Source organism: Apis cerana, linkage group LG13 (assembly GCF_029169275.1).
Source record: "Apis cerana isolate GH-2021 linkage group LG13, AcerK_1.0, whole genome shotgun sequence".
NCBI lineage: Eukaryota > Metazoa > Arthropoda > Insecta > Hymenoptera > Apidae > Apis > Apis cerana.
The window spans coordinates 6,657,204-6,945,561 of NC_083864.1; the positions used below are offsets into that span (position 1 = coordinate 6,657,204).

At 42.5% G+C, this 288,358-nt stretch overlaps 8 protein-coding genes, 4 long non-coding RNA genes and 1 other non-coding gene across 17 annotated transcripts in view; 5 read left to right on the top strand and 8 right to left on the bottom strand.

Moving 5' to 3' along the window:
* Positions 1 to 12,692: 12,692 nt before the first annotated feature.
* LOC107996182 (uncharacterized) lies at positions 12,693 to 30,596 on the bottom strand. The gene is made up of 3 exons (XR_001765742.3): positions 30,032 to 30,596; positions 29,787 to 29,949; positions 12,693 to 17,656 (listed from the first exon to the last, which is right to left on the bottom strand). It is a non-coding gene; the product is annotated as an uncharacterized LOC107996182 (long non-coding RNA).
* Positions 30,597 to 46,432: 15,836 nt separating this feature from the next.
* LOC133667148 (uncharacterized) lies at positions 46,433 to 58,455 on the bottom strand. Its single transcript, XR_009832326.1, has 2 exons — positions 57,221 to 58,455; positions 46,433 to 46,578 (listed from the first exon to the last, which is right to left on the bottom strand). It is a non-coding gene; the product is annotated as an uncharacterized LOC133667148 (long non-coding RNA).
* Positions 58,456 to 62,940: 4,485 nt separating this feature from the next.
* On the top strand, positions 62,941 to 64,805 carry LOC107996231 (cyclin-H). The gene is made up of 6 exons (XM_017054190.3): positions 62,941 to 63,173; positions 63,542 to 63,766; positions 63,838 to 64,011; positions 64,080 to 64,305; positions 64,378 to 64,489; positions 64,581 to 64,805. The coding sequence occupies exons 1-6, from the start codon at positions 63,057 to 63,059 to the stop codon at positions 64,720 to 64,722; spliced, it is 996 nt and encodes a 331-aa protein (XP_016909679.1). The 5' UTR covers positions 62,941 to 63,056; the 3' UTR covers positions 64,723 to 64,805.
* Positions 64,700 to 72,555, bottom strand: LOC107996230 (homeobox protein ceh-19-like). Its single transcript, XM_017054189.3, has 5 exons — positions 71,676 to 72,555; positions 71,477 to 71,599; positions 67,391 to 67,617; positions 65,556 to 65,692; positions 64,700 to 65,499 (listed from the first exon to the last, which is right to left on the bottom strand). The coding sequence occupies exons 1-5, from the start codon at positions 71,842 to 71,844 to the stop codon at positions 65,289 to 65,291; spliced, it is 867 nt and encodes a 288-aa protein (XP_016909678.1). The 5' UTR covers positions 71,845 to 72,555; the 3' UTR covers positions 64,700 to 65,288.
* Trnam-cau (transfer RNA methionine (anticodon CAU)) lies at positions 65,914 to 65,986 on the bottom strand. Its single transcript has one exon. It is a non-coding gene; the product is annotated as a tRNA-Met (tRNA).
* A 726-nt stretch (positions 72,556 to 73,281) lies between the features above and the next one.
* LOC107996201 (large ribosomal subunit protein uL10m) lies at positions 73,282 to 82,066 on the top strand. Of its 3 annotated transcripts, none has more exons than XM_062083950.1 (4): positions 73,295 to 73,418; positions 76,929 to 77,089; positions 81,145 to 81,651; positions 81,712 to 82,066. In XM_062083950.1, the coding sequence occupies exons 2-4, from the start codon at positions 77,068 to 77,070 to the stop codon at positions 81,921 to 81,923; spliced, it is 741 nt and encodes a 246-aa protein (XP_061939934.1). In that variant the 5' UTR covers positions 73,295 to 73,418; positions 76,929 to 77,067; the 3' UTR covers positions 81,924 to 82,066. The 3 variants fall into 3 exon arrangements, with proteins under 3 accessions (XP_061939933.1, XP_061939934.1, XP_061939935.1); XM_062083951.1 differs by lacking the exon at positions 73,295 to 73,418 and adding an exon at positions 76,648 to 76,746 and having other exon boundaries at positions 76,903 to 77,089; XM_062083949.1 differs by having other exon boundaries at positions 73,282 to 73,362; positions 81,145 to 82,066.
* Positions 73,644 to 76,578, bottom strand: LOC107996232 (UBX domain-containing protein 4). The gene is made up of 7 exons (XM_062083946.1): positions 76,440 to 76,578; positions 76,112 to 76,246; positions 75,538 to 75,938; positions 75,174 to 75,449; positions 74,784 to 75,086; positions 74,472 to 74,704; positions 73,644 to 74,394 (listed from the first exon to the last, which is right to left on the bottom strand). The coding sequence occupies exons 1-7, from the start codon at positions 76,519 to 76,521 to the stop codon at positions 74,259 to 74,261; spliced, it is 1,566 nt and encodes a 521-aa protein (XP_061939930.1). The 5' UTR covers positions 76,522 to 76,578; the 3' UTR covers positions 73,644 to 74,258.
* On the top strand, positions 77,178 to 80,892 carry LOC107993948 (partitioning defective 3 homolog). The gene has a single exon (XM_017050636.3). The coding sequence runs from the start codon at positions 77,662 to 77,664 to the stop codon at positions 80,536 to 80,538; it is 2,877 nt and encodes a 958-aa protein (XP_016906125.1). The 5' UTR covers positions 77,178 to 77,661; the 3' UTR covers positions 80,539 to 80,892.
* On the bottom strand, positions 82,053 to 87,672 carry LOC107996200 (uncharacterized). Its single transcript, XM_017054151.3, has 9 exons — positions 84,522 to 87,672; positions 84,146 to 84,387; positions 83,874 to 84,051; positions 83,649 to 83,794; positions 83,373 to 83,551; positions 83,189 to 83,300; positions 82,934 to 83,116; positions 82,578 to 82,820; positions 82,053 to 82,465 (listed from the first exon to the last, which is right to left on the bottom strand). Exons 1-9 carry the CDS (start codon positions 87,670 to 87,672, stop codon positions 82,385 to 82,387), a joined length of 4,515 nt encoding a protein of 1,504 aa, XP_016909640.2. The 3' UTR covers positions 82,053 to 82,384.
* A 128-nt stretch (positions 87,673 to 87,800) lies between these two features.
* LOC107996202 (uncharacterized) lies at positions 87,801 to 151,438 on the top strand. Of its 2 annotated transcripts, XR_009832415.1 has the most exons (7): positions 87,801 to 87,854; positions 88,785 to 88,942; positions 89,194 to 89,330; positions 89,498 to 89,728; positions 150,258 to 150,830; positions 150,908 to 151,095; positions 151,176 to 151,438. It is a non-coding gene; the product is annotated as an uncharacterized LOC107996202 (long non-coding RNA). The 2 variants fall into 2 exon arrangements; XR_009832414.1 differs by having other exon boundaries at positions 150,258 to 151,095.
* Positions 151,439 to 159,044: 7,606 nt separating this feature from the next.
* Positions 159,045 to 180,042, bottom strand: LOC107996162 (uncharacterized). The gene is made up of 2 exons (XM_062083952.1): positions 178,299 to 180,042; positions 159,045 to 159,316 (listed from the first exon to the last, which is right to left on the bottom strand). The coding sequence occupies exons 1-2, from the start codon at positions 178,581 to 178,583 to the stop codon at positions 159,284 to 159,286; spliced, it is 318 nt and encodes a 105-aa protein (XP_061939936.1). The 5' UTR covers positions 178,584 to 180,042; the 3' UTR covers positions 159,045 to 159,283.
* A 19,051-nt stretch (positions 180,043 to 199,093) lies between these two features.
* The window catches only part of LOC107996211 (diacylglycerol O-acyltransferase 1), a 90,599-nt gene continuing 1,334 nt past the window's right edge, over positions 199,094 to 288,358 (bottom strand). The window contains exons 2-12 of the mRNA XM_017054161.3: positions 278,021 to 278,149; positions 270,844 to 270,938; positions 258,267 to 258,319; positions 251,501 to 251,609; positions 229,581 to 229,736; positions 223,311 to 223,491; positions 221,789 to 221,897; positions 212,491 to 212,535; positions 205,116 to 205,294; positions 201,413 to 201,563; positions 199,094 to 201,054 (exon numbers count right to left, since the gene is read on the bottom strand). Coding sequence (XP_016909650.2) covers positions 200,878 to 201,054; positions 201,413 to 201,563; positions 205,116 to 205,294; positions 212,491 to 212,535; positions 221,789 to 221,897; positions 223,311 to 223,491; positions 229,581 to 229,736; positions 251,501 to 251,609; positions 258,267 to 258,319; positions 270,844 to 270,938; positions 278,021 to 278,149 — 1,384 coding nt within the window. The 3' untranslated portion in view covers positions 199,094 to 200,877. The remainder of the gene's footprint in view (positions 201,055 to 201,412; positions 201,564 to 205,115; positions 205,295 to 212,490; positions 212,536 to 221,788; positions 221,898 to 223,310; positions 223,492 to 229,580; positions 229,737 to 251,500; positions 251,610 to 258,266; positions 258,320 to 270,843; positions 270,939 to 278,020; positions 278,150 to 288,358) is intronic.
* Positions 288,318 to 288,358, top strand: part of LOC107996212 (uncharacterized) — a 2,080-nt gene continuing 2,039 nt past the window's right edge. For both annotated transcript variants that reach the window (XR_003697299.2, XR_001765752.3), the window contains exon 1: positions 288,318 to 288,358. This exon is cut by the window's right edge. This is a non-coding gene — a long non-coding RNA (uncharacterized LOC107996212).

Sequence of the window (288,358 nt, forward strand, 5' to 3'; positions counted from 1 at the left end):
AGGTGCGGGACATTCGTGATTGATGGATCCTCTCTCTCCGAGCGGTCTTCGCCGGCGAATCAGACGGCCGCACTCTCTCTCTCTCTCTCTCTCTTCCTCTCTCTCCTCCACTTACGTCCCATCGCCTTTCTCTGTCGCTTCGCGTTTCTTCCTTCCTCCTCCCCTCCCTTCACGATCGTACGCCTTCGCATCCGACCGCTGCCGATCTGGCTTTCTAATCAAGAATTATTGGTCACACTCGCTATTGTGTTACCAAATGAGCACGGTAGCTTCGCCTCACCACCGCGTGTAACGTGAAACGGGGAGACGGTTGTCGACGAAGAGATGAAGAGAGAGAGAGAGGAAGACGACGAGGGGAGCGAGGATGCATATATTCGAGGAATCACAGGCGCACACCGTGTAATACATTGTATGGAAACGTGTAATTTCGTTGGCTTGGACATTGTATCAACCGGCGACCACGGTTTTGACGATGTTTTTTCCACCGATTCGGAATTCCGCCGCCATGAAGATATTAAACACGTTGCCCGCCACGCCTCGATAATTCAATTCCCGGAATCAGGCTCGGTTCTCTTTATCGGCTGCGCTCTCGCGGGATGATCGCCGCCCCTAAAAATCACAGTACTCGAGAGGTCGGTAGAAGGGGGAGGGGGGCCCTCGTAAAACGTTTTTTTAAAAGGAGTACCGTACGATGGACATTGTACGTATACGCCGCGTGATATCTTTTCCTCGGGCGGGTGATCGACTTCTGCTCGTTCGGTTTCACGATCGGTGCTTTTTATTTTTCGTCTGGAAGGAAATCGGGGAGGGGGGAATAACTTTGATCGCGTTGCTTCGACATTTTCCCCGAGACGAGGATCGGGAGACGACGATTTTTCGTTTCTTTTAACGAGGCGCGTTTTATTTTATTTTATTTCTTTTTTTTTTTTTTGTTCGAGAATGGGAGACTTATTGCGCGGATAATCTCAGTGATCTTGGCGCGCATAAAGATCGGTGGAACGGAATTTTAGTAGTAGCCGCTGCCAACTTCTCCGTACGAGATGATCAATGTTATTACGTAAAATTGGTTTTATCTTGTTTGGAAGATCTAAACCGATCGACCACTCGGTTCGCGATTCGTAATACGATAAGAGGAATCTGCACAAGGTTTTCCTTTTTTTTTCTTCTTGAGAATTTTCCGTAGGTACTATTTGCTTCTTATTTAACCAGTCTTAAAGACGAAGCTTCCTCCTTCGTATCGGATTCTTCGAAGCGTGTAACAGTCTAACGATTTGAATGGAGCAGATTTTCACTTTCGTAAAAATCTGCGCATTCGCTTCGACGTGTTGAGAAAATCACGTGTTAAAACTCGCACTTGATACGTCGCGATCGATGGTGAAACATGTCACCGCATGTTTTCCAAGGGATGAGATTGGGGGCTGGTCGGAGATAGAGGGTGGATGGGTTTCGTGTTGAGCCGAGTTGGCGTGGATCCACCGTGTCGTCGATATGGTGTTTCCAGTTCAAGGTCGAGGCGAGAATCTAGGATGGGTCGCATGTCGAAGGAAGCACGATGTATCGGCGTTCGGTGGTCAGCCACATGGCGAATTAAGGGGTCGGCCCATTACCGATTTGACCTCGGATGACCCGGCAGTGTATACAGAGCCGGTTGCGTGCTGCTTGATTCAATTAACCCCACGACACACGAACACGCGCTTAAACACCCGTGTTGCGCTCTATGCATACGCGGACGCGTATTGCACGTGTGGGGCCGTCGTCGGTCGGACGGAGCACGACCGATGGATGCCACGACAAATTGGCGAGCCTCGTTGTCCTCGCGAGGGAGAGACTCTCTCGCGAGGGTGGATCGAATCCCGGATCCCCGACGATTGGATTCGTAGGAACGGGTTCGAGGAAGGGAAGAATTGCTCCAAAGTTATCGAAATTCCAAGTCCAAACTCAACTCAACGCTCGATTGTACGTCGATTTAATTCTGATATCGCGCTATTATCATGGATGTGGTATGAAGTATCCAAAGAAGAAAGAATTAAATTCTCGGTGAAAGGAGAAAAACGTGGAAAAATATCGAGGGTGTTCGGTGTTTGAGCAAGCAATAGCTGTCCAACACCGAATCGCGGTGGCAAATTACAGGCCGGTTTAATTCAAATAGATATAGATATATAAATGTGTACACATAATACAAATTGTTTCAAATTAGCGGGTTAACAGGCGTGTCCAGTATCATTAACCGGAGCGTTAGAGGGCAGGACGTGGGTGTTAAACAGATCAGAAAGTCGTTCGTGGATCGATAAGCTTAAATCGCTCTCTCGTGTTCCGTCTGCAATTTGCGAAAGGACCTCTTAATTCGATGCGGTTTTCTGTGCTACCCCTGGCTTCGACCCCGGCAGGCACGAACAACGTGTAAATATGTAACGAGTTCATTAGACTCGTTGGTCCGGCCAACTTTCGTGGCCCCTTCCATAACGGCGATCGTCCCGCCAATTACGGTTTCACCGAATTTCCGCCATTAACTATCCCCAAAATCCACTTCTTTCCCACGGACGACAACCTGTCTTCAATCGTGCAACCGATCGTCAGTCGTCGCTCTTCTCGCCCCAATCCCGAAATTAAATTCCTCTCGACAATGTCTATCGTCGTAAGTTTATGTTTCGGGAAAGATTCGGGTGTTTAAAATTATCGTGTTCGTAAATGGTGAGTGAAATACAATGCAGCGTCTCGATAGAAGAAAAAAAAATACGAGACAAAGATGGTCATTCGTTTCGATATATATATATACACCGCCATTGTAGACAAATTTAATTCATTCGACCTCACTTTAATCTCTTTCCACCTACGTACGTGGACGCGTGAAGATGCAGCGAGAGAGAGACAGGGAGAGAGAGAGAGAGAATGAAAAGGAACCGCGTCTTTTTTCGGGCCTATAATTGTCTAATTGACAAGTGTGTGTGTATGTGGGTGTGTGGAACGAGGAAAGAAAAAGGAGCCCTTTTCGAACTCGAAGAGACAATCGCGCGGCGCAATCAGTATCGTGTTTCCCCCCTCGGTTGCTTCGGTTCCCTTTTATGCAACGTTAACGCCCAACAAATGGACCTCTCGACTTCTATCGCGTCAACGCATTTGATAAGAGGCGAGGTCACCCGGTTACCAGTCAACAGATGCGGCCAATTGGCCGGGGTCTAATGCCGTTCCAAGCAGTAGCCGGCGGCCCTGTACCGGCACGCAAAAAAAAAAAAAAAAAGTGCACGCGCGTTCGTGCCGAGAAATTCTCGCCCGATTCGGAAAGAATACACAGCCCTCGCGTAAGCGGAGTAAATTGAAGAGCAACGCGGTTATCCAACTCCATCCAGTATTTTCGAGCTAGTTTGAACGGAGGGGCGATTCGTTTAATGGAAAAAGCGGCGGAACGAGAAACGAAGAAACGAGATAATTTCTTATAGAGACTTACTTATTGGCTTTTCTCCATATATTTTCTCGCTCGTCGTTGATTCAAGCCTTCTTTCGACGAATTGGGGAATGGGATCGCAAGTGACAATTAAGAATCAGGAGAAGCGTTATTAATTAATATCATAGGGAATGATTCCAATCACGAGAATAATTAGATTTAAAAATAAAAATTAAATTTGTTAACTCTTTTAGAATTAAGATTAATTATCGATGAAAGAAAAATGAAAATATTACTTAACTTCGCGTTAATGAAAAATTACTCGACACCCCGAATATTAGTATTCGCGAGATAAAACACATTTAATTCCCGTTTCATCGGGACAATACGCACTCGACTGGTGCATTAACGGTGTATGTGTACGTAATCCTGTTCAACGGCGATCCTTAAGTGTAACTTAACTTAGCGCGTAATGCACCCTATGATATTAGGGAGCGTGCAACGACGAGCAACGCTTACGCGTGTGCACGCATCGTCCCGTCCTTTTTCGACGAACGTTGCATCCATCCTACGTGTATTATATACACGTATACTTATATATATATATATATACGTGCGCGCATTTACAGAGCCCTTCGCGTTTGCACTTCAACCGACTGCCTCTCGCGCACCATTCTCCCCATCGATGCTGCGCTCCCTCATCCCCTGAACCCCTCGTGGCCTGATTGAATCTACTCCGCGGCGGCTTTTATTTCGCGCCGTGGAAACCCGAGCCAATCCGTTCTCGTTCCACGAACTCAGCCGCGCCGAAAGTCACGTTTTGTTACTGGAGCGTTCGTCGAGATTTTTTCAATTAGCCTATCCAAGTGCTTTTGTTCTTTTCTTGCGGACGTCGCTGATAGCATCCACACACCGTTCATCGAAATATCGAAATCCTCTCTCTTAAACCGAAAAACGCATCTTTTCGGATGGGAAATTTTCAGAGATTGAATTGGTTTTAAGAACGAGATGAAGGAAGTTTGAAAGGTGAGCTTGTCGTACGTAAGCTAACTAATAAGCTTCGCAACGTTTTGACGTTTTCTTTTTATAAATCTCGCCAATTTTTACAGATAATAATATGCAAAAATGTTTCCACCCCGGCTAAAATATACATATACGCGCAAATAAAATATTCCTGAAAAAATCTGGAGGGAGAATGATTCACCTGTTAAAACCGAAAGAAATCTCGATCGAGGGCATCAAGTTTCTCGGTGGATCCCGGTGCGGAGTCTGCAATCGGCCAACCCAAGTTTTGATGTCACAAGTTTCTCCTGGATGTCGAGAGTGGTTGTTAAAACGGGGTGTCGCAATCGCGGTCGGCGAGCCACCGCGTTGTTGCTGATCCCTCCAACTGCGCAACACGCTCCTCCGTCTTTCCGTAATCTCTCCAATGTCTTACGAACGCGTATTACGCGGCCTATACCTGTGCCGCGCACGCGATGTACGTGTGTGTCCACGCGCGTTTACAACTTGGAACCGGCATTATTACGTTCTTGCCTACGCCGTGTGCAATTATAATTTTCGAGGTTTACTGCTGTCGAGCGCTTACTTTTTTCTTCTTCTTCTTTTTTTCTCCCTTTTTTTTTTTCATTCTTCCTTTTCGCGCTACAACTGCGGATTCCGCGGGCTAAATTCCCTCGGATTTTACGCGCGCAACGCCACGGTTGAAGCGAAATTACGTTCAATTATTTATTCCTGGAACCGGGGAGAGAGAAGGGGAGAGGTCGGGCGCAGATTCGAAACGTTTGCTCTCCCAGTTTCCGTTCGAATTTCCACTCTAATAAGCAATAGAACATGATCGTAAAGAATTGTACTTTTAGAGAGCAGAAGTAATATCTGGCATCTCCGATCGATCTTTGAGTTTTTCGATCGATTCAATGATTTTGTTACGCGAAATGGTAAGGTAAATTCGGCAAAGGACGAACAAGTAACGCTTCTACTACTACTAGTGTATACCACGAATCGAATCGAAATAATTCGTGAATACGTTTAAAAGAGATTCGTCGAAAAATTCATTCGATCAAATTACACAGCTCTTGTGCCTCTTTCCCTTGTGCCGAATCTCTGCTTTTTCTAATTTTTACGAAGCAAGACGTTTAAAAAGGCACGGTAGGGGGGTTGGAAAGTAGTCACAATCCCGAAATGCGTCGCTATAAAAGTCAAATTACAAATTAAGCCCATTTACTCGTCCCTCCAGGGTGGATGCAACGGATGCGTTCATCCGCGACGTGATTACGCAACGACAACCCTCCTTTGACAATTAAACCGACGATCCCATCCTGATGATCCGACGAGTCGATCATCTTCGCGTCCATTCACGCTCGCGGAACTATGCGGAGCTCGTGTTTGCCGCGTGAACGCGTGCACGTGCGCACGAAGCGCTCTCCATTTCCGACCGTTTCTCTCCTTCCTGCTTCTGCTTCTCATCAAAATTCAATTACTCATTCCCAGAAGACGCTTTGCAATAAATTCGAGAGAGCCTCGTACGCACAATAATTAATCGGAGAAATTGATTTCCGAATTATTCTTATCTCCTGCTCGATAATAACAGCATGTCGTTTAATAAATTCTTCGTTCGCGCGGTTATAACCGATATAAATCTTGTTAAGAAAGATTTTTTCCTCCTTTTTAAAACTCGAAGAACTTATTTATTTATCCTCCCTCCAACCTCCCTCTGCTCGATTCGTTATCCAAACGCGAACATGATCTCGAATTGGACGTGGCGTCTGAATCGAAGGACGATCCAAAGACGATCCCAGGATCCGTACGAATCCTCCGCAAAATCCTCCGCGGCCGCATCGTATTAAGCTAATGTACATAAAGGCTCGGATTCAGGGGGAGAGACAGAGAGAAAGAGAGAGAGAGAGAGAGAGGCTTGTAGGGAATCGGGAAGAGAGGCTAGACGAGAGAAGAGAGGGTGAGCTTTGATTGGTCCATTGAGGACACGTGCTGGCAACCCCGACGTGGGCCAGCCCTCTGGCTGTGCATCTCGTTACGAACTCATTCAGGAACTCCAACGTCGCCAATGACGGAATCAAGTGGGATTGTTAACGGGGGCACCGTAGGTGGCTGGGACGGAGAGAAGGCGATAGAGATCGGGACCTAATGACAATCACGATATAATCGGATGGGATAATTCACTTTACATGATCGTCACGAGCCACTGCGGGATTCTCGAGTCTTATCGCGACACCGTACCACTTGCACCGATCCCATGACTCTCCCTCCTCGCCGATCCTCGAATCAAAAGAAACAGGAAAAAAAAAGGAAAAGAAAAAGAAGAAAAAAAGAACTCACGAATCGAAAGCGTTACGACGAGCTATTCGTTACGACGATTCTAGATTCGAGGTCGATAAGATTTCCATCGGTGTTCGAAGGAATAGGTGTTCGTTGGTGAAAAAAGAGAATGGAAGGCCCTCGAAAACCGGTTGTAAACACTGTTACAATTAGATTAGACGTAAGGGAAACGGCGGAGGAAACAAAAGTGGACGAAACGAAGAAGTGAGAAAAATGGAGAAGGAAGAAGGGAGGGGGAGAAAGAGTGGCGGTCGACGTTCCCATGTGTTCCTCGACGAAGTCGATCAACCTGGTTTGTTCGAGCGAGCATGTGGGCCAACAATGCCCACTTCGGGAGCAACCGCGACGCACTTCACTTCGTCCATTATTCCGTCCACGTTTTCATGTGGCCGGGGTGCCGGGGGAAGGAGGGAGAGGGGCTCTACCCTCCCTCCCTCCCTCCTCGAGCGTTGCCAACAACATCGGCGTAGCCAGAAACTACCCATGCCTCGACGGTACACGCCGAAGGGTTCTCCAGCGCACCGGCCACTGTTGAAAGACCGCTCGAGTGCCACTCCTCGAAATTCGCTACGCGGCAAGTAGCGTCGAGTCGCATGGCGCTACCTGCGTCCTCGAGCGGTGATGAAGTCGAGGGAAACCCCTTGAGCCAGACGGGGAGGGGTTTGGGTGACCAAATTTTTGGTTACCCGCCTCGAGACGGAATCCACCTCCCCTCCCAGCATCGCCCATCCTCGTCCACTTTCCTCGTTTTCTCCCTTCCGAGCCTACTTTCACGCGTGATCGAGATCTCGCGGTGTTACCCATTCTCCCTATCTATATATTACATATTCCGTGTTTTCGATGGTTTAACGAGTCGTGGACGAGTGGGGGATATAATCAGGAATATAATCGAATTCTCGTCGTTTCGTCAAATAGTAATTGTTCGATCGAACGGATTCGGTTATCGGGCAGAATTTATTTTATTTTAATTTCGTTTCCGGTGAGAGTGCTCCCTTCGTGAAGAAAGGATGAATATTTTCCGATCCGCAACGATAGTTTCGATTCTTAGAGGCTGGGACTCTCGAGTCTGGCTCTCCTTCAGCCCGGTTTAGAGGTGCGGGTACGGATGTGAAAGAGAAACGTACGTATGTACATTCGTTGGTAGCCGAACGAAGGGTGAAACAATAAGCGACGAACGACAATGAGGATTTAAGTGGCGACCTCAATGATATCAACTGCACGCTGGAATAGAATTCAATTGAATTGAAGGAACAGCAAGGGGAGTCCTCCTCCTCCCCTCTACCTTTCTGTCTCTCTTCTGGACAACGTTTTGTAAGCACTTCATCAACGTGTTTGGTACTTTCCGCGTAACAACTTGACGTCCAACGAAATTCTCAAGCTTTCAATTACTTTGATTCACCACTTCATCTCGCGATAATCGCAATTGAAAATGCGAACCTGCGATCGTCGATTTCCACGCCACGTTCCCCCAATCCGATCTCCTTATCGATTATCGTTCCTGATTAAAAACCAATTATAATGCTATAGCAAATATAACTCTCCTTAAACGTATTAAACGCAAGAGATCCGTAATTCCTCGAAACGAATTTCTAGATTTTATATCGGGCAATTTGTTAAATTGATAGCCACCAATTAACGTATAAAAGTCATCTTCGATTCATGGAAATAAAGCTATTCGTTTCGAACGTCCGGTCAACATTTCCAGTTCCCGACTTGGAGTTTCGTTATACGTACGATTTCGTTTACCGGCCGACCCACCCGGCAACGCTCTTCTCCAGGCTATTTCTTTTCAAGGAATATTAATCGCCGCTCTCTAACCATACATGGTTACATATGTATATACGTATATTTATACACATACGTATATGGGGATCGGTTGAGCGTTTCCATCGTCGATCCGTGACGCAATATCATCTACATAATTAATAGAAGCGGTGATGCGTCTTTATGTAGGTACAAACAGGACTGGCGTGTAGTTAGTGTACATCGTGTCGGCCGATCGCGCGTGATTATGATTTCATTGCTGAAAGTTTATCGGGTAAACGGTTTATCGGGCCGTACAGGAGCATTATCAAGCGTGTATCCATGCTTGATTGTTGAGCGAGCACACGCGAAAACAAATGAACAACGTCGAAACGAGAATTATCAGGCATGATCCTCCTTCGTTCGCGTTCTACGTATACGTAATGTTAATAACGATGCGAGCTCGTAATTTTTGTTTGAAAACTCGATCGAAAGTTGGCAAATTGGTTGCCGATATATCCCACAGGAATATACGGATCGCGATTACCGATTCGAATCGACGTTTATCCAACGTGGAGGCATTTTTCCTCGATGTCTTCATCGCGGGAAGTTCCGTTTCTTCAACCTTGGATACGTACGCGAACGGCTGTGTCGGAAGACGTATCGACCGCTATGGTGGCGCCATCTCTCCAGGAAGTGGGGAACCAAACCACCTTCGTGCACGCAAGAATCGGCGATGATTCGCGGCGGATTCGTCGGCTTTATCCCGTTTTATTTAAGGCGATCCATAAAATATCTAAGCGCCCCCCATGCACTCCTCTCCCCCTCTCTCCCCCTCGTGTACCACTCGTATTTCACGTTCGAGGCTTTGATCGATTTCCCATTAACGAAAATGCAGTTTTAAATACCGTGAAAAGAGGTACCGCTAACGCAACGATTTATGCAGCGAGGTAGTCGCGACTATGTACGGGGGGCCGGATTCATCAGAGATATAATGACATGCACCTCCGTTAATTGGGTCCTTGGTTTTAAACATAATTCCGTGTCTTAATGCGGAGCTACGGATATCGAGTGGCCGATTGCCGGCAATAACCCTCATTAAATCCCTCCTTTTCATAGCAGCGAGCAGTTTACAATTTACCAGAATCGTTTCTGCGCTCACTCGCTCCGAATATAATTAACTCCTACCGAATAAATACCGTATCAAGGGACTGCTTATCCCTCGCTATCAAAGTACCAATCGAAAATTTTAATGTACCTATTACTAAAACATTGCAAATTCGAATTTTTTTTTCCTTCTTTTCCAAGATACACACGACACAGTTCTTTATACGATTACGAGTTATTTTTAAAATCAACGTATTCAACGTTCAACCATTCCGCACGGATAGATCGCCAAAAGCAATTTTTTTAATACACAATTTCGTCTAATCTCGTCAACGAGGAATTATCGTTAAATAATTATAAATTTCCAACTGTCTATCCCTCGATTCATTGTCCCCGATCGAAACAACTTCATCTCCGGAATACACGTGACTCGCACTACCTGAAACTAACACAACGAATGACGAAAAACGGGCCCCATGAAAGTCCGTTGTTGACACGGTCACCGTAGTCGCGAATCACCGGGAATATTGCACAGGGGAGCGTTATAAAGGAATCGTTCCCGCGTAGAACGCTCGTCGTCCCACGGGCACCTACGATCCTGCTGGAAAGGACCAATGACCGTACGGGTGCCGTGGAAGGAGCCAATCGTGCTGTAGGAACGCGCGGTATCCAGGACTCTGGGTAAAAAGCATCAAACGAAGCCGCCGGCATTCACGGAAAGCACCGATCCCGCCGCCGCTGCTGCACCCTCTCTCGACCGTGTCCAAGAGACTGGCGTCCTTCCTGCCGCGTCGACCGCATTTTTTCCGTTTCCCATCGATCGTGCGCGTACGCGAAAAAGGATCGTGGAAAGGAAAGCAATCGTGGTGTTAAAACGTCCAACGTAGCGGTATTCTCGCCGAGAGTCGGCTATTCCGATCATCACCGCTTCTGGTAAAGTCGATTCCCCGGATGATCGAGAGTCAACGCGAGTCCGAGCGCGAATTACATAAATTGTTAGTTTTTTTCTCGTCCCCTCAGGAGGCGGGAACGTGGAATTCCACCGCCTGTCTGTAATAATAAAATTTATAATCGAGATGAATGGATGAAAACGTTTGTTAGTTCTCTCCAAACCGAGGGAGAAATATTTGCGATTAACACGAGGAGGATGTATAATATATATTTGAATTCCCGTGGAGCGAAAAAAAAAAATCGGAGGAAAGGGAACTCCCGTTCTTGGAATTCCACGTTATAAAAATATTTATTCTCAGGCGGATTTAGATGAACGGAATCGAACTCGTCTGAACTCTTTTGTCTACGTGAACGAAAAATTACAAATGGAAAGAAAATCATTATGCTTCGGTTATATGTACATTATTATTTATATCGCTCAATGAATTCAGATTTTATTTTTTCTATTTCCCTATTGGATCCAGGTATCGAATCTCCCTCGTTGTACTTCGTTCGTACGAACCTGTTTGTTCGAAAACGAAAATAAGTAAAGTAAAGTTGCTCCATCCGTAGAGCGAAACTCCTAATATGCCTATATATTTCTTTCGCAATTCGCGGCGGGATTGTTCCTTTCATCCGTCTATGAAAATGCCGCTGGTAAACCGTTTCGCGAATGCACGATTTCCTGAATGCACGATGGAAAGTTGGATTTATTTCGCGAAAGGAAAGTACGAAACTCGAGGGTAGGTATAAAACCGTATTTAAAACCGTTTTTGGCCGAGTTTACCAGGGACGACGATCCGCGGCAACAAATTTCAGAGGCGGCCATCAGCGCGTCGATGAAACCGCTGATTTCACTGGCGTCGAAAGAATTTCAGAAAGTTCCCCCTTTCACTCCGTCATTTCCTCGATATTCGAACGAGGAAACCGCCACTATCCACTTCGTATCCCGCCTCGGCGTACGTTTCCCTTTTTCCCGACGGATAAATCGTTGCCGCGACCCGTCGATCGTCGCCACGATGTTAAAATAACACGAGAGAGTTGCAGCGGTGCTTGTCCCCAATGGGACGTGTCATAATTTATTAAGCTGAATTCGCAATTGTTATGTAAGAATGCGCAGGTTGGCTTCTTGTTGCCGAGTCGGCTGCATTCTTCCCGTCGCATCCATCATGCCGTTTACCGGAAAAAGCACTCGGTGAAATAAAGACAGCCCGACGCGACAACCGCGATCTATGGTTAATGCATTATTCCTCTCGCGGTGTCGAGACCATCTTTTTTCATCGAATTCTCGCGTTATGGCAATCGGATTATCGATAATACGATTGCCGCTAGCCTCGATTCCAATTATAAATAAACGAATAATCGACGTTCCAACAATGTTCTAAATTTTCTCCAATTTTTCTCGATGACGAATGTGAAAATTTTTTAAACTTTGGAAAGCGTCGAACGGTGTGCGTTTCTGATCCCAATCTCGAAATCCTCGAAATTGAAGATGGCTTCCCGAGCTGTCATTACGGCTGAAAATAAGTCGGGCTTTAATGCTAGGGTTGCTCGAACTGGTTCGATTCCAAAATTCTCTCCTGCGCAATGGAACAAAGAGCTGTTGTGAAATCGAGACGTGAATCGCGATCAAATCTGACGAATTGTGGGAAAATTTCAAGGAAAATGCTGGTAAATTGAAATAATAAAATGACAACATAAAGGCAAAAAAAAGGTTGTCGGTGCGAAAAAGTTGCGCAAAAAAGTTTATCGTGCGTATTCGAGTTGCACGTATACTCGATCGAAAAGATTCGTCGAAGTTTTTTTTATTTTTTTTATTCTTTTTTTTATTTTTTTCACCGCTTCAAATTACTGTCCGATAATTTACGAGAAACCAAGGCCTTCACCACGGTATTCACTTAGCGCCACTTACACCATCGGAACGTAATTGCATAGATCAATTAGGCTGTCCTTGCCATTAAGTTCAAACAGAATTAACCGGGGACAAGACTAATACTTTACGCTATCTGGAAGAATGCATTTACTATAATAAACAAATTGTTTCGATTTCCTTGAACCGTTTTAATTCTAGTACAATTTTAGTAGTATTTAATGTAATTCATATATTTATATAATTGATAATTTATATAATTGGTAAAATAAAATAAAAGTTTAATGTACCTAGAAATGGTTCGTTACAAAAATATCTCGTATATTTTAGATAGAATTATATTTTCAGTTTTTCTACACATTATAACACATAATGAATTGAACATTATTTTTTTTTAAAGCTGATGAATGGAATAGTAATCGAACATATTCACGCAACATAATATAAATATATATATATATATATATAACATAACGTAAGTGAAAAATAATTACACAGTTAATTTTTCCAAGATCTAAAATTTCCTCTAAATGAAAACTTCTTTTTATTCTCTAACGCCAGAACTTATTCAGAATTTTCATTTTCTGTTGCACCGATTACTCGAGAAATATCACCCTTTCGGCCAACGAATAGATTGAAAAATGAATCTACTGTTAGTTAGTACGATCATAGTAGTTTTCAACTTTCGTTTCCATCGCTCGGTATTACACGGGCGTAGTTCGTCATTTTCGTTATCTTCCGATCATCACGTCCGCGAGACGTTATATGAATTATTATTAGATTATACGAATAGAGTGACACGATACCCAACGATTCGCGGTAATTCGTGTGCACGGTAAGTTGAACCACGTTAGCGTAATTATGATAAGGATAACGAACTTCTAATGGCCACTCATCGGCGAAACTCATATGCGTAAACCGTCTATGTGTGGTTAGAAGATTAGAAAACTGGAACATTTACGTCGTTTACTTTTTCAGTTAATTATTTCGCGTTGCGCAATGATTCTTGGCTGAATGGACACGTTGGTTGGAAAGTGTTGTATTAACAGCGTGAAACAACGCCGTCAAATATTATCAATCGCCGAGCCGAGAGATCGATGAATTCAGAGCGGAAGCAGGCACATATATGGCAAATTGTTGAGACGCTTCCTGTCTCCTTGATCGTTTATTATGGAACGATATATTACATGGTTACCACACAGCTGACCAATGACCATAACGACGATAAATTGTTCCTTCGCACTCCTTCTTTGAGCAAATTATGACCGATTATATCGGTGCGATGATACAATTTTAGCAAAAAAAAAAAAAAAAAGAAATAGAAAATATAATTGGAAATTCATGAGACGAAATAATTGAGGTATCGTTCTCTTGGCAACATCTTCTTCCGTCAGAATAAATCATTCTTCTTTGCGAAATATAATTGTGAATATATATATATATATGTATTTTGTCTTTATAAATACGTGGCTATAATTTTTCGAAGAGGAAAGACGCGTTTTCGTCTCTCCTCGATCGTTATTCGATCTTCGGTCATTTTTCATCTTTCGAGGCGGCAGATCATTAGGCGGCTTCCGGTTCCGCGGGGAGTAGAACGAAACGCCATAAACCATATTAACCAGGCCCATAAACTGTGCCTTGATACACGCGGACACACGCCGCCTGATTTCAAATCCCAGGAAGCAACTCGATCAAGCTTCTTCTGCCTTCGTACACTCTGTGTCGTATATATTTATTGAGACAATAAACCGCAATTATGGCCATCGTTAACTAACCGCTCCCCTAGTCTCTTTTTCTTTCTTTCCTTTGTCACAGAGACGAAGGAAAATGATTCGTTGGATAGCAGAAACTTCCTTCCTTCGAACAATCTTCCGATCTTCTTTCCTTTTTTTTTTTCTCGAGGAGAATTAAATTGTAATTCCTTTTTTCGACGACAAGGAGCGCTCCTTTTCTTAAACTCGATTGAAAGTCGATGAACGACGTTATCCACAATTTTTCAATTTCGGTAATTTTTTTTTTTTTTTTCCGAAAAAAGATTCTTTTCTTCCCGGAGAAATATATATATATATGCAATTGATTTCAGAATATTCGATCGCGTTAAATATCATCACAGCAACACGCGTGATCGAGATGAACGAATCAATCTGAGACTAACGACGGGCTCGTTCGGCGGGGAGAGGAGAGCCTGAAGCACACAGCTTCGGATTTAATGATTATTACCGTGCCGATGATTGCACCATAAAACAACATATTGCTGTACCTGGAACTCCGTGGCGATGAAACTTCGGCTAGCTCGTATAACCTCCAGGGCGATAATAGACCTGCCCTCGTTTCCGGTTGTTCCATACAACGCCTCGTAGGTGCGTACACACGAAGGTGCAAACGTCACGATTTCACCCGTGTGCTCGAAGAGAATGAGGAAGATGTTTGGAAGACGCGTCGAAGCGGAGAGATCCATCCATTCGAGAAACGAAACTTTGACTTTCCTAATTTCTATTTAGATAGAATAGAGAATCGGAGAAGGAGTCTCGGAAAGGAAGCGAGTTCTCGACGCGTTTATTAAGATGACGTATTCAGATAGGATAAGTTTCCAAGAAATCTTTTTTTTTCTTTTTTCTTTTTCCGTTCCCCCCAATTCGCGGGGGGATTGTGGGTGCCACGAATCGCACGAAACCACAAGGTTTCGCGGGAACAAGGTAGGCCGTCCTACGCGCGATTTCCGATGAATTTTTAATTTTCCCCGGTATACGAACCGAAGCCCGGTATTAGTCAACTCGCAAAAGGCTGGCTCCGTATCGCGTGTAAACGCGAGCCGTATATTCAATTAATTCAGGGCGGATGTTGTAGGCCGGCGATACAGCGCAAGGGTCGCTCCTCATTCTCGAAACAGGAGAGCAACCGCGTACACGGCGTGGTTGGTTAATTAATGGGAGTGAAGACAGAAAGTATGCACGGTGCGCGCAACAAAGAGAAACGACTGCTAGGTGGCCTAGGTAGGACTCTTTTTTTTCTCTCTTTCTCTCTCTTTCTTTCTTCTTTTCAAACTATAACTATATATATATATATATCCGTGCAGTCGAATAGTTAATTGTAAGAGGAACTCGATGCAACTTGATATATATCGATATTAAGAGGGGAGAATTAATTCGTGGGATTGGATTCGCGAATTGTGGATCTCCTATTTAACACTGGATACGTGATACGCGATTTCTTTGATTAAAACATCGCTGGGTAAGAGGATTAATCCTGTTCTTCAAACTGGAGGAAAAAGAATGTAAACGGCGTCGCATCGCGTTTCGTGCAGAGACACGAAAAAGTAGAAGAACAAGCCTGAAAACCGGGACAAAGAGGCACGAAAGAACACGGGACAAAAGCTCGAGACAAGGTGAACCGCGAGGAAAGGAGGCAATCGTAGCGATCGTAGAAACCGGCGCAATGCCACAAGAAACTGACTAACTGGTAATTAGCATATTTCCAGAATATTTCGACGGCACGCGATCTTCCGGTAACTCGTTCCGAAAATGCGAGGTCCTCTTTGTTCGAATTCCCAGTGAAACGGATGAATATACGCTCCATTGTTCGTAAGTAACAGGACATTTGTTGGCCACAAGTGTATACGTAGCCCGTGTATGTACGCTTGTCCACCAAATATTTTCGCTTTAATAATTTTCCAATTAGATTTTAATTTTTCTAACATTTCCGAACGGGGACGATTCTGATCAATCTCCAGCCGAGCCAGTTAATCATCGCGTTCCAATCTCCTACGTCCTTCCTTCCTTTCAATTTTCTTCCTGCACCTTACCATTCTTTTTTCCCTTCCATCGCATTTTTCCATTCCATTCGATAATTCCTTCTATCCTGCGCAAATCGATCTTGCGCAAAATCAGCCAAGGTCGATCATCCTAACCGTTCGCGGAATAATCATTCTTTCACCGATGCTCGCCCATTATCCGTGCCTGTAATTGAGCTTAATTGGGCATCGATGTACGCACCATCTTCTCAGGGTGTATCGTCCATATTTTTCACGCCGCCTCTTCTCTCTCTCTCTCTCTCTCTCCTTGCAACGAGAGGAGATCGTTCGTTCCGTTACACGCGCGATTATTACTAATGACACGATGACTCAATTAGAAGGCGACGTCCAATCGGGAATCGAGCGGGATTGGATTGTCTTCATGTACGCCCATTCACTGAACTCTGACTGAAACTGGCCGCCGCCGGCGCCGCAAGCTTCTGAACCGCGGAGAATTCGTTTCATTTCACCATTGGACGCATCCTGTGCGCGACACGGCCCCTGTGCACGTGGGAGGACAACGATCGTTGGAGGAGCGTGGAATCACGAATCCACCGTGGCCGATCGTATCTCGTACTCGCGCTATTATGCGCGCGCTATTAAGGATGATTAACGGTACCTCGTGTGTAATCGAGTCACGGGGGTACATTGTCACCGTGCTCCATCTCGTCTCGCTCTCTTCGATCGACCCCCACGAGGTGTGACCCCCACGCCGCTTTCTCGCCGATCCTCAACCTCCTCGTCCTCCTCCGCAACGTAACGATTTCTCTCGTGGGCGAGCACTACTACCGTTTTATTTCCCCATTACCGTAATAACCGAATCGAGGAATGCAGAAAGAAAGAGAGGAGCGAGATACGATAACGGTAACCCATTAATCCAGATGGGGGCATTGCAAGAGGGGTTTATCGTTCGTCGAAAATAAATGAGACAGTTTCTTTTTTTTTTTTTTCTTTTTTTTCGTTTTTATTGAAACCGCATCAGAAAGTAGTGCACTCTCTCATCAATCATTCGTACGTAGCGTTGTGCAATAACGTTTCCGATACGGATCTTCGAAAGGGCAGGCCTCCACCAATCATTTTCTGAAATATCTAAACATCGTTAGACGATGCGCAATCCGTCAAATGGATGATGGGAATCAATCGCATCGAGCCTCGTTTCGACGCACGAGGATTGATGCGAGGATAAACGTGCTCCTGGGGATAACGTAACGTAACGTCTGAATTCGCCGATTCGAAGTTGGTACCGTTCTCGATTTTTTTACATTTCGGTGCATTCGGCTTTTTTTTCTTTCTTCCGTAACACATAGAGGTTTATATATATATATATACCCTGAGAGAGTAAGAAACGAGAGATCCTTCGTTCCGATTTACAGGTCGATAATTTCGTGGCTCGCGCTCTTCTGGGAAAACCGCGGAGACCGACCGCTTTCACTCCACGCCATTTACGATTGGTTCAAGGTTCTCGTTCTCTTTTTTCCCCTGTCCCTGTGCGCTGCACCTGCAACAGAAAAGAACACGGAAACGTGATTGCTGTGTCGGCGCCCTGCACATGCAATACCTCTCTCTCTCTCTCGCTCTCTCTCCTTCGTTTCGTTTCTTTTTCTCCTTTAACGAGGAATATATACGAAGTGACGAGGGAAGAGGGGAAATATTCTCGACGTTTTAACGAGATCGAGGAAGGACCAAGGTATCTGAATTTTCCCCCTTCGCTGCCAACGAGTCTTTTTCGTGACGTTTTCGTTACGTTGTTCTCGCCGCGAGAAATTATATTAATCGGTCGTGAACTTACAAACACGGCTGTAATCGCCGTCTTTATGCATCGCGGCGGTGGTAGGGGGACGGTAGGGGCGAGTTGGCCGCGTGAAAAATATGATAAAAAGACACGAGTTTGAGGAGAAAGAGCCGCGTTCCGATAACATTGGTTTGCATTGAAGAGGAAGGTGGCGGCGGCGGCGGCGGCGGCGGCGACTCAGATGCGGCACGCGATCTGAAAATTACGGTCACCATCGATCAATAGCCACAAAAAGGAATCGACCAAGTTCGTATGCGGGCTCCATCAATGGATTCCTTTTTTCTATCTCGATTGTCGATCATCTCGGCGAACGCCTCTCTCGTCTAATAATAAGCAGTATTGCGTTATTAGTTCGTGGAAAGGTTCGTGAATGAGAATCTCGTACGGAGGAAAAAAGAAATATCCCCCGTTCGAATCAATCCTTTTAATGGAATCTCGACTCGTTTTCGATAAAAAAAAAGAGAAAGAAGAGAAAAGGAAAGGAACAAAAAAGAGAGAAAAACGTTGATTAACAAAGTTAATAATGTTGTATCTGATTAATAATTAATCGTGTCGATGCACCCGTACATGTAAAGATCAAGGATTAATCGGACTTGGGATGGGGCACGCGAGAAACGCATTGTCACGTGATTGTTGTACCGAGAGTAAACGAGAGAATCACGCGATCAGAAGCAGGGGAGGAATCTGTCCCTTTCGGGTTTATCGGGCCTCCGTTTTGTTTCCTTTCTTTTTTTTTTTTTATATTTATAGTTGAACAGAGATTCACGAATGTTGATAATTGAACATTGAATTACAAACGAAATTGCGTAAGTGGCATTCTACGCTACTCCTCATTTTTTCTTTTTATCACAAACTCATTCTGGAATCGCAAATCTAGCATTCGAGATTTGGGATCAGCTTCGTATAGAGTCAAATTATTGAAAATTTCGTGTCTTTCGACGAAATGAAAAAGATTATAAAAAAAATCAAAGATGGAAGATAGATCGTGTTAACATTAATATCAATTTCGCGTCTCGCGATCTTTGATAAATCGTTGCGAAATTTTTCATCTCGGACGGAAGGAAATATTTGCACCGAAACTTCGAAACAGTGACTCATTAATTCAACATCGATAAATACGCGCAATCGTCGGATCTATAATATCGACGAACCATAGAGTTTCTTCGTCTTCGAGGAGCTCCTCCACTTCCCACGTGTTCGAACGTAACCTGTAATTTCTCGTACTCGAAAGGAATTGCGAAACGCTTTGTTCGTTATTGACAGAGGAGAAGGGGATTGGCCGCGCAGCACGGTTTAAGCAGTAACACAGAAGAATGTAATTAGAGTTCTCGACATATCGATGGCCGATAACCCGATTATTAGGACAGGAGCAGCAGAGAGGCTGCGAAGTGAAAACCCAATCCGACGATAATGCATCCTCGTACTTGTAACGAGGCATCGATGGAAACGTTTTCTATCCGAAACGTTTCCCTTTAACATCTAAACCAGTTCTAATCGAGCCTCGAAATCGTCGTGGCTACCTTATACCGTGTTTATTCGAGAAAATGTTCCAATTTAAAACGAACTCTCAGAAATTGGATCGTTTTTCCTCCATTCGAATCGGGTAATCGGGTAAACGGATCGAAGAATAATTGACATCATAGTTCAAATCGTAAGAGTTAGATATAGGGGGACAAAGCTGAAATAACAGAGTGAAATGATTGTTTCGAAATATTCGAATGAATACAGTATTACGAAATGGTCTTGAAGATATATAGGCTCGATAACCAGCCACGCCGCCCCCACTTGCATTCACGATAGCGGTTTTATCTCGGCGTCTCACGTGGTCCTAAAACGAAGGCAATGCTAAGTATAGTGAACAGGCCTTCGTCAAGGAGTATTGGAAGGGCAAAGGAGGCGATGACGGAGCGACGAAAGTAGAAGAAGAAGAAGAAGAAGAAGAAGAAGAAATAGAAGGAGGAGAAAAAGTGTAGGTAGGGAAAAAATAGAGGTAGAAGAAGAAGAAGAAGAAGAAATGCCTAACGCCGATCGAAGAGACGGAGCCCCACCTCTTGCGAGAACGATGCCGTGCCGGGACAGGCCCGTCGAATGTTAAGGAGACGCGGGGAGCGAACATAACCTCACCTAACCTAACTTCACCTCCACTCTCGGAGGCCGCCGTGCGGCCGGCGATCCCGCGTATGATTTCCAGTCGGCCTCTCATTGGTCGGCTGGCCTGTGCGCGGTTACCGCCTTCGCCATTAAACAAAACCTTGCGAGAAGAGAGCGAAATTAAAAAAACGAAGGGTCTCAGGCCCTCCTCGATACCTTCTTGACCTTGCCCCGGCACCGTTTCGGTACCTCCGACGACAATTGCGATTCACTTACGCACAGTATCGATCCGGAGTGTCTTCGTTTTCTTTCAACGCCTCGAAAACGAAATTTCTATGGAAATTTTAGATAAATTCGGGGGAAAAAATAAGAGAAAATAACAAAAAATAAATGGAGGATAACGAAAAATGGAAATAGAGTCTGATTCTCTAGAAATTGCAGTGCATACTATTATTTGAAATCCAGTGAACTTAAAACAAGTTAATAGACGAAGAAATAATTATCGGATAATTATGAGATTTCTAAATCTAATCGAGAAATCATCCCTTCGAACGTACACACGATTTTTGTCGATCCCTTCAATTTGATTTAACGAGAGCGTCACGACGCCTTCTTTCTTCATCCCAAGACAGCTGGCTGGCTGGCTGGCTGACCGAAGAGGGTTCGTTGGTCAATTTTCTGGCCGACAGATTCGCGAATCCGCGTCGCCAATGTGCTCTTCCGATCTAAAACCCTCTGCCTTGCCCCCTCCCTCTTCGCGTCTCTCTTTCATCACAGCATACGCTCTCTCTCTCTCTTTCTCCCCACCCTCCCTTTTCTCTCTCTCTCTCTCTCTTTCTGTTACTTTCTCCCGTTGCCCCGTAATTGATATTATTATGGGCCGGTGAGGCCCTCCCATTACGTTATAAATGTTACACGGGTCGATTACCGCTCTTTGTTCCGGACATGCTTACAATGTCCGCGAACAATGCTGGACCCTCTTCCTCCTTCACCTCCGCTTCTTTCTCCTCTTACCGACTCCTTCCTCGGGCCGTATGCGCATCGCAAAAACGTGAACGTAGAGAACGGCGACGTCGACGACGACGACGAGTTAACCCTCGATTTAACCTACGCCGGGATACGAAGATAAGAGGACGAGTTGCACGAATCACGCGGATCCTGTTTTCCCTACCACACCGATACGAAAATCGATCGTTCTTCCATTTGGATCGTATATTTCCGATACGAATCGTATCCAGAATCGTAAGAGACAGAATCTTTTCTCGCGATGAAATTCGAATATCTTATAGGAGGACGGTGGTTGCATCGTGGCTCGATCCATCAGCCGCCATTTTGAGATGGAGCCGAGACAAGACTCGATCCTCTTCTACCTCTTTTTTTTTTTCCCTCCATGGTCCGTTCCTAATCATTGTTATTACGAACGGTCGCCCGTTCGCACACGCGCTTTTTTCTCCTTCGTTCATCCCCCTTCGTGCATCCCTCCCGATGCCCTCTCCCTCTACGTACCCTCCATCCTCTAGCGATAGAATTCGGCCGGGCCAATTACATTTTTTCCCCACTCGTGGAAGGAATAAAACTATGATATCGGTATCGCGCCCGTTCCCCACCTGCCTCGCATCGGCGTAACCTCAAAAGAGCCTCTCTTTTTCTCTCTCTTTCCTCTTCTTCCAAGGAAAAAGAAAAAAAAGAAAACGAACAAATCGTAGGCGCGACAGACACGGTTGATTCTAATAATCATACACGGGCCGGCTTCATTATCTCGTGACCCGGGCCTGCGTAGAAACTTTTAATCTCTCTTTCTCTCTCTTTCCCCTCGACGCATTCGCCTCGATTCAGCCCCACGTTATCGAAACCAATTTATGCTTATAAGGCGAATACGGCGAATCTAATCTCGTGGAAAGGAGCGAGGCGAAAGTGTAACGATCCTTGGGAAGGTTCAAAATTGTTTCGATGAACCGGTGAGCCAGAATAAAGAAAGCCGTGGTTGCTACCAATCTAAGCGTTCGAACCTTACGAAGTGAAGTGTGTGTGTATGTATATATATCCTTTCTTGATTCTAATAATCAAGATAAATTTGGGTAAATTTAAGGTACGAAAGGTGTTCGCGAGCAGAGATTACAATTGGGATGAAATTGGGGAGAAATTGTTACGCGAAAGTGTCGTGAAATAAAATACCGTGTCCCAATGATATTCTCTAAACGCTAATTAAAGTGCACTTCGATTCGAAATTTCGACCATTTCAAATGTTTCTTCAAAATTTCTTATAACTTTCGTTTGTTGCAAAAAGGAATATTTGAAAATAATTTCTTGGAGAGAGAAAATTTCACCTCGATGTAATCTATCCAAGCGACTTGCTTCTCCTTTCCATCATATCCTCCGTCTCTCCCGAAAGACACAGCAAAATTATAATATATATAAATATATATATACGCCTTCGCATCGGCGAAATGTCGCGGTGGATCGGCGAGCTTTCTCTCGGCTGGAAATTGGCCGCGTCGATTCCGCCCGGAATCGTTTCCGTGTAAAACGCAGACAGGAGGGCGTTGCCGACTTTCTTGCAAAACGCGATCCCACAGGCAAGAAAGTGGAGCGCTCTCGTTGTATAATGTATTCACGCGATTTTCCGCTCCTTGTTGTTCCGTTTCTTTCACCCTTCCTAACCGCGGCGGATCGTTAAAAATGCGCGTTTCGGCCAAGTGTGTTCCACCACGATGGTGAAAACGGCGCGCACGACCGGCAACACTCGTCGTCGATGTAAAAACCGCGATGAATCGAGAAAGAGGGGGAGGGAGGGAGGGATGGAAGGGTGGAAAAAGCGCGAACGAGCGGCGCAGTTATGTCACTATTAAAAACGCATTAATCCTGAATTCGCCTTGGATCGGGCCGGTCGCTTCGCTTCGCGGACCCGTTGCGATTTAAACGCTCGGTTTCCCGGCGCGCGATTTCACACGTTGCACGCGCATTATTGCTTCTCTCCCGGTTTTTACCACCCCTCCCATTCCCGCCAATGGATTATCCTCCCGTGAAAACGTCGAGGTGAATTCGACGAATTTTTGAAAACCTTTTTCCTTTTTTTTTTTAAACAACATTTTAAACCTTCCGTGACGAACGCGTTTTCTTCCCACGCTATCGGTTGTGAAAAGATTGGATTTGTATTTTCAAGTAGTATATCTCGTTAATATTCTGATACTTAATTTTATCGTCGACAGATATCGTAATATTCAGATTTCATTCGGGTCCTTCGCGACAATTTTCTTCTTCTAATAAAAATATCTTCGATTTGATCTTCCTTTCAAATTATCGGATTCCGTGGAACGTTGGAGCCAGTGATTTCGAGCTTGTAATCGATATAGAACGAAATAAAGATGGACGAATATTTTTGGAAATTGCTATATATGTATATATACGTATATCAGTAGTAGATGATTTTGATTTGGAAATAGGGGAAAACGAGGAATCGATCCTCCCTTTCCAGAAACTCGTCGAAATGGGTGCAATATTACGAGCGCCCGTTGACGTTAAGAGAACAACGGCCAACGACGACATCCATGTTGCCGTACTCGAAAGCTCGGAGATGCAACGGAGCGGGGAAGCTGGAAGCTTCTAAAGTACTCGCCGCCGCCGCTAATGGCACTTCTCCGGCCGACGAGGGGGAGATTTTAAGCTCGTTTCGCGGAAAAACTGTTGATTTTCCACCAACGAGAAATTACTTTCTCGCGTTCGCTCCCTCTTCCATCCCCGTTCCATATCTTCTAAAGAATCGATATTTAAATTTTAATATTCGAGATATAGGAGAAGGCATATATCGTTCTCTCCTCCCCCTATTCCCTCGAAACGAAAATTTTATAATACACGATAAAGCATCGCGTTACGCGTTCAACGAAGCTCTCTATCTCTTTCTTTCTCCTTCTCTCCCATCCCCCACGCCTATCGATACTTTGAAAAAGCGTATTTGGATCGAGCGATCCGCTTTCTATCCCGCCCTTCTTTTTTTTTCACCAATTAGAAAATCGGTCGAACGTACATAACGACTCGTCTCCTCTAATATCGAAGGGTCCCGAGACGCGTTCCGTGAAACGCCGTTTAATATCCACGTAGCGAGAGGAGAAGCGAGAGGAGAAAAAAAGAACTTGTCCACCATCCCTTGCGTCGCCGTAGATCGCTCCTCCGCCGTGATGATGCAGCCCGTGAAAAGTATATCGGGATTCTTGAAAAAAGAGAGAGAGAGAAAGAGAGGAGGAGGAAGAAAGAAGGAGAAGAAGGAGAAGAAGAAGAAGAAAACGTGAAGACCACGGGAGAGGAGTCACCCGCCGCCTTCCTAATTCGATCGAAGCCTCATTATGATCTTAGAGCTCGTCCCAGGGAACCTAGCATTAGTATAAACACGGATCGAGAGTACCATTATACGGCCCTGGTGGTGGTGGCCCATTTTGAATACGAAAGAAGCAAAGATATTATGTTAATCGTGCCGACGATATTACGATATACATAGTATAAGAGTCGCCACGCTGTTCCCGGGGGCCGTTCCCTACTCCGTCCAGACTTTTCGCCTACATATCCAAGACCACATATATATGTATATGTATATATGTGTGCCCTGTGCTCGCCACGATGCGACGATAAAGCGGGACGTCGAAAAATAATTAACAAACGCGAGGAGGGGTGGAGGAATGGACGAGACACGGTAGCGGGAAGAAATGTTCGATAGAGCACCCAAGGAGCCGCTCATGAATATTTATCTGGGTCAGACTTGACCAAGTTGCCGATTAAAGCGACGTTTTGTCGCTTCGTTAGATCCTTGACAAAGGATTTGAATAACTACCGCCTTAAACCGCATCCTTTTTAACCATCTCCACTAATTAGACGTCGTTAAAGGGCGAGCCGAACTACTTGCCTTTTCTCGCGAGTTTCTTCCGACCGAATCGAAGCAATGAAACAAACGCCTCGATCGATCGGTCCCGGACGCTGGGACGATTCGCGTGATTTTCTAAGCTTTGAATTCTTACGTGGAATTATCTTGCGTGGAAACGTTGGTGAAAAAAGAAGAAGAAAAAGGAGGGAAAAAAGGAGAAGGAGAGATACGATCGGTTTCTTAGCAAATTCTCCATTTTCCTACCGATCCCTGCCGAGGCAAAAGACATCGCGTCGAGAACGCGTATCCTCTCACGAAAATTGCGTAGTGGCTGTCTTGGAGTTGGAGCGGATTACAGGGGTGGCAGAGTTGAATGAAGGGTGTAGGAGGGCTCGGCTACTGAGGGATCGTTGTTGCCATGGCGACACCAACCCCGTCCTCCGGCAGTTCACCATTTCTACCCGTGCGCTACACCGATCCCTCCGACCTCCAGGGAAGGCGCGATCCATATCTGCTAACGCGAAGTCACGTTTCAATGGCCATTTTGTATCGGGACAAGAAAGGATCCTCGCCCCTTCCCCCAACTCCTTTCTCCTTTCAAATTCGTTTTTCTTCCCGGGGAAAAAATCTGCCCAATCTTTGAAATCTCGTTCAAATGGAAACGGAAGATCGGATCCAAAACAGACGCGCGTTTCGATAAAGAACTTCGTCTTAGATAAAGATTTCTATCTATGCCATTGACACGCTTTAATTGAGAGTATTTATTAAGCAAGGCGAAAAGTTGAAGGTAATAACACGCATCAGTTTGTTGTCGCAGAGTTAATTACGGCAAACGCAATGTGAATTGCATCGTTGGAGATGTAAATAGGGAAGCGACGAGGGAAACGCCACGGTGCACGGCAAGTACAGCGAAACGTGTAATGAACGTGTCGAAGAACGAACGATAATGGGACGATAAAGGACGATCGGGAATTTTTCGAAACAAAGAATTTTTCGAACGCGCGATTAGAAGCAATATCGTGCGCAAACGTGTAATTAGTCGCTTTTTACGTAATCTTCACTGAGCCAAGCTCGAGCGACGTATCGAATAAAAACTCGACGAAGAATCGGGTATTCCGAAAGAAAAGAAAAAGAAAAAAAGAAATATATGGAAAATTCGATAAGATAAAAAATGGATACCGATCCTAATTTTTAAATCGATAAGTAAAGCGAGGACGACGATTCGATAACGAACGGTTTTTTCCAAAGCATTAGTCGCAAGGTCTCCGCGAAGTGCTTTCGACACATTCTTCTTACAGCACTCAAACTCACCCTAGCAGCCGCGTAACCCTCTCGACTATACATAGGGGTGTACTGTCGCGCGTTGCGATCGTCGAGGACCGATTTAAGAGTCACGGCTCTCCACTCGATTATAACGTTAAGAGGAAACAATGGTTTGGATCGGTAATTAAATAACGGGAGGGAACGATCGAGGTTCGCCGCGAGACGGTAAGAAAACGTTTCGATCGCGATGGAACGCGTGGGCGTAAAAATAGATCGTCGATACGCGCATATCGACACGATATTATTTTCCCTTCGATATAACGTGCGAGTGAATCGCAACTCGACCGACGGTTAAAGGTTAATCGACTAAAGGAAAAAAGGAAAACAAAAGACGTCCTCGCGTGTATTCGATTTTCGATATGTATCAAAGTCGAACGGGCACATTTATTCGCATTCCAATTTCGACGTTATTGTAATCGTGCTCGGCAACCGAGTAAGAGGCATGGTTTCGCGGCGCGGCGACCATCGCCACCCCTGTTCGCGGTTAACAAGAATTCAAAATGGAGGTGAGCCGCGATCAGCGCGCGCGTGCACATCCCCTGCAATCGAATTTCAACACCGTCGTCGTTCCCGTCGTCGTCTCTGCCTATATACGAATTCGGTAATTATTTTTTCGCGAAATCTGGGGATCTCGATCGAGCGATTTTCGACTTTCCCCTTCGAACGATCGACGACTCGTCGAGGGTGCGATGAGAAACGAACATATATATATATATATATTCTTTCGAGACTCGGGGCTGAGCTGCGTGGCGGAGACCCATTTGCGATGCAGGTAACTCCACACCCCCCCTCGAGGTATCTTCCAGCTTGCTGTACGTGTGAACGTACACCGACGAGCGGGAACGTGGTGTGTGCACGCGCGTGATGGGTGCGCCTGTGGTGGACGATGCACATGCAGACACCGGCAAAACCTATCTGCCATGCACGATCGCTCGGTTGCATATAAGCCGAGACGCGCAGCACGTCATTACGCGGGCAGAAAGCAAAAAGACGATAGCCTCGCGGCCGGCCAATCGCCGTTCGCGTGCTAATGAATCTGAACCGACCCGACCAATGGCGGGACCCCGCTACGCCGTTCGTGAACCCGGTGTAACCCTCGTGGCGATGCCGCGGTACCAGAAACTCGGGGTGTGGTGTACACGCGGCCGTTTTTCGATCAGGAATCCTCCTCTTTTTCTGCGATCGGGGAATTGCGGAACGACCGGCCACGCGGCGGCCACGATTTTTCGAAATTTCCAATGGTTATTACGCAACGCCCTAACCCCCCTCTCTTTCTCTCTATCTCTATCTCTTTACCTCCCCTTTGGGTTAATTTATCGACTCGAACAAATCTCCGAACGAGATACCACGGTAGAGATTAACCCCTGCGAGCTGGGCGATCGTTTGCCCGTGTTTTAACTATCGCGATACCAGTTATTGCAATTTATATACGAAACCGGTATAAAATTCTCGATATAACGTATTCCTTTTGCATAATCATAAAGTAATATTGTTTGACAGTGTTAACGAGAAATCGCGAGGACATCCCCTCCCTCCTCCTCCTCTCCTCTCCGTCCCATATTCCTGACTCGTTCGTCGGGCAAATTCGTTCATAAATAAACAGATATCCTCGCCCCCAGAGACTCGGGAACGCACGAACCGCGTGGGTAGTCAGACGCGAAAGGTGTTCGTACGAAGATAAAGAGAGAGAAGAAAAGAAAAAAGGAGAAGGGCGAGGTTGCTGGAGGAACGACGAGTTGCAACACGGCAAGGAACACGCTCATTGTTTCCCTCCTTCTCGAGCTCTCCTCCGGTGGATGGCCGGCGACACGTAAAGTGCGTGCACGCGTGCATGCGTGCCTGGATGCCGTGCAGAGAGCGGTTCGATGCATGTGCACACGGCGCGATGTACAGCCGCTACAACGATGTATAGCCGATCCAACGTGCGCAGAGCGGCTCGGTGCACCGGTGTACCGGAGTCAGAGAGCCGCTCAGGGCTATCATTATGGCGGCAGTAGACACTCCCTCCTTATCGCCGGTTTCCAACGCGAGTCTCGACCGTACGTACGAACGAACGAACGCTCGCAGCTCCGCTCGCTCGCCATCATTATATTTTCCGCGGCGAGAAAGGACGCGCACACGAGAACCGAACGCGCCCAGAAATACGCATACACACGCGAGCGAAACTCGGCGGATAATACACGCGGCGTATTCCATTTCCAGAACGCGGCGATAGTATGAGTGAATCCGGTCACCGTCCCAGTCGAATTTCTTTCCTCTGCGTCTTTAAATATACCCTCCCGGCGATCGATCCGAATACTTTGTAACCGATACTTTGACGAGAAGTCAAAGTCCTGGAACCGGATTAAATAGGCTGGAAAACTGGATTGGACTGGGGCGGAGGAACGAAGGTCGGTTCAGAAAAATCGATCGCCGCTTTTCTTATTTGTTTATTTACTTTTCCTTTTTTTGCGCGCGCGCACAGGGATGATCAGTATCGAGATAGAATTTACTACGCGTAGTTCGCGGTTCGCGAAAAAAATCCGTCCGTTCGAATCGTTCTCGATTCTTCATGCGAGAGCGAATCCATCGCTCGAAATTGTTATCTCGGGCAACGATGATCATTCTTACGATTAAAAAGTTCGTTGTACGCGTTGCACCTCGTCCTCGCCAACCCTCGCCGTTCATTCGAGCGATAATCTTTATTTACGTCCGAGCGCAATTATACAGAATTCGTCGAAGAAGGGTGAAAACAATCGGGAGAGATGTGTGCCGGCGTTCATTGAGCAGCTCCTCTCAAACGGACGGCAATTTTAACCGTTTTTTTTCTTCTCTCTCTCTCTCTCTCTCTCTCTCCCGCGATCTATCCCTCACTTCGCGAAGCACACAGTCCCGCGTTTTTTATCCCTTCGTTTCCTGCAATCTGTTCTTTCGATACCAGTTAAAGCACTAACCGGTCTCGCGACCACGCTTTTTGCCACCGAAGAAATCAGGGTTTCGCAAGAATGATCCGGATAACTCGCGAACCGATCGATTCCATAATTTCCTAGAAACGCGAGGACTTTTCATTCGATCGATGATTGCGCCCAACGATTATCAATGGTTTATTACGCTATTCGACAGAAAGAGAGCGTGGATACGCCACGATCCTTGTTAACAAGCATTGATGTTTTATCGATTTCGAGATCAATACCCGTCCAATTCCCTTATCTCGGCGAATATTATCTCGACGCATTCGAATCCATCGACGAAACATTATCGGTTTAGAGACTTTTTGCGCCCCATCCGCAGAAAAGAGTTCGCGGAGGGCAGAAAACGATCTGTTTCCGAACGACAATCGGCGCCTAACTCCTAGGCTACGATCGCGAGAAGAAGTTTAAGCAAACTTGGCGGATCTCCAGTGATTGATGGCGTTAAACGGAGATACAATATAATTGGCTCGCCCATCTGTCTCGATTGAATTGCACGGTAATGGAGTAAGTGAATCGGAAAATTGATCGAAGCGAAGATGTCGATCGTTAGACAGACGTCTTATTAATAAACGCGTACGTAGATTATACATATTAGATTTTTCTCTTTTTTTTCAATTACCTTGGAGATATAAAAAAGGGTCACGTGGTCGAACGACCGCCATATTTCTCTGCCATCTCGTACATCACCGTCGTGTCCTCCTATTACATTCGTATATACATATATCTTGTGTATTTTACCATCTTAGATACGAATAAATTCCCCTCCTCTCGTGCACAAACGTCTAAAAAAAGAAAAAAATCTTGCGATAATTACATCATCCTTCAACAGATACGATCCGATAGCAGCTACTTGATAATATTTACACTTCTTTTACACCGATATCTCCATCGCGCGTTGCCCGTCGCTTCGTCGTCCAAACACAAACACTCCTCGTTCCGCTCGTCACTTCCTTCGAATCGATATCACAACAACAAAGTTTACCTCAGTTCCTTCGACACTCTCTTCGAAGCCGCGACCCGAGGCTTTGATCGTTGCGAAATCCATCCTCGTCGTTGCACGAAAAATCCACGCGTGCGCTCCATAAAATATTCGAAATATTCGCGGAGTGGAATAGTTGGAAGCATCGAGCGTGCGACGCGTATCGAGCAACCAACGCCTCGTTCGTTTCGTGAAAGGGACAGGGATTTTTCTTCACCGATTTCGTCACGGCGCAAAGGAAACACTTTGGCACGGCGGGAGCATGTGACAAACCGCTCGCATCGAGGACCGAGGAGAGACTCTATAAGGTGGTTTCCATCCCCCAATAGCGGCTGGCGCGCTGGCGGACCCGACGCTGCAATCATTCCCCGTAATGATTGTCATTACCGGGAACGGGAGGGCGAGCGAGCGGGTGGACGAACGGGGCAGAGGGATTGGCCTGCATTGCGATTGCGTTTCTGTCTGGTCCCATTGGCCGACAAACTGCGACTACGGACGAGTCTCCTCTGTTCCGGTAGACTGCGACCTCAGCCCGCTTCGAGATGTAATTTCGTAGCCTCCTGCTATTCCATCTCGCCGCTAAAAACCGCTTTTTGGAATCGATCCGTTCCGTGTTTTAAAACCCCGATTTTAATCCGTTTTCATCCGTTTCAACGTTGAATCGAGTTTTGGAAATTATCGACTACGATACGAATTTAATTGGAACGAAAATAACGAAAAATTAGATGCGGATATTAATTACGTTGTTGAGCACGTTTTTTCGGTAATTGTAGAAACTTTGCGATCTTGGTGATTCTAGCTAGTTCTCGCGAGCTTGTTTTTTTCTTTTTTTTTAAATTTTGGAGATAATGGAAGTACGTCGCACGTGTAGGAAAGGAAAGAGTAGTAAGACAACGTAGTTACTTAAAAAAGAAGAAAATTGCATCTTGTTTCAGTCGAGTAAATTTCTTCGTTTTCTGCTTCCCTCCTCACCCCTTTTTTTAATCTCCAGTTTGTAACTGTATCATTTAATATTATGATGATCACTCTTATTATGGAATAGCTGTTTAGCAATTGAGATATATGTTACGTTGTACGCAATAAATTACGTGTACGAGGTTGCGTCGGGGGGGAGGGAGGGACTACTTTTATCGAGACGGTTAGGTCGTTTAGGATCGTGATAAAGCAACGATCGACAACGGTGTGTGGGTTCAAGGATTTAAAGTGTTAGTGAAAAGAATGGATTTTGAGGGGGAGGGGGCAGCTTTGGGAGAGGACATCAAAGCAGCAGATATCGTGGTGGGGCCTTTCATGGCTGCCATTATCGCGTTACTTCCGCGTGGCCGAACGTCATTTTCCTCACACCCCCGTGATGATTTGAGGGCAACCGAGCCACCGACCCAACCCCTCACGGCTTGTCGGGGCCATTATGTTACTGCATCGCGGCGGCGCCTCTGCATTCGCGATTCCAATGCACCGATGCACATTTTCCTCCCCGTTGTGACAAACGTTAAAAACAAACTAACAAATATTTATTAAAATTTTAACCACGTTCGTTACCTTCCAACCTACAAATTACCTTATAATACAACTCCTCCAAATAGAATTTGAAATCGCGATTGAATTTTTCACGCGCGTCCCGCGCGACGAAAAAACGGAATATTTCCGTAGCTAAAAAAAGGGGGAAGGGGAAGAAAAAGAAAGTGCGCAATCAAATATAAATCCCCGTATCCTGCATTAACGAATAAAATCCATAAATCACTATATTCGCGCGAAGGGAGAGAGGAGAGGAAAGATTTGAAAACGTCACCGACTTCAAAGAGCGCTCCATCACGAAGCGCATCCCTCGATGACAGCGCTGTGCACCTGCACAACCGCTAACCGGCTCGGAAAATCGTTTCGCGATTCCCGTGGAAATCCACGAGGCGAAGAAAGCCGGCCGAAGATCTCACGCTCGATTATCTTTACGGGCGACATTAGCGGGGGAGGGGGAGGAGAGGGCCATTAGGAATGTCGCGTTAGTCGTCATCCTCCTCGCCCAGATGACGGGTTTCTCTATGCCCGTGACGTCAGCCTCGAATTCCAGCGTGGGCGGGCACGTCGAAATGGCTCGTCTCCCTTCGACTGTAAGAGCGTCTCCTCGCCCCAATCCTCCTGGTCCTCGTCCTCCGCCGCCACCTCGACGGCCACCACCTCTCGCCTCCTGCATTAAGCACTTCGCAACGACAATTTGCGATACATTTGCAAGTGCGCGCCGCGACTTCATATTCCATTCCAACTCCGCGGAAAATTTCTGGGAAGGCAGACAATCTCACGGTGACTGTGTGCGCGCGCGAGATTACGAACGAGAGAGGGGGAGAGAGAGAGAGAGAGAGAGAGGGAACGATTCGTGGTCCACTGTATCTCCGCAGAAAGTGTCTCTGATCGAACGATTCCACGGCTGGCTGAAGCAGTTACGTTTTTGCCCTGGCCGACGTTTTACAGCGTCATGGTTCTTTAATCAACGCCGACCAACCATCGTATCGTTCAACGATGAAAAGTGTGTTTTTAAAGATCGGGAAATGTCGGTGGGAGGGATCGATCTCGGGTTCACGGGTCCCGGACAATGGTCGAAACTATTAATTTATAATAAAGTCATTTTAAGTCGACTCGATTATTAAAGGAACTTTATCAGAAGAGTTTTGAATTACAGAACTCGTTTCCAGTGCACCGAAGCATGAGCCCACGAAAGCGGTAATTTAAGCAGCGAGTGCGTTCGTGGATCGTTAATTAGGATCGTAACTTTCCAAGTAATCTGGAATCGCATTTCACGGTGGTACCGATGTGCCGCGCACCAAGTCGATTTATCAGCGAGGCCGACCGTTGTCATGGGGATGCGACCCGCCCCCTTAAACCAACTCGCAACCCCCATGCAAACCATGCGCATGGAGCCTAGAAAATAATCCCGCTCTCGCCGGCGAAACCAACCAGAAGTCGTGGCCTTTTTTTTTTTTTTTTTTAAAAAAAAGAACGACCCGACCCGAAAAATATATATTTCACGATCGCGGTCGTAGAAATCTTTTTAGAAGAATAGCCGACGTTAAAAGTTCCTTAACCGCGTTTAAGCATCGCCGATAATTTCTCACGAAAGTCGGCCGCTTATCTGCCGGTAGAATCTTCGTTCGCACGAGGATTTCCCAAGATAAGTATCCGAGACAATCCGTGTCTAAAAATGTTGCCTGGATTTAACGTTAAAAAAGGTTCCACGTTCTCGACGTTTTCTCTTTCTCTTCTTTCACCGCTGAAATTTTCCATCGCCATCGGTTCGACGGAGTCTCGCGTATCAATAACATCCGAGTTAATTGATCACGCGAAAGCGCGATTCTCGCGTGGAGTGGATGATGAATCGGCAAACTAATTAGAAGACACCCGACGAGAGCGAATCGTTACGGATTCAATAACTCTTTCGCGAGGTATCTCGCGTTCGAAAACATCTCGTCCCTCGAAAATCGTTCTCTCGCCGATCGAAGGACAATTGCTTCCAACCTAATTACCTTCCCTTCGCGCCCCGTCCAATTTTGGCGCACGAAGCGGCACTTCGCCTACGCGAGGAAGTCGGTCCCTCGGTCCGCGCATCATACATTACTTTCGACTTCTTTTTCCTCCCGTTGTTGTTTCACCAGCTCTCCCACGACTCGCCTCCGTGAAAGGTATCCACGGCACTCCTACTTAATTGTTGTTTATATCAAGCAATTTTTTCAAGCCTCACCGACTAGCGGCGTGTATGCACTCGTAAAGGCTAATGCGTGCACGTGGATCGCGTTTTAAAAGCGAGCCTCTCGTCTCTCTCTCTCTCCTCCGCCGGTGGCTTCCCTTTTGTCGTGTAAGGCCGCATTTTTAACCTCGTGAACCTCGCTGACGGTCGTCGCCTCCTTTGCATCCCGACGTTTGCAAACGCCTCTCTCTCCCTCTATAATCTCGCAGAAGCGAATGAAGTGTTTCCTTTCTCCGCGTCGCGATACTCGCCTTTTGTCCGCTCGCTCTTTGTTCCCCGGGATTCGATATAAAACTCTCCACTCTTCTTCTATCCACTCGGATGTGCGTGTCTCCAATTATCCTCGCGAGATTATTAATACCGATTACCTTCTTTCTCGTGCGTATATTCCTCTTCGTCCCTTTCGTTCGAACGAGTATCGTGCAAAAGGAGTATACGCAAGGAATGATCTTCGTATATTCGTCCAACGACGTAGACAAATTCTATCTTTTCGAAACATAGAGTTCCGTGGAAACGGAAGCGCGTTTCATCTTCGACAAGGAGTGCCACCTTGCACACGGGCGAGAAGAGTATCCCGCTGCGTGTTGTCGGCTACCTACCTACCTATCTACCTACCTACCACTCACCATCGGTGAGATCTGTTCGCCTAAGGCCCCGCATTTATCATCGTGGGACCACCTCCGGTGACACTCGTCGCCATTCGAGATTAACGTTAGATGCCTCTCGTGGAATCGATGGTGCGCACGTACATTCGACGGTGCCATCAATTTTTAAAGATATACACCGGCAAATACCATTATCCCTGCATCGATATAACTCTCGATTATTTTTAACTGTTGTGGTAGAGCGTGCGTACAGCGGACGAGGCCGACGGATATTTCTTTAAACGAGATATTCTAATAGCGTTTAATAACATTGTTGCCTCCGCCTAAAAACCGGTCGCCGAACACGGGGACGGAATCGCGGCAGAGATTGATGCCCGACAACACGTTGTTAATTCTTTCTTCTTTTTTTTTCTTTTTTCTATATATATATATATATATACATATTCCAGATATCGTGTATCGTGTCGTTACATATACGCGTACAATTTCTAATATGCATAAATAAGATTGATGGGCCCCACGTGCACGCCGGAATTTCGATGGGACTTCCGTGAACCTTCAAGCTCTTACCCCTTCAAGGGCGGAACACGGGCGATGCCGCGAGGTTGGAAATTAATTCTCCTCCAAGGATTTTTCATTGTCGACGTGCACACAGTCACGGACGGTTGTTTTCTCGTTCCATGGAATCCAATAATTACGAGACGGTTCGTAATACCTAGTCAGACGTTACGTACCTATTCCTTGGTTTATTTCATTTTTCCTTTTTCTCGCTATTGGGTCGCGGATTCGCGTAAGGATCGGTGCTCGAGGATAGTGGAGAAAACTGCCAATACTCGCGATCGTCCAGTTTTTCCCCAACGGCTCCCTTCCGGTCATCGATGGGAAAAATGTTATTGGCGGTAATTAAACGTCATTAATTTCGCTTTATTGGGAGTTGTTTGACTCGACGATATTTTAATATCCTCTTTAACCGGAATTCTATATCCGTCTTCGATGTAGCCAGACTCGCTTTTATTTTTCCTTTTCCCTAATCGTTATTATTCTCCTCCTATCGGCGCGTATTTCGATTTTTTTGATACCTCTTAACGTTACTTCTCCTTCGCTTATACCATCTTTTATTCGTATATTTACGTAGTTGCAGTGGATCAAGTCTGAACAGGAAATATTCCTTTATCTATTTCGAAATGCATGAACGAAGGAAAGGACCTGAGAGATCCGAGAAATTTTAAAATCCGCGATAATAATGGACGAGTGTAAGAGCCGTCATTACTCGAAAATTTTTCCATTTTTTTCTTTTTTCCCCCCACAACTCGAATGGAACTCGCAGAATCGTTCCTTTCTCCGGGCGATCGAGGCATAGGTTTGCAATCTCGAAAGGTGGCAAGGATCGGATCAAACAGGCGGTAATAAACACAATTACAAATTTAACGCACTGTCTCGACGGGCAATGGAATCGTAACCAAGTTGCATTCTTCCCTTCGATGTAATCGTCCAACGGAGATCTCTATACGCAAATGAACTGCGACGAATCGTGAAAGAATCGAACCCCCTGTCGCGGTATCGTTGAAGAGGAAGAAGAGAGAGAGAGAGAGAGAGAGTCTTTCAGAGGCAGATAAAAAAGAGGGAAAAAGAAGGACGGTCTGGTAGGTGGCTATGCGATGGTCCAGCAACGCGAGAACAAAAGAACGACGACTTAGTTCCGCATGGATCTTTCACTAGCGGTGACGCTCGTTCCTCATCTTGCTCCCTTTCCTGCTCAACCGCCTCGTGTTTCGACTCTTTCCAAGTCTATCATCCCGCGTTTCCGCCGCGAGCCAGACGCGCTGCTGCCCGCAGAGATACGCCGATGATGATGATTAATCGTCCTACCTTTGTCTCGCGATAATGAGATTTTCGTTTGCGCAATGCGTCCACCTGTGAGACCGTCTCTTTTGACCCGCCACTCGATCCGCCACTCCCTCTCTCTCTCTTTCTCTCCGTGAATTTATTCCGCCATCATTTATTTATAGCAACTGGCGCGGATTCTAATGTACAGAGGAGTTGAATTTAAACGAAGGTGTCGCTCGTTTTTTGGCCGATAAAATCGTTTTTGGGGGCGGAAGAGCGACGGCGAAAGGACAATTTGGGGTAAAGTTATAAAAGTCAGGAATATAAGAGTGGAATGTATAGATCTGATGCTACTGTTCGATCGTTTTCACGGATTGAAAGAGGCAACGGATTGAACGGACGATGTTTAAAATCGGATTCATCGTGCGTGAAACGAGTGAAAGGTAGTTTTAACCACCGACACGTACACCAGACGAGACGAAAACGAGAAGTTAGGGAAGCGGGCATGTGCGTATAAAGATATACAATGGAGGAGAGAACGCAAGGGAGCGTGGAACATTTGACTACGGGCTGTCAGAGTGTCAGCCAAGCCCATCCTCTTTCACAACGTAGGAAATATTGTAATTGCCTGCGCCGAGTTTCCTCTGCGACATACACCACCCGAACGTTAGTCGATCCGATTCCCAAGAGGTTCACGAACCTCGTGGCCTTGACCAGTAATAATAATTTCACGGCATGCCATGATCGTGTCGCCCATTATTATTCGACTCGAGATTAAAAAAAGGAGATATATCGGAAGAAAGTAAAAATTCAAAACTGATACAACAATTCCGCGATATACAAAAAAGAGAGAGAGATGATTCGAGCTAATAAAAGAAATTTAAAAATCGGCGCACTAATTTCCCTATTGTGCGCCGTCTTGGAGCAACAAACTGCTCGAGATTTCTTACGAAAGCGTGCGTTTTCTTCGTTCCCATAGACACGGGTGTCTCTGAAGAAATGAGTCGCACAAAAACGGACAGTGAACAAAAGGAGGGGGTGAAAAAAAGGGGGAGAAGAAAGAAGGACGAGAAGAAGACGAGGAAGGAGGAGGAGGAGGAGGAGAGAACAGGGAGGACACGAAGAACACGGAATCCGCTTGTAGAGGCATGTCGCAGGCTCGATTGTTCTCCTTTTCCCGGCCCTTTCCTGAATCGGGGCTCGCGAAGTTAAGAGATTTGCCGGCTTGGCGGGCGCGAGCAAAGCGATTCCTTCAGCCCGGCAATCGATTGTCCGATAATATCGGCCTCATTTGTCAACCGTGGCGAGCCGTTTAAATGCAAATAGAGTAAAGCGACCTCCACCGCATCGCGAACATCCACGAAAATCCGGTGGATGGAAATTCAGAATTTCGGAGCCGTCTGACAACTCGATGCCTTCGTCTACGGTGCTGCAAAACTTGTCGATTATTTGAACGTCCAAGAAATGTATTCTTAACGTTCTTTTTAAAATGATACAAAATATATTTGTATCTGCTTCGTTAATAATATGTAAATATTATATTAAATGTAATTACGTAAATGTTACAGGAACGTATTTCTCAAGAATTTGAAGGATGCTGTGGATAGATCGAGTTGATTTGCCCGTGTGATCTTTCTTCTTAAAAAGAAATTCCTCCCTAAAGTATTACACGATCTATCTTAAAATTTAATTACAACATCCTCTTTTTCTCGTCATTTAATATATATACCATAATGCTTAATGTAATATTTAATGTAAGTACTGTATTAAATATAATTATGTTTGCGAAAATGTTACAGGAACGTACTTCTCAAGAATTTGGAGGATGCTGTGGATAGATCGAGTTGATTTGTCCGAGTGATCTTTCTTCTTAAAAAGAAATTCCTCCCTAAAGTATTACACGATCTATCTTAAAATTTAATTACAACATCCTCTTTTTCTCGTCATTTAATATATATACCATAATGCTTAATGTAATATTTAATGTAAATACTATATTAAATATAATTATGTTTGCGAAAATGTTACAGGAACTTCTCAAGAATTTGGAGGATGCTGTGGATAGATCGAGTTGATTTGTCCGAGTGATCTTTTTCGAAGGAATTTCTCCCTAAAGTGTTACACGATCTATCTTAAAATTTAATTACAACACTTTCTTTTCCTCATCATAAATACCAAAATACCGAGAGATGGTTTTTTTTTTATTTTCCACGGAAGAAAACGATTAAGCTTCTCCTCGTCAAGTTTAGACACCTGTTTCCTTCTCTTTCATCTAGAGCGGGTGACTCGAAGTAATCTGCAGTCATTGATGAATAGCATCCTATAAAAATAATAAATTATCGCCTCAGAGGGGTCTCTATTTCAAAGAGGAGCCGGCAATTGTTGCTCGCCATGTGTACACGGCTACTGTTAATTATATTGTGCCGGTGCCGTGAGCCATAGCGCTGCGTGGAGCCATTATTATTCGGCTCTACGATTCAAACGTTCAGGTTAATTATTCTGCGAACAACATATCGCGTTATCTTCGAGATAGCGAACGATCTTCGTGGCGAGGATCGTTTTTTTCTTTTTTTTTTTTTTTTTTTTTTAGAAGGTTTTTGCCTTAAATGAAGGCAAAAAGGGATTTTTACCTATTTTTCCAAGGTCGAGAAAAAAAAAAAGTCAGATAATCCGATTGCTCGAATAGGAAAAGTGGAAAGCGTGACTCACGATTTTGTCATCCATCGTTTGTCTTCCCCTCGCTGGCTGCCTTCTCGTTCTATTGTTTTCTTATATTCGGAAACTAGGGAGCGGTCGATGGGTATGCAGATTTTGACCTGTCCGAGCGTTACGAATTTCTAGTTCCCCTGCCCAATGTTAAATTTTCCTTCACTTTTATCGTCGCCGCTTCCCTCCCTCGAGGACGCCAAAAAAATAATGCCAATGAACATGTAGCGAGACGATTTCAGCAAATGGAATGGATTTCGAATCTTTGATAACCTTCTCAGATATTACAATTTCCATTATTACGTTGCGGAATCCATCGTTCTTGAGGAGCAAAAAAGAAAAAAAAAATGTGAAGGCAACGAGTATTAAAACCGCGCGACGATCAAAATTCTCCTCCTCCTGGAGTCAAATTACGTTTTCCAAGAGGTTTGAAAGTGAAAGTTATCTACGCTCGACGAATTGGAATCGGAAAAGATGAAGTCGAAGGTAAAAGACGGGGACGAAAAGGAATAGAAACTGGGAACGGCGGCGGCTCGATTGATTGCGTTGCAAGAAGCGAAGCCTTGCCTTCCCACCGATGGGTGGACAGATGGACCCACGGTTACGTGCTACAGGTGCTGGCCAAGAGTCGTCCTCTTCCCTGATCCCGCAGGAACGCAAGCTCCGCGATATCCTCCTATCGGTACCGCCAAAGCGGGGGAAAGGGACATCACCACTTTTTCTACGTCCCACATTCCGGCCACGTCGAGCATTGCCGTGGATTTTGCTTTCCGTCACTCTTTCGTGCTCCTTTGATCGACGTGTCGATACGCGTTTCCTCCAAACTTCCACCTATATCTCCATCCACGAATTATTTAATGGTAAACGTTCGGTGTTATGGAACGAAATTCGGCACGTTTTTTCTCGTCGACTTTTCTTACATCTCTCTCAAGAGCAAGGAAAGAGCTTCGGTCTTTGGATTGATTCGCGCGATATATCTTAAGAAGTGTCTCGCTCAGATTTTCGAAATCGTTCTAAAATTGAATCATCCGTGCGCGATACGTTAGATTATATTTAACGGTGAAGACTTTAAGGCAAAAAACATGAATCGCGATGTTACGACGGATTAGGTGAAAAAAAGATTCAAGAGATCTAAATTTCACTTGGAATCTCACTTCTTCAAAACTTGCGTGTCCATCCATCGAAAAATATAATTCTCGTTTCCCAGGAATCGAGGTTTGTTGGCGAATCGAAAAGCGGGAAAAAGAGGGAATTGATCGTGTGAGAAGGCAGGCCAGGCGTGTCGTCACGCTCAGCTGTCTCGACAGGGGGTGAAGTTCAGTCCGCGAGGACACCGAGATGAATTGCGGAACGAAGTCGAGAGCGTGGTGCAACTACAAAGTAGTCGGAGGAAGCGAGAGGGGGACGTTGGTACGCGATGGAGAAAGCGTGGTAAACGAAGAGGGAGAGCACGAGAGCGAGATATAAAGGTATTCAGGGTGGTGAAGGTAGAGGCGGCGGCGGCCACATCAAAGCGTCCACCGACTGCCGGGCTTTGGCTTCGACTTTCCGCGCGTGTTCCCGCCTGCGTGTGCGTGCGTTGATGCACGCGCTCACGGCCCTCTCGTGAGAGAGAGAGGAGCCGAGCGGAGACTGGCCGGGCTTCGACTGGAGAGCTTCGATTCCGGTCGAACCGGTGCGCTCTGTGGCCGCGTGCGTACGATCCCCGTGTCCCGTGTGTGCGTGCACACGTACGCGCCCCGTCCCACACGCGCGCGTTCTCCTTGCATTCGTCTTCGCTACATGGAAAGGATAATGTCGCAGCATCCTTCCGAACACCGTGGAACGACCGTGTCGCCACCGTCTCCGTGGAACCTTTCCTTCTCCCTTCTTTTTCTCTCTTTTTTCTTCTTTCTTCAATCTTCCTCCTCCCCCTCCCCCTCGCCTCCTCGCTTCCTCTTATATCGAGCCAAGCGACTCACGACTTATGGCCGAGACACATCCAGGAAGGAGCGCGTCCAGTTGAAACACAATGAATCCGGACGAAATATTCTCGGTATTTTTCAGTGACTCGAAACTTTTTAGCGAGTCGAAAATCGTGGACGATTACGACGCAATCCCGGGGCTGTCACGTGGATGAATATTTGAATATTTCGCCGACGGTCCAAGAAGCGCGGTCGAGAAGTCGAGAGCTCGCGTTGGTTAAAAAATATTTTGACAGCGCGATTTCTACGGTTGTCGTCGTCGCTCGTGAGATAATATATATTGAAACACGGCTAATTTGAATTTCAGGCGAATTGAAAGGTGCCGTGTGTGTTTGTCGCGGTACGTGTCAAAAAGATTGCGGTAACGCGCGGCCAGGGAAATCGTAACAATAGTAATTTACCGTAATAACTCATCCGCGTATAGAAACACTTCAAATAATGCGAACCGTGGCCGCACGGTTGTCGAGAAATCCTAGAATTTCCGTTGGTGCGGCCAACAGCCGTACGCCACCGCCGAAGAGTCGTATTTTCTAGACTGGTAACGATTAATGACAGGGTAAACTTACAAAATGACCCTACCTCTCTTATTTATTATTCGCACGCTTGTCATCGAGATGCTTCGAAGATTAAAATATTTATTATACGCCTACGATACATTTTCCACGATAAGTTTCATTATTGCGCGTTAAATTATTACGCGAAAATTATTCGGCTCGCGCTATTACTCGAACAATTAATTTCAATATTAATTACGATTCAATTATAGATTCTACTTGTAGATACCGATACCACAATTTCACCAGAAATTTAATATATACCTATTATATACAAATTAACGTTCTCAGAGAGGTTATCACCGAGATCGGAGGTGAGAAATCAAAAAAATACGATCGTTGATCAATCTCGTAGGAAAGGAAAACGATTTATAATCTTACACGAGTGATACGAGACGCGCGCTTATTGTTAATTCACCGAAACGAGGAGAAAGGAGGATAGGAGTGGAGGAGGGGGGGAAAAAAGAAGAGCGAAAAGACGGGGGAGAGAGATTCGTAGATAGAAATTGACGCGAAGAGGACGCGATCCTGACCACCACGGTGGGTTACTCCTGATCGTAAAGTAACCGAGGCGCAGAAACCCGACGAAACGTGCAATTGAAGCGTCGAGCGAGCGTGATTACCGTCATCAGCGAAGTTCAAATACCGGTGTAAACGCTTCGCACTTTCGACTCCCTTGGATATGCGATTGTGCGAGATCGTGAGCGGCTCTGCACTTTGATCGGGGACCCGTATTACGAGGAATCGTTCGCAGCGCTGTTTCGAACAAGGAGAAAAGAAGAGAAATTGAAATCGCTTCGAAGTGTTAAAATCATTCGAGTCTCGCCGATAAGTTTCTGGGGACGATTCACCGCATAGGCGTAACGATTCATCGTGGAAATCTGGTTTAATGTTTCTCTGATATCTAAAAGGAGAATCGATGGGTTTCAGTCGAGGGAAACAAGTTTTATTGCACGGTGTTATCGAAATTCTAAATTCGAAATTGCATGTTGCTTGTACGCTATGTACGTGTTAGTTTAACAAGGATAACGTAATGGATCCGTTAAGAGCGTGGCGATCAACTTAAACGCCGCTCTGAATTACACGAAGTTAATTTTTCAGTTATTCCTGGCTATAATAACGGCACGATAAGTAATAACGGTAGAAGTGCAAAAGAACCATTCATTTGCTAAATAGAAGACATTATTGTTTCTCATTTTCTTGTTCTTTTTAATATAATCGACATCCAGCAGGTGATAATTTTGTATATGTACATATTTATTTTAATATTATAGTGTTTTTTAACGTATTAGCTATATTATCGAAATAACTGCTTATATTTATTTGTTTGTTTATTTCAGTTAATTAAATTTGATACTTTTTAAAAAATTTGTCATTTTTATCATAATTAGATGGTATTCTTCGCTCAATTAGCGGAAGAGTAGTCGCTAACTATGATACTATCTTCGCCATCTATTAGCACGACGGCGAACTTTGCGCTTCAGACGTGCATCGTGGCGTCCTCTGAAAGCTTTTCTTCGAAACATTTTCTAAGAAATAGTGGGAAAATTATTGACCATGATGAATAAACCCTTCCAGTAATTTCTTTTGGATATTTACGTACGTAAGTAAAAATTTCCCACTTCCATAAAACGTAAAACACGTTTCTTTCATTCTATTCGTGTTTCGGGGAATCTAATTAAAAGTTTTTCAAAAAATTATTAGATTTCCTAACACTATTGGATAATTCATTGAATATATAACCTATTCGAAATTCTTATTATAAAATAATGAATAAATATGTTACAAATTAATGATAAATTTATAACAAGTATTGAATTTAATTGAACAAAACTAAGTTTTATCGTAGCTTGTACGTTTTATTTACTTCGTAATCGACTTATAAACAGAAACTCAATTACTCGTTGTAGTCTATAATTCAAAACTATTTGTTCGAGTGTCCATTACTTAGTTACGATCATCCAATTGCTCTCTTTCAAACGATTCACACGAATCACGCAATTAGCGTTCGTAAACTATTTAATAATATAACGGTTAATATATCGGGAATATTAGCCGCTATAATGATAACCTTCGCGGAAAATTTATTGTTAATTATTCTCTTCGAACGGTTACACGTATATCTATTGTACGTCTATCAGGTGTCGACAAGTAAATTGACAACTAATGGACATATTACACGTGCCATAATCAGTACAAAAATTATCCCAGCGTTGCGATGGTGTTAAAACCTCGGCCATATTTAAATTTCCCCTCCTTTCCTACTGACACATCGTAACAACAACACTACCTGATATTACGTAGTAATTAGGTTATCTCCGCGATCGTCAGTAGCAATTTTCTGCCAGCGTTAATTGTAGTAAAATTTAGTGGCCCTGGGAATGAAAAAATTGTAGTTTTTAATGTATGGCGCTATTACAGATTTCATCTCTTCGTCCACTTCTGTCAATCTTAAAACATACAAAATTAACAACGCTAACGATATATATGTATACAAAAAACACTTGATCGATCTTATCCGATAGCTATTATTGAATAATGTTCTTAATCTTTCGATCAAAGGTTATGCAATTTCATAACTCTCGAACAACTACGATATACAGATCGGATGATTTCACTTTGATATTCATACTAAATTAATTAAAATAATTAACGCGTAATATGATTTTATGTGTAAACATTGTATAAAAATATAATATATATAAGATATATATTACAGGATTTCTATTCATTTTTGTAGATTTATTCCATTACACGATTCTACGTTACGTCTACCTGGCGGAGCGACTCACTCGGCCAGCCATTTCTGCTCACGGATTTTCAACGGCAGTTCACCTTGAAAAGTACCACCCATGCAATTCTTTAAGGCTCGTGCAGCACCGTGGCTCACTATGCCGCCGCGTCATGACGACCGAAAAAAAAATACAGGAACTGGCATTACACGAGGTGCGCATAAAGTTCCATGAATTATCGCGTGGCTCGGCTTGCCCCAAGAGTGCGGGACTTACGTGTTCGGGGAAGCAATGCTCCTGGTATGGCCGCAAGATGGGCTAGAGTTGCCGATCTAACCTATACTTACCGTCACTGAGATAATCTAGCGCTGCTCTAACCCACTGTAATCCGAGCGCCGGCTAAGTCGTGTCGAGGGCTCCTCGATCTCCTCTCTTCCTACTTCATCTCGCTAAATGTGCTTCTAGCACTTGTATCGAGAAAAAATTCAGCAACTAGCATTTTTATATCGGTAACTGGCCGAATACGATCGAATTCAATCGACTACTACTAAAATTACACTAAACTCGTGTTCGTAATGTCGAACTTTAAATTTTGTTCCCCGATAAACGATTTTTTTATTCCATTCTTTTATTCGTTCTAATTCTTGGATAATTTTGATACAGATGATACGTTCCACGATTCATTTAATCCCGTTTATAAGTGGATTTCAAGAACAATTTTGCGATCCATACGTTAGAGACACCGTGTAGAAGACTGGCAGTGACCTGCACGGGGTCTGTAGGCCGTGGGTGGTGTGGTATTCCTATGGGTGAGGACGGCTCGACCAATGGGAGTCAAACGTGGGTGGTTGTGGTGGTCTCGGTTTTCTCAACGGCCTTACCTTTGCGTGGGTGTAGGTTGCACGGCTTGCAAGATGCACCATCTTTCAAAATGGTGGCCGTGCCCCCCGTGTCTCGCGATTCTCTTCGCCCGATATGGCCGTCGTTTCTCAAATTCCCGACACGTACAAAATGCGAAGGTAACCGATAAATTGTTTCCACGTGCGTAATGTAACACGTAACGAAACGTTGGCGCTCGTGGGAGAGAATTGATTTCTAAGAAGCAATACGATATCGAGCCAACATGCGCGGTCTCGGCCGATGATTTACCAATTATTAGACGATGTTTACGATGTGAAAATGAGAAAAAGAATAATTCTTGAACTACGGGACGCAAACCGTGATGAATAATATTTCTTTCCAAGGAAACACGACAGCGTTATTACCGCGCCATCGATTATTGATTTTTCTGGTGTGAAGTGAAAATTACGATCACGATGGCGGCAACAATGGAGCCGATATATGAAGACATCAGTCACGAGCACTCAGCAAGCACTCCCGTTCGATCGTATTGTTCCACGCTACCTGCGCTATATGCACTTTAAAATATGTAGCGTAAAACAAAATTCATGTTTCTAAACACAAATTGACGTTCTGCCGATTGAATCGTAAACATCAACGTGTTAGCGGCCGGCCGGTTGATTGCAAAATTGCACTGTGTGGATAACAATTTACATCCTCGCTTTCATAGACATCAATTTATATCAAGCCAATCTGTTTTCTGCTTCTTTTTTTTTTTTTATCAGCCTGACAATTGTCGTGATTATATTGCTGATCTATATCTATCCATCATTCACACTATTGTACTACTCATCGCGATCGATGAATACTTCGAAAATAAATAAAATGTTAACGTTCGGCGATGAACGAAGAGAGATCCAAGTGAACAATTATAGTCCAATAATTAAATGAGATCATCCTGGATCGACCACCGTTGTGTGGCCCATCCCGTTGCGAAATTTCATGTTTCAATCTTGGGTTTGAGACTGGTTTCCAGGAATTTTTTCGAATTTTAATTGCACCTTACACGCACGGAACACGGAATTCGTTATAAATAAACGATCCATCTATCACGATCGTGACATAATAGGCTCGCGATACAATGTGTGTAACGACCATGCCAAGATTAAACCAGATTGCCATCGTTTTAAGTGTTAGCAGCCTAAATTTTTCACGCGTTACCATCAACATTTTCTATTCCTCTTTCCCTTATATCAATAACGAGCGGAGAGGGCCGGAAGTAACGATATTAGAAAATTCTTGAAATCGATAAATGATCGAATATCGTGTACAAGATATGCTTTTATTGTTGAACAAATCCAAAAAAAAACGTTACTATTACAAAACTAATTCCTTCCACTTCGATTATCTTCGTGAATCTTAACGAATCCCATTAAGATCCTCGCCACAAGGCCGGATGGATGATGAACATCTGAAACAAAAGGATCTATATCAGCGAACTTTGTAACGGTGATCTTACGGAACTGAATGGCCGAAAGCGCGCGTGCACGCGATTTTCACGCGCACACGAAAGAGAAGAGGGGGGGGAAAAAAAAAAGAACTGCATCTAATTTTCAATTCCATATTTTACCGTGGTGGACTATCGAGCCACCAGCGAATTGTAATTTATCTAATCTCGATCTACACCGACGCACGCTTCGCCACGGCACACGTTTCCCGATAGGCCGAGGTTTTTTACTTTTGCAAGCCGACAGAACGCCGCCAGAGATGTGAAACTTTGTGGTTCCTCCCCGGATCGAAAGGAATATTAGAAACGGTTGGTCGTGACTAGCGGCACTATCGATGGAACGTCCTGTAGAAAGCTGCCAACACTTCGACGTTCCCAGGCAAGGTCTTCGCCATGTCGGTTCCTTGGAAACAATTACGCCTCGTGGCTTGTAATAACGAACCGTTCTTCTGGAATCGTAGGTACATTTGTATATGTGTAATGCACACACATACGCATACACACACACACAAAAACGTATTTTCCACGAGAATATGTGGAAGCAAGTGCGTGCTACGATGATGGATAGGATCGTAAATCTATTGGCAGAACGCATTCTCTCATCTTCGACATCCTATCTTTTTTTTCTTTCTTTCTTTCTTTTTTTCTATCTTGTTGCGGCACGTTCGAACCCCAAGGTCCGCTAGTTTTGAGATTTATCGCCTTATAACATCGATACGCCGAAGGAATTCGATCTACGATGATACAGAATGAAATGTGGAAGTATAAAAGTTGCTATGTAATCTTTTTGGAGGTTTTGATATTGTTTCTCGTACCCAACTGTCCTTTTCGAACATAACTAACGTTTTAAACAAAACGATGTATCATATGATGTACTATTACGATAATAGGAATGGAAGGTTTTTTACTTTTTAAGAATAATAAAATTATTGGGATTCTGCCATCCTAATAACACAGCCGGCTGCCACCAAACGCAGCCTGTCACTCAAACACAAAATCGCATGTCGCGAATGTATTACAGAAAATATCGGCTGTCATTTCTCGTCAACAATTCCAAATTACCAACGTTTCAAAACAATCATACGATCGATGATAACCAAAGAACTAACGGTTGAACACAAAAATAAGTCTTCCAAAATCAACATCTGCCGCAAAATTACGTACGTATTCTTTTCTTCCCGAATATATATTTCAAAGATAAAAAAAAGAATAAATAAATAGAAATGTTCCCTAGACGATAGTTGGATAAAATGGTATCTTTTTCCAGACTCGCCATCTTGAAACGCTACAGAGATAGCCAAACGTTGAAAGAAATCCATACACCACGCGGGCCGAACTTTTCTTACGCAGGATCCGTAATAACCCAATAAATCAGAGTAGCCTGCCGGTGCAATTAGGTCCTACGGTTGGAACTCGCAGAACCCAACCCTTCTCGTAAATACTGCCCTCCGCAACGGAGCAGTATCTTTTCTGCTCTCCTTTTTCTTTTCTGCCCGGCCTTTTTTCTCGCTGCTCTCACGACCCCGGCGCAAATCGGAGGAAGTTCGCGTACCCCGTTCACCGGGGTTGTCGATGATGTCTGACTGCCTCGCCTTCCTCCCCCCCGCACTTAAAACCCTCCACGTTTCCTTCATTTCGATTCGCTCTTTTTTTCGCCCGGCCAAGAGGCTGGCCACACTAGTGCAACCATGGGAACCAACGTTAGAGAGTTTAGAGTTTGGGGAGGGGGTTTAATTGCCACCGAGCGATCTGTTAATTCCCAAGTGTCAGGTTGAGAAAGCAGGCTGAGAAAGAAATACGAAGGCACGCAATAAAAGAGCAGATTCAACGGGCCCGTCCCACATGTACGTCACAAGTATACCCGTGCGGAATACGCGTATACACGATTTCGCATGATGGATGGATGAAAATGTCCGACAATGAGTAAGATACATAGGGTAACACCTCGTATCTAAGTGGAAAATGCAATAAATATCTGGCCGCGTTATCTGGTCAACCTGTTACCGCACGAGTTAAATGAAGATCGACAACGCTCGCATGTCTATAACTGAAGGTATAACGTCGGTTAAGTGACCAAAATTACAGAGTCATTACACTGTATTGTGACATTTATTACCCTCGGATAATACCGTGTCATTTAACTGCCAATATTACCGTGCATCTTCTTCACCGTCTTGCTAAATAACGATTTATCCTATACCAATATTGGCTAACGAGAGAAAGATAAGCCAATTAGACACGCGTTATGCATTTTGATCAATTTTTCGCGTTGGATCGTAAGTGTGGACACAAAGGTATTCGTTCATCGTTTCGAAACTGTGTGTAAATTCCTAAATTCAGGGTTTTTTCAGGGATGGTAAATCTAAACTTTGCACTGTTTGGATTTGCAAACGAGATTTTACCGGCAAACGAGATACAATCGAACGGAATCGCTAAAAAGTGAACGCGCAGCATCAATGCCGGTCAACCCTAACCTCAAATCATGCTGCATACGCCTTCGCTTTTGCACGCGGCAAATAAAACGAGCGGCAGTCGACATCGAAATTATACGTATAGATGGCATTGATGTATGGCCGAGCGGGTTTTGATAGACTGGACGGCCCTCACGGCCGAGTATAATCGCGCCGCAGCGCATCGTTTTCTCGCCGTGCTCGGTTAAGTCCTCCATTTTGATTCTGAACTCGGGTAACCTCGACGTCATGGTCATAAAGGTAGCTGATTATCATTGCTGTTATTCCATCAACATTTTACGAATGAATTTCGTCCCTTCGTATATATATATACCCTCATCTTTCTCTATCATCGGTGAAAAATAAGAATAAGACTATAACTGTAACTATAAATATAGGCAGACCTGAACGAAATATCATAAGAAACACGAGATAAAAAGAATCTAAATTTTAATTATACGATGAATAAGAGAATCCTAATATAAGCCTCGTGCTAATTGCGGTAATTTCCTTTTGACTTTTCTAAAATTTGGATTCAATTAGTTAATACTCCTCGGCACTCGAATTATTGATATAAGTAAAAGGGTTGAACGATACTCGCAAAAATATTTTCTGTTGGCGTGCCTAACGCAGGTAAGACCGCAACGAGCAACTCCGTTGGAGGAACTTCGGCCTCGGGATATAAATCTTCCGCCGACAGATGCGCCGCCCTCAACGTTCACCATCGACCAACCAACCGACTAGAATTTCCGAGGGTAACGCCCTGAAAAACCAGACTCGCCTTGGATGCCCATTGCATTTGCATGTCATTTCATAAGCGATTACATCCCATCCCAAATCTATCGTAGCGTATTCAAGGAACGCAGTAACGTTTATCTTGCGCACAGACGTTGCGTCACGCACCTATCCTTCCTGTTTTAGGCATTAAACTCTTTCGTGATTATCAATTTCTACACGCGCAGCACATGGCGTAGATATTAAAACCACGATCTCAACGAGAATCCCAACTTAGTATCGTATTTCTTCTTTGGAATCGCGTGTTGCCTAGGTTTGTCTGCGAATTCGCGGAGAAAGAAAGGAAGGATGCACATGCGTGTACAGTGGCGTATTACGTGATGTTACTTTGACGGCATAACGCGAACGGTATATTCCTCGATAATTTTTCCGTATCGCGAAATACACACGCATCGCAGCAGCTCAGTTGTCACGAATGGGAACGGAACGAAGGCTCAGCCTAGAGCCTAGTAGGGATCACGCGATCTCCAGCTTCGTTCCGGGGTTAATCTCCTCTCGCGTTGGCGATAATTTCATTAGTCTCGTTGGAGGAAAGACACGGAGAAGGAAATGCGAAATATCCCTTCCTTAGTTCGAGAAGAAATCGTGTTTGTTCAAAGGGTGTCAACGTTGATAATCGATATTCTATATAATTATTCCACATAATGGGAATATTTTACTCTTTTTACTCGATCCTGCTTCAACCCTGCCATTGTACTTAAGACCCGAGCCACGATGAATATTCAAGAGGGGAACGAGCTCGATCTCTCTTTCTCGAGCAAACCCTAACTCACGTGTACTCTCCGATTTTTCATTATACCGTCCTGTCCAAGATAAAACGCGGACGTACAGCTTCCTGGCGTCATAATTCTCTCCCTCCTCCTCCTCCCTTCCCTTCCCTTTCCCTTATGCTTTACTGCGTACATTACTTTTTCATCGATCCGTGATTTATACACGCTATTATTTTATTTTCATACACATAACGGCTTTATACTTTTTCCATAACTCTTTCCTCTTCCATCGTCGTATTTCCATTTTTTTTCACCAACCAAAAAAGCTGTTCGAAAATATTTTTTAAGACGAAAGAAGTGAATTTTATTCGGTTCGGACGCCATTTTATTTCTGTCGGTTCGTATGCACTCGCGGAATTTTCGTGTGGCGGGCGATCGTTCAGGTCCAGCGTCGGCTTGGAGGTCGTGCATCACCAGAGTCTGGCAGGATAATAGCTCCCTCCTTCGAGAAGTCTTATTGCCGGACCATGCGCCAAGTGATTGATAGGCACCGAACTATAGAGCAGGGTAACGTGATATTTCGAGACTTACACATACGCTTTGGTAAGCGTAGAAACGCGTACGATCTCGAGATTTCTTCAACATATGGAAATTTCTCCGAGAAATCGATCTTCATGTTCCAATCTTCTCTGAATTTAATCTTCGAAGGAATCAAAGAGTATAAAATTTCTTTTCGAAGCGTAATGGAAAAATGTATAAATCGTGATCTTTTTAAGGTTGATCAAATCGTAGGAAAATTCGTAAGGGAGAGCAGATAAATAATTTCCTGATTGACAACAAATTTTTTATTATAGAGATAACGATAAATGATTGTTTTGTTTTTCGAAAAGAAGAAAGAAGAAGGGGAAAGACACGAAACTTCAAACGTGGTTGACACAAAAGAAATGTGATCCAGAGCTTGGATTATATGAAGGGCGAAGAATATCAGTTCGAAAGTATATAACATTAAGTGGATTGGTCAGCTGGTACCTTATTTCATTCCGTACGCCAGGTGGAGCCACGCAACAGACTGTGAATACCACAGACATTTCGTATACCATTATGAAAATTGCATTCAAAAGGTGTAACTCGTGAATGTAACGAGGAATTATTGTGCATATGGGAGAAACGTGCGAATAGCGTTTGACACGTGATTAAAAAGATAAGAAAAGAAAATTAGAATCAGGATAAATCATAATTGTGAAAAAAGAAAAGTAATTTTTACCCACGATTATTTAGAAAATTTACAAAATATATTTGTTTCAACCAGTTATCATTGCTATTTCAAACTGGCACGCGTATCGACCTGGGTCTAAAGCTAAGTTCTAAAGCTGGAAGCTATCGCCGGAAACCATTCTTCGACCAGCCGCCCTCTCCGTACCCTTTCCGGTGCGGAGACTGTAAATCTTTTCCAGCACGCCAACCGACACGAGTCCGCCCGAGTCCTCGAAACTGCCCTATTTTCATCGTTCTATCGTTCCTCGCCCTTTCCACTACTACACTCCAAGTACTTTAGATCGCAACAACGATCGGTGAAAGGTTAACAGATACCGCGAAGAACTACGCCCTTCGAACGAAAGCAAGGTGTTCTTGTCAGTCCGTGGTAAACTATACCGTGGTTAGACGGTTTCGGCCGGGTAGTTATGAATGTATTATTCGGTTTCGCTTTCGCTTCGATGGATCGGTTAATACCAGGTATCACCAACTTAAAGGTATTTCTAATTACACACAAGACCGATACACAATATTTCTTACGCCTCTAATCTTTAAATGAATTCAACAAGTTACCTTTCCATTCATGAGATCGTACAATTTGACGATCTCAATTACCAAGTACATTTAACAAACTTACTTCGTCAATTTTATTTATAACTTTTAAACGAGAATATCGAAATCGATTCGAAAATAAGACGAACAACATGACCTATTGATCGTGAAAATCCATCTCTAACGGTTCACTCCCGACTCTCATTACCGGCTCGACCTTCTTCCACCGTGATTGCATCGGCGGTATCCGATCTGCGGTCATGGAAATAACCATGCATCAACCCTTCACGGCGAATTGGTCGCATGCCTTGCGGTCGTGCAGCTCGCGAGGAAGCATACAACCCAGAAAACCGAAACGTGCCGGATCGATCTGTGTCTGATGACGCCAGACGCCATATAATAGATCGGCTGATATATACGCACAACCGACTTTCTTCCCTCCCCATCCCTCACTCTCTTTGTCTCCCGTTTCTTCAGGGGGTTTTCGTGGACGTTTGGGTCGCGATGCCTCGCGGTGGCTCTCGCGCGCCTCACTGGCCCGGAGGGGCCCCGAAAAACCTAACCTCAAAACGCACACGGATAATTGGGGATAATGTCGGGGTTGGCAGGGCCCCGTAATTGCACGAGGCCAGGCCCTTTCGAGGCTTCCTTCCCTCTTCCTTCCCCATACCCGTCCGTGTACCCCCCTCAACAGTTCCTCGTTCCTCTGGCCCCTTGCGCTAGCTGTCCGTCCGTCCATCCGTCCGTCCCGCTACGTCCGTCTGTCGACCGCTTTCGCAGAACCCCGATAATACCTAATTCGTCGGTTTGTTTCGTGCTGCCGTGTTATTACGCGGTCCTGGCCCCGGCTTATGCGGGATCCGTCCATGATCCACCGCGAAAAAGACAAAAGCCGCCTCTGACCTCGAAAATGGATCTCCGAGACACTCGCTCACGTTTCGAGGATCGAATTTGACCCAACTTGCCTCGAGCGTGATTATCTCCGCTCTCTAACGCGTTAACTTTTACGCCCTGGTGTGTACTGTGCTACACCTGCTTGGGGAAATGATCTATGGGCCAAGCATCTTCTGCGTCGAACGATTCCATCCAGAAATGGAAGATGACCGAAGAATTGAACTTTGAACTGGTCAGTTGGGATTAATCAGTGATCTCTGTTTCCTTTCACGAGGAGATGGGTATTTACTCGTGAAGAGCGTGAACTCGTGTTTTGATATTTTTCTTAATATCGAATCAGAAGAATGTTTATTGAATAAACATGTGTCGTCAGTGGTAAAAGATTTCCGTGCATGCAATCGTTGAATCGAAGAGATAATTTATGTTGCGAAGTACAAATCTATTGTTTGATTAGTGTATGGTGTCAAGATTGCAACCTCGAATTACGTTGTCCCCATCAGATCAAGTTTGATACAATTATCCAATCCACGAACACGACGAGAGTAAACATTAAACCTCCTCTGTTTTCACGCGCAACTACTACACGCGGCACTATGTTTATAACATGGCCTATTAGCAGAGAAAAACTTTGATCTTGCGTAACTTGCAGATTTGATTACTCGTTTCAACTGCACGGATGCAAGGAGTAGAAAAAGCGTGAAATGTCAGACATTAAATTCAGGGCTGCGAAACCAATTGAACTTTCAGGTTAAAAAGTTCCCAGTTTCCAATATAAGTGTGGAAGCATTGCATTATCGAAGTATAACAAATAAAAAATGATAAAAAGAAGATACGATATCTATGATATGATAATCAATTAGATAAAACATTCATGACAGAAGAATACACCGAGATAATCATAAAATTTTTACAGACTTTAGAAGACGAAGAATGAATCAGATCAAAGTCGAACGAGTCAATTTTCGTTTTAATAAAAGTTGAACAAACATTATGGGATATAAAATTTTATGAAATTATAATTATAATTGAACTAATATCCCTGTACTTTATACGAGATCTCCATGTAGTAAATAAAACGAGTTTATCGAAATTTTATTTTTCGATACGTTCTCTTCACTTTGTCGATTCGACTGTATCGATTATTCCTGATCGAAATCTACGAGGTCAAAATCCTAAAAAAACTGTACGTATCTTCCCTGGAACCTGGACACATATCGGCACATTCAGGCTATCATTATCCACATCTGCCGTGGCTGTCCCAGAACAGAGCCTGTAATTACTACATCGCCTTAAACGATGTATGTTCTTTCATTCTTACATCTCGGCCTTTGTTTCCACAACTTGGGGGTCATCGTATCGTCGTTAGCGTTGGTCTAATTCGAAAGCTGCCCATTTATACACGAATGTTTCCTCAAGAATTGACCGAACGTTCCTTCCGATTTCCTGGAAGTGGAACATCAAGGTATTCCATTGGCTCCGCTTGGATGAACAATTTACCACGATTCTGTTCCTTCCTCTTTCCGAGTTCACGTCACCTCCGACGGATAAATACAGAAAGGCTGATTCTCGATCGCGAATCTTTCACGTCGTGGCTAGGGTCGAAGGTCGTTTCGAAGGATAACCTACGGACGAATATCGCGAAATTTTTAGGAAGAAGCGTCCTTGTTGACGGCGAAGGCCACGTTTCTAAGACATCGATGAAATCAAAAGGTGGAAGGATCGATTCGCCCGCGGGGGATATCAAAACCCGTGGACGGGCTTTGGTACATCGATCGTGAACAGGAGTCCGTTCGATAACTAGGAGGATCTTATCTCGAGGGCTCCCAGTTTCGACGGTCCTCGTACCTCGAACTCTTTAAAAGGTGTATCCTCGAGGGGCGATCGTGCTTTGAGGGCGCCGCATCGCGCCAACCACGCCTTCTCCACCGTTATTTACCTCCGTCCTTTTCGCCCTTGCAGTTTTATTGCCTCTTTCTTCCCGTTTTTCAACGTTGGTCCAGCAAGCCCGGGAGCGATAGATATCCTCGCCATCAATAAAGATCCGACGGATTCACCAATTTCACTGATCCGGGCGAACAACCGCAAAGAATCGAGATTTTTTCGCTTTGCGACGATCGACAGATTTTACATCGTTTCTTGCGGTGTTGGTCACATTATTCGAAATCGCAAGTTGAAGATTCGCAGAGATGGATTCGTGGAGAAAAGATTTCTTACCGATCTTCTTCTATTCGAGAAAATTTTGATAAATTATGTAGTTTCCTTATTTAACTGTAATCACGCGGCAAAATGTATTCGAAGACATCTTCTCTTGGGAGGAATGCAATTAGATAAATAAAGAAATATGTGTTTTATGCACAAGTGAGCAGCATTGTGTGCCCGTGCAAGCATGTAGTTTGCAAGGAGTATAAATCTCCCTTGACAGTGATGCCTGCGCCAGAGGCGAGTTGGAGGAGTAGAAGAATTTATCTGAAGGATAAAGCAAAACGAAGAATATTTTTGTGCGGTAGTTAGCAGTTAGAATATAAATTGGGCATGTTAATTTTTCATCATCCCTCATATACGACATTAATAATTATTTTGGAACATTTGTTAATCATATTTTTTTTATGAATTTTATTTCACAATTCAAAATTTTAAATCGCAACTTCCATTTATAAATCTTCAACACACTCATAATTTAGAATATTATTCTACCGCCATTTCTTAATAATTCAATTATTAAGAAAATCATCTTAATAATTCAATATTTTATGAGATTTTCTTCAACGAATCTTTCAATTTCACACGAGTTTCTTTCACTTGCAACATCACTACTTAGAAGTCATTGGGGAAAAGAATTGCGTGCACCAAAATGGCGGCCATTCACATTCACAGTATATACGATTCAACTAAGTACATCACTTATATAAAGAATAAATACCGGAATGAATAAAAAATGCACCATTTTTTCAAGTAGACACTCGAACCACTTTAACGTACACACCGTACCCTTATCTTTAACTAATCACTTTCATCTATATAAACGAAGAATAAGAAATAAAAGATATTCGCAACGTGGATTTGGTCAAGGACGTCAAAATGGCGGCGATATAAATGAAACTTGATAGAGTCCCAAATGAGGATACGAACGTGTCGTTCCTCGGAAACGAAACAGAATGAATTTACAAGAAAATAAGATGACAAAAGAAACAGGATCATTGATCCACGGTGAAGAGCGGAGCACACAAGACGGGCAGGTGTAACGCGCAGCGGCAGTAGACACCAACTGATCTCACATAACAACGGCCGATAAAATTGTTGCGTTTCCACCAAAAATTATCCTCTTTTTTTCCCTCGCGGTATAAAAAGTACAAAATTGTGGTAATTTAGCCCCCACCGCCGTGACGGCGATGCTCCGCTCGCTGCTCGCAGGGAGGAGAGAGGCAATGAGCGCGCAAGAATGAAAAAGATAGAAGAAGCAACGGAGAAGGAGACGAAGATAGAAAATGTTAGAGACAGAAAGGGAAGAAGAGGGGCGGGAAAAGAGGAAAACAAAACGAGGGCCTTTCGCCCATGAATACGCCGCACTAACAACACGGGACAATTATGGTTCAATATAGCTGACGTTAATAACAATAGCCGAGGCGGCTTCACACGATCAGCGTATCCTTTTCTTCCTTACATCCCGAAAAAAATACATTATGAAATATTTTAAAAACGTGTACCATATTCGTGATGTGCACCAAGCACGCGTTTCACATATTATATGCGAAAAAACGTTACGTGCGAACGTTTAATGTACGGGAATCGCACATCGATGAAGCAATTCACCGTACGTATGTACAACTTATAAAAATAATATATCATAGTTTATGCATCGCGACATCGTTATCGCGTGCACGTTGTTATGTTATTACAATTAAAAAATTATCCATCTATCAGAAAAGATACAATACAATATAAAATACTTACCCGCGTGAAATTTTCTGCGAATCAGTTGTTGATCAGCCGATGTCAATGCACAAAATCACTTTGTCACGCGTCGGAAGAAATCTCACAAATGATGTTCGATTTCTCTAGCACGGGAACTCTTGTCCTGTACTGTTGCTCGTGTGAACTCACCCAATGCTTAAGCCACCGAGAAGGGGCATATACTATGAAATTAGTATAATCACGATCAAAATTACTCGCACCAGCCTGTGCTGGAACCACCAACCGCCGGTCAAATAACCCGCCCCGCCATCGCCAATCAGCGATCGCGAGTTGGCGGCCATCTTGCGCGATACAGCATGCGCATCGGCAGCTACAAATTACTGTAAAAGTGGATAATCTTTGTTCACGAGGTGCGTACTGTACTAGTAAATAGATAGTTACTTAGTCGCTCTTTTCTTCGTTTCGTTTCAAAAAACCACGAATAATCTTTTAGAATTTTCAACAAACTAGTCAAAATTATCCCGTACATGCGTAATATCGGTTGAGCACAACACTGTATTTGCATATGAAATAGAACACAGGCGTGTGCAGATTTAGATAAGATACATAAAGTCTTAATATCGCGTATCATTTCTTTTCATTTAAATGGTAATCCATTCCATTAAATTTCCTTTGAATCTTCGTATTTAGCATTGCACAGAACGGCTGCATTATTCTGTCGCGTATTCAGAGAACTCTTTTCTTTCCGTGTTTTCGACGCACGAAAAAAAGAAATTGCACGCAACCCGAGACCGCGAAACGTAATCGCGCGTTGGACTCTCTCACGCAGGCTGGTACAAGGTTGTCGTCTCCCATTTATATGGTGAAACCGTGCACCATATAATTATAAGAACAAAATATTTAGACTCGTCGTTGTAACTTCTTTGTGGTGGTAAAATAACGGCAGCATTCGCACGAATCTGTTCCAAATTTCTAATTAGAAGAACTTGATTGTTTATCTTCGTTAACACTGGGAGTATTTTTCGCTGAAATTAGTTAATCACTTTAATACTCTAATACGTCTGTAATTAACTATAAGCCGTTAGCCGATACGGTGACTGACACTCGGATAGTTTAAATTATGTAGCACATTTTCCTCATTTAACTTGTCGCAAACTAATTAACGACATCTGATAAGTCATTTTCTCAATGTCGCCCATGTTGATATATTCTACATGTACGCAATATGCGCATGGATGCAATTGGGTAGGTATATATTCATCTTAATGTACACGCCTCACCCGTAGGGAGTTCTCGAAGCGCCGTGTTACGTTTCCTTACGTTGCGTCACGTGGACTGGCCCCCTGATTATAGTCGTTAATTATCGGTGGTTGCGGCTAACCGAAATTAGAGGATTCGAGATCGCTACTCCTCTCATATTAAGAGTAAAAATAAGATTACCACAGATCTCTTACTCTTTGCATAAAAAAAAAGAAAAAAAAGAAAAAAAAAAACAAGCGAATTCAGCTTCGCAGAGAGACGTAAGAGAGGAAGTTATACGTTGTTCATTTTTGATCATAAAATCAGAATTTCTAACGCTACATGATCGAATCGAATAAAGTTTCATATCTTGGATTTCTAATAAATTATTGGGATGATGAACGGCGTTTCCTGACAATTGATCCACGAGGATCATAGAACGTACGGATTACTGTTAACCATCAAAATTTGCATTGCTAAAAGCAGATAAGAAGAAAACCGAAGATAGGAGAAGGAGGGCGTAACATAGGAGATTCCTGCCAGTCCTTCCGCCGTTTTTCGAGACGTATACTATCTGCTACACCCGGGGCACGAATACGAATTAGGACCAAGTCGCAACAGGATCGAGTCCCGCCGATTTCGAATATGCTGGCGCCTTGGGCAACGATAAGTTGCTGCAGTGGGTCTAGCCACTGCTCTGCCCTCTGTAATTATACCGTATACAACCAAGCGTTTTGCCTTGTTCTTTCTTTCTACGTTACTTTCTCCTTCGTTTTCCACCGTTCCTCGTCTCCACTGGATGCTTCTTATTGTTGAACGCGTGTTTCGCCGACCACGGTCCCGCCGGGGGCGAAGGTTGCGTTCGAACAGCCGTCTTCGAGGCTCCATTCTTTCGTTCCACCCTCCCCGTCCGTTTCGTTTGCTTTGTTACACTTATTAAATTGTTCGTTTAATAATAATGATCACTCCGCTCGATTCCTCATTATTTCACACGTGCACTCACAGCGATTCTTAAAAAAAAATTTGTTCGATATCGGAATATATTACGATACTTATTTATATTAATCGATTAATACGCAATTAATAAGGATCGTTAATTAATGATGCGCTCCCTTAAGAATTATCGATCGAATTTTGTCGTTCCATTCGATCTCGAGCAGACGTATTATTTGCATCTTCGATGCCCGGAGCATAAGTTGCTTCTGTGGATATTTGAAAGACGATAATTGGTTAAGGAGCAGCGATCCGTTCGCGCGATCACTTCAATATATACCTAGATACACATCTCGAACAGTGTTTCGCAGAGTAATCGTAATTTCCTATCGCGATTTAATATTCGTGAAAAAATCAGATCGGATGCGATTGGTTGCCGTCGGACGGTCCACGTTCCAGGGACAAGTTTCCTTATCCCTGCTTTCTACAGTATTTATCTTGTAAATTATAATCGTATTTTTCTGCGAGCGGTGCAATTTCTTATATTTTATTTGCCAAAAGAAGCTATAATCGGGCACACTTCAGCAACGTGAAAAAAAAAAAAAAAGAAAAAAAAAAAGGGATGTTGTAAAAGAATACGACATATAGAAGAATACACTAGGTTGATCTGTTTACCGGTTTGCCTTAAAATAAAATTGTCAGCCATTGCGAGACTTTATAATGGTCTAAGGCCCACAGCAGCTTTGATAAATTGTAGTAATCTTAGATAAATACCATGACTCATACTACAGTACATCGCCAATGAACATAACGTTGATGCACAAAGTCGTAGACAGACAGTATTATAATATTTGCGTGTGTGTATGTGAGCTGCATAAATATATTTACAGGCACGTATATCAGAATATACATGTATAGAAATACTTCAGCAATTGCAATGAGTCAGTGTACCACGATTTTCTAACTATGTACGCTCACTGACTGCGAGATTTATGATTTGTTACGTAACATCTTTGGTAAATTTAGTTTCGTATACACGGTACACATTCATAATCATTTCACAGATTAGTGAACGCATATTATCCGAGACATCTGATAGTAGATAATGCACATTGTGTACAAAAGACATATGATATACTGTTTGTTAACACGAATCTGAGGCTCTAGATAATTAAACAAGTCTAAATATATTGATTTTATGTATCTTTAAGTTTATACAAACTATGTGTATACACGTTTTAATCAAAATTCTTGTTGTTTCTTTTAAGAAATATTCTTATAATGAAACATTATTTAATAATGTATTCTTTTTGTATTTATATTTCACGCACGTGTCTCCCTTAATTAATGAAGTAAATCGATTATCTTAACAACACTGCATATTGTACAACAATTTTTGAAATATTGTTAGCCTAATGGTGGCCAGTTTTAAGGGAGAAAAAGAAAGAATTGTGACCATTAACTTCATATAATATGCAAACAGTACGTTCATCATGACGAACAATACACGAGAAGGTTTCGATCGCCGAAGGCTTGCGTGCAAGATACCCAGCCGATCAGACGTGGAGTGTTAGAAGCAGGCGTGATACCGCTTTTTGCGGGTTAACCGACGACGATACCACGGAATGCTAACGGTCATGCGATACACTAGGTCACGCATACAAAAACATGTGCATACATATGCAATATTTTTCATCCATATTTTTTCATCCGTTGTTCAATGTAACAACATCTAAAGTTCGAAGTATCTTCTTCTTTGCACAACTATTTCATTTGCGTCTCACATTTAACGAAAGAGACAACTGCAATTTGATAGAAAGTTCCTTTCGATTGCGGTGAACCATTGGGACGTGATAGAATTGTAATCCACTTTATTCGTCACACCTCATACACCATACCAAATATTGATTTTGCATTATCGTTACTGGTAAACTGAACCGATTGGCTCCCTTTTTCTTCGTATTCACATACATATATCTTGGTGTACATTCTTGTATAGGTGATTGTCCACAATAGTTACGTTTGTATTTGTACGAAGGGAGCAAGCTTCCACGCGGAAGGGTGCAGCACGCAAAGTCGAGGGCGGCGGCAACCGCAATATTAGATTAATGGCGGATGTACTTCACTTTCGATGCCATATCATTTCTTGACATGGATTTCGTCGGAAATTAAACTCCTCGAGTGGCATCGTATCAGTCGGACAAATTGAAAATTGCCCTTAATTATTAACCATTTATAATTTATACGAATAGATATATTACACTGTGGTAAGCTGTGATTTCATATTTCATTATTTATGTAAGAATTAATTTAAATAGATAGAAATTTCAAGAGATTGTTTTATCTTGCATCTGAGATTAACGTGATACGAGATGCAGATGCTTGGCTCAAATTTTAAGAGATCCACACTGTACCACATGACAACGTATCGTCGCATAGTATAAAGAAGCATAAATCAATGTGCAAAAAGTAGAAAGTTATAGCCACTGAGACGTTGAGGCAACGTCTTTGCTTGAACAAGCGGCAGCACCGGGATGGCCTCGAGGGCTGAACGAGGTGGAAGAGCAGAATGGGAGATCCCGAGCCTTGATCGTGATAAGATGCAGCGGCGTCGTCGGTTGACAAAGGGTCGTAGGAACGCCCCCTCAGATCCGACGTGCAACCGCTTGCGGGGGCGTACATATTAAAATTGTGCCCCCCACCTCTGACCTTCTATCAACCATTTCGCCGATCTTGTTTATTACTGGCACGTACAATCACGTTACCAAAAAATATGATCCTTTTTACCGAAAACTCCTCCGTTGTATTCACCAGCTCGTATCTTTAAACCATAACTTTCTTAAACACTGGCATTTCAGAACATCATACTCAAAGCTCATGCAGTTGTTTGTCTGTGTGTATTGTCTGTGCATATTGCATTTTGTTTGTATACTTATATATTTATTTTTTTTCTTTCTTCCTATAACATTTTTTATTGTTTATATTTATTAAATTGAATTTCTACATTCTTTTAATAATAATAAAAATATCAACAAATACGGCACGTTCCACGAATAATTCGTAATATTAAATATATTAAAATATATATGCAATGTTATGCAATGTTTAACCTATGATAATCTATGATTAAATATAAACAACAAATCGAAATAATACCACATTAAAAACAATATATTCTTATTCTTCAATTTCATTTGAAATAAAATGAATAAATAACAATTGTATAAAAAAGATATTTAATTATTACCTGTTATTTTTAATTGCAGTATAAATACTTCACCATTTGTAATGAGTGTCGTATACGGAAACCAACTGTAACAATGTAGCACACTTGTTGATTATTGCATTCTATTGATATTATTACGAAAAAATATTATTTTCACTTTTTTTTCACTTAAAAAAATATAAATACATTTGTTATATTTAAAATAAACCAAATAACTTCCTTTGTGAACAAAACTTTTCCTGCGAGAATGTATATAGCATATTTACTGCATAGTACGTGACCATATCGACATGAAAATGGCGCGAAACATACCTACTGCTGCCCTCTTTAATACATTGGTCAAAACATTAGAGAAGTATGCCATCTTGAATATTTAATATATTGTTTTACCGCGTTTCATTGTGTATACGTCAATTTTGAATTTCATCCTTAAATCATAAACTATCGGTTTTCAAACTTTTTAAAAGCAGAACAAAAATGTTTCCACAAAGTTCACAGAGTAGGTACTGGATATTTAGTGATGAAAATGATTTGACAGCATTGAGAGAGAAAACCAATGCAGAATTTATTCAAAAACATGGTGCAAACATGACGGTAAGTTGTGCTGTTTTTAGCGGTAAGTTGAGAATGCAATTCTATATTTTGTTTTTCAATAAAATATAAATAATTTTAAAATAAAATTTAAAATATTATCTTTGAATTAGTTTCTATAACTTATAGGTTATGTAAATGTTCATTTTGCTCTTAATTATTCGTCTTTATCGATAAGTTATAATTATATGTACGTACTATTTTGTTATTTTTATGTTATTATGTTTTTATTTTTTAATTCGTTTATCACTTATCTTATATCATGTATCTTATAGTATTATAATACTATAAGATACATGAATTTTATATATCTGTTAAATGAGTGAATCATATTTTCTCTAATTGTAATACATAATATATATTTTGAAAAGCCAGGGGAAAGGGAAGAACATTTTCTTTCCCATACGGAAGAACGTATATTACTTCGTTTTTATGAATTACAATTAAGAGATTTCTGTCGTCGTTTTACTCCTTCAATGCCACGTGCTACTATAGCAACTGCATTACATTATTTCAAAAGATTCTATCTCAGAAACAGTGTTATGGATTATCATCCCAAAGAGATTTTAGTCACATGTGTCTACTTGGCCTGTAAAGTAATTATTTTTTTTATTTTTGAATAATTATTTTTTGAATTTCTATAGTTTGCTATAGCAATTCATTTTAGGTAGAAGAATTTAATGTCTCCATATATCAATTTGTTGCAAATATTAAAGGAGATAGAGAAAAAGCATCTGATATTATACTTAATAATGAATTACTTCTTATGCAACAGTTAAACTATAATTTGACAGTACATAATCCATTCAGGCCAGTAGAAGGTTTAATGATAGATATCAAGGTATACTTTAAATACCTTTATATCGATGTAATCTGATATTCAGTCAAACTTAATTAATATTTTTTTAGACAAGATATACCTCTTTGGAAAATCCAGAAAGGTTAAGGCCATATATTGATGAATTTTTAGAAAGAGTATTTTTGACTGATAGCGTTTTACTATATACTCCAAGCCAAGTTGCATTGGCTGCAACATTACATGCTGCATCTAGAGCATCTGCTAATTTAGATAATTATGTGACTGATATTTTGTTCTCTAAAGAACATTTGGGATGTATAATAGAAGCAGTAAGAAGTAAATATATCTTTTATTTTTATTATTTAGTTGGTATTTCAATAATGTATTTTAACTAGAAAGTTATTATAGAAATAAGATCTATGGCTAAATGTGTAGATCCTCCTTCAAGAGAAATGGTAAGAGCTTTAGAAAAAAAATTAGAAAAATGTAGAAATCAGGAAAATAATCCTGATAGTGAAATGTAAGTATATTTTTATTATTATTATTTATAAATCTAATCTATCTGAAGTAAATTTTAATATGATAAAATTCTCTATATTATATTGTTACAGCTATAAACAAAGAATGCAAGAAATGTTGGATGAAGAAGATTTACAGGACAATGAGAAATATGCTAAAATTATACAGGATCAAGCAGCTCACGATGAGAAAATTTTGGGTGTCAGTAAAGTTTTGTCTCCTTCAGCTCTGTAATAAAGTCATTGTTGAAATATTGTATTTATATCATTTTTTATATTTTTATTTATTGTACAGGTAATAAATAATTTAATAACTTACATATTTAATAAGATTCAAGGAATTACACTATTTATTATTATCTTAAGAATATATAATATATCATTTACAGATAAAAATATATTTGTTAGTTTTTTATTAAAAACAAGAGATTGTTATAAAAATTATTTACTATATATATATTATTTATCTATAATATAATAAATATTATAGATAAATAAATATTATATTTATCTATAATAAATGCGAAAAAGTAATATTGATATATTTTGTTCTTTTTTTACATGCACATCATATAAATATTTTTATTTTTTATAATTTAAGATTCCAATAAATTTTTGAAACATTTGGCGTTATTATAACATTTATTTATTAAAGTAATAAAAAAATTAATGAATATCTTAATTGTTTTTTATAATGTTTTAAAATTTTCAAAAATACGTATCACATATCGTAATCTCGAAGGATTCGATAATTAAACATGAAATTCTTTAATACGACTGAATTAGATTTTTTTTTTATACCTAAGAATTTTGATGCCTAAAGTCTAATCTTTGGCTTAAATGATATGTCGGACTACTTGCGGAGATATTTTGAAAAATCGAAGTCTGACCCATCGTTATGTTACTTGGTAATGGTTGTACAATGGGTAAAGCTGATGGCAAAGGAACAGTTGCTAAATGCTGTGGAAAAATCGGTGCTCCTGGTTGTAATTGGGTTGGATAGTTAAAAAACCTGTAGAAAATTGTCATTTTTAAACGAAATTAAATTTTTTGGAAATAAATATTTACCAAAGACGATCCTCGACAAAAATTGGCCGTGGTGCAGGAATTCCTAAACTGGAATAATATTGTTGGGCCAAGAGCTCCACATCATTTGTGTATTTTCTTTTCCATTTTGTACGTCTATTTTGAAACCAAATTTTAATCTACGAACACAAAGATTGGTATATTAACAAATATAAAATGTTTTAGCGAATAATAATCCATTTGTAATGCTAAATTTAATGAGTAAAGTGAAGGAGGTACACGAAAAAATTGTAAATATGATAAGAATGAGAGGATGAAGAGGATAAGATAAGCTACAATATATAATATATCAAGATTATAGCTAAATAATAGTTTCTTCCGATTGAAATCAAAAAATAATTGCCCCGGGTGAGGATCGAACTCACGACCTTAAGATTATGAGACTTACGCGCTGCCTACTGCGCTACCGAGGCGCTTGCAAAGCTCTACTCCAATACATATGAAATTGTAAGCTTTGCAAGCTACTGTTTTTTTTAATGTGTTCATATTTATAAAATACGAAAGTTTTCTGTCAAATAATTGTATGAATCATTCCTCGTAGAATATCACGAGCCAAAAGGAACGGAAGATTAAATTCACACGAAGCCTGAGAAAAAGATAAAACACGTGAAGCAATGCAGGGAAAAAATGATGTCAGCATCTTGGACACAATTTCTACAGAATTTTCTAAAGGGGAACTCCTAAACCGGATTCAGAATGTTCAAAGCAGTAATATATCCTAATTAAAAAATCGACGCCTCTTCGGTCCGTCGCCTCGAAGCATCCGTTGTCCCGAGATGCTTCGTTCTTATGGCATGCTGGAAACGTAAGCACGAATCGGAGGAACAGCAGAGTAAGAAGAAGGGGACTCCCGGAGCTGGCTCGTTAACTACGAGAAATATTGTGACAGTTATGTCTGCACCACGACACGTCTCCTTCTTCTCTGATCCGTCGTCTGATCATCCTTCCCTTTTGCTATGATAATTATCTGCTTCACGAGTATCTCGCGATATTTCTACCACTTTGATGGCAATTATTACAGCTTGCAACATTACTAGTCGGCAACATTACTTGGCCAAACAGAAAATATCTAGAAGCATTATCATAAATTAATTAGTTTAAAGCGATGCAATATCAAGCCCGGTTGCTGTTACTCTAAAGTAAATAGGAGAATTATGTAACTGTCGCTATCCATTCTACAACTTTGTGCAAGAATTATCTAAATCTTCGTTGAGTACTTCAGCTTGCAAGGATAATATTAGAAACTAGAAACCAAAGTACTTGGAAAAGTGATGAAAATGAAATTGAACGTGGCGACAAAGATCTATAAAATCGAATTTCTAAGTAAAATGTAATTTATCCTGTTTAATGATTAATTGAAGATTTCCGCGAAAAGAAGAAACGAACATTTTGCGTTCTCGTCTCCTCCTTGCGAGAAGAAAGGGCGTATAAGTGCTAATTGGTCCTAAAGGGCGATCTTCCCCCATGGCGCCACGATCTGGCGCCTACACATATGGTAACCTTTGAAGCCATAATTCAGCGCTCGGTTGATTTCGAGGGAACACAGGGTACAAGGAACTTAAACTATTTCAGGTGCCCTAACCTACGGAAGTCGCAGACGTTATCGCAATTTATTGTGAGCAGTGCATCTTGTTCGGAACAACTTCCGCGAAATGTGTTTCCATTTAATCACAAGGGAATCTTACTTAGTTCCAGTTCTTCTCATTATTACGAAATATAATGATACAATTTCTCTCATTTACAAAAAAAGATCGTCTACAAACGAATGATTTTTGTTCTCTCATCGTTTCACTACACAATAACGATGTAATACGTACCTGAGTTTCAGTCAGCTTCAAACTTTTACTGAGCTGTAACCTCTTCGTCACGCTCAGGTATTTGTTCCTCTCGAATTCCGCTTCCAATGATTTAATTTGCGCCGCGGTGAACGCAGTGCGAGGCCTCTTCTTTCTTTCGTCATCGCTAATGATGCTGTCACTTTTTTCTTGAATTTCTCTATCCACACTTGTCGTTGAATTGGCACCGCTGCTGCTAGTGCACGCCTCTAGTAACATCATGAAAAAGATTACACACTTTCCATATATATATATATATATATATATATATATATATATCGTGATATACATCGGCGAGAAATGATAATTAAACAACATTTCCTTATCGTGTAATTATCGAATAATTGCGCGACGCTAGTCATGTTACCTCATCATGATTAAGTGGAATGAAAACACGCAGTGATTAAATGAGATCTAATAACATATATCTTGTGAGATTAAACAGTAGAGTGCCGCAAATTATAAACTATAACATTATATTCAATGTTTGATCAGAAATAAATGCAACTAGATTTAAACAACTGAGGATAATGACAATGATCTATCATTAATGATGAAACGGTGTTTTATCATCGGTGTTTGCCACGTAACGTAGTTTGTTCTCATTTTAATTGCTTTTAAATTAAAGAGATCTTTAAAGAGATATATAGTGCAAGAATGCCGGTCTTTTTTTTTTTCAACTTAAGCAGATCCAATTACCCCTTTAAGATTTCTTTCCTCATCAATCTCGTTACTTTTTTTCTCCATCGAAGTTGTTTATATTTATATTTATCCCGAGCTTACAAGCCGCCGGTACAAGACGTCGCGCCTCGCCCATGAGGAATGTCTTTGGGGTCTCTTTTAGTCGACTGGTAACAGGGCCGCGTTCTAACCAGCGGGGATCATCTTCTAATTATCTGCCCATTCGTCATCCGACGAAAAACCATGGCAGCACGACGCTTCATCGTTGAATATATGTACGTCTGCTACTTTGAAGGAAAAAGTATACTACACAGCGATACCATTCGTGTCACCCACAAACTCTCCATCTTATTTTATCATATTTGGAATAATGAAGAGCGCGCAAAGCTATAAACTAAAAGACAGTTTTAATATTAAGATTAATATTAAAACACATTGTGTAATTAAATCAAGTTCTCTGTTGTAATAAGTATCTCGTGTGTTTGAACAAGAATTTCGGATAGATAAGAAAAACTCGTTTATCGTGATGTCAAACCTGAAGAGAATCGGTTATTTTCGCGTCGATAAATCGATGACAAAACCTTCCTCGTTTACGAGAAGAATGGATCGGTTGGGTCGACCCTTGCAGCCCGAGGTGCAATAAATATCTCGAAAAAAGTATTTGCGGCCTGGTTACAGGGGCCGCGGACTGTCGTTTACCGGCTACTAATTGTCAGATGGCGACGTAATTGTCGCGTTTCTCGCGCGTTTTTCGAGACTTCTCCTCAGCCCCGTACTACAGAATCGTCGGCTAAAACTGTACCGCCTCTAATTCACTCGGCGTGGAACCACGTCGTGCGACGTGCACGCTTCTGCACGTGTAAATTCAGGAAGGATTCCAACTTGGATGCTGGGAAACAGTATGCGTAGATAATAATATTAAACTGTACAACTTGCGCGTGTTTACATTTTACGTTTAAACAATTTCATTAGAATAATGTCTGTGAACAATTGTAAACTGGAAAAGGATTAAAAACCTATCTTACTTTTTTTCCTGTAAAAAAAAATCGTAGAGATTTTTTTTCTAGACGATGTTTGTCCAACAAATATTTTTTTAAGATAATATTATTTACAGGAAAAAAAAATCTGAACGTTCGAGCGGAAGAGGAAAATATTTTCGGAGAGTGCCGTTTTCTCACGCGGCTCATTTGTCGTCGACTTTCTGACTCGGTTGCATTGACGAACGAGCTCCACGAAGAGGAGGGAGAAGAAGAAGAAGAAAAGGGAAGAAAGGGTTGGCGTGGAAGGAAACGGTGCAAAAAGGGGTTTAAAACGTGAAGAAGCGTGCGGAGGAAACCGGCGAGGAGCACCGCGAGCATCGCCGAAATAGAACACCACGCCCTCTAGTTTACCTAATTGCCGCGAGCCACGGTGAACTTGTCTCCTAATTATTCGGTGATGAATGGCGAGAGCACGAGTAGAAATGCGCGATAAACCATGGCTAATTTTCATTCGTTCGGCGTTGCACGATTTCACATTTGTGGCCAACCAGCAAGATAATTAATACGTGCGCATAAGTTGTACCGATTGGACTCTTCAGACAATAGACAGATTACTAGATCTTTTGTTATCATCTAGAATAGAGATATTCTGAGAGATTAATTACTAAAATCAGAGATCAAGATGTAGAGATTTCAACAAACGATGTAGCATATTTTATATTACCAATTAGACAATTCTAAGACTGATGATCAATGAAGATAATGTGCTATGCATTAAATAGATGCATCGTATATCGTTACGTTATTATTAAGTCATGAAAATTATATTAATATTAAAATTAAACCGAGAAAATTTATTAAAAATCAGAAAAGACCATCTATGATAAAAGAAGAACATTTTTTTTCAAACGATTTTGTTCGTTCATAAAGCAGTTTTCGTAGAGATTTACGCGTTGCGTTGACGGCTTTGTAGTTGGACGCGACGTCCCACATATCTCGGTCCAAACGCATGGCGCAAACGAGAATTGTCCTTTCCTTAGATCCCGAATTTATCGCGGTGACCATTACGTTGTGTAAATCACGCGAGACAAGGGTCCTTGGTGAAAATTAGTCGTCGAGAATCTAAGACTCCCTTTGTAAAATGGAATTGAGTTGAGCCAACTATCAATAACTCTTTGTACATCATACTTGGCATTATGATGGCAAAATGAACGGTTTTAATAGGAATTTCTATAAGCTATGATTTTATGTCTAATTATAAATACATAATTTATCGCAATAATTTATTTCTTATTAATAAGCAATTGATAATTAAGTTGAGAAGTGAATATAAATCAAGATTTTTTTATAAATAAATAAATTTTCTGAAAATGGAAATCGAATCGTAATTAATTGATTCTAATACTTTTTTTTTTCATTTTATAGGGACACGGAGGCATATTTTGCTGCATTTCCATGGCAGAATTAGCAGGAGACAGATAAATAGTGGACGAGAAGCAGGAACATTGAGTGGGCGTGGACCCTGCAGGAAGTAATGGATCAAACTCACGGGTAACGGTCCTCCGCGCAAACTTACGAATTTGTTACCACGTGAAGGAGGCATGTGGATTCTGTAACAATTACTCCCTTTCAAGCTGGTAACAATATCCGAATTAAGTGGAAACAATTACCCATTATTACACAATGTGTAATAACCGCGAAGTTGAAACATACAAAGTATGCAATCTTGGTCTTTCGTGTTGGCATTGGAATATTTGCGTCGTCGTACGTTGTCACACGATCTTACGACATGTTTTATTGATTATTTACTCGGAATTTAACGAGAAGTTTCTAGATAATGAGAAGCAATTAAATTTAAACGGATAGTTAACAGACTGAATGATTAGGATTTTAAAAAAATGTCAAACGATTTATATTTTAGTGCTGATTTCATATTTATCTATCTGCCGTACAATCGAGATATCTTCATCAAATCGCACAGTTCGAGAAAATATAAACACACGCGATGTCTTAAATAGCAATCTTTCAACTGAAATAACTCGATTGTTTGCGAATTAAAATATTCGTGCATTTGTCTCCGTGTTTTCACTCGATATACCTTTATTAAGTAATTTGACAAAGCAAACACAAGTGTGCGGCACCTGTATAATTTGTTCAGTTACACCGTATAATCTCACAAAACAGAGTCTGTCATTAGATTGAATATCGTAAATGTCATTTTATCTTTAATTTCTCGATGTTTACCGATTCGTTTAGAAATAGATATATTTTACTTAATTATCAATAATAATCGATCTTCCCCTTTTTAATTAGGATCGTCGAATATTTTTCAGTCTTTTCGGAATAATACAATTTCTTTGTAAATTAATTGTAATAAAAAAAATTTTAACAATTCGATTCAACTTACCATAACACATTTCTGGTTCGGGGGATGTGGAGCAAACCATATCGGCATCGTCGAACTCGATTTCCTCTATCATCGACATGGACGAATCTGGCGCTACCAATTTCCGTCCCTCCGAATCATTTGCTGTTTAAACGAATTTTATTTTCGAATTTTCTCGTCTAATTTAGAGCATAATGAGAAAGAAATTGTATACACTTACATTCATGTAAATACGTTTCGGTTTGAATAGACAAGCAAATTTCCTTTTTAACAGGATTCTTGCTAGGTGCTAAAAGACTTTCGATACTGAAGGAGCATACTTTTGGATTTTCGACCAATTTGATCGAATCTTTCCCGATTTCTGTCGTTTTCACGCGTTCCTCCGACATCCTGAATCCTCGCCGTTCTTAAATCTTTAATACTTATTATCTATAGAGTTTTATTTATAGACTTTTAGACCAATCGGATAGAACGATCGATTAGATATCCTCTTCGATACTTTCAAGATATATATCTAATGTTTCTCTAAATCTTTTCAAATTCACTGCACGTATCTCCACTACTTATCACTATCGCATCACAAGCACTACCTGTTTGAACGTTGCCTCTCAAGTTCAATTTACATGTATAATTAATGAAACATTTTTAGTTTTATTGAATGAAAGATGGAACAATATTGATCGATGAAGTTGCAACTATGGAATCGATTTAAACCATTCATAGATACTCTGTGATCCGTTCGCGGGATTAGAGTTGAAACCAGCGACTGATTGTCGGGGTTGCTCGCGATGTCCAACAATATTTTTTTTGGCAACCAAGTCAAATTCTTCGTTCTTCGAGGCGGTGTCGAAAAGCCACGTGCTCATGACGTCATTGTATCTCCAACCAATCTTGAATAAGTTTGGGCGGTTCTTGGCAAGCACGTGCGTTTCTGGAAGGAGCCCCTAATGATCTCGTACAACGAGACGGTAGCAGTCACTAAACGGTGGTAATGAGGTATCCATAAATTTCTGTCACCGCTGTGAAATGCTATTTAATAATTGTCTTGACAGAAGGCGAATGCAATTTGATATGAATTTTCAATCTGTTGCATTTATATCGAATACGCTTGTAAGAATTTCTTATCGGATGAAACTTAAAAAAATCAACACGATTAATTTCTTTTTAATAATTGATCGATATAGCGGTGAAAAAATATCGAAGCATATAAATTCATATATAATAAATAATAAATATACGAAATATTAGGACGATCAGTATATCGCTATAAAATATAGTACATAATGATCGTGATTTCATCAAAGGTCGATGAATTTATATAAAATTCTACGATAAGTTTATCATTTATATGAGAACGATGTAGAGTCATTCACACGTTTAATAAGATTATTAAACGCACAATTGCATGTATTAAAGAGACGATGATAGAGATGATAAAATGATACAAGAATTGTTGACAGATGTGAAACTTGGCTGCGATTATACGAACCAGCAATATACATTGCTGAAATTTGTTTCAAACTTATACCAGCCAACTTGTGATTCTTCTGAATAAATCGGAACAGGAAATATTGCTTTCAGCTAAATTCTGATTCAAATATATCATATTTATAAACCTATCATACTTCTTTTGTATTAATTTTCCTATGGAATCAAAAAGGAAAGAATAAAATAAAATTTTATACTTTTAAAATTAATGAATACGTTATGATCATGAACATGGCAGATAATAAGTTGTTGAAAGAACGAGTAGGTGTGTCTGTAAGATCATGTTACCCGAACGACACTCCTCTCACAGGTTCTGCAATATGTTACGTTGCCAGAAAGCTGACACTTTTAAACGAACGAGTCAGCCAAAATGTTTGTTAATTTTACGCTTAATTGGTGCCACAATCGACAGCGCTGAGGTAGGAAAGATGTAAATTATCGGTTCGTTCGAACGTGTCAACCGCAGAACAAGACGGTAGAGATATTTTTCTGGCATTTATTTTCCCTCGCCTTGAACATATTTTTGGAATCGTGTTTCGCTAGACAAAAAATCACGCGTCACGATTCCATGTTCTCACCGTTGTATTAAACTGTCGTGTATCATCTTACCTAACTATTTAACGCCGTTAACTATACGTTTCGAGGAATCGCGGAATAATAATCTAAAGGTGTTTAGCGGGTTGAGAATAAAAACTCATAATTTGTGTAGATGTTTTTATATATATATATATATATATTTTTTTTTTATTCATATCTTAACAGAATAAAAGCCTTCTAATTGATACATTTTGCATTTTATCATAAAATAAAACGTAACATCGTTGCTATTCTTAGTACAATTCTTGTTACCCAAAAATATATCATAACGTTGATTAATGTGATATGACAAAATAATTTTTATTTCATAAGAAATCTCAAAACATATATACTAACAAAATCTTTGATTCTCTATACGAATATAGGGATGTGTATTCGAGTTTATTTGTTATATTGTAATTTTTGGTCCTTATATTCTTTGCAACTTATTAAAGTTATCGATTTGACATTTAATAAGGTGATGTTAGATTATAAAAAATTAGATATTCAGTGAACATACAACACAAATAAACTTTTTCTTTAAATAAAATGATTCGTTACTCGAGCATATTGTATCATCATAATTATGGTAGTAATAATGACACTCGATTGTAATGCAATAGAGAACAGAAAGGTATAAAAGTTTAACAAAATAATTCGATTTTCAATCGAAGATTTTTGTTGCATATCTAAGATTAGTGAAATAGTAAAGCCTGTTAAAACTTTATTGATTTATAATCTACATTTGTTGCGTTGAATTACCATTCCATGTATTATTTTCATCGTTATCATCCCCACCTGATTGAAGTCTATGTATATTCCCTTCAGTTTTTATGGTTGTACTTCCTTGATTACCCAAATACCTTCTAACTAAACTAAATTTAATAATTATATTAAATGTTTGCAATTCATATTGCATTTATGCAAATATTTTTATAAATGTAAAACCTACCCTGATGTACTGGCAAAATTCTGAATGTTTGGTGAAATTGATCCCCCTGCATTATTACTATCCTTTTTTTCAATAGCATTGCTTGATTGCTTTGATGTATTTTTTCGTATACCTCCGCTAAAATAACCTATTATGTAATAGTACACAGCTGTGAAAATTGCAAAAGTGGACCATACGAGTCGTGGTACAATACCAACATCTTGTGTAGATGTCACAGTAGTTGTCACGTTCGACTGAAATTATAAATCGAGACAATAAGGAGTATTATATATATGATAAAAATTTAAAATTTTTCGTATAAATTGAAATTACGTTTTTCAAAGGCAGAATTAAGATAACCGCTGTAGGAACTAATTCCAATTCTAAAAGGGTTTTATCATCATCCTCAGGCATTAATTCCCGTCTAGGGAAAGAGGTGGACATCGCAAATTGACGGAATGGTAAATTAATATTCTGAACAACGTAAGTACGCAAATCGCGTAAAGTATTTGTTGGTTCAAATTGTGCGATGTAAGGATTGCCTGATGGCAACCGAAATTGTATTCTACTGACAGTTGCCGTTGATATTGATGGCTCAGATGGTTCTGATGACTCAGATTGTTGTTGAACATGTTGCTACGTTTCGTAAAATTATATTTTATCGATATATAAAATGATAAATTTAACGAAAAATTTTTTTTTTCATAAGAAAATTATACACACCTGTTGCATTGCTAGTTCTTTTTGTTTTCTTTCTAATTTATCTTGAGCAATTTGTTGTAAAACTTTTTCTCTAGCTGCTGCATCAGCAGCTTTTTCCCTCATTCTTTCCTCATAAGCTTGTTTCATTTCTAAATCTTGTTGCTTTTGTCGCAATTTTTGTACATCACGGCCAATTTTGCGACGCTCTATTTCCCTTTCTCTTTCTTTTCTTTCTTCCTCTTCCACACGTTGTTTATTTTGCAATATTATTAACTGTTGTGCTCTTGCTCTTTTTTCCTAAGGATATACAATGTTTTAATATTTTTAATTATCAATTAAATGTTTAAATGAAAAATTCCAAAATAATTCTTCTAATAATTCATACTTCTGCTGTTAATTCTTTAGTAGATGTTTCCTTTGTTTCATTAACTGAATTTGATGGCTCTTTTAAACTTGTAGATGGTTCTTCCTTAATATCATCTTTAATTATATTATTACTCTCATTTTCTGGTGTAGATTGAGCTAATGGTACTTCTACATTTGATTCCATTACGTTATCATCTTTTTTATCTTCTTCAATCTTTTCATTAGAATTAATACTGGTTGCAGCAGCTTTTTGTTCTGCATCTATCAAATTGATAGATGCATTTTTATTCTTTCCTACTTTTGTTAAGACTAAATCAATTTTAGTAGCTAAATCACTTGCTGTCGTGCTACCAGCAATAATTTCCAAAGGTGTGCCATTTTCACCAATAAAGAATAAAGATGGCACAGGCACCAATTGATCTAATCAATGATGCTTAGGAAAATATATAATTTTATTAAAATTTATGTATTATGTAAAATTTTAATAACTCATATGCATGTATATATAATATATATATATATATATATATAATATATATATATATATATATATGAATCAAAGTTTTTTATATAACCATTATATCAAAGGATACAAATCTGAGCAAAAAATCTGTAGGTCTCAGATCCACTTTCTAATCGTATTGCTACAAAATGTTCTTGTTCCAAGCGACAAGAAACTTCTGTAGCATTGATTGCTTCGGCAACTTGTGCAGATGTATCATCTTTACCTATAAATATGGATTACAAGGTTATTTATTTTATAATAATAAAGCATGCAAACTGTATTTATCAAGATAGAAAATATAAAAAAAGAAAAGTTTTTAAAATGTATCTAATCATAAATACAAGTTAATATTAATGAAAAGTATATAATAATAGATTGAACAATAACTTAACCTAACATTACAAATATGTATATACCTTCGATAAAAACGACAAAAATTGCTTTCCTGGATTTTGAGGTTGCCACTGCTTCATTGATACTACCTTCAAACCACTTCATTTTTTTTGCAAAATTAACAATATTTGTATTTTATTGTGCTATCAATTAATAATGACGTAATGAAAAAATGGTTTAATCACTAGAAATTTTCTTCAAATCTTGACGTTTCAGAATGTAAGTAAGGTTTGGGTAGGTAACCATTGGATTGTGTTAATGAATTAATCCATTATGTTGGGAATGACTATCAGTTTATTTTCTCTTTAATTTAATACAATATATAGTAAGGTAAATGATATAAATATCTTTAATCAAAATATTGTAGAAATTTGTAAAAATAACCCTTATGAAATATAAGTCAATGTCACATAACAATGTCATATATTAGTTATTCGCCAATTGAAGATAAGACTTTCATTATTAAATCGATGAAATTTTCGTTAGTTGAAAGACAGCCTTTAAATTTGAAGGTTAAATACGAACCAGTGGATTCGAACCATTTCAATGTGTTCAGTGTATAAATGAGGATGTGAGTTAATGAAGTGAGGAACATATAAAATTATTTATAAGCATTTATTGCCTTTGTTTTAAGAAGAATATAATTAAATAATGGCTCATTTTATAAAGAAAGGTAAGTGTTAATATTTTAATCTTTTTTTAATATGATTAAAATACATTCCTTCAATTATTGAAAACGAAGCGGTACAAATAGGTTATTTTGTTGGCCACACTGTTTGTATCGCCATATTTCTTACATTCCATTGAATTGTCAGAAGGAATAGTGGAATAAAATGTGGTAATGGCGAGTGCGTCTGTTCCGCATATTTGATGTTGTGATAAAGTTGGGCGTACGCGTCCGCCTTATCAATCGTGACAAAGTTTTTTTATTTCGAATATGTCTACTTAATTTTGATATATACACTTAGTTTTTAAAGAAATTTAACCGACAATAAAATAAATAAAGTGTCCAGTGTACAATGTCGGTGATTCATTATCGGAATATGGAAGTATACGACAGATAATAGAAGATAATCGTGTTATAGAAAAGAAATTTATAATTTTATATATTTCATAACACGTACAGTTATTTGATTATATTCGTTTTGTAATATACAAGATAGTATTTCAAACGTGCTATTATATTAGAAATAATCAATAAATGCTTGTAAACGTATAACAAGATAATATGAAATCGGAACGAACATGAAGGTAACTGTGTGTTTCGACAACGTCCGGGTGGTGGTTCCTTGTGGGGATGGAACCCTGCTGGTTAAAGATTTAATGCATGAGGCTACTCTAAGGTATAAAAAGGCAACTGGAAAGAATGATAATACATTAACTATAAATAGTTTATCTTCCTTAACTGGAGGTGGACTCTTGGATCCAGATGATAGGTTATGTGATGTAGCTGATGATAGAGAACAGATTGTTGCTCATTTTGTGAGTTCTGATGTTTCGCATGCTGGTGGTGATGGAGCAAGTTCAGTTGGAACAAATAGTCCTGATTTTTTTCATTCGGATAGTAAAGAACCAACTTATACAATTGATACACATTCCTCAATTCCTATCAATGCTATTAAAAGAGAAAGTACCAAAAGATTATCAATGCATGCATTATCAACCAGAGAGCCATGTTTAACTACATATTCTGCTCAGTCCCTTCCCAGAGAGTCTCGGCGTAGAGAACCATTGGGACAAGATGCCAAAGTGTCATTTGAATATATAAATGCCAATATAGAATCAGGAGATCAAGGAGAAATTCGAGAAATTGTGATAAAGAATGAAGCAGGACCACTGGGGCTTCATGTGGTGCCATGTTATGATTTGTTGGGTAATGATCAGGGACTAAGAGTTGAAGGTATTGAACCAAATGGCAGAATTGCTAGAGATGGTCAAATTGATTTGCACGATAAGATTATAAAAATAAATGGTCACAATCTATTGCATATACCATTTTCTAAAGTGCAAGAGATTTTTCGTACCTGTATGACTGAATCATGTTTACAAATTTCTATAGTGAAACATAAAAAGTCACATGAGAAGTCGTTACATAAAAATCATAGTAATACTAGTGGAGGATCAGAAAAGGAAATTGATGATAATGTTAAAAGACTTCAATGTAGCAATTATAATTTGTTGCAGACTGCTAATACCCGTAAGATTGGACGTATGATAGAGATAGAATTAACAAAAGGGAGTAATGGTCTTGGATTTAGTGTCACAACACGCGATAATCCTGCAGGAGGCCATTGTCCAATATATATTAAAAATATATTACCAAAAGGTGCTGCAGTTGAAGATGGTAGATTAAGGCCTGGAGATAGATTATTGGAGGTAAATAATAAAGAAATGACTGGTAAAAGTCAAGCAGAAGTTGTTTCACTTCTGAGAAGTATTCCACCTGGTGGAAAAGTAAGAATGATTGTATCACGCCAGGAAGAAATTTCTTCAAGCATTCCAGATTCTCATTCTCACGTTACTTCCACAACTCAAGCCTCAGAAACTACTGATAATTCAAAATATTGGAATGCATTGAATACATCACCAATAAAAAAGAACACTGAAGTGCAAGATAAAATTAATAGCCATAACTACGATAAATGCACGTTTAAACCAGTGAAATCTTCAGAAGATATTGTTTTATCACCACGTAAAAATCGTATGATATTGACTTTAGATATACCAGTACATGATTCAGAGAAAGCTGGATTAGGTGTTAGTGTTAAAGGAAAGACTACAAATACAGATGAAAACACTAATATGGATTTAGGAATTTTTATTAAAAGTGTCCTTCATGGAGGTGCAGCCTCTAGGGATGGAAGATTAAGGACCAATGATCAATTGCTCAATGTAAATGGGGTATCATTATTAGGATTATCAAACTCGGATGCAATGGAAACACTGAGAAGAGCAATGCTCAATACAAACAGCTCTTTAACTGGAGTGATCACTCTCACGATAGCCAGGAGGATATCTTCCTATGATGGAAATGAAAAAAATTTGTCAGAAAATTTATCTTCTCAGTGTAAATTGGAATCAGCCAACAGTATATACATATCTGATTCCACGAAAGCCAGCGAGGGCAGGGTAAAAGAGAAGAACAATTTGAATTCCCAATCAGATATCTTGGACAATGGTGGACTATTGTCTTGCGTTATGGCATCACCGTGGAATCCAGTTATCGATAGATTAACCGAACAGTATAATAAGAATAGTTTAAGGAATGAAAGTTATTGTATCGCTACCAATAAAACATGGATAGAACCTGCGAGCGTGAAAAAAATTACAATAGGACAGCGTGATGATCGCGCGGAACCAGTATTGCTAGAAGATTCCAATGAACCGCAGTGCAATGAAGCTAAACGAAACACGGACGATAAAGATAGTCAGTATTCCGGGGATCCGACGTACGATAGTCAATTATCTTTGGAGGAATTTAGCTCCTCTTCCAATAAGTTTTCCCGCGATGCTTTAGGTAGACAGAGTATGTCGGAGAAGCGACATGCTGCTTTAGATGCCAAGAATACGGATACTTATAAGAGAAATAAAAAATTACGGGAAGGCCGCGAAAATAAGAATCAGGAACAAGCGAATCAGAAGCATTCGAATCAATCGGCTGATTCGGAAGATCATACCAGGCGGGGGGTTAAATCAGAAAGTTACGATAAGAATAAAAATAAAGCTGCTACCGATGGCAGTACGGCAAGTGAGAGTAATATGAAACGATACGAGAAATCGGTCGATCCTGCTCAGTCAGAATACGTATATACTATACCTGGATGCAATAATAAGTACACTTCTCCAAGGAAACATTGGCTTGTTGATGATGTACATGGCGAGATAACGAGCAATAATTTTAAGGATGATCGCGAGGGTTTTCCAAATAGCCGGGGGGATGTGAAGCAAGCATCTCTCAATTCGGCTTTGGATGATCGATACAAGCGTTCACGAAAGAAAGGGGGGATACGTTCGATGCTTCGATTAGGGAAGAATAGGAAATCGCTCAATTTCGGTGATAGTATAGAAGCCCGTCACGAATCCAGTAATTATTGCAGTGGAACGATCAATTATATCGCATAATATACAAAGGGGGGGGGGGGGATTTATAACGTAGATACGGAATTCAAAGTATACATAAACATACTTGTGCATAACACCTAGAAACACATATTATACACGAAATATATACATTTTAACACCCATCGCACGTATGTACTCCGTTGCATCGTATGTACTTAAATATGTATGATTTGTCCCAAAGTGCCTTATATCATCGCAAATTAAAAAAAAAAAAACAAAAAAAAAACAAAAAAAAAAAAAAAAACAAAAAAAAATTTATTCTGTATATATATATAATTTTTGTATTTGTCTTCAATTCGTACCGATCATATACATGTATCTATTTTTAAAATAAAACTATGCACGTAATATAAACAGTGTGTATAAGTTGAATAACCGATAATTTTAAAACGGGAACTACTATCGATATCTATTAGGCAAATATTTGGTCATGATTTTGATAATGTTAAAAATTCCTCATAAATTCTAATTTACATCCAAATGAAGTAACAATCGATACAAACAGTGTGTTACTAAACTTAGGATAATCACGGTAAATAGATATATTAATTAAATGGATGGCGAAGGAATTTATCTTCATTTACAAATATATTTGTTTTTTTCTAGTATTTCAGTTAACCCCGAATCAATTATTGTACCAACAAAAGCGTTACAGGGGAAAGATAAATCTTAGAAAACCAAAAATATATTTTAAAAAGCGAGTATTAAACGAACTTTTAACACCCTTCTTTATTAATCCTAACAAGGATAAGACTCTGGAACAATTTTGCGAAAACTCAAAAACAGAGGAAATCGAGCAACGTCTTGGAATTTATGATACGATAATAGCGAGAGAAGTTCGTAATTGGTTTGACAATTCAAAAATGACTGTTATATTGCATGTGAATAGTATTATGGAACTGGATGTATTCGATATCAAAGTTGCATTATTCAAGGAAAATATGCACTACAAACGTTACGGGCCTCATATCATACATAATATGATTAAGAATTCGCCTTACGAAAGTCTTGTCCCCTTAATTAGTAATTATACTGCATTTGTATTCAGCTCTGAAATAAAAGTACCCACTGTACACAAAATTATCAAAAAAAGCAAGAAAATGTATATATTAGGTAAGCAGTGGAGAAAGGATGGCAAAATGATTTTATTAACAAATTTGATTTCTTTTTTAGGGGGAGTGTTAGAAGGACAAGTATTCAAGTACGATGATTTCCTGAAGTTTGGAGAAATGAATATCACAATGGCGCAATCAAATTTGGTTCAAATATTACAAAATGCAGGAGGCGTTAATCTGACTCGACAACTTACACACCATCAGTCGACACTGTTGACACGACTGAAACAGATCGGTACAAATGAGACAACATCCGACGATAAAAAATGAATCAGTGCCTGTATAATTGCAAAGATACCTGTATCTATAATTTATTATACGTTTATGATGCACACGAAGCTTTAAGTAAAGTACAATTTATTCTCCTGTGCCCTTTGTGACGATAAAAAATAAGAACGATCGTTGAAAACTGAGGTGTCTGCCTCTTTATTACTTTCAATCATTTTCCAATTCCATGAAGGACGGTTCCGCGATAAGGTTAATCGTTGAGCAAGCAGCGTATGTACGACGTATACGTAATGTAACTTATCAGTATCAACTTTATCGATTATCAAAACTCGTTATTATAATATATCAAGCCATTTGATGCTCGGACTAGTGATTCATCCCGATATACGGGGACACTGATAATGGTATAAAAATATTTTGATCCATGGTGTATTTGCACTTCTTTTCTTCCATTCCATCCATCCGTCGTGCATCGTTGCGGTAATTGTATCTCTTGATAGTTCTCAGTGACAGTAATTGCAACGAGGATGACACTTGACTCCGTTTTCTCCGCATCTACAGCCTCCGGATGTGTCCCCTTTTCCCTATGTGAATCATCCGAAATAGGATCAATATAGAAATAAAACAATCGAGCCATGAAAATGTGTACTAATATTCAATATCGAACGATAACATCGTTACGTATCGATTACTTACTGCAGGTCCCCAACGTGGACCTCTCGTTACCCAGCATATCTCGGTCTTGCACATTGAACAACGCAACCAATCGCAACCCCATTTTTTCATCAAAACAACAGCGCATGTGGGACACGCGAGTGCTTCACCCCTATCTACCATTTCCTCCAACATCTCGGCAGTTCTTCGTGATTCTTGATCCGTTTCCTTCGATAATCTCAATTCTTGTTGGTATTGTTTACAATTTTTCCCAGTATGAATAGCCTGTGAGGTAAATATTTCTGTAAAACTTTTATCAATGTGATATTAATCAATTTTGCTTATTTAAATATTTCAATATTGCAACGATATAAAATAATTAAATTTTCCTTTTCGACCTGGCAAGTGAGACAATTGTTTGCACCACACACGGGGCAAAGAAAGTTGTTCACATCGTCGTCGTAGATGCACCAGCCAGGGCAGTCCGGAGTTTTACAGTGGAACGCGTTGTTTCCAGCATTGTTTTCCGCTTGAGCGATCGATTTGGCTAAATGTTGCTGGTAAACTTCTGGTTCGACGAGCTATGTAATAAAATCGTGTATTAAGTTTCCCTTATTAATATTACTTTAACGAATTCGAACAATTATACTTACAGCTTTAATTTCACGTTCTTGGAGAGTGGACTCACAAGTGTATTCCGAGTCTCTATAAGGACATTTCACTTCGGCTTCTTCGCAGTATCGAATCGTATTAGCAATACATGATCTGGGTAAAATTGTTCATCAAAGAGATTTGTATGAAGCGCTATTTTATATCTAATTATTATAATTATTATACCTGCAGAACATATGTAAGCAATCCCTCAAGATAACTCCTTCACGAGGGCCGTATGTAACAAAGCATACGGGACATTCGATCGGTTCGGAGTTCGGTATAACATCGCAGTTTTCCAAAGAAATTAACTCTTCGTACCTGTCCATTTTCACTTCCACTGGTGTGTTTCTCTCCTCTATCTCCTATATGTATTTATCGAGATGAATTTAAATGAAAAAACAAAAAGAAATCTTTTGCCAAGAAAAATAGAACGCGTCGTGGAAATAAAATATTCAATACCTGAGGTTCTTCTTCGACTTCTTCGTGATCTTGCTCCACAATCTGCAGTACTTCTGTAGATGTGCTCGTGTCATCGTTTGGCACATTTGGTATTTCCTCTGTACCGCTACTTTTTTCAATTTGTACGACACTTTCAGATCTTAATTCTATAACCAAGTATGTTAATCATCAAATATTATTTATTTGTTATTTCATTTCTTTCCTTTTTTCTTTTTTTTTTAGTACCTGGGGCAACGAGATATAAGAATACCGGAGATCCATTAACAGCCTGCAATTCGTTCAGACTCGCTTCATCGCGATCTGCTAAATTTTTACCTATGATCCATCGTTGCACATTGGTCGGTATTTCGAATTCCGTATGTATTTTCGCTTTCAACTCGGCCACCGTCATCCTGCTCGGCAGCTGTTATTTTATTTTGGCTTAGTACGGCATCTAATATCATCACACGGATTGGCAAACTTAAGCTACCTTGATTCGAGTGGGCAACGCTATTTACCTGAAGGGGTATCGGTCCCTGGTGGGCAAGCTTGTCTTCTATGTACATATTGACTTTAATCAACTGATCTTTGAGACGAGCTGATCGTTGTCGAATCACGGAACAATGAATTTTAAGCCGTGCTAGCTCCTTCGCCAAACCTGCCGCTTGTTGATGGTGGCCAGACGCGATTGCCGCTTCCAACTTTCTGAGTAATCGGTTTATGGCCAGCGTGTTCATATTTTTTTCCGCTGAATTGTCATCTGTTGCAAACGGAGAAGACGCGCGTTAACGCGGTAAGAGGGAAAAACACGTGACACGATGCAAATAATCTGTCTAAATTTAGACACGTGATTCATTCGAAAAAGAAATCTAAATCTACTTTAATTAAAATTACCTTCCTCCCCGCTATCCTCCAACGTATCTTCCTGTGTAGAAAATTTTCGTTGAATCGTGGGTGAGGCTTTCGATGCTTGACCGGTGTTATTATCAATTTTCGTAACGTTGGTTGGCTGCGAGGAATTAGAACGTGGTTTAGGAGAGGGAGGGGGGACGTGTGCATTCGCGTAGATGGATTGCTCGATCACATTGGCGTAAGTGTTCTCGTTGAGCGCGGTCCTCGTCGTTTTTGTCGCTTCGATTTCAGCAAAATCTCGGGGTCGTATCAACTGAAATGTATTCTTCAAACCGGAACTAGCCAAGCTTTTCCCGGACGTTTTGTAGAGCACGTTTTCCTGCTTCCAACCCGAGGTGGACGGTTGTTCCACAGACGTAGTCGGTTGATTCAATCTTCGTATATTTCCGCTAGTTTGTACCGAGCACGACACCTTTTGTTTGTCCAGCTCGTAATCGTTTGGCACCGTTATATTCTCGACTTTCGTTACCGCGGAAACGAAATACCTGGTCTTGCCAGGATCCGGAACGTTAACCGTTTCTTTCTCCACGACCGGTTTCTCCGTCACGTCGGCGTTACGTGTCACAATTTTGCCGGGTTTCGAACGCTTCGGTAACGAGTGTTTCATTTCCTTCAACATCTCCTTTAAATCCGTCGTAATTGGATCCTCGATGGTGTTCAATAACGGCGACCTACCGCTATTACCCGATTTCGTTTTCACGTTCGGTTCGATCGGACGAGAGGTGTCCTCGAGGATTATCGATTTTTCCGGCGGCGCGCCGCTCTTTGTCTTAGCGTCTTTCTCCGCCTCGACCAGGATATCGAGCACTTTAGTTACCTTACTTGATATTCCGGCTTCCTCCTCGCCAACTTTATTTCTCTGATTAGTGGGTGTCGCGCTCTCGAGCAACGACCTCCTATCGATAAATTTGAATTCTTTCATGCGTAGCTGTTTGTCGATCTCGTCGAATATATCGGAAAATTCTTTCTGCACACCGTCCAGACGTTGTTGCTTGTTCAACTTTCTTGGCTCGTCAAAGATGCTCGACGCAACGCGTTCCCTCGCCTCCGCGGAATTGCGAGGGAACAAGTATCTTCGTAGATCCTCGTTACTCGTTTTCGTCTCCTTCTCTCTCTTCTCGCCACCTTCATGTTTCGATCTAATTTTTTCCTCCGTCGCACAGCTATCCTTTCGAAGGATGTGATCGCTCGTACGATTCGCGGCCAATTGACTCTGCAGGAACGATATTCTGTTGGAAGTTTCACTGGCCAATTTATCGTTGTGCTCCTTGCTCGGCCCACTCTTTGTCCCCGAAATCTTACCACCCATTTCCCTGTTCTCCACCACCCTGCTGCTTTTGGCCGCCTTCTGCTGCGGTGGAAAATATCTAGAGATGTCTTTCTCGACGTGGCCAGTTTGCCCGCTGGCAGACTGAACGGAAAATCTCGGATGATCCTTCCAATCGTTGCCACGCTCGAAGATCTTGGCGTTCCTCGTCGCGTCCCGCTCGAATTTCCCCGGTTGTTGTTGATCCCTCGCGTTCCTCGCGAAGAAATTGGAATTCACCGTGACCTTGGTGATATTGCTGATGGCGTTGAACTTGGAGATGAGAGCCCTGGTGCCACGCCTGGGCGACGAACTCTCCATCGCCGACGTGACGATGTCTTGAACGAGCTCCTCGTTCGCGTCGCTCCTCTTCTCGAACGCGTCCACGAATCTCGACGAGTTGAACAGCATCGAGGCCCTGGCGCGCGCCTGTTCCTCCTGAACGATCGCGGCCGCTTCTTTGTCCAGCTCGCTGATGTTGGTGAGAATCGAGAGGCCCGATCTTCGCTTCGCCTCCCTTTTTCTGTCCTCGGCTTGGCTTCCACCTCGATGAAAGAAGCTCAACCTGGACAAAGACGCGTCCACGGAATAACCGGTGGAAGTGGTGGTGGTGGTGGTGGTGGTGGTGGTGATGGTCGTGTTCGTGGCACCGCATTCTTCTTTTATTTCGATCGTCGAGCTTGTCGGAGCTCGGAGGACATCGCCCCTCCTCGACGCACCGGAATCCCGAGAATGTTCGAAGACGCTCCGTTTGTACCAAGGTCGTGGCATGGCTGCGCTCAAAGTTCCAACGGTGGCCGCCGCACTCTGGCTCTCGTGGAGAATGGCCGTGTCCGACGAGCCGGCACTCGTGTCCCTCGTGCTCTTCGCCTCCCGTTTTATCTCCCGTTTCGACAATAGAACGCCCCCTTGAAGGACCAACGTGTCGTTGCTCAGAGTCTGCACGTCCTCGGTGTCCGGCCGCGTTTCCCTCGCGTCCATTCCGCCATCGGTAACCCGATCCTCCCACTTCTTCCCACCCGAATCACGCTCGTCCACGATCTTCTCAGGCGGTTTCGGCGCGCGTCGCTTTCGCCTGCTACTGTTCCTCGGTGTTTCCCGTGCATCTACCTCCGTTGCCTTGATCGAGCTCGCGGGAGGATTAGGCGCTCGCCGCTTCCCTTTCACGTGCACCCGTCTACGCGTCGACGAGTTGACGGCGTAACGAGCCCTCCGCTCGTCCAACCTCTCCAGAGATTCCAACAAGGGGATTCGATCGGGATGGGGAGATAGATTGCCGCAGGAGTTGAACGTGGTCGAGGGTTGCAGGGAGTATCTGGCCGTTATGTCTCTTCTGTGAACGTTGGCGGGCAACGTGGACGCCAACTCGTTCTCTTTGTTTCGAACCGCGAGTTTCGAGGCTCCGGCCGCGAACGGGCCGACCTCGGCCGCCTGTTCCAACACGTCTAACGACAATCCATTGCACCCGCCCAGAGTGCCGGTGTGAAACGCGAAACTGCGCACTGTCGTCGTGCTGTAGAACGTGTCCACGCTCTCCACGCTCGACGAGACGCTTCTTTGCCGCCCTTCTTTCTCGCCTCCCTCCGCGTATCTCCCGATCGTTTTCCGCCTCTTCTCCGCGCTCGAGTCCCGATTACCGGACCGTTTAAACCATTTGAACAGGGAGAATCTCGCGTTCCCACGCCCCTCGTTCACTGTACGCGACTCTACGCGGTCCACGGACGCTTCCGTCGCGGCGACGTCCGGCGTTCTTCCTTCCCGGTCGGTGATCCGTACGCCATTGGAGAATGTGCTCGCCTCGATGCTGCATGCGGCTCGCAGTACCATTCTTACTCACCGCATATTCCCTCTCGAAGCCAAACTCCTCCCCACTCCGCTCATCCACTGCTCCGCATAGTTCTTTATTTAGATTCTCACTCACCGACGAGTGCTTTTAACTTCCTTCCAGTTCGTCTCTGGGAACGTTAAAGGGAAACCTGGCCGAGTCTCGGTGTTGGAGGAATCTTGCGGTATTCAACATTCGCGATCGCGATACGTCCCCCCGTTCCCTCCCAGTCGCTCTTGATCCAATCTTGATCTCTCCCCTCCACCCCCTACGCCCCTTCTCTCTCTCTCTCTCTCTCTCGCCGTCCCGTATTTTCTCTCTAACCTCGACTACGGTTTTCGGCCTGCACGACGAAACGGGCGGCGAGAGTGGAAATTCAGCAGGCGGCAAGAACGGTTGCCGGGTACGGACGCAAACTTGCGCGGAGCATGGTGTTCCGATCGAGTTACGCGTTTCCCCGGCGTGTACGTGCGAGGAATGTATCGCGGAACGGTAAATCGACTGACGAATTTCGCCGCGAGACCGTCGCCGACGCCGCCGAACACGTACGACAAAGATACTCTTCTCCCCGTTATTAATAGAACGGGCCTTCTCCCGCCTTCGGTTATTTTCAAGTCCACTCGCTCTCTTGCTGTCTGCGCGCCCGCTGTCCGAGATCAAAACAGAGAAATACGGTCGCGCGGTTACTTTCAACCACCATCCTTCTCCTCCGCTGTCTTCGCGATTATTCTTACCATTCGTGGAAAATATTCTTCTTCTGCTTCTTTTTCTTCTTCTTCTTCTTCTTCGCCTTCGCCTTTAAAGAAGAAGCTACTTTCGAGCGAACTACTCGGTCGGTAAAGTTTGAAGAGGCTGGGATTACGTAGGGGATACTACGTAATGGGTGGAAGGGAGGGGGATATTTTGGAGGGTATCGAGGAGAGGGTGCTAGACGGGACGTTGTTTCGCTATTTGATTCATATTTTCGTTTCGCGTTTCTTTATCCGACGTATAAACGACGGATCCTAGAATAGGGGCGGAATATAAATCACGAATGACGTGAATACTTAATAGACCGTGTTCCGAATTTATATACGCAAACAGCTTAAACCGTCCGATTTACATCGTCGCGTAGATTTGTACCACGGTATATGCAAACTCCGCGCTCCCTCGCCCACGGTATTATTTTGGGATTTGACTAATCCCGTGAGAGGGCATGGACCAGCGCGTGTGATGATCAGCGTCTCGTTTTTCGCCCCGTTCGATTCACCGGCACGGCCAAGTGTCAAGCTCGTAAGTTTTTTGAAAAATATCTCGTGCGCGCGTCATACGATGCCATTTTACGCGCGCGTATGTGTATGTACATATATATATATATAACTTGGGACACTTTATTGTGCATTTAAGGTCTCAAACGTTGGTGCTACCGAGTTCCATTCGGATTCGTCAGTCTCGTGTATTATTTGCGATCTACTGAAAATAACGCCACGTCCGGTTTCCCGCGATATTTTCTCCTATTGTAACAGAAATAAACTATGTTTCAGGTCTTCGCTCGATAAACGATGCCGTCCCAAATAAACTTGTGGGCTTGGCCATTTTCACTTGTGCTGCGATAAGCATCCGATATGGTTGAATGGAAAAAAATGTTGGAAGAATCTTCCTTTCCTTCGATCGGACGCAGGTTGGTAATTAAAATTTAAAATACGATCGGGGATCGATCTGTTACCGATTTGTCGAGATATTTATAAAGATACGAAACCACGTCACGTCACGTTGACGATTGACGCGAAACAAGGATACTTGCACATACTTGTGGGATTCTAACGTGACAGTTATCGAGGCATGTAGGTGTTTCAGGATTGCCAGCTATTATCTTCTCGGTTTGACTCATCGCTACCTGAGATAACGCCGATCATAGGTCACAGATAACATGGATGCTCGCACCATAGAAGCAATTCTAGGAATTAGTGGGGATAACTGGCCGACAGTTAGCGAAATGCTATTGTAACAAGTCACTGCAAGCCGCACATGTGTATCACCGTTTCATTGGACCTTTGATGAAGTCAACTACTAATAGTGGTAATACGTAATCTTAAGGACATTACGTGCCGATACTCCGATATTCCCTTCTTCTTTTACTCTCACTTACTCTCGTGCATTTCCTAAAACCCAAGACGATTAATCACGGATAGATACGATTTCTTTTCCTCCCGTTGAAAGCATCTTTTATTTTTGCTTTTGATTATCGAAAACCACCGCTGTCGAGAAAATTTTTCGGTGATAACGCAGTCCCCGGGTGGAGTCCCCGCGTTTGAAAATTAACCAAGCGAGTATTTTTAATTACATTCACCGGGGAGGAAGAAAGGCATCAACCGCCGACCCCCTCAGCTTCGACCCAAGTACGTTTACTCAAGAGTTTGCACGAAAGCCAAAGCGGTTTCTCTGCAAACGTAACACGCGCCGGTCCCGTGTGCAAACGCACTCGCGTACATTTATTTTCTTGCTTGCACAAATGGCGATGAGGCACAATACCGGGGTGGTAGAGAAACCGGTGGAAAGGATCCATTCGTGATGAAAAAAGAAAAGAGAAAAAGGAAAGAAAAAAAGAGGGAAAGGGAAAGAAAGAAGAAAGGAAGAGGAACTACTTTGGAAAAACACGCAACGTGTTTCCATATTTTATTTAATTACTCGACAACGTTCAAAGTCGCACCCCCAACGGGCCGTGTTGCTGCTTCCCCATTAAGAGGTTTCGTTTAAACGAGCCGCAAGATACGTAACTTTTTTTCGTCGCTCTCTTCTTTGAGAGAAGAGAAAAGTCACACAATCCCGCGTGCATACGAGAAAGATTCGACGTTATCTTTTACGCCGCGCCGCTTAAATCAACCCGTAAAGGGTTTTCCTCTTATCTTCTCCTTTCCCGGGTCGAGCAACCGCATCATTCATCGTAATCGGTACACAGATTGGAACATCATCACGGGGCGTTACAGTTATGCGTTTCTGATACGAGTCCACCCCATGATTCCCATCTCTGCCCCCGAACCTCTGACATTCTCGATGGAAATTATCGTTCGTTCTCGATTTCGTTCGATTATTGCGAGCAATGAGACGGCGAGGAACGAGCGACGTCGCCGAATAAAGTTCTGCACCCGAAACGAGTCACCCCTCGAGTGCTCCTCTAGTGGAACACGCTCACAACCGACCATCGCGCGTACATGTTCACGGGCGAACGACGCCACCGTGTCAACGTGTGCGGGGTCTTAGCTCACTTTTATTGTCGGAAGCCGAACTGGAGCGCAAGAGTCTACTACTACTACCACCCCTCCCTCCCCTTCTAACTCTCCTCTCTCTCTCTCTCTTCCCCTTTCTTCAAGAGTTTATTTCGCGAATCCACTCCGACTTGGCTCGAACCCCGGCTTCCACGCCACGGCAGCAACCCCATATCGCGTCCTGAATACAAATCGCGATGCTTCCTTTTTCGCGAGTTCCCCGAACAAGACTTTCTGAACGCGATCATTACCATTAATGAAGAAGAAGCGAACGGGTGCATCGGGCCTCTTCCCTTCTCGGGCCTGTCCCTCTTATCGTTTCGTTCGAGTGGCGAACCCCTCAAGGAAGCTCGACCTCTCGTGGCCTTTCTTTCCTTTCGCCGCTTTCTCCCCCCTCTCCTCTTCTCCTCCGCATTTTTATTCAAAGTACCGCGGAAGCGCGACGAGAGAGGAGGAGGAGGAAGAAGTTTCGCGGCCGATCGTAATGCACGATTATTCCCTCCGGTATCGAGGTGCGCCGCGAGGTTATATCCGCGATTTACAATTTTTATGCCAGATTCCGGCCAGAGCGAGTTTCAGCCGAGTACGGCGACGTGTCGTTGAACTTTGGGAAGCGGCGGTGGCGGCGGCGGCGCCGTGCCATTGCTTGAAATTTAGTTACCCCGGTTGGATCCGGCCGATGTTTTATTCAGCTGCGCGCACGGACGCCGTGCTTATCCTTCACTTCAGGGAACAGGGATACAAATTAATCGGGACGCGGTTTACAATTTTTTCCCCTTCCTCCCTTTCCTTTCGCTTCAACTCGGCGAAAAGTAGTTTGAAACGGCGTGGATCACGGTCCGATCTTCGCTCGTTCGATGCCGCCGATCTTTCGAGCCGTTGAATTGGAACGGCCGTGCTGTACCGATGACGGAGGTGCGAAGAAAGAAAATGTTTGCGATGGGGACGGTACGTGTCTTTTTTTTACGAGTGTATAACTCGATCTTGCGCATATTTTAAGGAATTTTCACGTTTGGAACACCGGGGCGTTAGTTTAACTGCAAGTTCTTTTCTCCTCTTCTTACGAGATATGCAAACGAGCGCCAGACTTCGATGATTTTGAATTCTGAAACTGTTTGATAAGGGATCGGGAGGCGTTCGATATGGAAATTTGATCGCCTATCGGCGCTTGTTCTCGAGCTTATTGGGAAAAACGCGTACGTCCGAACAATTCGATTCTTTTCCTACTTCTATTTTATCGTATCGCAACGTGTTCTTAACCCATGAATTCGTGTTCAACCAATAGGTAAAGGTTTTCGCTTCTTTTTTCTTTCTTCTTTTCTTCTTTCTCATACGTGACGCCTCGCCGAGATATATTTTTACTCTCTCGTACTTTGAGTTTACTTGCTTCTTTTCCTTTTACAATTCTACAATTCTTTTTCCATTTATTATTCCAGAAATTTTTTCCCATCCCATGATGTAAACATCTTATAATTTGAATCGTACGTATCCGTTATTTTAAACTTGGTTGTTTCGGTTATATACGTTTCTAAAACTCGCAGAACCTTGTCTCAAGTTCGATGGATTTTCCGTAACAACGTTATTACTACGGTTACAACGGTATTTCCCGAAGCTCGAGAGGAACTGAGAAAAGGAGGGGTGGGAGAGTGGTAGTTGGAAAGCCTTGTACTCTGCACGATCTGTTCATCTTAGAAACAGAAGGACCTGCGATACGTGAGGGAAAGTACTTCTTAGACGGACTTGGACTTCGTGTGCCGGGCCCACGAACCCTTTGGCTATCTCCTTAGTTACACCGTTGTTCCGTACGTGAGCAAGATAGTTAGATTGTCTTCTCCAAGTTATCCACTGTTCGCGAAATTAGACCCCCGGCTTCCCTCTTCCCCGGGTCCATACGTACCACCGCAACCTGTGAGCGTGTTTCCGCAATATCCGCAATAGTTGCTCGCCGATGATCACACGCTTGAACGTTAGAGAGGCGAGGATCCGGCGAAATAATCGGCGCCTGCCAAATTACATTCGCTCGTAAATTTGTTTTTCGCGACGCGGCGAAATAAATTATGAATCGCGCGACGGACCCCCTACTCCCCTTTTATCCTCGAAATTCGATTTCTCGTTTGTTCAACGTTCGTCGTCGCACCGGCAACGAATTGAACAGCGACCGATTTCGACAATCGCGCGAAAGAGACGGAGGATCGATCGAGGACGAATTTTTGAAATCGAGATTATCTTTTTTTCTTGGATAATTTTTGGAAATTGGATAAAATTTTCCAATCTCATCGAGCTTTTTAGTTACCACTCCTCCCCTCGTGAGCAACGTCAGCCACTTTAAATCCCTATTCGATATTTCCAGTACTTTTCTCCACTATTTCGCGATCACCTATTGATTCGCGGCAAATCTTGCAATCTCGCGCGTTTCACGCCCCCGCGGCTGCGGATCGAGGACCGAGGGGAGTAAGTCTTTGGAATGTATCAACGCGTGCGCTCGGCAGAAGGTCATTTATCAGAAACGGTAGTGGATCGAGTCGGATAATCGGTTCGAGAAGGGGGAGGTTTGTTATCCCCCTCCACTGCGTGCGGGGGCCGTTTCGGAGAACGTAATCGCGCTTATCTTCGTTCCTCGTTCTATTTACCGATGGAAACAGATCGGATGCCCTATTATCCCCTTGTTTGTTATCGTGTACAACGATTCTCGACACGTCACGGATAATAATCTGGACCGAAAAGCCTCCCGTTACAACCCGTGTCCGCTGTGGAACGGGCGCGTGGTCGATTCGTTCCCGATTCGTCGTCTCTCGTCAAATTAATTGTTATCCGGTGTATTTGTTAAAACGCGGTTCCCTGCCGCTACCCGATCGATAGGGAACACGTCCGACCAATCCTGGACCCATCCCGTTCGTTTCGAATAATAACCATTCTCAGAGAGGTGAACGATTATTAATAACACGCGATTATATTTGCTGTTATATTAATTAGCGTGAAGAGGGCGAGTGACATATTGAATGGGGCGAGATCGCTGGTTCCATCGAAAAGGGTGGAACTTGACAAAAGTTAATAATTGGAAATAATTTCTGTTTACTTGGTCGAGTGGGGACGTTGTGAAATTTAATTGAAGCGGTCGAAAATATTTTTCGATCGTTAAAAAAGGATCGTATTATCTTTTGTCGTGTCGACGAGTATTCGGTCCGTGTCCAGTATATTCAGTAACGGATCGTTTTGCATATGAAATGTCCGGGTTCGCGAATGATTATTAGAATCGAGAGTATATATATATATATAGGATAGAGGCGTTACGTGGCAATGTCCTTTCCACCATTCCGCTATGAAATAATTGTATCCCGTTGCGGTGATCGAACTGAATTAATCAACGTGAATGGACGTGGTAGATTCAATTAAGCTCCTCCGTTTGTCCTTCCCCCCAGAGATCCATCCATCGCCTCTTTTTATCCCACGCAGATACGATCGTTCGTTTTCCAATACCTCATCCCTACCCACGTTTATCTTTTCATCGTTTTTACCACTATTAATTGCAAGACTCGCCTATTTATACGATGATGGGCGTAAATTTTTATCAATCCGTTTCCAACCGGAGGTCTCGATCGTCTCTTCCCTTCTCCACTATAATATATATATATATATTATATATCCCTTGTTTCGACATCGATCTATCATGTATCTATATCTATGTGTATATTTCTAGATTACAGCCAACGACGTAACCGATGTTATTTCGACAACGTGTATCGATAATCATCAAACAATCGAGCGAATCACGGAACACGTGTATCTGCCGAGCGTTCGATTGTCAAAGCTCGATTGCATTAAGCTTCTACCGATGGAGAGGCGGTGGTGCCGGTTTAATCGGTAAATCCTGGCAATTTTGATGTCCGTGAAATAACCGGATACCTACGCTACCCATCCTCGTGGTAATGATACGGACAGGATATCAATACGATAACTGCAACGGACACCGAGTTCGCCTGCCTGCCACCCATCCACCGTAAATTGTAACGCGATTAATAAATCGAGCGTACTTTTAAAATCGCGCGCGAAAGAATAACCTCTGATAATAATTTATCGCTCGTTTCCGGAATTCGCTCGTACATTGATATCGAGCGACGCCACGTATTGTTTACGTTGGCGCGGTTTATATCCGCGGTCGTATCGAGCGCCGGTGCCATTTGCAAACGGGAAATCGGAGAAAGTGCTCGCCCGTATTTCACTAGGGAGACTACTTTAAACGAGAAATCCGTCAAGCCACGCACCACCGTCTCGCCGGTGTCGGCCTGCGCAACAATTCGAATTTTTCACCGGATTATTCCACCGCGACCGATACACCTCTCGCTGGTAAGTGATAGCCCGCCGCCCGGCGTAAGCGGAACGGCGTTATGGCCGCTCGATCCGTCAAGATATACTCCCCCTCGATACTTCTCTTACGATATCTGAGACGATACGGCACTTGAACGGGTGCTCGAACGATTGAGAGGAAGAAATATCGGGACGAAACGGGGTCGTCGGTCGAATTCTTGACCGAGTTTCGGCCGCACGAGCCTCGTTGGATTAAATCATTGGCTGGGGGGAGGGGAGGAGGGTTGCGGCTCGGGTTCGATCTTTGTTGGACTAGGGTTAGGTATCGGTTGGATCCTGGTTAAGTCTTAGATAGCTTTGGGTTAGGCGTTGGTTACATCTGCGCTCTATGGACAGACGTACACAAACAGAGGCCCGAATTGGAGCTTACACGTGTATCAACAGTTGTTCCGATCTGCTATTGGCCGAGCTGGAAATGGATGATACGCTCCGATCTGCTTCTCTCCCTGCCCTCCCCCTCTCGGGAGGATCAAACGCGATCCAAGTATTTGTCTCTTTCCCCTCGATCTGTCGTACTTTGATCGAATCAACGTACGTGCTCGTAAGATGTTAAATAATTCAGGAATGCTACTAGAATCGGAATAATAAAGGAGTCGAGGAGGTTTCTCTTTCTTCGAATCATTTCTTCTCTATATAAAAAAAAAAACTGTTCTTCCGTTTTCATAAAAGAGAATAAAAATATTTTTTTCTTTCTTCATAAAGGAATCTACTTTTGATTCAATTTGATTTATTTACTATTAAACATTCCTTTACAATTTTTATGCCTAATATTACACGGCCACTCTTTCAACTCTATCTCCTCTATCCCGAAAATATCCCCGAAACTGAAATAAACGCTCATCGATTATTCACCACCCCTTTAAAAGAGAAATCATAGATCCATAATTGGTAGAGGATAAAAATACACAATTGCACGATAATGTGGAAGCACGGTAAAAGTCACCAGTGTCAGCTGCATTTGGTGACGACCAACCACGTAATGGGATGTATTCTAAGCGCGTTTCCACGGAAAGAAACGTTGACACTCGCATTAAACATGAACCGGCTTGCTTGCCAACCGGTGTATGAATAATACCACGTATACAGATTTAAACAAGAATAAACGAACGCACGAGCCACCGTTAAATAACACGCGGTAAAAGTAAGGAAAGAGAGGGAGAGAAAAGGGGGGGAAAAAGAAGAGAAAAAGAAAAAGATTCTTGCCGAGAGCGAGAGGTGGAAAACTCGGAATTTTTCCACCCCCGGATTTTATGTCTCGCCTGTGCCCACTTCCAAGGCATTTTATGGTACGCGTGGTCGCGATATTATGCGAGCATGGCGTAGCAAGATCCTGAAACGCATCGCCTCTCGCTTGCTTTTCCTCTATCTCTCGTACAGTTCTTCGAGATACGAGGCAACTCGATGTTCTTTTACAACGAGATACGTATATGTATATATATATATATATATTGTCGGTTCGAACACGAACGCACCTGTTCTTTGCACTTGTTCGTGGGAAATTAATTATTACAAGTGTTCTTCGTTCTTCTTGTAGACGAAGATGAGTTTTTTGCTTTTTATTTCATGCGTGAAGAGGATCTTGTGATATTTATTGAGCTTGGAGAGGAAAATAAAGCATCTTTTATTGGCCATAAATTAAACGGACAATATCGAAATTATTTCGAACTGTGAAATTGTGCGTTGATTATATATGATTGATTTGAATCAAGGATCAAAGAAATTTTAACCTTAATTGTGGCCCATAATTATTCGATACAAATAAATGTGCAATCTGAACGCAAGATTTGCTGAAGTAAAGTCATTGTCGAAATATATATGGAATAAAATATATATCGGATATGGAAGGAATTAAAAAAGTGAAAGACGATAAATAAACGTGGATAACTTTTGGAGAGGATTTTTATGCAAATTCGGGACGTATTTGTGCGGGAAAAGAGAATTGAAAACTATGAAATAAATGGAAAATGGAAGGAATTTTAAATTTTATCATAACAAAGATTCGTCCGCTGTTATACAAAATTATTTCATCATATTGTCAAACATTTTTCTACGGATTCCTCTTCAAAAAAAAAAAAAATATCGCAAACACGTATCGAAAATTTTCGATCAAAAAAAAAAAAAGTTTTATCACTTCTCGGATTCATCATTGGTAATCGTAACGAATAATCGAAAATCGATCAGCAGCCGCGATTCCCGTGGTGTCCCGATTGAATCCTCGTTGCATAATCGGATTTCCAAAGTGTTTCTATTTGTTTATCCGGTTCCTAGGAAAGGAAGATCGTCGCCCGGCCGGCCGATCGAACGAGATATACGGTTTTACGAGTGTTTGGCTTCGAGATTGAGGTTGTTGGAGAAGAAGAAGGCAGCTACGGGAAAAAACAGGAAAACGAGGATACACGAGGGAAAGGGTACAGTAGGATAGAAAACATCTTTCCAGCTTTCCAGCACGGATTCTAGACATTCGTTCCGTGCCACCCGTCCGTTTCCAATAACGCGATCGGGCCGACGGAGGGGGATCGATTTTCAATCCAATCATCAGAGAATGCAATGTGTAAACCGTGGCAGAAAGTGCAATATACTTTCATGAGTGGCCACCTATGATCACCTGGAATGGGCGGGAAAGAGGGGGAGCAACGTGGATGATGGGTTGGTTATGCGGCGAATGGAACGCTCGAAAATCGAATATTCGACCAGACCCTTGTATACCAGCCGCCGACCGGTATACCACCCGTGGCATAAACTCATAATCCCACATTTTTTTCTTCTCTTGACCCTTCGTTGCCCCTTCTATCCATCCATCCTCCTCTCATCCCCTTCCCCTCTTCAAGTTTCCCTTTTTATTCCACGAACAAACGTGGTCCACTTGTGCATCGATTCGGATTTCAGTACGGATCCGTCGTTAAGCTCGTACGAAGATCTAAGCGAAGATCGATATCCACGTGTACCGTTTCGAGGGAATCGAACGTAAGAATTTGAAACGTTTCGAAACGTTTCGTCGTTGGGCGAATCGGTGAATGAAAATTCTCTCGTTATGGATATTCGAGTACGTCAAGTATGCGATCTCGAAATGAAGAAAAGGTATCCGTTAAAAGATAGCCTTTGTACGCGAGTACTCATGGCAACTTCCCTTCCATTTTCCTCTCCGAATTCTTCTTTCTTCGAGGATCGGGAATCACTTTCGCGAAATCTGAAAATCTAGAGGATCGCCTCGGGTGACGAGAGAGAGAGTGGAGTCGAGCCAGGGCCAGATTTATTTTCACCGGGGATCCTTTCCTCTCGCCTCAAAGGAGATTTCGTTTCGAGTTCGACCGATAGAAATCGAGATCGACATTCTATTTCTCTCTCTCTCTCTCTCTCTGTCACATGGTTTGATTCGAAATTACGACGAGACGGTTAGCACGTGGCTGAGCGTGTCTGCGTGCCAGGCTGCATTAGGCTGGGTACACACGCCATCCGTCGAAGTTTCCCCGGGATAATGAAAGAGAGAAGGTCGCGGAGACAGCCGGAGCGGGAATAAAGTATGGATTGCTTTTAACGGTCTCGCGAAGAATGGTAGGCGATGGTGGATGGGGTGAGCCGAGATAGCGGGTCGCGAGGTGAAAAAAGAGGGAGCAAAAAGGGTGGTACGGAAGTTCACGTGAAAGAAGAAACGCGTATACACGTAGAGAGAGGGAGAGGAAGAGAGAGAGAGAGAGAGAGAGAGACACGCGAACGTACACAAAGAGAGATAAAGATGGCAAGTGGCACCGTGGGGGTGCACGGTCTCGATAAAACATTCAGTTCGAAAAATGCCGCTCCATAAAAATTCCATTCACCATTATGCCACGCAATCTTCGGCTGGGATATCGGTTATTGCTACCGCCGGCCATATCGTGGCCAGATTTACGTACGGGTGCTTATAATACCCCTCCCCTCCCCTCGTCACCTCGCCCCGCTCTGATTTGCCACTTGCACTTTCCGGGAAACGTTCCACGGTTTAACGCGTATTCGCCGATCGATTGTATATGCAGCTTTGCGTATTTCACTTAACCCGGGCCCGTTCCTTTCTTTTTAATAACCCGATCGTGCATCGGTTCGGATATCGATTTGTTCGACTTTAAAGAGGAGTGAACTAACCCTCCCGTTGAATAGCGAGCGAACTTCTGACGCCGGTTTTAATCCCGCGCGTAAAGAGGAGAGATATAGGATATTTTTTTTTTTTTTTATTTTTTTATCAATTTTTCTCGCCTTACCCGTTCCCTCCCCTCTTATTTTCCATCGAATCATACCGTGAGCGATGCGATTTCTTCTTTTTTTTCTCTCTCTCCCTTCCTTTTACGGGAACGATTAAACATTCGTAACTTTCCACGGTTTTTATAATTGCTCGCCCACTTTTCATCTACCTCTTCTATTTTCCTTCCTATAAAACCTTTATTATAACGAGTTCCATTGTTCCAACTCTTCGTATCCCCTCAGGTATTCCCAACTACTGTTTTCATTAAAAATAATCTTGTTGCGAATTAGAACGTGTTTAGAACTACTTGTAGCGCCGTGCTACCACATACTCGCCCCAATATTATTTCATTTATATATATTTTCTTTTGCCCCTCGAATTAATCGCTCGTTCGAAATTCTCTCTCTCTCTCTCAAAACTCTCGATTCAAAATTAATACGGAATCGCGGCAGCAGAAGAAAGCAATAATTCTCGGGCGGGGACGGGAAGGGATGGGTCGAAGTTGCAGCACCGCCGAAAGCCACGGCACAATGAATCTCTTCCAACGGGGTGGCCCGATTCCCCCAGATTATACACCGGGGCATGCAAGTTTTTTACGATGTGTACGGAAGAGGCTAGAGGGCAGACATTTAACCGAGCAGGGGATGGCCATCGTCCGTAATATACGAGAAGAAACGACGCAGTACGTCGACCGTACATTTTTTCGCGTCGCGACGCTCCCAGACAACCCCGCCGTGTGTTTCCTCTCCTCTCTTTGCCCCGTCGATTGTGGCGGCGGGTTATGATCTTCCGCGAGGTCGACCGGAAAAATGAAAATTCCACTATGTGCAGGCCTCCATTATGCTCGACCCACTCCCTCCACAGCGTGTTCCGCGAAACCACCGACCCCGAATGTCGGGAAACGCGTTAAGATGACCTCTACCCCTCGTCTCCGCCATTTTATGCGTTTTCTTTTTTTTCTTTTATGACGTTCCTCCACTCGCGACTCGATCTTCCTTCGATGTCTGTATATCTAGAGCATGCATGTGTGTGCGTGTGTGTGCGAGAGGACCAATGTGTACTCAGGGAAACACCGAAAAGGGGGTTGGTTTCGTTGAAAGAGGTATAATAAGGAGTATCGACGAACAAAATATTTTTCCTTCTTCTTTCGACCGCTATTACGTGTTGGAATTCTTCGATATTTTGAAGTATTGAAATAGGGATGCATGGAGGTATGGGAGGTATTACGTTGCTGACGTTGGAACGAGATTATTTTGCATGCATGGTGTGGTTTTATCGGACATTTGCATGTAAATTCATAATTTCTAATAGCAAAGTTATATAATATTTGTGACGTATTGGATTTAGAACGTAATATAGTTATAGTTATGGGTATAATATATATATAATTGATATAGTATAATTGAGAAAGTTGAATAATACAATGTGGAATAGCAGAAGGGGAGAGGGAAGGGGGGGTAAGTAAATCGCCTCGAAAGTTTTTATTTCTAGTGTAAAAACATTGAATTAATCGAGGCGAAGTGTTTCGATAATGATCATCATATAAATACGTTTCAATTATTCGTATAAATTATCTTCTCAATTATGAAGTGGAATTATGTAATATTTACAATAATAATAGACCGAGAAATAACTAAAGAAATGAAAATGGAAACAAGGACAATTCGTCTTAATGAATATTATAACGAGTCGTCCATTTTCAATAAATGTTTCAAATTTGTTTCGTCTATTCGGGATATTTTTACAATTTTAAGTCTCTACAAATATCCATAAATTCGTTGATATTCGTTTAACGAATTAATCATTTTTCGATTCCCATAGATTTTAACGAGATATTAGTTATTATACAATTTCTAATGACCCTAATTTATCGACGCATATTAGAGGGGATGTAATCATTGTGAAGAACCATTAATTCATCTATGCATATATATCGTTTAATATGATTATCTATTACACCATTACCTCGAGGGATTTCTGCCATGGACCAAAAACACGAATTCCGGTCGAATCATAATTAATAAGCAGCGATTGAGCGTATCACTTGATCGAGATCAGTTGAAACGCGTTTAAACAATTCATCGTCGCGGTCAGTCAAACCGATTGACAGTTCGTTAAATCTTTCCATTAGCTGTCGATGGTTGATCAATTGTGGTTGTTTATCGCATAATTTCGAGCATTATGGACGCAACAGCCGATCGTGGAAACGATCGAAAGGATTCCGTTTTCTTTTCGCCATCGTCAACTATCCGTTGATTAATAACCCTGAAAATTTGACGCGTCTATGGTACAGTTTGTCGTCACAGGCATCGTTCGATCGACGTCTCCATGTCTCGAGTATAATCAATTTCCCGTTACAGGCCTGTGGAAGACGTTGCATTATTTTTTATCACCCGGACGACGTGCATTACTCTTAAGATTGCGCATCCTTTTTACCCCTGTCATCCATCTGTATCGCCCAGATCTATACATCTACGAAAAATAATTATTCTTATGGAAATATTTGCACCGATCGAAAAATCTCTCGATGGAATTCATTTTTTCCAAGAAAATTTTTCCAAGGGTTTGTGTACAGAGCGTACCGAGCAATAAAGTACTTCTTCCTGTTTTTTTGATTTCTGTTTTCATCGTTGGAATTTCTTCGATTTCAAAATATCGAAAAAAAAAAAAAAGGAAAAAGGATCGAAAAAGAAGAAAGCTTCAACCGCTTCAAAAATCACCGAAATTTTCATATTTTCAATCGCGTTTCCCGACAAACGTGTTTTTCCTCAAAGCAGCGCTTTCATAAACTGAACAATTAATCGAAAGCATGCCGACGTATTGCCAACAACCAACCAGCAAACTAGAATCAATAATCGAGAAGTTAAATCGGAACGAAATACCATTCGGTTCCACTTCAAACTTTATTTTTCAAGGGAATAGAGGTTCGTGGGATACCGTTATCCGCGCCACTTCCAACGAAACTTTGAGGAACGCGTCTGTTTTATCGCGAAAAGAGCGGCCTCTCACCTCGTTAGAACAACGAGGGGAATAATGCTTTTCATCCAGTGTGCTGGCATATGGCAGACATACTCGATCGTTTGCTCGTTCGCGCGTGGAAATCTGGTATGGAGCTGGCGGGAATGAAATTAAAGACGAGGAGGAGCCGCGAATCGAAACGTTTCGCTACCCGAATGAATTTACGTCTATCGTTCGTTTCTCTATAGTGGAATTTCTGTTTGCACTTACAAATGCGCTGTTCTGTGTAAACATTAATAGCTTCGAACGGGAAAATATTTGCTCGGCGTCGTTAATTGCAATGCGGCGTGACCGCATGAACGCGTATTAAATTTCAGTGGAGTAGGTCGACGCTTTGGCAGTCAAGACGTTGAGCGCCATGTCAGATCCTCTTAAAAATTGATTACGGTCAATGTTCCGTGATAAGTTGGAAACATAGGATTTTAAGTTTTATTTTATTTTAAAATATCTTTTTTTCTTTTTTTTTTTCTCACTCTGTTCTCTCTAATTTCAGAAAAATAGCTTTGGATTGAGAGAAATATAAGTTAAGATTACGCGGAGGAAAAGTCTGAATTTGGGATCAAGTCGATTAGAAACAAATAATTCTGTACAAGATTTGACAGACTTTATCCTTCGCATTGAATATTAATCATTTCATTACATGGATGTAACGTGCGATGTATGTTTTAAAAATGTATTATTTTATAAATAGCATGAATTAAAATTCACGCGAGGATGATTTCTGCGATTTAACACGTACAAGTTTAAAAAATTTTTTAAATTATAAACTTGAAATAAAATAATACATATATTTATAATTTGTACATTTTTCAGAAAAATCACGATTTTAGATCCATGGTGAGTGAGATTGTTAATTTATTCAAAGATCGCGACTTTGAGAGTTCACCCTTCACCCTATCCCTGTCGTCACTCCAGCCCGTAATGCGATCCCGACTTTGAAATATGATCGACGTTATTTTCGCTGCGAGAATTCGTCTTTATAACTGTCCACATCCGGGATTAAGCGGCCTTTGCATTTTTCTCGGCCGGTTTAAGTGCCTTCCTCCGGCAAATACGTATTAATGGGAGAATTATACGAGATTAACCCCGTCGCCTGATCCGCGAGTTTTGACTTTGCAGGCCCGGAAAGAAAGGTCGACGTGTAAAACGTGAAAAGCGTGGCCGATGCAAGCGGTCGCTCGCGTAAACCGAGAAAAGTCCATGGTGGTTGAATTGGACGAAAAGTGCATTAGATATTCCGAGGAGCACGGTATAGTTTTTCCCTCTCAGCCAATTTCTACGTGCGACGAAAGTCGGTCGGGTAGTAAATCACAAAGATATGATTTTTTCGGGCGCAGCCCGGAAGACGAGTATCCGACCGGAAGAGGCGGAAAGGTCCCTGCTTACTCAGCGACGCTAACGCGAATCTTTCCTCGAAAACAGCGTTTTCTGGAAAAACCAAGACAAAGGATTTGTTTAACAAAAAACAAAAAAAATATAAAAAAGAAAGGAAAAGAATCTTTTCTGCCGCTTCGTGAATTATTTATGAATCGGCCCGGAATTATTCTTGGATTATATTTGAAAATTCGAAGAAACAAATATTTCGCAGCCGAAATATAGCGTAACCCGGATTTTCGTCCCATTTAGAAGATTCAGAATCATTCTCATTTTCCAAATTTCTTCCACGGCACGTACTTGAATCTTGAAAAAGTGTTTCTTTCGAAACGAGAGGGAGCGAGTTTCAATTCTATTTTTCAATTTGCCAATCTAAACGTCCATCAAAAACGAGCGATATCGTTGAATAGAGCATAATCGGGGCGCATAATTTGTCTATCCCCGCGGAACAAAGACGCGGATAGATTGATCAACGGCATTGGTCACGTGTTAACCGTGACTATATACGATGGCCGCGACACGTAGGCCGGATATGGTTTCGCGCACGTGTAAAACATTTCACGGGAGGCGGTGGGTATGGGCGGTGGATCGCAGGTTCGATGAAATGAATGACGTTAAATTTAACGCTGCCAATTTGTCGAGGTGCACGCACCGGCGAATCCTGAACGCACACGTGGCGCTCAACGGGGGTTTCCGGCATGCATCGGCGAGCGAGTTACCCCTCTTCCCCCTTCTCCACAACGAGGAAGGGGGTTACCCCGTCACACAGCGAAACCTCAGAGACGCGGACGGACGACGGCATAAAGCACGGGCGTGCAAACACGTAGGTATCATTTGAGGGGGCATTCGATGCGCTGCATAATATATGGACTGCGGCATGACGCCATCGTAATTGATTGTAACGCCCTGCGGTTTGGCACCCGCTGGTCGGAAGTGTTCGCAATTACTACAATGGAATCGAGCAAAGTTAATGGTAAAATATTCATTTCCGCCTACGTAGCGATTCGTTCGTGCAACCTGCTCCACCGATCCCTCTTCATCCCCTCCCCTCCCGATCACTCTGTTTCCCCGCGTTTTCGTGACTCGTTCCCCGCGAACCCTTCTTATTCGAAGGGAAGGTTGGAAATTCTGTCGGAAGCGTGCCTCGTTCCCTTCCGATTTTGACGAGTCTATCATCCTCTCGTGCGTCTAGTCTCACGTTATAATACGTAAACGAATGGAAAAATTGGACGAGAACAGGCTCGTTTGGAATAAATGAGGGAGGAGAAAAGCGCGTTCGTTCGGAAGACGAGGAGGGAGGAGAGGAGAGAGGATTCGACGTTTGGTCGGGTGATTAAGATTTAATGGCGTCGTCGATTTTGCACAGGTACACAGGAACGGGAACACGGACGTAGCGTGCTAACCGGGGAGGGGGAGGAAATTAGAACGGGCGTAAATAACGAAATATTTGACGTCGCCTCGGTAATAAATAAAAGAGTGGACCCAGACTAGCTCGACGTTGGCAAATAAAAAGAAATATTTTATACGCGTACCGTGGCACATCCACCCCCGTAGGGGGTGGATGTAATCCTCGGCAATCGTGTTTGTGAACGCGAGAGGCGCGCACGTTGGGGCGATGTTTCGTGGCATCATCATACGGTGCGGCCGTTTAAAATTTAAGCCGCGCCCAAATTTAGTGTCAACCAATTACCACGCTTGGAATCGGCATTAATCCCGAGTTTAATGCGTGGATCAATTTTCAAGCGGCAGCTGCTAACTGCGAATTCTTTCCCGCGGATGAATGCGTCCGCGAATCGTGGTACATTTCGCTCGTCCATTCACCGGCCCCCCTCCTCTCCATTGATTATCCGTGATAGGTAAATAAACGTTCTTTGATGTCAATAGACCCCGTCCCCAACTCCCGTCTGAAACTTGCGCAACGAAAAAGAGTAAAAGAGGGGAATGCTCTTTCCCCCGATTTACGCGGATCTGCGTAATGCGATACACAGCGAAGCGAGAAGTATTTGAAAACGCGTGTTATTGTAAGTGAAACGCGCGTTTCAGAATGTTTGTGCAAACATACAGGTTGTGTAAGTTGCGAATGAGAGGAGTGACTCGAAAGAGGGAAAGTTTAGAGAGACCAATATACAATCGGTTGAATACCGAACTTACATTTCCACGCGCCCATTCAAAGTTGGAAGTGAGATGTCGGAAAAATGGGATTCGTGAGTGAAAGAGTCGTCGTTTTTTAAAAAAGAAAATGCTGTAATATGATGTGAGAATTCTATTTATCGAGGAAAGGTTGATTGTTATTACTCGTGGAAACTTTTAATATTTTTTTTTTTCTTAGTCCACGAATTATTCTCAATCGATATTTCATATTAAATATTATTTCCATCGATTTTTCAAAATCGTGATAAATCCTACTGGGTAATTTTACCCAGAAACGTTTCACCGTTTACAATATAAGAATCAAGCTTTCATAAAATATTAGCATTGCAGAAAAGCATCTAGCAATCGTAACGGAGTCTAATTTTCCAAATGAATTTCATACGATACAAATAAGTAATTTTCAAAATTAAACTTTACGGATCCCCGGATACGTTGAATATTAATAGAATTCTGTCAATGAAAAAAATAAAAGAACTCGTCGTTTCAACTTAATCACGCGAGAGATCGATACGAATTTTCAAGAAGATACTCGGACGAGTTAATGAAATCTTTTCTTCCTTTTTCTCGCTAACAATTTCCACGATTCCTGTTCCCCCACGATTCGTCTTTTTTCCCCCACCCATGTTGATACGCGCGAAGAGAAATGCGGGGCGTGCAATCGTCCTCGATTATTCAACGACAGATCCCATCGCAGATCCCCGATATTCCGGGGCGAAACCGTCCAAAAATCCCGACTATAAAGTTACGAATACGATTTTTCTGCCAACGGGCCGATCCGGCCTGGAAACGCTCAGATTTCTCACCGCCGCATTAATCAAGATTCGAAATCCCCGCTTTCACGGTTCCAGGTGCACACGCGAACCAGTACAACACACGCCTCGAAACTTCACCGCCAACTATTCGTTCAACTCGAAGAGGGGAGAGAGAGAGCCCCTGCGACAGAAGCGTTTAAACTTACGTCGGAATCCTTCGTGTTGCCTCCTCGTGGGCCAACTCAGTTGCGCATAAATCAACCAACTTTACATAACGTTCAACCATCGACGATAACCGTCGTCGTCTCGCAACGATATACCCAGTCGCGCCTACCGTCGCCACCAACTTTGCGATTTTCAAGTTTCGTCTAATAAGTCCAAGTTCAACTTTCGCTCGGGTGTTTGCGATTTCGCCACGGGCCGATCCGATCGAGGGCTCGTCGAGAGGATCGTGCATCGATCGGGAACTTTTTAGAGAACGCGTTAGCATTTTTTTTTTTCATCTCGATGAATTTGTCATCGGGGAAAAGTTTGGTTATTCGAAAACGAGAGTGAGGTTATCGCGATAACCAAAAATCAATGAGAGGTAGATATGGATTTTTGATTTTTTTCAATCGAAATTATATACCGATATATCGATGAATGGAAAAATTAGATAGAGCTTCGGAAGAAAGTTTTGCGGAAGAATTTTAATTCTCTTTTTTCTTTTTCTTTTCGCGAGCAAAATGTACCTTCTTTATCGTTTCAAGAAAGGATTCCGCGCATCGATCAACCGGAACAAAATTGATTCGAGAATCTATCCTATCAATCGTCGCGAGGAAATGATATCGTTAGACACGAGATAGACCAGCGGATAAACTTCTGATAATATTAGTTCGTGCTGGCTAATACCGCGCTTCTTTTCTTCCGCGCGGGCACAAAGAAGCTTGGTCGAAGCTTGTTTGCTTCCAGGATGATCCATCCTTCGGTTTCCAGAGCCTGACCATCTCTCTCTCTCTCGCCAATTCTCTCTCGAAACTCTCTCGACCAGTAACCGTATCGTTGAATTACCTGGATCACCAGCAGCGTATGCGCTTCCTGTCTGCTCCTGTCAAGCCAATCTGCTACCCGGTCTCGTTCCTCGCTTTTTCCCCGTTTCTTCTTCTCCATCGTCCGGGGAATACCGGGTTCATCGTACACCGTCCACCCTTCTCCACCACGTCCTCGATGCTCGCGGCTGGTAATTGGATCTCTCGATCGACCGAACATTTCGGCTAATGAACTGTAATCGCATTTCAATTTGATCATACGCCCGTTCCTGTCGTGGACCACGGGCGCGGTATTCGGCGCGGATCGACCAGACCATTTCGATTATTTCGATCGAATGCGTCGATTATTTTCCATTTCGATCTGCACCTTGTTGAAAAAGGAAACGAAGAAAAGGGAATAATATATTTTTTCCCCCGAGCCTGAACGATCGTTATTATTAACGAGAATATTTTACGTTATTTCGTTTCGAAAAAAAAAAAGGAAGAAAAAGATGCGAAGAGAGAAATTTGTAATACGTTCCGTTCTTCAAATACCGGGAAGAGTAAATGAAGATTGGATAATTATATTTGAAACGGATCCCGCGGAAATAGTTTCATTCACGACACTCCAATTACCCGCCTAAACCTGTTACGCGTAATCGAATAGCGTCCGTGAAATGAAACGCGATCGACATATGATTAAGGATTCAAACTCGGCAAACTCGGTGTTCATTCAATCAACGTTCCTCGTCGTGATCCCCGCGTTCCACTCGGCGGCCATCGAGGCCATCGGCATTCTCGCGAATTTACGGCACGCGAGAGCCGTACACGGCGGCCAGCCGTTCGATCCTTAGCCGTGAAACCCCCTCTTTCGAGCGCGAAAACCGTTTCGTTGAACGACTCGTCCCGGTAACGATTCGACCATTCCACTCCTCCCGAAAAAATCGACCCGTCCTGCAATATCGGTCGTCGAAATTCCACCGCCAATTTTTCCCGCCGGCGCAAACACACTATAACGAATAAATAAATAAGTAAACAGAGAGAGACAGAGAAAGAAAGAGAAGCGTGGGCGCGAGATATTGGCGGGGATGGGCAGAGGCGCGCACGGGATGATGACGCGACGATACGAAAAACAACTCGGTCAATATATCGTTCCCAGCCGCAGAATTTTTAACGCACCGCGAGACCCTCGTTACCGTTGACAGGATTTCGTCGCTGGTTGCGCTCTTTTGTAAGCGCGATGTAACGGAGAACCTCTCCGTCCACCCTGTTCGCGCGTCAACCGCGAGGGATGAGGGAGCCATCTCTCTCTCTGCACCCTCCGGCCCGACACGCTCCCCCGTGAAAACCCTTTCGACCGGTGAAAACCGCCTCGCCCAAAACCGCCTACCTACTCGCTGCTCCCTCCCTCTTTGTGCCCGGCCGTTCAACGATGCGCGCCAGCCGCACAACACCTCCTCCCCCGCTCGCACATCTTTCCACCCTTCGAGCACTCTGTCTCGCGCAGCTCGACCTCGCAATTCCCTCTCCCCGCGCGAGAGATTCTGTTTGGGGCCCTGTTTTCGACGCGACGTTCACGATTTTCGTTGCTTCGTTGGTTAACCGGCTTGGCCCGGATTAATTGACATCGAGCTATAAGCGATATACGTCGATAGTCGAGGATGGTGGAAGGATATTTTTGAGATTAATTATTGGATTATCTTTCGCGGTAGTCGATAAGGGATTATTTCGATGGAATTTTTTCGAATTCTAGCGAGAGTAAGTTTTTATCTTGTGAAATTATCGAGGTATGATCGATAATGTAAGTGGTTTTTTTTTCTGGTGTTACGGTTTAAAAATAGGGTGGATTGAATTTCGTAAAGAAGACAGCGGTTTTCTTTAACTAACTCTGTTCGATCGATATGTACGAGGGAATCGTGCTAGTTCCGGTTAGATGAACGTTTCTTATTTCGGCACGCGAAGAGGACACGCAATTCTGATATTTTTCCATTTTACGCGAGATCCTCCGGAGCGTGAGAACGGCTTGATCTCTTAAATTATTTACAATTGTAATTTCTCGCGTGACCGAGTTTAAGCCCGACTAGAAAAGTCGTTCTTAACGTTATTATTGCGCTTGGTATTATTCCGTTGGATCGTTTCTGTTGCACAGTATTCTTTCAAGAGTAGCGCTTAATTTACCAACGTTACGTTTTAAGAACGATCTCTGTAATCTTATTACCGCGAGAGAGGTGCAAGGGACCGAAAAAGAATTTCCATTTTTTTTCAGCTTAGCAACGTTGGATGGAATAAAAACAGGAATGATGGGGATAAATCCCGCGTGGAATGAGACTTAGCCCATTGTCTTTTTTGCAGATTTGTCTTCCTATATTTTTCGCAATAACAGTTGAATTCGGCATCAAGTGGAAACAACCTCTGTTAGGTCAGACGCGGTTCCCATTACTATTCCTTATTTACAGAGAAATCGAAAACTTCTTCTTCTTTCGTAATCTTCTTCTGTAATAAAATTTAGGATGTTATTATACGTTTTTATCGCTATCGTTTCAAATCCCAATATTTTCTCGTGCTCGTTTTCTTTTCGTGAATTATTTTCGATAAGTAAAAAGTATTTAATTTATCTCTTCGCGTGACTCTCTTATTTTCGAAAAAGGACGGGAAAGAGATCGTCCGCGAAAGATATCACGATTATTAATTTCGATTTATAAGATAAAGAGAAAATGTATCTCGTAGAGAAATAATTTCCACCAAAATATTTGCATCCGATCACTTCGATAGTTAAGAATTAATATTTTATCATGCGATTAATTATACGTGTAACGCTCCTTCCATAATGCATTGGCCACCAGGGGGATGTACAGTAAATCTAATCTCTCGAAAATCCTCACCAACCTACTCCCTTGCACAACTATATCCTTTGTACTAGCTCGCAGCGTACATATAGACGTTTAAAAGCATCCGCCTGCCAGAATAATAGCCTTACTACGTTCGCAGTTGACAATTCTCTTTCATCTTCTATCATTAAAGCATGATCAGTAGTATCGTCATTCGTTAAATCATCGCGTCTCCTCTCAATCCCATTTCTTCGTTCATCACAGTTCCCTGTAACGTTCTCGAGAAATCGAAGGGAAGTCATCAAACAATCATAAATACTCCCAATCTTTCTCAGATCTTCTCCACAGATTCGAAAGAAATTCCGGAATTCCATTTTTCGTCCTCTCTCTCTTTCTTTCTCCCCATCACTCAGAATCCCACATATGTCCGATATGTAACGATTCCCAGAAAGGAAAATTAGAACATTGAACATTGAATAACCAACATTCCCGATATTCCTCGTTCTCCAAAGGTCGATCAAGGAAGACGTTCGGGGCAGGCGCAGGTATTTCACGGCTTAATCCGAAATTCCAGCAAGTTGGTCGTAATCTTGATGCGGCGAGGTGGAGGCTCGCATCGATCCAACGACGACAAATCGCCGGAACGTTAAATAACCGATAAAGTTGGCGCGCCGTGTGCCGGTCATAACTCACGCGAGTGTATCAGAGGAAGCTCGTCGCGTTACGAGTACCTCCTCCTCCTCCTCCTCGTCGTCTTCGTCCCCGGATTCTCGAGGTTGCATCCGGTTCCTTCGATCTGCCATCCTATATCCATCGACTCTCGCTCACCTGTGCGAACCCACGCAATCTGCACGGCGGTGTTTTCGTGGTCGCCTCGCGTCTACGTGGAAGAGTCGAGAAGGGGTTGGTAGGCGGAATAAAAAAAGGGAATATCACGGGGTGGAATGGAGCCCGCGCCATAAAACCGGCGCTACTCTCGTATAAGCGAAGCTCTCGAGTTCCTGGATCGATGAATAGAAATCACCAAGGTTTCTCGCGCGCACGTACACCATCGAGGGGGCGATGTCACGCGTGCAGAATATGAGAGCCACCGTAAGGCTGCGTCGTCCTATCCCTGGATAAATCCTCCCCACGGCATATGCTTACACGCGTACACGCTCCTTCCTTCGTGAAATCGAATGATTTATCCTGCTGATCCTCCCAGCCCTGCGAGGATCGGATATTTCCCCCCTAAAGGAAAACTAAGAGGTGTTAATGGGGATGTGCGATTATTATTTTTGTAAGGAGCGAGGAGATGAGATATCGCGTATGTAAATAGGGGATAAATAGTCTTTTCTTCCTCGATGATATTTTCTCTCTCTCTCTCTCTCTCTCCATTAAACGGGCAAATCGAAGGGAATTTAAAGGGAACCGATGAGATGATCCTTGTTATTCCAACCTGAATACAAGCTTCTCGTTAACGGCGATAAACAGGAAGTATGATCGGGAAGTGAAAAGAGGAAAGATCTTGTAGTATCTTATCTTTCTTTTCTTTTTTTTTCCTCCCCTCTCCTTACCACTGTCCGTTCCTTGGATCTCGTATCACTGTCTGACCTTTCTTCCAACTTTTTTCTCCTCGTTCCTCCGTTGTTTCCACGGAAACTCGTTAGATATTAAGACACGGTTCCACGGTTCTTCTCTTCTTTATGCTCTGTTAAGGCATAAAAGAACTGTCGTAAAACGGACTATCGTAAATACAATCGAGCAACGAGCATCCTCCCCATCTCTACACCGTATCTCTATTCGCGTTCCCATGCGTTATACCGCTTTTATGTGCACGGACAATCCTGCTCGCGTTATGCCGGATCCGATATACCGTGGGATTTACTCGGATCATCTACGATGGATTATTGTCTTCAATTTAATCGTCATTGCGGCGGATCTTCCACGCGTACATACGATCTAATTTACATTTTTCGCGATCAATCTTTTTGTTGGGAAGAAATTTCTATCGACCATGTCTTTCTGTCGGTTATCTCTTCTTTTTTCTTTTTTTTTTTTTTGCAAGATGGAAAATTCCTATCGTATATCATTGTGATCATAGTGATTCCGTCTCTTTCGACGTTGGCCTCCCTTCCTGTTTAATATGGAGGCCGATTCCTCGCTATTATATATTATGAAAGTGGAAAATGTTGTTCATTGCAAGAAATCGCAATGTCTTACTTCTTCCTCCCGTTGATTATATCTTTCAGAGAGATCGTGTCGAGCATAATGCTCTGGAAAGGGAATACCTTGCTTCCCCGACCTCGCCACTGTCACGCGATGTTATATAATCTTATTCGTAGACGCGAGACTTTCTGCTACTTTTATCATCGTATTCGTCATATTAAAATTTTCACGCTCCCCTGCACGCTCGAGTCATTGTTCTAAATTATACTCGATACTTGTCGCAATTGCGACTCATAAATAATTTTTTAGGTTTAATAATCAAAAAGGTACTTTTGCACTTAATAAAGTAAAGTTTTATTTTAAGTTTATTTTCGAACGAATTTATATCGAACGAATAATTAAAAAAATCAATTGACTCGTTGAACGTAGAATTCAATGCTGTGCTGACAACAGTTAGCGGAATGGCTGGAAATAGTTTATTCCATTTAGGAAACTCGAGGGCCCTGAAACAATCAATTTCAAACATTGATTACAAGATTCGCGGCTTGTTCAGTTATGTTGGTCAATGTTGATCGAATTTGGGACAATAGCTATTCGCCTTCACCGATCAAATTAATATCCCGATTTATAATTTCTTCAATAGGTCCTTCAGAAAGTTCCTTCTATTATTCTACTGCCGTGTATAGATTCGATCAATGCACGCACATTTAAAATTAAAAATTCAATTTATTAATAAGGGTACAACATCCTTAAGAAATTTCTTAAGAAATTTGAATTGAATGCGTCTATGAAAATTTAGGCGATGATTTTATAATTTTTGCCACGAAATGTAAGCGACTTGAAAAAAATATTGATATATTATTGAAGGATTGGAATGAATTCTCGATTGGTTAATTAAAATCACTATCGGATGAGATCTGCTAAACAAAAAAAAAAAATAGATACTAAAAATTTCGGCAGGATATTTAAATTTTGTATTGCCGCGGGAAATGTTCAGATCCGATAGAAAATTCAAAACTAAGCGCAAAGCAGAGATCCAGTCAGAAATCCAATGCGAAAAGAGAATGGTAGAATAGGCAATGAAGCGATAGACGAAAAAAATTCTTGAAAAATAGTTTTTTCTTTGCGAAAGTTAAAATCCGCAAAAATGAAACGTTTCGTAAAAATAATTTTTAATAATTAAAAATAATTCACACCGGTTAAACACCGAGTGACTAATTAATCGATATATATCATCGCTCGGATGTTCACGATGAAAATCAATGTTTCGGATCAATGTACAACACCTTTTGGATCGAGGTCTGGTACTTCGTCCACATTGTGTCGGCTACATCGACGCGTTTTCGCGCGTTCCTTCTTTTTCCACCCCTAGGTCCAATAAAAAGAGGACCGGTGGCGGACGTGGATGGAGTGTAGAAACGTCGAACGACAATACTTTCCTACTGCTGGTAGTAGTCCCTACCTGAACCCCCGTCACTGTCCGATACTCGCGCGAAGTCATACAAAGTTTTTTCATCCCTTCCCCGACGATCGCTCGATCGGACGACAATCGGAGCAACAACGCTCGAAACTTACTTACCTCCTGTTCGCGAGACTTTGGTATAAATAACGCTTTCGATTCTACGAAAAACCAAAAGATCAAACCGAATTCTCGATTCTCTTTTTCGTAACAAGTTTCCACTGTATGTATGGCCGATTTTGATGCCACCGAATTCTCTATAATTCGGGCCAACAAGCGCTCTACCAGGAATAAAAGTAGTAAATCCTTGGTCAGAGGATATCGTGTAAAAAAGGAGGAATTAATGTTATTTACTTTTCGACGGAAGAACGTTCAGAATAATTCGTATCCTGGAAAACGCTTTTTCATCAACCGCGAGGAACAGTCCAGGAGGAAAATGTATTCGCATAAGCAAGTTGCACGGGTCGAGCGATATGCATCGATATACTATTTCCAGCAGGCAGAATTCTGGATGGAATTCGTTTCGAAAGAAAAAAAAAAAGGGAAGAAACAAAGAAAGAAAGAAAGGGAAAAATTAAAATTCAACGGGAAAATATTTATACACGTTCGGAAAAGGGCATAAACGTTCGTCGAGGATCGGTACACTCTGTCACACAGTGATTCCCCTTTGTTCCCTAACCTTTAGAAACGTGACGCGTTCGAAACGGTTTCCGGTTTGTCAAGTCGGGAACAACCGATCCCCATCCGGACAAGAGACAACCGTACAACAATCCTTTCAATATCCATCCTCGATGTTGTTGACAACCGGCGGCCAATCATCCCGTGGAACGGAGGGGTGGGTGAGAGAGGAAGGGGTAAAATGCAAATCTTATCGGGGGTGTTCGAACAGGGGGGGACGAGTGAACGCAGAGGGCGCGCGGCGATGCACACGCGGGCGGAAGTTACGTTTGATATCTGCTTCGGACGAACGGCCGCAACCGTCCAACTCATATCCCCGCTTCGGGGCTTTTATCTTGGCGAGAGAGGATACTGGACGCGCCGCGATAAATACCCTCTCGATATAATGGATGGTGTATGTATCTACCAATAGCGACAAGCGGAATAAATCCTATTTGTTTCGCGAAAGTTGGCGAGGAAGGGAGGGAGGGAGGGGGGAAGCGTAACCGGGCCCGTTATCGATTCTCGGTAAATTCGTATCGTGGAAATTGATATTAGTAATAAATTTATGCGGTCTTTGTAACCCGATACCATCCCTCCCCCCACCGATTTGTCTATGGTATATGTATATACAGTCGATCGCAAAAGTCTTTCCCTTCGAGCGCCCTTCGGTTCAACTCGGATTCAGATTCAGGCGCGGAGATCGATGATGATTCTGTTGTATACGAATGTTTCATCTGCGTGCAGAGTGGATATTATTCGAGGGGATTAATCTTTTTTTAATGGTAATTGTGCGGTATTTATTGTGGAGGAAAATTTTAATCGTGTATAATTTAGCAAAGGAAAGGATGAAAAGATAGATCGGTTGAATTTTTCAAGTCAAAATAAAAATTTCCACGATTAGGTATTGAATTTTCTTTATGTATAAAGAATAAAGGAAACACTTTTGGGATTGACTGTATATTTTAATGCGGACTATGTATTCACATTTTCATCCCCTCGGCTCGTTCCCTCGCGATATATTTCGTTCCCCCTTTTTTTCCCCGTGACCAGGCGATCAAAAATATATATATATATATATATACCGTTGCACGTGCGTCCGCAGGACCGCGTATTTTTCGTTCATAAAATAATAACGGAAGATAAGCGAGCCACGATGAACCTAGAAATACGTTAACGCATATCGAGGCGGGGGTTAATCGCGATTCTGATAGCAGATATACGCCCCCGTTCTTTAATTATTTCCGGCAAATAATCCGGCAACGACACCGGCAGGCGATTGATTTAAAAAAAAAAAAAAGAAAGAAGAAAAAACTAAAACGAGATGAAATATTTCGTTTATGGTAGATTTATTGAATAAACCTCGAATCGAGGACAATTTAGTACAGATATATGATTGAAAAGCGATTTTGAGAATCTTGTTGAATGCATGATGTCATTTGGCATGATTGTTCAATGAGTGCACGAATTATTTTATTTTAGAGTCAGAGTTTTTTTTTTTTGCTCTCGCACATGGTAGATCCCTGTCAAAATAATCCCTGCAATATACGCGATTGAAAACAAAAAACGTGATAAAAGAGAGAGAGAGAAAAAGAAAGTAGTCAGGAATCGATTATACGACGAAATTTTAAAATCAATCTTCAATCGAAATTTATTTGGTGATTCCTCGACGAAGAGGGTTGTTACCCTTGGTTCGAAATCCTTTCGAAATCGTGCGATAAGTGATCCACTCATTGCGCATCAGACTTATAACTTTCCCGCTCCGACTTGGCCGGCTTCCATTTGCCGAAACACCCTTTGTGCTGCTACCATAGAACACCCTATAGAGAAGCTTCGCAAGGGTGGATAACGTTAGAATAGGGTTGGCGTTATATTTTGACTAGGTAGCCGGTTTATGATCCCGATCGGCTATGCCGGGTCGTGTTTCAGATTTTATGATGTAACTGATACGAGGATTGACCAAACAAGTCACATGTCATTTAAAGAGAGTATAATAATAAGATGATATTCTTCTATCATTTTTTATTCGAATTATTCTTGAAATCGATGATCTTCTTTCCTTCTTTCCTATTCAAAAACTCGTAAATTTTATCATTGTTCATTATCGAGGAATTGTCTCTATTTCTCTATTATTTAATTCTAATTTTCTGATGAATCTGTTTGAACAATCTAACAGATATTGGATCTCGCCGAAAATTGTGTTACAATTTGTTTCTTTTACAAAAAAATATCCCTCGTAATATCCGTCACTTCGTCGCCGTTTCGTTTTCGATTATAATCACTTGGATCGTAATAACAAATATTTCAAAATAACGGAAGGATCGGTTGAAAAATGGTCGAAACGGTGGTAAAAATTGGCCGCGTAATTCGCATTGACAAAAAGCATTCGTCGTCTCGGGAACGAAACGGGGAAGATAGATCAGCGAAAAGAACGGTTCCTCTGTGAACCGTGGTTTCGTAATAAATCGTGGCTGCTAATAAATTAACAGGCACGCTGCCGGCCGTATCGTTGATCGTGCATTCAGAGAAACACGTTTCACGCCGTTGCGGCTTGTTTATAATATACGCGGCATCAAGTTCCTACCACCTCGCGCTCCAGATAAATTAACTCTGCTCACGCTATGAAATTAGTGATTTCAACATTAACCGTGCGCCGTTCTAATCCGTCTAGCCAGCGTGAAATCGGATCGTAATTACCGAAACTGAGATTTAATTAAAACGTTCGACCTTTGTTATGACGTACGTCGCGACGCCGTGGTCCTGGTGGTTTCAAATGCTGCCGCTTTTTGTTCCTAACTTTATTAGACGGCGCAACTTAATAGGGGTTGTTTCAGAAAAGGTATATATAACTTTATTATATCATTATCATTCTCGAATTAAATTAAATCAATCACCATAAAATCAAGTTCATCATGTTAATAATATAGAATAGATGAAAAGATTTATCGAATATCGATGATATATTTTTTATTTTTCTTTTTAATGATTTTTTATCTATTCTCCATTTCACTATTACATTTTTTTTGTTGACATTTTAATATTTTTTTTTATTGATATTTGTTATTTTCGGAACGTTTGATATTTTGAGCGCGTACGAGATCGAACTTTTTGTTCCACCTTTGTTAATCGTTTGGTAGGCAAAAAAAAAAAAATCTGTAACTCGCGACTATAGTAGCCATTTATTGCACGTATTTCGAACGCGTCCTGTTCACGCCGAAGACAAAAGCACAAAATGCTCAAAATAGAGGTCGACAACGACGTTCAGCCAGATAGCAATTGTGATGACGGAATTCTGCTATTCGGGAGCTGCGATTGAACGAAACGGGAGATGTCACGCTTTGACGATACGGAAATGATATAACGGACATCATTAACGGGGTGTTTTGTGGATGTGGGAACGATCTCGCGAAAGCACGTTTATTCTAACAAGTTCAATCACTTTCGTGCAACGATATAATCCTATAAAGGTATCGTAATTTAAAGAGCGTTTCGAGGAATATTCGCTGCGCAAGTAGAAAGAAACGACGAGTGATCGTTTGACGAAAAAAAGATGAGAAAGATGATCTCGCGAAGCATATTAATTAAATACGCGAAAATGATCGAGTTAACCGAGAGAAATTAAAATTTTGAAAAGGAAGTAATTTCTGTTGAGAGTGGAGTGTATAAAAATCTGTACACTTTTTATTTTCAACTTATTTTAATTCAACTTCCGAACGCGATAATTCAGATAAATTTGAAGCTATTCCTTCGAAAAGATAAGAATTTAAGTTTGAGTCGACGAGAAGAAAAATGGGAAATATTAATTCTTCGAAATGAACGATATCGGCAGAGCTCTTCGCCCATTTTTTTTCCAAATTTCACGACATTCTGCGTGCCCCGAACCATATTTCGATCAAATATACATCGCCCCCACTACTAATGTGCCTTTACGACTCGTTTCACGATACTTCCCTGTCAACATTTAAGCAGTAAAAGAAATTGATGATAGGCCACCCCTCTATAACTCGAGACTAACGTATGTACGAGATGGCACGTACGCTTTTCTAATTTGAATTGTGATCGAAACGATACACCATGGATTTTTACGAGGTTGGTTGGCCCCGTCCATGTGACGTCTTCGTACTATAATTTATAGGTATCGCCTTTACGAGGTCAGCATCTGGCCTACGTGACACCTAAGATGCTTCCCGAGTATTAAATCGACGGTTCGTAGATACTGCTTGTGCAAAGGGGAAATCAGTCGTCTATCTTTTCGTACCATAGATGCACGATCTCAAACATCCAAAATTTTCTCTCGAATACACGTAGAACGAAGATAAATTCGAATCGAGTCGAATCTATATATACGTGTATGTATTCCTGATTCCGATACGTCCAATGTGGCCAACGATATTTATTACGTAACGTCCTCCAACGATCGAATAAAATAAATAATATTATTCAAACTATCTTTATCTCACTGCTCGTTCAACGAACGAGCTGGCAATAATTTTTTTTTTTCTTTTACTTCTCGTAATCTCGAAATTCAACGTTTTTCGCTATCTTCTATCGGAGAGAAAACTGGTTGTCTTTAAATTCTTGTCTTTCGTTTTATGTTTCTTGTTTCGAGTTACAACGTTTCATGGAGGAAAAATGCGGCGCGTAATAAAACAGGCGAAATTGGACTTTGAAAATTCGAAAATTTAGTAACAAGTATTTTCAAGATTTAGAAGGAAGATTAAAAAGATTTATTTCGTGGGCAGAGAAAATGTGCTCATAGCATTTCTCCATTGAAAAGTTATTAAACGAGTAAATCCTGGAAGCGAGCATCCTCCACTATCCAACTTATTGTTGGCCAACACAACTTATAGATTGCATTCGTTTCGTCAAATCTGCACGATTGACCCCATAATATTTTCACGTATCCATTATTGTTCTGAGTCGTAAAACTAACTCTTGTACGCGCATGAATGCAACGTGGATGAAACGTGTTATAAGAATTTCTTTTCTTCTTTTTTTTTTCTTTTTACACCCGGCAAATAGGACGCCGTTATTTTTCAGACGGAAATGGTCGCAGTAGTAAAAGCGTTCCTCGGTCAGACGTCGATGGTTTATTGGCAAGATGTGTAATTGTGGCCAATGATATATCGCGCTGCGCTTTTAAAAAGAAACTTATTTCTGTATTTCGCGTAACATCGCTCGTTCGTGTTTTTTAAACGTTTTTGTTCAACCGTTTGAATAAATATATCGAGACGAAATTCTTTTCCCGAAAAATACCGAGTTGTCTATTCTCATCTTTGGTTCATTCTACCTCGAATTTGGCCCATTTCAATTGCTATTCTCGACTTCTCCCGTCGACCACGACATTCCTTCGCACATCTTTGGACCGTACAAAGATCATAAAGCCTTATATAAGAAAATACCAACCATTTGTGGATTTCCAAAGGATCCATGCTGAAAAGCATACCTCGAATACAAGATACAATTTATATGCAGATAGTATTCGACCATCTTCTCAGCAGAATGGGAAATCGGTCGAAGAATGCGATTCTACAAACGGAAATAAATACGAATTTTAGAAAACGTGTTATTAAATTCCCAAAATTAGATTCTCATTCATCGCAGAGATACGCTCGAATCGTTCACAATTCGAATATCGAAAAATTAATCCACGCATCCTTTTCCACGCGCTCTTCTCTGATCCAAAAACTCACCCCCTCTTCCCCTATCGATAGAAAGGAACTCGGCGAGAATACATTACGAGCCATTTCCAATCCATTTACAATCACCACCCTTTCACCAACTCCCATCAATGGAACCGTTCGAAAAGATCCACATTCGCGCACATTTACACGGATCGAGGGCCAAGCCAAGCAGGGTTGACCGACCTGTTCAAAGCGGTACCTTTAAACGTCTCGCGAACCGCCTCTTCAATGCAATTCTTTCTCTCGATCTGCGGCCACGAGCAAACCCGTCTTCTAGCTGTCTCCTACGTGTCTCCGTGCAGAGAAAAAGAGAGAGAGAGAACCGCGGTCCTTTCCCAACGAGCGGTAAACGCGTTAAGAGCAGCACAAAGAAACAATACCAGAGCGCGAACGTGGCCCCCAAGTAGTGCGGTTTCAAGTAAATTCCAGACGTGGTCACTTGACTCGAGGCATGCCTTTTATCCTCCACGTGCCACATCCATCGGCGAACATACGTAGAAACACGAACGTTCGAAACGATCGAGCCGATTCCCTCCCTTTACTCGCGAGATGATCGACCGATCGATCGATCGTGGGCAGGAAACGCTTTGCGATTCGACGACAAATTATTCAATAGTCGCCTCGATGCGAACCCATGTATTTTCGATGTGTTGGATATTTCGATAAGACAGGGAAGGGTTGAACTGACGTTTCGAAGAATTATATCCCGCGAACGGGATACGTATCGATCGTCTTCGATCGATCTCACCCCGGCTCCGGTTGGGGAAACGTGATCACCGGAACTGCGGAGAAATCCCATCGTAAGCAATTTCACGCCCGTTGTTTCGAGCGTTAGAGTCAGCCTGCTCCGCGGGGGTATAGATAACCGCGGGCGGGATAGAACACGGGATATCACTTTGGAAATCTGATAGGGGCAATATTCATTTAGTACGGATCGGTTATTAGTATAATTAGAGACGACGCGTCGATAAAGGTGCGGCGTGTATAAATCTAACCGAATTATCGCACGCGTTCGGCGAAACCCGTGCAGCTGTGCCGCTGTGTGCAGCGTGTAACGATGTGGCAATTATATCGATGATGCTTCTTCTAATAAATAATAATCGTACTTTCGTGAATTATTATTATCGGCGAGCGGTATAGATTATATGCATACGTATATATATATATATATATGAACCGCGTATGTATATTATATTATATTTTCGATCCGATTCCATTTCAATAACCAACGAACCAACGAATTCGTTAGAGGACCGTGCGTGGATATATATACGTTTTAATGGAACCGATCGGTTGATATTAATCCCTAATTACGCCACAATTATAGGTACGCGTGACCAACGGCGGTTGGTTAATCGTATCGATCGTACGCGATTCCGCGAAAACGAAATTGTATCCCGGTTGGAAAAGGCAGAAAGCCGATTTCTCGATTCGGGACAGGTCGGGTCGTCGTTCGATTCGTGGAAACACGAATTGATTATCGACCTTTCGTTATTTCCGAATGATTCGTCTTGGCCTTGACTCTCTCTCGTCCGATTTAATTTAGACTTCGATAGACTTCGTGGGTTTCTTTCTTTTTATCGAAAGCGTTTTTCGAAAAAAGCGGAGAAACTCCGGAAAAACGTAGGATTTTTCCACGAACCGTCATCGTTTTGCCTTTTTTTCCCTTTTTTTTCTAAACTGTGCGAATCGAGCCTTCTTTTCCTTTCCCTTTCTCCAAGGGCAGAAGTTCCTCCTTGCGAGAATTGGGGATTAACGGTTTACCAACAGCGTCGCGAGTGACAGACGCAAAAAACAAATGAACGAGGTACGAAAGGTGGAAAGCCCGGATCTAGAAACTCGTTACTCTTTTTTCTTTTTTTCCTCTCTGTCCTCCCTTCTCGCTCTCTTCTCCTCCTCCTCGCTTCCAGCAGTTCGCTTGTTTCGTTTCTTTCTCAGTTCGCGAGCTCACCTCCCAGAACGAAGGTTTCCCAGAAGAAACACCTTTCTTCTATTTCTGTTTCGACTCAAACCTCACACCTTTTCCTTTCCCCTTTTATCGGTCAGCCTTTTGGAACCACTGTTTCCACGGGTTTATCGACGTCGGCCGATAAATTCGAAACGAAAGGAAAGGAAAACAACGGGGGGGAGGGGCTTTGTGGAAATTCACCGCGCTCCATTTAACAATTATTTTAATTTTATTCCGTTGTTTGGCCGACGTTTAAACGGCTCGCCATTGTTGGAATAATCGTAATCGATTCTCAATCCGAAAACAAAAATCGAATTTTGATGAACAAGCGCCATCGTAAATCGCGCTGTTATCGATACACCGCGTGAAACGTTATCCTTTCAACCTTTCAACTCTTTTTTTTTTGCCTGTTGTAAATAAAAATCTTCCGAGAAAATAATTTTGCGGAACAAATAATGCGGAAATAAAACGAATCGTAGAGGAGGATAAGTAGCGTGAGGTTACGTATGATCAGACGCTAAGTAACTGAAACAGAATTTACGAAGATTCGAAATGAATATCTCGATCATCTCTTGTTCAACACTTTTTATTTACACAAATGTAATAATTTCTCTTATATTTTCTTTCTCAGAGATGTAAATACAATTAGCAATATCTTATAAATGTAAACTTCATTTTTATTTAACCAATACAAAACGGAATATAGCGAACGACGTTCATAATCGAACTATATTTATATCTTCCCAATATTATAATTTCAAAAAAGTAATATTCCTCGTCCAATCTTTTTTTTATATTACTTATCCAATAAAATGCGATCCGACTCGCAAGATTTACAATCTTCCTGAACCCGTGCTCGAAATAAACACACGAAACAACGAAATATCCGCTCCACTCTGTTCACCGCCATTCTTATTCTCTATCCCAACCGACAAAGGATCGCATCGTGTACTCGAAGCATCGAGTAAATGGAAAATGATTATCACTCGTTTTATCGCACATGCGAGAGTTCAGATATCGAATGGAATCGTCGTAGTTCATCGCGAGAGCATAATCGTAAAAAACGAAGACGATCGTAAAGTCGAGCGAGTGCAACGGCATTTCGACGAAACGGAATTCCGCGTTTCGTATCCGCGCGCGGCTCGGTTGCTTGCCCCCCTTTTAAACAGACGAGCCGGAAATAAAGATCGATAAATAGAAACGTTCCTTTTCTTTCTCTCGCCCCCTCCTCGTGGCGAGGAAGCTTTATGAAATCGAGGAATCGAGCGGGTACCCTAAGCTTCGCGTGCCAGCTCTCGCCCTGGCATGTCTCAAGATTATCGATTCGACGAGGTTTGTTGGAATACAAACGACAGCCACTTAGTCTTCCACCTCTTACGTAATACGCGGCCGTGCCTTTATTGGGTTATTACTTTGATTTGTCACTTCTTATATGGACCCCGCTTATGTGGAACGTTATGCCCGGATATAGGGCGGATTTTGCCAAGTTTTCTTCGTTCCGCGAAGGACGGAAACTTCTCGCGCATTGGGGACCGGGTAAGGTTACTACAGCGATACGGTGGAAAGCCTGCTCAAAGGCGAACACATCCATCTTTGAGGAATAATTTAAAATCTTCAAGTACACGGGATAAATGAATGAATCCTCGTAAATTCGCGAGGAGCGTATATCGTGGTTCGTTAAGAATTTATCAATGTTCGGTTTCTTCTAATGTACTCATCTCGTATCTTTGATGGAATTTATTCGCCGTATTATATCGTAGATCGTCTTCTATTTGCGGGTTCTATTCGCTTCGATCTTGGGACAAGGGATCTGGCTAAAAAATAATCATCTTCTCTTTTACAAGAATGATATCTTGGAAATCGATATCGAGACGAATAAAGGGACTTTTGAATAGAATGAAAGTTGCGCACGATTCGAAACGAGTATCTCGCTCATCGATCGAAATTATCTTCTTTGGTTACAAGTTTTCCTAATTTCAATTCAGGGTTTGATCGAGTTTTAAAGATAAAAAAGATTCATTCAAGCGGCAAGCATTCGAAAGCGTACACCATTTTCAGAAATTATAATTAATTCTATGCAAAAATCTCGTTCCTAACCCGGAAAGGGTTGACGAACCCTTTCGAAATGGCGCGTTTCCGGGAGCGTTAATTCTACTCGATTGTCGGGCGGCTCTCGATATAAATGGAAGAAGGATTCGTGGAATACGGTCATTAGCGGGCACACATGTATCATTCATAACTCCGCGGAGAGAAGGAGAGTAGCGCGACAATTAGTCTCGCTCCCGATGGTCCCGCCACCGCTGCCTTCTAACCGGTTAACGAATCCCTGCACGTAGGGGAACGTAGCAGATTTTAAGCTCCACGTGAGACGCTAACCACGGCTATCTAATTATGCAATTTAAATTTGAATCAACGCGCGAAGAACGCTCGCACTCTCCCCTCCTCTCCGGTTGTCGGCTTCCTCTTCCTCTCGGCTGCCAGTTTAGTCGAAAAGACTAACCCACGGCTACGCCTAGTTTCAGTTCCTTCTTTTTCTTTTCTCTCTTTTTCTTTTTTCTTCTTCGTTTCTTCTTATGCTGAATCTCGAGCACGGAAATTGGTAAACTTGCGAGGCGGAAGGATACTTGTTGCAAGGAAAATAAGGACTGCATAATTCTATTTGGGATTGGGAACCAAGTTATCCTGCGAGTTGGGAATCGTAATGTTTGAAGAGTAATTTTGCGAATCGAGAATTGTAACGATTATATTACGAGTATCTTTGAGTAAAGAATCGAGCGAAAGAAGAGGGATTTGAATAGAAAGGGATCGTTATTGTTTAGAAAGTAAAACGCGCGTGGCAGAGAAGATCTTTTACAATCGTTAAAGGAATACAGAGAAAAATCATTTGCATTCGTGTTCATCAATACTTACAACAAATTATTATTATTTATCATCTGTGCGATACTTTCACGCTGTTACTGTCAGGACGACGAATAACTTTGATTTCACTCGATCTTAACCAACCAACGTCGTCCAACGATCCCAATCCCATGAACTTAATTCATAAACTTATTTCCCCAAGGATCCAAGATTCGATAAATTACCCCGATTATTATTATATCGAAATAATTCCCGAGGAATAAAGTCTCTTCCTCCTAAAAATCCTTTTTTCGAATGCTTTCAAAAGGGAATGAAAGCCAGAGAGGTGGGAACGGAAACGAAATGGGGGACGAAACGCGTTGGCAACGCTTGTTGTACGCGGATGAAACGTGCAGATCCCCTGGCACAGTTCCGGCTTACACGTTTGACAGCTGAGGAAATTATATTTCTCAACTGCCATTTAAGTTTGCGCGTCGCTTCGTTCATCAGGACGACGAAATAGGCACCGTCCCCTTGGTGGATCTCCCCCTTCCTTCTTCCACTTTCCCACTCGCCCTTTCCATTCGTATCCCCAACGTCTTCTAACATGTTTCCGTTATCGTTCCAGGGATCGACTTCCCGCGGCTGTTAATCCCTTGATGCCAACGCGATCCGGATCTCGACCTCGCCGTGGCAAATTCACGGTGACGATTCGACCATCGCAATAATGTATCGTGATATCGGCTTGGAGGAAAGACGGTTTGGCCGGATTGGTTCGGCTCGCGCAAGGAACAACTTGATTACCACGTTAATGAATCACCTTTTGTCCAACGGGAGGGGAGGATTCTCCCAATAGAGCCGCTCTTCCGAATGTAACGAGTTGACTTTAGGAAAGGGGAGCCAATTCGAAATTTCACTGGATTGGATTTGAACGGGGGACTTATTCGGTGACTTCGTTACGTGGGTTTAAAGTAAAGTTTGGCTCAGTGAAATTTCGAGTCTGTTGCGCGATTGCGTCGATATTGTTGATATTGTGTGTAAAAGATGAGTTATGTATACGTACGTGAAATTGAAATAATAATGAATGTTTCGTATGAAGGAGCTGTATAAATATTCGGAAATTGAAAAATTGTAAAATAGAGGAAAGTTAAATGGAAGTTTTGGATTATTTGAATATTGTAACTTGTACAAAATTGACAATGAGAAAAACTTTAAAGAAAATTTAAATAAAATTCTCAAGATTATTTTTGTATCCTGCGTTATAAGACTCTTAAAAGAGATGTCTTGCTATTATTGAAAGAGGGAGACTGTAGTAAAAGTTTTATAAGAAATTTTTCATCTTTTCATTTCTATCACATTATCACGGGACAGTTTACGACTTCGCAGTAATTTAACTTTTAATTCTCTGAATTCTAAACACGTTTTATATCCTCGGAGTCTTCGTGTGCAAGCTTGCCAACGACTCAATTCGACGTGGCGCCACGACAGGATCAAGAGACAGCGATGTCAGACCCGGTGACACCAGCCTGGCTCAAAGTCAATTCGAAACAGAGGCAACCGGATCGTAACTATGCCTTTTAAGGAGATGAAAGGAATCGAAGGTGTCGTTGAATTTAAACTTGCTCTCAACAGCTTTTTATATCCGCTACAAATCTTACTCTTGTTGTTGTTCCCACGGACCGAAATGAAAGAAAAGAAAATGAAATCGAAAGAAGACAGCAATGATTACGATATATCCGTGAGGACCAAAAGGAGAGAGAAGTAATTTTGGATTCCTATCGATCGAAATCGAAAGAAGAGAGAAACGATCGCGAAGCAACGATCGATCCAACGTGAAATAGAATTGTCTAACGAACTATGAAGTAAACCGTGTCGTAAAAGCTCGCCATTTCCTGATTGTTCTCGTTTTGATAAACCGATGGCCGAATTCAAGATGGCGGAAAATAAAGATTAAAGATTACGACACTGGAATAAGTTATTTTGGGACAACCGTGTTTCTAGCTAGCTTTCGAATCTGGGATATTTTTCGCTTTCTCGAATTCCATCTTCGCGATCGACATTACTCGGATCGTTTCAAGCTATTCTTTTTATTCAATTCGAAAAGCACACGATACTTTTCGAAACTAAGCACGAACGATAATTCTCTGGACAAGAGTAGCTTTCTTGATTATCGCGTCGAGTATTCCCGAGAAAGGAAGCGAATAAAAGGTTAGGTTTTTCTGTTTAAACGTATTTTCTCGAGCCGCGTGTTCGCGTGTCCGTGCTAGACCCTTCATATTTCTTGAATGAACACGACACGCTCGTTGCAGGGCTGACGTAGTAATTCATGTTGGTACACCGCGTTACGAGACAGGTGCACAAGGTTTGAGAACCGAATCGTCCCTGTTTCCAGTTCCATTTTGCTTACGCCCTTTTACGTTGGATTAACGGAGAAGGAAAAATATCAGAAGGTTTGGAGTTTCATCTCTAGAGAGAATACCGCGGCCAATTTAACCTTCCATTCGTATGCAGAACGGGGCCGCGTGTGCACTTGCTTCGCGCATATGTTACATGCTTAGCTTGCTGTCTATCTAGCCTGCTGTTCCGGAATTCTGCGTGGATCTATCGGCCAGCTGGACCTAATGGTCATTTCACGGACGAACACGTATCCGTTTCGCGTACAGTTCCGCTCAAAACTCCCCCGTCTTCTCCTCGCCCACTTCGCTGGCTTTCCTAATCAGCGTGAAATTAACTGTCTCCCAAACTCGAACCCGATGTTACGCGACCGTGAGCCCAGGATTTTGCCACGAATGGCGGCACACGAGCCCGATGACCACCGCTCGTCCAAGCTGTGCACGAAAAGATGGAACGAGAAGAATCAAAGAATCGCGATCACGTTTCTCCCCAAGTGTTTTAGACATAGCCTACTATTTGGCGGGAGAAAAAGAGTGAAATCATCCTTGCCATTGAAAGGTAAAGATTACCCGCGACCAGCTCTAACGATCGTGAAGCTGAAATACGATTCTCTAAGAGTAGGCACAAAGAGTATTTCTCGAATCGTTCAATTCCTTATTAATAATCCCGATAAATCCCGACGCGAGAAATCGCGAAATCGAGAAGGTCTCCCGAAGACTTCCTTTATCCTTCGAAGTTCTATCAACCATAGTCCCCGTAACACCGACCGAAAAAGAGGGAAAAAATTCGTCTCTGGAAGTGTCTGGAAGCTCTCGGTGTGTCTCCTCCCGCGCGTGTCACCCTCTCGCGGGCGCAAGGGTCGAAACTTACGACCATGAACTTGCGAGTTATGCCCGTTGCCCTTGTCGAGAATAAAACACAACGTGGAGGGCCCCCGAGGGGTGCCTCGGGGAGCGATAAAAAGACTGCTGCGTCGTGGCTACGCTTCGAAATTTACGGGTATATACTCTCCACCTATCGTCCCGGACCGGCTACGTTGCGCGCGCGTGTGTGTCTCACGCTTTATGAATCTCACCCCACGATCGCAGAAGGGAGAAGGGAGCGCTCGATCGCTTTCACGAAGGACTATCTGTCCGTAATGGCTGTGCGGTGTTTAATGTGCCCCGTGTGCGGCCGTATTAGGGCCGTATTTTCGTTACCCATTACGTTTTACGGGCACCGTTATGTCGCGGCACGCAGCAGCTCCAAGGAAAAAGGGGTGGGTTCTCTTGCCCGGGCCGGGGATGCACACCGTCACGGTTAATGCGTCCCTTGCGCGAGCTTTCTTGTCCGGGAAATTACCACCGGCTTCTCCTCCTCCTTCTCCTCCTTCGCTTTCCCTCACCGTCTTAGCACCTTGTCTCTTTTCAGCGCCCGCTTGTAATTGTTTTTCCGCCCGGAGGTGAGAAGGTCATCGGTGGGGACAAGCCCGAGGAATTTTTCGCTCTCCCTTCCTTTGCAATTCCTTTTTGCAAAACCTTTTTTTGTAAATCCCGAATGAAACGGGGGATGCAACGGCCATCGAGGCGAACGAAGGTGCGTAGTGGAGGAGGAATCATAATTAATAAGAAGAGGGAGAGGGAGGAGAGAAGGAAGGGTGCGCGACACGAAGAAAGAAAGGAAGGAAGGAAGGAAGGAAGGAAGGAAGAAAGGGTTAGACGATCGGTTCGAATCGATCGATTCGTTCCTCTACGCTCTATCTCCCTCTCACGTTCTCTCCCCCGTTTCGTAATAAAGATCTCTTTTGCCTGGCTCGTTCCCGGCCCTTATTATTATACGATGACGCGCGAATTTGCATTATTGAGTTTCACGAGCGGCAAAATTCTAACGGGTATCGATTATTCTTTAAAACGGGCAGCACAGTTCAGCTGTTTCCTTAGTAACCGGTAATTTCGTAGATCCTCGGTGTGACGCGACCCGTTACATCCCGTTTATCCGGAAATTAGCAATTTCGTTCCGCCCCTCACTCCCCCTCCGCGTCGTAATTAATTTTCGATGCATACGCGCGATTCCGATGTTTTTTAATATCCGATTTTCTTTTCCACTTTTTCGCCGTATCCACGCCACGCCGCTCAAAGTGTCGTATAACGGCCGATATAAATTACTACGGCCGACGGGATTATTCTTTAATATTTATCGGTAAACCAGTTTTTAAGAACGGCCCTCGAATTTCCATGGAAATTGACGAGTTCTGGCAACGATATATGAATGCAAATTTCTCGTCGATTTTAATAGATCGACTTTGACAGTTCTTCCGATCCCGTTTCCCCGAAACGGGATTTTTAAATTTTCCAACGGAACGTATTTCAGAAGATCCATTGTCCGCGAAATCAAACAGCTCCCCCGAAGAGCTAAAGTTTAACGCAAACGAAACTTTTCTTTCTAAGACAAATTAATTCCATATCTCGGATACATCGGATATATAGATTCATCGAATAGCAATTCCGAGCGATCGAGACCAACTGCTTCCCCGTCACCTCCCGTGTCAAACAACCCGATTAAACTTTATAACCCTACGTATACACCTTGCAAACGATCTCTCTTCAACTTCTGCAAATCTCATTCCAGCTTAACAACTTGGAAGCTTAACAAATTTCCACCCTCGCCAATTTTTCCATACAAATCACCAGCCAGCCATCCGCTCATATCTCATATCTCAAAGTGTCTCGAAAGACGAACGACTCGTGGCAGAGCGCGTAGACATACATCGAGCGCATCCTCCCCTCGATCCCAAGAAAAAGCCTTTTTCCTCCGGTTTCGCCACGGTGTATACGCTCCTCGAAAAATTTAAGCAAACCGTGGGACGCGTGGAACGGAACGAAATTGAAGTGGCGCATGGAAGTGGCGGAGACAGGCCGTGACGGAAACGCGTATACACGTACACACACGTAGATACACGCGTGGATGGAAGGATGGAAGAAGGATGGAAGGGTCGCGTGAGCGTGCGTTGGAGCGGGCGCATCGATCGCATAACCGGTCGTACTACTTGGTACTACGAGGATCGATGCATTTTATCAATTTTTGCCATGGGCGCATGAGCGCTCGTCCACGAGTCGCCGCGGCGAATTTGCATGATTAATCATTGGACGTCGCGTGCTGGTACCACCGGCTCGCCTGATCGGTTAAACGAACGGTGACGGGGCAGCGAGGGGGAGGGCGAGCGGGGAGGGAGCACCGTCGTTGGGGAGATGCGTCGACGTGTATAGAGAATTATGAGTTTCCGGCCACGTAACCCGGGGAATTTGCGCGGGATGGAGGCGGACCACCGGCTCGCTCGAGATTAAGTCCCGAAATGGTTGGGATTTGGGTTACGTAAAGGCAACTCTTACGAGAATTCTATTCCTCTGAAATGGTTGTGAAATGTCGGCGCGCGAGCCGAACCAGCTCCGGGCAGCCGTCTCGTTTTCGTACGCGTATATATTAGCGAGTCGTGGGACGGTTAATGTAGGATAGGATTTCGAATCGTTCGTGAAAGGATTCGATTCTTCTCGAAACAACGTTTATGCTACGATATGGAAAATGCGAAATTAACAGTTATTATTCACTGGCGATCAAAATTTTGGTTACGTAAGGGTATTTTTAGATAGATTTCTTTCTCGATTATGAAACCACGTGGATGGGAGAGAAACGGTATTATCATTTTACGAGGCACTTATATCAGAGATAGAGATAATTAAATTCGTGTATTCTTGGAGATTTAAGAAATTTAAGATAGAAATATATAATTTTCTTGATACAGAATGTCGTGTGATCGAGCGGAGATGTAATTTTGAGAGAAGGGAGTTAAAAAAAGAGAATCTATTCATGGTACGGTCTTATGCACTATTATAAAATTGCACCACGTGCAACTGTTAAATTTTCCTTTATCGCGTCTATTTTTGAAGTTATCGGTTGTTTTAATCGTATCTCGTTATGTGGGAGCATAAATGTGGCATAAATTAACTTTTATACCACATATTTTAATTTTTCGACGAAATTTAGTCGGGAATAATTTTTCTCTCGTCAGGAAGAAGAGGTGTGAAAAACACGTTTGTAATCGAGATTCGATCGAGTTAATGGATTCACCATGCATATTCCCAGATTGTTAATCACGATTCTGCCGCATAATCTTTACTAATCGCGTCAGATTTAACAGGTAAGTTGCTCGAAAACGATCATTCGATCGTGTTAGAATCGATGATCGTCCTCGTTTCACTTTTGACGCCTTTCCAACCTTCTCTCTTCGTTTCACAATGCAGCCATTCCGTATTGTTCGAGCAGAACGATAACAATGTCGGTGTTTGACGATAAACAATCTTCCTCTGTTCCTCTCTGGTACTCTGGTTCCTCAGGTACTCGGCTTGTAAAATCGCTTTAGGACCTTGACAGCTCAGAGTAGCAATTACTTGGTGGAGATGTGGGTTGAGCGAGCATTTAACTGCGAATTCACGACTAAAACAATTCTCCTAAAACAATTCTTCCGAGGTACCCTTCCTAAGCCAACCGCATCTCGAATTGCTCTCGAAGAATCGCAGAAGACGAATTTTCTCTTTCACCTTGAATTTATTCAGGAGGGGGGGAAAAAAAGAAAGGAAGAAAGAAAAGAAAATTCAATATTCAATAGTTTCTTTTTTTTTTAAATTTCTTTGATACCACCCTGGAAAAATAAAAATTTCACTCGTGTTCAACGAATCGAATATTACGAGAAGTTAATATCTTTTTCAATAAAGCTGGAATTTTCATAAATTCTCATCCATCTGATCGAGCAAACAAATCAGATTTAATCAAAGGATATAGCGTAAAAAAGAACGGTCCTCTCTTCTTCTAATTTGATCGAATGATAACACGGTTGTATTACACGGATATACACGCGGCGGATAAAAACGCGGAAAATATTCAAATTTACGTGGAGTTCGTGAATATTTCTGTTTATGCGCCGTGACGCGAATATAGAGCGCGGATTTTTAAAATTCAATCCCGCGAGTGTGTCTCCACTGCCTGGAAGGAACGAGCCATCCAACGCAAAGCAAACTCGCAAACACCGGCTATCCTAAATGTTGCCCCGCGTGCACAGTGGCGGTGCTCGTCACTTTTTAAATTATTCCATTTTTCCTCCCGGCCATTTTGTCCGTCTCTTTCTTATTCATCGACGAAATATTCCCCCCCTCCTTCCCTCGACATGGTCCAGGAATCTTTTCGCGAAATTTCACCGTCGCGACTCCCCCAACAACGCTGTACGCCTAACAAACATCCCCGTCTAACGAGCCCGCCCCGAGTATACATACCTCGAATTCCGAGACGAGAAGAGTCGGCTGTGGAAGAAGCCAGCGTCACCAGTTTGCCTCTAACGATCCTAGTTGAAATAAACTCTCTCCCGCCATCCTTCCTCTCCATCGGGAACTTTTGTCCTCGTCTTTTCTTCTTCAATTGCAACGGGAGGCTTGTAGCAAGATTAAAAATTTTGCTCGCCAACTTTGCCACGGAAATAAAGATTCGCGTGGAGAGAAAATCAAAAAAGATTCGTCTCGGTTCGCCAACACATTGCTCGATGCACACCTGGTTCTGGATTTTTACGCTCGTGAGAAATAGATATTTGCGATTGTGTTGGCGATACGAAGAATTCTTGTTTGGATAATAATTGGGATAATGTTAACGTTAAAATGGGTTGATTACTTGGACGAGTTTATTTACGAGGTTGGAATGATACGAAGTTTCCTTTCTTTTTTTTTTCTTTCTTTTTTTTTTTTTTTTCGTAATGAATTATTGGATTATTACGATTGTAGGTTAAAAGCACGTAATTATTTAATGCTTTGTACGTTATCTACAAGTGGGCGGAATAAATGAAGGAGTATTCCCGTGGTTTTGCGGTTTGGTATTAACCGGCAAAAAAAAGAGAGAGAGAAAAAGAGAAGAGGAATAAATTATCGCCATGGCAATTTTCTACCAATTTCTGCGAAACACCGTGTGATACATCGTGGAAACGTTCGCCACGATCGAACGTTATTTCTTTGTAACGATGGGGAAAAAAAGAAGAAAAAGAATGCCAGCGGATTGCAATGATATCCGCGGCGCGTATCGAACGTTTCGAGAGATCGAATAGATATTAAATTATCCGCTCGTTGAAACGTTTCGACAATTTATTTATTCGTTGAACAATCCTTGCCAAAAGTGGAGAAAGTGTATATTTTCGAAAATTTTTAAGTGCTTCGCCAGAATGGGGGAGGGGGAAAAGGGAAAAAGAATTATTCCAAAGTGGGGGAGGATAAAAAAAAGAATTTCGAAAATTTTTAAACGAACGGCGGCGATTGAAAAGAAGAGAAAGAAAAAAAAGGAAAAGAAGAATTTGCCAAATTTGGCAATTATTCCACGATCGATGGAAAATAAGGGTGCAAGAAACGGGGGGCTCGTGCAGTACGCACCTTATCTGCGTTTTATGGTTTATTAGTCGACACGAGTTTGTCATAACCTTTCCCTAGTAATCCGTACGGTTCTTTTTTACGAGCGTTCGTGATATGGAACCGGCGCACTCTCCCCATTTCCCTTCCCACTTTTTTTCCCACTCTCTTTCCTTTCCTTTTGCTGGTCAGGTTATTTCACCAGGGAGGATCTTTCCGCTGCGGGAAACTTACAAACCAGTCCGATAACCGCGTTCTCCTATCGATATCGGCGGTTCGAGTAGCGTTACGGCCAATCAGATATCAAAGGTAAAAGGTGAAATCGTCTTCGTGCTTGTGATCGATGTTCCAGCGTGAAAAATGCATCGGAAATGGTGGAAAAACTTGAACAATTCAACGAATGATATATAGATACATTCGACGTAACTATTCCTTTTTTTCTCACAAATGATAGTGCGATATATTTTTACGGAAGGACGACATTTTTTTCTCATTCTCTCTCTTTCTCTCTCTCTATTATTTGCCTTCAGAGAGGAAATAACGGGAAGGGGATTGAATTTCCCATCTTCTTCTTTTTTTAGAATCGTTCGAAATTATACAGTAATGACAATATATTACAAGATTCGTTCCGTATCTCGATCGATCGTGAACAATTGATACGATTAAACCGTGCGCGCGTGACTTTATTCCATTTTCATTACACAAACAACGATTCGCGACCAAGGAACGTTTCCCCCCTCACAAAGGAAGATTAATTTTCTTTCGTTTCCTTAACGGTGAAATCGATGAGCAAGTTATTTTCAAATAACGTGGCCGCTGTTTCGATTTCAAACAGTTCAATAGGCGTTCACTAAGCGAAAAATATTCCCCGCGACATCAAAAGGATTGCTCCTTTGCCGTTGGTTCGATGGTTGCACGCAACCGGGCTGATGCAACCGGGGCAACGAAGGGGAGGGGGAACCCCTCCGTCAGGAAATATCGAATATCACGACGTTTCCTCGATTCGATGGCGCGTTTCGAGACGCGGCGATAAAGCAACAACTAAATAAGATTTAAATAACGGAGAGAAAGATGAAAGAGATTTCTTATGTTCACTCGAAGGAATCCGTTTATATTCGTCGAGGTATATCGTTTACATTTATTTATAAGAATATTCTTGCCGGCTAGGCGAATTATTTTGCGTATTATGAAATCTGTTCTGAATCCGTTACACGTTTTTCCTTTATTTTTTAATTTTTATCAATCTCGGTGAATATTTTATTCGATGGTTAATATTGCTATAATAAGTTGCGATCGTGAAAAATGGAAAATGTGAGAAATTTTCTCGTGGTAAAAAGTTAGGTTTTTCAGAGACTAGAATTTGTGAAAAAGAAATTCAGGATGCTTAGATGAGTTCGTCTTAGCTTCTGGTGACGATAAAGTGGCCATAGATTTCTCGCCCACTCCCTGCAGATAGATCCACTTGGGCCAGAGATATAAAGAGATCGTAAATTATTGTATTAATCGATGACGCGCTCATTGCTCGTAATATCTTTCGCGTCGTCAATTTTTCTAAGTAAGTAAAATTTTTATTATATTTTTCGTTGATTCGTATTTCACTCATTATATCTTTGGAGAGACTACTTTATTTATTTGCTATAGAACAATTGTTCGAAAAATCTCTCAAGAGATTTCATTACTCTCTTTGTGCCATTCTTTTTTTCATCGAGACAACATTTACAACGTGTACGACTTCAAATACTTCGACGTATTCTGTCGAAGAAAAGACACGCAGACATCGGATATTTCAATTTCAAAAGGATAAAAAAAAATTTAAGGGTAAAAATTCGATAACGATATTCCCAGACGTGTCGTGTAAATTCATCGGTTCGGTATGGCCGAAAATATCGACTCGAAGCCGCGCTAACGTACTTTCCTTCGCTCTGGCCGACATGAAAGCTTGTGTTGTCTATCGGGGAAACGTGGTTTTCGATTATACGGTTATACGGTAACCGGCCTAGCCGAAACTCGTTTCAACGAAGAGAGGAGTGGTCAAATGTCGATCGAGCGTGGAAAACGCATTGGCGCACGATAAAAGCCGCGAAACATTCGAAAGTGCGATCAAGTAAAATCGATAGGCGAGCGTTGATGAGCCCATTGCCACCGGCTTTTATCGGTCGGGAGCGAGCGAGCCGCATCGATCGCGCGTCAACAGCCGATCGAGGGAACGAGGGGATGTTTTTGGAAATTATTGTCCAGCTGCGTGCACGATGTTTCGATGGTGAGACGTGAAAACACTTACCTTCTCTTCTGTCGCTTCGCCGATGCAGTGTTAAGTGTTCCAAGAATCGCGATTTTTTTTCTCTTTTTTCTTAAATTCTTGACGCTTCGATTTTTGAAGGAGAAAATTTGAAAAGAAATTGTTCTTTGGACAAAAGGAATTTTTTGAAATTGGATTGAGATAAAATAAGACAAATGGAAAGAAAGGTTGCACCCTTAAGAATAAAATAATTTAGGAATATATTCTTTTCTAAAATTTATTCAATATCTTAAGGTATTATCTTAAGGGTGCAAAATATGCTTTTTGTAAGCGAATAAATGAATACAATGTGAAGAAAATACTCAAGAATTTCTCAAGGAAAATATTAAACGCATACACTTTTGTTTGAATTTCTTTTTCTTTTCTTTTTTTTTCTTTGTTTCAAAGTGAAACGAAAGCAGATTGAATATAAATGAGCATACACGGTCTTGTATCACGTGACATTTTTATTCGAACGTGTTTTTATCAGGTTAAGTACATAGTTCCAAGCTTATTGTGTTTGACCATCACGCACGGTTTCACGGCACGCCACGCCAGACGATATACGCGTTACGATAAACGATATATCGCTTCCCGATGTTCGGGATAAAAAACTGCAATGCACTTCTGACGGGCGCCATTCTCGACGAGAGACTCTCCACGGTCGCGATATTATATTCAGAGTGTTGAGAAGGCACGGAGCGGGGATCTCTGTCCGTCAGAGGACGATGCGTATTGTTTTTCCGGGACACGAAACGAAGCACGAGCATTAAATCGAATATCTTCCAGCTAGATTTCCCAAAGGGCCTCCCCCTCCCTCCCTCTCTCTCTCTCTATACATATATTTATCTATTTCGAACATGACTCCTCCAATTTGTCCCATCCGTCTCTAAATCGATAACCCATGCATCCCCGATGTTGTCAAATTTTATACAATGCCATCGACTGTGGAAAACGAGAGAAGGAAATAGGGTAGAGGTGGATAGGATATTCTCAAATTAAAATCGGAATCGAGACCCGTTCCAACGGTTTAAACATTAATTGGGAAATTCTTCAGGGGGGAAATTCTGAAAATTTTCCGGCATCCGCCGGACGCGCGCTGAGTCGCTCTCGATCAACCCCCCATCCTCACCCTCTGCCAGGGAGGCCACGAGCGGGCGAAGGAACCCGAACTTTCGACTTTATGCTCGTTCACACCGCCCATTCCGTGGCGCGGGAGGGGGAGTCGGAGCCCGTGTAACAGGTGGCACATTCCCTCTCGCTCTCGCTCCACGCTCGACGACGTGCGATTTCACGCGGCACCGTCATTATTGACGCTCGACGAAGGGAACGACTCCTAGAACGACGCTCCACCAACTCCCTCTCCCCCACTTTCCAACCCCGCCGCTTTTAAAATTCCTCTCCAGAGAAATTCTCCTCCTCCCTTTCTCCTTCTCTTCCTCCCCCTCCTCTCTTTTTCTTTCTCTCTCTCTCTCTATCTTCTCTCTTCTCTCTCTCTCTTTCTCGTTCGCGCGGCTCGGTCGCGATTCCTCCTCAGCAATAAAGCTGCTCTCGTGGCCGCGCTTCACCGACCGGAATAGAAATTGCATTTTCCTCGGTGGCAAGCCTCGAGGAAAATTCACGGGACGAGACGTCGTTAACCGATCGAAAATTCGAGCCTGATGTTCCATTGTAATACGGAATGTAGTCGGCCGGGCTCGATTCTCGAATACGAGAACGGAATTAACCGGGGTACTTTTCTCTCTACCGATTCCTCGATCCTCGAGTTGAAGTTGGTGATTGAAGATATTAAGGGGGCGGATGAACGAGCGTGGCGTGGATCAGGGGGGTGAGTTACGTTCGAAAATTTTCTTTGAATGTTTCGATCGGAACACGATGAATCGCGATGCAATTACGAAGGAAAGTGCACATACTTTTCAGATGGGAAATTTTATTTTATCGGAGTGTCGAGAGCATCTTTCCCTTCTGGCTTCGCGTGAATCATCACGGTGAAAAATGTTGCAAATGTTGCGGAAGCGTAGGATAAACGAGAGACACGCGATTAACTCTCATCGAGGGAAAAAAAAATTCGCGAGTAAAGTAAATTAGAAAGAGGGGAAATTTGCACGGCGCTGTGAAGAATATCATCCGGTTTACACACCTTAATGATAATATACTTTGATAAGAAAGTTTGCAAGGGTATGAATGAGAGATGCGCCTTTTTAAGAGAGAGAAAAAAAGAAAAAAAGGGAACGAGAAGGAGGAGTCAAAGGAGGACGTATGAAACGACGGTATGAAAGCGCGCACACAGGGTGGAAGATGATATGAAAGCGAGGGATGTGGAGATTTCGCTCGGACACCTTCGCCACCCCCTCGTAGTCAATTAGTATTCCGCGGCTTGCTGCGGTCTGCGGAGGACGAGAATCGGCGGTTCTTCTACCCAGGCGACGCCAGTCGTTGAAAACAGCCTGGAAACATAATTCCACGGCGTCCGCTGTTTACCAGGAACGCCAGACGCTGAAATATTCATGAAACAAACGGCCGTCGGATCCCCGCTCCAACCTCTCCTCCCACTCTCTCTCTCTCTCTCTCTTTCTTTCTCTCTCTCTATCTCTCTTTCTCTCGATGGTCCCTATTGTCTACCCTGTGTTACACGCGCTCATTTTCCTCATCTTTCCTCGCTTCGACGGACAACTTGCACGCCACCTCGTCGAGGCGAAACAAACGCGATCGCTCGCTTTAGAAAACGATGTCAGGGGTCAGGACTCGACGAGGATTCTCTTTCGTTCATCGATCACGCAGACTTTATCAATGGACCACGCTATGACGGACACTCGTTTTGATTCTCGTTTCTTTATTTGTTCTGATCGTTTTTCGGGGCTGATTTTTCTTTTTACATTCGCTCGTATTTTTCTTAATCTTGGGAATAAAATTTAATTTTTAGATCGTCGGGAAATAAATTGCTAACGATTTTTAGTCGGTTTTCATAATTGAAACTTTGGCTTTTCGTCTCTTCTCAATGAAAAAGAAATAAATTTGTAAGATATATATATATATAAGAATTATTTAATATCAATATTTGTTTATGTTTTGTTACACAAAATGTAAATACAACTTTTTCGATTAATTTTTCACGAGGGAACATTTTTTTCTCAATAATAAAACATTTTTAAAAATATTCAATGGAAAATTAAATTTTTAAAGCAACGGGATAGAAGAATCTGATCGAAAACTCGCGATGAATAAATTGTACCGGTTTTATTTCGATTAAATAAGTTCATTTCGAATATTTTATCAAACAGCAGTTTTAATTTCGGAAACAGCAATTAATTTCCGCGCAATCTAATTGTCCGAGAAAAAAAGCATTTATACGATTCAATAATTATAAAGAAGAACATGTATTTCATTTTTCAAAATATTTTTTCGCACCAATGCACCTTCGAGACGTCATTCATATCATTCATCGAACATCACGCTCACACATTAATCAATCTTGCGAGAAAACGCTTCACGTGACTAATTCCGTGTTTATTTCCGTTAGAAAAAGTCGATGCTATACTCGCTCGTGGCTCGCTATTCGTTGATCTACCTGACTCTGATTGGAAAGATTTTCGTGTGGGTCGTTTAAGGAAAGTAGTATAGAAAGGAGCATATTCATTCTTTTTCTTTTTTTCTTCTTTTTTTTTTTTTCATACCTCGATTCTCCAATCACAACGCATTTATCTTTTCGGCATTTATACCAGTGTATTTACAAAATTACATGTATAATCGGATATCGCTGCAAATTAACTGTCACTTATTCCGTATATGTATGTTTCTCTCTCTCTCTCTCTCTCTCTCTCTCTCTCTCTCTCTCTCTCTCTCTCTCTCTCTCTGTGTCTATGCGTAGGTAAATATGTTCACGTGTATGTGTGTGACTCGTGTGTATCCTTAAGCAATTAGATTCACGTGGTATTTTCCGCCACGCGATCGTTATGTAGGAAACTTTCTAAACGTTACGATGTAAATGTATCTTATCTTTTTTTTTCTCCACCTTTCCCTTTCCTTTCATTAATAAATCTAAAGCTACGTGGTAGGATCGTGCCCTTCGATCGGGCTATACATGTTCATCCTCTCTCTCTCGATTTCTTTGGCAATATCCTTTCGCATCTCTAGCACCACTTCTAGACGCTATCAGTCTCGACCGAAATCGCGGTGGGATCTTTCGTAATAAAAATTGGCAGGAATTGGTTCTACTCGCCCCCTTCTCTCGAAACACGATTCATCGCGCGTTCCCGCGGTTATATCCGCGGATACATGCATCTGAAAGAAGTGATAAATGGGGGAGCAATCTTTGCGAGAAAAAGTTCTCCATCTTCCCACGATGCACTTTTCATTCGAATCAATCGATTCCGCGAACTTGGCTAATTCTCGTCCACTTTTTCAATCGAAAAGTTTTTAGATCAAAGCCAATTTGAATAATAATCTGAATCGATAAAAACTTCACAGAAAAAAGAAAGCGTGCGTTCTCTCCCTCTTCTTGGTTTTTAAAAAAATAATCATTCCAATTTGAAGAATCCTCGCGTAAAAAGGATCGAATCGATGAAAAAAATAATAATCCTTGAAAGAAAAAGAAAGAAAGACACGGCTCCTTACTTTTTATTCAACGAATAGGAGAATAAATGATTAAATTAACTCTCCCGGTTTTTTTGTCTCTCGGAAAAAAAAAATAAATTTCTTTCATTTCCGTGACTTTTTCTCTCGTGGACGAAGAAAAGAAAACGGACGCGTTGTCACGCGAACGGCGTCCAATTCCACAGCGATCAGAGTTTTTTTTTTTTTTTTTTTTCTCGAAAACGAGAGGGCAAGAAACGTACAATACTCCGAAACACGTCCACGATTAGCAGTAAATCGTGCGATTCGCTCGATCAGCAGCCGGTCTGCGCGTAATTAGCGCGTGCACTCGCTCAACGATTAGGCGGTCTATCCGGCCCCCGGTAATTAACGTTTGCATCGTTAGCGCGTTAGTCTCGTTTACCCTCCACCCCTTTGCTGTACGAAATAGAGGGACTGAGAGTGGTATCGGTGTGCGGTCTCTCCGTATCTTTCTCTCTCTCTCTCTCTCTCATATTTATATATATATATATATTCCGCATATATGCATATGCACGGTTAGACGAACGGATGGGATGGTCCAGTTCACGAAAATTAAAAACAATAAACCGCAGAGACCGGTGTCACCCTCTCTTCCTCGCCCACAATATTTAATTATTCAATCCCATTGGAAAAAACCGCAAAAAACGGGAAGGGAGATTAAAACCGTGAAATTGAATCTCAAGATAAGCGTGGATCTTGACACGTTTGCCGTTACTATATTTATACACCGGAGGGAAACAAATTTAATTGTATCAACTTGAAGGGTATAAATTAATTCTTCTTTTTTTCTTCTTCTTTTATACGGCGATACGAAACGAATTATTGTCAATTATCGTTATTAGAATTTTCATCGAATATTCGTCAACGTTTCTTCTTCTTTCGAAATCGATCGAAATTTTCCAGATTCGACTCGCAGAAATGGACTTATAGCGATAGACAGGCTCGAATAAAAAAAGAAACGAAAAGAAAGGGCGTCCGATTTGATAATTTCATACTACCACGCGATCAGGCGTGTTACCACTCTCCCATATTTCTCCGCCATTATTTCATGCCAGTCAACTTCACTCCCCCACATCCCCCATGTATAAAAAACCTTCCACTCACGTTTTTCCAACGAACGCGAGATTTATTCCCCTTTCCAAGGAGATTCGGGGTCGATCGTTTTAACCCTCTTTCGCCCCACCCATCCCCTCTCCCCTCCCCCTTCCGCCGACTTAATGATGCTCGGGGATCCTCGCTCCACCGCCGAATTTTCATTCTTCGCCGCGCGCGTCGCTTCCATTAATCCTCCCCCTCCAGCCGCGAAGAAACGCGGATAGACAGAAACAGCGTCGGGGGCCACTCGACGTCGAAATTGCGCTAATTCGGATGATTTACGGACGCCTGGGAACCGGGTTATCGCGGCCAAAGACGGATACAAATGCACGAGGACCCGTTCCTAATTCGCGCACGGCACGCGAGCGAGGCTGAGGTGCGTGCCCCCTCCCACTCATGAACTTTCTTTCCTTTCCACCTTCCTTTCTTGCCCCCTTCTCGTATTCTTCCTTAATCCATCTTCCCCGCGGTAACAACCGTCCCCGCTCACTTCCTCCCGAGTGGCGCGTGCAACTTGGAAAAAAGAGGAATCTCGGCCACTCCACCTCCCCTCCCCTCCCCTCCATCCGGCCAAATAGACCGCGCAAAACCGCAAGGAACGGAAGCCAGTTTCTTCTCTCGCCGAACCGGAGAAAGAAGGGGAAAAAGAAAGAAAGAAAATTACTCTCTCTCTCTCTCTCTCTCTCCATTCCAAATGCTCTTCGACCTCTTCCAATTCGCCTGGTTAAAGCTTCCTGTTCCAAACGTCTCGTTCTAAGAAGAATCCTTTTCTGGATCTTTTCTCTCCCCCGCATTATCGCGACGATATCGTTAAATTAAAAAACTGGACGACGATTCGCAGCCCACGATACGTTGGAAACGGGAGTTGGGATATTCCTCCCGATCCCTGAGGAACGGAAGCGGAGCGTGAGCGAGGCGCTCGTGCGAAGATCCTCCCCCGATTTCGGCGGCCGTTGTCTACGACGACGCGGCTCGGACAGGCGAGATCTCGCGGCATAGAATCCCCGATTTTCTGATCGACACATTCCGCGGCGGCGAAGACGCTTCCACGGCATCCGAATAATCCTCGGCAGGATCGTTGCGCAGCCGGATGCCTCCGATAGGGCGTAGACACGCGTTGGATGCGGTGCTCGAGCGAATAGCTTTTGCTGGCGGCGGTGCCACTGGCATCCGCGCTGGTGCTGCCGTTGCTGTTGCCTCGCTCGTTGTTGGCCAGCGGGGAACAATGGGTCGCGACGGCTAGGTCGCCAGATTCTGCAACACACAATGACGCAATGATGAACGATGCCTGCTGCTCTCCCGGCTCTCGTTAAAACGGTTAAAACGCCTAGTGCGTGAAACACGTGATTTAAGCCTCGACTGATCCCTGTCTCTTTGTTCTCTCTCTCTTTTCGTCTGTTTTTATTGTATCTATACGTTTTTCCTTCTTTTTTTCGGTTCGTTGTCTTTTTTAACGTATGCACGTATGTGCGTGAAATGTTCTCTTTCTCTCTGTTTTTTTCTCGTTCCTTTCGGTTCGCTCTTTTTTTTTTTTCCTTCGGTACCGAATCAGCTTCACGGGCATTGTTCGAGAATTAAAAGAGACGGGGGGAGGGGGTAGGGACGAGGCGAAATCGGCCTCTAATTTCGCGCGACAATGTCCGTTAACGAGACGAAGGATTCCGATCGAGACGAGGGAAAAAATAGTGCGCATTCCCTTTGAGGGATATTAATTCTTCGGATGGGACGGGATGAGTGGAAATTCATTGACGGCTAGTTGCGCTCTTCGTGAAATCAAAGAGAATCGTAGAAGACGCTACCTTATGGCGAGAGAGGGGAAAAGTTCTATGACGGTATCGAAGTAAAAGAAAGAAAGAAATTTGAAAGAGAGATAGTATAGTCTTCTTATACTAATATTTCCAGATCTTTATCGTACGTCGTCATTGAGAAGGATTGCAACGTCTGATCGAACGCGTACTCATTCCCCTTACGCTATTTTAACCGTGACACTTCTCGAAAGATTGCAACGTATGTCAAACACCTTACTCGGTTTCTAACCAACGATTTACGAACGATTTCTGCAGTCCAGCACTCGTTTTTAACCACTCCACACGGCACTCTTTAAAATCTCTTATCATACGCCCAAGCAAAAAAGATTGCAACGTACGTTTAAGCCAACAACACGTGCTACGTTCCCCTCTCGCGCTATCCAGCCCATGATTTACGAGCAATCCTTACGAACCCATGCATTTTTACCCAAACTATCTCCCTTATATCCAAAACATCCACGACACTGCTAGTCTTCCTCCCACCCCCTCCGATTATCGAACAGCCGAGACGCGACAGGAATATCTCGCGACAAAAATACCCTCTCATCGAAAGGAAAAAAACGAGTACGACGAGGAAGAAGGAAATGGAGAGATCGTGATATCGGCCGGTCGTCGACTAATTTTGAGAGCGGCGCCGGTGCGCAGTTGAAAAACGGACATCCTATAAATCCTTCATGGTCGCGTGCGTCCACGAAGGATCTCCGTTGCCGATCGCAATTTGCGCGATCCCCGATATTGCTGCCGGCTCGTTTCTCGTCGTGAGATATTAACGCGAGCCAACCCCGATACACCCCTTCTCTCGTCTCCTCCTCCTCCTCTCCCTCTCTCTCATCCTCCTACGCCATCTCGATACCTGATGCAGGTGATGCAGCCTCGCCAACCAACCTCTCCGTCCAATCTCTCGCCCGGTCGGCGCATATATCGAGTGCGTGCGTCTCTGGTGTTCGCCGAATTAACCGTAGCGGACCGATCTGCGGTAGGTCAAAGTTCTATCATGGACTGTACGCAATCAGCTGCTAATTGGGAAATGATTGGAGCCACCTCCGTCGATCGTATCGTGCCTCTAACTATCCCCGTGCCCCAATACCTCCCCCCTGCCTCCCTCCCGTATAAATGACCCCATAAATGTCGACGCGACATCGAGATCGGAATAACGTAATTTCCCTATGATCATCGTTATGAGAATATTTTATGTCACCACTCTGTTTCGAGAAGTATGCTTATATATATATTTATATATATATATATATGATTCGGATATCAGAGAGGAATAATTCAAAAATTATTCGCGTTGCGTTTTTTTTTTCCATCGTCCGCTTTTCTCGCATCAGCGATATTTTCTCTCCTTCATTTTTATAATCACGTATGCTACGATTGAAATGATTATTAAATATTCACTCGTCTATCATTTTTTTCAATTTTGACGTATGAGAAGCACGTTCGTTCTTTTTCCTCCCCCGCTCTTTTTAAGTTCCCTTACAGGATATTTTACATATTTTTAGCGAAGCTTCTACTAATTCATAGATGGGTTCCACTCCTCCGCTATTTTCACTCCTCCCATTTTTCCTTTTACCTTTATCCGTTGCTTTTTTCCTCGGGGCCAGAGTGTGCAACATGACGAAAGATCAGAGAGCGAGAATTAAAGAAATTCCTTTGAACATGGACGTCCAAAGGGCCGCGCTCCCGGAATACGTAATTGACATAAATATTTACCATACCGCGCCACTGTCACCGTCGCGAAATATCCCCGTGAACCGGTGGGGCTGCTGATTTTTCCCCGTCGATAAATATTTTATGAGGCCGCTAATCAAACGAGGGGTAGACACGACCCTCTGATTCTTGCCTAGTAAAAAACGGATGGGATGGGGGCGAGGGATGTGCTCGATATCGCAAAAGTTCTACGCGAAAAGCCGATCGTTTAAGGAATTCCTCTCCTTCCCTCCCTTCCCTACCCGCGAGAAATTTTCGTAGAACGATCCTCCCCGACAGCCTAACATATTCGACTCATGAATTCTTAACGAGCTCGCCAACAGGGAAGAGCAGGCAGAGAAAGTATCGCGACTTGTCCTTCCGACCTCCGTCCTCCCCTCTGTAAACGAATTCCCGAGGTACGAGGATCACGAAGGGTGGATGAAGGGGAGGGGAAAAAAATACCAAGACGAGGGACCAACCCATCATCCCACCACTGTGTAGACACGATATTAACCTTCGTTACGCGTGTTTGAATTTCCCTACAACGACTCGGCCGGAGGGAGAAAGGGAATTTTCTAAAGGGGATAGCAGCGATAGCAGCTGATCAACCTCGTCTCCCTTCCTTGCGTCAAAAAACGAGATGAGAGAGAGAGAGAGAGAGGGAGAGAGCAGCGTAAAACTAATTGCGGCGGACGGTGCGCGCCTTCCGCGCCGCTTCTCCACCCTATCGCTCCACACCCTATCGTCTTCATCGCAACCTGTGAACCAACCGCCCTTAATAGCGTGCGGTTATTACAGAGGAACGACAGGCGGCGCGATTATACGCACCCTTTACCCGCTTCACCCTATCAAACCTTCGTTCCTAATTTTCACCTATTTTGCCGTTTGGCCCCACCAACTTCCTTCCTTACTTCCCTCTCCTCCTCCTCCTTCGTCGTCGTTTGAATTCCACCGATTCCGAGTTTTGAAATAGTAGAAGTGAATATAGGAAGTGAAGAGCACGTGTGAATTTTCTACGAAGCGGTAGAAAGGGGGATGGAATATTAGGGCGATTTGGAAAAAAGTAAGGGAGAGTTTAAAGGGACAGTGCAAAGCGTTTACGAAGTATTTTTCGATGATTGAGTTAAAATAAAATCGGCCAAGTTATTGCGGCGATGAATACGACGGAGGCTGCGTGTTCGCATAAATCATCCGCACGCGAAATCATTTTGGCGATGGAGGGAGCAATTTCTTTCGTCCCGCTCGTATTTCTCGTTTCTTCGAGAATAATTCCCGGATTCCGTAAATCTTTCGGGACAACTCTTGCGAGAGGATACGGTGATCATCTTTGAGACGCGACGCTTGCACTGGAATCGATGGGAATTTTGCCAAATACTTTTTTTTCTGCTTCGGGATGTGCTTCATTTTAATTCTTCCTTCCCCTTTCTCTAATTTTATTTTGCAAAGTATATTTCGAAAGATCGAAGGAGGAAAATTACAGAAATTTGTGTGTACTTTTCTGATGCATATTTCTTTTCTTATGTCTACTGATTAACTGTAGATATAATGGATAACGCGTTGAAATAACGGTTTTTATCTCTTATAGCTTGAATTATAAGAAACTTTAGGAGTAGATATTAAGTAAGAGTAAAAAGAAGCGGCGCGAGGAATTCCAAGTTACAAACAAGGGTAGATCAGACCAAGTTTCTTCAACTTGCGAATTAAAATATATCTTCCTTATGATCTTCGTGATCGATGAAAAGCGTAGTTTCCTCGTATAGTTAAAATTTGTTAGAATTCGTTAGGGGAGGCTTAAACTTTAGCTGGCCGGTTAGTTAGTAATTGCACAGTTCCACCAAGACGCGCTACCGAGCACAAGTTTCTCTTTCTCTTTCCCCTCCCCTCTCTCTTCGCTCTTTTCTCCTCCATCTTCTTTTCCACGATTTACGCCGAGGATCCACTTCCGCCAGAACATTTCGCCAAATGGTCCCGACGATTATTCGCCAAATTAACTTTAATATTCTGACACGCGTTCCTGCCTAATTATTTTTTATTATTTCAACTCGACTAGAGGATCATCAGACAAACAAACAACTTCCTCGTTTCATCTGCATTTACCTTCTTCTATGTTTAATCGGAATTTATCGTTCGAATTGATGTCAATTCGTTTGTACAATAGACGAAATTTTGTTTATTTAATTTGGCGTTCCGTGGAATTTTCTTATTGTTCATCTTTGGAAAGGAAGTCAAGGATCGATGCAATTGGAGAAAACATCATTGTATGCAGATACAATAAATTTTTTAATAGGAAGAGATATAATAATATGATAAATGCTTGATCTATACTACTCGTCTCACCTTATTTATTTAATAAATGAAGATCTTACGAATTACTTATTAATTTCTTGTTTTTCTGACAAATGATTGATTCTACTTTGCTTACAATTGTCTACTCTATCTTACATATTATTTTCTCTACTCGTTTCGCAAAATTATTCGCAATGAGTGTCGTTTTCCCACCGATTCTTAATCTCCAGATAGAAATAACATTAATCCAGTGATCCTAGCACTCCTTTTTACTTCGAGCAAGATATTTCTTTCACATTTTTATAGTTAGTACCAGTTTTTAGATAATTTCTCCATATAAATTCATGGAAACGATAAAAGAACAAATTTCCGTAGCGGGAATCTCCCCCTATTCCCATCGAAACAAATGATCCTCCGTTGATCCCTAAGAAACGCTCTTTCTCTGAAACCCTCCCTGATCTTTCCTCAACGCTGCAACGTTGTGGACGAACGGCTGAGGTTTCATTTGCTCGAAACAGGTTTTCACGACGCCACGTACGACGAGCAGAGGATATGAGATTGTGTAGTGCCAACTGTGCTCACCTCTAACAAGGTTTCACCGATTGAGATATTCCGCGGTGTCTGTCGCGACTGCGTGTTTCCAAGGGGAGCATTTCGAATCTTAACCACCAGGTGTTATATAGAGTTCAGGTCGAAGGGGTTGCTAACGGATATAATCGCGCAGATAATCGCGTTTACCTGTTAGAGAGAGGGGAGCCGTTTAATCGGGCAAATTGATATCGCGTTGCGCCAGAAATGAATCCGTCCTTCCCTTATACGCGTTGTTCTTCTTTGGAACTATCTCACCCTCTGATCTCGACTATCTCGCAATTTTCGTCGCGAATGAATTAATTAATTAAAAAAAAAAAAAAAGAAAGCAAGGGATTTCCGTTAAAAATTATATATTATTATTTGTTCTACGATTATTCCTGAAATGAATTTTTGAAACAAAAATGTAGGATTAAAATGGCGCGCATGTTGAAAGTAATTCGAGTTAAAATAAGTTTGTATTTCAATTTCACGGCGAGGCGGAAGGGAATGAAATTGCAATTTTATAGAGGTTTTATTTTTTATGTATTATAGAGGTTCTAGTTACAGAGTTTCGACTGTATTTTTTTTTTCACCTTTGTTTGTTGTCTCGCGCTTTTTTTGTAAAAATATTTTTCAATCATTTTTTTTAATTCGTAAAAAAATAAATTGTTTTCAAAGCATTTCGATCGTTTTCATATCGATTTAAAGCGAGTTGTGTAATCACGCGGTTTACACAATCTCCCTTTTACCACACCTCGTGAAATGACTCGCAAGAAATTATAAGTAAGCTCGTTAGAAAAGAAACCTAATCCTAGTTAGTTGATCGCTATATTATACGGCACGATTGAGGGAATGAACAATTTTCTTGGGATTGTTTCAAGATTGATTCGCATCCATCAACGTCCACGACGATTTTCCGTTGCGCGTAACGCGGTTTCGAAACGAAAGCCGGTTTAACAGTTGCGTGTCGGACAACAATTCTTTCGTTTCCCGGACTGACTAACGATTGAACAATTACTGCCGCGGAAACGTTGCTACGTATGCGGTACAGTAATTAGAAATAAATTGTCGGCACTGGTCCAATCTCGTTCGTGTCCTTTTGTACGTGCTTAAAAAGTATCCCGTCGTGGCAGGTACCGTTGTTTTCGATTCACGCGACAATTCTAGATGGTAAACAGGTTGAACACGCTATTCCGACATGCGAATAAAAGTATTCAAATTCCACGGGTCGGAGTTTCGATAAAAGAAGAGATAGATTGAAACAGAGAAAACAGTAGGATAGGATAATTATAGATAGTTGCGAGTATAATGTATAATTCTTCTTAAAATTAAAATTTAAATATGCGCTTCTAATGATAAATGATTGTTATTTTTTTTATTCGTCGAACGTTGTTTTATTGTTCTTTCTTGACAAAGATTATATTATTACGTAGTAATTACTGTCTTGTTCTACCTGCCTGACGAATAACTGACCTATACTATATATACTCGTCTTATATTACATGTTTGACAAATGGGAGACCTATATTACTAACCCAACCATGACAGCCTTATTCCACTTGGTAACAAATGACTAAGTTGCACTATTTGTCCGAGAATCTCTATGTGAGTCTTAACCTATTTAACTGATCTAAATACCTGATCTATACTACTTGTTTCATTCTTAAAAAAGAGAATTTGAGAGAATTATTAATCGCTTGCCTTATTCTATTTTGATAAACAATAAACTTATATTTTTTTTTTGTTTTAGCTCGAACAAATAGCAGATCTATAATACAAGATTAATAAGAATCTAATCTTTGGTACTAAGAAAATTATAAAAAAAAAAGAAAGGTTATCACTGCAAAAAAATTGCGATTGCAGAGAAAGAATCTAATCTTTGGTACTAAGAAAATTATAAAAAAAAAAGAAAGGTTATCACTGCAAAAAAATTGCGATTGCAGTAGGTAATTGCAATAATTATAGAGATAAGTATTTCAGATAAATATAATTAAATATATATTTAAGCAAAAATTTTTGTTCCTAAAAATAAAATAAAAATAAAATAAAATTTGTTGTGCAATCTTTTATTATATTTTTAATACATTTCTAAAATTGCAAAATATGGATAAAAATTTTTGCTTTCATGAATTGTTTAAAAAATTCTCATGTCACTTCTTATCCATTTATACTATTCCGATACAAATTCAAAAAATTGGAAAAATACAGCAAATATAGAATACAATACAGAAAAAAATATTGGAGAGATGGAAGTAAAATGGAGAAAATAATAAAATTAAAAATTATTTTACAATATAATGGATAATCTGCAATCGAGGATCATGTAAGAAGAGAAAAAATACGAAACAGAAGAAATATCAGTGATTGTGTAAGTGTAGTGATTGTATATGTATATCATAGATATTTTAACCATAGACGAGGTATAGAACATACATGGAACTCCTATGGAAAGAAGGACCTCCTATCAATCCTGTTACATCATATCTTTCATGTATTTTTTACAATTTATATATTATATTTGATTATTTCTTAAATTATTAAAGTATTAACTTTTTAATTTATATGAGCACAAAAATAACAGTAAAAAGGTAAGTAAATAAAATAATAAATAATAGTAATTATTCAGATATAATTAGTAAATTTATTATATAAATTTTTCGAATTTCAGAAATTTCAAGAATGGACGTTATGAACTGGCTTCCATGAACTGGCAAAATTTGTGAAAAAATTTCTAGAGCGAACTCCTATTAATTTATATTCTCCTAATACAAAGTCGAAAAATTGGCAAAATTTTTCGTTCAATCAAAAGTTTCGATTCATTTTAACTCATAACCAAGAAAAGAAAATATAAATATAAATGTACATAATCAAAAATGTAAATGTAAAAATAAAAACGTAAATAAACACATTATTTTTTGCAAATAAACCGAAGTTCTCAATTATTCTCCCACTCCCAAAATTTCTACAATTTTCGCATTATAAAAATTGCAGGAATATGACGTCATTTTCAAGAACTGCTAAAATTCTTGGAAAAATTGCACGAACGATCTCCTATCAATTTATGTTCTCCTAATACAAAATCGAAAAATTGTCAGAAATTTTTGTTTCTTCAGGAATTTTAGAAGTTCCAGGAATATGACGTCATTTCCAAGTATTGCTAAAATTCTTGGAAAAATTCCTCGAACGACCTCCTTGCAACTTATGTTCTCCTAATACAAAGTCGAAAAATTGGCCAAAAATTAAAATTCTTGGAAAAATTCCTCGAACGATCTCCTTCCAACTTATGTTCTCCTCATACAAAATTCACAAAAATTCTAAATAATCATAATGATATAAAAAAGGTAAGTAGTGGTAAGTATTTTTAGAATTAAGAAAACTGTTGAAAAAATAGAAATAATATTAGCTATAAAAAGGTAAGTAAATGAAGGTAAGTATAGGTAAGTATTTTAAACAGTTTTTGAAAACAGCGAAAATTTTTGAAAATAAACACTGCAGCATGCAAATAAACACTCCAATGTTTGTAATTAAACCAAAATTTTAACTGTGAAACTCAGAATTTTTAATAATGATATATTTATGTGAAATTCATGAAAAATTTTTTGAATGACCTCCTTCCAACTTATGTTCTCCTAATACAAAATCGAAAAATTGGCAAAAATTAAAATTCTTGCAAAATTTCACGTGCCACCTCCTTCCGACTTATATTCTCCTAATACAAAGTCGAAAAATAGGCAAAAATTAAAATTCTGGTAAAATTTTTCGTGCCACCTCTTTCCGACTTATATTCTCCTAATACAAAGTCGAAAAATTGGCAAAAATTAAAATTCTAGCAAAATTTCACGTGCCACCTCTTTCCGACTTATATTCTCCTAATACAAAGTCGAAAAATTGGCAAAAATTAAAATTCTTGCAAAATTTCACGTGCCACCTCCTTCCGACTTATATTCTCCTAATACAAAGTCGAAATATAGGCAAAAATTAAAATTCTGGTAAAATTTTTCGTGCCACCTCCTTCCGAGTTATATTCTCCTAATACAAAGTCGAAAAATAGGCAAAAATTAAAATTCTGGTAAAATTTTTCGTGCCACCTCCTTCCGAGTTATATTCTCCTAATACAAAGTCGAAAAATTGGCAAAAATTAAAATTCTGGCAAAATTTCTCGTGCCACCTCCTTCCGAGTTATATTCTCCTAATACAAAGTCGAAAAATTGGCAAAAATTAAAATTCTGGCAAAATTTCTCGTGCCACCTCCTTCCGAGTTATATTCTCCTAATACAAAGTCGAAAAATTGGCAAAAATTAAAATTCTTGCAAAATTTCACGTGCCACCTCCTTCCGACTTATATTCTCCTAATACAAAGTCGAAAAATTGGCAAAAATTAAAATTCTTGCAAAATTTCACGTGCCACCTCCTTCCGACTTATATTCTCCTAATACAAAGTCGAAAAATTGGCAAAAATTAAAATTCTTGCAAAATTTCACGTGCCACCTCCTTCCGACTTATATTCTCCTAATACAAAGTCGAAAAATTGGCAAAAATTAAAATTCTGGTAAAATTTTTCGTGCCACCTCTTTCCGAGTTATATTCTCCTAATACAAAGTCGAAAAATTGGCAAAAATTAAAATTCTGGCAAAATTTCACGTGCCACCTCCTTCCGACTTATATTCTCCTAATACAAAGTCGAAAAATTGGCAAAAATTAAAATTCTGGCAAAATTTCTCGTGCCACCTCCTCCTGACTTATATTCTCCTAATACAAAGTCGAAAAATTGGCAAAAATTAAAATTCTGGCAAAATTTCTCGTGCCACCTCCTTCCGAGTTATATTCTCCTAATACAAAGTCGAAAAATTGGCAAAAATTAAAATTCTTGCAAAATTTCACGTGCCACCTCCTTCCGACTTATATTCTCCTAATACAAAGTCGAAAAATTGGCAAAAATTAAAATTCTTGCAAAATTTCACGTGCCACCTCCTTTCGACTTATATTCTCCTAATACAAAGTCGAAAAATTGGCAAAAATTAAAATTCTTGCAAAATTTCACGTGCCATCTCCTTCCGACTTATATTCTCCTAATACAAAGTCGAAAAATTGGCAAAAATTAAAATTCTAGCAAAATTTCACGTGCCACCTCTTTCCGACTTATATTCTCCTAATACAAAGTCGAAAAATTGGCAAAAATTAAAATTCTTGCAAAATTTCACGTGCCACCTCCTTCCGACTTATATTCTCCTAATACAAAGTCGAAATATAGGCAAAAATTAAAATTCTGGTAAAATTTTTCGTGCCACCTCCTTCCGAGTTATATTCTCCTAATACAAAGTCGAAAAATTGGCAAAAATTAAAATTCTGGCAAAATTTCACGTGCCACCTCCTTCCGACTTATATTCTCCTAATACAAAGTCGAAAAATTGGCAAAAATTAAAATTCTGGCAAAATTTCTCGTGCCACCTCCTCCTGACTTATATTCTCCTAATACAAAGTCGAAAAATTGGCAAAAATTAAAATTCTGGCAAAATTTCTCGTGCCACCTCCTTCCGAGTTATATTCTCCTAATACAAAGTCGAAAAATTGGCAAAAATTAAAATTCTGGCAAAATTTCTCGTGCCACCTCCTTCCGACTTATATTCTCCTAATACAAAGTCGAAAAATTGGCAAAAATTAAAATTCTTGCAAAATTTCACGTGCCACCTCCTTCCGACTTATATTCTCCTAATACAAAGTCGAAATATAGGCAAAAATTAAAATTCTGGTAAAATTTTTCGTGCCACCTCCTTCCGAGTTATATTCTCCTAATACAAAGTCGAAAAATTGGCAAAAATTAAAATTCTGGTAAAATTTTTCGTGCCACCTCCTTCCGAGTTATATTCTCCTAATACAAAGTCGAAAAATTGGCAAAAATTAAAATTCTGGCAAAATTTCTCGTGCCACCTCCTTCCGAGTTATATTCTCCTAATACAAAGTCGAAAAATTGGCAAAAATTAAAATTCTGGCAAAATTTCTCGTGCCACCTCCTTCCGAGTTATATTCTCCTAATACAAAGTCGAAAAATTGGCAAAAATTAAAATTCTTGCAAAATTTCACGTGCCACCTCCTTCCGACTTATATTCTCCTAATACAAAGTCGAAAAATTGGCAAAAATTAAAATTCTTGCAAAATTTCACGTGCCACCTCCTTCCGACTTATATTCTCCTAATACAAAGTCGAAAAATTGGCAAAAATTAAAATTCTTGCAAAATTTCACGTGCCACCTCCTTCCGACTTATATTCTCCTAATACAAAGTCGAAATATAGGCAAAAATTAAAATTCTGGTAAAATTTTTCGTGCCACCTCCTTCCGAGTTATATTCTCCTAATACAAAGTCGAAAAATTGGCAAAAATTAAAATTCTGGCAAAATTTCACGTGCCACCTCCTTCCGACTTATATTCTCCTAATACAAAGTCGAAAAATTGGCAAAAATTAAAATTCTGGCAAAATTTCTCGTGCCACCTCCTCCTGACTTATATTCTCCTAATACAAAGTCGAAAAATTGGCAAAAATTAAAATTCTGGCAAAATTTCTCGTGCCACCTCCTTCCGAGTTATATTCTCCTAATACAAAGTCGAAAAATTGGCAAAAATTAAAATTCTTGCAAAATTTCACGTGCCACCTCCTTCCGACTTATATTCTCCTAATACAAAGTCGAAAAATTGGCAAAAATTAAAATTCTTGCAAAATTTCACGTGCCATCTCCTTTCGACTTATATTCTCCTAATACAAAGTCGAAAAATTGGCAAAAATTAAAATTCTTGCGAAATTTCACGTGCCACCTCCTTCCGACTTATATTCTCCTAATACAAAGTCGAAAAATTGGCAAAAATTAAAATTCTGGCAAAATTTCACGTGCCACCTCCTTCCGACTTATATTCTCCTAATACAAAGTCGAAAAATTGGCAAAAATTAAAATTCTGGCAAAATTTCTCGTGCCACCTCCTGACTTATATTCTCCTAATACAAAGTCGAAAAATTGGCAAAAATTAAAATTCTGGCAAAATTTCTCGTGCCACCTCCTTCCGAGTTATATTCTCCTAATACAAAGTCGAAAAATTGGCAAAAATTAAAATTCTGGCAAAATTTCTCGTGCCACCTCCTCCTGACTTATATTCTCCTAATACAAAGTCGAAAAATTGGCAAAAATTAAAATTCTTGCAAAATTTCTCGTGCCACCTCCTTCCGAGTTATATTCTCCTAATACAAAGTCGAAAAATTGGCAAAAATTAAAATTCTGGCAAAATTTCTCGTGCCACCTCCTCCTGACTTATATTCTCCTAATACAAAGTCGAAAAATTGGCAAAAATTAAAATTCTGGCAAAATTTCTCGTGCCACCTCCTTCCGAGTTATATTCTCCTAATACAAAGTCGAAAAATTGGCAAAAATTAAAATTCTTGCAAAATTTCACGTGCCACCTCCTTCCGACTTATATTCTCCTAATACAAAGTCGAAAAATTGGCAAAAATTAAAATTCTTGCAAAATTTCACGTGCCACCTCCTTCCGACTTATATTCTCCTAATACAAAGTCGAAAAATTGGCAAAAATTAAAATTCTTGCAAAATTTCACGTGCCACCTCCTTCCGACTTATATTCTCCTAATACAAAGTCGAAATATAGGCAAAAATTAAAATTCTGGTAAAATTTTTCGTGCCACCTCCTTCCGAGTTATATTCTCCTAATACAAAGTCGAAAAATTGGCAAAAATTAAAATTCTGGCAAAATTTCTCGTGCCACCTCCTTCCGACTTATATTCTCCTAATACAAAGTCGAAAAATTGGCAAAAATTAAAATTCTGGCAAAATTTCTCGTGCCACCTCCTTCCGAGTTATATTCTCCTAATACAAAGTCGAAAAATTGGCAAAAATTAAAATTCTTGCAAAATTTCACGTGCCACCTCCTTCCGACTTATATTCTCCTAATACAAAGTCGAAAAATTGGCAAAAATTAAAATTCTTACAAAATTTCACGTGCCACCTCCTTCCGACTTATATTCTCCTAATACAAAGTCGAAAAATAGGCAAAAATTAAAATTCTAGCAAAATTTCTCGTGCCACCTCCTCCTGAGTTATATTCTCCTAATACAAAGTCGAAAAATTGGCAAAAATTAAAATTCTGGCAAAATTTCTCGTGCCACCTCCTTCCGAGTTATATTCTCCTAATACAAAGTCGAAAAATTGGCAAAAATTAAAATTCTGGCAAAATTTCTCGTGCCACCTCCTCCCGACTTATATTCTCCTAATACAAAGTCGAAAAATTGGCAAAAATTAAAATTCTTGCAAAATTTCTCGTGCCACCTCCTTCCGACTTATATTCTCCTAATACAAAGTCGAAAAATTGGCAAAAATTAAAATTCTGGCAAAATTTCTCGTGCCACCTCCTTCCGACTTATATTCTCCTAATACAAAGTCGAAAAATAGGCAAAAATTAAAATTCTGGTAAAATTTTTCGTGCCACCTCTTTCCGACTTATATTCTCCTAATACAAAGTCGAAAAATTGGCAAAAATTAAAATTCTGACAAAATTTCTCGTGCCACCTCCTTCCGAGTTATATTCTCCTAATACAAAGTCGAAAAATTGGCAAAAATTAAAATTTTTGTAGATAAACATTGTAGAATGTAAATAAACAAACCCAAAATGTAAATAAACATTAAAAATGTAAATAAACAAACCAATGTTTGTAAACAAACCGAAAATTTAACTCCCGGACCCAGAATTCTTTAAATTTTCGAAAATTTTTGTAAATAAACATTGAAAATGTAAATAAACAAACCCAGAATGTAAATAAACATTGAAAATGTAAATAAACAAACCAATGTTTGTAAACAAACCGAAAATTTAACTCTCGGGCCCAGAATTCTTTAAATTTTCGAAAATTTTTGTAAATAAACATTGCAGAATGTAAATAAACAAACCCAGAATGTAAATAAACATTGAAAATGTAAATAAACAAACCAATGTTTGTAAACAAACCGAAAATTTAACTCCCGGGCCCAGAATTCTTTAAATTTTCGAAAATTTTTGTAAATAAACATTGCAGAATGTAAATAAACAAACCCAGAATGTAAATAAACATTGAAAATGTAAATAAACAAACCAATGTTTGTAAACAAACCGAAAATTTAACTCCCGGGCCCAGAATTCTTTAAATTTTCGAAAATTTTTGTAAATAAACATTGAAAATGTAAATAAACAAACCCAGAATGTAAATAAACATTGAAAATGTAAATAAACAAACCAATGTTTGTAAACAAACCGAAAATTTAACTCCCGGGCCCAGAATTCTTTAAATTTTCGAAAATTTTTGTAAATAAACATTGAAAATGTAAATAAACAAACGCAGAATGTAAATAAACATTGAAAATGTAAATAAACAAACCAATGTTTGTAAACAAACCAAAAATTTAACTCTCGGGTCCAGAATTCTTTAAATTTTCGAAAATTTTTGTAAATAAACATTGAAAATGTAAATAAACAAACCTAGAATGTAAATAAACATTGAAAATGTAAATAAACAAACCAATGTTTGTAAACAAACCGAAAATTTAACTCCCGGGCCCAGAATTCTTTAAATTTTCGAAAATTTTTGTAAATAAACATTGCAGAATGTAAATAAACAAACGCAGAATGTAAATAAACATTGAAAATGTAAATAAACAAACCAATGTTTGTAAACAAACCGAAAATTTAACTCTCGGGCCCAGAATTCTTTAAATTTTCGAAAATTTTTGTAAATAAACATTGCAGAATGTAAATAAACAAACCCAGAATGTAAATAAACATTGAAAATGTAAATAAACAAACCAATGTTTGTAAACAAACCGAAAATTTAACTCCCGGGCCCAGAATTCTTTAAATTTTCGAAAATTTTTGTAAATAAACATTGCAGAATGTAAATAAACAAACCCAGAATGTAAATAAACATTGAAAATGTAAATAAACAAACCAATGTTTGTAAACAAACCGAAAATTTAACTCTCGGGCCCAGAATTCTTTAAATTTTCGAAAATTTTTGTAAATAAACATTGCAGAATGTAAATAAACAAACCCAGAATGTAAATAAACATTGAAAATGTAAATAAACAAACCAATGTTTGTAAACAAACCGAAAATTTAACTCTCGGGCCCAGAATTCTTTAAATTTTCGAAAATTTTTGTAAATAAACTTACCTTTAAAATACTTACCTTTTAAATACTTACCTTGCCAAAATGTTATGTTTTAATCATTTTTTTTAAACATTTTACTTATTTCTAAAGGACAGATGGGGAATATGGTATGGAATTAGGAGGGTTTAATGGGATATATAGGATAGGTGAATTAGGAGAGATAGAGCAGGATAGATAGATAGGTAAACTTGGATGGATAGAGCAGGATAAATAGGATAGGTAAACTGGGATTGATAGAGCAGGATAGATAAATAGGATAGGTAAACTAGGATGGACAGAGCAAGATAAATAGATAGGATAGGATAGGTTTATATAAATAAAAATAAAAATATACAAAATATATATATATAATAAAATATATATTTTATTTATAAAATATACAATGAAATACATGTGTATTAAATGAATGATAATAAAATCGTAGTGGCAATTACACGCTGTATTCTGTGCATAAGGTGAAATTTGGATGCGGTCATTGTATTTTTCTTGAAATATCGTGGAATATCGTAGAATCCAATAATATGCAATTTCAAGTTTCAAAGTAAGTTCGATGGTCTCTCATCGAATCGATGTAATATAGGCTACAGGGTCGTGAACTTCTCGTTTTGTTCGTACTAAAAAAAAAAAAAAAAAAAAAAAACTAGAAAGAAAAAAAAGGAAATAAGGAGAATGGGAGGAGAAGAAGTGGCAAAACAGCGAAGGTGTTCCGAACAGATGAAACCAATAACAAGTTCAATAATCAAGTTTTATCCTTGCCTCTTTTGTAACTTCGTTATGCGTTCTCATCTTGAAACTTTGAGTTCGATACACGTTGCAAACGTCCATCCAGTCTTTCACGTACATTGAAAATACGTATCCTCTCTTTCTCTATTCCGGAAATATTCCATTCTTTTCCAATATCTTAGTAATATTGGGTATATACCGAATATTTAAAGTCCACGACAAATATAAAAGTTCTGACGATGTTTCGGATAAAATCGATGAATCAATTTGTGATGAATAAACGAAAATGAACGTTCGGTCCTTTTTTGGTACATTTAACAGATTTATAGAAAATACGGTACAGCAAATATATTGCTTACCCAGAATAAAAGATGCTTGGTAGAGCGGTATTCCGGTTGCGCGACTTCTTCGCTCGGCATATGCTCCAATGACGATGATAACGACAACGTCCGTACTTTTGGCCACATGCCTGAATCTTTTCGGGAAAATTCTGGAGTGAACGTGCGCGCGCCAATAAACGAAGACGAATTGATACGATTTCGTGGAAAAGAGACGAAAGGTCGTCGGTATATTTTCGCATAGACAACTTTATCCGATTGGATGGGTATGATGAAACGAATGATCGAAATTCTTGAATGAAATTTCGTTATAAAATGCGAAAAATATAATTTTTTAACGCGAATTTTCACAAGAAATTTTTTCAAGTCTACCGGATAAAACTTTATCTATGTGTATTTTCTTTAGGTTATCCTCAAAAAGTTTATCCCTCGATGTTGTTTTAAAAAATATTGGCAAAAAAACGTTTTCAGCATATTATATTCCATGGTTTATTTACGCAAATTTTCATGGAACCACGTGCGCACGTGCTTGTACGGGACGAGTGAAAGCAAACATTTCACGGAAAGTCGCATGAAAGTGAATTACGAGAAGGAAAACTGGGTAAAACCGAGACGCAGCTCGGTATTTCATAAAAGTACCCGGCTGTTTGTTGAATAATACAGTTGCAAAATACACACTTGGTGCATTTAAATATACTAGCAATTTCACGTATAACCGATTTAAACGAAACCGAGAGAAAAACTTTTTAAATTGCGCGTTTCATAAATTTTTAAAATCCAGAAAATTTTATATGTAGAAACTGTGGGAATATCCATGATTTTGTTATAAAAAAAAACAGAAACTATCAAAAACGAATAAAACTCTGTTTCTTTCAAAAAACTTCTCTTCAAATCCTATTTAAATTATCGTAACTTTAAACAGCTGTATTTCCAAAGTTACGCGAAACTATTACTCGAATTTAATCTCGTTAGAAGCGGGAAATCTTTCTCTTTAAAATACTTTTCTTTTCATACCGATGCGACTTTTGTTTTGCGAGATATCTCTTCTACTTATTCGTCCCAAAATTCGATCTCTCCATTGATCTATCTCAAACTCTAGCTCAAGCTTGGTCAGTGACAGACGCTGAATCATCGTTTTTCTTTTTTTTTTTTTTTTATAACCACCACGCACTTTCAGGAAAAAATGTAGGTCGGACCGTTACCGCCTACATGAATGGCCATTGAGCCAACCTTTGTATTTTAACGCTACGCTTCTCAACCTTTATAACTTCGAAACGCTTAAAGACATTATTGGAATGAAACAAAAAGCATATTCAAGGCCACGCTGCTCTTTATCCATCGATCAAAACGCTTCGAAGAAATATTTCGCGACCCCCTTTTATATTTTTCATTCGCGAAATTTAATTTAATTTCCGTGAATTTTGATCGAGCATACGATAAATTTTTCACGAAAATTTTTGATGCATACTATTTCGTATTATTCGATTGATACAAAATAAGAATGTTAATGAAACGCGCGAATATTTATGCGAAATTGTGCGGGTCGAGTTGTAGGCTTTATTTCGCTGCATGAATAAGGGAATAAATTAATTATTTGGGTATGCAATTTCGCGTTATATAACGGTGGATATATACCATCCCGAAATAAAGGTACAAAGTGTCCGGTGTAATTTTATCTTTCTATCTGAACATCTACATACTTTATTCATTAGCTAGAGAGGGTAGCGTTCTCGCAGGAAGTGGTATAATTTTATACAAACGTCCCGGAATTCCATAAGTGTCAGTTTCATTCCTATTACTTAAAATTTATCACATAACGGACGCGTTCGTATAATTATATACCCTCTATTTTCGACACGAATGAAACGCTTGTTCCCGAAAAATGTTCGATCGAGGAAAAAATATTCAGCCGATAGAAAATTACATACACGTGTACAAATTCCCCAACAAATAACCACAAATACGTTTCTATTCGAAACACCTTTTAAATAACTTTGTTTCTCTTTCAAACTTCCCTCCTCCTTCTTCTTTCAACTCTCTTTCTCTCTTTCTCTCTCACAATCGTACGCGCAATTCCCGTTTTGCGGAACACACCCGCCCAACAAACCACCACCACCACCATCTCTATCCACTTCCACTGTTCCTCGAACACATAGAGGAGAAGACTACAGCGCGGGTTGCTCGCATCGACGTCGCACAATCGCTGACATAGAATCGATGGGGAGCAATTTATATGCTACACCCCCTCCAAAGGGATCCCTCGGGGCGCAAAGGGTTGCATCGTGTCTTTTGATCGAGCGAAGCCATCGACGAGCCGGCCAGTCGGATATTGGACCGCTAACACGGGAATATTGCTTCCGTGCTACGGCGAAAAAAAAAAGAACACAAAAAAAACCCACCCCCGAGATAAGAACGCGCTAATCAATTCCGTGTCCCGTGTCTCCTGCGCTTCGATGCATATTTTAATATTAATTCCCAAGTTTCGAAACGGGGATCGATTGTCGCAAGATTTTGCACCCTCTCTCGAACGTGGAAAGTGGGAGAGCCGATGTGTGGGAGAGGATACGCAGTCCAGAGAACGTTAGTTTCAGGGAACGTTAGCACGAGAACAAAGGTTGCAACGTCCTTTTCCAGGAGGAACGGTGATCAAAGCAAGGAGGATGGAAGGGGACGATATCGAGATAGCGTCGTGGGCGTAATACGGAAATTTCGCCCGAGGGCAGGGGCGTGCGTGGGCCTGGAACGGCTCTGGAAAAGGAACGGACGTCGCAAAAGGTGAGCCCCGCGCGTTCTGGAATTGTCATCAACGAGGATTTCGCCCCGTGGCGTTAAAATATTTTTCCACCGGCTGATTCCTGCCACGGACACGCACGCACCCTGACCACCGCGCTCCTCATTGTCTTCTGTTCCATCGAGAGTCGCGCACAAACCCTCTTTCGAGCGGTTTATTACGGAAGCACGCGTTATTGCTTGTCCGCGTCTGTCTCATTCACGATCGTTATCAACCACTTGCGAAACACTGACGCGGCGATTTCCGAAGTTGATGAGAGAGTTTCGATGAGAAAGGAACGACGCGACGATACGTAACGATCGTACAGCGATTTTTCATTATCCGCTGGCTTTTTTTTATCTTTTTTCTTTTCACGCGCGCCATGTTGCACGTCGATGCACGTTTTCACGGTTTTGTTCTTCGAGGATTTCAATCTCGCCGCGATTCGGTCTTTCATTTGATTTGATTCTATTTCATTTGAATTTTTATTCGTCTTTAATACGGTTCAATATATCCGGGTTGGAGCTATAGGGAATTGTGAATAATCGATGCGCCATTATTGCTTTTTATTAAATTTTGGAATATAATTAGGTTTTTTAAACGATATTTAAAAGTAAAATGTATATGATACGCATCGAATTATCGATTTCGATGTAAATTAAAGTAGAGAATGGCCAATTGTTTCGTACAATTTCAATCGGCAGCTCGAATGAATTGCAATATTTTAAAACGATAAATATAACAATAAAGAGAATTTTACCGAGGCTGTAACGTATCTCAAGATCGAAACAGTATAAATATAACTCTTCAACATTCTGTCAATCAATACCCTGTTCGTTACAAGAATTCGTGGATGGCGCATCGCAGATGCAAATTACACGTTCCAAAGTCGCGTGAAGAGGGGCGATAATTACACGATCATCGCCCCTGTCTCTGCAGAATTGATTGGCGGTTGTTCGGCCGGGCTAATCATTCCCTACGCCCCGAATCAAACTTCCCGGATGAAAGTTCCTGTCGATCCATTGTTGCCGCGCCCGCGCTTCCAACTTTCCCTCCAACGACGAGACGAGAGTCAATTAATTATCGCGCTCATAACGTCGGTGGCTCGTATCCCGTTGATCGGGATCGGTGACGCGTGCCTCGAAATACTCGTTCCCCGGCCGCGGGGATTTCGAATCGACACCGCCCTCCGTGCACGCGTAATTACCGTTCGTTCAACCAGTTCCGCCTGCAATTCCCGTCCATCGTTTCCCGCGTTTCTGCTCGTTGCACTCGCGAAATTCGGAAACGCGGGCGGAGGACGTGCACGCGTGAAATTCGTTTCTAATTGGTGGCAACCGTCGCGTTAAAACGTTCCTTTCCTTTCCGATCGATCGATCGACCCAACACGGGATGGGATCGAATTCGAACTCGTGTCGGATGGAAACGCTCCTTTCGAACACTCGCCGAACAATTGCCTTCAACTTTTCCCCATGAATTAACCGAGGGAAAGGGATAGAGATAGGGGAGGGAGGGGGGCATATAAATATTGGCCCGAGAAATTAATTAACGTTGGTTGGAAAGATTCGTTAGGCGGGATTCGTTGGGGAAGGAGCGCGTTTTCCGCGTTTTAAATTCATCGGATCGGCGGTGAAAGGTGTGAAAGGGTGCTGGCGGGTGTTCATCGGGTTATCGCTTGTTTAACGTGAAACGGAAAGTTGAGCGTTGTCGCGGCGTCAGCTGCGTTGCTTTCGAGAAACGGGGGGAGGGATTGAACAGATTGCCGGTTTAATTAACACCCCCTTCCAAAACCCTGCGAAATCGCGAATTATGCAAGAGGCGAGGTGGATGGCGAGGGAATTGGAAGGGGCGGATGGGGCGAGCTTTCTTTTCTTTCTCGGGGAGTTTCTTATTACATCGTTTCCGACCGCTTTCATCAAGAATTTAAAGTTTCATCCTGGAAACACAGCCTCTCCTAAGACGGCACGACGACTTTTGCTATACTCGAGGTACCTATCTCGTGCTGTGGGGGACGCGTATAAAAAATAAATAAAGCCCTGATGAAACGATGACGTGGATAGAGAGAGAGAGAGAGAGACTGCTCCGCGTTCCATTCATCAAACAGCGCGCAGGTGGTTTGCCGCGAGAAAATCTAGTTATGAGGCGCGGTAATTCAATATTGATACTTTGTTGTAACTTTGATAATCTGGAAAGAGAGATAAATAAAGATAATAAAAATCTCAAATATTTTTCCCAATATTTTCCTGACTTAAAGAGAATTTATTCTCCTCTGAAATAGACGATACGAATGATAAGCAATAAGCAAATAATAAGTATAAGTCAATTGTTTTTTAGATTGAAATAGTCGCAGTTATAGATACGAGTCATCATTTGTCAAAAAGATAGAATAATATCGTCATACTTACATGACCGGCCATTTGTCAGAGTCAAGTAGAACTAGACGCTCGTAGTCGAGGTCAAGTAATTCGCGGTATAAAAGTATTTCGTAATAAGACCGGTGAGGCATGTGATGTAACTCAGCCATTTGTCAGGCAAGTGGAATAAGGGCAAAGGTAAAATTAATTTGCGGTAGTAAAATTATTTGTCACGTAGAAACATTTATTTTTATTTTATACAAATACCAGTATTCTACCGATATTTCTATAAATTCTATCTAATCGAAAGTCCATCGTTTCGTTCGAAAAATATTCGTGAGCAACTCCCCTATCTCACGAATTCAAATACAAAATAGAAGATCCATGCATAATCTACGATCAATTAAATATTCACCCGTTTAGCGTCACACCGAAATCCCAAATACCCCACGCCTCGACCGCTCGACGGTCACACGTCCCAGGTCGCACGATAAAAATTACAAATTCATAATCCAGAATGAATCGAAACGGACGATCCCTTCGAGTCGAGGCCAAAAAAGAAAAAGAATTTCGATACAAGACTCTTTAAAACGGCCGGCCCGTCCACGTGGCAGCTTGCACGAGTGGCGCATCCTCCAAGCTTCGTGCTCTTCCATCGGTACACACATACACACACATACACATACACACACCCTTTACTCCGCATCAGCCGTCCTCCGCCTCTATTTTGCAATACGTGCACGCTGCTTCACGTCAGCACTTGCACCCTGCCGGATGCAAGAACCCTTCTCCCGCACCCTGCATCCTCCACCTCTCCACCTTCCACCTCTCACACCCTTGCCACTCTTCATCTCTCCCTCTCCGCTTCTCCTCTCGTTTTCTCCTCTTTCTCCTCCATACGGCCGACCTCGATGCAGCTGCAGTCACGGGCGTCGCTCCAGCTGCTGCCAGATCCTACGTAGATCGGTTCGATGCTGGCTGCTGCTGGCACCGATGCTGTTACCGGGGGCTCGTTTCGAACTCTCGTCAGGCGAAAACGAAATTGTCCGCCGCGCTCGTCTCCTCGTTTTATCGCCTATGGACGGGTGAGCAGCGACGAGCTGCCATCCACGTTCGACGAAAGCGTATTTTTACAGGAATATCGATGGACGGACACGGGGAATCGGATGTTTCACCTCCCCCGCGTCACCTCTCTTCGACCAGCCAGGGATCGGGGATTAAGCGGCTCGTACGCGATTAAGATCTCGCATGATTCGCAGCGAGGCAACCGAGAAGATTTCGTAGAAATAGCGAAAATCCACGATACTTGTTACCTCATCTACCTTCGAGAGCAGAGCGAATTTTCAGCGTCTAAGTCTTGGTTTCGAGATTGAAAGTTTTCTCGAAAAGGAGGGTATTGAGAAATTTAAGGATGTAAATTTGTACAGAAAGGGGCGGGTTTCGAAGCGTCGTCTTTTGGGTCGTATTCTTGATTTTCCAGGGGAGTGATTAATGATTGCGAAGGATAGGCTCGGGTGCACCGGTGCGAATCGACCGCTCGTCAGGGCGGCATACTCGTTCGGTTATAAATTCCCGAGGAGATGTAATTTTAATGGGACGAAAACATAACGGCCGCGATTAACGAGCCGCCAACCTGCGCCAGAAACGCCTGACGGGAGAATTAATTTTCCGTGTGATTTCATTATTCAAGGAAACTACGAGCGAAACTGATATTTAACGCTCTGTACCATAAGTATCGGTTTTTTCTTCTTCTTCTTCTTCTTGCCATCGATGCTACAATGCTATCCGAAGAAAATGTAAAACACGATCCGATGTTGAATTACGATAACACGGTTACTGAAGCTTGCAAACATTTTCCACGTTTAATTAGAATTATATACGCAAAACTTTTTTTAAAAATTGTAAAACGATCGCTACTCTTATAGATACATTCATTATTGAGCACAACGAACAACTTTCTACTCCTTCTCTTCGATAATTCCATCGATTCAAAGTTTTATTACTCTTTGGATTTCTCGGCAACCATTTCAACTTTATATTACCACCCCTGCATCGACGGAATTTCGAACTATCGTAATTACCATTATCAACGCGTAAAATAGCAACTACCACTGTACACTGCGCATAATCTCCTTTCACAACGATCCTTTCCTTATTAATCCAGCCACACTTTCGACGAGAAACACCAAGTATCCTCTCTTTCAATTCCAAATCCAAACAATTCCCAATTCCTCGTAATCGCGAGACAGTTCCTCCTCCCTTACGCTTCTTCACGCCGAGATAATGCGATAAACTCGTCGCACGAAGCATCAGCTCAACGAATATCCACCCCAGCCTACAATTTGCCAGTTGCCTAACTATTTACTCCATTTCGCTCGAGCGCATTACCCGCGTAATATGGAAACGACTGTCGGGGAATGCGGAGACGCGTAAAAAGAGATTCTCTGATACAGGAATTTCGGGGTAGGGTGTAACAGAGTTCAAGGCCGTTTAACCGTGGCATTCTACTTTACCTCCCTCCCTGCCCGGTTCACCACCGGTTGGATCTCGGTCAAATGGTGTTGCTTGGTTTTCGGGAATGCCGCCTGCAGCAGCCTCACCAGGATAATGGAGTTCTCAAGTTCTCGTAAACGGAGGACAAAACCCGCCCCCGCGGCTCAACTTGGGCTAATGGTGTCGTTTCAAAGCTGCGATATCGATAAGAACGGTTTATAACGAGTATCGACGAGGCCGCGCTAATTAACCGGCGCACTTTACCGAGGGCTTAATAGCACCATCGACCGATCCCGCCCCCTTCCTCCGATCGACGAGGAATTCCTGTTCGAGTGGTTGTTACTGTGCGTGATTGGGCAAATCGAGCGCCTCGGTTTCCGGGGTGGGGAAAAAAGAGAAGAGGAAAAAGGAAAAGGGGGAAATACAGGGAGGGGAACAAAGGGCGCGAACGAAATCGAGAATGAAACATTGTTGTGGCAATTGATGTGGTCGAGATGTGGGAATTAATTTGATTTACAGAGAGGGGGAGAGTGGGCGGGTGAGTGAGAAATTGTTGGATAGGCTCCGTGTAAATAGGATAGTTGCTGCGATCGCTAATGATGTAAGATTATTTCCATTGTCGCGTTCGCGAAAGGGGTATAAAATTGCTTTTGAACGACGCCAACTTTGTTGAAAGGACGCATTGTGCTTCCTGGAAAAATTATAGGATGTACTTTAAACGGTATTTAACTTTAAAATGTTTTTCAGGATTGTTCCATTGTTTCTGTACAACAAGTGAATAAAAATTGTATCGTATTATGAGAAGCCAATAGGCGAAAGAGTGAACGAGCAATACAAAGGTGATTAAAAATATACAATTTCACTCTTTCATACTGTTCATATTTATCGAACCGTGAAACTGTGCAAAATACAATTTCTTTTCAATTCTTTTCTCTTCTTTTTTTTCTTTCTTCCTTTTCTCTCTCTCTCTCTCTCTCTGAAAATAATAAACCGATTCCGAACCGATACGTAAAAATTCTATCTTCGTCCGAAACGTACAATTTCCGGCGAATTTCTCTCATAAAGAGGCGCGTCTTCGATCGCGGCCAATCTTACACGCGACGAATCACAGATGCTTTGATTAAGAATACATGTGGCGGAATACTCGTTTAATAATTCACCGCGAACGAAGTAATTGAATTCGTTGCATTTGTCTTTGAGCGCGAGTCGGCGTTGAATTCCGCGGCGAATTTCGCGAAACAACCTCGCGGAACAAAAGGGGGTGGGTGAGAGCACAACAGCTTTCATCAGCTCTGGCGGGAACGAGCTGATAGCTCTCGACCCCTCGCGAGTATTTCCGGAAACAGTGAATGAAGCTAAGAATATTTCATAACTGGCGCCTGTGTATAACGATAACGCGTATCTACGCAATCTCTATTTTATTATTTCGCTATTTATTCGCTACCTTCGTTGCTCACCTTTTATATCCGTGAGCGTGATATTATGAAGTAACGCGAGGCGTAAGGATGGGTATGAAAAGGGGAGGGGAGGGGAGAAGGCAAGTCATGTAATCAATTTTAATCTCGGCAAACTTCTTGGATAGTTCTTCCCTTTACCCGTTGTTCTTTTTTTTCTTTTCTGTTTCGCATTAAAGGCCGAGGGCAAGGTAATTTCACGATGAAAGGGATTGTTCTAAGCTAAGAAGATTTGCCCTGGAAACAATGAATTTTAGATATCGCGGATCCCTGAATGAAAATTCAGTGAGCTTCGATTTGAAGAAGTATCGAGGTAGCGAGAGAAGAAGGGCGGTAGAAGGATGAATGGACGCCTGTTTCGATTTAAGGAAGTAGCGAGAGAAGGATGGGAGGAAGAAGGGAACGAACGAAAAATTTAACGCGTGTCTTAATTTTAAAAAGTATCGATTTATCGTTTAAGCGAGTAAGAAAGGAAGGAAGAAAGATTTCACGCGTCTCAATTTTAAAAAGGACGGAGAGAGACGGAGGACAAAATGACGGAGAAAGAAGAAGATTCGAAAAGATGATATCGAGCGGAAAGAGCGTCGTATATATCTCGAGTGTACCGCGAGCTTTCGAGAAACACTGGCACTTGGAGTGGGAAATTTATCCGCGTCATCTTACGCAATCGAAAGGTTCGATCCCCCTTCAAATTTCGTAATCGGGAGCAATGATACATTCGAGACGAGATAGGATTCCAGTGCCGCGAAACGATATCCGATTCCGGCCTCCTCTGCTTCCTAGGCCCGATTTAAGGAATGGAGAGAATTGCTCCGTGCGAATATCGAGCAGCCTCCCTCCATGTAACATCTGCTGTGTTCGGCGAATAAAAAGGCACGGTGTAACGTCGGAAACGAAACACACCGATGGACCGGAACGAGTTTCGTGGAACGAGAGCGAATCCGAATAAGAAGAATAGGAAATGAATGGGGAAAGGAGCGGGGCTGGGAAAGGAGGGGAAAAGGAGTGGGGAGGGGTGAAAGATGGGGAGAATCGTCTAGAGGCCTCCTGGTGGAACAGAAAACACGGATGCTGCATTTACGCCGGGAATATTCCTGGGTAACGGTGCATTCCTGGCAAGCGTAGGTTGGAGGAGTCGGAGCAGGGGCGAGAGGCAGAGAAAGGATGGAAGTCGAAGGTGGGACACCGGATCAGAGAGGAGAGGGAGGGGTGTGGAAGGATAGATACGATACCGGTCTACGGCAGCTTGCTGGCAGCTATATCAGGTTACGCTCTAGCGCCCATCCAACGCCCATCCTCCTCCACCACCCCATTCGACCCATCCGACCAACCTAGGCGGCTCCCTCCCGCCTTCATTCCGCTCACTCTTTCACCGCCACCCTCTTCGCTCTTCCTCTCTCTCTCTCTCTCCCTCTCTGCTCCTTTTCACGGCTTTATCTCCCCGTCTTCCTTCCATCTCCTCGTTTTCTATTTATGCCACTTCTTCTCGCTCTCCTCTCACTCCCTTTTGCCTTTATGTCACCCAGACCTCGACATTATCGCGGCACACTGCATACTGCTAACGCCCACGACTATAGGATTGGTGGTATTATGGCCGATACGGCGGGGAATGCCCGCGTGGATTTTGATTCCGACTCGATGCGCGATGGATGGGCGTCAATATTGGTAGACCGGGTCGATTCGTTGAAATGGAGATTGAGTTTTTCAAAGTAGTAGATTCTTTTTTTTCTTTTTTTTTCAACGACTGATGGAGATTGGTGGTTAAGGTCGAGTCTGAGCGACGAGTTTTACTAGCACTTGAGACGAAATTATAAATTCACGAATGAAAATGAAAAGTAAAATTAATGGAATACGATTTGTACGAGTCGCGATTTTTGTATTCGTTCTCCTTCCATTTTTCGTGCAATAAATATTTATTCTTGGTTGTTAAAAATGTTATTTCCTATCCCCTAACTTTCATAATCTTATATTATATTAGATTGGGCGCGTACGAAATATCGTTTCTATAAAATTCACGAACCGTATGTATAATCCGTTGTATAAATTTCGCCCCGTTCATCAATAGTTATCATGATATGAGTTGAGAAATAAATTTTTCGTAAAATATCTTCGAAAAAGTTAGAAAAAAAAAAAAGAAAAGGAGAAAAGAAAATTATTTGATTAAAAGAAACGTTTCACGTGCATCCTAATATCCATATCTAATATCATCCCTCGTACCGATTTACCATCGATTTAAAGTTACATCCATTCGGTCAAATATCACTCTATATTCCCCCAAGAGGAGGAAAAGGGGTCGTAAGGTCGAAGACAGATTAATCGTCACGGATAAAATCGCCGACCCCCATAAGTCCCGGGAGAAAGTTCCACCGAATCCTCTCTACTCGGGAAAAACCTGCCATCATCTTCTTCTCCTCGAGTCGAATCCATGGATATCCATCTCGATTCAACTTCGAAATTGCTCCCCTTTGATTTCTCGGCGCAACGACTTATTACCAGCCGGCTTTGATAAAACCGCCCAAACTTTCCTCTCTCCTCCGATAATTCCAAACCGCGATAACCGTCACGTGACGCGCAATGTCGCCAACTCTTCCAACGAATTGATGCTCAAAAAGCTTCGACCTTTCCAAGATCCACGAGGAACGGATGGGAGATACCGGAGGAATAATCACCACCTGTCACGGATCCGTTGCTCTCTCTTCGACTTTGCCTTCTCTTTTTTCCTTTCTCTCTCTCTCTTTTCTCTTCTTCTTTCTCTTCCACGGACTCGTTTCCGGCGCTGTAATCACGGAAACGGGATTTGAAATTCGAGTTCCCCACTAATGGCCGGTGACACCCGTCCACAGATCGCAACGGTAATCGGATCGACGTGGCTCGTTCGAAACCGTTCCTTCTCGTTCCATTTACATTCGTTTTTCCAGCGCGAAGGAAGGCGTCGTATCCGTCGCCCTTTCTCCCGACACCGTGACAGAAAACGAAACAAGGTCGCCTCGACGGGTCTTTTGCCAACGCTCGAAAGCGATTTCCCCTCCCTACCTCCGACCAATTTTCCCAATTTTCCTTCGTTATCCTGCGTAACCATCCCTCTGTGTTTCTGCACGAGTGTTTCTGTTTCCGGTCCTCGATTAACCGCGAAAATTTAATCCGGCTCGAGCGATTGCCTGTTATCCCGATTGCACGCGCGAGTAAAACGTCTAACGTCGGAACGTTGTTTAGTCGGAAAATTGCTCTTAATGGCGCGGCTGTGTTCGCGGGGAAGCTCGTCGTTTGTTTCTGTCCCTCGCCGATTAATTTTAATCAGCTTAAACCCATTAGAAAGCGGAATCAGTGGAGGCAATTTTTCAAGAGATATACATTTTATATATACGTGTGTATATAAACAAATTCCACGTAAAGCGTGCAAGTAGCGCGAGCTTCCCACATCAAGGGAAGCACATTAGTTTGCTCTCAAACAAACGTCGAGCTAGGTCTGATTGCTTGCTCGAAATGTATGCACGTTATAACTGATTTGTGCCCGTGTTCAAACCCGAGTTTCGTCTCTTGTTGTTTGAACGTCAATTTCTAAACGGTTCGAGTATCGATTCGACGGAATTTCCGTCTCGATCGATTGAAACTGCGTATCGACGGGAGCACGGGTGAATTTTCTTATTCCTTCGAGCATAATAATAAATAAATAGAACGTTACGACTCGTAAATGGTAGAAAAAAAATCTTCCTTTTCCGACGTAAATTTATAGGCACAGACATTTCAAAAAAACGATACACAAAAAGGCTTTCCTTCCCCCTACTCGGGAAACAAAAGCGAGAAATCTGCGTTCATTAATCACGCAGATCTAAATCTTTCGCGTTACTCGTATTTCCACTTCCAATAAATCCCTGCGGACGAAGTTTAATAATTTGTCATCCTTTGTCACGGACTTGTTCCACCGGTCGAAATATTCAACGCGAAGACGAGCGAAGGGAGACAGGGGAATATTTTTCCAACTCGAGATCGAGCTTCTTCTTCTCAAACCCGCCCGTGATTAAATCTCAATCGAGATGGTTGGAGAGAGAGAGAGAGAGAGATGGAGAGAGACAAGCGGCGAAGTAAATCGATGCATTAATTAATTACAAGGCGGAGAGACAAATCTGACGGAACAGTAGGGAGGGATCATATTCCCGCCACCAGTGACGGACACACCACACAGCTGTCCCTCGTGTTACCTCGAAATTGTGCTGGCCTGTGTGAATCTGTCCGCGGATCGGGTGATTTCCAGTTGATTCGCGTGCAACGCCCCGACAGCGTGGATGCCACCTGTCTTCTCTAACGAGTCGTGCTGCTTCCACCTCCACACACACACACACGCACACACGTTGCGCGCACACGTATCGCTGATTCCCGGTGTAATTGATCATTATGGTCTTAACCATGGGGAACGCGGACTTTTCGTCGCTCGATGAGCATTCACGAGTGACGTTTAGTGGAGGGTGCTCGTTATATCCACGAGGGTGACGTTTTATTTTGATATATGACGGGATCCTAAAACGCGTCGTAATTTTATTTTGATCTGGCTTTTGAGTTTTGAGAGCGAGGCCATTTATCAATTATACGAATACATGGATATATTTATATACCGTGTGTGTATGGTAAAAGATAACACGTTTTTGTTTATATGTGTACGTTTTTGCGGGGAGTGAAGAGAAGAAAGAAGAGAAAAAATTAATATGAAACCGATGATACGAATGCGATATACGTCATATAGATTTAAATTTAATCGAGGTCTTGTGTATTTTAATTTAAAAATTTTGATCGAGGGATAAAAAAGGAAAGAAAGAGGGCGGGAGGAACGCGAAAGCTCGTTAATGTCCCTTATGGGAAGTTAAGTGGAAAGTGCGCGTTGAGAGCTGTCGAGGAAGCTTTCCATCAGCGGTGGAGATGGACGACAAGGAAATAAAAGAAAGGATCTCACTTGAACGGGCAATCACGTCCCCCCAAACAAATAAAGACAGTGATGGATATATCCACTCGATCTATCGTATGAAAAACCAACTTCCTCGGATATATCCACTCCCGCCGCTTAAAGAGTTAATTCAAGTATCCTTCAGGGAGAATTTCCTCCGTGGCCGAGTGTCGTTCAACGTCGAAACACAAACATAAATTGCAGAGAGGAAAAGGAATCGACCGATTCAATTGCCAGACCCAGGATCTCGTAGGGACTCGTATTTTTCTTTCACCCCAACTTCGAACCTCCCCTCCCTCCGATACGAGATTCCGGGATTTCAAGATCCACAGGAATCGAAATCGTGGACGAATCGAACGTGGGAAACGGTTCATAATCACGGGTGGCGCGTGTAAATTCGCGGAAATAAATCGAGACGATTGGATTTATTTAGGGAAACGTATACCTGTGAAAGCCTTCGCGCAGAATTAAACCGTTCCAACTTTTTTAAGTTACGCGCTTACGTAGTATCGTTTCCGCCATGGACGTTCGCGTTGCAAATTTTTCGCTCGGCCGGGTCCAATTAAAAAAATATATACACCCATCTACCGTCCCTCGGGCCAGAGAAATTTTGTGTCGGGGCTCGGATTTCCTGGAAATTATTGCGATCGAGCAACCGTGACTGGAATTTCGGGAAACACCCTGTATGTACCTGTACACGAAGCGCAGACTCGCGTGTCTATCTACACCTATTTATGTATACAGCTATGTGCGGTGTGTATATGCGCTCGTGTATGGAAGGAAGCGCGAGCGTGGAACGGTAGTCGGGCGCGTTCTCCACGCATGATGAGGAACGAACGGAATCATAAATGTCCTGCTCTCTGCACTCTGGTGTGACACGGTTGCGGGAACGCAAGCGAGTCATGACATCGCGAGGAGATATCTGTAGATAGGCTGGACGAGGGAATGAAAAGGGAGGATCGGGTTCGACGCGGCGGAGAAATTTATGCCGTCCTCGCGATGGGATTTGACGGCGTAGACGGCGTGGATTTTCAACGTCAAAATCTTTACTTCGATCTCCATTCTCGAATAATGCTCCTTCGTCTTCTCCTTTCTTCCCTCCATCGCCCTTTTGCGGCGTATCTTCTTTTCCCTTCTTTTCTTCCCCTCCCCTCGTCTCGATCCTCGCATTCTTCGTTTCGCGAATACGAAGATCAAGTTTTCGAGTGCATCGCGTCGCGTCACTTTCTCCCAAGGTACTTGGCAAACATGGTCAACTATGGAGGAGGAAGAGGAAGAGATTGGCCTACTTTACATTTCACGCTCCATCTCCGCCAGTGTCCCGTATCTCGGCTCCTCTAACCGAATACATATATATGCACGTCCATCACCCGTGCACCGAGATAGCGTTAACAAGCTTTATATAAGCAATGGCCCAGAGACCGATCTGCTTGCCTCCCGAACATCAAAGGGATCTGTGCTTCCTGCTCCGTGCGCCCGTCCATAGACGGAGCGCCACGTCAAGGGCCCCGAATCGAGTTCAAGGAACCGGCTCTCACGCTAACCGATAATGGTGCGAGGGGAGATTAAAGCACAAGAGAGAAAGAGGAGCCCTTTCGATTCGGCAACACTTGTCGTGGAATAATTCCACGTCGGTGGGGAAGGAGGGGCGATGTTTCTGACCGACAATCAGCCCTGTTAGAGAGGCCGATGATCACGAGGGGTCGTCTTCGTTGCCGGTACCGGTGAAAATCGCTACCAATCCTGTTCACCACCCATTCAAAGAGAGGGAACTTTCCAAGTTGTGGTTATCGGCGACCGATCGATCCTCGCCGTAACACTGTGTGTACACCCTTTCCCGTGGATAGCCATGGGTAAGCTTTGCCTTGGCCTGCAACACACACTCGGCCTGCCCATCACCACCGCCGCCACCACCACCACCACCAGCCCCGTTAAACCTTCCCACTCTTATCCTCGCCCCACGAGAATTCTCCCGGTTCGACCTATCTATCTCCGTTCGCCCAGAGGGACAATGGAAGCCTTCGCTCCCCGGGGAATATCAGAGGATAGGAGTGGTGCTGATGCTTCTCCGGCCAGTCGCCGATGTAGCCACCCCGACCATTGGCCGGCGGTGAGAGAGCACTTCCTGTTAGCCTCGACCCTCGTCCGCAACCAGCCGCAGGCCGCAAGCCTCGGCTCCTGCGAGCCGTAACCTCTAACCTCGTGCTGCTCGCCCTGACCTCCCGCCGACAGCGTAATTGTTTAGAAACCCCTTGATCTGTAATTTCAGCGCCCGGTCTCCTCTCTACACGAAACATCGTTAACACCGTCCTCTCGCCCCTTTACTCTCCCCTATCATCCTCCTCCTTCTAGCTAGCTTCTTGCACACGCGATGTGCCCTTTCTCTCTATCCTTCCCGCAACTCGTTCTTTACTTTCTCGCCCTTTTCCTTTCTCTCTCTCTCTCTCTCTGTCTCTCTTGGCACGGGCCACGGTAGTCGATATCTCGCGCATGCACCGCCGTGTATCGTCTTTCGTGGATTCGTCGGACGGACGAAAGTTTGGAAAGTTTGTCGGTTTCGCCACGACGAGGGGCGAAAAACCAATGAGTTGTCGCGCGATGGATCGCGTTTAATCCTATCCCCCTTTCCTCTCGGAGTTGAGCTCTGCCGACACGAGTGGTGGCCAAGTAGTATTGAACGATAATGGCCAGACCGGAGTTATTCTGAGAGGATGAAAAATCTTTCTTTTTTTTGGGGGGAAATATTCGAGCTTTAAGCTCTCCAATCGATACAATTATCCAACGATTCTTAATTTTTTTCTCAACTGGAATTATCGTTATTATATATCGATATCGAAGAATAAATTTTTGGGAGAAACGATTCGTCTCTCAAATCATTCTTAAAAATATAATTCACGTGGATTGGGTATAGCCAAAGTAGATTTGTGGTTATGATTATTTTGTTCTCGGTATCTATTCAAAAATGCGAAACGCTCTCCCCACGGAAACCCGAGGAAAAATTCGTTCCACAAGTTTGGAACGATGCACGAACGTTTCATTTCTTTCTTCCCAGAAAGAATGGCGGAGAATGCGTCCCTCTCTTGTGTTGCGTGACAAAGGATTCTTTCGGGCCGTGTACAAGGATTTATGAATGCAGATGATCGAAGGCCATTTCAAATCTCTTTGTAGACGGGTACGCGCGTTCCCCACGACCATCGAGCTTTTACCTCCGCTTACCCACGCCAACTTTTCCCCCTTTTACGAGAGCATTCGTGTAACCGTGTACGCGTCTAATTCGCCTCATCAGTATGTATAACGTTGCCTCGCAACAAAAGGATTTAAATACAGAGTTCAATTACAATCTCGTAAGTCTTGCACTCGTTCGAAGGTCTCTCGATATGGAGGAAGGAAATGGGAAGGAATGGAGAAGACGTATGATTTAATCCGAGAGAAAAAGGAAACGTTTTTTTTGCAAATTTCGTAAATAACCAGTCCGTTTTTTAACCATTCGCTAAATGCTTTTAATGAATCGATATTAATTTCATCGAACGATGATTGTGGAACGTGGAACAATATTTTACGTGGAGGGAGAGAGAGAGAAGAGAGAAGGAGAGGGAGAAAGAGAAGAGGGGAGGGGAGAGGGAGATGTGAAAATATTCCAAAGTTATTTTGCAGTTACTGAAAATTATCGGTCGAAATTTTTTATAAACCGCGTTGCTCTTATCGAGCGGAGCGGAGCGGAATATAAAATAATTCGTGAAATATCATAAGAGTATCGGCAAATATTCATCAGGATCGTGCATAAGATATGAAATTGTGTCTGGTAAATATTTGAATGGAATTAATTACGCAAGCACGCTTCGGAGCGGATATTATTGGAACAGCAAAAAACAATTTTAACTGGCAAACAAGGTCAGAATGGGATAAATATTTGAATCCGATACACTTTTTAAACATTTTTATATGCTGGAATTATCCTATCATTCTCCACCTACCTACAATTCCAAATATTCTCTGTCTATATAATCTTCGTATAAATGTTTCCCTATTAATTCTCTACACGAGAATCTTGACACCTATCGGTTAAAAACAACATCCTCGATCAAAGGAAATTTTATCTAAATTTCATAAATAAACACCGAACAGAAATCTAATTTATCGAATCTAATTTCGAGACGAGAGCAAAAAGCAAAAAATCCTCTGCATACAATTTAGATAATTCAATCTCTTCTTTCAAGAGATGCTCAAAACGCGAGAAAACTAATTTGCCAACTTTAATCTAAGCGAAATCAAAATTGTCTGCACGAGGTTACGAAATTTATTAATTGGAAAAATATTCTACCCGACCAACTAAAATTTCCCCTATCTCTCGAAATCTCTCGAAAACTCTCATCATTTAAATCGACGTATAGAATCTTTCTAATTTATCCGAAATCTCGAGAATCTCTTCCCCTACCGATTAGCTCTATTCTAAAAATCCCATCGAGGAATCGATCGACTTTATATCGATTAATAACGATAATAAGAATATATTTGAAATGCTACTCACGATCTCCTCCAGCTTCGAGCAGCCTTTCCTCGCCGTGCAGGCCAAGGCGACGATCACTCCGCCGCCGAACATGACCAGGAGGAACACCGCCAACTTCCATCCGTGATCTCTCTGCGGAATGAGCTTCTTGGCGCTGGCCAACTTGGCAACTTCCGTCGTCGAGACGCCGAGGCGCGACGCCTTAACCAGAATCGTCCTGAGCCTCTTGCTCGCCTTCTCGCACGCCATTTTCGCCGGGTTGCTCCTCGACGTCGATCTCGACGATTTCACGTGCACTTGATCCATCCCTCGTGATTCAGATAACGCGTGACAATTAAGAACGAACGTGACACTCGCGCATCACCGATTACCAAAAAGTATAATCTTCTTTCTATTTAATACGACCAATATATATTAAAAAAATCGCGTACGATTGTGTAAAAATTTCTACAAACTCTCGTTCCTTTACAAAATTAAAAACAAAATTGAATCTATCTTTTCTTTAGATCTAGTTATTATAAAATATTATATACCTCTAATTCGTTTCTTCTTCTTTTTTCTTTTTACGTATAAATACGACAAAATTGCTCGAAACAGGCAGAAGCGTTCACGAAGCGAAGCATCACAGAGAAGAGTGTTCACTTCGTATATATTATAAGATCCATCCAAAAATATAGTGTCGACGAGGTGAGGGTTCAGGATAGGTTTACGAGATCACCCAACGGTTCAACACCGCCCGTGACCGAGTATATTCTTCGAGGGATCGTTCCTCGAAGAAACGTTCCTCTCTCGTCTGTCACGTGGAATACAGTTGGAAGCGTGGAAAGTGGCCGGCGTAGCACGTTTCCTGGTTAGAAACCGGTGATCCTCGTCGACGGCTTTACGTACGGCTCACGTAGATGGACACTTGTGTGCCGGTTTTACGAGATTATACCGTCCAATGGTGTGCAGATATATCGCGGCCGGCTTCCCTCTCGCTCTTTATCCCTCCGTCGTCCCCCATAAGCCGTTATATTTTTACGATGGAAGGAACGGCATCGTGGAAGGGATGGAAATCGGTCAAGATACGACCGAAAGATGAGGTAATCCAAACGAAAGTGAACGAACCGTGTCGCTTTTGTCTTTACCGTTTCCACACTACTACTACTACTGCTGCCGCTGCTGCTGCACACACTCTCTCGACACACTTTCCAACAACAAAAATTCACCTCGTTCTCTCGATCGACTCGAAATGGTTATTCTCACGGGTCGGGCGGGGCGCAAAAGAGGCACGATACTATCTCGTTCGATCGGTTATCGTTACCTCGACGTCCAATTCCAACGGCTTAACACACCCTTCCCTTGGTTTCAACTTGGTGCGCATTGATCGGGCAACCGGGATTAAGACGATCGAGGAGACGCGGTAATGAAAGGTACTTCGAGCCTGTCCAACACCGTGCTCTTTTTCTCGATGATGAGAGGGGTTCGTGATAACCCGAGGATCTTCACCTTCCTCATATTTATTCGACGATTCCTCGATAGAATTTTACTCTTCCCTCCTTCATAGCGGCGGGGTTTAAGAAAGTGGTTTAAGAAAGGATTCCGATATTTTATTATCCCTCGAGCTTTCCCGTGAATCGCATCCTCTCACGGTTTTCCGGTAAGGGAGGTGGATACGCTTCGTTTCACGCTCCGCTCGGCAACGCTCGCCTCACGGGATGGAACTCTAATGGGGCGGCGATTTCTCGCATCCCTGGAGCACGTGTGTCGTTTCACCACGGTCTCACCTGGAAACAAAAATATCCGTCAGGGTATATCGTGGCCGTTGCTTCGGTGCATCGTGAAACCTTAATTGCGGGATCCCTCTGATCGCCGGGGAAAATTGTTGCTCCGCTCCTTGTGGATTGTTTCGAATTACTTTAATTGCGCGAAAGAGAGAGAGAGAGAGAAAAGGAGAAAAAAGGCGGGAAAAAGTTCGACGCGATGGGAAAATAAGGTAAATTTTAGAGAGAGGTGGAACGTAAGTGTAAATACACCTTAAACCTAAAAATCTACTTCTTTTGTAATCATTATTCATATTAACAATTTTAAAATTTCCCAAGTTTTTATCTGGAAAATTTCCTCTTGATTCTCGCGACGTTTAATTTCTTGCACGTCTCGATGGATAGGCGATATAAAAATAATTTGAAAGCGACTTGAGGCGCGAGCCCGAATCCACTTTAAAAAAGAATAATAATGGAAGAGCCTAGGTTTATTATTCGAAGCGGCAGCAGGCAAGAAGAAAACGAAATAATAATAATAAGAAAACGTTTCTGGGCGTGAAGGGGTGGGTGCCAAACTCGGCGGGCGCAATTAACAGAGGATTTAAGATTAACCGGTAAAGAATTACGAACAAGAAAATGGCATTCAAGTTGCGCGCGTATATACGTAGACCGACAGAAACAGGATTAAGTGGACGGAATTCGAGAGCCCGGAATCCAAGGTAATTCTCGCTTAATCCTCGGACACGGCCCTCCACGGACGAACCGTTCACCCCACCGATTCGACTGCAACGAGAGTATTTTCGTCCGTGATATCGCCCGTCCAAAGATAATCCCATCCCCGATATTGCCTCCATCTTTAATGCACTCAAAATCCATCCGGTCCGAGGGTACACGTCCAGCTTTCGACAGAAATAAGATCTCGTCTATATAATCGAGAATCTCACCCAGCCCTTGCTTCCGCAAACTTTACCCCAAACACTGATCCCGTCCACCGATCCTACCGATCTTCGATTATTCCCCAAGAATCCAATTCACGGAGAGAAGCGAGCGATTTTGCTTTTTCTGCCGATTGGTTAAATACGATTAAAAATTAAATGGATATCTCTAGTTGTGTTTGCACATAGTTGTAGATTCCGGAATACGTGGACCGCTTTGAAGAGATAATTTAACGTAAATTGCAAGAGATTTATGCCGAATTTGCGATGAATTTAAAAATTGGTGGGGGTAATCGTTTATTGGAATTTTTGCGTCGTCCGGCAAAAATTTCTGTTCCTTCAAACTTAATTCCTATGCTCATTTCTATCCTGTTGCATCAATAATCCGTTGACAATATACAGCGAGGAGAATGATATCACGTTTCAACTTTTATTACTCCGATCTACTGATTATTGAAATTTTTAAATATGAAAGATTGAGAGTAATTTTGTAACCGTGTTGGAATTTCCAATGGAGAAAAATTAATTCGACTTTATTAAAAAGTTAATGATTCAAAAGTCTAGTTAAAAATTAGATGACAGTAATAAAACTAATAAATATAACAGCGAAATATAAAACGAAATTGATTTCAAACCATTTCTAGTATATTTTATAATCTATTATCCAATATCCGGCTTTATGTTTTTACAGTATCCATTCGTTATCGTTAATTTTTGCTTTGAATCCGTTTCATATCCTGCTTTTCCCAGGAATTTTTCATCGATACACGTATTACACAAAATGATCAAACATTCTCTTCAACGTAAACTATAAACAGTCCAATACAAATTCTCGTCGTCAAACTCAAACTGATTATGCACTCGCGAATAAATTACATCACACCTGCATTACTTCTCTGTTGGAACAATATATTTAGCATTAAATCCATTTTGTCTTGTTACTTTGTCCGCAAAATAATAAACAAAGCTGCTCTCATTGAATTAACAGACGTTCGAAAACCTTATTTTGCGAACCAAAAACTTGCAATTTGCGATTCGACGAATATATTTTTCTCGCGCATTAATAGTTTCTCAGATTCTTCTTCTTCGATTAAAACAATGATGTATAAATAAAATCAATCATCATCGATATTTTGATCATTCCCAAAGAAAAATGGATCAATTCTCTCATTATTACAATTGAACCAAATAAAGTTAAATCACAAACTTGCAAATATTACATATCTCTGACAAAATTAACAAGATGATCTTTAAGAGATTATTCCATTATCGAGACACGGTTAACATTTCGATGGACATTTGAACGGAACGGAACACCGCTGAAAAAAATATACACCTAGCTCCAGAATAAAATCGAAAGAGGTTAAAAACGATACACGATCCATTGTCCTTCGACCATTAGGATCGAGAACATCGCCGTGGATACGAAGAAAGTTCTCCACGGCTCGCGTTACCCGTATCTAAATCACTTGGCGCTAACGATTATCTCGATCCGGGGACGTAAGCTTAATCGCGCCGAGCTAATTCTCGCTCGAAACTCCCCAGACTGCAATAGCCGTAACGTTCGCACGAAAGCTCGCGTATGAGAACGTGCCAAGAAAGCGCGCCGTTTTCAGAGCCTTCGCGACCCTTCTCAGAACTCTGCGAACTACTTTCCTTTTAATCGCGAATGTATGTAACTCTGGGTTAAAAGCATGTTAAAGGCTAAGCCAATTCGGCGGCATGCCTTTCCAACGGAAGCCCCAAAGATTTCCACGAATCTCGAGAATCCCTCGTGTTTCACCGCTCTCCAACCCTCTTCTTCTTTTCCTCCTCTTTACGGGGGCGCTAATTAACGGGCTCCCGATCCGATCTACGCGATTCGAATAACGCGTATTCCCTCGTTCCGACGAGCTTGTTAACTAATCTTCGCTAAAATTAATCACCGTTGATGCACGCCCCCTCCACTCTACCCGATCGCGTTGCCCTTTAAAAGCTTCGAGATGTTCGGGCGCGAAGAGGATAAACGATGGAGGGGGAGAGTTTAAATTCTGCCCGAGAGCAAAAGGTAACTCGGCGTGCGTCGAAAAGCAAATGACGGGAGTCTAAAGTTCTGTCATTAAAGTGTTGGAATCGGCGTGATGAAGTTGCTCGAAACTAAAAGTAGAATCCGGGGGACAGAGGAGGGGGTTGGATCGGGGATAGAGATCGAGGGAGTCTGAAAGTCTTCGTATCGCGGATCCGGTTCATTTGGTAATGGTGTCACCAGTTTAAGACACCTTTGACTTTCAACCCTAATTTCGCGATTTTAATTCTCGCAATTTTAATCCCGTGCAATCCGTTCATTGTTATTTCAACGAATTTACTTAAGAATTCAATTCTTTTCCCTTCGTTTTATTTCAGTGGCGAATTATTAAACTCTCTTGTTGCTGCTCTCGGGAATAACGGTATGATTAGATATATCTAACGAAGCTCGTGTAATTCTCTGCAGGAGAATTATCTAAACTAGAATCTCCCCAAGCAATTTATTCTTCTTTCGGAGAAATAAATATATCGAAATAACTATACGCAACAATCCTCTCCCTCTGTTAAATCACCCAAATTTTTCAAAATTCACTGCGCAAAATTCGCGGAATAAATTGAAACCCAGCTATCATCGCAATTAACCATTACACATAAAGTCTCACCCGTTAATGCAAATTGCCGATCTGGAAAAATATATAATTTCCCGCGTAAAATTTCCGTGCTCGATCGAAACTTGCTTGAGTGGCAGGCCACGTTTCGAGAGCGTATCGCCGAAATTTCGGCCGAATTGTTAACAAGGAGTCTTGCCGTTCACGTCCGACCTAATTCGATTGTCAAGTGTCTTCGTCCGTTCCGATTTACCCCGGTATCAACTGCGGAGTTTCCAAACCGGAAAGGCCGCTTTTTGCCCACGGTATTAGCCCGTGTTGACCATCGTGACTGCGCCGCTCCGTGACCGAATATCCTCCATGTGGATCCGGCTTATTTTCCAACGGTGGAAGATCTTTATTGGATAAAACTCGATGAAGAAGTACGGGCGGAAGGCATCGACCGGTAGCCGGTGCACCCCGTGGAAAATGAGATACCTTAATAAGACGCCGTCCCAACGCTGTAATTACGCGTTCCAACTTCCTTCTAGCTATTTTCCTGCTGCGAGTAATTAGAATACCGATAGTTTTGCAGTGAGCCCCTCGCTCCTTCCTCTCCCCCCATTCGCCTTTCTCTTTTTACTTCCGACAAGAATGCGTTTCCAAGGATTTAACATCCAAGGGGATGCGCTCGCGCGTGCAACCTCCACTCGATCCCTCGAGGATATTGTGTGTGTATATATATGTAAGAACAAGCTCTCTCTTCTCGAGCTGGGTGGGAAAAGACCCGTTTCGGGAATCGAAAGGTTGTGTTATATACGAACGGGGAAAGGGGTCGCTTTATCGCTTCCCTTCGGAAGGAAATTAATTATGGAACTGGATCGGACGATAATTCTCCGTGGCGTATCGTCAAAGATGATTTTCCTTTGGAGGGAGGATCGTGGGTGAGGGTGGGTATAGAGGAGGGTTGAGGCTATCGGGGAGGCTATAATTCAAGGCGCGGTGGATTTTTCATTAACCGTGAAAGAGTAACGCGACGTGGGCTCGAACGAATGAGGGAGGATTAATCAACGGGTTTGTGTTAACACGCGTTCGCAGCCAGCGTTTTCCCATCGGCCACGCCCCCCACTCGGTAGTTAATGCACTGTTAAAACGTGTAACACATTGAGTAACGCTTAAGCGGGCTCGATTATTCGTGTTTACAAATTTCGGGACCCGTGGACCGGTGATGGAGCGGTGGTCGTTTCGTTTAGTTTGCGGCCCGTCTAAACAATTGAATTTTCCGAATTTCCGTTTTCCAGTTTCACTATTTGCCTGATAATCCAATTCTTTCCTTTCCTCCTTCCTTCCAGGTTTCGTTCCTCTCGCGTGTTTCATCGAGAGGGAGCAAATTTTCTTGTTGCGCGTTCTCGTTTGTAAATAATTTCTTCTTCGTGGAAAAAAAAGGGGGAGTGTATATACGATGTATGACGAGTATGAGGAATAAACTGCATCGTTATCATGCGTGAACAAGAATTTTTCAATCAAGTACGTAAGGATTAATTGTAGAAAATTTATTGAAAAATTCCATTCCTGGCTAATGGATAGAAGTACATGCACCTACTCTGATGGAATACAGTAAAGCACAAGTAGAGTAAACCGTTCTCTGCTCGCTGTCACGCGATGTAATACGATCTTATTCGTGGACACGAAACCTCCGACTAATGCACACACCCTTGTATTCGCAGCTATATATGTATTACAGTATTCCATATATATATCTATGAGAAATAAACGAAGCTGCATTCCTTTTCAATGCTTTCTTCTCTGCGATTCTGCATAAATACACGCACGCACGTACACACACGTTGAAATAAATATAAAATTCCTTCGCTATATCTCGCGAAAAAGATTAAACGATTACAGCGGTGGCGATAAAATATAATAGATATTTCTCTTCTCTTTAACTCTTCCATCTCCCTCGAATCTGATAGTTTCACACACTGGGATAAATGTATAAAGAGGGTATCGAAAACCCCGTCGAGCTCAAACAGATTAACCCATTTAACCCTTTTTCCTCTCGATATCTCGCGATCCACACTTAAACAAGATTTACAGCCCATTCCAGATTCTAAAATCGCCTCGTAAATCCGTTCACCCCGTCATCCCGCGAGATGCACTAAAAAACAATCCTGCCCTTTCTCTATCGCCCTTTCAATCACGATCGGCCGTAACATCGCGGCGACGGTCGCGCTTAAAAGTGAAACCCTGGAAAAATACGGGGGCGAGAGATAAAACGGGAGGGGATGAGATTTCGAGGAATTCGAGGAATCGCTCCAACCTCGGTCTATCCCCTTGCTTCGTTGCACAGCTGTAAAGAAGGTGGTACGTCGTTACGTAAAATTTTACGTTCCCTTTTACTTATCCTTTAAACCGATTCTCAGCCGAGTTTCATCGGGGAGGGGGGCAATATCTTGCGATCCGTTTCCCTCCGCGATCACCACCACATTTCATCCTCAACCTTTCTCTTTATTTATACAGGGTTAACCTTTTTGCATCCGCCAATGAGATGTCTTACGACGTAATATCGCCCGTGCAACGTATTTTGGACGAGATCTCGCATTTTATAGTATTTATACACGTATTTGCGTATGTTTCGGTGTACGAGAAAAAAAATTTTAATTTTTCCTCCCTTTAACAATAACGTATATATGTATATACCTGGCGAGAATGTAGTTGTTTGAATTTAGCCTGTGAGAACACGAGCGACTTTTATATAGATGTAGATGGAAGGAAGAAATAAATGGCACGAATATGTCGGAGGACACCTCGTCAATCTCTCGATCGAATTGTAAAGAATTACAATTTGACGGATATTTCTCGATCGAACTTCAACAAATATGATTCAGGGGAAGAGAAGAAAAAATAATATACGAGGAATTCATCCCTAAGATCGATAAAATATCTTCGAAAAATCCAAAGTTCCATCCCGCCCAGGAAAACGAGATCTTCTCGCGGAGATGGCGAAAGGGTTAAAAGAAATGGTGAAACTTTCACGAGTCTCGAAATAGGAACAATGGACAGGCGCACGTACGCGCCACCATCGACACGGTTGATCTCGTATTTTTCCACGGCGACAGCGTCGAAGCCGCTTCATCCTTATCAGACCTGACGCGAGAGAAGTTTACTTCGCCTCGTAATTCCCTCCACTCTGCCTTTTCCTTTCGTTTCTCTTCCCACACACACACAAGCGCGCGCGCACATCCTCACACGTACACGCTCGACGGTCCATAAGGCAAGCTCTCGAGCTCCCACCCTCGTCCACCCCACAGTTTTACCACGTTCGTCGGTCGAGGGAGGATTGGGGCAACCCATCGCCGCGATGAATAAATAAAAATCGGGGGCGGAGGGGGATCTGCCGGCGTAATTTATCGACACGCTATCGGCTTCCCGATCTGAGGAATGCACTCGAGAAAATCGAGGACATTTCGCTCGTATATCAGGAATGCACGAGCCAGAGTTGGAAAAGTGGCAGGGACGAGAGATATTTCCAACCGATACCGCTCTCGCTGCCTCTTCGACTCGTCTTTTATACTTTTTCTTTTTCCTTTCCTTTCCTTTCTTCTTTTTCCTCCTCTCTCTCTCTCTCTCTCTCTTTCTCCACAACCAAGGATTATTAATGCCTCGTCTCGAGTTTGACACGCTCGAGAACCGTGGAAATTATATCGTTTTCCCGTTTCCCGCCGTTTCGAGAGCCACTCAAGATTCGACGCGTGTATATATCCGCATCTCGAAATCTATGGACAAATCTAGGAAGAGGAATTTGTCCGGGGAGCACGCGACTTCTACTGATATATCGTCGAGAGATGCGCGGTCACGAGAGTTGGAGGGCTTAATGTGATTTAGAGAGGGGAGAGAAGTTGCTCGCCGGATGGACCGTATGTTTCGAAAGCCCCCCGAGAATTATTGGATACGTGACGTCGCGAGTTAACGTTAAGTAATGTTGGGCATGAAAGGAGAGATAAGGATCGATACGATAAGATGACAACGTACGCTTGTCATCCGATGACATCTCGCGAGCGAATTTTTCATTCGACGACTTTCGTCGACGCGGACAGATTCGAGATTTCTCTCCTTCCTTGGGATATGATAGAACGTGTGGAGTTTGTGCGGCAGTGGCATTCCAAGATAAAGAATCCTATTGCTGCTGGAAAAAAAGGAAGAAGGGGCGGGAGAAGTGTGATTTTATGTTCGGCGAATGAAAGTAGGGCGGGAATGGATCGTTCGAGTGGAATTTCGAATTTTAGTGGCGGATGAAATGTATTAGGGTATATTTAGCGGAAACTGATTAATTTTAGGTGTCGAGTTCTCCTCTTCAAGTGGAGTAAATAAATCAGAGATCGATGGCGGTGAGAATATTCGATCGGATCGAATATTGATACGAAATCGATTACTTTTTTTAATTTTTCTATATATTGACGAATGATTAATTTAAGATATCACGTTTTTTTAAGAGAAAATAATTCGACAATCGGCGGAATTATAGGGAAAAACAAGTGCCCGATCAATAACGATTCTATTCCACTTCGAGCGAACAACATGGCAGAAAATATCTATATCCAATGATTTGAATGAGAACAATTCATACGATTCAAATTTCCTCGTTACATATGGATTTTCAAATATCGAAGAAATAGTAATTTATGAATTCAATTATCATTAATTAATTTTAATTTTCACGAATGGATGATTCTAATGAACCACTGTTGTTCGCGCTAATTGTTCGATGATTGAATAAAATAATATCGATATATACGTCGTAATTGATCAAGGAATGATACTTAATTACCGCATCACGTTAAATATTAAAAAAAAGTTATGGTACGCGATGAAGGAGCGGTTGAATGGATCGGTGTCTTGATGCTCGAAGCAAAGTAGTTTCGGTTTCGAGTAAGTCACGCTTTAACGAACAAACTTTACAGGAGCTTAATCTTATAGAACTTTAATAAACAAGCTTATTAGAAAATGATGCTTTAATAAACCAACTTTTTAGTCCGTCCCTTAATAAGAGTATTATCTAAAACAAGTAAAATATATCTTCTTTGTATTAAAAAGGATCGCCCTTGTTTCACGAGAAACGAGTTTTCACAAATTTTCGACATTTTAAACAAACATCTCGATACGATCCAGTATCCGGCTCGATAATCGACACCGCGTTGTTATCGAAATACTTCTTACCGGTTGATTAACGAATATTTTATGCAAACGAGTATCGTTATCCGCCCCGTGTCAGAAGAATATATCTTGTCCGCCATCAAACTTTCGCGGGATTAAAATTTATAATTTTACGAATTTTTGATGATTCTATACAAGAAGAAACAGTTTATAGTTGTCTGCCCTCGATATCGATCCAAAAATTCCCAGGGCTTTAAATTGCCAAACGATCTGTATTCCCCCCTCTCGTTTCTCATTATATTCTCTCTGGAAGAAAGAGAGAAAAAGAAGAAAAAAATTAACGTTTCGAATCATCACGCAGCCTCGAACGTAGCGCAAGATCGTTCAAGCTTTAAGAGACTCGAATAAACGAATTATTCGTTCATGGATGGTTTCCCCATTTTTATCTCATTTATTTCTTAATTTAATTAAATCGTATTTCGTAAAAGAGAAAAAAAATTCGCTTCGCAATTGTTTATATTATTCCCCAAAGTTCGTTTCGTTCAATTTTAAATCACATTTTCCAGGGGATTGGAATAGGAATAATAAAAAGAACTCGTCGACGTGTAAAATGCATCGGGGAGGAAGCGATCGTTCCATGAGAGAGAAGAAGAAGAAGAAGTAAGAGAGAAAGAGAGATGCTTTCGACCGTTCACCAAACGAGATGCCAGATGCCGAGAACTCGCTCGACGTACTCTCCCAGCTGTTATTTCCTCTTCCACTGTCCACGTGTCGCCTTGAATATCCTTTTAATAAACGTCCCTATCACGGTATTGAGCCACGAATTCTACTCTCTCTCTCTCTCTCTCTCTCTCTCTCTCTCTCTCTCTCTCTCTCTCTCTCTCTCTCTCGAAAATATTCTATCCGTGAAAATGCTTATTCCCCGGTAAGAGCATGGCTACCCGATAAAAAGCGAAATCAAAGTGGAAAAATCCGCTCGATTTATTATGTTCCGACTCTCGCCGAAAGGGAGAGACAGCGAGGGATAATAGAAAAGGAGAAAAAAGCGGGGGAAAAACAAAACTGGAGGAAGAGAGAGAGAGAAGCTAAAGCTTTTTTTGACAGACGAAAAACTCGGCTGGATTTCATCTCGTTCATTGTTTAATCTGCGAATTGATGAAGTTCTGAACGCGTGGCGAGATCGTCCTAGCGAAATCGTTCGAAATTTCACGCGACTCTTTCACACGACTCGAATACGTGGATGATCATTGTGGAACACAACGCGGAGTCGGAGCAGAAAAGCATGCACCAATATGCACGGTTCGGTTTTCGATCAGGAAGAAGCGGTCGAAACACGCGGGATCCTAAATCGTCGCCTCTTTACGAGAAATTCCACCATCCCGCATTTTTGTTATTGTCCACCCTCCTTTATTTCCATTTGCTCGTTTTAACGCGCACGCCATTTTCACTCGCGGGGGGTTCGAGAGATCGTTCGCGCACGATTCGAATATCGTCGCCAACGGCAGGTTATATGGATAAAAATAAACTCGGGGGAGGTACTCGTTCCGTTCTCGCCTCAAATTTCGGGCGCATACTATCCCCATCATGCCATCGATCTCGATCTTCACATTTTCCGCACCCTCCACCAATCCGTGTACCCGCGCGTGCACTCGTGTCGTATCTTTTTTTCACTTTTTTTTGGTATTTTTGTTTTTCTGTTTCATTCGCGCGAAATCGATTCGATTACGAGATGCTTGTTCGCGTGTCGATGGAGCTCGATTCGCGTTTCGACGGTGCAATAAAAACCCTGTAAACATCGTATCGCGATTTCTGATCCTCGGTTGACGCGAAACTGGGGTGAAAATAGACCGCCGCGATTCTCGTCGACGATTTTCGAACGTTCGGCGGCCGATCTTGACCTATCCACGAGCTAATGTACGATAATCGGCACAAGCGACGTGGTGTTCATCGCGGGACAAAGTATCGTCGGTGGAGGAAAAAAAAGAAAAAAGAAAGAGAACCACTCCAGTCATCGCCCCCCTTTTTCTGGTTCCACGTTTGCCGCCAGCCGGCGTATAACTTGATTACAGGCGCGGAAAACTAGCGATAAAGGCAGCGCTTTAGCGTGCATTGGCGCGCCAATTAAATCGAATTAACTGTCGGCTGATTTGACACGAGAGGGGGAGAGAGGGAGGGGAGTGCGGCTGAATTCGCTTCGACAAATATTTCCTTGGCGCGTTGAAAACTCGTCACGCGTTCAACGTCACGCTACTATCGGACCCGCGTCTGTTTTTCTAAATAATCAACGCGATTTCGCGCGAGCGGGGATCGTCATCGATTTGCAAACAAATCTTTTCCAGTCTTGTTTTGCCCCTCCCTTGAACCCCTTTCAAGGCACCGAACTATCTGGATCGACTAACGAGTTCGATTTTCTATTTTTGGACAGATATTGGACGACAAATTGACACTCTTGAAATGGGAATAATTTTTGTTATCCGGTTGAAGAATATACGAGTTGATGTTTCATTGCGGTCTCGTATCGGGTTCGCGTTTTGAATCTATAATAAAAACTGTGGCAATTTTCGCCGTTATTTATTGTAATTCAACAATTGTGATATTAAAAAAGAAACGATAGAATTTCGAGATTGCTGTAATAACACGAAATAATATTTATAAGAATCGCGAAAATTATCAAAATTTTTCTAAAAAGTACTCCAATTGAAATACGTAATAATAGTCACAATAAAAATAATTCTCAAACTTTCTCATAGCTATTCCACGATCTATAATCGAGCAAGACAAGAAAAGAAAAGAGAAACGATAGAAATAGATTCATCGAAAGATGAATTCTTCCTTTGACTCGATTCTAAAAGGTAGCTGCATGTGTCGCGTCACTCGATACGTCGATAATGATTCCGAGAGGATGAGGGCCAAAGAAGAGTAGAACGAAGGGAATAAAAAAAGAAGAAAGGTAGAACGGGATAGAGGGCATCGGCTCGTAAATAAAAATGAATCGACGTTGCGGGAAGGAGGGGGTCGATAGATCAAAAGGTAGCTGCGGGCCAAGCAATGGCGGACGAGAAAATAAAAGAGAATTATTGAGGAGCGAAATAAATCAAGGACTGTGTGTGTGTGTGTATATGTGTGTCGCGATGCTGCCTGTGTTTCTGCGACGAGCAGAAGCCTGGGTGATGATGTCGGAGAGAAGGGATCGCACTCCTCGCTTCGAAATGAACGCGATAAGAGAAACACGTGTTGAGCACGCTTTCTCACCCTCCTCTTCTGCCCTCATCTTCCGCTGTCTCGATATACAAACCCTCCTCTCTCCCATCTCCCTCGTATCGTCTCTTCGACCACTCTTCCGTTTTTCTTCCCTCCACCCTGCCTTGTTCTTAGATCGAATATCCGCTTCTCCCGACTATAGACTATAGCCACTGCCTGTGAGTGGATCAAAGTATACAGAGTATGAAATATCTTGGCTTTTGTTTCATTGATATCGCGGATAATAATGCCACAGTTGTTCCCCCACGTTGATGAGATTTTTTTCAATGAAAAAAATATATACGATATACGAGTATCGAATATTACGATCATCCGAGAGGATCGGTTTAAGCGCTCGTTTCTAATATTTTTCCAATCTTATTCCGTTTCGAATTGTTCACGAATAAGATTTCGCGTTGGGAATCGCGACACTTTTAATTTACTTAAATCCATTCTCTCGCGTTCGAATCTTCTTTGTCCGTTTACGCTTCGATTGTTTAACCGGGGATGAAGCAGCTACTATTTCCGCTATTCGCAATTCCTCCTATATATATATTATTTTTTTTATTTACCTCTTACTCTCTTTTTTCACGAATGTTTAAGGATCGATTGCAAGCCGTTGGAAAACTCTTCCTCCCGTTATTTCGAAACACAATCTCTTTAGAATGAAACGAGACAGATTTAAAAATCCGTCCCGCACGGATAATTAGGAAAGTAGGAAGAGCGACGCGTTGTAAAATCGACGCATTCGTTTCCCCCATTTAACGTCAAAACGGGGCGTTTTAAAAAAAAAGGAGTGGAAAAATGGAGGAAATAAAGGAAGAAAAAGTCCTCGAGGGAAGAAAACTCTACCGACGTTACCAGTTGGTTAGATACGAGAGAAAGAAAAAAAGGAAGAAGCGTGGTATTAACGAGTTACATTCGGATGAAACTCGCGTCGAGTATCCTCTCCTCTCGTCCTTATTACGTCCCTCGTCAAAAGGAATGGCGAGCACACCGTGTTTCAAAATGAATGTGATAAGGGGAACACGTGTTGAACATGATTTCTCACCCTCCCTTTCGTTCGCCCATCTTTCGCCCTTTCTTTTCGTCTCCATTCTCCTCGCTCCCTTTTTCACTCCCCCGTGCTCTCCATATATATATATATATGTATATATATATAAATCCAAGACCGCCTTCCCAGTCCCGTCTTTTCACCCTTCTTTCGATATCTCCACGCTTCATCCTTCATCCTGGAGAATCTTTCTCGTCGAGATGGAAAAAGAGTTGGTTATTTACGTTTATTTATGTTTCCACGCAGATGAGGAGACTAGTATCGAGAATAGTAATCGCGCAAATGTGTTTTTCGGATATATATATAAATTTAATCGCAGTTCGTAGCGAAATGATTCAGCGGTTGGATTTAACAAATTATGACAGCAAATAAACTGAACGTGGTATTGATATTATGTGGTTCGTTAATATATATTATGTTTCAGTCAGGTATACAGTCGGCCACAAGAGTTTGTTTACATCTTACACGATGTAATTTGTCTAATCCGATTATAACGAAAGTTTATACGAATATTTATACAAGCATATTTTTATATTTTCCGATGGAAAGTCTCTTTGAGGGATACGATTAATTTAATATCTCGAATTTTCATCGTGTACAATTTCCGCCCGAGAATACTTTTCACGGAATGATAAAAATAATTTATACGAAAATAATTTAATCGTTTCGGTTATTTGACTCCACGCACAAAATTTCTCGTTAGCCAGAATTGTCTCGATTTAATTAATCGAACTTGCAACAAGATTTTTGCAACCGACTGTACGTTGCACGTTTCGTTTCGAATTAACGTTAACGAGCTAATAATATTCACAAATTTACCACGACAATTATTACAATGCGCGGAGACACGAGCAGACACGAACGAAGAACAAAGAAGAAGTTTTCTTCCCGACTAATTTAAAAATTCGTTTTCAAACTTCAAATCTGTTCTCCGTCCTCCCTCCGTGTCAGATTTTGATTAAAAGAGCGACGCGATCCGAATGCTTAATGTCGGAACAGTAACAGTATCCGCGAATAGTGAAGAAAAGAAAAAAGAAAAAACGATAGGAGTAGACGCGGAAATGGGAATTCAGGAAAACAGCAAGCCGTTTTAGGCGGGGAGGAGGTCACGGACCTTCGGATCGTTGGCAAACTTTGCCTGCGCCTCGTCAAATACGTTCCGAGTCTGCGGCGTCTAACTTGACTAATTGGCTTCCCGCTGGAACTGAATAATAATTGAATAATGGAATATTGAGAGTGCGCGCGCGAGAGACAAAGAGAGAGAGAAAGAGAGATAACGCGAGCTACGAAATTCACGCACGCCCGACCCGACTCGTGAAACAGTTTTGCGCGATGCATATACGCGTTTGACCCTTCCAATGTCTCTCTTCCTTTTTACTTTTTTCTTTTTTTTTTTTTTTTCGTCTTTCACTCTTCATCAGAATTGCCCGCATAAAAATAGCAATCAAACGGTTTTACACGATGGATTCTTCGACGATCGACCGAAAGTTGAGCGAGAATAATGGTATCACGAGGGCGTAACGAGAATCTGATTTTCCGCGATGAAAACGGTAAAATCCGTGCCGGTTTTTTTGCGGTTAAGCGCGAATGAATCGTGTAATGCTCGATTCGACGAGCCACCATTAACACCAATGTGTAATCCTGAATCGGCAATCAGGGATTGAAAATCTTGAGTCCGGCCGATGATTCGACGTTTGACGGGTTGGAAAAGTTTTTATCGCGAAAACTCGTGAAGAAGAGAGGGAAAGAGAGGAGGGGGAAGGGAGAGGGGAAGAGGAAGAAAAAAAGAGAAGAAGGATAAAATCGGAAGGCTATTGGAAGAAAAATGTTCTCGCTAGCATGTAAGTAAGTTTCAGAAAAGTTTCCTTAACTGAATTTTAAGTCGGCTACGCGGATCGTTTTATTAATATTTTTCTTCGCGAGATACACTTTAAAAGTCAAATGGCCGGTGTGCATCTTCCTCCGTTTTATAATGGTGCACACTGCACCAAAGAAACCGATTTCTCGTTATTAAGTATTTTATCCACTTGTAGTTTTCGTGTAAATATATATTTGCTAAACGTGTATTAAATTTATATCTTTGCAAATAAAGCGATTGATACTCGATTAAAAAATATTTCATTTAATTTTATATATATATATATATAAATATATATACTTGAAATTATATGTAGTTATACGTAATGTGCAATGCTTGTAATATTTTTTCGATATCGCTTCATCTTCATCTTATTTTTACCGCATTCAGCTCGAGGGCAAAAACATTTTTCGCCAAAACTCAATTACTCGTTCGTCGATAAAAGATTGAGTTTTCAAATTACCAGAATCTGAAAATCGCACAGATCTTGCACTGGAAATTGATCGAGCACTTTACTTAAAAAAAAAAAAAACCCTGAACTCTGAACAAATCTTCTCCTTCCATTCCTATTTCCACGAACCATATATCCCATAAGCTAATCCCATAAGCTCGAAACCCGCATAAAAGAATCGAAAGCGAACAACTATCGGGGAGGGAGAAGGATCCTGGGTCACCGATAAAATTACGCAAATGTGAAATCGAAGGTCGGTTTCGGGCTTATCATCGCGTCTTGAAAATAGGACGGTGATTATTTTGCTCGAAACGTCAGATACACGCACCTCCCCCCAATCACCTGTCGTCGATACTGGCACGTGACTTCGAATAATTTTCCCCCCTGTCACCGACAAAAACATTTCGCGCAACGCCGCGTCACGTTCCAACCGTTCCAGATATTGCCGATCATCGTACGAAAGTCCAGGCCACCGGTTCGATCTCCCTTCCCCCGCGTCGGCCTTCTTCTTCTTCTTCTTCTTCTTCTTTCCGCCGATATTCCCTCCGTATCATGACGAACGATTAAACCGCCACCACCATTTTTCTTCCACGTGAAATTACCCCCCAGCCTCTTTAACAAACGTCGAGTCATTGTTATCGCGCAGGAGGGACGGCCGTGGTCCGTTCGTTTTTCGCCACGATCGGGAGAAAGATCTAGGACGGAACGTCGATTCACGACACGACACGGTTTACTCCACTCTCGAAAGTCGATCGAGTTAACGCAGCAGGATAAAACGAACGAGACGTTGGATCGAATTTAAAAAAATACGCGATGTTGGCTAGTGTAACACCGTCCTCCACGTCGTCCACGTACTATCCCACGTACTTGACGCGAGACGAGTTTTTCCAGCGAATTATTTTTTTCACTCGGGGGTTTTCATTAAGTAAACGAACGTTTAATTGACGTTCGGTATGAATGATTCATTGGGAGTATCTTTCGGAACAGCATCGCGTCGACTGTCCTCTTTTTTCTTTTTTTTTTTTTTTTTTACTCCCTCGTCGAATCAAATTTTCAAATTACACAACGGCTTAATTGACGTACAGCGAGTGACTGATTGCAATTATTTCTAAACGAGGTGAATTCGGACGGGGAACACGGGACGTAGGATAATATTTAAAAATTCGAAAAAAATTCACCGATTTTTAAATTTCACCACTTTTTTTCACCACCGTAATCGCGATCGTTATCTGCAAATATTATCGGATATATACGGAATTCTAAGGCATACCTGTATCTCCGCACGGCTGGCGTGAACATTCCCCATCTGCCAAAAGCCTGCTCGCCCTGCTCGCCACTCGCCTCCTTTTGCGAACTGATCTCCTCGTTCCCCTTTCTCCAATCTGTTCTCCAATCCGTATAGAGGATCAATCACAAAAAACACAGCACAATCGTCCCCGAGGGATAATATGAACGCCTCGTGTTCACCGGCGATCACCGTTCCACCGTTTCGTATACGACACGTCTTCGAAGGCGTCGCGGCGCTCACTGCGGAGACTTGGCTGCGTACCCGCCCTTATAGCATCGTGTTGCGCTCGCACCGTGCCCCCTCCCCTCGCCGCGAGCCCCCTCCTCCACGTTTCCCTCGCCGCTTCACCCTTCGCCTCGACCCTCTGCGCCGTACCGCGAACCTCGTGCACCCCTCGCGCCCCATCCTCCCCTCCCCTTTCGCTCGCCATTGCCACCACCCACAGCACCTTACAGGATAACGCAAGCGTTCTGGAATAAGCGTTCAAAAGACCAGCCGATGCATTCTTCGCGTATGCTTCGCTACCTTGTGCGCGAAAATTGAACGGCTTGAGAAATGAACGTGTTCGAGATGCAGTGTTTCGCCGATTCGGTATTTCCCATTTGTTTCTCTTCTCTCTCTCTCTCTCTCTTTAGTTTTAACACGCGAGAAATTTCTTCTTTAGTAATAGTGAAATAATAAGAAGTGAAATTTCGTTTTTGTTTTCGAATCGATGACGCGGATGGTTTCGTAGACGGGAGGATTGTTAAGGGTAGACGGATTCTAATTCAGGGATGGGTTATCCCTCCTGCGAATCACTTGGACGCGCTCCAGTGCTCGTCATACCGCGCGTGAACGTCACGCTAACCTTCTTCGATTCGCCCGAACCGGTTTCAATTTGAAAGGGAACTTCTGGAATCCATTGCAAATCCCGTCGAGTCATTTTCGATTCGTGCTAACTTTCCCACCGAGCTGCACGAGATACCTATTTGCACGCCCGCTAAACAACCTTGTATATCCAACCTCGAGTCGCGTTAACCATTTTGTAATTCCCCGTGACTCGCGTTGCGTTACGTACTTCGTAATACGTGCCCGATTTTCGAACGAAACTCTCTCGCTCTCGACTTGCGTCTTACCACGTAAAACCGATCCGTTTAATCTTCGACACGACTCGAATTAATCGTATCAAGCCAAATCGGATATCTCACTTCTGATTCATCCACCGCTTCGTCGTCTCCTGTTAATCTCTCTCTCTCTCAAAATTCAGAACTTAGCATCCCTACTTTTCGTGCCTGATCCTATTCGATTGCCTCGATTAATCGCAATACAGGATCGCAATACAGGGCTCGTACTCGCGCAAATCCGCTCCAACGCGCGTTCCAATCCGCCCCGACTCGCCCCGATCCGCCTTGCTCGTAAGTCTTTACGCTTGTCACGTACCTGGATGGTATATAACATCGCGTCTCTCTGACGCAGACGTATGTCCAACTGTCGGTGGTGAGCGCCCCGCATCATTAATTTATCCATCGCCGAGACTGCTCCAGGGCAAACGGGTCGACATCCAGGCTCATCAGACACCCAACAAACCCCAAGGGATGATGGCTCGAGAAAAGAGAAAAGAAGAAGAAGAAGAAGAAAAAGAAAACATTCTTCTTCGACGAGCATCTTTTAGACCTTCGTTCTTTTTTCTTCCTCCGTCCCCCTCTTGCTTCGAATTTCGTTGTTCTTGCATTTTGGAGAGGGCGATCGTTTCGTTCAGGCAATTCCTCCGATTATGTCGTTTCCAGTATTGGGAGCAATTTCAAAAAAGATGAGTCAACCGTCAAAAGACGTCGAATAACCCTCCATGACCTGTTTCTTATTATCAGGGTGGTGAGGAGGAAGTTATTTTGCCAAATGGGTAGGCTTTGCATGCGCGATAAAGATCATGTATCATGTCTTTGGCCCTTTTCTTTTTTTTTTTTTTTGGAGATGAGGTTTTTTTCCTTTTCTTTTTTTCTTTTATTTGATTCGATTCGTTTCGACTTCCAACCTAGGACGAAAATTTTATTCGACATCAACGGCGAAACAAACGCTCGTAAAATTCACGAGATTTTTATTCCTATTATACGTTTCATTTTGCACGTTTTTTGTAATTGGTTGTAATTTAACATTCACTTGATAATCAATATACAAATATATCATTTTCAACGTATAAATTGCGTTTTAATTAAAAATTACGAACGTTATTGCGTCGAGAAATTTTCAAAAAAAGAAAAAAAAGAACACGATACTATTCGTTTGTCGAATTAAAAAAAAATTCCACCTCTCTACCTGCAGCATCGATAAAAAAAAATCGTGCAATAATTCATTGTTAATTTCAATAATCAAATTGTGTTGTCGATTGTCAATCGATTTCATCATTCCCCAAAAAAATTATGAAACGTCGAAGAAAAAAGATATTTACCGACTCCCTCATGCGTCGAGTAGCATCATCTCCGACAATTTTTCAAAGGAACGGGACGGAATTAAACGGGGGAGGATCTTGTAACAAAGATTTCGTTTATTTCGACAACGAATGACGCTCGCACGGCACGCGAGCGTTGGACGAATTTTACAAAATCGTCTGCTTCTCGTGTACAACTGGCACCAAGTTGTACCCGTTAAATCCTCGGCATCTGTTTCTTCGCACTGATACGCAACGATTCCGGTGAAATATTTACCCTGTAAATGCAACTGCACTCCGCGCCATGGATAAATTTATTACGGCTAATATTCCCTCGATGCGCTCGAGGTCCCCCTGCTATAAAGCATCGTCAGATAGGGAAAAAAAAAAAAAAATATGGTGAGTTATTGTCTCGACGCACGCATAATAATATCTCTACCTGCGTTTCGCGCTTACGAGGCACGCGCTGTTCGTAAAAGTGGAGGAGGGGTGCTAAAGATTTTGCGCTCGTGATCATAAAAAATTTTTTCTTTCCATTAAATATACCTTATATATAACGCGCTAACGATAGAGTGCCCCTCCTCCCCTCGATGCGTGACAATCTCATTGTTTCGACGGTTCGTACAAAGGATCGGTGATCTTCGTGGATGGACGGGGATGATCGAGCCGTGTGAGAAGACTATGTGAAACGCCGATATCAAAGTGATTAACAATTCTTATCGGCTAAAACGTGCATAAAAATGACCGAATGGGTGAATATTTCAACGGCTTACAATAGCGACAATTCATCAACAAACATCACCACCACCACCACCCACGCGTATACGAGGGAAAAGAACGAGTGATATATCGTACGATACGATGTAGACTGCGAAAGTTTATGCATTTGTTAAAAAAGTTGTGAAAAATGTACAAAATATCGAAAATACATATTTTTTAAGCGAAGCATATTTCCGTTTCATTTCCATATCTGGAATTTAATAATTGCATAAATATCCGCAATCTAGCGATTGAGTTTTTCATCGAGATTGTTAATCGCCTCGTGCAAAAATCTTCTTTTTTTTTTCTTTTTTTTTTTTTGTTCAAGGAAATTCGATCGAATATCGAACACTGACGTTCACGTATACGATCCAGTAGGAATTATATCTGCAACTTCTCGCAGAGAGAGAAAGAGAGAGAGAGTTACGAATTATTTGTAAAATTTTATGATGCAGAGCTTATTCTGGATTTACGAGTCAGAAATATATGATCTCCTCTATCGATGTATCATGTTACTAGATTTATTCAATTTTAATTCAATCTACACGAACTTATTTATGTCAGTACGTTTCGCGACAATTCCTTCCATTTAACAGGAGTAAAATAAATTAGGGGAGAACGTTCAAACCCGTTTGTACACGCTGTACTGTACATTTACCAGAATTAGCCCTAGAGTTAGAGTCATAAATTAAATTTAACGCAAATTTTACAAATTACAAATTACCTGATTATCCTATGTACGCACACACCGATGAATAAACGTGCAATTTGTATCTTGAAATAGGAAAATTCGATTCTTTCGATATACAATTCCTACTGGAAGAAGAAAAATCCGAAAAATGGATAAAGCCAACGAGTAATACTTAAGGAATATGCTCGCGATACGAACACGTGACCGACTCTCATCCGTCGTTGGAATGAGAATAAGGAAAGAAGAAAAAAAAAAGTGGAAGAATTCGCGTAAACGTCGGTTGAAAAATAGATTAGTATACACGAGTAAAGATGACGGAAGAGAAGAGAAAAGGAGAAGGAAAAAAATTGATGGAAGAGTGGCGAGTTTGCCCGGGGAATCTCTTCTTCCAGACCCCGTGCGTGGTCGTTCGCCTCGAGTTCGATTCCTCTACCTACACCATGGAGTAATCCTCGATCAAGTTCTCGCCGAAGTGAGTTATCACGTAATCGTGGTAATACATCATTATGCAAAGTGGTTGTCCGATAATGAGACTCGCCCACACCGTGATATTGCCCCATCTGGCGCCCCAGTGCTTCTCCACCTTCTTACTTATCATTGATAATGGTATCTGGAAAATCGATTAAAAAAGTTTCTCGATCGGGGTTGCTGCGAATTAATATTAATCGCTCGACAGTCGGATCGGTTGCGAAAGGATGAATTGTTCGGGGACAACTTTCCTCGCAATTTTTTGTCCGCGGACGTACGTTCGACGAGGGATGATTAAAAATTTCCTCTCGAATCTTTTTGACACGGTACGATCCAAATAAAGGTATCGAGCGTTGATTGAATGCGAATGCGAAAATATATATCGGCATCGAAACCGATATATTTTATATATATATATAGTCAGCTATCCGAAAAATTAAACGTAGGATACGGTATAACGTTGATTCGTGAGTGGAATATTGTACAATATTACGTCTTACCTGTCCCATCATTCCGAGGAACGCCCACGTTTTGAACGTCTTGAGCGGCACGCTGACGAGGTACTCGTGGAAAAAGGCGCTGATGAAGAACACGGTGACAGATGCGGTATTCTTCTTGTAGCCCATCTCTATGATGGGAATGTACAAGTGGCTGGAACCGAATCGGAGCAAAAACGGTTTTCACGGTTGGCACGATTAACCGGGGGGGAAGAGAGGAGAGAGAGAGAGAGAGAGAGAGAGAGAGAGAGAGAGAGAGAGAGAGAGAGGAAATTACGCGTCCGCTTAATAGAAAGGATCGAGAGCTTTCTCTGCCTCGTTTCCCTCTCGACCATTCTCTTCCTCGCGGTGAATTTTACGTCGGGAGGAAAGGGAACAAGCCCTTCTCGGCCATGCAGTCGGTCCTACTGTTATTACAGCTTACGTTGTACCGCGGAATGGTTGAAAAAAAAAAGGAAGAAAAAGGAAAGGGAGAGGATAGGGGGTAAAGAGCGGGAAGGATGGAGGCAGGAGATAAGAAGCGTCGCGTTTTAAAGATCAGCGTGAGCGGAATGGCCTCGAAAAATTAAAGCAATGGCCGTGCAAGTTTGTCGGAATGGCGACACTGGTGTGTGCCAGGGTTCAAGAGGGAGAGGGTTGGGGAATGACACAGGGGTACCGAGAGACAGGAAGAGATCGTTAGCCAGGTTGGTTATCAGTGGCGGCGCGTTGGAATGAAGAAAGCTGGAAGGCGACGAGAAAGGGTGGGGGAAAAAAAATGGCGCGAAGAAGGAAACGAGAGATGGGCAATGAGAGGGGAGGGGAACGGAAGGAAAGGAGGAAGGAAGGAAGGAAATTCAAAGGTGAGAGACGTTGTCGTCGTGGACGGTTTCGTTCCCGTGAAAAAGAGATTCCTTTCCTTAAAGATTCCGCTCCCCCCTCTCGTTGCATCACCTCGCGACCCTTCGCGTCTCTGTTTCGTTTCTACTTCCCCCTCCCCCTTCAATTTCTTCCATTCTATCTCTCCCACTCTCGTACACGCGACGCAGTTTTCCTTCACCAACTCGTTCTCGTCGTTTCGTGGAAAAGACGCTTCGAAATATCTTCCAGTTATAGAGGCATTATAAGTGCCGCGGGGAATAAACAGCCTTAAGTGCGCGCACCACGATGCGTATCGGCTTTTCCCATTACAAACCTGAAAAGACGTCGTCTTCGACAGTCGTCCCACCCCTCCCCTCCCCTCCTTTTCCTCCTCTCCGCCCGCAGCTTTTCCATTTTCACCTCTCGCGCCCCCTCCTTCCCTCTTTTTTCCATCCCCTCATCGCCATCGCCTCCGTGGCCGCATGGCTGCGTGCCAGTTGCAGCTCGCAATTGCAGCTGCATATCTCAGACGAGAAAGGGAAAAGAAGGGAAAGGAAAGAAAAGAGAAGAGAAGAAAAGAGAAGAAACGTAAGGACAGAGGAGCCGGGAGCGCAGGTGCGATCGAAAGAATGGAAAGGGGGTTGGGAGGAGATCGGAAGACGAGGAGGAAATTCGAGTCCGACAGTTTCCGGCCAGTAAAGCCGATTACCGTTTTTGCCAGGTTAATTACACGGAATCGAGTTAATTGCAAGTTGACGAGACTCGTCCCCACGAAAAGGGGAGAGACGTTCGAGAATCTAAAACGTCAACTCGATCGTTTATCTCGCCGTTCGACGTTCCTCTCGAAATCCGATAGATACGCGGGTTCAACCCCTCCGGGGAGTTATATGGCTTTACCAGTAAAGAATTATTGTTTTTCCGTGTATCGTTTCTCGAGAGGGAGGAGAAGTGCCTCCTCGATCCTCCCGGATTTCCAACCCTTCCACGTACACCCTCCCTCCCACCCGCAATAACAACTTTTCCACGGCTACCTTTTTCGAGGATTTAAACTTTCCGCGAAGCTACTTTCGAAGTAAAAGCGGCCGTCGTCACCGCGGTGGCGCGAGTTGTTAGCGGCACGTGCACCGTGGAAAACCGGTGGAAAACCGGTGGAAGAGTGGGAAGGCTCTCTCTCTCTCTCTCTCTCTTTATACATATACGTATGGAAAGTTTCCCGTAACTTTGCTGATTGTATCGGGCGAGCGATGCATAATCCAATGGAAACGATGACGGGGAAGACGTATGGGGATAAAAACCGTAAAGCAGGGCGTAAGCTTTTCCGCTTATCCGATCGCGCTATCCTCTCCCAAGATTTTCCAACAACTTTAAATCGTAAATACCAAGTTTGACGTTAACGATAAGCGATATGAAGAGGAGGAAGAAGAGAGAAAAAAAAATAGTTACTTCGACTCGATTTTCTTCGATCGAATTTGCGTTTGAATATCATTATTCCGAAAAAGAAAGAGCAAGAACGTATCGTTGCTCGCGAATTCGAAAGTAAATGGACGAAAAGGTTCGAAATGGGAATTAATTAAAAGTCGACGTGAATGTCGTAGGTAAACACATTCGCGAATTAATTTTCCGAAATAAACGTTGAAACGGGAAGATCCCGTCGTCTGCGCGAGCCGGGTAGTTCCATTTCGTGGCAGAATAGTTTTCAAATACCTAACCTCCCCCCTCCCGACACCCTTTCTAGTTACACGGACATTAAAAGTACTACTTAGAGTGGCAGCAGTTATATGTATAGAAAAGGCGGGGGTGGGACGGGAGGAGAAAGGTAAAAGCTAAAACAATTAGCCGCGCAGCAGTTTCCACGGGGGTTGAAAGAGGCGAGAAATAGAGAGAAAGAGAGGGGGAGAGGGATGAGTGGTAGCAGCGCGGGAGAAAGTCTCTGATTCACGGAAATTTCTCTTCCTTTCGGAGGGCAGACAGGGCCCGGGTTCTCGCGAAAAATGTAATTAAATCTCCTTGAGAGCGGGGCACACTCGTTAACAAAGTTCAGCCGCTTAGGCGAAAAGGAGTACTCGATCAAAAGTACGACTCCGTGGCTGGATACCGGACTTCTTTTCCATTACTTTCCCCTTACTTTTCCCCGCTTTTTCTGCCCGATCCTCGTTTTTACGCATCCCGTGACCGCTCGTTCCCGCCTAATGGACCGAGCGGGGATACGAGGAAAGGGCGAGTTTCGCGACTCGTGTCGGGAGAGAGGCGGATTCGTAGGATTCGTTTGGATAAGACGTTTCCAGTTGAATGTTAACGAGAGTCCGGCGGATCGAGATTTGATGGGATGATCGTAAGAACGGGAGCGGAGGAGAAATTTCGTACAAGTTTTGGCTCGAAATTAGATTGAAAGTGTTTTTCGTCGATTTGCGTCGTCTCTTTTCCCCTAATAATAATAATTCGTTATCTTATAATGATATTAAAACTTTCTCCAATATTGATTACTTGTAACGAATATCGTTAATATCTAATAATATTAGGTTGACGGTAGAGAGAACGAATCGACGTTTAGAATAGAAAACAATCGTTCTTTCCCAAATTATTCACCACGAAATAATAATAACAATTAATCGACCATTATAACAAAATTGTAAAGCTACTCGACCAGCGTGACCAACAAGAGAGACGGAAAATGAAAACAGAATAATCCAGCGTAGGCCATCGGCGAAGCGTAAACGGTGGCTCGATTCGAAATCGTTGCAATCTGCGCCGGTATTTTTCGGGCCAGGGTATGCGCGTGATCGTTTATTCGGGCCGAATTGTAGCAACCGGATCGAAATCCAGGGTATTGCGGCAAAGGGTAGAACATCGTATCAACGACACTTACCGCACAGCCCATCGATGCACGGGCATATTCCACGTCCTCCAGAAGATGTCGATGTTGTGCGCGTTCCACCAATCGCAATAGAAATTTCGATCGGCGAAGTGCAACAGTTCACCGACCAGATTCAGAAGCGAGTGGAACGTCAAGTAGAAGAAGCACAGCCAGACCAGATGATTCGGTATCTGTGGAAAAAGTAAAATCGGAACTGTATTTTTGAAGCCGCAAAAAAAGAAAAAAAACGAATAGAAAAATTCTTTCGCTTCGTTCAACAAATTTAAATTTCTTCATAGGTAAATATAAGTTGATCGAAACTTTTTCTTTTTTCTTTTCTCTTTTTTTTTTTTTTTTTACACTTTTGCTCTCATTCGTTCTCATTCTCGTAGAAGAATCGATCGTTCAAAAACGTCCCGCGATATTACATCATAAAACTCGTGATATGTAAAAAACGTGTATGTGGAAAAAAAAAATAGTATCGGGGATTACAATGAGAATCATACGTCAGAGGGTGAACATTCATTTGGGGGGGAGGGAGGAACGATATCCCGGCAAATGGAAGTCACTTTCATCTTTTCTATTACCGCGGGTGAAATGTTTTTCACGCGATGTATCGTTTCAAGCGCGTTGATCTTTGTTAGATCGCGACTGTGCAACACGCGAGGGCCGTATAGCCGACGGGCACGCCGATATTTTATTTCCTTTTGTTTCGTATCTCTGTCGGCCCCGGGAACGGCTCGTTAATCCGACTCGAATTCACGTCTCTCGATATTCCATTCCTCTACCCTTCCGGCGCTCCGTGCAATTTCACGTAATTCTTAACCAGTGTTCGCCGCCAACTCCGCACGGAAATGAGTGGGGGGGGGAGGGGGGAGGAAGGAACGGCGGAGGAAAGGAAATACGATACAGTTGTCGAGGCGTAACGCGTCTGCCAAGAGGGAACATCGGTGCTTGTTTCGCGTTTTCGAATATTTAAAATGACCCTTTAATGGCGAGAGAAAGGAACAAGGAAGATGGAGAAAAGAGAGAGAGAAAGAATTAACTCCAGCCGAGATAATTCCACGCTCGAGTCCACGCGCGACTCGTTATTTGTCCCGTCCCTCTCCGTTTACCAGGAGTTGCCGAAAAATGGCGAGGAAATGGAATATCGCCGGCCCGGAGGACACGATCGTTGGAGAAAAAAAAAGAAGAAGAGAAGAAAAGATGTAGAGAGGACGTAAAAGGCAATCGCGCGGAGGCGAATGGAATCGGACAGATTTCTCGCAGCGTAACCGTCTTCCCCGGCCATATCTCCCGAGCTCGGTCCAACGAAAAATTTTGAAGTTATTTCGTTTCGAATGTCTTCTCTAATTCCCCCTGGAGCATCCTCCGGCCGCATCTGGCGGCCTTTTACGCGCTCCAAAGGACTTAATAATGTTGCCGAGCACAAAGGTCAAGTCTCCTCCGCCGGCAGGCATTCGTGGCACTTTTATGAAAAGGGAAGGGTGGTGGCGCGCTTTTCCTCACAGAAAATGGGCTCTCTCTCTCTCTCTGTCTCTCCCCGTTTCATCAACCCCTTTTTCGTCGTCGCCCTCCTTACTCCGCGAGAGAAGACCACGTGCCCCGCAAAAACTTACCTCGACGACGTTTTAATTTCGTTTACCGCGGTATGCCGCTCGTTCCGTGAGACCACCTCTTCCTTCCAAGAAGAGTAAAAGAGACTTGTCGAAGACAATTCGAGACACGTCGATGATACCACAAAGGAGAAAGGGATAAACTTCCTTGCCCCTTCCTTGCTTCCTGGCCAGGGGCTGTGAAACGCCTCTCCCTCCCCAACTTCCTATCAAGGGGGAAAAATCTTGATGTGTGACGTGGCTGAGCGAGATACCGGCGGGAATTTGAATTTTCTCGGTTCGTTTGACCGCCTCGTGGCAACCAAGTTTTCCCATTATGCATGGCGGTTCCTTTCAACGAACCGCTACTTGTTACGTTACTTTGTTTAACATCCTCCCTCTTTTTTCTCTCTTTCTATCTTTTTTCTCCCCCTCCCCCTCCCGCCAGAGAATTACACGGTACTTGGGCCAAGTTTCTCGACACTGTTCGAGCATATCCCTTTAACCACCCCGTCGGAGATGAAACCTCCGTTGAAAAAGAGCGCAAATTTTATCCTTGGCGGGAATACTTATACTTTATATAAAACAGGCGGTTAATGCGAAAGATCGAATCGTTATTACAGGGGAGGGGGGAGATGGATGTGTTCAAACACACGTCTATTCCTCTATCCAAACGAAATGGACGTGCTTACGTTTCGTATCAAATGTTAGCGTATCGAAGAGATTGTACCGTTATTAAAGCAATATTTTTTCAAGGGATCGTGGCCCGTGGCTCGAAGAGCGCGGAATGAGAGAGGGAGAGAGAGAGAGAGGGAGATCGATACCCCTGATGGGAAATCGTATCGCGCTCGGTGGAGAGGAAATAATGACAAGGTTAAAGGATCGGGCAATTTCGACGTCATCTCGACGAGACGTCTATAAAGTTTACTCAATTTTTCTCCCGTTCCTGATTGTTATTCTTACATCCCGTTCTTCATACGATAACAGCTACTCCCGTTAGATTACACAGCCGCACAGAGCCTGTCTGCTGCTGCAGTAAATAGTACGTGACGTGCTCCCATGAGGGTAACGTTGTAACGTTGGACAAAAAAAAAAAAAAAAAAAAGAAAAAAGAAAAGTAAAAAGGATAAGCGAGAGGGAAAGAATAGCATAGCGTAGCATAGATTCGAAGGAAAATGGAAAATATCGATTCGCTGGTTAAAAATTTACTACGAGATTGCCAACAAAGGAGAGTCGCCAACAAACGAGAAGTAAGAAAAATTAAAAACTTGGCAAAGATTGCGATCTCGTGTAAGAAGATTGTGAGAAGAAGATCCCGATGAGAATCGAAACAACATTTTCGCAACGAGAGGCAGATAAAGAGAAGCAGCTTCTCGCTCAGAGAAGCTGAAGCAATTAGCAATTTATTACAAAGAACGCGGTTTAAGGAACGATCCTTCGAATTCGACGTTCTACACGATGATAACGATGATACAGGCGGTACCATATTACGCCGTGTCTACATCTACGATCATCCGCAGCTAAGTACACATCGGGAATTCACTCTTCTCGTCGTATTCCCGAATCCAATATACCTGCATTATTGATGAAAATCGATCGATCGATCGATCGTTCGTTCCGTATATATGCATAAGGCACACATTGCAGCGCAAGGGGCGTAACGGGAGTAGTTGGAACGCGGGAGTAGCGAGACACCCCGTAACACAAGGTCGTCTTCGGATAAAAGAGCAAAAGGATCGTCGGTGTCCGCCGCCTCTTGTGCATCCCACCACTGCTTTCTCCTCCCTCTCCCTTCTTCGCCCTTTTTTTTCATTGGAGAGAGAGGGGCGGCTGCCGCGCGTCAAAGAGATTCCGAAACGAGTGGACGAAGGGTCGTGGCTCGTATAAAGCAGATCGATCTAAGGAAACGACCTCGTTGGCAGCGGACTGCAGGAAAATTGCGTTTCCCCATTACGACGAGATTAAAGTCTCGTCCTACATTGCACTTCCAACCCCTCCTCTTCCTCCTCCTCCTCCTCTTCGCTTTCCCTTTCTCTCTTTCTCTCTCTCTCTCTCTCTCTCCCTCTTTATCTCTACATTCATCCATCTCGAACACCAGCAGCATCCTCTGTCTTCGAAGTTCAGCCGAGATTCGTATAAGAACCGCAATTAACCGGCGACGGTCACGGTCTGTGGTCGGTGAGACCGGCCTCGCAGTTATTTGCGGTGTAAACGAAAATAAGGATTGGCCTGTATGAAGCCTCGTCGTATGCCCCAAGGGCTTGTCGCTTTCTCTCTCTACCCCGCTCGCTTCGGGTGCTTTCTTCCCTCCCCCTCCCTGGACCAAGGAATCTTCTCTCGCAGATTTAGCTGCTCGATCGGCAAACAATTATTTTTTCCCCCCTTCAAACTTCTTTCTCCCTTATCCTTTTTCCAGCCCTCAACGCGGCGGGGGCTGGAGAAACAAGAGGGGACAAAAGAGGACGAGTCTCGAGGACGAGCACGCCTTCTCGTGGCGTGACTTATGAGATTGGAGGAGTGGAGTTTTCGTTGCGCTCGCCTCGAGCCACCGGTCCGGAACCACTTATATCTCCGGTTAAAGCTCGCGTCGATATCGTCGATGTCGGCGGAGACGATTATTACCAATCGATCCGATCCCCCGCTTCTTCGATATCTTCCCCGCTCTATCTTCCAGAATTATTTCAACTTCGCAAGCTCGAGCTTGTTATTTTCCTCAAGAGGGATCGAATGATGATTTCGAGAGATTTACGGGTGGAGAGGATAGCGATCGGTTGATATTTCCACCGGAGAAGGTGGAAATGATCGGCCGGACTGTTGTTTGTGCGCAGTCGAAGGAGGGAGGGAGGAGGAGGAGGAGGACGAGGAGGACCCGCAGACGTGGATAATTAATGACGCGATGGGTCCAATTAACTGGAGGCTGGCAAAAATTTGTTGGCTTTTTGGCCGGCGCGGTGTTTTAATCGCAAATAACTAACAACGCGACTCGAACAGCGAAAGGGAGCGCCGCTATTATACACGGTTCAGAAGGACCGCTCGCGGTAGTCGCTTTGGGACCAAGTCATGTAATTGAATTCGGTTCACCGAGTCCGGCTCACTGATCGAAACACTACGGCTGGCTAGCTCCGATCTGAAGCATTCGGGCTAACGAGAGAATAACGAGCACAAGTAACGACGGTCGAATGGAATCGAGCCGTCGGCCTCGATCGACGTCGTTGCTTCCAATACAATTGCCAAGATGCGAATAAATGTAAGGGGTGATTCTTGCAAAAAGCGCGCCCACTCTGTTCACACGGCCGCGATTGCGTCGTTTCGTCCAAATCCGGACGACAAATAATGCGAAACATTTTGTCTGGCTCTCTCGAAAAGTGCCGATCCATTTTTTATCGAGAATCGAAGTGCAATGCAGACGAATGCAATTTTTGTACCATTTCTAGCGTGAATTACGACGATTCTAATTTTACATAGGGCTTGGAAATGTACAGGTCAGGTATATATATGGTAAAAATAATCGTTGGACGAAGAAGGATGTTCGATTGAAAAATCGATCGGGACCGATCCAACAACGAATCTATAAATGTATCTGACGAATCCAACGATTGCTCCACCAATCTTGAGCTGGCAACATTAATCATTCCGTAAGAATCACCCTATATACATCTCGCGATTTCATTCGTGAATGCTTCTCTCTCTCTCTCCACCACTGTATGTATATATTTCTCCAAGGAATATATTCTTCTCCATCACGTGCCGATTGATCTTTCATTTATCGGGTCATTCGTTCGCCTATCCCATCCGCCTACGCTCGAACTATAAACGAGGACGGTCGTGCAAAGGGTTAAAAACGTTTCCAAAGTGCACTATTCGACGCGGCACGCCGCTAACTAAGCTTTCCAATCGTCGGACGTATTATACATTCAGCCATCTGTCACAGAGCATAGCACGAGTCATAAATTTAAATTTACTCCCTTCCGTGACGAGTTAAAAATCCTTCGTCCATTATCGGCGACAGGGGTTGCTTATTTGCATGACACTTGTTCCCGGTCCGCCCGGCTTTCACGTTTAATACGGGAAAATGTTGCGGACAGGGTCAACTCGAAAACTCATTTTTCTGATTACCCTTCCATTAATGCGACCTCTCGATCACCACTATCCTCCCCTCATACGCGAACAACAACAACAACAACAACAACAACAGCGCGATATCACATTATACAAGAATTAATCTAATGGTTTTTATCGTTGCTGATGGACGCGATGGTTGCTCCTTTGATACGGCAGCTCCCGCTTCGTATTTTACGCATCGTGTGACCCGCGTCGACACGAGACCGCGAGGACCGTACCGCTGTTATCGTTGTAAACCCAAAGTGAAAATTTTAATTAACGCATTGAAAGCGCGGACAGAGGGGGAAGGGAGAAAGAGAAGAAGAGAGAGAAAGAGAGAAAGAGAGAGAGTATCGGATCGCGGCTTTAATGGTATCCGCAAATGTTACGTGTCAAATTATGAAGCTGTGTTTTCCGAGTTTACCATGCCGTGTTACGTGTGTAACACGTTTATTCCCTCTCCGCTTCGAAATTCGATAAAATCCATACGAGCGATCCGTAGAGGGGCAAAGCTCCCGGGTCTTTTGCGAATGAACGATGCCCAGGAGATGCCTTTGTTCCATTTTCGCGAAACGTGTTTCACATTTTACCGTCACTCTCCGACCGCCGACGTCAACAACGACGCGAAACGAATCGTGGACGTTTCCCCCTCCTCCCCCGATTAGCGGATTAAAATTCGGGGATGGAATTACGCGAGAGAAAACGTTGGAGAATTTGGAATTTTCGACGACACGCCTCGAGCCGAAACGAGCGTCTACCAATTGGCCAGGAAATACCAAGTTCGTAAGAGAATTATACGCGTACGTGACGCGTCTAAGCTTCCGCTTCCGGTATCGACGAGACAACATCCCCCGCAGCCAAGTTACAACGCCTCAGGCGTCACGACAGAGAGAGGAAAGAATATCTCATTACGAAGGGGGTTGGAACGCCACCCTCTCTCCCTCGATTATCGATGGCATGGAGCGCGAGTTACAGGAAAACTCCGTTACCTACACCCAGTTCGTACTACGACTTCCGCGAGCGCATAATTCACGCGGAGAGGCGGCGCGCACGGCCGGTTGTACACAGGACGAAAGTTGAATCATGAATTCGTACGTTTCGCGGAAAGTTTGCCGGGATGGGATGGGATGCATTGAAACGCTCCTGAGCACCGCCGTCGTGCCGAAACTAAAGCGTTCCCCCTGTGTCTATCCGCTTGATAGGGAGGGGGATTTGCAAGAGGGATGGCGTATTAAGCGACACACTTAAAGGCGTTGGAAGGAAGATATGCCCCCTCCCACGCGCGAAGGGAAGGAGGGAAGGAGGCTGAATTCGCAAATATTGGCCCGAGGCTTAAGAGCTCTTCCGATGACGAACGATTCTGGTAGGATCCCTTGGCTGGGAGGAGAACACAGGTGCGATAATGTTTCGCTCGCGCCCGCGTCGAGGGAAAATACGTGGCGCGAGGGGACAGGAGGGAACAGGAAGAAACGGGCTCGTTCGGGGATGGATTAGATGATCGTTTTCACAATTTGCGAAGCGAGAGAAAATGATTGGGAAAAGACATTTGTGGATAAAGTGATAAAAATAATCGATCGATGTGTATTGAGATATATATATGGCTAGATGGCTCGATGAGCCACTTGGTTAAGTACTTCCGGTCGGCAGGGCACGCCTGCACCTTGTTTTCGAGGGAATTGAATTATACTCACGGCCAGTTTCAGCAAACGCTCGGAGGCCTTCGCCACGTCCATGTTCTGAAAAATAAAACGAGCTTCGATTATTAATACGAAGAAAGCCACGTAAGCGGTAAATACGAGGCGGAATTGGAAGTTGTAGGAGCATGGAAAAAGGAGGAGGAGGGGGAGGAGAGAGAGGGGGAGGATTCGGCGAAAACAAGGGTACGAAACGAAAGTTCCTAATTGGGTTCAAACCTGCAGAATATGTAGCGGGTATTCGCGTCAGTTCGCGTGGAAATTTTTGCGCGGTGATTACGATGAACAGTGATGGCTGGTAATTAAAACACCGAAATAATTAATCGGAGTTTTTGTAGGCTCAGCGATGTGGATAGACAATCGTATAAGTTCGAAAATGTTTTCGAATGCTCCGATATTTCGGGAAACATCGCGAGAATATTTGCCATAACTATGAGAAAAATTGAATTACACCGAAATATATAGTACTGGTTGGTATTTTTTAATCTCCCCCTCCCCTTCCCTGGAGAAAGAATGGTATTTTTAAAAAATAAATTTTACTTGTTCCTTTGGCAAGGATACAAAATAGGATGGACACGACTCGCCTACTTATTAGTATTTATATTCATTCATCGTAGTATAAATAATCCAAACACGTCTGCCAAAACTTGTCACGCCTCGTATTATACCCATTGCCGGTTCCAATGAAAATATAATACCTTGAATATTTTACTTCCGCATCGTGCGACCAGATATTGTAATCATACATAATAAAGAAAAACGTTCGTTCAAAAGCCGTGAAATAGTGGTTTCACGTTTAAAAAAAAAATCTATTTTACACACTTTTATATACTCTCTCTCTCTCTCTCTCTCTCTCCCCGCTATCTTTTTCGTAACAAATAAATCGAGGAAATGCATTTCCTTTTCCAAGAGTGAATTACGATTTTTAAAACGTCGTATCGGAACAACGAAAGTAAGGTAAAAAAAAAAAAAAAAAGCGGAGAAAGGAAGGAAGAGAGAAATTAAAATAAAAAGAAATGGAGGAAAAATCGAGTAGGTCGATATCGATAAATAACCGCAGATTTAGCAACAATAACCGGCGCATAAAGAGCATGTAAATGCGCGCCGATTAAAATGGCAACTGATAAACAGAATGGAGAGCACGAAGTTGTACAGATTAACAGCGTTCGGTAACTGGGCGCAACGAGTACCTGCGGTCGTTGGAAAGTATCCTCTTATTCCCCTACCGCCTCCCCCCATACTCGAAAACGTCGAAGGAGCTTTCGAGCAATGGAATTGATATTTCGTGCGGTGTACTAATTGAATACACGGGGAAACGAAACTACCCCTCCGGCATTCCGCTTAAGTGGCGGTTTGTCGAGGTCTCTCCGAATGGTACAACACGAGAACTCACGGTGCTTATATACTCGGGCTTACAAATAAATACCTAAAGAGCCTCCTGTCGATTTCAACACGCCATTTGTACGCGCACCAAGTATACACCATTCTTCAACACAAGCGCGATACGAAGTTAAAGATATATATATATACATATATTCGCGATCGTATAATATTGAGATTTTTACGAGGAATAAAAATGATGGAAGAAAGAAACTATATATAGAATAGTGGCGGAGAGAAACGTGATTTTACGCGAAATAAAATAAAATTTCATTTTTCTTTTTCCTCTCCCCCTCCCCGCCCTCTTTCGTTTCAATTGAACAACGCACGGAAAGTTTGAGGAAAATACGAAATTACACGTGCGCGATGTGAACGTAATTCGATTCCGTTCCGGAGACGGCAATTTCGGGAACGTTTCGCAGATTAAAACGAAACTATGTATAATTATACGCATCCTGGGATTCGTAATTACAGTGCTTGATGCATGTTCGTTATAAACCTGGAATATAATATTCTAATTTGAGGGTACCGTTGCGGTCTGGGGAACGCTCGAACTCCGCTAACGAGATGTTTCATGAATTGACGCTTAAATAATCGTTTTGATCGTGCCGCCCGATAAAAGTTCCCGCGAAAGAAGATAATTGGCGTTTTCGCGGGCGAACGTCAGGATTTACGGATCAGCGGAATTAACGGAAAGGATTACGGATACATGCGTTCGGTTTTCGAATTTCCTATGAATTTTACCGGATGACGCGAGAGAATCAAGCAATGCGGTCGTGAATCGTTTTGAACAACAACGTTCATCGGATTTTCACCGACTTTTAACACTTCGAAAAAGGCCGAACGATCGCTCGTTTGTTAAATAGCTTGTACGCGGGCGAAGCGAAACGGTTAGTTTGTCAATGGAGAAATTAATAATCGAATTAAAGAAGAATATTTTCGCTTCTGTCGAACGGATAAGAATCGAATATACGGCCAGATTTTATTATTATTTACGGAAAGAAGAAAGATAATTCGCCAGAAATTTATCGCGTGATAATTTTATATGAATTTTTAAGAATTTTTAAGAATCCTCCTAATAAATTAAGTATTAAGCGTATCCGTTAATAATGCGGATAAGATAAAAATGACGAAATACAACACAAGTTTCAAAGAGATATAAAATATTTCGTATTAGCGCGTCTCAAGACAATTAAGCATCGCGTCATAAAGCTTCGCGTTAACATCACTCGAGTTAAAAATCCCTTTGACCTTAAAAGACGATCAAAGAACGCTTTACATCCACTCCTCTGCAGAATGCTTGCACAAAGGACTCGCGCTCGCAAAAAAAAAAAAAAAAAAAAAAGGAAAAGGGAAAAAAATTACGAAAAAATTATCCACGTTCGATGGCGCGCGCGCGTTCGTATCGAAGAAGAAACGAAAAAAAAGGAACTTGTTGAACTTCCCCGAAAAACCAACGGTATCTCGAACGATCGCGTTTCTATTTCTAGTTGAAAGGGTGGTTGGTTGGCTGGAGAGGTTTCGCGAATGAATGGCGCAGCTTCGACTCGCGTTCCATCGTGCACACAGAAGGGGAAAGTGGAGAGGCGTTCGAAGCGAAAATAAAAGCGGAGAATGTGTCTTTTCTCGTTCCCTCAGATTTCTCTCTCTTTCTTTCTTTCTTTCTTTCTTGGTGCAAGAAACCAAGTGGTGGATCGATCGTCCCTTCTTTCGAATCAAAAAAAGGCAGAAACCTTGGCGGGGAGAAGCCTTAGCGGGTACAAAGGGTTATAATAAGCCGTCTCGAGCGAAAAACGGGGACACTCTCTGGAGGCAGGCATCTGGAGCAAGCGTAACCCGAGGAGGCGTCGTCTACGCCACTGAAACTGAATACTGTTCGCTGCTCGGTGTCGAGCGACGAATTCTTTTCGCCTTTCGCTGACGAGACCTGCAAGCGCGGCTTCTCACGAGTGGAGAACGGAACGGCAGGAGGAGGGAGAAGAAAAAAGAACGAAGAGAAGGAGGAAGGGATACCAGGACATTATCGCTTCCTTCTTTCGACATCGTTTCAATTAGTGACCGAAGATTTACGACTTTGCATCCGCGAACACCTTGTTGTCGCGCGAGTATTCTCCGAGATCTCCATTCACTCGAATCGAGTTCCAACTAGGAGGGGGGGATCTGAGAATGCACCGTGGCGGCGGCAATCGAGAAAAAACTCTTCCTACGTACACATCCCTCAACGTTATACATTCTCTTCCCTCGTTCCTTCGTCACTCGTGACGGAAAAATTAAGGGTAATTCGAGGCGTAGCGGAACGTTTGATCCGTTGGCGAATAATCGTTGCCGGAACATTTCCACCTCCTTCCACTTCCACCTCCTCCTATTTTTCCTCGAATCGAATTCTCTCCTGGCGTCTCGTCATTTGTTAAACGTCATAAACGGAGGAGAGCGATTGCACCGAAGGTTCAAGAATAACCGTCGGATTTCTAACGATGGAAGAAGATCGAGCTCGATACCCGTGGAATACCCGTGAAACCGTAATTGAATTTCCATCGCGAAATGTACGAAAACCGGTGATAGTAATAACTTCTGTCCGTCATTCTGTCTTACATCGCTCTTCCGTTATCGCTCGTATAACCGAAAAAAAAAAAAATTAAGGTCTTCTCGATACGTTTTTCCGTCTCGGTTACTGTTCCTCCCATTTTGAACGTTGTGTTGACGTTTCCTTCGCGACCCGATACGACGGGTACGAAACAGTGGATGCAAGAGGAATATTCATGGAACGTCCGTTAACGACCGAGTGAACAGGACCTCAATTTCCGGCGTGAAAGATAGCAGGAAACATTGTTCGACAAAATAGAACGGGCGGATAAGATTGCTCGATGTCAAGGGTGAAATTATTAAGAATATCCACCGTTCCATTCGTAATAATCTCGGCTGTCTCGGTGATCGGACAGCCGAGGAAACGTATCGACTTTTCATCCGTTGAAATATTTTTACTTGGTCGTATTATATGTCTGCCGTCATCTCGAGTCAGTCCGCTTCCACCTCTTAGATAGGAACCGGACAAATATCCGACACATTGAAAGCGGAGAAGGTAAAGGGGAGAGGAGGAAGAATCACGGAGTGAAAATAAAAATATTGCTTCAAAGTCGTGTAACGTGTAGAAAAGACGGGCGCGATATTTCTTTTTTTCTTTCACGTCGCTCAAACTGCTCGTTGACCTGCGTGCATTCGCGATCTCTAAAGAAGATTCCGTACAATGATGAGAAAAAAAAAAAGATGTGGAAGGGAGGAAGAGAGGAGAAAAAGAAAGAAAGAGAGAGAGAGAGAGTTTACGAGCATTCACGATGGGAAATCGATACGATATTTCATCCGTTTTGTCGTCAACGGTCTCGAACGGTGCGAACAGCCACCAAGTCGCAGAGGCTGCACCCACCGACTCTCCATCCTTTGTACACCCTCTACCATCCTCGAAAATCCTTTAAAACGTTCATCCCTTTAAGCAGTGGCACGTCGAGGAGGTGATAAGACGACGCTCGACGCGACCACGCCGTCACCTTTCGATCGGTCTATTGGCCCACAGTGTAAAGTCATTCATGTGCACGGGGCGCGCGCCGTGAAAGATAGGCAAAATGTACACCACCGGCCATTTACACGTCGATCAGGCCCCCAGGAGGAGAGAAAATTTTCGATGGGCTGCAAGATGAATTGCCCTTTGCCGGTGGCACGATTAACCATCAAGGTTACGTATACGTGTCACGTTGAAAAATGTTTGTACGTTGCGAGGCACGTCCGTTCTCTCCAATGGCGAAACTTCGATTGCCTTCCTTCGGCGGACATTCATGAGCCCCTTCGAAAGATCTTCGAAAGATCTTCGAAAGAACCGTGTGATTTTCATGATCCCGATGATTCCCCAATTCGCGTAGACGCGACGAAGAATAAGATGAATAAAGATACGATGGGATGAACATGGAAGAAGAAAAAGAGGAATCATCAATATCGTATATTTCGTAGGAGGGATGAATCAACAGAATCGGCGGAGAAATTAAGGTATCGAAAAGAGGAGTAACGAGATGATGCTCGATCGAAACTACACGTTCAAAACCTCTTCTTAGAAGAAAGAGTTCAGAAGGAAGAGATCGATACTCATAAATAACGATACAATCTAGAATATACTCCAAGCCATAATGTTTCCCTTTCCTCGAATAGAGAGGGGGCAGTCATTAAATGGAAGGAGTTCCTTAAACAACTAGGACCGGACACTTGGAACCGGTAGAACTTGGTAACAACAAGAGTCGCCCCTGGGCCAAGACAGCCAGTCAAAACTTGCGCACCCACGATTAGATAGTTCTCCCCAACCAGTTCCCCGTCCTTCCTTCGAGGGAGTCTTCTTCCTGTTCAACCTACTCCTCGTCCAGATTATTAAACGTTTCCATAGCGTCGAATCGGGGAGATCAACGTAAGTGGCAGCGTTCACCTCGGGAGAGGTGCAAGAGATTTCGCTTAGCGATTTCGTGTACGCGATTCTCTCCCTCTCTGTCTGTACACGACGATTTTCAATCGAGGACAAATTGCACCTCTCCCTCCCCTTGGTAAATCGCACCTAGATTCCCTTGCCTTGCTTGGAGAGAGTGTTCGAGAGAAAAAGATTCGAAAGACGGTAATACCGAAGAAGAAGAAGAAGAAGAAAAAGAAGAGAAACGGAAAGAGAAACCGGTTAAATCTTTGGGCCAACCGAGATATCGTTCCAAATCTCGTTTTTCAAGCCTAGGATATAAAGGAATCGGTGGCATCGATCGAACTTCGAGTAATTACCGTGCAAGGTGCTGCGAGGAGAGTTAATTCCGGGGTGGCAAGCTCTTTTCTCTATCCATTTCCACGTCGTCCGCCTCGTCATTTTCTCTATCTTCGATCGCAACTCCTTCTGCCTCCGCCACCCCTTTTTCCACGTTTTTACTCTCTCTCTCTCTCTCTTTCTCTCACACTCTCACTCTCGCTCGTTCCCGCCCACTTTGGCCACCCTCGGCTGCCTTTCTGGCGGACAAATTGGATTCGATAATTGCGAATCACGATGGCAGAGACGACAGTCACGTCGCTGATCGGCCAGCCAGCTGGCAACGGGAGGGAAAGGGAGTGGAAATGTCTCCGTCTTTTGGATCTACTTCGCGATGGTCTGTCACTGTCGCGAGAAGCTTGACACCGAGGAGGGTCCAACACGAGAAGAAATCGATTTCGTGGATATTGCTTTCCCTCCCGTGTGCGCGGCCACATCCGTGGGAATCCATTCATCGGAATTGATAACCGCCCCCGCCCCCGCTCGTCGCATTGTAATTACGCTTCCAACACGCCTCCTCGCCTCTCGTTTTTTCCCCTCCCAGATAGACCTCCCCTCCTAACGCGCGGACAGGTCACTCATTATCTCGATATTGTCTCGTTCGCGATACGATACAAAAAAGCAGGAGAAAGCTTTTCAACAGCTTTTTTTTCTGGAATATATAAGCTTCGTCGTGAAAAGTGTTTTCCAAGTAAGATATCTCGATGCTGATATTTCAAGCTTTCGAGCTCATAAAAGATTTACGAATACACTTTTCTTTATACTCTACCGATAATAATACTAATTGCGCAAGAAATTGTGGCTAACTAACACCGTAGCAAACTTTTCTCGGCCAGTTTCTCAAAGAAATTCTCTTTGAGATCTCTTGTAACTGAGAACGAGGATGATTATCAATGACGATTTTCGATGAGGGAAGTAAGTAGAGAAATGTTGGAAATTGCACCATTTTCGAAATTTTCGCACGCGAGCACAGCTGTTTCCTTGGTCGATTCTCATCGTTTATTCCATTCGTGTGAAATTGGCGAGGGGAAAGACGGGAAAAATGTACACGCGACGAATCCATCCCAAAACAAAGGGATCACCGAAATTTCCAACGTTTCACAATGGCGGTGGAAACGGGTAGCTGGGCCGACTACATTATACGGCCATCTATGGATATAGGTGGTAAACCGCGGATGTCCGGCGTGGATCAGCCGTGGTTAAAACTGTCCGCGTAAAAGGATCCATTTAAATCCACGAAGCTGGGGAGCACGAGCGCGGGAAAATTTCTGCCACCGATGCACACCGACAGCAGGAACTATTCATCCCCTCGTTAACGAACAATCAAAACCGCAGCCCGGTTGAATTTTTTCAATTAATGTCACGAGGTTTAAATGAATAAACATCAGATTGTTAATTACCCCCGCTACCTCTCTCCCCCCTTCTGCGAAATGAACTGGAAACGTCTGCGATTCAACCTCCGTTAACCGGAGGCAAAGAATTTTGTGGTCGAAACGGGTGAAAGAAAAAGAAGAGAAAAAGACAAAAGGCAAAACGAACGGATGGACCAAATTAAAAGACTAGAAAAGATTGGAGAGAGAGAGAAAAAAAAAGAAAAAATCAATGAAAAATAACGGCAAGGTACGCTATTCGCTCGTTCCTCCTCGTGTTGTCTCCATCGGCAATTGCCGCTCGCGCAACGCTAATTTCACTCGTGCTCGAGTGAAATTACCGTCGACTCATTACGCGCACGAGATCGCCGTTGTCTTTATCGCGGCCCGTCGTTTCGTGTCGGCTCGATGCCAGATGAAAAATAATTTCGCGACATTGCAAACCTTCTACGTCCCCGTTAACACGCACCCGTTTCACGATTCCGCCCGTTTTCTTTTTTTCTCTTATGCGAAAACAATTCTTTTCTGCTTCCAGTCTTTTCACGACTGCGATTCCGTCCAACGGCTGTAAATAATGCAAACGCCGTGACGGCGGGCCACGCAGACACGATAACGAATAACCCGGGCAACAAGTAAATCGACCCATCGACGAGAATGAACGAGCTTAATTGCCGGTTCACGATCTCAAGTTCCTCGCCACCCCTCTCACCTCGCTTTTCCATCCCTCGATCAATTTCCGAAACCGAAAATAGAGCACAGCAGAAATTATGAAAGAGACCGAGTGAATCGAATAGCGGCATCGTTCGTCAATGTCGTTAAACGCCCTAGCTTTATCGCTCCTCCTCGCCCTCCTCCCATTGTGCCACGAATAATAAGAGACACGATCATATTCTCCAGGCTGCATTCCATCCAAATTGTCCACCGAGCTTATCTACCGATATTTACAGCCCTCTGTCCTATCCTGATTAAGATACGTAAAATTTCTTCTCGTTTCGCGTTTCCTCGACAAATGATTTCCACCCTGTCGAATGTTGTAGCCAATGTTACAAAAAGAGGGGCGAGGAGTGGTTGTTTAACAGCCCTGACGAGAATAAAAAGCGAGGGTGTATCGTCTGGGAGGGGGATCATTATCGTGCGTAGAAACACATCGGTTCGAGGGGAGTATGAGGATTTTCCACGAGAGAGGCGGTGGACGGAACCGTTTGGGATCGGTCGACCATATATTTGTGCGTATCGTAGCTAGTAGCAGTCGGGGAATTACGAGAAAGATTGATCGAACCTATTTGCCGAAACCAAATTACACTTGTGTTCATCCGCTCTCTCTATCTTAAGAGCCGTTCCATTCTGGGTTGGCCACCCTCCTACGATCCTTCCTATAAATAATTAGCCGCCTTATAATGGATGTACGTTCATGTATCGGCCGACATATAAATTATTATTTATTTCGGTGGAGAATAAAAGGGGATAAACGCATGGCGATACGAAACACCAAACCGATCTTCTTCTCTCGACTCGAAAAGCGAGAAGAAGAAAAAGAAGAAGAAGAAGAAGAAGGAAAAGAAGAAGAAGAAGAAGAAGGAAGAAAGGAGAAACGGAAAATTGTTTTCTATGATATACGGAGAGGATCGAGAGATGGGTGATTCACCGGGCGTAATGAGATTTTCTCATCGTTGTAGAGGGAGGATTTCACGCGAAAGCTTTGCGAAAAGGTGAATGAAACACTTACGCTGAACGGTACGAGGGAATTCTTCACACACGGGACCATCCATTGTTGGAAGAGCGACATGACCACTTGGCAGCCGACCACCACCTCCAGGATCCGTTTAATCAGAAATCTGCGCAGATAAATGAACGAGTTAGCAACCGAGTCGTCGTAACAATTCCTCGCGTTAAACATCGAGGAAGATGAAACAAAAATGTTTAAATATACGCGTGTATGCATATACATATCTCGGTAGAGTTTATACCATCCTGAGTTTCTGAGTCCTGTAAAAGCATGACCCATTTTCCACCCGTTACGTTAGTCAAACAGAGTCAGCCACGTCTTTTTAGTCTACGTCACGACTTTTCCGCAAATAATACATTAGCCCACGTTGGTTACATTTCTCTTATCACGCACACCCCGCCTGTGAAAATTCGCCACGATATCCGCCACGAAATCCAAAAATATGAGCGGAGAGGAGGGAATCACGAGATGCGACGTCTCTTCTTCTTTTCCCTTTCCACCTATCGCAATCCGTCCCGGGATTTTCAGTTTGGGCCAACAACTGCCGGTGGCAAGAAATGTCGGCCAGCCCACTCCATTTTCTCGATGCACTGCCACTCCACACGACCGAGCACACACCACCGAACTACTATGCATCCCAGAAACGCGTCCGCGCAGGGAGGTGGAAAGTGTTCCACGAAAATCTCCGGGATTCCGAATACAATCGGAAGTACGAGGGCGGAAGCACGGAAAGGAATACATCACCTTGCCCTACCCCGCGTCCGAACCTTGCTCCCCCTTCTTCTTCTCTTCTCTATTTTCCCAACAATGGCCCACTTAAATCTAATTTCGCCAACATTTCCGCTCGCCAACTTTGCCTTCTTCCCTTTCGTTCCTTTCCTCGGGGAAAGGAAACGCGCGCGCCACCGAAATCGAGGACGAGAGGGAACTTTTTCGGGAACCGTAGCCTTTCGAGAATTGTAGCCACGATCTACACGTGCACCCACCGTACGTGGAAATATGCGCACGATAGAGAAGGAATTAGAGAAGTGAGTTTTAGATGTCGAGAGACATCCGCTGGTAAAAAGGAAAGAAGAAAACGTAGTTAAAAAATTCAAGTTATGCGAAAATGTTTCGCGTGTAAAATAAAGTACAGGAATCAATCGTTGTTTCAAACAAATGACGATAAAGTGACAACTAACAATTCCTTATTCAAAAAAAAAAGAAAAGAAAAAAAGGAATTTTTCATTCGTGTCTCTGATATCAGAAAATTTATACTTCCTAGATAGAAAAATTCTAAATTAAAATTTAAAAAGAGAAGAGATACAAATTATCGAAATACTTCACGATAAAATATAGACGTAAAGCATTCATAAAACTCTTCTCTTTCAATTATTTCTGAAAAAATTCCTTCGAGAGAATCTTTCTCTCTTGCTTTACGAGAAGCGATAAAATGCCGGAATATTCGCTAAAAAAATATTCGATCACCTTTATCAAAAAAACACCTGAATCACCTCCTCCTCGAGGAGTGTTTGCTGTTTACCTTTTCCGAATCCTTTGTGTTCTAGGGAAATTCAGTTCGTAGCAGAGGGTAGGCGCCAGGATGAAGTAGTAAAGATCACGGAAAGTCAAGTTGTCCGGATATTGCACCAAGACCGTGCCAGCAACGTCTACTTCGTGCTTCGAGTCGTCGACCTCCTCGCCGTTTTGCTTCGCGGTGGAAGCTGCAACAGGGAATCGTATTCGCGTTAGATGCTGGAGGGGAGAAAAAAACAGATTACCGCGATGAATCACACGCCAGGTTTGCGAGCAACAGGAATTTCGCGAACCCTTGCCTCTGCCTTCGCAACTGAAACAACAAAGAAGAAGAAGAAGTAGGAGAAGAAAAAATGGGGTTAGATGCGAAAATCGGGGAAAAAGAGGCGGAGAAAAGAGAAAAGAGAGGAGAGAAAGAAGGGGGGGAAAGTGAAAACACCGAGAGTTTGATGAAAAGGTACACCCGAGGAAGTTAGTTGCTCGAGAATCATTCTCGAGCTTCCTCCCCAAGGACCGAGGAGGGGGAGTCGCGTAGTTTAATCTTTCCAAGAAAAATCGGCGAGCGTTTAAACTTCGATCCCTCGTGCGACGTGAGTTCGGATTGCTATTCGCGGATTACCAACGGCGGATATAATCGTTATTAAATCATTTCGAAACGAAACGGTGAAGGAAAAACCGGAGGGATGTATACTTGGCCAATCTTGGCCAAGAAAAGTTTGCCCAGACTTGGAAACGAGATCGATTCTCATCTCCTCGTCCACGCCTAATCCCCCGCCCGCAGCGGAGGAACAGCTAACCGATAGAAAAATAGAATTCCCTCATTCGTCCGAATCCAATCTGGAATTCAAATAAGCTCGGTAATACAGAGAGGACTTACCTATTCTGGGATCGCGTCGCGTCACGGCTCCAAACGTGTCCAAAACCGTGTTCCCGGGGAGGCGTGAATCGACGTGACTTACGCGAGAGTCGTCACGACGGACGGACGTTCGAGCGACGTTCAAACGAGAGTTTCACGAGACCCCATCCGGTAATAAGTGGCGAGGAAGAATTCGTCCAAATTAAATTCCTGCAACCCTCTTTTTCTCGCCCGTTCTCCCTCCAACATCCGTGCTCCACCCTCGCCCCGTCTTCTTCTCTCCTCATCCACCGGTATATGCCTCCTCCTGTCTCGTTTATCCGCCGTAATAGTTTTTCTTTCTTTCTTTCTTTCTTTTCCCCGTGGTTCGAGTACTCAATGCCGAGTAACGCGGGATTCTCTGTTTCTCGTGCGTACATCGTTCGAAAGGGGAGGAGAGGGGGTTAATACGATGCCGCGCGACGATCAAGCGATGCGCTCCGCGATGAACCCCCTCCCTCTCTCCCTCTCTCTCTCTTCTCCGTGAGAATATCGCGAGGATTCCACGCGAGCAATGCCGCCGCAGAGACGCGATTGGAATTTTTAATACGCGATTCTTGCTCGCGCCCCTTCGGTTCTCGGGCTCGAAATTTGCCGATTGATTCGGAACAGGATTGTTTAAACGGATGGAGGTGGTTACGGTAGGGCGGTAAATGGGCCTCGATAAATCGTGAAATTATTCGAGCCGAATCGCCGTAACCAGGACCGATCGGTTCTTTGTCAAAGTGTCGGAGTAGGGAGGGGAGGGGAGAGGGGGAGGAGGGACGGTTGGATTGCTTTGCTAACCAATATCGAAGGTAATAACGAGAAGGAGTCGAAAAGTGTCGTTAAAGTTTCCGGGAAACTTTTCGAAATTTATTACGAACGATAACCGGATTTCTATTCGATACTTGGTCCCCTCTAATTACCATACGAATCAGCGGGCAATAATTCGCCCAACCAATGTCGAAAAGTAACGATTCGACTATGGGAGGGAAGGGAAGAGAAGGGAAGAGGAGGGAGGGAATTTTCGAAAGAAAATGTTTCTGCAAACGACGGCCACGAATTGGGAAGCGGCTAATGAATCACGAGCGTTTCGAGGAGGAGGATCCGGTGAAAACACCTTCAGTTTATCGGGCAAATAAATTTCTAGAATTAGATCTCCATGTCGTCGGGAAATTGTGGCCAACTGGTATCGAGACAGCCGGGGTCTGTTAGGCTCGATTCGCGCTGTTCCAGAAAATTTACGAGTCCGCCGGATTGCCTTGTCGAAGATTGCAGCCAATCCCATCGGTCGGAAAGCTTCGTCTCTTGTACCGCTCAAGCTTAATTTGTGAGATCTCTCGTTCGCCTCGCGATCCTCCCGTTCTCTACTTCTTTTTCCCTTCTCTTCCCTCCTCGTTCTAAATATTCTAGCACCGAGTTTTTCTCGCGCCAACAGTCGAGATATATATATTTCTGGAATAAAATTCATCGAGATAATAAAAATGTTATCAAATTCATACGTAAATGGAGGCGTGAGTCGAAAATAATACGAAAGTAATACGAGAATTACGTTACACAAGTATTTGCAGAGGAGAAAAAGTAGAAATCGTGGTGCGAAAAATCTTCTTGATAGCATAAAATTCGCCTCGAAACTGTGCTGCGAAGGTCGGGACAGAAGGGTGCGAACTTGTCGAGTTAGGTGGCTGTTGCTCGTGAGTGCTGCGAAGCTCGTGATACCAGCACGTAAGAAGATTTCAGACGCGTAGGTGCTTCCGCGAGCACGCGGTATGAAAGGTTAGACGTCAACAGAGTAATAAATTAGAGGAAATTCGTCCGACGCTGGCATTAAATGACTATCTCTTCTCCCGACAAGTGATATATGACAGCGTTTAATGTTGCGTGAGTAGTTGGAACTGTAAAGGAATGAAAATTTTGAGAAACTGGAAAACAATATTGGGAAAATGATAAACGAAAATTGTTGCACGGGTTCTATAATAGTACAGCGCAGTAGTTGCTCGTTTGTCGGCTGAGTAGAATAAGAAGAGGATAAGATTAAATGAATGGTATAGATCGATCGTTTGTCAAACGAGAAGGGGGAAAATAAATAAATAAATAAATCAGTCGAAATAGAATAAAAAACTATTCATACGATAAATAATTTGAGAAAATATAAAGGATATTATGATTATATGCGGGAAAGAGATTTTAAGCAATTATTGAATATCATTATAGTATTACGATAGGTTAAAGTAGCTTATATCAAAAAGGTATCCGTATAATCGTATCGGATTTGGAATTTCATATTACTATCATTAATACTAATGGCCAAAATTTTAGCATATTTTAATGAGCGAATAATCGGAATTGTAGAATATTGTAATACCGGTATAATAGAACAAAATGTCGCATATACAGGGATAATTAATTTCGGATTTTCATGTTTTCCGTTACGCAAAAACAAAAGATTATCATCAACCGGTCAATTTTTGACCCCGCTAGAAATATGATCTCGCGATAAGCTATCCACTCGAATGACACAAATTTTGTATCATTAAATGAAATCGTTAACATGGATAAATAAAATTTCTTTACGTGATCAAAATTTTAAAATCACTTGTGAAAAATTTGAAAAAAATTTCTGAAAAAAAAAAAATTCAGGATATTCGCCGGAAGGAAATTCGTCGAGAGAAATAACACGGCATGATACGCGAAAGCACGACCGCCAAATATCTAACCAACGACTGGATCAGTTTCTTACTTTTACTCTCTCCATTTTCGTTCGTATTCGAAAAGACCTTTCTCCCATTACCTTGACGCCTAACAGACACATCAGAGTAGATTGCTTATTGAAAGTACCTACCCTGAGAACCCGGCCCGCTCGAATTCGTCGCCGTTTCAACCGATCGATGGCCAAACGGACACAAAAGCTTTCGCGAAAATCGGAAAAGTCAACGTCGTCATTATGCGACGCAATAATACGGCGTTCCTCGACGTTCAACCGATAGAGGGGGGGTCGGAGGACGAAAATTACACGGCACGAGGTACAGAGAGAGGATTATATACGCGTTCGTGGCTTCCACAACGTGTGCGCTACGCGGTGCATTCGTCGATCGTACCCCCTTCGAATCGATCAGGAGGATCGATCCTCCTCCAAGCTTCGGTGTATATACCCTCTCTCTCTCTCTCTCTCTCTCTCTGTTCACCGCAACTGAAGCGTTCCATCGAATTTCGATAATCATATTAGCCTACAGCACTTTTTATACCTCGGTTGGTGTTATTATGTGTGATGGAAGAGCGGCGGCGATCGAGCGGGGAATTAACAATCATCTAATTACTCCCGGTCAGCTGATACTCGCTCGACGAATAAATACGGGGGAGGGGGGGATAGGGATGTATGCGTCAACGTCTGGAAAAGAGAAGAGAGGAGACGAGGAGGGGGTCAAAGTGTGGTCAAACGTTTTAAATGGACCGGATGGTTATTCGGGCACCGCGATACTCAACGTTCGACCATTCCTCAACATCTATTCCACGTGTTTCCCGAGGAAGGTGGAATCAGCTACGCGATGCACCGCCATTCACACGCATCCACCATTATGTCTTCCTTTCGCATTATCTTGGCGTTGATTAACGAGCCCCGACCGCGAACAAGAACTCGGGGAACGAGGAGAGAGTAAGCCGTGAAATGGACTCGGATCGAATTTGCAAACGGATCTGTGCATCGCCTCTTCGCGATATTGTCGATATACCTTGGTGATCGGGCACGAATTATTCCATTTCATAATTTTTGGACTTTGGATCGTGGAAGAAACGTTCGTGAGATTTTTTTTGGCAAATTTTTTCATTTCCTCGTAGAATCGAGGAAGAAAAGTAACGAGGAACGACGATCAGGGCGATAAGAGACGATAACGCGAGCATGAAACAATCGCATTTGATTAAAGGAGGGCGGGATGCACAAGGGGCAAAGGGTTCGTGGAACAGAAAAGGAGTGGTTCCCCCGGATTGATTTTTCTCTAAGTGGCTTCTACAACCCTCCAGGCCTGTTTAAAGTGGCTCTAAGAAAGCGGAAGAGTTGTATAACAGATTTCCAGTGCACGAAAGAGGGCCATAACGCGTCAAAATGATACACGAGGTCCTTGTAGCGCTATATTTCTCTCGGTCTCGGTGAGAGGGCGAAGGCGGAAGGAAAGGCAAAGGCAAACGCAGGGGAAAGGGTTAATATTCCATGCGGTGAGTTTATTGGGGAAGAAGGGAGGGGGATAGGTCAGTCATGTGTATGTGTGTGTGTGTGTGTTGTATAATTTGACTTTGCCGGACCTGAATAATCGATACTCCACCACGTAACCGTGGCCCGATACCCGGAAACAGAGGCGAGACTGATCGAGAGTTTAAATTGGGTGGAAGTATTTCGCCTCTTCTCGCTCCATGTGTGCGCGCTCCATGCGCGTCGTCGCGGCCAGCCCCGACATCGTGTATGCACCTTCAGAAGCGAACGAATAGCCCCAACACCACCACCAACAACCATTGAATTACCCGGCTCAAAAGACGCGTTATATACGAGCTTAATGTATGCGCGTCACAGTCTATCACGCGTCACGAATATTTCCGAGTTTATCCATCTCCCGTCTTTCCATCTTCCCGCCCGATAAATTCATCCCCAACTTCAAGCTTTCTCGTCCAGTCGCTCATCCCGCGAAGAGGACGAAACGGAATCGGTGTATTTTCCAGGGATAACTATCCCTCGATGATATCGCCACGAACGAATCGGCGTGGATATGGAGGAAAGAGAGAGAGAGAAAAAATGATGGAGGAAAAAGTAAGAAAGAAAAAAAGAAGTGAGCAATTTTCCGCGTTTTCTTCCACCCTTTTGCCCCCCCTCGTTCCTTTAATTAATTTTGTTTACAATAGAAACGAAGGTCGGGGTTGGTCGCGAAACCCGTGTACATACATATATATATATATACAACGTTGCACAGGATTTAACCAGTCGTCCAAAAACTTGTAACAAGCATTTTCCCTGGGAGCCCCGCGTCACAGAGGCGGTCGACCAAAAATCCAAGCGCGCGCGGGGTGGTTGTACACGGCCGTTGGCCGGCGTTTTTCGGCCGGCCCACCGGCATCCGCGTTGAAATTAGAGGGTGTTACGCGAAAGCACGAAACGATGTAAAGGGAATGCGTAATAGTTGTTATCGAAAATGCCGGCGCGCGCGTACCACGCATTCCACGGAATAACGTTTGTCGTTTGTCGTAGCCACGGCGATAAATTGACATCGTTGATGGAAATAAACGTCGCGTCGCCCCGTTATTATGCGACCACGAGACGCGGATGTGTAAAAGTTGGCCGCGTGGAAAATGGGAGAGGAGGGGGAGAGGCGACGGGAGATACGGGTGTCGGGGATTACGTGGAAATTCTCTACTTACACTGTAGATTATTGTAGGACAGAGATTGTCGTCGCATCCTCCCCTGGCTCGTTGTCTTTCTTCGATTGTTCACCCGACACCACATGTTCACTTGCACGTACGACCACAGCTTGAGGAAGAGGACGGCGTACAGCATGCACACGTACATAGCACCGACTGAAACAACGGAATTAATTATATGTATATCTGTATAACATTTCAAATTATCGCGACAGCTTATCTTCGGTCGTAATACCTCCGCTTTGTATTTCCCACGTAACGTATGTGAATTTCCAATCTGTGGATCGCAGATATCTGCAACCTGCGAATGCTTTCCGGCAAAATTATTTTTAGATATTTATTTATTTTTCAGCGTACGTTCATTTCGATATATGTATTATTCGTCGGCCGGAAATCCTCTGAAAATGGGATATTACGTTCACTCCGCTTTATTAAAGATGTGCGTTTTCGGTACAGCAATGTACCGTGAAGTCGAAAAATTTTTTCCAAATTATCGCGAAACTGGGTCACCGCGAATTGGAAAAGATTGGGAAAATCAAGAAAATCGAGTTGATCTCGAGTTGAAACCATTTTATTCGTGAAATTGTAAACGTGTCGATCATGGGACCCATTAATGTCATTTATAAAAAGAAATTCTAATCAAATTTTGAACGGAAGATCTCTCTTAAAAAGATGGCGTAACCGAGTCGATCGCGAACCCATTCTCGAGGAACAATATCTATATCCGCTATATATGCGCAACACCGACAAGAAAACAATATCTTCGAGCATATCGATTTTTAATCAAGAAGAGCGAATATATCCAGACACTGGAAGGGAAATTTACTTTCTGGGAATTTCGTTAAACAAATTCTGAAAAGTCCGCACCGTTCGTTATCTCTCCCCAACGTACCAACGTTCTTTCCTTCCTTCCTTCCTTCCTTTCCACTTATAATAAAAAAAAAGAAACAAGATGGAAGAACAAAGAGGGACGTATAGGCAGGGAGGGAGGAGAAAGGAGAAGGAGAGAAAAAAACCGCCATGTTGACGGATTGGGATGATACGACGTGCGACTACATTTTAATCATCGCAATTTTATACACCTCCGGGAACGTGACAGCGGATACATCTGCGCGAATAAAGCATACGCTGTTACACCGGATGCACGTGTCCGAATGTGGCAATTAAAGGGTTTATAAAACACGGTATTACGCATTCACGGCCGTCAGTTTCATCCCTGCTGAATTTATCCTTGTTCTATGCTTCCTCGTCTCCCTCTCTCTTCTTCCCTCCCCTTTTTTTCGCACCGCCTCTTTCATACTCGATGCATTTCAACGCGGTCTCGGGGCGTCGAACGCATTCGTAATGATTAAAAGGGTTGGGTGAAAATGACTCCTCGCAATTTTTTTTTCTTTTCTTCTTTTTTTCCTCCCCTCTTCTCTCGTTTGACCAGGGGAAAGAGCACGTCTCCTTTCCCCAAAGGAGGCTCGACCTTCCTCGTGACTTCATCCCGACCTAGCCCGCGTTTAATTATGGCGAACGGTATTTGCATCGGGATCTTAAGAATGTCAGTTATTATTATGCGGTGCCAGTAACGGGTGCTAGTACAGCTAATGGCACGGAATTATAGACGATGACGAAGCCAGGGGCACGGCATAATCCTCATATTTTCCGATATTTCCATCGATCCAGCCTGCCTTCTTCGACCCGGATTGTTCGTATCTTAATTAAATCGCGTTTGCTGCCTGGTTATTCAGCCGTGCCGAGATTCCCTGCATTAATGGTACATACTCTCTCGGCAAGTAAATTGGTTGTTTCTTTATTTTTTTTTTATTTTTACATTTCTATTTCCCTTAGCTCTGTCTAATTTGTCGTTGGACGCAGATTGGACGAAACAGTTTATACGTTTATCGCGAAACTTTTAACCCTTGACTGGATTGGATTCGGTATTCGTCACCAAGAATAAATGTTAACCCTTTTTCGCTCGGTCGAATTGACAACTCGAGACGATTACAGATAATTTAAAACGATTTCACGCACAAGTTAACGGAATATAAAACTTTTATATTTTAATATTTTATGTGTCTTTACATATAAAGAAAGAAATGCTTTCGAACGTGTTGTTTTGCGCGATATTTTATAAAGCAATCGGCAAGATGCATCCTTGGTTTGTCAGAGCAAGTGAATCACGGTGAAACATCGTTCGATGTCTTTCGCCTTTCTTATTTCTTGTTGAATTTTATAATCCTTTTAACTCCTATTTCTAAAAAACATAAGCTGGGTTCATATTCACTTTCGTCTATTATTCTTCGTTCTTTTACATCTTTTGTACTTCATCTTTATCACTGCTTTCCCTTTCTCTATATCGTCAATTACGAAAAGAAGTAGTTTCATCGTTCAATAACGGAAAATCAAACTCGAACCGACTCATTCCACGCTTACAAAACTCAAAAACTTTCGAAATTAAGGATTCGAGATAAGAAAAATTTAAGTTATTCGACAATATATTATTCTACGCTTTATAAAATTATTACGCAAAAAACTTAGGAATCTGTTCACGAATAAAGAATAAAGAAATATTCGAACGAGTGGTGCCCGAGAGTCATCACTGGATAAATAAATCAATCGTTTCGTTTATTTTTCTCGTTTTTGTTGTAGACGTAGATTGGAGCTTCTTCGCGTTTATGCGCGAAACTTTCGATCCTTCCCCCCTCCTCCTTCTTCCCTCCTTCTGGACAGGGCTGGGCAGTATGCATCGCGAAGGGCAACTGTTTTAATAAATATTTATTCGAATTAAGGTTTTATTTGCATGTAAATAACGGAGGGGAAACGAGATGCGTTCATCCGGATGAAATAAGACCGCGAGCAAAACGTCGGCCACGAATAAATGTTTAATTGGTGGATTCATAAACTTTTGCTCGCGGCTAGACGAACCTTGTTTCTTTAATTCTTCGGGAACACATAGCGGACGAGAGGTTGTTTCGTTCGATAAACGGCGCTGTGAACGTAATAGGATCAACTTCGTTCCTACCACCTCAATTACTCGAGAAATTAAACGAGCAACTCGTTGAACGGAATATCGAGTTCTCGCATCGCAGATGAGAGGTAAGTAGCTGGAATAAAATAACCGTGAAACATGCCCACTTTGAGATATAACGATACGGCAATTCGTTTCTTTTTGCCCCCCTTTTTTTTTTTCCCCTCGTATCGTATCGCTGGACTTGTTATTAAATGTTGTTATATACTTCCCTTTTTCAAGATTTTTAATTGCGGATAGACGCGTTTCACCAATTTCAATTTTCAAGCTCGAAAAGTTCAAACAAGTTCGCGCGACGAAGAAATATCAAGGAAGAAATCTAAAATTCTAAAATTCGTGGATAAGTTTCGAAATCGAAAAAAAAAAGAAAGAAAGAAAGAAAGAAAGAAAAAACGGATCTCGACAACATCCGCTTTTCCATCCTTTCAAACAATCTTTCAAATCAAACAAACGAAAGTAAAGGGAATATCTAAAAGCAGCTCGTTCGTAACATTTACAATTTCCACGAACTCTTTCTCCTCGGCAATTTTCTGAGCTGAACTTTCTGATCAGCTTCCATTGCGTCCACCCGCTCAACGTAAATTCACTTGGAACCCCTGCGGCGATAAACACGAGTTATCCCCCGCGACGACGGTTCAACGATCCACGATTTAAATTATTCGAAAGAATGATAATTAATGCATCGAATTCGGTCTCGATTCGCGCAGGCTACACCGCAGATAAAGCTCGCGATAATGAGGAAACGAGAAAGCTTGTAACAAGTATAATCGTAGCCGATATTATCGCCCCATTAATGGACGATCTGCAACGATTCCACAAACGAAGCCACGGATTATTATTTCCACGAAATACGCGTGAATTTGTCGACGGGCTTTCAGGCCGTTCGAACAGTTTTTTCGTTTCCAGAACGATCGTAAGAAAATGTTCTCCACCTGTCCATTCTTTTTTTGCTCGTCCCTAGCGCGAGAAATATTTTCCTCGACGGTGAATCGTCGCCTGGAAGCCCGGCCAAGGTGCTAATTAGAGAGAGATTCTCGGATACCAGTGCGGAAACCACGCGTTTAAACGGCGCCACCCACCCGTCACTCACCCCGTACCCTACGATTTCTTTTGACGAGGAAAACGACTCTCTCTCCCTTGTTAATGACGTTGAACGAGTTCGAAGCATTAAGGGAACCAACCAGCTCCCTCCTTCGTTGCCCTCGAGCGTAATCTCGCCCCCGATAACCGGTCTACGAAATCTACGAAACTTTTCAACAGATTCCCTTGTTTATCCCGGTTCGAGATTCTACCGCCCCTCTTCCCCTTTTGACTCCATTAAAAACCCATCAGAAGGATATAAATATTAATTTCCCCTCGGCTCGGGAAATTACCATTGTCACGGCCCTCTCACGGATCAATCTTCCTTCCACGATTTACCGTTTTTCCCACGCGAGCTGGATTTATCACGCTATCCCCGTCAAACGGGGAGAATTTAAAATTACACCTCCTCCCCCGTACGATCGATCGATGGAGGGAGGGAATCGTGAGCGGCAGGGGAAGGAAAAGGAGAAAAGATGGAAATTTCCGAAATTCGAAGGAAGAGGAGAACTGGAACTGGAAAAGAACGAGGCCGTTGAATAATTCGCGTGGCGGGATATCTGGGGAGGAGGGGGTACAGCAAGTACATCCGCGTTCCCTGTTTGTCGCTTGTACACGCTTCGAGATTATCGCTCGCGCGAGCAACCCGCGGGGCATATAATGCACGTATATATATGAGTGTGCACGAGTGTGCAAGATAATTGCCAAATGCCGTGACAACGAGTACACAAGCTTGGGTATAGTTTGACACCGTGAAACGAATCTATCTTGCCGTGGGGTTCCCTGCTTCCAACGCCTCCATCCACACGTTTATGCGTGTGCACGCCTCTTACGCGATTTCGACACGATCCGGATGAATTGCCGGAGACGAGGCGAGCGGTAAATACCGTGGCGACGGAAATTCGAAAATTTCTCATCTCACCTGTTTCTCCTTTATCTTTGATACTTTATATACAATTTTATCGGCAGTTAGTTATCGGTGCCTGAATCTGTGAAACGAACGTTTCTTCCTTCGATAAAAAAAGAAAAAGAAAAAAGAAGAAATGAAATGTATAATATTTCAGGAAAAGTAAGATTATCGCAGTGAGGAAATTTCAGTATTAAAATTATTAATTTCGTAATTTCCTGCTAATATGAATTTATCGTAAATAATGATGTAAGATGAAACAAAATCTTTACCGCCATCTCGATAAAAGAAACTTCCTTGTGTACGTAAAAGTTTCTTTATAAATGATTTTTAACAACAACGGATACAATAGTACAAATAACGCCCTAATTCTACCTCTTATCTCTCATCCCCTTGCTGCTTTCATTTCTCGAATATTTTTATTTTTTTTTCTTTTATTCCACCCTCGAAAGTTATTTTTCACGTCCGTAATTTTTCAACAGCCGGCCGAGCTAATATCCTAATTGTTTCGTAAGCAGTAGAAAACATATTTGACGGCGTTTGAAATATATAGTGGGGCCGATTTACGTCGATTAAAATCACCGTTCTTGCACGAAACATTACGCCGGGGACACACGCTTGTAGGTTTTTCGTGCTCGGCCACGATATACGAGCAGGCCGCAATTAAGTCGTGACAATTTGTCTCTGTGTTGGACCTGTGTATAAGGCGCACTGTCGCACGGCAAAGATTTATACGGAACGATACGGCGGATACGCTTCGTGCAGATTTTTCATCGATGGAATTGCATCATGCTCGGACGATTTCGACGATATTATGAAACCAAATCATCTAAATCGTTCGATCAATGGTGGAGATCTTTCTACTGGTTTGGCAAATAGGATGTCCAAAAATGTGGGAATATCGGCTAATCGGAGATTCCTGTTTCCTTTGCAAAAGCTTTACGGTTAAAGGAGTTATTGGCAGAAAAAAAAGCTCTGCTAATCACGGAGCGCATAGATTTAGACAAGCCGCGACGGTAGTGTTGGCTACGTGTCGCCAGCAAAGCGACGAACAAGTCCAAGGAACGTGTACGTCGAAGAAAGTGTAAATATAAATAAATATAATAAATAAATAGAGAAAATTATTATCGAATTATTCAAGATCATGATTAAATATATCTTCCTCGTCATTTCTTTTTAATATCTCCCTCTTTTATCATTCTCCTTCTCTTTTCGTTTCATCAAACCTATCCTTTTCTCCTAATCATCCTCTTCTTCCTTCAAATAAATATAATTTTATTTTTTCGAGTAAACGATAAACTTAATTTATTCATTATTGATCTTGATAAAGATATAATTCGACATAATTTTTTTTCGATTGGAAAAAAAATGTTATATTTAACAGACTTTCTTCGACGCGTATCGTTCGAACTTATTCGGTCTGTGACACGTAGCCAACGCTACCTAGTCGCGACACGACTAGTCTACGCGTTTCGTGATCAATGCGGCCAATGTTTTTTGTTAATAAAGTTGTAACCTCGTTAACAAAGTTGTAACGAAAGTTTTTGTAAAGGGAAATGTTGCTTAAATTGCTTCAGGAATTTCCAGTTAACCGATGTTCCCACATTTTGGGAACCTCCTGTATATACGTATATATATATTCCTCTTCCCTCTCCCATTTCCAATGCACCAAACCATCGACAATGAAACAATGGACAGTTATAAAGACAGGCAACAAACGAAGACAGAGTAAGACTATTTATATGCAAACACGTTCTTTCGAATTCGGTATCGATGATTTTATTACTCCACTTTACAATTCAGCTGTCCGCGAGCGAGATAAACCCGGGGAAGATATATCGTTTCGATGGCAAACAATTTTCCAAAAAATTTTCAAGAAACCGTCATATTTCATCTACGACAATGGCGTCAACCTGTAGAGAAGAGGGATTTAAAAAAACGAGAGGGAGAAAAAACAAGACGCGGGAGGGGCGAAAAAGAAAGAGAGAAAAAAAAAACAGGAAGGAAAAAATGAACAAAAAATTTCCCCTCTGTTAACGTATAGAATTATTCTACCGATTTCACCGCAACGGGCGGCGACGAGTACCGTTCAAACGAACGAAGCGACCAAGAGGGTTGCATTGTGCAGCCAGCGTGCAACAATAGCGGAAGTTCCACCACTGAAAATAGTTTCTCCATTTTCTTTAGTCGCTCGTCGAGCTGAGGAATTGCCAGTTTTCACCTCGAACCCCCTCCCCATTGTCGCACGGTGCACTTCGAGATCCGCAACTCCCGATCTTCGCCATCCCCATTTCGACTCTCCCTTCTTCTCCTCTCGATTTCAACCATCCTTTCTCCCTGCCCTCCCCTCCTCTAGCCGAGGATCGTACCGCGCCGATTCTGCAGCGATCCCTCTCCATCTATCTCCCGTCTATATACGCCCTCTCGCTCTTCCTTTCGATCGTAGCGATAGCAGAAAAAGCAGACTGATGCATTTTGATCAGGATCCATTTCCGCGTGCCGCCTCCAACGGAAGAGACTCTTTCACTCCCTCGCTCAGGAAACGTGTCATCGAGAATGTCCCTTTTCCTTTGAAACACGATCGTACCCATAGGTCGACTTAGTTTCTTCATCTTTTATATAGGTTCAACTTCTCTTCGACACCGCCTCTACGTATCTACGGGATGATAGGAGCGTTCCCTTCTATGGTATAAACGTGACGATTGCTTCCTAGCTACGTTATTGAGGCGACGATTCGTGTCAACAGGTTATCGGACGAGGGCAGTTATTAATTCAATTCCCTTCCTTTTTCAATTTTATTAACAGTTTATCTTCCTTTTTCATAAATACGCTCGCTGCGACCGCTTCGTATTTAAACAATTACGAGATTATCGTCGCACAATGTAATTGCAGATTGAGAAAAATATTAAAAATCTTTACCTGCACGTGTCGAAATTTTAAATTTACCAATCCATAAATTCAATTATCGATCGTTAGAGGTTAAAGAGCGAAGAGATGCGATAGATAATTTTCTACGTATACTCATAAATTCTCGACCAGTGTGTACGACCGATAACGTTTTCATATCAAACACGACCCGATATTTCATTGGACATTTAATTTTTTGTCCTCTTCCTTTTTTTATCAATTTCTCTTCGCTCGCACAATTCACCAGAAGAGCAACGAAGCGTCGAGAGATTCGGGGCGTAAATTTATTAACCCCGTTAATGGGGGTTGAAAATCAAGGTGAAAGAAAATCGCCCAATCTCATACGTCGCGACGTAGTATTTCGTTCCTTTATCGGTGAAATCGCGTGGTCAGAAGAGGGCAACGTTTCAATATTTCCATGCGATATACGTGCATGCACGCATCGCCTACGCGAAACCGGATAAAAAAACGAAATTGCTTTTGTACTTTCGTAATTGTTCCATGTCTCTCTGTAATCTAGACACGCGAATTTACGAGATCGTTTTCTCTTTTTCTTTTTTTTTTCCCCCCAGTATTCCATGAAATTCGAGAACTCATGCATATTAAATTGATACATCGGCAAACAACTGGGCCGGAACAATTAATTAAAATACGAATTTCAGCAACAATTTTATGTTCTAAATATTTGATCCTTCACGATCATTGTTAACAATTACGCGATACAGAGGTTATTAAGAACAAAAGGGCGAGCTATAGGGGGACGTAGAATTCGTAAAATCGAGTGGCAATTCCGCTTAAGCCTAGGCGGCGATTAATCGTTTCATCGAAGGGATTACAAAAAATGGTAATGCTGCGATTTCGCGGAAAACAACGTCGCGCCTACGTCGTGCAATCTTGTTCCGCCTCGCGTGCAGCCTGCATTTAACGGTGACAACGATCCGCGCGTGTATGACTCGAGCCGATCGTAACGTGTATATAAATCGAGAACGTTTAACGAAATAATCGAGCAAGAAAGGTGGAAAGAGGGAAGAGAAAAAGGAAAGGGGAATCTGAAAAAGGAGAAAGGGATGGATGATACGAGATATATCCTCGCGATCGTAATCAGAAACGGCGACTGCGTTTCCAATTCCACGTATTCGCCCTATCCACCCTGAATTCGTGAGTAAGACGACGACGACGTTATCGTCGTTAAAATTTCCGCGATACGTATCCGTTGAATTTCGATGAGCCCGATCGAGTTTTGCTCCAGAGCTACGTACGAAAATAACGTAACGTCGATATTACTTCTTTAATGAGAAAAATACAGGGATAAATTGCGAAGAGAGCGAAGCACCAAGAGATCGTGCTTGTCTACCACGTTAAAATGGTTAAATTTGGGAGAAACACGCTTGATGAAGAGTGGGAAAGAGAAAGAGAGAGAGAAAGAGGGGGGAAAAAAAGATTGACTTTGAAGAGAAGAGATATATGTATTCCGATGCTATTTTTATTCTCGCCACTTTCTTACTCTATCCATCGAGGCTGGAATTTATTCTTTCAACGTGTTTTACGGAGAAACTTTTTATTCAACCGTGCATACGGGAGTGAATCGTATAAACCCTCGAAATTACGATTTCATAAAAATCCGTAATGTTCGAAATAAAAATGTCAAAGATGTTTCACGGATGAAAGACACTCGCAACACCGTGCGCAACCGTGAATATGCACGTCAGGAAGAACGACGCGCAATTGTTTCCTTTTATTTTAACCCGAAACAAAGAACGACAACTGAAACATTATTTTCCTTTTTTTATTTTATTTTATTTTATTTTCATACGTGTCGCGTTTAGTTCTCTTTTCATTAGAGCACCGAGCGTTTTTCACGATCGATCGATCGACTAACTACCTAAAACTATCGACGAACCCAGAACTTGAAACGTTAAAAGTTTAAAGAGAAACGTGTATATCTTTCGATATTATTTCATTTTTTCACTAAATAAATTACTTTAACACTTGCGGAATTAATGAACAAACGATCCAACTATTCTATGCTATGCCAATTAAACAAGTATTCGACACTTCTATTTACGTTTACATTTATTGTATCAAGAGAGTATACAGAAATTATGGACGAATTTCTGTGAATTGTACGTGCATGTGTGTGCGGGAATTACGAAAAGAGAACAGAATTACGAATCGTCAAAATTCGTCGGACTGTAACAAAACGTCAAAAGTTTCTATTAACCGGTTCGAAGAATAATTATCCAGCGGAACGACGCCACATTTCGTGCAATTATAGGACGACACGAGTGCGTCGTGTCAATATCATCGCTCGAATGCGTCCCGATGGAATATATACCGAGGACACACACACGTATACGCACACGTACACACGTACACAGTGTGACAATAGCACGAACAGTTATACCGATTCCGCGATATCGACGCCCTGAATCGCCGATATCGAATTTCCTCCAACGAAACCCCGTTGTTCATATCGCAGCGGGGGTAACTTGCGAAACGCTCTTCCTATTAATTTTAAGAGATCATTGTTTCAAGCATCGATGCACATCGATCGAAACAATTAACAGATCGCGCGCACGGATAAGATATCACAACGTATACAAACACGCGAGGATAAAAATCGTCTAAACGAACGATTCCAATCTTTATAAATATTTCCAAATACGCGTCAGCGGCGGAATTTTTATTCATATCATGAAATCGATTCGATCGACCAATTCATTTTTCCCCTCCCCTCAAAAACCGATCGAATGTTAAGTTCGATCAACTTCGATCTTCTTAATTAAGAGCGAGAAATGTTAAAAAGCTTGGAACGAGAGAACGGACAAGTCGATCTAACATCGATCAAACGGAACGGATCAAAAATACCAACTTTTTTCGTGCTGCCGATAGGAGGGTAGCTGTCTTTATTCCTCGGGAATGTTCATCGTGATAAATTTAGCAACTCCGTTCTACGGAGGAAGTACGTGCCTTTTGCACGATTCGTGGCCCGTGATCGATCGCTCGGCCGTAATTCAACCGGCACGCGTAATTCCCTACTTATGTCCTCGCGATTCCTCCTCCCTCCATTTCCACAGGGCGCTCCGTTTCCAAACTTTCTTCCACGGAACATTTTCCGATCCTGGCACGGTCTCCAGTTGGCTCAAGCTTGTAATCACCTCGCGGAGTTACCGTGCGTGAACAAGCCGGAACTTGGCAAGCTGCGTGCATTCCATTTCACGCACGACTATCTCGATCGCGTGGCTGCGTGCGTACACGTTTGTTTTCACGCGTTTATGGGCTGGATTGGATCATGTGCCATCTATAGGCCATCTAAGGATTATGTTCCTCTTCCGTTTTCTCTTTATTCTCCCTTCTTTTCCTATCTTTTCTTTTTTCTTTTATTATTATCGAAGAATCAACAGAGAAACTCTGTTCGAAAAATGTTGGTTTCGTGAAAGGATACTCGGTTTGCCGGTGATACGTCCGAGACGCGGATAGAACATTTCCAGATCCGATTCTTTTTCTTCCATTTTCTTAACTAAAGTGTACAAAAACCAGTCCCGTTTTCCTCGACGAGCGCTCTTCCAACCATCATTTCTTCATCCTCACATTTGAACAGGTTTCAAACTTTTCCTCCAGATTTTTGTATCCGATAGTTGTTCACCGATCTTCCGCTTCCTCTTCCCGATTTAAAGAACCTGGGATGCAATCGAATCGCACCGAAACGAGATTCGATCGATTCGTGCGAATTCGAATTAAATTTCAAGTAACCTCTCGTACGATCTATAGCAGCGCTGCTTTCTCTTTCAATCTCGATCCCCCAACTCCAAGTTCGAAGTTCAAAGTTCAATCGTCGAATCGTCCTCGAAAGTATCGATTCCGTCTTAAATTCAACGGCGTGGCTCGGCGAGAGGGAGCTAAACATCTTGGCTTGTCGTTGTTGTAGCAACGAAGCCGATTCCCCGAGCGCCAAAAGAGAAGGGGTTCAAAGCTACCACCTTTCCAGTCTCGCCTCGAGGAGTTTGTTTTCAGCGATGCGAGGGGCAGAGGTGGACTTTCCATGAATCTTTCAAGCGGTGTCGCGAAACGGAGGCAACGACAAACACGTTAAAAATGTATCGGATTAAATCGTGGTCGGAGAAGGTCGATCAAAAATGGATTCGAAACGGTGACCGCATTTAAGCGTACGATCCCGACCCCCTCGAATGCATCCTCCCTGCGAGTTTAACCCCGATCCTCTATACGCGATACGTCTGTTCCTGGGCAAGAGGGGGAGGGGGTGGAACACGACTAGATTCCTGGCTAGCCGAATCCCTTTGGAAATTCAGGATATCCTCCTGCGAGACACTTGCGCTGTCATCTCTATGCGACTAACTCGAACGTTTGCGGGAAGAAGGCCCGCTGTCGGGGAATCCAGCCGCGTGCTCGATATTCGGGGTGCTCAACTTGCTGCTCCCTTGCTTCTCCTGCTCGAGAATCGACGACGATAATAATAAAATGTTCGCCGATGAAAAGTAAAAATTTTAAATTAACAAGCCCGAAATAATATTGGTGGGAATGTTTCGAATTCAATTTTTCAATTCTCGACTCTCCACTTTCAAAAGCTTCTCGATACATAACGATTTTCTTAATTGCTAACGTAAATGGATGGAAGCGCGAAAGAAAGCGGAGAAAGTCGAGATGCAAACGGGAGCAAAGGATCAAATTGTCGAATATTATTTCTATCAAGATTACAAAATCGTATTACACAATCGTAGGCAAATACTTGCATCCCCTCTCGCACTGGCCTAACTTCCAGAAACGTGTCCAGGATGCCGCGCGTCAAAAGCGAACGCAAGCATTGAACGCGAATCACAAGGACGTTAATATTTCAGGTAGGAAAGCCACGTTTTCCCTCCCCAGCGTTACAAAGCTCCCTCTCCTCTCTCTCCCTCCCCGTATCGTTGTTACATCTTGCCAAGTATATTCTCTCCCCCTCTCAGTTAGAAGTCTGCCCACCCACCAAGTTCAACCAACCCACCTCCCTCTCCACAAAGGACGCCGGCATCCGGTATCAAGTCACCCACTTCCGACCTGTAACTCGCGACATCCTCCAGCGATACGCTCCGCTCGGAACCGTGACTTCGGCCGTCGCATTACTCGCGCGGAAACCAATTTACCATCCTAATTTCGCGCGGATTATCCGGTGTAAACGGCACACCAACGGCCGCCTTTGTGCATTCGGCTGCCACGAGCTAGTTAGGCTAACACCGGCTGGCTAGACTCCAGTCGGTTTCCAACCCATTCCCTCTCGGCATCCTCCCCTCCCTCCCTCCTCCGCGCTGCACCACGCTCAACGAGGCTCGCCGAGGTTATGCATGGAATTCTTGCGCACACCGGATCGTGCGGTGTGAAAGCGAATCGAGCACGCACACGACGACGAGTCCTCCGTTCTTTGCTCGATGCTCGACCATCCGCGTCTTCTTTCGCCTGGCTCGGCCGCGTTTCACGCTACGACGACCTCCGTCCTCGTTTCAAGCGAACGAAATTGGCTGCTTATAAGGGCCGACGGTTTCGAGGTGTTCGAGTTCGAGCTCCGTCTCATCCCACCTTTTCTCGTTCCGTCTTCTCTCCCTACCTCTCTTTCTTTCTTCTCTTTTCCTTGTTTTCTCCGACGTCCTTCCTTTCCTCTTCTTTCTTCTTCGTTCTTTTTCTTCCGCTCTCTGTCGACTGTTTAAGTCGATTCTTCTGCTCGGTTCCGTCACGAGCATCGAGATTTCTTTCTTTCTTTCTTTCCCTCCCCCCTTTCATTTTCTTCCGATTCTATCGACCATTTCGGTCGGTTCCTTGGAATTACAAATTATGCAACGAACGGTTCCACCGCCGCGGGATGAGTTCCTCAAGAATTACAAATCACGCGTCCAGACATCGGCCTCTCGGTCTACCCGGGGAGGAGGGTTTCAAGCGGGAGAGGGAGAGAGAGAAGGGAGCAGCCACTGTTGGTTTAGGCAAGAACGAATAGGATAGGGTTGGAACAAAGGAAACGCTGGATCAGATTTAGGATCTCGGCCGGGTCTCGCGCCAGGAACGGTCGAGAGGCTTGGTACAACGGTGGAATGTAAGAGGCAATCAGTGTGTTTGTACGTTCCACATAGAGGGGGATAGAGAAGATGGAGATTCGTCTGTAAATAGCGGGCCAAGAAAACGGAACTTGGCATAATTTTCCAAACACACCCTCTCTTCCCTCCCTCCACCCTCCACGATTTCTTCTCGTTAACGAACTGTTAACCCCCTCCCTCCCCCTTCCCCCAACCGATTTCCCTTCATTAACCCGTTCCAATATTTACGATCAACATTCGTTCTATTACCGTGTCCATCGTGCTCGTCTTCGAAATTTATCCAGTTTAGCGGCGGGACGACTTCGCATTTCCGCAACGGGGATTCGCGCGCGCTTTGAATCATGAATGGTCCCTCCCTCTCTCTCTCTCCATCAGCATCGAGGCCGGATTCTGCGCTAAAACGTTTACAAGCTTACAACTGGGAGGTGGAAGCTTTAGCTGGAACGGAAATTACGTTCGAACGCAGCCGGATATGTGGCCAGGTGGGCGCCTTTCCGCGAATTTTGAATAACAAATCGCGGACCGTCGACTAATTCCTCGAGCCGTTTCCCCTAACACCATCCCTCTCGAGCTGCGGGCAGAGAGAAGAGCGGGGCAACCGGAATAACTGGTTCGTTATCATGCCGTAATCCACTAGGATCTAGTTGAGCAAACGGGAACATCTATCGTGAATGGCGGGCCGTTTAGGTCGCGCCATTTTCCATCCCGGAATCCGTGTCACAGTTATCGGCGCACAGCTCGTGTGACGAGGCAAAACTCTCGCACTGCCAAACATTGTAAAACTTTTTAAATTTCATTCGCTCGCTCGCCTACAACACTTGGATCGCGAGAGTCCTCACTCGGATTCGAGAAGAATGTTCCAGACAAGAGGAATGGTATTCGCTACTCGAGTTGCTTAAATACACGCGAGTTTGGTTAATTTCCGAGGGACCCGCGCTACGAAATATTTAACGCTCTGTATTAAGAAACGAATGGGGACTCATATTAGAAATTCTTCAACATCATCCCTCTCGAGAGAAAGAGAGAGAGAGAGAGAGTAATTATTTCCATTACATAACATTCACTCTCCCGTGCCAAATTACACGCTCCTCCGAAATTTGAGGCACACCTCGCGCAAAAAACGCGACCCTCCGCCGCGTTCCACGCCACCTCGGTAAAATTTCTTCGTCCTTTATTTAATCAAACGATTCGCTTCGTCATCCGTTATTCCAGATCCTCGAAGCGACCTCTCTCTCTCTATCTATCTCTCTCAAAAAAAGGGGAGAGAGAATTCCTTGGACTTTCAGAGCACGGCTACGCGTTATTCACACCCAATATTCATCCCGGCTGCATTCCCCGGAACATGGAAACTGTAAAACAGCGTATAGGAAACGGGAAGGCGGCGGGGCTAAACGAGAAAGGAGAACGTCTTATTCCCGTCACGATCGTGAAATACGTCGCGCGGCCGTTTGCTTTCCGCGTCTTTAACGTGTCACGCGCGTACACACGACGTTAGACACCGAGAACGATTAAATTTCCTAGGAGAGACGCGGCGATATCCTCGATTCCGGGGGAGAAAGAGCCTCTTTATTTCATACACGCGTGCATATATACGCGGGTTATTACGTTTCCACCCGGCGGAGGCGCGCGTTCGGATTTTACGGTTGAAGGGTGCTCGCGCTGCTCGTTACAACTTTACGCCGGGCATATCGAAACGCAGAGTGCGTGCAAAGTGCACCCTTCGGCCCAGATTTATGGGTCGGCGGCGAAATCGAAAAGGGTTTGAGGCGTGGAGGAATTATTATATCGCGGATGCATATATATATATATGTACGAGTATAATAAAACGAGAGAGTTTCGATGCGTTCGTTCGCTTTCCGACAGCGAGCAAGAAGCGAGGATTCGAGGTAGAAAATATTCTTTTTTCTTTCCTTCTTTTTTCGCGAATGGACACGAGAATGATCGTTTAATGGCGACAAAAGAAAAGGTTTCGATCGCAACGCCTGAATCCTCATCGACGATGTCGGAAAAAAAAAGAAAGAAATAAAATCTTTAATTTAACGCAACGTCAAAAACGATGCTCGTTCGTTCTCGTGTGGCTGGAATATCGACTATCTATCGGCATTTTATAGAAACGATGTTTCGGGACGAAAGTAACGCGGCGTAAGATGAACGCATTTGTAACTGAAGGGACACCAGACGCGAGAAAGAATGGTGATTCCATGAAATATGTTAGCACGGTATTATCGTCCCTGATGGGAGAGGGAGAATTTTCTAGAGATCGTTCCCGTATTTTTCAAAGTTAATAATTCGCCGGGAATTTAATCGCGCAATTTCGAATGCAAATAATTTGATGGAACAGGAAGGATTTTTCGAATAAATATTTATCTTCGCCGGTGTATTCAAACATTTGTCGCATCCACCCGATAATTCACCGCAATTAAAACGGAGGACGGTACGCGCAGTTTAAAAACGCAGCCCGCAATATTGGAGGCGCGGTCGATAACGCGATTACACGAGCGGGAAGATCGTTTTTACATTGACAGCGAAACATTCGACTGTGTCTCGATAAACACGTATCTCTCACCGGCCTAATTAAATCCGATGAAATCGCGATTCATTGCGAAACGATTCGTTACAAATCGATGCGCATTTGTTACCCCTCTCCTCCTCCTCTTCCGTTCCATACCCTCCCTCCCCCTTCTCTCTCCCCTTCTCCCTTTCTCCTCTTCACCGTTGAACAAAAAATCACGAAAAATCCCGGTTACTCGTCGAGGCGTCGCGCGTCCAATCATGCTGCGAAGACGAGAATACTTGTCCCGCGACAATATGATACCGAGTACCACTTAACAGTGCGAGTAAACACTCGACACCTTTTATTGCATTTGCGGGCTGCGCGAATGGACGCCGGGAGGGACAAAGACGCGAGGTGAAGCACGGTGGCGCGAGAGATAGCGAAAAGGGGAGTGGAAGGAGGGAGGGGAGAGAGAAGGGTGAAAGGGGTCGGCCAAAAGCGAGCCGAAAGAAAGAAGGGAAGAGAGGGAGGGGTCGATAGCTTCGTGTCACGTTTCTACTGGGTGTCGCGTTGTTCCGTAATTCGAAAAAGAGAGGAGAAGAGGAGACGGAATGGAATTCGAGGACGAGCGCTCGTCGATATTTTCCTGGCCGCGCAATTACGACCATCCACCCACCCTCCTTTCCCTAGTCGCGTTTCGATTCTTGCTGGAAATCAGCCCGATTTTCTCTCCCCTCCCCCCGGCGTCCGTCTCGTGCATTCGCCTTTCACGATACCACCTCCCCTCCCCAAAGTTCGTCACAGGGAAACGAGATCGCGATCGACGAGTGCACGAGCGTGAAAATTAAATCGTCGATCCGTGGTGCCGTTTTCGAGCCGCGCTCTCTTGCCGCCGTTCTCCGATCGCCCATAGCGATCGCCTCCAGCAAGGGACGCGGCGTAAAAGCGGTAATTACCGAAGGAGACAAACGATTGGACAATTCGCTCGCTGAAAAACTCGATACGAAACGGAGGGAGAGAGCAACGACGTTCGATATTCGACGCGGTCGAATCCGCCCTTGTACCGGCCGCGCCACCCTTCTCTCTCTCTCTCTCTCTCTCTCTCTCTCTCTCTCCCTCTCCCTCTGCTTCTGACTTTAATGGCACGCTGCATCTCCAAAGAACAGGAGGGGAATCACGTGCCGGCAGACAATTCTCTCTGGCGCATAATATCAACGTGTCCTCAAGATCCTCGGGCTTTATCGTTTATTCAATTGCGCCCCTGTTTGGGAGCAAATTATATTCCCCCTTCGTGATCGCGTACGTTAAACCAGTCTTTCCCGCTCGTGCATAATGGAAATTTCCGTTTGTTTTAAATACGAACGACAAAAATTGTTGATTCTGCGCGTCGCGGGAATAGATGATACCTCGAGACGATCGTTCCACGTCGAGAATAATTCCGGCCTGGACACTGGCAGGGAGAGGGGAAGGAGGGAGGGGAGAGAGAGAGATGGATCGTTAACGAGATCGATCCGGAGTTTTTCCATTAACTACGTTTCAATCGGCACGAATCGTTGCGAGTTACTTTACCAGTGTGTCGGAAGAAAAATCACTCGGGCCCTTTATGCAATTTCAGAGTGGCGCTCGCGACAAATGGAAGCTCCGTTTCATTAAATTTACACCCGAGTGAAAGGCTGTCCGCGCTTTTTCCCTGCAACGACGCTAAGTGGCGGGCATTGACGTCTTTAATTCCGGCACCCGGCAAAGAGGGCCTCTCGAATAAAACCGCTCGTCGATAATTACGAAGGGAGGGGGGAGGAGGGTAGGAGTTGCTTTGCGTCCTTTCACGCCGCCAATCAAAAGACAAAACTGCTTTGAAACGCAGCGCGCAAAGACCTCGAGCTTCTCGACGAGGAGGAGCTCGTGTCTACTCCATTTTTTCTTTCTCTCCCTCTCCTTTTCTCTTTTTCTTCTTCTTTCTTTCCCTTTTTCCGAGAGTGCACGCTCTCTCGCGCGCATACGTGAGTCGTTTCGCGTGTCGAGTCGAGGGGTCGAGGATCTCGACGAACCGGCGGAGGAAAGGAATCGACCGAGAAAAGAAGACGGGAGGGAAGAAGACGGGAAGTAGAGGAGGAGGAAAGAGGAAGGCCGACTCTTGTTCTCTTGCTCCGCGCCCACTTCACCCGCACCACCTTTAGGCACAGACTTCAGAACTTTTAAGAAGCGCTTACACAACCGGATGTACCGACTAACTTGACGTATGAATCTCTATGTGGCTCACGTGTCGTCGACAAGACGACTTTTCTCGCCGGTTTAAGGATCGTACGTATCTATCGTCCTCCGTGTATTCCTCCGTGCTCTCGCCACTTTCTTTCCTGTTTCAACCGTTGTTTACCGTTTTCCGAAATACGACGTCGCGAGATGCAACGAAAATCTACCGACTTTTCCTTCTTCGAGAGCTAAAAAATAACACGTAACAATAAATGTACCAAAAACTCGTAAAACTTCCACTGGGAAAATTTTATTTTTCTCCATCTCGCTAAAAATCTTTCTTCTATCCCTCCAATCGATTATTTATTTTTCTATCGAGGAATACGATGGATATAATAACTTTAAAAATTTCTCCTGCTTTCAGAGAAACATTTAAATCAAACAAACGTTAAATCAAACTTTCTTGATTTATCCTCACGCAACGGAAAGAAGAAGAAGAAGAAGAAGAAGAGAAGGAGGAGAAGGAGAAAGAGAAAGAAGAAGTCGTACAGTTTCCCGCGATAAAAGATCCGCAATAAACTCGGGCGACTCGGTCGAGGAAAGAATAACTCGGAGGACATCATAAAACCTCGGCCACGAACGCAAATCGTCGTATACACCAACGTGTAACGCGAAAAAATACGAGAGGAAGCGAGAGAGGAGCAACTTTCTTATTATTACGCCTCTCGTTAGTTTTAATCCGCCATCCTTTAATCAACGCGAAACATCCGTCCTCCTCTAAAGAAAACTTTAGAAGCGATCTTTTACGATGATATGTCGCCCTTTTTCGAAAAGGAAAAAAAAGAAGAGGAAGAAGAAAAAGAAAAGGATCCGAATTTCCAAGATCGCGGAAATCGGAAGGATCCGATATCGAAAGGAAGATCGGGCGCGCGTCTATTGCCAAAGATGTTTTAATTTGAAATTCTTTAATTAGAATCCCCTCCTTCCACAGATTCTTCGATGCGTTTACTCTTTAATTGCTTTTCTTCGATCGTTCTTGCCCCAAAGACGTCCCAATGAAATCTCTTTTAATTGAGATTCGCAACCCCCGCGGGCAACTAGATCGGCGAGAAACTTTTTTACCACGGTTTTTCTCACCGACTTTAATTATTTGTTTGGGTTCTACAAGCTACAGGTTAGATATATATATTCTATATAGAATATATATATATATATATATATATATATATATAGAACCTCGAGATGGTAAACAGCACGAATTTAATTGTCGACCGGAATCAGATCCGTCGACTATTTCCAAGAATTTAATTAAAAGAAATTCGATCAAAAATAAGATGTTTTGACAAGAGGAACTATCTCTTGGAACTATTCGTGAATCGTACGATCGGAAAATATTTTGGTAAATAATTACGATTGAGCCGATAAAGAAACGTTTAAATAATAAATGATTAATAATAATAGAAAAAGGCCCGTCTAAAATTTTGATCTTTCGTAAAATATTACATTTTCGGGGATGAAGTTATCCTTCAAAGATATCATAATAATGATAGAACTGCAATGCGACAAAATGAAATTTAAATAATGGAAGATTATTAGACAAAAGAAATTCGTCTAAAAATTTGATTTTAAAACATTATATTTGATTTGAAAACATTACTTTTGAAAAATATTTGCGATGTATATTTGATCGAAAAATATCGCATAAAAATATCATGATTGAACTGCAAATCCGACAAATAAATGAAATTTAAATAATAGATTAATAACAAAAGAAAAGATAAAAAAATTGATCAAAATATATCTGCGGGGAGGCCGGAATTATTTTTAAAAAAAAATATTTTCAAAGTGTATTCGGGGAGGGAAATATGGGATATAAAAATATCACGATTGAACTGTAATCCGCCAAACAAATGAAATTTTGTTTTCCTGCTAATTTAAACTTCAAACTTCACCGGCATAATCGAACAATCGATCGAGTCGTAGATCAATCGTTGCCTCCCCTGTGTAATTGCATTCGTGTGCACGATGACACTCGACCGTCAGATCTCACGGATCACCGTGCGTATTGCATTTAAATAGAATTTTTGATACCCCGCTACAACGGCCGCCTCGTCGCGTAACGAGAATCGAAGCATCGTGCCGTAGAACCGAAGGCAGACGGTCAAAATCGGCCGAAAATTAAAAATATCACGTTAATGAGCGCGAATCGCCGATATATATCTCGTTAATCGAGGTAATATTGGCGATTGAAATGAGAGCGAAAATGCGAATAAAAATGGTGAACATGGCGACAGGCGAGACAATGAATTCGATTTACATCGGTCGAGATAATTAAAAAAGAAAGAAAGAAAGGAAGGAAGGAAGGAAGATATTCGAAAAGCAGACAGCTACACGATTTAAATAGCATTCTTTTGCGTAACTTTCGCAATGGCAACGAATTAAACGGCATGATTACAACGCTAACGTCGTATATACGGTAGCGTTTCGATAATTAAACAGCTCAACGGACACCAATATCGCGTGAAAAGAGAAACGATGCTCGAAATTCACGGAATGCTATAAAGTTTCATTAAAGCTGAAAGTTTCGATTCGACATTCCTTCCTTTGTACGTCCCCCGATTCCCTAAGCTTTTGCATTTTTGCAACTCGCGCAGACGGAATAATTCAAAATTGTTCACCCATACGAGCTATGCACTCGTAAATGAACTTAGAAGTTTTCCGCACGTGGCTGAAAGTGTAATATTCGCTTGTGAAACACTTTCCTTCTTCTCCCTACGATTCGGGCCCTCTATACCTACCTCTCCGTACGTTATCGTTTCTTTTGTCAAAGAAAAAAAAAGTACGCGAAAAATAGTGCGATTAAACAACAATTTAAATTTTAACACAACATCGAGAAAAAAATTTTGCGATGTTTCCAATTAATTTCGTTTCTATAAGAAAAAAAATTATCGCGCAAAACAACTAAAACGTAATAAAACGAAAGTTGAATCGTCACGATTTTCTGGAATTTGGAATCAACGGAATTATTTCAAGAAATAATTTCCATTTCAAACGGTCTCTATATCATTTTATCCAGAAACCAGAAACGTTGCGCCACGCGAAGACACCGTCACGACGTTCTTCTTCCCACCCCCTCCCCATATAATATTTCATTTCGATAGGTCGCCATCGTACACGCGCGATACCGAGCATATATACGGAATCGAGTATCGCGTTGAATGAAATGATACGTAAAATGGCGCTTACACAGACTGAATCCGGAATCCTTCACGTGGATGACCACCATCGGCATCAGTACCATCACGATGAGGTTTACGATGTGGAACATCATTCCTGGGCCGTGAGCTATGATATCCTGCGGCACAAAATAGAGAGGTACAAGTTACGAGCGGAAGTCGGTTGCAGGGAGCGCGTGGCACATGAAACCAGGGAAGGAAAGGGGAAGAGGTGGAGGACAGGCACTAAAGCTTGGGGAGAGGGAGGAGGGGGATGGGGTGGGGCGTGCTTGAACGCGGCATCCTCGTCCTCGGCGGCGAGGGGTGATGGTGACCGGAGAACGTTCAGCTTCTCAAAATACGAAAGCTGAAACGCAGTCCGTTGAACTACCGAAAGTCGTTTATTATCCATGCAGAGGCCCCGTATCCGGCCACGTCTGTTGCAAAATCCACTGCCAAGCGGAACGATCTCGCTTGTCCTGCAAGAACTTGCTTATTTAAATATTGCGTTGCGATAGGGATCCACGAATTAAAGGGACGTTTGCTCCACGTTTCTCTTCCGTCACGCCAATGTCACGTGTTAGTCATCGATCTATCCATCGAATCTAATTTGTCGTCCCTTCGATTCGATTTATCTTTCGTTTCTTCTTTCCTTTTCTTCCCCTTTTTTCCTTTCTTTCCAATTGAAATAATTGGCAATAATTACGTCGATAAAGGAAAAATATTATACCGTCGTTGCTGCCGGGCGAGCATTTCGAATTATTCGGCCACCGTTGGATTATTCTCCGTTCGACTAGTAAATCGTAACGAGATATCACTTATTCAACTCGTACAGCGCGATAAAAAATGAAATGACAGCCGGGCCAGGGTTAATTATTTAAACTCATCGTTCCCTCCCCTACCGCCCAATTTTAATACGCGCCTACTACTACGCGGGATTACGCGTTCGAAATACACAGCGGTAAAAACCAAACCGTGCCAGTGATGAAACATTTTCATCTGATATAAAATATTCCGCGGCACGCTTCCGCTTTATATTTTCCGCTGTCAGCCTTAGCGCCGTTCGCTCAGCGCCGTTGAACCCGCTCTCGAAAGGAAGATTGTGGAAAAAAAAAAAAAGAGGAAAAAGAGAGAATAGAAAAGAAAAAGGGGGAAAAATAAAAACAGCCATTCATTACACATCCCCCCATTATTTATACGCAGAGAAACTTTATTTAAGCAAGTGAAACAATGACAGGAATTTTTCACGAACGTTGCCACGTTGGAAAAAAGGAACGAAAGCAAGATTCCTCGAGATGAATCTTCTCGCTTCCGTCTACTTACGAGTTTGCATCGATCCTTCGAGTTTTATGAATTCCTTGCATCCAATTGGATCCGAACTGAAAGGGTATTTGTCCGCAACTAAACCGACGGCAACCAGTATGTCGGGGCAAATATTTACGAAGCGCTTGACCCAATTACGGCGGGACAAAAGAATACCATGAATTTGAAGCGAGGTCCGGCAAATTGCACAACTGAAACATTCAAGCGCTTGCAACGGGCGCACGGGACACGAAAATCCCCTCTTTCTCGTTCGTCTTCGCCAGGTACAAAGAGAGAGAGAATTGAACGAGGGGAATTGAACGAGGCAAGCATAATAATTGGCCACGCGAAGAGAGGAACCCCTCTTGTCTCTTTGATTGCGATCACGGGACGATCACGGGGTGATAGAAAGGTATTAACAGGAAATGGAATTCCGGCTGATCGAATTAACAGGACATGTTAATCGAGACAAATGGATCTATCGAGATAATCAGCCGAGGTAAAAGCCATGCTAATACTCGCCCCGTAAAACCGTGACATTACTTACGACGCGTCCGCCACTCTCGACGTTAATAAAATGCGGCCATTTGCATTTTAATTAGTAGCACGCTTCGGTCTTTCGTGTTATTTTTTCCCCCTCTCTCTCTCTCTCCCTTTCTTTCTTTCCTTTTTTTAATCTATTCTCTCCTCCTTCCTTCTTCCCCATTTTTTATCCTTTTCCATATTTTCTTTTTTGTTTTCACATCGTATCCTCCTCCCTCGTGTATATATGTATATATATATATCTATATATATTATGCGCGATACATTTCACAAGCTTGATAGAGAGACTGATCCCTGGAAAATTGATAGGAGGGCGTAGGACAGGGTTGAAAATTGCACCGCCTGGCTCCATGTTAGTTTTGGGGATTAATTTGTCATGTATTATTCATACACACAGGGTGATTATTCGTATCGTCAAATTATTCATACTATGTTGTTCCCGTGCGATCGTCATTAGTCAAATTATTACTCGATTAGCGGCCGACGATTAATCAGGCTATGGTAATTATCAAGTTCAGCAAGGTGGCCATTGGTACTGGTTCGACCCAGCCAGGAAATTAGCTCCCAGAAGAATGTAATTTCGACCGCTGACTCCGCGCGATATACTAATTACACGTTAAAATGTATCGTTTGCAAACCAATCGTACGTATGTTCGACAAAATTTAATTAAACTACGCGTATCTCATATAAAACGTAAATTTAATCGTTGGAGAGGGAGGCGAGAGGTGGGAACGATTGCGGGAAACAACTTTTGACCGTGTTTCGCGTAACCCCGCGATTGTCTCGATGATAATCGTTTAACAACCGGTAATATTCGGTTTGTAATTTGTTAACGTATCGCAAATACGCAAGATTATTTAATTGTTAATGAAACTCACCTGATATAAAGTTGTCGAATAACGGGGATTGAGATGTTGAACGCAGATATGGAAATATGTAACGAGATATTAAACTCGGACACTCGAAAATACATTGTAATTAGCGACACGGAGCGACGACGCGACCGCTCGAAGCGAAATCCGAATGACGACTGATTTTAAAACTGGTTTAAACTAGAAAGGTTACGGAGAAATATTGGGAATTGCCTCGAAGGTTAATACCGATAATCCAAATTCGTAAACACGTGTTCGCGTCGTTTACATCGAACGCGCCGCTCTACTTCCACTTTAGATATTGTAAATATTATTTAATAGATTATTTTAATTATCGTGCTATTTACAATACGTAATACGCAATATTATATATTAATATACAATATACAAGTATATAAAATATATTAAAAATATGAAACTTTTTATATATCCAGTTTTGTGAATCTATAAATAATATTTCTTTCCAATAACATTTAATTGTATTTTTTCGTGCGACACCGATGCTATTTTTTATCACTGTTTTTTAGAAGAAAAAAAATTTTATCCATCTATAAAATTCGTACAAACCGATACAAATTTATTACAAGTTTAATCTGTTTAAAATAATTTTTTAAATTTTTCTTCTTTTTTCGTTTAAAATCCTATTCCATGTATCATTAATAATTTAAATAATTCTTTCACGTACAAGATCCAGGAATATATCGAGCGATATATTATATATATATATTCACCGAATATTATACGTATACATTCAATATCGCTAAATTTCAGCTACCAAATACCCGTATAATTGAGGCGGTAAATCAATTACTCGGCGCAAATTTAACCAAATTTTTTTCTCCCTTCTCCCAACAATGAAGCCTAACGACCAGGCCAAGTGGACCGAGTGGTCAGTTTTTCGAAATTCGTGGAAAATTTAGATTCACAGAGGACAGATTGCTCCTTCACATTGATCGATGCACACACGATGCGGTCCCCGTGCGGAGGACTTGGCAATGTTTACGCTAACACGATGGCAGACGTGTATTTGCGTCATCGCCAAGGGGAATATACGATATAAGGTATATAGACGTTATCCAGAGCATCGCTAATTCGCCTCGACACGGGTAAGAGAGAGTGGGGGAGGGGAATGAGAGAGAGAGAGAGAGGAGAGGAGAGGATGGAAGTCACGCTTTGCAACGTTACGCTAGGCCGATCATCGAAACCACGATGAGCGTATCAACGGCTGGTTTGATCATCTTTATGACTTCGCGATAAGAGAACGGATTTCGTGTTAAACTAGGTGTTATCGCGTGTGATAAACCTTCATTTTTCACGATGCGATTCGTTTTTTTTTTTAACCGCAAAGAGAAAAGTAACCTCGCTCTTACCGAAACGAACGAATCGATTTAACCAATGAACCTTCCATCGATTTACGAATTCTCGATTCTACCAATATATATATATATGTATGGAAAACGTTTCATTAATTTCGTATTATTTAATTCGTTCTTTATATTTTCATGCATAAATGTGTTACTTATTCGATTAATATATAAAAAAATATGTTAAAAATACGTGTGTCAATAAAACACACTCAGAGAATAAAGGAAACCGTGTCATTAAAATTTCTTTCAATTACATACTTTTTTCTTAATTTATAGTCGCTATAAATTCTTTTAGAATGCATCAAATTTAAAAATAAAAAAAAAATAAAATATTTAATAATATTAAATATTAATACACATGTTTTTTATTTATAAAAATTTGTTGTAAAAAAATGTTAAACAATGCTAAATACAAAAGAAGAAGATAAAATAAAAATTCATGCATTTTAAATTGTAATTCCGGAATATGCGCAAAAAAAAATAAAAAAAAATATTATAAAAATTCGATAAAAACATTATAAAACTAAATTCTAATTCAAAAAATAATTTTTAATAATTTTTTCCTATATAAAGTAGAAATGAAGTAATATTCGACGCGAGTATGTTTATAAATTTCGATTCGTTCGATTTAAACGTCCTTTCTAATATAAATAAAATTTAGAATCAATCGCGATTCAGCCGTCGTTCCGAGCGGTCGTATCGCCGCTCCGTGTCGCCAATTACAATATATTCCAATATATTTCTATAGAATTTAAAAATTTCTTCGATAAAAAAGGTAAAAAATAAATTCGATCTTCAATAACACTCTTGAATACTCATAAATAAATATCGATATAAATATCTAAAGCGATTGGATTGTTTCAACTAGTGAATCTTTCATTAATTGATGAATTAAAATCACGAATCTTTAATATACATATGTATAAATCGAAGAAAAGTTTCGTTACAATTTCGATATATTTTCTTCGATTCCGCGCTTTCGATACTTCTCACGTATTTAATAAGCCGCGAACTGGATCTATATCCACGTCAATAAGATTTCATTTCGTACACTTTATTTAATCCACGAGTTCTATCTATGCTCAATTTATGCTGATCCAGCGCAAGAACTTACTCTGGGTTAATTCGATTTATAGCTTGACTCGATTAAAACTTGAGTTTCTACTTAATCGGAAGGATCGTGTGTTTTAATAATTAGATTTTTCGCTATTTTTATACCTTGTTTTATACTTCGTAATTATCCTATCAATTATTTTAAAATAATTTCAATTCGAAAGAAGGATAAAATAAAATTCTTTCTTAACGCTTTTCTCGAAAACGCTTTACTTTATTTTCTCGAAATTTTGTTCAATTTTATTCAATTTATATTTTCATCTAATATTCCGATTAATTCTCACGTATCGATATATCGATTATCGTAAATAATACTTTACACACGTGATTTATAAATTTATCTTTAATCCACTTGATAATTAACCGTACGAAAAGAACAAAATTTGATGGATAATATCGTTTCGATTGAAAATTCGAATTTTGGAGGATATTTCATACGTCAATCTGATAAAATTAAATCTCGCGATAAATAAACGGCGTAAGATCGCTGCGCGAAATATTTCAATATATCAAGAAATCGAGATGATTTCTTTTCATCGACGATTTAATTGGCGAGAAATTATATCCGGTTGAAACAGAATTACCAGTTCATAGCAGACTCATTATATGACACGTACAGAAACTCCGTATATTCGTTGGAAATGGTCCGGGCTCAAGTCGTAAACTCATAAAGTTTCAAAATTACTGACCAGGAAATTGCCTTCGTGCTGTCTAGGAAGCTATAAACGAAAAAATTTAATTTCCAAAACGTGAATAGCCGCGTCCGTGTCGACTTTACGAGTTCGAGTTCCCCGTTCATGACGATTTCCACGAATGTTCCCGCGCCGCAAGAAAGAACAATTGCAAATTAAAATTAAGATCTCTGCCGTGAGATTATCGATCGAAACTTTGCCCTTTTCAGGGTTTTCGTGTCGCATCGCGGGGGAACAGGAACGATTACGTTTTTATTTGCGGAAAAATAAACGGATAATACTTCTCTGGATGGATTGAAGGGAACGATAGAATCGAGTAAGTTTAACAGAAATGTAAAAGAATGTCCTCGAATCTGGGGCAACATGGCCGGACTCGATACGAGAAAAATGCAACGAGCCACGGATCTCGTCCCTCGTACATACACGCCTGCCATTTTTTGCTTTACACGAACGTGTAAAGTTTCCGGCAGCGACGCCATATGCTCGAGATATTATTATTAGTTTAGTTTAGCAACATGCTTCTTGCCAGAACAGCGGCAAGGGGGAGGGGAAAAAAGCAGCCGCAAAACGGGTGAAAAATATTTTTCCAACTTTCGTGCGTTTCTCTCTTAAACAACCCTCTCCGCGCGTCCGTCACCCTCTTTTCAACACTATCCCCGTCCGATTTACTTTTTTTTTTGCGTTGTCGTACTCAAAAAAAAAAAAAAAGAAAGAAAGAAAGAAGAGGAAAAAAAATGTACAAATTTCCGTGGAACGCTCACACACACGGGGAGAAAGTTTTTTAATATTCCCGCGCATCCTGTGTCACTCGTATTAGCACGGGGAATACATTTGCGGCGGTTCGTTTCAAAAAAAAAAAAAAAAAGAAAAAGGTGGGGTTGGCGGCGATATTAAAAGGGTTACTCACCAACGACAGACCCTTCTCGATCAGCAGGCAGAGGCCTATGGGCACCGTGGAATCTGTAACAGGCAGAGAAAGGGGGGAGGAAAAAAATAGAGATAGAAATAAAAGAAACATCGAAACAAGTAATTCAATGATTCCCACGGGCGAGTGGACGAGAAACGAAACGAAATTCCGGACAATCCGAGTCGAACTGTTCGTTGTCCAAACGTTTTTTCGGAACGAGAAACTTTGAAAAGGGCGGTAACCCGGGCCCCCTCTGCAATTGGCTGCAGACAGCAAGTGACGAGGGTCTGTCACGCGATGTGACGTTCTGCAGGCAATCGAAAGGGGAAGAGAAAGGGAGATGGATAGATGGAGGAGGAGGAGGAGGAGATGGGGGAGGTGGAGAGAGGGAGGATGACAGGAGAAAACAGTGGCGCGCGAGGCGAAGGTTGAGCATTGAGGATAAACGTTGCTGGTGATCGAGAACCCCGTTGGAATTGTTGGAAGGGATAACAGAGCGCACACGTATAGGCGGATACGTGTAGGTAGGAGGGGGAGGGGAGGAGGGGAAAAAAAAGAAGATAGAGGAAAACCGATATCGAGCTAACAGCCGACGAAAGGAACTCACCGATAAATCAGCTAAAATAGCACTGGTTACAAAACGGAAACTCGATCGAACTTTGTACAAAATAACAAAGAGCGCATACGTCTTGAATTTTGTTTAGTTTTGATATGGACAAATAGACAAAATTCAGAATTTTGAAGAAAATATGTTAACATTGAAAGATATAAAAGAGAAGAATTAAAGTTTAAAGATTTTTTAAATGGGAATATACACAATTCGAAATGAGTATTAATATTTGAAGATATAAATGTAAGAATTAATAATTCATAAATGACAATTCACAATTAAATATTTTAAAAGTAATGATATTTTTGTTTCATACATTTTTAAAATGTACGACGGAATTTAAATTTTGTAGACACTTTTAAGGAATCGGTGTGAATCAAATTTAAGAGGAATAAAAAGGGGATACGTGATTATGCAAGATATACTGTTGCGCTACGGTTTTCTGGCCAGTAAATGAGCCGTGACTACTGATCTTTTAGTCGCTTCTTTCATTCATAGCTCAAAAAGAACACTCTTATGCATAATTCCCTTCTAAATTTCTAACCTTTTCTTCCACTCTTTGCTCTTATTTCGCTTACTTTTATTATTTCTCGCCTCTCTTTCTCCCTTCACTCTGCAATCTCACTTTTATCGCGGCATAAGCTTTTTATGGGAAACAAAAGAAAAAAAAAAGAAGAGAAATAAAAGAGAAATAGAATACATACAAGTAGAATTTTACTCGATATTTCGATAAACCATAATTAATATCTCTATCTTTTATATCGATCGAAGCCAAATGGAAAATCAAATAACGAAAAGATTTCGAATCTTGGCTAAAACTTCTCGAAAAACACGATTCCACGTGATATTTCCAGTTGGAAACAAAATACGAATTTTATCCATTCTCTATCGTAACCCCTCTCCTTAAAAAAAGAACCGAGCCAAAAACACTTTGGTAGATTATGCAAGGATTCGCCTCGAACGAGCAGGTTGATAGCGCAGGTACGAGCACGTACGATTTCATTCTCATATTGTTCGAAGTATCGTCCGCCCCGGCCAGATAAAATATGGCGAAAGTTAAATAAGTTTAAAAGATGCAACCGCGCGATTGCAAGGCACACTTGGAAAATTGAGGATCGCAAGATTTCCACCACCCCTGGAACCGGGTCAGGGGCTTTAAAACACGGCAACCGTTTTGTAAAATGAAAACGGCGCAACTTTGCGTCGGAATATCAACGGTGAATTAAATCCTCCCGACGTTTTAATTATGATAAAAGCGTATTGTGATTCTTTGTATCAGCTTCGTCGATGCTGATTATACGCTGTATCAACCCGTAATCAACCCGTTTCGTTCCATAATTACGTATCATGCGATATTAAATCGTTAAAAAAGAAAAAAAAATAAAGAAAAAGAGTTCGAAGAGAGCGATGGAATGGCTATGGTTACACAAGCTTCGGATCGATTTCGTTCCAGCCCAGCCTCTCGTGAAAGAGAACGCTCTTGCCCGTAAAACGGATAATTAGGAACGAATTAAACAACAATTAGAGGAGTTTTCGACGCGGGATTGAAAACAAGCGTGAATCCTTTTGCTACTTTACGGGATGCAAACCAACAAGGCGGTATCCATCATGGAATTCACACACCGTGTCAAAGAAGTGACGTTTGGAAATTGAAAGAGCGTATCACACGACCGATGACGGTGTACGGTGTAATATCTCCGGCTCAACTTCCCTCAATTTCCGATTAGTCACCTGCGCGTCGAGATCGAAATCGATTCGACGCTTCCTCTCTATTTCGTTTGATTAGCAACAGACAGGCTATATAAACCGATATCATCGCCTAACACTTGTTTCTAATGCCACGTTAAATATTATTTTCAACAAACAATCGATCTCTCTCTCTCTCTCTCTCTCTCTCTCGATATAAATGGACCCCAGATAGATACTCGCGTTCCATTCAAATATTTACACGTGCGGTTACCTTGATCGCGCCGCGTTAACTCTTCGAATCAATCGCTTTTCGATTCGTACGTACGGACGAAAGAAATTCGCGTATCGAAATTCGATTTATCGAGAAATCAGAAACGTGCGAGAGGGAAAATATATTTCGGTCAAGTGGATAATGCGCGATTCTTCCTCCAGTCGATATTTAATTCAACATCGATACTATATATAGTCACGCGTCATTGAGATATTCCAACTTGTTACCATCGCGTACACGATTTTCGATTGACGTTATCCCCCTTTCGACGTTTCGGTTTTGGAAAAGAAATTCAAGAGGCGGAGACCTCGCAAAAGCGATACGAATAAAAAGGAAGGGGGGGAGGAAAAAAAGGAAAAGTGGGAAAGAGAGAGAGGGGGGCAACGATTGTTTCACTATGACCGACACGTGTTCCCGAGCTCGACTAATTACGACCTCTTTGAATTCGTACGCGTTTTACGAGTTTCCAGCATTTTTCCGGCCCGTGCCAGACCGATATTCGTACACGCGTTTTCAATCCACACGCTTGAATTACGCGCACGTGCACCCGTCCGCACGGAACGAAGACAAATAGACTCGATCGACGAATCAAATGCGTTGCGTTAAGCTAAAGAGAGAGAAAAAAGAAAAGTTAGGTTAATTAATAGGAAAGTCGATTAATACAATAAATAGCGGTCTCGTGTTTCGTCGCGTTATATTTTATATCGGAGGGATGAAAGGACACACGATCGAGGAGGATAAATTTCTTTTGAAACGTTCGATAAATAATTCGTTGAAATTATTACGAGTGTGCTTCATCCGTAAAAAAAAAAAAAAAAAGAAAAGAAAAATTATTTCGAAAGAGATACAGCTTTCAGAGATAGCTTTTGTTATTTTGCACAAAATATACTTTTTCCAAAGGTTTAAAAACTTCAAAGAATACACATTACGCGTTTTTTAGATTTACCTCCCTTTCCCGCCCTCTTCCAACACGTTGGAAACTTTTCCCGAACATTCGTCGAATATTTTCACGTTAGCTTTTCATAGTCATTTCGATCGAATTGAATTATTAATAACGAGATGAAATATTTTAAATTCATTCTCTTGAAATAATCACGAAAAAATGTGTCTGTTATCGCGTTATTAATAAAGAAGTTCCAGGGATATTTTTGCACCGTAGTCTTGGATGCAAGATTTAACAGATTTCTCCTACGATGTTTTTCCAAAATTTGTTCGAGTCTATTCTTTTTTTATCACAAACGGGTGAATAATTAATTCGATCCGCGTCGAATTTAAATTTAACTTTCGTTGAGGAAAATTTCACGCGATACGGAAAATTGTTCTTCCGATTTTTCGTAAGAGTAAAGTCGAAGCAAGAGTAATCGAAGCAACTTAAGGAGTCACGGCCCGCAATTTTACAAATCCAGTTGACGTATCGATAATTCTTCAGAAACGTATCGGTGGAACGTGTGGCAGTGACGAATCGCCATTTCGATCCCTCCACTATCCTCGGTTAATGAGAACAAACGATTCCTCATATTTCAAGGAATAACCGAATCCCCGATTCTTCGGGGACGCTCTTTACTTTCGATTCTCCTCCTCTAGGAGAAAGGATGCCGCGGAAAAGGAGAGAACAAGAAGAAAATCCAAGTGACGTCAAGTACGGCTTGCTAATAGATATTAATGGAACCCCTTTCCCCGTCGAAATACGACCGTTTTTCCATGCGAACGAACAGCCGGGCATCTTCGTTGCCTTCGAGTTCGTTGCCGGGGAGTGTGAATAAAAGAAGGGAAACCGGAACTCGAGGGAGAAAGTAGAATTGAAGGTAAAGAGGGAATATAAAAGAAGTTTATATTGACGTCCGGGAAAATGTTCGTAGATATTAAATGGAAGCAATAACCTTCTAACGCAAACGCGATATAAAAAAAAGAAAAAGAAAAGAAAGAAAGAAAGGAAGAAAGAATGACGTAAATTGGCGGAACGAAACCATACGACCGGGGTCGAACGCGAATTTTCAACGCGAATTTGCATAACGCGTAGTTATCGAATTTACGTTGCGCGTTTCGCATAATTGAGTCGACGCTCGCGCCGTCTACCTTTTCTTTGATCTTGTTCGACGACGAATTCATTGTGCCGTCATCGATGTTGAAAAAAAAAAAAAAGGGAAAAGAAAAAAAGAAAAAGGAAAAAAAGACACGGAATCGAACATTTGCACGACAAACGCGCGAAATATGCCAAACGGTGCACAGAGACGGGACGAATTAATGTTGCGAAGCTAACAGGAAATTGGTTACATATTTCCCGATACCATGTTTACGGTTGCAATTTAGCGGGAGCCAGTTCCCCCGTCCGCCCAACGACAGTCCTGTTTTCATGGCGGGTAACGGTCGCGAGATAAAATCAAATTTTCTACCTTGCTAAAAATCCGCCCGCGTAAACAGGCGCGACATGTTATTTTAATGAATAATTGTGTCCGACGGTAAATACATTGGCACGAGAGGAAACCGAACAGCGCCGCGTATCATTTTATCCAGGACTGATTAAATAAAATCATCCCCCATATACGCGCCAAGCAATAACCCAATATCGGCCAATTACCGACGCTCGTAAATCAAATATCGCATAACTAGCTTCCATAAATTTTTTTATAATTGTTCATTATTAAATATCGCGTTGAAAAAACCGCGGAAATGTTTTCCATATATATATATATATATATATATAAATATGCTCAGCATCGTTTCCTTTCTTTCCTCGCGTTTATCAAGGATCCGGACGATCCACTGGCCGGTAAATACCGCCTGTTTTCGATAGATCTCGAGTTGCAGAAGAATATTCGAGTTTCGCAGCGAAATTCTTCTCCGCAAATTTGCTAATGAGCCACGGCATTTTGCTCTCTAACGAGTCATCCGTCGTATTAACGGAATCAAATTTTTCAGGGAATTAATCGGGATGGCAGGACGAGGGAAAATTTCTCCCTTTATCTTTTTCCTTTCGACGTAAGGATGGGAGACAGAGACGAGATGAGCAGTGGTAGTCCGGAGCCTCGAGGGTAATCGACCTCCACTCCTGAGCACCTCTCGGATCTCAGTCGCTAATTAAGACTTTTACTTTTTCCTTGGTAAGTCTCTTCTATCTTCTCGAGTGTCCGGGTTGGGAGTTGGAAGGAGGGCAACGACGACAACCGGCTTGGTTGGTTACGAACGTGGGATTCGTGAAAAACCGTCGACCGAGATGGCGCGAGAGCACAGCTGTCGGAAACGGGACTAAGGGGATGGTCGGTGGGATAAGATCAAATCCGAGCAGGCAAATTTTAATTATATCCCGACATCGAGTTGGCAACATTCTGTCGTTTTTAATAAAACTTTCATAAAATAAAAAAAAGGAAAGGAAGGGAGGAAGAGAGAAAGATTTTCATTCGCCGATGCCTCCTTTCTCTAATAATTCGGGGATCGGAATTTATATAATATCGCGAGATTTGCATAAAAAGAAAAATAAATATCCTACTTTGCAACGGGTCATATGATAAGTATGATAGATACAAAAGGAAAAGAAGAAAAGTGGAAAATTCGTAGAGGATTCGCATCGACGTAAGATAATTCGAAATACTCGCGTGCCAAGTTTCGACCGCAGTCCACTGAAATTTCGAAAATCTCGTTAATAATATCCGTTTAATTCTCCGGTTCCGCTGGAATGAATTATGTCCAAGTCGCACGGGGGACTCTATCAATTCGGATGCAATTTATCATTCCGTGGTTCGTGATAAATTGCCACTCCCTCCCCCCCTCCCCACCCTCCTCAAAAGGGTCAGAATTATTAATTAAATATTTCGAAATGATGGAGAATTATCGAATAATGGTGAGCAGAGATCTCGAAGCAGGTAACCTGCTTTTCTGAAACGTGATCCATACCGGGCTTTCGATATTCGAGCCGGGATTCTAAATTGTAACGTATAAATCTCCGTCCGTTCGTGCGCGAGGATGGAAAAGCAGAGGGTTAAAGTCGCGCGAGCCCATGAGCGAAAGCTTTCGTTCGAATGGCGCGAGCTCGGTTCAGGATCAAGGATATATAGGAAGAAGAATAGGGTGGAAAAAGAGGCCTGAGAACTAAAAAGAGAACGAGATAGAAGAGAGGGGAGAGTAAAAGGGGTGTACTCGAGATATAAATACTCTCGGCTTGAACTCGAGAGAGAGAGAGAGAGAGAGTGAAAGCAATGATTTTCAGTCGGTAGCTTCCTTTTCCCTCTTTCTCTCGTTCTCTCTTCCCTTTCCTCCCCTCCCCTCTTCCTCCCCCGCTTCCTTTCTTTTTCTCCATTGCGAGGAACGCGGCGTCACCATCAACCGGAACAGGTTCGCACAAGTGCCTTAAACCGCGGGGCGCCGAGTGCTAATTACGAATAATTATGAGTACTAATTAAGGCTTCCCTTTGCAGCGGCGCACGAATTACGAGTAAAGGCGTGCGTATAATATACCCGCGGTTTAACGGCGCTATTAAACGCATGCTAACACCATAGAAATGATCGGCTTTGAAGACACGCAATGTACCCGCAGACACGAAACTTTCCATGGATTTCTCTCCAACTTGGGGAGGGGGAGGAAGGTGTAAAATTTTGTCCCACGCGTTTGCGTCTGGAATTATGTAAATACAGGCGGCGATACAATCATTGTTCAACACGTTGTTCGAACCTCCGTGTTTTTCAATTTACCCTGTAATTTTTGCGATAGCCGCGGGGATTAACACGTAAAAACGAGTTAATGAAAGATATATATCGATGGGAATTTTTGACAGGCAGGTATTAAGTGTCACGACTGGCTGCAAAGTGTTGTTGGAACGAGATTGTTGGAGATGTTAAACAAAAGAGATATCGAACTTTGAAAAAAAAAAAAAAAAAGGGAAAAAAAAGGTGTTCCTATTCGTTCTCTTTATCCGAATTCTGTCTTTCGGATCACTGAATATTTTCGGATCCGAAATACATTTTGAACAAAAAAAGTAGAAATTTGTTTAACTAACCGGGCGTGAAAAATACCGTGAAAAGACTTTGCAGAATCAAAGCTCCATTCTGTTACATACATTCTGTCTACGAATCCTTTGAGCGTCTCTCTTTTCTTTTTTTCTCTTTTTTTTTTTAAACAAACACGTTACTCGTTAAATAGTAAACGTAAACGGGCATTCGTTTCGACTTGGCGCAAAATTAAAAACATCTCTAATACGTACAAATAAAATTAAATTACAAACGAAATGTAACTAATTGCATTTCGACCCGGGACGGAAAGGCAAGCGGGGTAATGCGAAGTCGACAAGTGTTTCCGATATGCGTGGCATTTAGCCGGCTACATCGACCACGATAGATATTGCAAAATACGGATGCACGGACGGTGGATGCGTGAAAGCCTTTTCGCAAGCGCAATCTCGCATTTAATTCGATTATTATACCCTGAGCCATGTATAGGCAGTGGATTAAGTAATTCATACGTGGATTCGCACCGCGTCTCTACCGTTTCCATATCTCACCGCCTCTAACACGAGCGAGCCGGCCTTCCCATGAATTTCCCCGGTATCGGCGTGAAAATCTGTTTCCACGATTTTCACGCCGTTGCGAGTACGAGCACGATGTATACGTGACACGATTGGAATTGACCATGCCTCGCCCGTCAAGAAGAAATAAAATCGATCCAGCCGAGATTCGCCATCCCCCTTTTTTCTTATTCCTATATGGAATTTCATTACCGTCCTTTTTGTTCCAATTAACCGAAAAAATTTTTCCATTCCACGTCAATTACGTGGCAGCGTATTTGGAAGAAGTTTAACCATCCATCTCCAGAAATAACCGGTGATACCTGCCAGCTGTTTTTCTCTCCTTTATTCCTCTTCTTCCTCCTCCTCCTCCTCCTCCTCTTCTTCTTCTTCTACCTCCATCCCCGGACCAACTCTCGCCGACTTTCCTTTCCGCGTAGCTACGTCGAAACTTATCCGAGCAGTAATTCGATTTGAAAGCGATTCCCCTCCACCCGAATCGGTACATCGCGCGGAATAGAGTCCAACTTTTCGCCGGACCGACCGATTGTTTCATAGAGGCCATCGTTGGTAACGACGACGATCGTTAACGTTTGAGGCATGGGGAGTAGGGAGAGGGGGAAAGTGCCGAATTATTTCCCGGAACGGCGGCTTTTCAGGTGCTTTTCAAACTTTAGATCGACTAATGACGTTCCCAACGCCGTTTTCAACCCGAATGAATTTTTATCAGACCACCCCGACTGGAGATAAATTTCAATGGCCCGGGATGCGAGGGCATCGATGGCCGTCAATTCTCCTCCGAGGATTGTGGCAAAAAAGAAAAAAAAATCTGCTTCGAGCGCGGCTGATACCGCGTGATAATTACTTGGATTTTTCGGGCACGCGAACTCGATAACCAATCCGGGGTCGCGAGCGGCGAAACGAATACTGGAAGAATTATCGATTTCGTGTATCAATTTGTCTTTGTTCCAGCTTTGTCATTTTCAAAGCTTAATTTAAATCGCGATAACGTTCTCCTCTTGATTTTTGTTTAATCCTAAAACTCTTCCACTCTCCTTGGAAATGTTTTATCCATTAGCGAGAATCGGGGACAAGAATCGCGGGGGTGTATGCAAGAATCTCGAAACGTTTAAGAAATTGATTGGAGTTTACTTAAGACAGATTGATTTAAAGCTTTGGATGAAAGAAACGCGAGTTTCGCTCGTGAAATCGAATCTAAAATCTTGACCTCGGATTTTCGCGTATAAAAAAAGAAGAAAAAAAAGGGAAGAAAAACTTGCTATTTTCTGTATTTACCTCGCGATTTCAATTTCTTACCTTTCTTGCGCAATATTCTTTTCTAAAGATATATAACCTGTTTCGAAATCATCGCAATTTTTGTACAGATAATACGGAAGATACAATCGTATTTTTATCCATTTTAAATAGTTGGCTCTGTATAAGAGTTAACGCGAGTTAACGCGACAAAGATTCGGAAACGAGATCATAATCGTCCGCTCGTTACACTTTTTTATATTTGCACTTGACTCGTTACGTCACTCGAGAGCATTGAATTACAGTCAACTCGAAGTTTCTCGAAACTTGCCGTTTCTCAAAAGTTTCGCAAAACCATCAAAACGGACTCTCGGGCGTAGGTGGCCGAAGCGTTTCCTTCGAAAGAAACGCGAGGAGGTGGAAGGTCGCGAAAGTGCGTCTATTCTTCCTCGTCTCTTTTTCCCCTTTCTCTCTCTCTCTCTCTCCTCCACCATTCTCCACCGCTCTCCAACGAGTTAAAGTTGAGCAGTTTCTTCGAGGCAGGAATATGCGAGTCCGAGGGAAGTAATGTACGAACGTGGACAGTTTTATCGCAGTTGGGTTTTTTCAACGGAATTCAATTATATCCTTAATGCAAGGTCTGTGTTTCGTTTCCCTCGACACCGAGGATGCTCTCGAATTTCTCGAAAAATAGAAACAATCCGCGGTACAATGTACGGGTTGTTTGCACGACCAGTGAACCACCAGCGGAGAAGGAAAACAGATTTACAGTAGAACCGGTTGGAAATTTTTAACGAAATAACGTCGCGTAACGCGTCCCCCCTATTCACTCGACATCGATTCACCGGCGGCCGGTGAAGTTTCATCGACCGCTTTCATCGCAGTAAAGCTTAACGTTTAACGTTTCGCCCGTGCTTTATCGGATAATTTTGCCGATCGTTCCAAACGGATCGAAACTGTTGAAGAGGGAATGAAACTGCAAGATCGAGGCGAGGGAAACAGCGAATACTGAAAATTCGAGAGTCCTCTCTCGTGAAACTGTCAGCTTCTTCGTCTCAACTTGGAAGAGATTAATTAAAAGCGGAAAGGAGAGAAAAAACGGTTGAAAAGCGAGGGGAAGAAGTGTGTAGGAAGGCTAATCAACGCGAGCGATCCGGGAATAAATCACGGAGGTCAGCCATTTAAACGGTATAATTCGCGCCTCGTGACGTCCACGGAATAATTAATTCCCTAATCGCGAAAGAGCGAGCCGCGAACTCCGGAGGAAGAGAATTTCTGGCGGGGCGCCGTTTAAAAAGCAATCTCGGCCGTGCAGGAGCCGTGAAAATTATTATGCGAGACCTATCTGCCCACCTACTTACCTACAGCAATAGAAGGCAACACGGTCGAGGGGTGTGTATTCGCTCGAACGGTGCCGGGGCGAGGTACAAAAAGAAGGAAGAAAGAAGGGAGAAGAAAGGAAAGATGGGGGGAGCGGTTAAGGCTCGCGCGGAGGAAGGAAAGAAGGGGTGGCACGCAACGAAATATCGTAAAATACGAGAGCTATTAACCATAGCCCGTTCCCTGAGCATTACCTTCACCTCATGCGTGAATAACGCGAGCCAAAGCTTCTCCCTCCCTCGCAGACACCCTCTCTTATTTCGCAGCCTCTTCAAGCCTGCACCTGTGCGATCCCGTGCACGTATACGCAATTCGCACGCGGACGGGCGGCTCGCAGCAACGCAGGCGGCGCAGCTGCGGAACGAGAGTTTAAACGCGTATTCACCGGGATGTTGGCGAAGCAGCTCGAGGGGAGGTCCGTCGAATCGGAGGTTCTTTGGAAGAGCGGCACAAAGTTTCTCCCGGAGAGAAATTAATTTCGCTGCCTAATCGCAAGGATAATTAGCCTTGAGAGTTGCGGAGTATAGGCAAATTGGCGCAACTCGGGGAAGACGAGGTTTTACTGGGTCACTTCGCTCGGCCGCTACTTGTTGTGTACGTCCCCCTCCGCTCGCCCTATGCCCCCTCCAACCGCTCGGATATTCGAAACCTTGTACACAGCCGTTAATCGAGCGAGTCGACACACCCAACTCGTGCGAATTCCAACACGGCCGGCTGCGTCCAGAAAATTAACAACGATGTACAGGTTGTCGATAAATTGGATTAAACCGAGACTCGCGAGGGAACCGAAGTTTGAAGAAGCGAAATGACTCGGGACGAATCACTGCACTTTATCGATATGATTCGTCGCGACGGGAAGATACGATCGAAACGAACGGCCTTTGGGTTAAATTATTACCTCGAGGCGGAAATTATCGACTCGAATCTCGGCAACTCCGATTTTAGATGAATCCGATGTTTATCTCAATGCTTGTTTCGCGTAATCTTCCACCAACTATCTCAAGCTACAAGTTCGTGCGAATTTTAAATAGAATCTGTCGATAATTAATCGATAAGAACGATTGTTTTTAACTTGAACGTATGTTTGGGAAACTCGTCGAGAAATTTGAAGGAAAAAATTCCACGGATGTCCTTAACGTAAAAATTTTCCCACTCGGACATATGAATCGATTTTTCACGGGGGAAAGGCGGAAACCAAACATTCACGATTCCGTGTATCCGGCGCGCCAACGAAATATCGTTGAAATGAAAACGCACGGATAACGCACCGGTAAAAGGACAATGCGTAGAGGAGCAATTTCCAAAGGCGGTAGAGCGACGAAATTTACGCGTACCGCCACTTTGCCGCGCTGAATCTCGTCTCTTTTAAGTTTTAAATTCGAATTCACCCAGGATCACCTCCGATGATGCATCGGACGACCCTCCACGCTGCTTGTCTTTGAAAGCGCCGACAAGGCGTTACGATAAACGCGTTGGAACGTGCCTTCGAGAATTATGGGGCGAGATATCCTTGAAATTTAGCGGGCAATCGTACGGGACGGCGCGTTACCACTGGAATGTCCAACAACGAGTCACACGCTAATTACTTTTACATTTAAATTAGCAGTTTTTGCCCGCGTTCCTGGCACATATTACCTTTTTACGACGGCTCACTTTTCCGTAATACGCCTCCGTCCTCGCATTCTCGAGGAAAGTCACGTTTGTCGTTTGGGAGGGAAAAATACGAATGGGGGGGAATTATGAGGAACGTTGCCGATTTTGTACAGCGATTTCTACTAACTTTTTTCTTTTTCTTTTTTTTGGATTATGATAAATTATAACATTTGATTCCTCCCACGTTTCAAGAAAAATATAGAGATTAAACATCAAAGAACTTACATATGATGAGCAGAATCGAGGGATGCTCCTCGCCACCTTCGTACGTGCCGCTTAGAAACAGAAACCATTGCCACGGGTCCACTCTGATCCCGTACCTATAGCAGAACAAAAGAGAAAAGCCAAAGAGTAAACGCTCGTGGAAAGCGAGAAAGAGCGGGAATGCCCCGTTCGTTATTATCATCCACCCCCTCCCTCGCTCTTCCAATTTTATCTTCCAAGTCGCGTGAACCGAGTGTCTACATCGCGACACGGGTCGAGAGGCAAAGGCGTCCCGTTATTAACGTCTGTCTTGGACGCGATGCTCTTCACGAGACTTTGAAAAAAGAGAAAAAAAGAAACAAAAAGAAACGGAGAAGGGTGAAGGAATGAAGGGTGAAAGAGTCACGAGGGGGTCCGTTTCGACTCCCCTTTGTTCTTTCCTCGGCCGAATAATAAACGTCGCCCCCTGTTCGTTTCTTTTAAAATTTTAAAACGCTCGAATTTACCATCGTGGAGAGAGTCTCGCTCAAATTCGATTACGCGAGTTTCCCCGCGTAAATCTTGCAAATCATCCCACAGCTAGCCCACTGTCTATTAAACATATTTTCTCATCCGAGAAGAGAAACGACTTCGCAGTACACGCGTCGAGGCCAGCGATCCCGACCAATTTTTATATACCTCTATATCGAGAACGAGATTTATCGCTCGCCATCGTATCAATCCGACCCATCACAAACGTTTGTTGCACACGACCGCTGCCGATCACGGAAGACAAACGAACTACATTCGGTGGCCGACTATCGAAGAAAAAAGAGAGAAAGAGAGAGAGGGGGAGGGAGGGGAAGAGGTCAAAGGGGGTAGTAACCGACACTAATGGCTTCGGGTCGAACGCGTCGGCTAACGATGATGAACGAGGCTTATAGGAGAAGTAATTAAAGTATTTGAAGTGGGCGCGGTCTCGACATCGGCTGGCTACACGATATTTATTGGGACGCGATCGTTGCTCTGCATTTCGTTCCTCTCTCCGCTGGTCCACCGCCAACTCCCCTCCCCATTCTCGTCCTCGCCGCAACGCTTTTTGTCGGCACAAACGCAATCAGTCACGTTGACGCAGGCCGCGATAATTGAAGAGCGAGAACGGAAAAATCAAACGTTTATAATTGATAGCCACTGGTGCGCGTACAGTGGCACCTCGCTCGTTCCGCGCGAGCCGAAAGTGATTCGAAAGGGAGCGTCAATCCCCTTATATTACCGGCCGCTAAATCACCGGCTCGGTTAGAACAGCGGGTGTATCTTCGCTGCAATTTCAACCAACGATTGAATTGTTAAACACTTTGCCGGGCCGCGAGGAAAAATCGATACGCACGCGTCTATCCACGGACTGACCGTGGTTAATACGAGTTAATTCCTTTTTTGCGGTGTAAATGAAACACGCGAAGGCAACATCCGGAACCGCTTTATCGAGACCACATTGAGGGGGAAAGATTGGAAAAATATCGAAACATTTTTCTTTTCGAACTGCGGAATGGTATAAAAAATTATGCCAATTATCGGAAGGATCGGAAGAATTCGTAAGAATTTAGCAAGAGTTATGAAATATTTATTTTTATGGAAGCGTTATATAACACGTTAGTCATTTTCGTTGATTCAATTCTCTTGCCAAACTATCGAACTTTCTTCCTAGCGTATTCTTTCTCATCTAGAATCTGTTTCTCCTCGCAGAAGCGCGTAATATAATTTGCGGCAAAATATTATCTTTAAAAAATTATGTGCAAACATTGAGATAACGCGAAGATATGGATACATAAACATTTTTCGAAATAGATCCAGCGAGTCACGCTCATCGATAAGGAAGAACCTGAATCGATATCCGACTGAAGTTCGGATACATTCTCCCTCTCTATACATATATATACACTATTTGAAAAAGTCTAGTCATCCTGGTTCACATTCCTTGGTGAACCGGATCGTCTACACACAAAAGTTGCAATCAACTGGGCTACTGGTGCAGTCGGGCGGATATATACACGTTCTCGGTGTAAAACTTTATTGGATTTATCAAAAGTAGGGTGGCCGGTGGTTGTTTATTCCAGATAAGCCCGATAAAGCAAACCGAAACGGCGAGAACCCGGAGTTGGATATCGGAGTGGATATCGAAATTCATCGATCCAAGGCGTGAACTGGGAACGATATTAAATTTCTTTTCCCGAAGCGAGAATAGTCGTTCTGATCCGGCCGTGCCCGTTAAATCCGCACCCCTTCTTTCCTCGTCCGAGTTCGTTAATACAGCGTCACGATAAAAATCCACGTCGATTCCACGTCGATCCAAAAAGAAAGAGGGACGAAGATGGATACGGGAAGACGATCGTGATCGAGAAATCCAGCGGTACACTCGGAGCTGAACGGAGCGTGGAAGAAAACGAGAGAGAGAAAGAGAGAGAAGGACGATTGTTCAGAGTTATACCGATACGAAGGTACTTTTTCTTGGCATAAAAAAGGCATGGACCGTGAATGGATGGTCGCGTTAAATATTAATAAACGAGTAAAGAGTATGAGGTGGTTTATCTCGCAACGACACCCGGCGAGCACGTTCGCGTTGTTACCGTTTTATCCGTTCGATTCTAAAGAAAGTGGCCGCGGCACGGCTCGGCGATTCGATGGTTTACGCGATCGAGCTATAAACGGGCGAAGGCGCATCGACATACATTAACCGGCCAGGTGTACGCACCTCGTGTAAACCGTCAATCAGGGGCGAGCGCGATATTTTCTCTCGAAACAGTCGATTCCCGGTCGAACGACCTGTTAAAAAAAAAAAAAAAATAGGAGAGAGAGAAAAAAGAGAGACTCCTCCTCACGGACAAAAGGCACGACGAGGCGCAAGATCAGTGACCTGTATGGGCATCCGATACGCCGTCATTAATACGATTTAAAACCTCGTTTAGGGGTACAATCCGGTGACCTGAATTCCGCATGGCAGGGCACGATCATCTAATGGAATTTCAAGTTCATAGTGTAATTGGCACGATCCGATTACGAGTACAAAGGTTTACCCGTGCAATCTGTCAGTTTAAATCACTTTCCGCGGTATCGTTAATCGGATTAAAGTACTGGGCGGGATGTGCATCCAGCCCGGCGTAAACAACCGACAGCAGTATCCTCAATTAGACTCAAATGCATACCCGCGAAGCGGCGGCGACGAGTTGTATCGTAATCGACTTGTCAACGTGTATTAAGCGGAACGAGTATAGAAAATAATGCGATTCGATCGAGAACGAAGCGCCGTTCCCTCGTTAATTGCGAGCAATGAAACTAAAAAAGGGAAGATTCTTACGGATCGACTTTCAACATACCGTATTCATAATACGCGAATCCTCTTAAAACAAACCTAGCAAGCTAAGCACTTAGCACTTCGAGGCCAAACTCGAACAAAGCGAACTTATTTCTAACAATTTGAGCCTTCCTCGAGCGAGCGAGAAATGCAACGTTCTAAGCTGCTTGGAAATAAATCTGACCGCGCGTCACGGGGATACGAAAGAGATACAATTTCGAAATCTCTCAGGTTTCGATGATTGATTTACGGAGCGGGAATATCGATATCGAGGGAAGGCGGGGGGGTATCGATGGATCAAAGATGCGAGGAGGATGGATAGGGTGAAAACGGTGAAACGGTGAAGCTGTGCCGCGATGCCGGAAACGGACTCTAATACCATTTTTTCGCGCTCGGTAATACCGAGCAACGGTACAGTTTCGAGGATTCTCCGGTGTAATCCGGATCAACGGTGGACGAGTTTTATTTCTCGGCATCACCGTGAATCCTTGCGAAAATCGCAAAATAGAAGGGGGCGGGGGTTGAACGTGACACACGATGAATCCAGGATGGCGCGACGGAACCGATATCGAATCGTTGAAAATTTTCCAAAGCCGGACATCGTGTAATCGTTCCTCCCGAATATGAAACTCGGCGGCGTAGCTTCGAAAAATAATGGGTGAAACTTGATCGGAGATCCCCCTCGTGCTTTCTCCCTTGTTATTCAACGGTATTTGTTATCGGCTAGCTTTTAAATATACCTTTTTTCTCCCCCCCGTTTTTTGCCAGATTTTTACGCGGTATTTTTTTTTTCCAACGATACGATAATTTTAAATTTTAAAATCACGAGGGAAGAATTCTCGGGGGAGAGGGTCGGTATCGAAGAAGGCAAGAAGAAGAAATAAAAGAGGAAGAAGAATCTGCTTTCCGTTTAATCTTCTCTTAATGCATTAGCGTTCGCTGATAATTCCGTTGGACGGGCTCGATCGAGTTTTTATTGAAAATTTACTTTGATCCTGCCTGAATTTATCAATTTCCGCGAGCTATGTCAAACACAGAGGGAAAAGGCTCTCCTTATTTCGCCGTTTGATTCGCCATCTTCACGGCGGTTTCGCGAATCGTGTCCCGGTAAACTCGACCCATTAAGAATTGCGCCAAGCTTCGAACAGTTGCAGTTTAAGTGCATAAATTATGAGAAGATCTTTCAAAAAGTTTCTCGAACGGAAAAGGGGAAAGGGGGAGGGAGTGGGGTAGGAAAGTTCGATACTCTCTCTGTCCCTCTATCTTCCAAACCTTTCCACGGACTTTTATCGATAGAACCAGAATCCTTCGCCAGGAGTCCGATTAATTGAGTTCTCCTTCTCGTACTTTTCTTTTCTTTTTTTTTTTTTTTTTCACTTGGCGGAGAAACGTCCTCCCCCACTTTCTTACCGTCGTGTCTCTTTCGAGCTTCAACCTTCTCTTTTCCCCCGCTCTTCCTCCGCGTCGATTAATCTCGATCCCCATGAAATCGCGTTACTCGCCTTGTTCCATTCCCTTGACTCGACGAACGAACCATCTTTTCTCCCATCCACGTGGAACAAAGGCAGATTTCTTCGCGAATTCAATTCACACCGTGCTACAAAGTTGATAATAATTAATCGAAATTGACTGTCCAATTTTCGTTATCAGAATCTGTCTACGAAAAATAATTTTCGAAAAGTAGGATACCAAGGATATTAAAATAGCAATACGACTTACATCTTGTAGAGGATAGACTCTATATTTGTAAAAGTCGTAAATAAAGACGTTTTAGACCCAGTTCATCACGAATCCAGAAGCCTACCCTACTTTCGAATCGAGCAAACTATCCCAAACTATTTCGACACTTCCTAAGCAAGTTACTCCCTCCCCCCTCTCCAAGAAAGTTCCTCAGACTTCTAAATAGATGGTAATCCTTGGAAGAGAAGGGTGCAACAACTTCTTACTGTAATCCTATCTTATTTTATCCCATTTTTTTTTATCCCGTCCTCTTCAAACGAGACAATTTTTATTTCTCATTAAGACAATCTTCTTTCTTGATCGAACTCGTCCTCACAAAGAAATTTTCCATTTTCCAGTTTCGACGAGCAATAAACGCGAATGTGTCGAAAAAAAATCATGGAGGAATAACGTTGGCCGAAGATTGCGGCCGAGCTCGAGAGAACTCGAGATTCTCTCCGCCTTCTCACGCGCGCAATCGCTTCGATCGCTCGTTCGGAAAATATCCTCCGAGTGATCATCCGCGCCCGCGGATTTTGTTTAAAAAAAAGAAAAAAGAACGGTTCGAGACTAACCCGAGCAATTACGTCGCGAAAGTTTCTTTCGAAAGTTTTTCCACGCTTAACGAGCGTGATAAATTTCTGTTACGCGCTCCCAGGAGCTGGCGAATCCCGAGCCCCGAGAGTTTACAACGGCGATAAAAATCTCGTTGAAATTATTCATGGGCCGAGCTTGTACTTTGCCCTTCTCTCCATTCAACGGCCAGAAAATTGGTAAAGGAGAAGGGTGGGGGGGAGGGAAAGATTTTGTCTCGTCGCGTGGCCGAGAGATCCGACTCTCCGTTAATTTTAATCAACGCTCGGCAATAAGGATTTTCTTTCAAGCTGTTCATAAATTAATTAATTTTTAGACAGCCTCCATTCATTTCCGTATCCTTATGGCCGATGGATATCTACCATTGGATTCGCCAAGTCGGGTCCCCGAAAATAAATCCTGTACAATTCGATCAGAGATTCAAGCGTGGATAGAAACGCGAATTTTAGAAACGCGAATGTTACGCTCAACGGGAAATTTGATTAACATATTAGCAAACGTGAATTATATTCCGGCTTTTACGTGTTGATTAATGCAACGCCCGTGTATCTCGGATAATAACGTTTTGTAACAAAGGTTTTATCGAGGCTGGCACGGTCATCGATAATAACGTAGTTATCGAAATAAATTAGGCTGTCGGAGGTGACTTTGATTTCCGATCAGAATGACATCAATAGATCCACCGAGGAATTCTACATTGTTCCCCCGAAACGACAGGGGAAATCTCATTTTTCACTATCGATCTGATTGATCTCCCCATTTTTTCTTTTTTTTTTTTTTTTGTTTCCATGCCCTCGACGCCCGAATTTCCAGGTGAAAATATTCACGAAAAACCTCTCGAACCTGTATATTCCCGGCTTTTTGTTCGGTCGGTCAGCTCGCTAATTAACCAAAAATTCGCCCGTTATTCAAAATTGCCACTTGGCTTAATTGAAATTTAATCGAATCGTTCTTTTTCTTTAAACAAATTATATTATAAAAATTATATATAAAATAGTGTTTTTTTTTTTTGTTTCATACGAGTCTCCAACTTGACGAATTTATATTTCTCCCTTTATGGCAATATTCGTGGCCCGAGCGGAACCATCGCATTTATGGATTTTTCCTTCGTGTTTTTCAAGCTCCATCTATTGACCAGTCGCATGATCGAGAGGTCTACGCCTCGATAACCCCTCTCGCGCGTATATTCGAAAAAATACCCGAGGGACGCATCGAATCCAAGCTCCAGGTATCTTTGCGGCGGATAAAAGCATCAGTGTCACGAGATGACATTGGTTTCTTTGATAAATTGCAAGGAACGAGCGGACTAACCGGCGGGTAAATTGTTACGTCGAATAATTGAACGACGAAAATTTTTCGAATCTTCCTACGCGCCTCTCTTACTTTCTTCCTCGATCAAAAATCTTCTATAATTTCCAACTTTCCAACGACTTATACGATATCTATAACGTATTATCGATCTTTGATAGACTTTGAACCGCAAATCTTCGAAACGAATACGATCGGTAAAATATCGGTTTTATCAGGAATGTCGAATATATATATATATATACTTACTTTATGAAATTTTCGAGAAGCAATCGGATTCCACCGATGCCCAACAACAGGAAGCCCCAGTTGACGAATCCCGTGAAGTTGTCGAAGCCCGAACTCCAGGAGAACAGACTATCCCTAGGACGATGGCATCTGTAAGGAGACAGGATGGTCCACGGTTAAAAGAAATTCTCGTTTAGGATCGATATCCGGGCCGCGGTACATAAAGAAGGAAAGATAGCATAGAAATATCAGTGGAATAAGAACAGAACAATAAAGCCGCTTCCGTACGTACGGTTATATGCATTTCCATTTCAATTTACGAAGAAACACGCGATTTATGCAACGTATTGAAAACATTTGTTCGAGCTTCTCTTATTTCTTTCTATCCTTGCTACCTATTCCCCGTATCTTCCTTACGTATCTTTCCCTCCTTCCCCTTTTGTTCCTCTTCCTCTCCATCATCCTCCATCGTCCTTCTCTCTTGGCAAATATACACGTATATTCGCGTATATTCCATCTGAAACGAAGCTAGTAGGAACAGACAGACCAAGGACAAGCGTATCAAGGATAAGTTTTACTCTCGCATCCTCGAAGGAACGGCGACACGGAAGACGTCGTTGCGCCTCGAAACATTCGAGCTTCCGTTTCGCCTACGAGAGAGAGAGAGAGAGTAACTTCTATGGCTATTAAGTGGACAATGTTAACAATACACCAGTTCTCCATCTCATGAAATTTCAATGGCACATACAACATCGCGGCGAGTTGTGCGAGTACAAAAGGTTCTCGGCCGTCTTAGATATCTCTCTCGCCAAGATAATACACCGGGTGAACCCGAGTAATCGGCTTCCACGGACTACTGGTATCATCTCTCGGCGAGCGGGAGTGACGACAAGAGCTGACAAGGACCATCGTGTAAACTTTTGAAAAGCGTTTTGTCTCGAAGCATAAAGCGTTCAAGAGACCCTTGTTCCTTCTCGCGGATAAGACGCGCTCGCCTGAGTGTGAGAATTTAGGGAGACGAAACAAAGCGCGCGAGGTGGGAACCGGTTTAAAAGTGGAATACACACAGGCCTCCCGAATCCCTCAACACCGTTTCTTCCCTCCTCCCGAAAATCTAACGGCGGACGTTTCAATTTCGATCTTCGTCAACCAACTTCTGCCTCCCTTTTTCATTAAGACCCGATTAAGGTTGAAACTGGAACGGCTTCTAAGCCGCCATCGCAGGAAGCCGCAGTCTTAAGTATTAACAAGGGAAGATCCTCTACGAGGAACTCGATCGGAGAGAGAGAAAAAGAGAGAGAGAGTTCAATCCCCCCGGAAGTCAAGTCGACCGAGTCTAGATGGAACAATACGACGCGAAACAAAATAAACAAAGAAAAGATATCGATGGTGGAACTTGTACGATTCTAGCTAATGCCTTGATAAAGCTTGATACGCGAAAGATTAAAGACGGTCGAGGGAAACCCTTTGCTCTGAAAATATATCGGGCCGTTTGTTCCTCGTAATTACCTGACCGAGAAGTCCCTTATTTCTCCGCGACTATGTGCATTTAATGTGATCGTTTAGCCTGCCCACTGTCTCGAGTAAATCCTAACTATTATTCTGAATTTATGGCAGATCGCGGTAATTAATAGAGGCGCGATAAAGCCAGCAGGGGCCGGGGCCGAGGCCCGTACAGGAAGAGCTATCTCACACTTCTGATACTGGCCTGCATGGCAGGATGCAGACGTGTCACGGCCGACTTCCATATGCATGAGTGTGGCCATTGTACCGGGTGTTCCAAGTGTCGCGACCAACTTGGCCGAGAAACACCGGGGGGAGTAGGGCAATAAACGCGTCAACGATCTTTACAGGATCTTGCACACGGTTTGGCTACGCCTCGGGGACTTGTACCAGATTACGAGATTCGTGGTCTTAAGCGGTCCAACGATTGTCCTTGCTTGTCTTTTAATTGTGACGAAATAATTCAACGGGCACGATTACGATCCCGTTTAATATTCATGGATGTTAATCGCCTCTGTGGGAATTCTCGATAAACGAGTAACACTTATTCGATACTTAGGTTTCTTTTTTTTTGATGATTCCTCGATTCGATTCTTTTGTAATTGAAATAATGATTCGGAGGAGGAGAAACGTCTGGAAATCTCGATATCAGAGATTTATCTCATTAATCAAAAGAAGGTTTGCTGCTTTTGAATGGACCGATATATCCATTTCTTATCGTTGAAAGGAAACCAGTTATCCGGTTTTTTTTTACTCTAGATACGGAACGAGTTGGCGAATTTTTCGATAACGAAAGATATCGTTGTAACGCGGTTTAATTTTTCCCAATAATGTCTTGTTTACGAGGGCATATTACGATCGTTTTCTTCCCTATATGCAAATTGAGTTCGCAGAATGACGACATTAAAATTCATTCCTGTCTGAATTTGGCGGACACCATGGTCTTTTTTCTTATCGAATCTACGTCGTTTAACTTATAAACGAAGAAAAATGGAAAAGAGATAATCTAAGTAAATAAGACATCATAATTTGAAAAATTAATATAATACAGGATTGATTTAAAAATGTAGCCGATCGTTGTTACCCAGATTAGAGAACTCGGGAAAAATTCTCCACCCTGGCAGACGCGCGGCGTACAGGCGTGAAAACAACGATGGAAAGGGGAGGGGGAGAGGTGGGAATAATCGGTGCATACCGGTGGCACGAAAAGAAATAAAGAACGAAAACGCGTTTTTTCGCGTGGTACACCAAAACGAAACGGCCAACTTTTTTATCTTGTTTTGGTATAATTATCCGACCGTGCTATGGTCCGAGTAATGGTCCGAGTCTAGGAAGGTTTTTGCGATCCGCGTAGACCGTTCGAAAATCTCGAATCGCTTTCCCTTGTCTCTCGACTTTCCATTTTTCCTCGCTTCGAACCCGATCCCCATCGAAAAATCGATATTCGACGGAAAAAGCATTGCATTAATAAACACATTGTAAACCTACAGGTAACTAACGATCTTCTTTTTATCCTTATTCCGTGGCAAAGCAAGTTTAATTCGAAATCTCGTATCGTTATACGGATAATTACATGCTCGTTAAAAGCATGGGACACGGATGTGCTTCATGACTAGCGCTAATAATAACGATATCAGCAACGATGGTAATTCTATCCAATTAATATTCGGCACGGAGGAGCTCACCGTTTTATTACTCGTTGAATTATGCGCGCACCCTTTCGCACGCATCGAAATCTACATTTAATGCACGGTGAATCGTAAAGTTAATAGCCGACGTTTGACAACAAAAGCACCATTACGAGATACGCGTGATGATCCGAGTTATCCGCTCGTAATCCTTCGCGATAAGGGAACAAGGTCCAACGGCCACTTTCTAAACCGATTCCGTGAAAAGTATATTACGCGCTGTTAACATCGCCGTCTCCATTATACGAATTGAAAGGATGCCAAAAGATTGTCCCCGGATCATAGGATCGATTTTGAAGCTAATAATAATAAAAAAAAGAGATCTTCCCTCCTCCTTGAAACGATGATTTCGAATACACTCGTTGACGCGAATGGTAAAAAGAAAGAAATCCGAATAATTTCCACTAGTCTTCTCGAGTCTTTGTATAAAAAGTTATATATCGGAAATAATATTCGTAAGAGAGAGGAACGGTCGTGCGATATTTATAAAAGATTCTTCACGAGCGTATACCTCGACTTGCTAAAGCCCAGAACACATCCTGTATATTTTTATCTCGCAAACTATAAATGAACTCTACCACGTGTACCACGTCTCGCCAAAAACTGGTACAGTAACACTTGACGCGATCTCGAAACGAGCGAGAGAGGCAGGGAAAGGAGAGGGGATCCACAAAAGGCAGGATGGCACTCGTGTTTCTCTTCCATCCCCCTTAGCTGTTCTCGAAGTCAGTCCCCGACGGATGCGGAAGACGGGAGAGCCGGTTGTACGTAGAGGGCGGACGCGGGAGAGACGAGGATGGAAGGAGGGAAGAGGAAAAAAGAGGCAAGACTGGAGGGCGTAGAATGGGAGAAAAGGAGAAGGGCGAAAGGCAGTTCGTAAGACTCTCCCTGTATCTGCCTCGCGAATCTACCCGACACCGGAACCCCCTCGTGAATATTTAAACGATAGACGGATATACATATATTACCCGTGTAATGAGGAGGGAAACTTGCCGCTCGGGCATCCGCCGCTGGGCGGAATCGGGAGCGGAATGAAAGGGAACCGGCAATAAGGAAGGGCAGGGGAGGGGTAGAAGAATACTCTAAATGATTCATGAAGGAAAATTAAATGGCGTTTTAAACAGGTCTTCTTGCCAACCCGGTTTTCGTTTACCTCCTCTTCCTTCCGTTCGTCTCCTCTTATTCTTCTTCCAACTTGGAAGCATACCGGAATCGATTACCGGAACACCGTTCCATCTTCCATCATGCCCCCTGTCTGTCTGCCTGTTTTATCGTCGCTTCGTGCTCTCACATCCCCTAACTTTCGCCGTTGCATTCCGAGCGTTCACGATGAACCTCGGCGTTCATCGGGGCCATCTCTTACTTGTTGTGAGGCAGCCAGCCACGGATCGTTGAAAATAGGAATTCCTTGTTGGCCAAGGGAGAAAGTCGGGTTAAGAAGTTTGACGATAATTTCCCCTCTACTGACGATCTGTCCTTTTTTTCTTTTTTCTCGGGCTTTAACGAGGACGAGTTCAATGCATAAATTTCGTTGTCGAATTCGAGTGGAATTTTAACCACGATGAATATCATGCACGAGTCTATCATTTCGCGTAAAATGAAATGGAAGTTTTTAATTCTGAATCAGAGGATTATATCCTTCCCTTGTTTTCTCCCCGTTCCCGATAATCCATTTCGACGAGCATTCGATTCCGCGAACGAACGATTTCGAGTTGAGGCCGCGAACGAGGATGGAGACCTCGTGTGGGCCAACACCGGATTCCCAACTCTGGAAAAACCGCAATCGTCTTCGTGCCTAATCCGACGCTCCGGCTCCCTTTTCCGTCCACGTAATCGCTTTCCATTGTTCTTCCGGCTGATTTCACGCGCGCGAGAGATTCGACACCAACGGCCGCAATCTTTCGCGAAGAAAAGGGCGGTGGCGGATGAAAAGGGAGGAAATAAGGGGAAACTAGAAAGCGACGTCTGGATTGACAGCACAATACCGTTAATCCTCATTCGTTTCGAAGTCGCGTCAGCCGAAACGACGGTCGGTTCCGCGACGTCCAGTCCTCCGGTCCGATGAGGAAGATTAAAAAGTTTTTGCCCGGCTGGAGTAGAATTCGCAAAAAAAAAAAACAGAAAAAAAGGAAAAAAAAGAAAGAAAGAACAGCCGAAACACCCCCGAACAGAAAAACGAATAAAACGTTTTTCGCGCGAAAAAGAAGAAGAGGCATAGAGGGAAATTTTGATGAAAAGGTCGTCGAAAACGTTGTTCCTAAGTATTCCTATTTTTTTCTTTTTTTTTTTTGACACCTGACGCTCCAAGCTACGAAGAGAATGTTTATTCCGAGGCTTGTGATAATGATACCAGGCGGTGGGGATGGTGATGATGAATGTGCATGAACGGCAAATTAAAATCCTCGAGGAAAATCTTCGCGCGTTCCCTTCGCCACCGTCGTTCGATAACACTGGATGATGATTATTCGCACGTACATCGAGGAGGATGGATATAAGAGGTAGTCAGCCAAATGATTACCAACCTCTCTCTCTCTCTCTTCTATTCTGTACTACTACTCTGTATCCTCGTGTAATACATTCGTACGAGGTTATTAGCGATTCGAATATCAAGCTCGGGAACTGGCCGAGAGCAGTCCAACGGTTAGAATCTGTTGCGGAAATATTAGCGGGGATCCATCCATGGAGCAAGGATAATACTGATAATACTCGAGGAAGGATCGATATGTGGGGAGAGGGGAAAAAATGGAGAAGAAAAATAGGTGGGATATCATTGTTACCCGTCTCTCGTTCGACTTCATATTACCGAATCATTATTGCCCTTCAGCGCGTCATTTCAGGTGAAGACAGAGATATTGGAAAAAATGTTGGTAGCGGACGTTAATCACATTCCCCGACGGACGTGTAATTACAAATCACCGTGTCACCGGTGAAAATAACAAACTTTGCACACCCACCCAGCGAAAAGAAGATTGGACGAATATATCATGGACAGGATTTTTGGTGCTCCGTGTTCATTCCGGGAGGGAGAGTCGTGGAGAATTAGATTCAATTTGGGAGTAAACAGGACGAGAGAGAGAGCGAGCTGTTCGCCGGAGTCGAGCGATCGTGTAAACGGAAACTTTAAAATCAATCTGGGATTGAAAGATCGTACGAGGTAGACATAGCTTTCCGTGCGAGTTCCTTCGACCAAAAGGGGAGTATAAGGTAGGATCATTCGATATTCACCGCGTCCAACGAACCCAGACGCGCTTCGCGCCTAATTGCAAAGTTGGCGAAAACAAGAAGTATCTGGCAAACACGGAACGGGTAAATACAGTAGGGTTCGTTTGTTTAAGAGACGGAGGAGTGGTGTGCCATCTCTGATTCTCCGGCATAATGGACGATCCCTCGGTAGAAGAAAACGGAGGGGCGCGAAGATGGGGAATGGAAACAACTGAGGATAGAAAAAGTGTTCCTTCCTGGAGAGGAAAGGTGGAATGGAAAAGAAAAAAAAAAAAAGTGGATTCTTGTTTGCAGGTCATTATAGCATGTCAAAGGGGGAACAAGATTTCGCTGTTTTTTCGCTAGCTGACCCCTCTCTCTAATAAAACAGAGCTTGCCGGAAGGATATGTTCTGAAATAAAGTGCCTCTGGCATCATCAACCCTCGACCAGTTTGTTTGTCTCGTCTGGCTAATTAACGTTTGCTTGCACGAAATGACCACTGCACCAAGTGGTTACGTTTATTTTTTTGTTTCCATCTCTCTTTTATTCCCTTTTCTTCCTTTTTTCACGAAATGCTATTTGCAACATCATTCTCCTTGATCCTGCCCCGCCTCTAAAATCCTAACGAAAAACCCAGTAATCTTTCACTTTTTTTTTTTTTTTTTTTATACTCGTAATACTTCTCCAGATTTAATCCTGTTTTTAACGCATTAATTTTTGATCGCGCGCTCGATTAGACCAGGGGACTTGATTAAATTTTTTTCCACGGCGGATAGATATTAAAGCCGCATGCGCGCGCGAAACTTCATAAATCTGAACAAATGGAATTTGCCCACTGCTCCGGATTCTCCAGCCCGTCGACCCTCCCTTTTTGTTTACGGAGAAATATTAACGAGAGTTAGCTTTCCCTCGCTACTTTACCGGAAAACGGTACCAGGATTCTTTGATTAGCGATTCCGATTGCAGAAACGCACCTGGTTTCACGATATCTGCGTTTTGAATTGGATGCCTCCATAAACCAATCATGAATTTATGATACTTCAATGCTCGCGCAAATGCGTACGAAAAGTATTTCCCCGATATATATCAGATTATCCTATCGCTTCCACCATTTTTTTCTATCGTCACACGTTTTCCTATCTCGTCAAATAAAATTAACATTTTAATTAAGGCCATGCTAGAGTAAAATACACTATTCCGCGGGACGAAACTCGTCGATTATTGTAAAAGAATTGTAAGAAAAGAGATATAAATTAACGTATCGAATAATCATATTATCGAATCTATGGTAGAACGCTTGCTAAATCGGGTCACGTTTTAATTAATTCATTTAAAAGCTCCACTCGTTCTATGCCTTGAACTTCGGCCGCGATTATGTAAATAACTACAATTCGAAGATCTATTGTTTATTCGATTCGATATTTGTTTCTATATTATACTTAAACACAAAAATCGATTAATTAATGCAAGTTTCTCGTGTAAAAGCAGATGACAGATTATTAATTACAACGAACAAAGGTAGTGGTTTGTTACAAGCATGCCTATCAGAATTATTCTATAATTGTTACAAAGAGAATATGCAACATGTTGTTCCGATTCGTGTTACCTAAAGCTGTGTACATGATTCTGTGTGATTCGAGCAAGCGCGTGGTTTTTGAGCGTTTGATTGGTTAATTAATAGAATCCGTTTGCGAGTGCATTCTGGAACAAGCGTCATAACATTTGATATCAAACGAAGTATTGTCCTATTCCCATTCTATGTGTCAATAACTTCCGTTTGGCGCTTATTAAATGATGTTTGGAATTTTGTTCGACGCCATGCTTCCTATATTCAAAAGATAGCATTAGAAAATAAATAATTTGCAAGTTATAACGACAAAGATCTAATTTTTATATATGGTAATACTTACTGTCTCGATTATATTGATTTTTATTTTTTTTTTTTCGAAGAAATTAATCCTAACAAATAGGATAACAAATATCGTAGTTAAATTTACGTGTGTATGCTAATGCTACGCTTCGCAATAAAATACCATCAACTTAACACACGGACAACGTTCTGTTTATGTAACCGAAGCGAGCCCCGATTAAGCCTGATATATTGCTATTTATATATCAGCAAACTCTAATCTAATAGCGTGCAAATATATCTTAAGACAATTCAGTGCATAAACTAACAACGTTATCGGTTAAACATGATAGAAATCCGTATATATACAATCTTTAGAACAAAGAAAAGCAAGCTTTATTTCAGGATTATTAACGACTTTAAGCTGCCATCTAAAATATTTTCTGCGTTTCTCTTTACGATCTGCAATATACGAGATATAATTGCATACTTATACAATTGTATGTAAAAAATTTGAGAAAAAAAAATTATGTAAAAAAGAGATGTATACGACGACTAAATATGAATAATGATATATCATTAGATAAAATTATTATTTAGAAGAAAAACAAAAATCCTTAACTTCTTACAAAAAAAGAAATGAATTATTAATTAATTTCCCGTGTAAAAAAAAGCAAATAATGATAATTCAATATTTTTCATTTAAATAATGAAAAGGAATTAAACGAGGATGACTAAAAACGTCACTTCAACATTTTCTTCAATTCGTTAAAACTCAAAAACCAGGGGCCTGAAATATTGACACGCAATTAAGATTCATCCGATAGGGATCGGACAAGGTTTGATTTATTAGAAAATACAAGAAACAAGAAAAAAAAAACGTGTAGAAGCGACGAGTTGATTAACGCTCCTTGACGTGTTCGTTATATATTCCTAACGTCTAAAGATATTGTATTGATCGCAAAGTTGGGACAGTTAATTGTCATTTTGTTTCGCTTAAAACTTTAAATGACTTTATCCGATATTCTCATTATTTTCAAGTATGAACCTTGAATATCATTGTCGGTTATCGCGGGCCTTGCATCGAGATAAGTTTCGCCATTGCGAAGAAATTGGGAAGGATTGGCGTTATACATCGTGTGCCGAGAAGAAGAGTGAAACTCAATAATTATGCCATAGCTAGGGAACGAATTATCTTAGCCGTGTTTTCTTGACGTGCAGTTCCATTAGAGGGGGCCGAACGGCTCGTTAAGAAAGTTTTCGTTTCCACGACGTGCACTCAAGAACTGCATTCAATTGTCTGTCCTCGTGTCCGTTCTACCGAATGAACTTTACACCATTCATTTCCATTTCTAGCTTCATTTCGGAAATCAGCCACGTCACTACAAATATTTACTGTAACGTTAGTCATTTCGTAGAACCGCACCTCAGTTTGCCGTGGTTTCAATTGATAATTTTAGTTTATTATTAGATGTGTTAAAATTCACGTTCAACTATGAGAATACACACTCCGAGATATTATTATATTTTTCATACGCAATTGGATTAAATCAAAAAATAAAATCGGTTAGTCATGATGAGACTGACTTTGTACCTTGCCCCTGTTCCATGTTACTCGGGCGATAAAATCTCGACTTATCGATTTCTCAATAATAAGATATATATTAAATCTATTAAGTCTAAAAATTTAAATAACAAACGTTCCAACTATAAAATCAAATTTTTAGTATAATAAATTGTTTTTATGATATAACATTTTTGTGAAATAATAAATATTTTCATTTCATCATAAAGCATAAAGCTTAAAGATTATCAAATAATCAAATATATTTTTATTAATAATTTGACTTTAACTTGAATCCTCGAGATTACTTATACGAAGATTCGTTAAGTTCGTAAGAATTATTAAAAAAGATGTTATGAAACGAGCTGTAGAAAATTCCTGTGCGCCACAGTACCGACTGACCATCGCATCGATTATAACACGTGACAGAACGGTATAGAAGAACATGTGTTAAAACGAGACGAAGAATTCATCGCCGCGAGGAGGGGATCACGCGTTGCGCTCGATCTGAAGTGAAATGCGCATGCGTATTACTTCATAAAGCCGTCTGTT

Bases quoted from the DNA above. Each gene is read 5' to 3' on its own strand.
- LOC107996231 (XM_017054190.3), top strand. From the start codon at position 63,057: ATGTTTCCACAAAGTTCACAGAGTAGGTACTGGATATTTAGTGATGAA. The intron at 63,767-63,837 runs GTAATTATTTTT...AATTCATTTTAG, and splicing joins GTGTCTACTTGGCCTGTAAA to GTAGAAGAATTTAATGTCTC. The intron at 64,490-64,580 runs GTAAGTATATTT...ATATTGTTACAG, and splicing joins AATAATCCTGATAGTGAAAT to CTATAAACAAAGAATGCAAG.
- LOC107996230 (XM_017054189.3), bottom strand. From the start codon at position 71,844: ATGTCGGAGGAACGCGTGAAAACGACAGAAATCGGGAAAGATTCGATC. The intron at 67,618-71,476 runs GTAAGTTGAATC...TGATGTTACTAG, and splicing joins CGAACCAGAAATGTGTTATG to AGGCGTGCACTAGCAGCAGC. The intron at 65,500-65,555 runs GTAAATATTTAT...AATTTTCTACAG, and splicing joins TTTGTCGAGGATCGTCTTTG to GTTTTTTAACTATCCAACCC.
- LOC107996232 (XM_062083946.1), bottom strand. From the start codon at position 76,521: ATGAAGTGGTTTGAAGGTAGTATCAATGAAGCAGTGGCAACCTCAAAA. The intron at 75,939-76,111 runs GTATCCTTTGAT...ATCATTGATTAG, and splicing joins CAGATTTTTTGCTCAGATTT to ATCAATTGGTGCCTGTGCCA. The intron at 75,087-75,173 runs GTGTGTATAATT...TACGAAACGTAG, and splicing joins AAGAACTAGCAATGCAACAG to CAACATGTTCAACAACAATC.
- LOC107996201 (XM_062083949.1), top strand. From the start codon at position 77,068: ATGGCTCATTTTATAAAGAAAG. The intron at 77,090-81,144 runs GTAAGTGTTAAT...GTTTTTTTCTAG, and splicing joins GGCTCATTTTATAAAGAAAG to TATTTCAGTTAACCCCGAAT.
- LOC107993948 (XM_017050636.3), top strand. From the start codon at position 77,662: ATGAAGGTAACTGTGTGTTTCGACAACGTCCGGGTGGTGGTTCCTTGT.
- LOC107996200 (XM_017054151.3), bottom strand. From the start codon at position 87,672: ATGGTACTGCGAGCCGCATGCAGCATCGAGGCGAGCACATTCTCCAAT. The intron at 84,052-84,145 runs GTAAATAGCGTT...ATAAAATAACAG, and splicing joins AGGGACCGATACCCCTTCAG to CTGCCGAGCAGGATGACGGT. The intron at 83,301-83,372 runs GTATAATAATTA...AATTTTACCCAG, and splicing joins TGCTTACATATGTTCTGCAG to ATCATGTATTGCTAATACGA.
- LOC107996162 (XM_062083952.1), bottom strand. From the start codon at position 178,583: ATGGATCAAGTGCACGTGAAATCGTCGAGATCGACGTCGAGGAGCAAC. The intron at 159,317-178,298 runs GTGAGTAGCATT...TTTTTTTTTTAG, and splicing joins GCTCGAAGCTGGAGGAGATC to TACGAACAAAACGAGAAGTT.